General features: G+C 39.1%; 2 protein-coding genes across 8 annotated transcripts in view; one reads left to right on the forward strand and one right to left on the reverse strand.

Moving 5' to 3' along the window:
- Positions 1–1,582, forward strand: part of LOC117391713 (dynamin-1-like protein) — a 41,883-nt gene extending 40,301 nt beyond the window's left edge. For both annotated transcript variants that reach the window (XM_033989608.2, XM_055231758.1), the window contains one exon: positions 1–1,582. This exon is cut by the window's left edge and continues 673 nt beyond it. The gene's annotated coding sequence lies outside the window, so the exon portion shown is untranslated.
- Positions 1,583–25,039: 23,457 nt separating this feature from the next.
- On the reverse strand, positions 25,040–192,203 carry cald1a (caldesmon 1a). Of its 6 annotated transcripts, XR_008649218.1 has the most exons (17): positions 120,365–120,481; positions 117,485–117,570; positions 86,634–86,774; positions 83,642–84,008; positions 81,462–81,494; positions 81,172–81,375; positions 71,547–71,665; positions 69,863–70,127; positions 61,261–61,398; positions 51,232–51,275; positions 50,264–50,339; positions 48,818–48,952; positions 45,191–45,286; positions 40,244–40,309; positions 36,280–36,317; positions 33,048–33,084; positions 27,062–27,080 (listed from the first exon to the last, which is right to left on the reverse strand). XR_008649218.1 is itself a non-coding variant. In XM_055231762.1 (16 exons), exons 2-16 carry the CDS (start codon positions 117,559–117,561, stop codon positions 27,067–27,069), a joined length of 1,812 nt encoding a protein of 603 aa, XP_055087737.1. In that variant the 5' UTR covers positions 117,562–117,570; positions 192,119–192,197; the 3' UTR covers positions 25,046–27,066. The 6 variants fall into 6 exon arrangements, 5 of the variants coding, with proteins under 5 accessions (XP_055087740.1, XP_055087737.1, XP_055087736.1 ...); XM_055231762.1 differs by lacking the exons at positions 36,280–36,317; positions 120,365–120,481 and adding an exon at positions 192,119–192,197 and having other exon boundaries at positions 25,046–27,080; XM_055231761.1 differs by lacking the exon at positions 36,280–36,317 and having other exon boundaries at positions 25,046–27,080.
- Between the last annotated feature and the right edge of the window lie 96,155 nt (positions 192,204–288,358).

Here is a 288,358-nt window from a genome sequence, read left to right on the forward strand (position 1 = left end):
TACTGTACACATTAAGATAGTGAAAAAGAAAACAACTTTGCATTAGTTTAGAATTCAGACTATGAAAAGTCTATATCCATGGGTTTCAGAGTGATAGAAAAGTACTCAAAATGGAGCCTATAAACAGGAAGCCAAAACTCATGAATAAAGTCATTGAAACTTCACTTCACTAAATCCACTACTTAATCTATTCAGGGGTTGCTGGTACAGTTCAGCCCAATACTTTGGGTTATAGTTGGGGTATACCCTGGATTGAGGCCAGCTAGTTGTTGAAATATATAGATACATATTAAGATGGTTAAACAGAAAGCAATTTAGCATTAGTTTACAATCAGATTATGAAAAGTCTTTATCCATGGGCTTCACAGTGATGGAAAAACATAGTATTCTTTGTTTTTAATAGTGAAAAGTACTCAAAATTCACACTTCCAAAACTTTTTGGGTAGTATTCACAACTTCACTCTTCCTAAACTTTTTCCTAAACATCAATGGGCTTTCCCCTATATTGTGGCCAGCTAGTTGTCAAAATTCATAAATACTGAGATACTAAAAAAAAACTTTTTAGTTTACAATTATAAAGTCTGGAAAGTTACAAACTTACAAAGTTTACAATTTAGATTATGGAAAGTCTATAAATGGGTTTCAGATTGATACAGCAAATAATAATTCAAAACAGAATATTCTTTTGAATGGTACTCAAGTGTTCAAATTGGCACCTATAAACAGGAAGCCAAGTCCCATGAATAAAGTGGCAAAAGAGGCAATGGACAGATTTTTACACAGGTTCCCAACCTTTGAAATTATTTTTCAGTTTGAAAGTATTTGCAGGGATTGTTTATAATGTTTTCAATGCATTTGTAGCTTATGTGACACTTTTTTGCAGCTCTGGAGAAAGAATGGGGAGCAATTCAGTTTCATCTTGAATGTCAACAGCCATAGGAAAAAAGAGTTTAACTAGGTTATTTTACTTTATTAATATTTTTGAAATAATTAAGAAAACTAGCATCATTTTTTATTTGAAAAAAAAATGTCTTTGAAGTTGAAGCTATTGTAGTGTAAACAATATTCCTTGGAGATCATATAAATAATACATGAAGTTAAAGGTGCACTTTGTACTTTGTTGTAGAAGGTCCACGGCCTGCTTGTCCCCATGGAGATGTTATTGTTTTGCCTAGAATGGCTTATTTTTCTTTTCAGGCAAAGTAATAGCATCTCCAGGGAAACAGTGGACCACCCACCAGAAAAAGTTACAGAATACACCGTTTACTGACACTCTTCTCTTGACTATTTTCACTATCTTAAATAATACTATTTCTCTCAGCCATTTTCTCCAGAGTTGTATTAAGTTGCATTGACTGTAATGATGTAAAGAAGCCCACTGGCCCTTACACTGTGTTGCCATGTGAACTTTTATTTATTCTTTTTGTTAAATGTGATTGTGTGAATATCGTCACCACTGCTGCCTGTCTGTGCAGTGGCTCATTTAATTATGTTGTTTACATATCACGGTCTTGAAACGTAATTTCTAGTGCACTGTTACCATTGAGAATAAATAAAGGTATTTTACTGCCATGTGACTGTATCATAGTTGTTATTTTGGCATAAGACTGCAACTTGCCTGGTGAGATAAACCAATATTAATAGCCGTGTTTGCAATTATTTTTCATTGGTTACATTTTAATTAATATAGCAGCAACTGCTTATGTTTTGACACGTAATTTAAAATTGCTGCTAATTTTATTTCATGCTAGACTTGCCCTGGCCCTGTCTTAATACTGTATCTCAATGTATTAGAGACTTAAACATTTCCTGCGTTTGATTTTGTTTATAATTATAAATGGTATAACACAGATATAAAAGGTCAAACACATTATATCATTAGGAAGATAAAGTACGTACAGTTTTGGGTTAATAAAATGTCATATCAGGAATTAAAATCACTTTGGCAAATTGATTCTATTTCTATAATCTATCATTTAACTCTTTCACTGGCAAAGATCAGTTGATTTTAGAAGGCAAAAACTTCCATCCTCAGCAGGAACAACGCTCCATCTCCCTAACTGTCCAACTATAAAATACTTGTATAATTAGATGCAAACAGTATACAGCAGTCTTATTTTGACAGTTCAATAGCTGCTTATACACAGTGATAGGAATAATACTTTGAAAATATATTTGGTAAAATTTGAATTTGGGTATTCGGTATTCTGTAACATTCCGTTATATGGGCCAATCAGTACTGCATTCTGTATACTTTAAATACTTTTACATTCAATTTAAATGAAACAGACATGACATCATATTAATATATAACAGTTTTATTTTGTTGCACTGTTGTTGCTTGTTTTGCATGAATTTATTAATTTTTTACTTGGAGACAAAAAAATAAAAATAAATCACACATGCACTCACAACAAGAGCTGTGTTTTCTTTTTTTCTAAATAATACTCTGCAGTTCAATGCCAAAGTTCCATGTTGTAGTACCGTCATGTATTCCTTTTAATTTAGGAAAGTAACTGTATTCCGAATACCACCAAATGAAAATGAAATACCAGAATACTAGTGCGCAAAATTAGTATTCAGAAGTATTCAGTTACTGTACTTCCCAACACGGCTTATACAATATATCTGTGACATTTTGCACATATGGAAAAAACATCATGCTTTTGTATGAATGTAAGTATATTCTGCAGATTTGAGGTGCAAACTCCATCCATCCATTTTCTTCCGCTTATCCGGGGCCGGGTCACGGGGGCAGCAGTCTAAGCAGGGACTCCCAGACTTCCCTCACCCCGGACACGTCCTCCAGCTCCTCCGGTGGGACCCCAAGGCGTTCCCAGGCCAGCCGAGAGACATAGTCCCTCCAGCGTGTCCTGGGTCTTCCCCGGGGCCTCCTCCCACCCTGCGGACGAAACCCATTTCAGCCACTTGTATCCACGACCTTGTCCTTTCGGTCATTACCCAGAGCTCATGACCATAGGTGAGGGTAGGAACATAGATTGACCGGTAAATCGAGAGCTTTGCCTTTGGGCTCAGCTCCTTCTTCACCACAACGGACCGATACAGCGACCGCATCACTGCAGACGCTGCACCGATCTGCCTGTCAATCTCACGCTCCATCCTTCCCTCACTCGTGAACAAGACCCCGAGATACTTGAACTCCTCCACTTGAGGCAGAGACTCACCACCCACCCGGAAAGGGCAAACCACCTTTTTCCGGTCGAGAACCATGGCCTCGGATTTGGAGGAGCTGATTCTCATCCCAGCCACTTCACACTCGGCTGCAAACCGCCCCAGTGCCTTCTGCAGGTCCCCCTCCGGCCCCTGGCTGCGCCTCGAAATTCTGTCCATAAATATAATGAACAGAACCGGTGACAAAGGGCAGCCCTGGCGGAGTCCAACATGCACCGGGAACAGGTCTGACTTACTGCCGGCAATGCGAACACCGCTCCTGCTCTGGTCATACAGGGACCGGACAGCCCTTAACAAAGAGCCCCAGACCCCATACTCCCGGAGCACCTCCCAAAGGACACAACAAAATCACAACAACAGTTGTCTCAAAGGGCATTCATGTTTTGGTTGATGGGGGAAACTGGAGTACCCGGAGGAAACCCATCCAGACATAGGGAGAAACATGCAAAGCTCCACACAGAAAGGCCTGGGCGACCCGGGGATCGAACCAAACCTCCTTGCTGTGAGGCATGAGTGTTGCCACTCAGCCACTGTGGTGCCTTCACACAAAAACAAACAGGAAAATCAAACTTTTCACTTTTCTATGACTGGGCAACAGTGGCCCAGTGGTTGGAGCGTCTCAAATCGAAAGGTTGGCAGTACAGTTTGAACATGTGCTGTGGTCGTGTCCTAGGGCAAGACACATTTATATGCACGCTGTTACTTAAATACTCCATGCTCCTGCCTCTCATCAAGGAGGGGTGTGGGTACAACAGCAATCTCTCTGCCTCTCTCATCTCTCTGTGCATTGACCTTTTCCAAGTCTCCAACGCTACAGCTGAATTATTTAATTATATCTCAATTATTTCTGACTTTGAAATTCATCCAGCCAACCAGCCAACCTTATCCAGGGCCGGATCGCAGGGGCAAGAATCTAAGTTAACAATCTAAGACTCCCAGACTTCCATCACCCCAGTCACTTTCTCCAGTTCCTCTCAAGGGACCCCAAGGTGTTTCCAGGCCAGCTGAGAGACATAGTCCCTCCCTGGGGTCTCCCAGGGGGACTTGCCCGGAACACCTCCCTAGGGAGGTCGTCCAGGAGGCATCCTGACCAGATGCCTGCGCCACCTCAGCTGGCTCCTCTCGAAATGGAGGAGCACTGGCTCTACTCCAAGCACCTCCCATGTGACTGCGATTCAAATTTTCAAACAATTTCACAGTGCACACTTTCGCATGTTTGGAAGCATTAACATTAAAATGCTAAACTAATACAAGAATTACATGCATTTCAGTATATGTTTGTAGAGGTCTAAACTATAGGGTTAGTGTTTTCTTTTTATATAATAAGAGTTTACATGTTCAATCACAACTATTGTAAACTCAAATGTATGTATTTGTTGCATTTGACATTGCAACCCATTTTGATTGAACATACATCTATTATTCCCATGATTGCCTTAAGAAAACACTCGCTTGTAATGCAAAACATGTTCTGCAATGCAATTCAGTTCATATTTCAGTATTTTTGTAAATTCTTTTGGACATGTTTTACACACTTATGAGCTTTAAGCCATGTTATAATGCTGTTACGCCTGGAGTTGTGCTTTGTTTAATTTACATTGTAACTAATTTTTAGTCTAGTCCAGACAAGGGCAAACTACGGCCCGCTAAACATGAACAAATTTTATTAAAATAGGTAAGGGTAAACCTTGTTCAAAGTTTTTCTGCTGAATATATATTTTTTCTGATATATATATATATATATATATATATATATATATATATATATATATATATATATATATATACATATATATATATATATATATATTTATTTATTTATATATATATATATATATATTATTTATATATATATATATATATATATATATATATATATATATATATATATATATATATATATATATATATATATATATATATATATATATATATATATATACGTATATCCTGACCCGCACCCTCTGTCAAATTTTAGAACCCATTGTGGCCCGTATGTTCAAGTTAACAGCTGACTTTTACCTTTTATTCAGAAGAGATTGGCAATTTCAGGGCTGAAATTATACAAATGATACTAGTGAAGGTATAGAGTTTAAAAATACAGTGGATCGCTTCCTGTATTTCCACATGACATGACAGGTCAAGTTTTTTTTGTTTGAGAGAAGAACACAGCTGAAATACGCAGAGTTTGTGTGTTATGCATGTATGAATAAAATAAAACACAACTCCAGGTATGTTTGTGATGAGAAAACATTATAACATAGATCAGAAAACAGTGTAATTTGGGCTCTTTAAACTGTGAACTTTAAACAGAATCCCATTATTAAAATATAAATCGCAAATCTAATCGCCAATGCTTGTCAGAGAAATTATAACTACATATTTTTCTCAAACTGTTCATCCCTCTCCTCCTACACAAAACACATCTGTTTTTAGGGCTGGACGAGGGCAAACACTAAAGAAAATCTGGCCATTGGGAAAAACTCAGCAGATGGTAAATAGCAGTAATGGTGATTGTGTCCTATTCAAAGTGACACTTACCTTGATCCACTGCAGGGCCAGGCTCAAAAGTAAAATGTGTGCGATAAAATTAAGCATCTGGCAACACAAAGAAGTCCTGATTGGAGTCTTTGGTGCCATACATTGACAATATGTATCCAGAACACCCCTGTAAATTCTGTTTGCTGTATATAGTCTCATTTCAATAGCACACAATTGTCTTCAAGTGTTTTGCCAAGTTGTTAAAGGCACATTATGTAACTTTTCTTGTGGAGGGTCTGTCACACTACCTGGAATGGCCCACAATATGGCATTAAACTTATCTATATTGCATTTATACACTCACCTAAAGGATTATTAGGAACACCTGTTTAATTTCTCCTTAATGCAATTATCTAATCAACCAATCACATGGCAGTTGCTTCAATGCATTTAGGGGTTGTGATCCTGGTCAAGACAATCTCCTGAACTCCAAACTGAATGTCAGAATGGGAAAGAAAGGTGATTTAAGCAATATGGTTGTTGGTGCCAGACGGGCCGGTCTGAGTATTTCACAATCTGCTCAGTTACTGGGATTTTCACACACAACCATTTCTAGGGTTTACAAAGAATGGTGTGAAAAGGGAAAAACATCCAGTATGAGGCAGTCCTGTGGGCGAAAATGCCTTGTTGATGCTAGAGGTCAGAGGAGAATGGGTCAAGTGATTCAAGCTGATAGAAAAGCAACGTTGACTGAAATAACCACTCGTTACAACCGAGGAATGCAGCAAAGCATTTGTGAAGCCACAACACGCACAACCTTGAGGCGGATGGGCTACAACAGCAGAAGACCCCACCGGGTACCACTCTCCACTACAAATAGGAAAAAGAGGCTACAATTTGCACGAGCTCAACAAAATTTGACAGTTGAAGACTGGAAAAATGTTGCCTGGTCTGATGAGTCTCGATTTCTGTTGAGACATTCAAATGGTAGCGTCAGAATTTGGCCTAAACAGAATGAGAACATGGATCCATCATGCCTTGTTACCACTGTGCAGGCTGCTGCTGGTGGTGTAATGGTGTGGGGAATGTTTTCTTGGCACACTTTAGGTCCCTTAGTGCCAATTGGGCATCGTTTAAATGCCACGGGCTACCTGAACATTGTTTCTGACCATGTCCATCCCTTCATGACCACCATGTACCCATCCTCTGATGGCTACTTCCAGCAGGATAATGCACCATGTCATAAAGCTCGAATCATTTCAAATTGGTTTCTTGAACATGACAATGAGTTCACTGTACTACAATGGTCCCCACAGTCACAAGATCTCAACCCGATAGAGCATCTTTGATAAAACAAAGGTTATGTTTTTTACCAGGAAGAAAGTGGATCAGTATACTGTCAAGCTGTATGGAGTAGATTTGGAGAGAGTAACAGAGTTTAAATATTTGGGTATGTGGTTTGAAAGTAGGTTAACATGGGGATTGCATATTACTAAAACAGTGGAAAAATGTGGTGTGGTGGAACGGGAGCTTCGTGCCCTGGACGTGCATCCCACAAATCTCCATCAACTGCAAGATGCTATCCTATCAATATGGGCCAACATTTCTAAAGAATGCTTTCAGCACCTTGTTGAATCAATACCACGTAGAATTAAGGCAGTTCTGAAGGCGAAAGGGGGTCAAACACTGTATTAGTATGGTGTTCCTAATAATCCTTCAGGTGAGTGTATAATAATATTAATGTTTTTATTGCCAAATACAGTGGCTTGCAAAGGTATTCATCCCCCTGGAATTTTTTCACATATTGTCACGTCACAACCACAAATTTAAATACATTTTCTTAGTATTTTATGTGAGCAACACAAAATGGCAAACAAGTGTGAAGTGGAAGGAAATATTTTACAAGATTTTCAATTTTTTTTTTAAATAGAAGTGCAGCGTACAAACATATTCAGCCCCCTTTTTCTTGACTGCAACCAATTGCTTTTAGAAGTTGCCTGATGATTTTGGAAAGATTGAATGTTGACCTAGTGCAGTGCTTCTCAATTATTTTCTATCATGCCCCCCCTATAAAGAAGAAAAAATCATGCCCCCCCCCCAAAAAAAAAAAAAAAAAAAATTCAATTCAATTAAATAAATGAAATGATATAATGAAATTGAATTAAATATCAAATAAAAAATAAAATTAAATAAACATCAAATGACTAAATTAAAATTAAATAAATATCAAATTAAAACAAGTAATTTAGCAATTTGGTACACCACCTTATATGATGCTCGGTGCTTGCTGCTTTAAGTGACATTTACAAAGCGGGATGATTGTTGGCAATATTTGGCACGTTTACGCTGAAAAAACTCCAGCGTCTTATCAGCGTGACTGAGGTGTAATGAGGTGGTGCCTTAACTTATTTGGCTTCATACTGTCCACTGCCAACATTTTCAGACACAGCAGACACCGGTCTGTCCTCGTGTCCCACCGGAGTCACGGTGAAGCCAAGCGCTAAATACTCTTCATCAGACTTCCTCGTCTTATTTTTCGGGTGACTTTACCTCGTCTATATCCGCCTTTCTTTTCATCCCTGTTAAAATGTTTTCCATAGTGTCTCTTTAGCAAAAGTGTTTCTTGTTCACTGCCCTGTGTCACGATCTGTTCGCTCTCTCCTGTTCTTAGCTGTGCGCGCGCTGCGTGCGCGCTGCGTACAGCGCGTACAGTACTACAGTGTCATACGCGCCCCCCACGGCATCTCACCGCGCCCCCCCAGGGGGGCGCGCCCCACTATTTGAGAACCACTGACCTAGTGACTAAAAAGAGTCCACCTGTGTGTAATCTTGTCTCAGTATAAATGCAGCTGTGCTGTGAAGGCCACAGAAGTTTGTTAAGAGAGTGTTGGGGAGCAAACCACAAAATGAAGTCAAAGGAGCACACCAAACACATTAGAGAAAAAGTTGTGGTGAAGTTTAAAGCGGGGCTTGGATCTAAAAAGATTTCCCAAGTGTTGAACATCTCAAGGAGCACTGTTCAATCCATCATCCGGAAATGGAAAGAGTATGGCACAACTGCAAACCTACCCAGACATGGCTGTCCATCAAAACTTACAGAACGAATAAGAGCACGATGAGAGCACTCATCAGAGATGCAGCCAGGAGGCTCATGGTGACTCTGGAAGAGCTGCAGAGATCCACAGCTCAGGTGGGGGAATCTGTTCACACAGTCGTGCACTTTATGGAAAAGTGGCAAGAAGAAAGCCATTGTTTTTAGTGTTTTTTTTTGTTTTTTTTTTAAGTTTATTTATTTAATGTAAAACATGCATACATAGTGACCATATACAATAGTGACAAGTGGTGATAAGACATACCAAGATGTAACAAGACATAACATGATTTGTGAACATAAGAACTATTTACAATTGTATGTGACAAGTCTGTGTTAGTGCTAGTATTAGTCATTTGTAAGTGAGAAAGTAAGGAATAGACAGTATAGATGGGAAGAAAGAAAGGAAGAAAAAAAAATAGTAGTAATAATATTAAAAGTAAAGTTGTTAAGCTCATCTGTTGCCCAATCCTGACGAGGCAGCTCGCTGAGCAGGTGCACCATCTGCCCCTTCGGAGCAACCCTCTGACTTGGTCAGGAGCGGGTCTGCTCTCTGGTGGAGGATGTATTTCAAATCTGGAGAAAGCCATTGTTGAAAACCATCCATAAGAAGTCTCGTTTACAGTTCACTAGAAGTCATCTGGAGGACACGGCAAACGTGGCAGAAGCTGCTCTGGTCTGATGAGACCAAAATCAAACTTTTTGTCAAAAAGCAATATGCTACGTGTGGAGGAAAACTAACACTGCACATCACTCTGAACACACCATCCCCACAGTCCAACATAGTGGTGGCAGCATCATGCTGTGGAGGTGCTTTTCTTCAGCTGGAAAAGTGAAGCTGGTCAGAGTTTATGGGAATATGGATGGAGCTAAATACAGGGCAATTTTGGAAGAAAACCTGTTGGAGTCTGCAAAAAACTTGAGACTGAGGCGGATTTTCACCTTCCAGCAGGACAACGATCCTAAACATAAAGCCAAAGCGACAATGGAATGGTTTAAAGCAAAACATATTCATGTTAGAATGACCCAGTCAAAATCTGGACCTAAATCCAATTGAGAATCTGTGGCAAGATCTGAAAACTGCAGTTCACAAACAGTCTCCATCAAATCTGACAGAGCTTGAACTGTTTTGCCAGTAAGAATGGGCAAAGATTTCACTCAGTGTGCAAAGCTGGTGGAGACATACCCCAAAAGACTTGCAGCTGTAACTGCAGCAAAAGTATAGACTTAGTGGGGCTGAATACTTTTGCACACTGCACTTTTCAGTTTTTTGTAGTTTTTTTTAATCTGGAAATTATGTATAATTTTCTTTCTACTTCAAGATTTCACTCAGTGTGCAAAGCTGGTGGAGACATACCCCAAAAGACTTGCAGCTGTAACTGCAGCAAAAGTATTGACTTAGTGGGGCTGAATACTTTTGCACACTGCACTTTTCAGTTTTTTGTTGTTTTTTTTTATCTGGAAATTATGTATAATTTTCTTTCTACTTCACACTTATCTGTGTTACTTATTCACATAAAATGCAAATTTAAAAAAATATTTAAATTTGTCATTGTGACTTGACAAAATTTGAAAAAGTTCCAGGGGGATAAATACTAAGCCACTGTATGTACAAAATAGGGTTTATGCCATACTGTGTCTGAAAAACCAGAGAAATTTCAGACAGTATAAAATTCCAGGCTATTTCAAACTTACAAATTCATTAAGACAGAAACTGGTTCACCCAAAGGACAAAACTCCAAGCCATAAACAAAGCAATATGGTCTATTCCGTTCAGTGTAGTGAAGAGTGCAGTGAGTGTTCCAAACTAAACAGCCACTCCATAAGAGAATGTACCAACACCGTCGCAAGAGCTCCTCTGGACCCCAGTCCACCGTACAACTTCATCTCAAAGTCACTAACCACTCCTTGGAAGATAGTGAGGTACAGAACCTATCCAGACAGAAGAAATGGTTTGAGAAGGGAGTTAAAGAAGCAATTTTTGTTAGGAAAGACAAACCTTCCTTGAACAGGAATGGGGGCCTGAGACATCATCTTTCCTCCATCTATAACTCCATCCTCAGACTCAAAACAAACAAAGGAAACAAATAGGCTAGGATGCCAATAGTTGTGGAAGCACCCATTAAGAGCTGAATGATTAAGCTAAGTAGGTCTCAGGCACAGTGCACACTTAGTGTAGCTCAATAGACTTAGCCTACATACAGAAACTGTAAATCAGGGGTCACCAACTCTGTGCCCGCGGGCGCCATGTCGCCCCCAAGCCCCACATGAGTCGCCCGCAGACCGGTTCTAAAAATAGCACAACTCACTAATGAGCTGCATCTAAAATTTAATTTTATTCTGTTGCTTTTTTTTTTTTTTTTTTTTTTATCACCCTTGCGTTTATATAGATTTTAAAATGACAATATCTTAAACATATGTTCATTATACGTGAAGTTTAGATAAGTTAAGGTGAACTTTGACCTACTCACTTCAAAGGTCAGTATTGTGCGCGTGACAAAACCAGTGCTCCACTCGCGAGCGCTGTGAGGATGCGCTGAATGCAGTTTCTTACTCCAAAACATGGTAGAAAATAAAGAGATCACTTTCACAACGATTTAAGACTGTAAAAGAAACCTGCGCGTATCTCATCTGCGGAGCGACTGTGGTGACGGCAAAGCGGTACGATGTGGAGGGACACTTCACTACGTCTCACAAAGCTCCACACTAACTACCCACGGGGACGCGCACTCCCCACGGGGACGCACACTATGGGCAGAACAAGCCCAGAGCTAAACGCAGCTTTGAGTAAACAACAGGCTTTTTTCACGACACCGTTGAAAAAGTCACACAACGCAACCGAGATTTATTTAAAAATATGTAAGCTTATTTTTCTTTAACATTACATAATTGATAACTTTATGAAACATGGTGCAATGTATATTATTTATGTTTTGTTAAAAAGGTTTGTCAATGGATATTGAAAATGGGACACTTTTCCTATGAGATGTAGTGATGTAAGTGTCATCTGGAAATTTAACAATTACTAAGATTAGTAAAGTTAAAGTGCTGAATACTGATATCTGTTTCCCTCCTTGCTCATTGTTGATAATTATTTTCAGAAATCGTTAATGTGATCAGTGTCTTACAACATGATCAGTGTGTTCACATAGATGATTATCATATATCATTATTAATAATGTATAACTAAAGGCAAACTGAGAAAATGTGTTATTTCAGAAGAGCGTCTCAAACTGGTAGCCCTTCGTATGACTCAGTGCCCATAAAGTAGCTCTCAGGTTAAAAGGTTGGTGACCCCTGCTGTAAACAATAGTTGTTTACACCAGCAATCTGACCAGAACTGAAGAAGTGGTTTGTATGAGCAGGGAAATGTCTTCACTCTTACAACTTTTTGTCCGGTTGACAGATTTAACTTTTAGCTTTTACACTATTAGGATTTCAAAATCTGTACAAAATAGTTTTTCTTTTTGTTCTTTAAGTACATTTTTAAACAGGTACTTTATTACTTTTACTTAAGTAGATTTTTTCATATAATACTTTCACTTTAACTTGAGTATTTTTTGCTCCGGTATCTGTACTGTTACTTAAGTAACAAAAGAGTAGAGAGTACTTCTTCCAATAATTATATATATATATATATATATATATATATATATATATATATATATATATATATATATATATATATATATATATATATATATAATATTATGATAATAATATCATATTTGGACGTTCATCTGAAAACCCAACTAGAATTGAGGCTTGTAAGATTTGCAAATATGGATGACAATGTTCTGAGATTGGGATAAAAATGAGAGAGCAGATTTGTAGGAATCTGAATGGAGGACAAGGACATAAACAGAGGATGTCTGTTATGGCCTCTTTCTTGGTTTAATAATGTGGAGATGCAGCAGAGATGTGAATACTGTCATATCCTACTTTTATTATCAGGGCAATTGTGGCCTTAAGGAAATGTCCAACGATATGTTTTCCAATTTTACAACAATATCTGTATGCCAATATTACTGGACTGGAACATAATAAATAAGAATGTGTTATATAACTCAAAATAACAGGCTCAAATTGATCTGATACTTCTTATATTAAAATAAATGGCTTTAGTGCTATGCTACGTTAATTTTTCTGTTGGAGATTATGGCCCACGTTTGTCTCCATGGAGATGTTATTGCTTTTCTTAGAATGTTCCACAACAGGTATTGACATTAAACTTGTCTTTTCTATCTCCATGGTTAACAGGTTGTCACAAGTTACAAGATCAGAGGGGAGGAGTCCAAGCTCACAGAATGCATGATTTTTAAAGTATTTTGGAGCCATAACACTATACAAAGGTGTCTCCTTCCATCATTTCTGGGTTCAACGGAATTCCAGCCTTAATCACTATAATGGCATTTTGAAGGAAAAGCTGTTTTAAACCCCTCAAAAATGATGAGGTTTGGTAAATGGTTGCATTTTTATATAGTGCTTTTCTGTCATTGTTGAGGACACAGTGACAGTATTCATTGGGTGGACCTGAAATCACACTGTCTGGATCTGCTTGTTCTACCAATTATGTTTATGTTGAGAGTGGGATTTCAACTGCCAACTTTCAGATCAGTGGACAAGCACTCTACCAAGTGAGTTACTGTGACCCAAAGCTGTCTCCCCTCCATCAGTTCTGGGTTCAATGGAATTCCAGCCTCATTCACTATAATGGCATTTTGGCAGATTACTGAAAAAGTTTAAACCGCACAAAGCGATAGGGGTACTCTGGTTTACATCTAATAAAAATAATAATGCATTGGATTCATTTACTGTCTTTCAAGATATGCAAGTGTTAGAGTGAATTATTCATTCACTGTATACTTACTGGTGGTAAGCTCCCAAGCCACAGTTGCCCTGGGGAAGATTAAGAGAAGTGAGACTGACAATCTGCCCCATCAACCCTCCAATTACAACCAACAATCAACACATACTACGCAAAGCGGGTGAGGTGTCTTGCCTAAGGACACAACAATAGTAATTGGCCCATGAGCAATCAATCCTCTGACCTTGTCCCAAAAATTTTCACTCCTACAACTTTTTTTATCCAGTTGACAGATTTTAATTTTTGTCTTCACCTCCACTTCTCTGGGCCTACATACTGTCCAAATTAATTTCTGACCCTGCATTGGGTAAAAGGAGGTTATCTTGTGATCCTCAGGGCATGCAAAAATGTGGATAACTGTATCTTGAAATTATTTTAATAGCAAACCATAAAACATTACCTAATACATATATATATATATATATATATATATATATATATATATATATATATATATATATATATATATATATATAGGTAGGGATCGCTCTCAATGGCAAGAACAAGACCCAGGCAATAAACAGCTATGCCCTGCCAGTAATCAGATACCCAGCAGGAATCATAAGCTGGCCAAAGGAGGAGATACGGACCACGAATGTTAAGACTCAAAAGCTCCTGACCGTGCATGGGGGGTTCCATCCCAAATTCAGCACCATTAGACTGTATGCAAGGTGTAAGGAAGGAGGCCGAGGACTAGTGAATGTGAAAGCCACAGTGCAAGATGAAACATCCAAGATCCATAAGTACATCAAGAACAAGGCCCCAACAGATGATGTGCTCAGCGAACGTCTCAGACAGTGGAGCGCAGAGGAAGAGGTGCTGGAGGAACCATCATGGAAGGACAAGCCCCTGGCTTGAGAGAGCTGGTCTGAAGGACAGCACAGAGGCACTCATCCTGGTTGCACAGGAGCAGGTCTTGAGCACCAGAGCGATAGATGCCCAGATCTACCACACCAAACGAGACCCAAGGTGTAGACTGTGCAAAGAGGTCCCTGAGACAATCCAGCACATAACTGCTGGCAGGGAAAGCATACATGGCGCAGCATAACCAAGTGGTGGGCATAGTGTACAGAAATATCTGTGCAGAGTACAGACTGGAAACCCCAAGATCAAGGTGGGAAACACCTCCAAAGGTCGTGGAGAATGATCGAGTCAAGATCCTATGGGACTTCCAGATACAAACTGACAGAATGGTGATGGCAAACCAACTGGACATTGTGGTGGTGGATAAACAACAGAGCAAAGCTGTTGTGGTGGACATCACAGTACCAAGTGATGGGAACATCAGGAAAAAGGAACATGAGAAACTAGAGAAATACCAGGGGCTCAAAGAAAAGCTGGAAAAGGCCTGGAAGGTGAAGGCATCAGTGGTGCCGGTGGTCTTCGGAGCAATAGGTCAGACCTGTTCCCGGTGCATGTTGGACTCCGCCAGGGCTGCCCTTTGTCACTGGTTCTGTTCATTATTTTTATGGACAGAAGTTCTAGGCGCAGCCAGGGGCCAGAGGGGGTCTGGTTCGGGAACCACAGGATTTCATCTCTGCTGTTTGTGGATGATGTTGTCCTGATGTCTTCATCGAGCCAGGACCTGCAGCAGGTACTGGGGCGGTTTGCAGCCGAGTGTGAAGTGGCTGGGATGAGAATCAGCTCCTCTAAATCTGAGGCCATGGTTCCCGACCGGAAAAAGGTGGTTTGCCCTCTCCGGGTGGGTGGTGAGTCTCTGCCCCAAGTGGAGGAGTTCAAGTATCTCGGGGTCCTGTTCACGAGTGAGGGAAGGATGGAGCGTGAGATTGACAGGCGGATCGGTGCAGCGTCTGCAGTGATGCGGTCGCTGTATCGGTCCGTTGTGGTGAAGAAGGAGCTGAGCTGGAAGGCGAAGCTCTCGATTTACCGGTCAATCTACGTTCCTACCCTCACCTATGGTCATGAGCTCTGGGTAATGACCGAAAGGACAAGATCGTGGATATAAGCGGCCGAAATGGGTTTCCTCTGCAGAGTGGCTGGGCGCACCCTTAGGGATAGGGTGAGGAGCTCAGTCACACGGGAGGAGCTCGGAGTAGAGCCGCTGCTCCTACACGTTGAGAGGAGCCAGCTGAGGTGGCTCGGGCATCTGCTCAGGATGCCTCCTGGACGCCTCCCTAGGGAGATGTTCTGGGCATGTCCCATCGGGAGGAGGCCCCGGGGAAGACCCAGGACACACTGGAGGGACTATGTCTCTCGGCTGGCCTGGGAACGCCTTGGGATCCCACCGGAGGAGCTGGAGGACGTGTCTGGGGTGAGGGAAGTTTGGGAGTCCCTGCTTAGACTGCTGCCCCACGACCCGGCTCCAGATAAGTGGAACACTCAACTAATCTCACCATCGTACTCACTATTCTTGTAGTGAGTGATCAGGTCACTACAAGATTAGCTCACTCATGATGCTATCATCTCCTAAACTGGTATCAATAAAATTAAATGTTATCAATAGGGTGGCCAAAACATCCAAGCGCACACCACAGTCTTACGTCATTAGATAACACCAGGATATTAAAAAAAAGAAAGAAATCAGTATCACCCAGAAGCGGCAAGGGGAGATGGAGAGGGGAGGAGAAGAAAGAGGGGCAAAAGTAGAACAGAGAGGGAGAGAGAGAAAGAGAAAGAGAGAAGTGACAAACAACTAACTACTAACAACTAACCTAATTTAATTTTGACCCGGTGACCCGAGCCTAAACGACACCAGCACGTGCTTGAACCTCAGTTACATAAAACATTGTACATACATCTTTATCCATTTTCCCTTATATACTCGCGTGCACAATTGGGTGAACTAAAAACTAAATTTAGTGTCACCCAGCAGCCCTGAGCCTAAACAGCTGCAAACACGCATTTCCATATATACTCGCGTGTACTGTTATCTCAACTAGAAAACTAAATTTGATTGTTACCCAGCAGACCTGGGCCTAAATAGCTGCAAACATGTGTTTCCTTATAGTCGTGTGCACTGTTATCTTGACTACTCCACTTGATTGTTTTCACTTATTATTCTTTAAAAAATACTACTTGCATAACCCCAATACAGCTGTATTTCCCCAATTTAGCAATTTAGATGAATTTTAGGTAATTCCCAAACACTCCCCCCAACTAATTTACAGAGCAATAAAAAATGCTACAGATTCTGCGGACAATGCCAAATATTTAATGTAGTTTATTCTGCATACATCAGCTCACCTTTAACAGTAGCCCGGTGGTCTGGAGTGGGATATATTCAGGAAATGACCCAAAAGACAAAGCTCTGATAGTGTATTGATATTGATAGTAATGATATTTATTACAAACAGACTATAAGCCCATTCCAGACAAAAGGTCCGGGTAGTCTCTGAGCCAATGTGACAAAGTCCCCAAGCAGAAGACTGCTCTGGTATTTATACCAACCTATATGGTGTCTCTTTCGTCACCTCTTCTATGTCCCAAGACTTAACAGTTTCCAGATGTTCTGCACATAGCATCTCAAGGATACACACATGAGTCGGTGAACTCATGACCTTTATACATTGAAAACTCAAAGGGACTAGCAGGAGATTGAGGGTCTCCTGGAGCAGGCCAGACACCTCATAGCCTTTAGCAACAAATTTTGCTTTGTATTTGTTAGATCCATCTGTGTCCATTTTCAAAGCATAGACCCATCTCCCTCCTAAAACCTGGTGGTTTTCCTCCAGTGATAACATCTCCTCATCCATGGCATTTTTCCACAGAACTGACTTGGATGATGTTGCTGCTTCCTCATACATTTCTGGAATATCACAAATAGCTCAATAACAAAAATCAACACATGTTTGTAACTTGTCCATTGAATCGTCCTCTGTCTCAAAATCTTGCAGGTATGCTGATTTCTGTTTAACTCTGGGTGGATTTCTTCTGATCCCTATTGCAGCATTTGTCTCTAGCTGCTCAGCATTTTCATGTTCACCTAAATCCTCAGAACTCCTTTCAGGTTGAGTTATGTCCTCATCTTTCTGGTCTATGTTATAGATTACATTGTCTTACATTGAACGTAGGATATTAGAAACAATGTCATATTCTACATTCGACTCTACAGTTTGAGTCTCTTTTTCTGTTTTTGGCTGTAAATTTCACCAACCTGTGCTTCTGGACCGTGTTCACTTCAGGGTAAAATATTAGATAGGCTGAACTATTTGTATCGTAGCCTATAAAAATGCCCTGCTTCCACTTCGGATCTAGCTTGCCCTTCTCTTGCTTGTAGCTGAAACAAAGCCAACCATACATTGTGAGCACCATTGGGAGAGGAGAGAGCGAGCGTAACAGATATCACATTTTGTCTACAAAATAAATGCCTCTTTTACAGAGGGAGTAAGAGCTCTACTTTTATCAACAATACTTAACAGTATGGTATGCTTTTATTTGGACACAACAATACATTGACCTTAAAAAACAGGGTGGTGCCAGGTTATAGCAAAAATACAAATTTCCACTTGTAGTCCCTGGACAGGCTGATGTTAAGTAAAAGTGACAGTTTGGTGTAGGTGGATGAGGATGAACGTATATACAAAATACATACCGGAGATGCAACCCCAAAATAAAGAAATTTACTAACTCAAAAGGCAACCAAACCACGTGCTGCAGTATCTTCTGCTTACTACTGTTACTTCCATTCAGTAAAGTTCTGTTCAAAGCATGTGGACTGGCTGCAACTCCAAGTGTCCACTAGATGACACCACAAACAAGCGAAACCTAATCAAATTAAAGACAGGTGAATTATACATTTTCAACATTTTAAATGACCTTTTAGGCATAACAGAACAATAACCCTATGCTTGGAGATAGGTAATAATGATTTTAAGGTAAGTTTATTTGTAAAACACAATTCATACACAAGTAATTCGAAGTGCTTTACAGAAATTAGACAACTGAGAAAGATCCAATGAATTATTGTGCAAGTATAACCAGCACATCAGTATAAAATGTCCTTTTTAAAATATCCTCATCCACTACACATTTAAAATTTATGAAAAAATAAAAATTAAATATAAAACATATTGTACTGTTCAGGGGTGACACCTTTTGTTTTTCTTGTATCTTAGTAAAAGCCAAAATGAAATCTGTCAACCATACAAAATGTCGCACAACTTTTTGTCCATTTGACAGATTTAACTTTGGCTTATACTACGGATCAGACCTGGACGACTGAGGGATTACACAGACATCTTCTCAAGTTCTTATAACTATTTATGTGTTGTTATTAATGTAACTGCTTTTGTATGTGACACTTGGTTGCTATGCCAAAAAGTTGATGTGAAGGTTCTGTTTTGTTACTGGTCTATTTTGGAAACCGGCTCTAGTGAGTTGAGACTGCTGTTGTTTTGTTCTTGTTTTGGCGTGGGTTACGGCCTACAGTAGCCCTTGTCTTCAGAAAATAAACAACCAGAAGAACTTTGGTATGTTTTCTTACATCAAAACACTATAATACAAACCACAAACGAAAACCTACCTAAAGCACTGCATACAGAAAAAAGTATTTTGAAGCTATTAAATGAGTGAAATCATCTCATTGCTTTGAAAGGAGAGGTCACACAACAGTCTCTGGAGATGGAGTGGTGTCAATGTAAAAGTGTGAAACAAAAACAAAACAAATGCTACTTTAATATTATATACAGACAGGGCAACCTTTGTCTCTTTGTTCTTGTTTTGTCTTCATGAGCGACTGAGCCGAACATGGATTAGTGGATCAATGGACACAGCTGGTGGAGTCATGAGGAACACTTACGACAATGTTTTGTGGCATTTGATAACATCTGAAACAAGGCAATGTCTTGGGGTCACTGTCTATTTGAGGATCTAACTTTTTGTACCTTTACTCGTAGTTAAAAGTTTATGTTGTTGGCCTTTGAGAGTATAGACTATTAAGATGTTATAATGTTGTTACCTCATCAAAAACAGACCTGGATTTGTGTTTGTTTCATCCACACATGTTTGAGTAACACTTTATTATTAGTCTGCCTGCATCTCCAAATGTCTGTTCCACCTTGTGATAACATTAAGCGGTATTTTTCAAGTTAACAACTACCATTTTATCTTTTGTTCACTAGAGATAGGCAGTTCCAGAGCTGAAATCATCCAAATGATTCTAGTGAAGGTGTATGGGGTTTAAAAACACATTGGAGCACTTCCTGCATAACCACATGACATCACAAGGTGGAACATAGTGTTTTATGTAGTAGTGTTGGTGTGTTAAACATGTATGAATGAAACAAAACACATCTCCAGGTATGTATGATGAGGAAATAGATCAGAAAACAGCATAATGCAGGCCATTTAAACTCTATACTGTAAAACTGGACACTATATGAAGGTTGCTATTAAACTAAACTACTTTTAGTTGTTACAATGTGCTGTAGACACTATTTTCCATAATTAACTCAAACAAGCCACTATACACATTCAGAAAATAGACCTGTATGCATAAAATTATGTCAGCTTTTGCAAAACAACAAAGATACATATTGTTATTTATGCCGTATTTGTCAGAGAATTCCAAAACAAATCAAATCATGAAAACCCCATTTGTGACGGCTCCCTACCATTGTTTTGTGTGTAAAAGGGATCTTACATTCTGCAAACGTTATGTACGAGTCGAAGGATGACTGTTGACAAATGAAGAGTTACATTCAAGCGCAGCACGCTCTCAGCTCGGTGGCTTTTATCACTGCGGCAACACGTCGTCACGGGAACACAAATAAGATGAAAACACACCTTCCCCTCTCCCACCAGAGCAGAGACATAATCAGGTCAAAGATAGCTACGGAGCAAATGGCATTTGCTTTCCAAAATCTCAATGTTTATGTCAAGGGAATATTTGGAATTTGTGGTGTTGAAAATACATACAACAGACATAATGGGCTTCTGTCTGCAATATAAAAAAAATTGCAAAAACTTTCAATATTCATCTAAAACAACTGAATAAAAGAAACAAGTCTGCTGACTTCCGCATTACAAAACTGCAGTGCCCAATGGAAGCTGACGTTGCCATCACAACATAGAGCCTTGAAGTTGTTGGCCCCTTCTATGGATGGCTGCAAATCACACTAGCGAGTAGCTTTTTCATTTGTACTAAAATGACTATGTGATGCTGCCGAATTGTACGCAAATCATCAATTAAGTGAATAAAATCATAGAACAAAGTAAGTACAGAGCAGAGGGCATATGCTGGTGGCGGTAAAACTGGAGGTTGACCAGCAATATGATCTCTTGGAAATAAGTAATTAAAGATTACTCAAACTTGCACAAATCACTCCAAGTACTTTGGGTGAGTAAATGTTGAGGGAAAACAAGTATACCATGGTTAAAAGCTCTGAAAATTTTGCATAAGGGGTCTGCTTTAAAGATGCATTATGTAACATTTTCTGGCAAAAGGTCTGCCACCTGCTTATATCTATGGAGAAGTAATTGCTTAGCTCAGGTTATTGTTAAACCTTTCTATCTCCATGGAGACAAGCACCTAAAGCCAAAATCCGAAGTAAGCAAGCCAACTACTTTTTATGAGTATACAGTGATTTTTAACATGTCGTTGCTTATAAAACCAATTTTGTTTAGATATATATGGACATTTGACAGTATGTAGGTCTATATATTCTCTCAGTGTGAGAGAAGCATTAGATAGATAGATAGATACTTTATTAATCCCCAGCCAGGGAAATTCACCATTAGGGCCTTGGATAATGGTGAAACTCTCTATAGCAGGGGTCACCAACCTTTTTTAACTTGAGAGCTACTTTATGGGCACTAAGTCATACGAAGGCCTACCAGTTTGAGACGCTCTTCTGAAATAACACATTTTCTCAGTTTGCGTTTAGTTATACATTATTAATAATGATAAATGATAATCATCTATGTGAACACATTGATCATGTTGCAAGACACTGATCACATTAATGATTTCTCAAAATAATTATCAACAATGAGCAAGGAGGAAAACAGATATCAGTATTCAGCACTTTAACTTTACTAATCTTAGTAATTGTTAAATTTCCAGATGACACTTATATCACTACATCTCATAGGAAAAGTGTCCCATTTTCACTATCCATTGACAAACCTTTTTAACAAAACATAAATAATATACATTGCACCATGTTTCATAATGTTATCAATTATGTAATATTAAAGAAAAATAAGCTTACATATTTTTAAATAAATCTCGGTTGTGACCTTTTCACCGGTGTCGTGAAAAAAGCCTGTTGTTTACCGAAAGCTGCGTTTAGCTCTGGGCTTGTTCTGCCCATAGTGTGCGTCCCCGTGGGGAGTGCGCGTGGGTAGTTAGTGTGGAGTTTTGTGAGACATAGTGAAGTGTCCCTCCACATTGTACCGCTTTGCCGTCACCACAGTCGCTCCGCAGATGAGATACGCGCAGGTTTCTTTTACAGTCTTAAATCGTTCTGAAAGTGATCACTTTATTTTCTACCATGTTTTGGTGTAAGAAACTGCATTCAGCGCATCCTCACAGCGCTCGTGAGCGGAGCACTGGTTTTGTCACGCGCACAATTCTGACCTTTGAAGTGAGTAGGTCAAAGTTCACCTTAACTTATCTAAACTTAACGTATAATGAACATATGTTTAAGATATTGTCATTTTAAAATCTATATAAACGCAAGGGTGATAAAAAAAAAAAAAATAGCAACAGAATAAAATTTAATTTTAGATGCAGCTCATTAGTGAGTTGTGCTATTTTTAGAACTGGTCTGCGGGCGACTCATGTGGGGCTTGGGGGCGACATGGCGCCCGCGGGCACAGGGTTGGTGACCCCTGGGTTAAACATACCACTTTAAAACTCACAGCCATCCTCAGTCAGTGGCATCAGTTTGGCCATGACGCATACGGAGTGGAAAACCTTTATAGTTTTGCTATTAGAAGCTAAAAGTTACAGAATCGGTCCAACACCACAAGGCTGCAGTTTAAATTGATCTCCATGTTCCCTGTAAGCCTGTTTTACGACGTGTTTATTTGATCTCCGCTCACACTCTGGGAAGAGGTGCTAATCTTTTCTCTACTGCCTCCTTGCATGACTGAAGCCACTACGTCTCACAAAACTACACACTAACTACCCACGGGGACGCACACTATGGGCAGAACAAGCCCAGAGCTAAACGCAGCTTTGGGTAAACAACAGGCTTTTTTCACGACACCGGTGAAGAAGTCACACATCGCAACCGAGATTTATTTAAAAATATGTACGCTTATTTTTCTTTAATATTACATAATTGATAACGTTATGAAACATGGTGCAATATATATTATTTATGTTTTGTTAAAAAGGTTTGTCAATGGATAGTGAAAATGGGACACTATTCCTATGAGATGTAGTGATATAAGTGTCATCTGGAAATTTAACAATTACTAAGATTAGTAAAGTTAAAGTGCTGAATACTGATATCTGTTTCCCTCCTTGCTCATTGTTGATAATTATTTTGAGAAATCATTAATGTGATCAGTGTCTTGCAACATGATCAGTGTGTTCACATAGATGATTATCATTTATCATTATTAATAATGTATAACTAAAGGCAAACTGAGAAAATGTGTTATTTCAGAAGAGCGTCTCAAACTGGTAGCCCTTCGTATGACTCAGTGCCCATAAAGTAGCTCTCAGGTTAAAAAAGGTTGGTGACCCCTGGTTTAACCCCATAACCTTAAGGTTATGGGGTTTGAATCCGCTACATCCTGCATTGCATCCTGCTGTCTTGCCTTTGCTTTGTTGTTCCTTCTTGTCGTAATGTGAAACTGAACTTTAAAATGTAAATCTTGTAACTGAATGGCAGGAAAGTAATTGTAACCTTTGAACATAAAGAACCAAACAGCTGTAACGCTCACTGTACTCTTCACTACACTGAATGGCATAAAGTGAAGAGTGTAGTGAGCATTACATTGGAGAAACTAAGCAGCCACTTCATAAGAGGATGTACCAACACCAGCGTGAAAGTCCGCCATACATCTCCATCTCAAAGCCACTAACCACTCCTTTGAAGATAGTGAGGTTCAGATTTTAGTTATAGAAAAGAAATGGTTTGAGGGGGGAGTTAAAAAAGCTACTTTTGTTAGGGAAGACAATCCTTCCTTAAACAGGAACGGGGGCCTGGGACATCATCCATCCCCCAACTCCATCCTCAGACCCAGACCAAGAGAACAATTGCTGGATCGTTAAAGGCTGAATAGTTTTAGCTGAAAATGGACACAATAGTTATTTACAGTTTCAGTGTGGTTAGCCCCTCCCTTCATATAGATATAAGGCAGTGTCCACCAGTTATTTGACCAGAACTGAAGAAGCGGCTTGGATGAGCAGCAAAATGTCTTAATGCCTACAACAAGTTGTCTAGTTGACAGATTTAAAAATTTTTGTCTTTTGCTATGGATCAGACCTGGACGACTGAGGGATTACACAGACATCCTCATCAATAACTACTCCCACATCACACTGGTTACCCACAGAGTCCCTCAAATCCCGGTGCTCGGCTCTCTTCCTCTACATGCTTTCCCTTGGTCACCTCATCCGCCAACATGGACTCAAACTTCACTGCTATGCCAATGACACTCAACTTTATCTCTCCACCAGAGCCATCACCTTTGACACCACCTGGACCACCTACCACCAACCCCTTTTCTTCCTCACACTCAACCGCAACAAATCTGAAATCACTATCCCAAATCCCTAATCTCTCCTCCCCTCCACACAGAATTTCACTCTCACCATAGATGGCCATGTCATCATGTCATCCTTCAGTTCAGATCAGAAACCTCGTATTTATCTTAGACCCCACCTCCAATACATTGCCTCCGCTCCTCCCTCTTTCCCTCTGCTGCTGAAACTCTTACCAACATTTTCATCACCTCCAGAATCAACTATTGCAATAGCCTTCTCTACGAATTTTCCTCCACTGACCTTCAAAAATTTCAATATGTTCAGAACTCTGCTGCCCACCTCTTCACACACAAGAAATCTACTGACTCCCCATCCAACCCCATCAATTTCAAGATCCTTCTGATCACCTACAAAACCCTCCATAACCAGGCCCCTCCATACCTCACTGACCTGCTCCAGCCTCATCGCCTCGCTCGCCGGCTCCAATCAGCTGCCTTAAATCTCATCACTCCCACAGTCAACTCAAAGCACTGGACCTTGAGGGATGAGCCATCGGTGTCCCAACCCCAAGACTCTCCCCCTTCACATTAGAAACTTATATTAGACTTAGACTAAACACCTTCAAAAACAGCTCAAAACTCACCTTCTCCCCATTGCCTATAACCCACACAAATCATTGCTTCCTCACTATCTATATATGTATGTATGTATATAAATACATTTTCGGCAGATGAAAGTTGTACACATTCTTTAATAATTATGTAATAATGACATAAGGCAGGACTGTGGATTAGCTCAATGCCTTCCTTTATTGCTATTGGTGAGTCAATGGTACAATGTCTCAGATCATCCAGTTGACTGCCCATTGTGAGACACTGGGAGTGGTTACAGAGATAGAGAGTGAGAGTTGCATAGGCTTAGCTGTCTGTGTCTGGTTAATCATACACATAAAGGGGAAAAAAAAAAGAACAAAAGGCATTATGAAACTTTGGTAATAAACAACAAAGCCTCATTAAATTAACTATAAATGGTTTGGTCCTGCCCTCTGCTCTTTTCAGGAGCCAATGGAATGTGATTGTCAAACTTCAGCAATAAATTTAATGCCTGGCAAATTATTCACAGATTAACAAAAACAAAATGTGCCGTTCAAAACATAAAATTGGAATGCTGTGGAAGTGAAATACAAATATCAAAAACACATATTTGAATGCTGAGCTGTCATAAGTGTTAATATTGCAATTACAAGGCCAATGAAACATATTGGTGAACATCCTCATGTGGTAATACGTTCATGATTTACTGTTCATGTAAGCACCTTGAATTGACTGAGAATATGAGGATAGAAGCAAGAGGAATGTTAGAGACTGACCATATCCACACCGGAGTATTGAAAAGTGGAGTGTCAAACTTTTCTGGTCATCTGCTTGCCTCTGCGAGGATGTAATGCATTTGCCTGGAATGTTCCACAGTATGGTATTAAAAGCCTGCATTTATTTAATTAGAGGTGTTTCTATTGCTATTTCTCCACCCATCTAACCTATAACTTGGCCAGCTGGCACCTACTTGTCTCGAAAGAGATAGTTTAAGGCCATACTTTGGACTCATAGACATAGACATCGTAATTCTCCATGGATACAAGCACTTTCAAGGCAATCTTATAACATTATTTAAAATACATTTGAACATGTATATTGTTTATTTAAGCTGCTACTTTTAGCGTGAGGATGGTAAAGGGTGCTTTCCCCTGCAAAGATCATGTTGACGGAAATAATGCAACTAAAATTACTGAAAAAGAAAGAAAATAAGAGATTAAATTATGGCAAAAACATACATTGGCATAGCCAATGTGTTTTTAGACTTTTCATGCAACCTGCAGATTTAATTCAATTCAATTCAATTCATTTATTCTTGTAATGCCCAAAATCACAACAACAGTTGTCTCGAAGGGCGTTCATGTTTTGGTTGATGGGGGAAACCGGAGTACCCGGAGGAAACCCATCCAGACACGGGGAGAAACATGAAAAACAGTAAAGGTGCTGTATACTGGTTTCAAATTGGAATGTCTGAAGATCTTAATGATCTTCTTTGAATGAAGTGATCAAACAAGTAAAAAAGCTACAAAAATGCTTGTAATAGAAAAGACACTCAATAAAAACATAAATAAAATGTTATCAAAGATAATAAAGTCATATTGGCCTTTTGCTCGTCATAGCTCCAAACCCAAAAGAACTGCCTTTTGGTCAATGGTTTCTGAATATAAAAAGCAAATACTTTTGAGTACAAAGTTGTTATAAGGATACATTTTATAAAACATCACATGTGCTAACATATATTACTGAGACCATGACTGTAATACAAAAAGTGAATTCAGCTAATCTCTAGAAGTGCTTACATTTCTAACCTGAACTGGTGAACACTGAATAAAAAGCAATGTGTGAAGCTTCTGCTTAAATATAAATAAATCAGAGATGGAACTTGTCTCAGAGGGAAGAGCTCTCATTTCTTCATAAAGACGTTAAAGCCTTTAATGCACTAGTCTGTCATTGTGGACTATGACTATATTTTTTGCTCCTAGCAGGATTTCGCTTTACAAAAGTCCAAATTTCACAGCATTCATTTCTTTTTCTTTTAAAAAACATGAATCATGGTGCAAAGGCACATGTGGTGGCAGCTGCTTGGACAGCGCTCGGACAGGCTCTCCTCTGTCCCTCTGATTCTGGGACATCCCACTTTGGGATGGGGGTCAACATTTGGTCTGGAGACAAAGGAAGATGCTTGGATTGTTGTGGTCCCCAGGAACTCTTTAAGAGATTAGTGTCCCATTCCTGCACAGAGAGAAGCTGATGTCATAAAACACATCATAATGAACACATGTTTGCACTTGTCACATAATTTGCCAAAACCTGCACAAGAACTTTGTTCTTTAATAAAAACAGCAATATCTGATTTACAACAGTTTGTAATAATAGGATGTTGAAATACAGACTGGCCCTGATCCCTCCTTGGTGTATTGCAAAATTGCTGAAGATGTCTGAAACCTTTTATCCATAGAGATGTTGTTTTGCCTGGAATGCCCCACAGTATGCCATAAAACAACAAACCAAGTATTGTGACAATGAAAAATGCAAATCACAAGTAAATTGAAGAAAGAAGAGTGTATGCCAAAGTGTGGAACAATCCAGGCAAAGAAAAAAACATTTTCATGAGACAAGCAGGTGACGAACACGCCACTAGGAAACTTGTATAGTAAAGATGCAAAATTATACATCTGTAGCTTACAAATACACACATTTTATTTCTTAGTATTTTGAGTATTTTTGTAACAATTTTGTTCCAGATTTTAGGCCATTCCTGCAGGAGTTGTTTTCCAGACTATACGTTGCTCCGGAGTATAAATTGCACTAGCAAAAAAATGCATAATAATGAAAGAAAAAAACAAACAAACATATAGTCGCACTGAACTATAAGTTACATTGTTTGGGGAAATTTATTTTTACAAAATCCGAGTATTTTATCTTTAAAGTCAAGTTATAATAATATCAATAAAATAGAATAGAATAACAGGTTGAATAGCAGTCCAACATGCTAATGCTTATATTTATTCAGCTACATGAAGCATCGACAACAAAGTGAATAAGTGTCTTGTATGTTAACGTAAGATATTAACAGTTAATGATATAACTACGCTAATGTAACACATTTATATTTATTCAGCTACATGAAGCATAGACAGTGAACTGAACACGTGTCTGTCTGTTATGTTAACGTAAGATATTAACAGATAATCAGATAATTAAAGCATAAAACAACAAGCTCACAAGTTTACTCTCAATCTCACTCCAAATCACTAAATCCATTGACTTCTTCATCCTCGGTGTTGCTTCTGAAAAACTTCGCCAGCTCCAGAGTTTCTGCGTAGCTGTCATCCTGGTACACATGTCTAGAGTGCCCTCGCATGGTTGTCAGTGTGACAATAACAAAGATGTGAAATGATATATTTTAATAATTTCACATATCAGTTGCATCTAAGTATAAGTCGCACTCCAAGCCACACTATAGAAAAAGTGCGATTTATAGTTCAGAAAATATGGTAACCGTTTATTATTATTCTGTCTACATCTCCAAAGCTCAAAATGCTCTGTTCCACCTTGTGGAAGCTGTAGTTTAAGTTAACCGCTACCTTTTACCTTTAGTTCAGTAGAGATTGGCAATTTCAGGGTTAAAATCATCCAAATGATTCTAATGAAGGTGTGTGGAGTTTAAAATATATTGGAGCACTTCCTGTATTACCACATGACATAACATTGTAGAACAGAGTCTTTTCTATTTGAGAGAAGAACTCAACCTAAATATGCAGTTTGTGTTTTAAACATATGTGAATGAAACAAAACACAACTCCAGGTATGTTTGTGATGAAGAAACAACTTTGTAACATAGATCAAAAAATAGCCTAATATGGTCCCTTTAATGTTGAAAATCACACTCTAGTTCCTAACCAAAGAGGTTTTTTATCATCATGGTATCAGAATCAGTATTGAGTGTCAAGTCTATTTCTTAGCATTGAAATTAGAGTTTGAAATTTTAGTACTGTGACCACACTATTTCTGCTGCAGCTTCAAATTTGTTCCCAAATTTGAGCCCATTTCTGCAGCTACCAGAAACCCAAAGCTTTGCCATAATGTGAGTCACACCCCGATGTCGTACTAATCTACAACAACACACCAGCCATTACTGTGACAAAGCAGTCTGGCTGTTGGACGGCCCCAGACACCGTGACTGACAGCCGGCTGGCCATGTGCACATAAATGGAAAAGCTCTAATATTTCAGAGCTCTTTAAAAGGCTGTGCAGTGGGTTTATTGGGACCAAATTGGTATGGACAGGCTGATGTATATGATGCAGACATATGCGGTACTCTTCAAGGCTCACTTCACCCATATTCATGCTCCATTGGGACCCAAGGAGGAGGTGGCAGCACTCAAACCTCATTTAAAAATATGAAGTAGGCTTTGAAGTGCCTCCTGGAGAGAGAAGCACCAGATGATAAACAGTAAGACTAAACTGATTAGAGTGGTTGTTCTTGAGAGAATTTAAAACAAGTCCTTCAAAGTAGATTTGGCATTAGATAAGCTTCTCTTCTTCCCTATTAAAGCAGTTTGAGAATACTTAACCAAAACTAGGGCAAGGTACTCACAAAATGTATCACAAAGGGTATGAAGTTAAGTAGTACTGACCCCAGATGATGATAAACAGAAAGACTACCCTGAGTCGAGTGGTTGTGCTTGAGGGAATTTAAAACAAGTTCTTGCTATTTGGCCTTCTCTACTTCTCTCTATAAGCAAACAGAGAATACTTAACCAAATACCAAAAACTAATACCACTAGGGGTACAAAGTTACAAGTACAGCTGATCCCAACATAATTTTTATATTGAAAACTATACTGAAGTAATATTTTTATTTCTGAAAACACATTTTAATTTATGACTGAACTCTTCATCACTCTTTTGTTATAATAATGAATACTGGTAAAGGTACAGTAAAAAGTATCGTTCAAGTGCTAGTATAAAAAAAACAAACAGGCAATGTCCAAAGAAGTCATGGAACGTATTGAAGTAAAAGTAGTACAGTACTGTCCTTAAGTATATATTTTAGGTTTCTGTACTTTACTTGAATGTAATTAGGTAAAAGTAAAACGTATCCACTTGAGAGCAGTACTTTCTACTCAATTACGTTTTTTAACAGGAGGGTTCTATTTTTAACATTGTCACAATTTGAGCAAACAAAAATATACACAGAAAAACAACTAGGAAAAAAGAACTGATCTATTCAGTTGTTTCTATGGAGCAGAATTCGGAGCTGTGTAACTTGTGTGTCACGTCCACTACCTGTATGAAGATGTTATTGCTTGTCTAAATAATCCAAAGAATGTCATTACACTTTTCTTTCTCCATGGAGCCAACAGGTGAACCCATCACACTTATTTGTTGGTCAGGTCTGTGGGGACTTTTATGCAAAACAATACTGGATTACTCAAACATGCATGAATCAAAATACATAATATCCTTTACTAATGTTATCTTAAAATCTCAAACTATTTCTTCCATTATTGCTGCTTAGATATTATTAATTGTAGTTTCTAATGAGGAGCTGGGCATATGGTCCCAATACTTTTTTTTATTGCTCATTGTTTCCATTTTTTACCTTCACTAATTAACAGCTCTCCTCTACGGCTGAGAAAACCCTAGTCTGGTTCAGCATCCAATTAGACCACAAGTAACTGCCTAGAGTTCTACTGCCAGCCTATGAACTCCAAAGTGCCCCCCAGGCTCTAAAATATCTCACTATAAAACTAAGAAGTAAATAGAAAGGCACAGTGAAAAGTCAAAAGGATTATTAACACTAGGGAAGTCGTTTCTTGGAAATATTGTGTTATAAAGGGGAAGTTATGCTAGCAAGTTTTGTTATGTTATTCCTCCCTATCTCATTCTTAGTAGTGTGAAGGGTCTTGCCTAGGGACCCACACTGGCTGCTGGCAATTGCTCATTGCGCCCTAGGGGAGGAATTCAAAGCTGGGTCCCCCTTGTGAAAGTGAGATGACTTACCAAGCTAACCAGTCCTCAAAGTTAGCAGAAAACTGATACTGGAGTTAATATGACTGAATATGAGATTCAGGACCATGCCTCAACCTCTTTCTGCTCCTCTTGGCGAATCACAGCACACCTCAACCACACCTCTAATAACCCAGAAGCTCTGTTTATACAAGCCTATGCCGGCAACACTGTCTGTCTCTACTCTCTTGAACCCTCCGTCCCACTTCGTGTCTCTCTCTCATCTTTCAGCCGAAAGCCTCACCATCTATGGAGAGGGGGGGTGGGGAGTCTCTACCCAGCCTCCACAACTATTCATATCATCAATAAATATCTTTAATGTATACCATTATTGACGTGTGGTCCTTCAATAGACTACTCATGCAGGTAGGGCCACATTGCATTATGTCTGTGCTAGTGTGTTAGTCATCATTGCTGTCTATTTTAACTTGGATACCTCAAACTAACAATTTTGGATGTTCTGTGTGCATCCAGATTACTGCTAAATTCAAGATTTTATTTATAACTTTAATTTTTCTTTTATAATTACATTTTTATCATGTGCCAAGGATAAAGAAAGGCCAGTGAATTAACAATTCTTTAGTTTTGGTTAAAGGTGTACTTGTAACTTTTCACCTACTGGCCTCTGTGAATGTGTTATTGCATGAAATGCTCCACAGTATAGCATCAAACTTACTTAATCAAAATTTGTACTGTGCACATGCCTGCCTCTCAACAGATCTGGCCTGTACCTTGATGATGTCGCCTGTCTGTCTCCATGTATCTCCCCAAAATGAGTAGGTGGCAAATCCACAACCAGAAAAATTACATAATGCACCTTTAAAGGGCCCATATTACTTTATTTTCTGATCTATGTTATAATGTTGTTTCATCATCAAACATGCCCAGAGTTGTATTTTGTTTAATTCACACATGCACAGATCCTGCAGATTTAGGCCAAGTTCTTCTCTTAAAACAGAAGACACTCTTTGTGATGTCATGTGATAATACAGGAAGTGTTGCGCTGTGTTTTTAATTTCTATACAATTTCACTAGAATAATATGGATAATTTCAGCCCTGGAATTGCTAATCTCTACTGAACAAAAGTTAAAAGATAACTGTTATCTTGAAAACTACTGCTTCATGAGATCAAAAGGTAGAACAGAGCATTTTGTGCTTTGGAGATGTATATATATATATATATATATATATATATATATATATATATATATATATATATATATATATATATATATATATATATATATATATATATATATATATAAAGGGTTACTCAAACATGTGTGAATAAAACAAAACACAACAGGTATGTTTTTGATGAGGTAACAGATAACATGCTTTAAAGCTCACAAGGGTAATGTGTAATGTATATGTAGCGACCATAAGTCTGTGTCACTTCGAGAGGAGTCCAGGTCCAGTACCTCGATCTGACGCGCTGTTATTTGGAAAAACTGAATGACTCAGGAAGTGTGTTTTATGGTGTTTTAATCAGCTGGTTCCACAGTATCTAAGCAGGTTACACATACAAAGATGGTAAGTTGTAGGCCTACAGAAAACTGGTATGGTAACAAGAATAAAATAAAGCGGTCAATGAAAAATACGGCTACCCGGTGTCTCCCCTCTCCACCTGTCAGACAGCAGGAAACCCGGTGCCTTTGTACCTCCCAGTACGTCACCCTTGCCCACGTGAACCCCGCCCCTTACGCATTGCCATGGCAACTACCACATCATATGGCTCCTACAGTATAATATAGGACCTTTAACATAAGTGTTTTTGGCTGGTTAATACATTATTACAATCCCATTAATCACAATTATAGGGCCAATGAAGAGATATATTGTATATTCAGTTGGGCAAAAAATAATTTGTAAATTTTTAAGCTATAACCAAACACAGGCATTAACCTCTCCCCTACAATTTCTCTTGCGATTAATCTGTGCCAAATATGTGAGAATCTACTTCAAAACTTCTTTATATAATATGCTGTGAAGTCCAGTAGAGGGAAAACCTGCCCATAGCTGTCTCTAGCGCAAATGCATAAAAATGACAGAACAAGACCAGCCAACTGCCCTAAATCTTGTTGACAAATTGCATTATGCTCTGCCCGTGCACCAGATGTCTCTGCAGCGCAGGACTGAATATACAGGTCCAATCTGATGAAGTTTGAGCTGCACTGACTTACCGTTGGCGACTGACTTGCTCTCCCCTCTGCCCGCCTCCTACAAGAGCACAACCAACATCAAAACATTAATAAGCTTTAACAAAAAGTAACACTGGGTTGGAATAATTGGCTTTATAAGTGGTCACAGAGGTGGGAGATAATGCAAATTTGATAATATTGCGATTGTTATTTCTGAGATGTACAAAACGAGCTAAATAGCTAATATTCAATTGTAGGGCTAATATTCAATTGTAGGGCTTAAAAATTGCCCAAATTACACAAAATTGCCTCTTATGAGCTTTAAGCCATGTTATAATGTTGTTACGTCCTCAAAAACAGACCTGGAGTTGTGTTTAGTTTCATTCACACATGTTTGAGTATTCCTGGTTCATTAGTATGTCTACATCTCCAAAGCTCTAAATGCTCTGTGTCACCTTGCAATGTCATGAAGTGGTAGTTTTCAAGGTAACGGCTACCTTTTACATTAAAAAAAAAAAAATATATATATATTTTAGAGATTGCAAATTCCAGGACTGAAATTCTCCAAATGATTTTAGTGACGGTGTATGGAGTTTAAAAACACAGCGGAGCACTTCTTGTATTACCACATGACAAGGAACAGAGTGTTTTCAGTGTGAGAGAAGATCTCAGCCTAAATATGCAGGGCTTGTGTGTTAAACAATGAAACAAAACACAATTCCAGGTTTGTTTGTGATGAGGAAAAATTATAACATAGATCAGGAAATATGGGTCAGAGTAATATGTCTCCTTCATAATGTTATTACCAAAAGCCCAAGTGTTTATCTTTATCTTTACTAATCCAAAAATGAACTGTGTGATTGCCTACTCTAGTAGTACTATAACATGACTTAATACATAATAAATACCAAAACATGGAACAACACTTAAAAAATGCACAAAAAAAGATACATGCAAGTCAATGTGTTTGAAAAGGAGAAGGAAGAAGTTAAACATTAAGATCCATTAACTCTTCTAAATTATTTTATAACTCCAAGTACTTACAGTAGTTTAACTCTAGCTGTAAGTAGTGTGTTCCTGTCATGTTTTGTGCAGTGCTGTTTGGAGCTGTGAGATAATAAGGTGATAATAATGTGATAATGGTTTAAACATTCAAACTAAAGTGGGACAGAGCAACCTGATTATTAGTCCTGCTTATAAACACACTGCTGTTCTTTCATTACACCTGTTTAAAAAGAACATTAAAACTCCAATAGTGAAGCGCTAAACAAAGCCAGTGACAGGCAAAAGCAGACATCTGCAACAAGCGTTTTCAGGCTCTAGTTCGACATTTTGTATTTTCAGAAACAAAACAGACTTAATTTGCGAAAATGTCTGTCTTTGTTGTGAAAAATAGCCAAAGGTTATTTCTATTCTACACAAGTAATTTTAGTCCAAGTAAAGTTAATAGAGCAAGAAGGTGTTTTTGATATGCTCAGTCAGTGGTCATGTTTTTCAATTCATTCTATCACTTGCACTTGTTTGTTTTGCAAATTGACTCTTCAAATACTGTGGGAAAATTTAAGTTACAGATATACCAAGTAACTTTCCTGGTGGAGAATCTACATGGAGCTGTTATTACTTTGCTTGTAATGTTCCACAGAATGACATTAAACTTATCTATATTCACAAAGACGTGCAGATAATGCCACCCAAGCCAAGTAACAAGTCTATGGAGAGGCAACACTTCTCACATTAAAAGTGTTTGTCTTTCAATGTATTTTTGAGCAATGTACCGATAATTCAATAAAATAGATGGTAAATGGTCACATTTTTATATAGCGCTGTTGACACTATGCATCAAGGAACCACTCACTCGCAGACACTGGAGGTGAGGTGGGTTAAGTGTCTTGCCTAAAGACACACCAGCAGGAATTGCACCGCCAACCTGTGGGTCAGTGGATTGGGTCAGTGGATTTGACCGCTCTACCAGTGATGTTTATGTTGAGAGTAGGATTTGAATGGCCAACCTTTGGATCAATGGACAAACACTCTGAGCTAGGAGCCAGGATTAACAGCACTGTCATGTATTCACAATCACATATTGTTGTGTATTTTGCAAGACTAAATTATTTATATTCAACTTGGCGCTATTATAAAAACAGTAGTCATTCTTTCGGTTAACTTCATTCACTTGCCCAAAATGAACAAATAAAATTAAATGAAGTCTATAGCAGCTACAAAAACCCTCAGATAATTCTAGTTTTGCAGATATTGAGCTTTAAGTTGGTGTGGATAAAATGTGTATATATTTTGTGTCCAATTAAAGCAGCTCTGGCAACAAAGCAAGCCAAAACACAAACATGGCAACCGAGCAAGGACAAAGCAATCACTACCCAGAATAACTTTACAAAATGAATCGCCTTTGCCCTATAAGTGGTGGGTGCTTTTATGTAAAGAGTAGTGCTGAATGATCTCGGAAAATATAAAAGGTAGGTTGTTACTTCAATCCCTTTTAATTTGAATATTTTGTTTATTATATATCCTATGTGTTTAATATAAGTTAGCATTAGCTTTGGGACACTGTGAGCTAGCAAGCATGCTGTTGTGTACAGAGCCTATTAAAGGGTTAGGGCAGGGGTGCCTAAACTTTTTCCAGGGCTATATCTTGAAAAATATGCGACACAGAGGGCCAGTGGTCAATACAGTGGATAACTGAGATGGGACCATTTAACATATTTTTGACTTCATACTTTAAATAAGACTTGAAATACAAACATTTGGTCTGTTTGACAATGCAACGTGATGTTATTTAGGTTATATTGGTAGGATTACTCAAATTTGCCATAAAAAGTACTGATTATGATCAATTGGGCCATTTCACGTGAAGGTTTGAGGGCAAATAAAAATTGGTCTGAGGGTCCTTGGGTCGTAGTTTGGACACCCCTGGGTTAGGGTATCATTCTTAATTTTTAACTTTTAACTACTAACTTAAATATTTGTTCAGTATGAATTAAGTATATGTATAGTATTTTCCTGCTTTATGAAACCTAATTAAAGGGTAGTTATTTTAAAATGTTAGTCAATTTAATTTTTATTTGATAATGTATCTTATATAAGAAAGATGACAAAACCAACCAACCATGGTTACATTCCGTTGTTCATTTTTAAGATGGTTTTGACTGTGTTAACCTAAAAATGTTCAAGAACTTCAATAGAAACTACACAATTTTCCCAGGTAGCAAAAGTATAAGGCCAGAGCACATTCAGCCTTGAAGCAACACAGCATTTTTACCTCTCTCTTCCAGATCTGATGTCTACTAGCTACAAGTTCTTTAAAAGACAAACACAGAAAAGATACAGAATGTTATTCTGTCTGCGGCTCTTTTAACATTTAATAGAAAGCAGATGGAAAGTGGTGTGAGAACACAAATACAGGGTCCAATACCACAAACCATTTAGAAGCATTAGCTGGACTCAGACCAATGTATGGAGAACTACTTTCATTTTCCCTCGAAGAAAGAATTACACTTAAACTAGTATATATAGAGTAGTGGAAGAAGTATTGAAAGTAGCAGTAATGTGGTAGTAGTAGTAGGAGTAGTAGTGGTAAAGGATATATAATGCTACCACTTCTAAAGCCTACACAGTAGCAAACAGTAGCATTTTATATCTCAGTGGGACTTTCCAGGTTAATACTGCTGCTACTACTACTGCTACTACTAGAAACATGTACATAGTGTCCCGGAAATCTCTACTACTACAATTACTACACCTACTACTACGACTAATACTAATAATACTACTTTTACTACTAATAATAACGCTACTACTACTACTACTACTACTACTACTACTACTACTACTACTACTACTACTACTACTACTACTACTTCAACCCCAAGTCCAAGGAAGTTGGGACGCTGTGTAAAACTTTAAAAAAAAAATACAGAATACAAATCCTTTAATCTATATTGAACTGAATAAACTACAAAGACATGATATTTAATGTTCAAACTGATAAACTTTATTGTTATTATGCAAATATTCATTCATTTTAATTTGATGTCTGCAACACATTCCAATAAAGCTGGGACAGGGGCATGTTTACCACTGTGTTACATCACCTTTCCTTTTAACAACAATCAAGCGTTTGGGAACTGAGGACAGTAATTGTTGAAGCTTTGCAGGAGGAATCCTTTCCCATTCTTGCTGTATTTTGCACTTCATAATACTCCACACATTTTCAATGGGAGACAGGTCTGGACTGCAGGCAGGCCAGTCTAGTACCCGCACTCTTTTACTACGAAACCACACGTGCAGAATGTGGCCTGGCATTGTCTTGCTGAAACAAGCAGGAATGTCCTTGAAAAAGACATTGCTTGGATGTCAGCATATGCTGTTCCAAAACCTGTATGTACATTTCACCATTAATGGTGCCTTCACAGATGTGCAAGTTCCCCATACCATGGGCACTAACACACCCCCAGACCATCACAGATGCTGACTTGAGAACTTTGTGCTGACAACAATCCAGATGGTCCTTTTCCTCTTTGGCCCACAGGACATGACATCCATGATTTCCAAAAACAATTTGAAATGTGGACTCGTCAAACCACAGCACACTCTCCCACTTTGCATCAGTCCATCTCAGGTGAGCTTGGGGTCAGAAATGCCGGCAGCTTTTCTGGGTGTTGTTGATATATGGCATGGTACAGTTTTAACTTGCACTTGGAGATGTAGTTATGAACTGTGTTGACTGACAATGGTTTCCTGAAGTGTTCCTGAGCCCATGTGGTAATATTCTTTACACATTCATGTGTGTTTTTAATACAGTACTGCCTGAGGGATCGAAGGTCATGGGCGTTCAATGTTGGTTTTCGGCCTTGCCGCTTATGTGCAGAGATTTCTTCAGATTCTCTGAATCTTTTGATGATATTATGGACCGTAGATGATGAAGTCCCTAAATTCCTTGTAACTATACATTGAGAAAAACGTTGTTCTCAGACTGTTGAACTTTTTGCTCATGCAGTTGTTCACAAAGTGGTGAACCTCGCCTCACCCTTGCTTGTGAATGACTTTTATACCCAATCATGACACTTACCTGTTTCCAATTAACCTGATCACCTGTGGAATGTTCCAAACAGGTGTATTTTAAGCATTCCTCAACTTTCCCATTCTATCGTTGCCCTTGTCCCAGCTTTATTGGAACGTGTTGCAGATAGAATATTTGCATAAAAAGAATAAAGTTTATCAGTTTGAACAAAATATCATGTCTTTGCAGTTTATTTGGTTCAATATAGGTTGAAAAGGATTCACAAATCATTGTATTCTGTTTTTTTTATACATTTTACACAGCATCCCAACTTCATTGGAATTAGGGTTGTACTACTACTACTACGACTAATGCTACTACTAGTACTAATGGTACTACTACTAGTACCTACACACATGGACAAAATTGTTGGTACCCATCAGTTAATAAAAGAAAAACTCACAATGGTCATAGAAATAACTTGAATCTGACAAAAGTAATATTAAATAAAAAATTCTATGAAATTTAACCAATGTCAAACATTGCTTTTCAACCATGCTTCAACAAAATTATAAAAAAATAAATAAACTCATGAAACAGGCCTTGGCAAAAATGATGGTACCCTTAACTTAATATTTTGTTGCACAACCTTTTGAGGCAATCACTGCAATCAAACGATTCCTGTAAGTGTCATTGAGACTTCTGCTCCTCTCAGCAGGTTTTTTTGGCTCACTCCTCATGAGCAAACTGCTCCAGTTGTCTCAGGTTTGAAGGTGCCTTTTCCAGATGACATGTTTCAGCTCCTTCCAAAGATGCTCAATAGGATTTACGTCAGGGCTCACTGAAGGCCACTTTAGAATAGTCCAATGTTTTCCTCTGAGCCATTCTTGGATGTTCTTTATGCTTCATTATTCTGCCTGTGAACATAGAGCTGATGTGCCTTGGCAAAAAGTTCCATTTTTGTCTCATCTGTCCATAGGACATTCTCCCAGAAGCTTTGTGGCTTGTCAATATGTAGTTTGGCAAATTCCAATCTGGCTTTTTTATAATTTACTTTCAACAATGGTGCCCTTCTTGGTCAAGTCCACTTGGCTCAAGCAACGACAGATGGTGCAATCTGACAATGATGTTCCTTGAGCTTGAAGTTCAGCTTTAATCTCTTTAGAAGTTTTTCTGGGCTCTTTTGTTACCATTCGTAATATCTGTCTCTTTTATTTGTCATCAACAATCCTCCTGCGGCCACGACCAGGGAGGTTGACTACAGTCCCATGGATCTTAAATTTCTGAATAATATGTGCAACTGTAGTCACAGGAACATCAAGCTGCTTGGAGCTGGTCTTATAGCCTTTACCTTTAACATGCTTGTCTGTAATTTTCTTTCTAATCTCCTGAGACAACTCTTTCCTTTGCTTCGTCTGGTCCATGTTGAGTGTGGTACACACCATGTTACTAAAAGCACAACGATGACCTGTAGCCCTATATATAGGCCCACTGACTGATCACAAGATTGTAGACACCTGTGATGCTAATTAGTGGACACGCCTTGGATTAACCCTTTGGTTATTATTTTCAGTCTTTTCTAGGGGTACCATCATTTTTGTCCAGGCCTGTCTCATGAGTTTATTTGTTAAGTAATTCTGTTGAAGCCTGGTTAAAAAGCAATGTCTGACTTTCATTGGTTAAATTTCATAGAATTTGTATTTCTTATTATTTTTGTCAGATTCAAGTTATTTTTGTGACCATTGTGAGTTTTTCTGTCATTAACCCACGGGTACCAACAATTTTGTCCTCATGTGTATTCATGCTACCACTTCTACTACAACAACTGCTACTACAAGGTGTTGCTTCTGGTATTACTGTAATTGCAACTACTACTACTATTACTACTAATGCTACTACTACTACTACTACTACTACTACTACTACTACTACTACTACTACTGCTACTACTACTACTACTACTACTACTATCTATTCATGGTACTACTACTACTACAATAGCTGCTACTAGAAGCTGTTGCTTCTGATGTTACTGTAATTGCAACGGCTACTACTATTACACCCACTACAAATTATTCATAACATGTATAGTCCCTTACAACTGCTGCTAGTTCTAAGTAGGTCCACTACTTTACAGTTACCAAAACTTTACCTTGCCTATCTATATGGGTCATTTGAGCAAAGGTTTGTTTTTATTCTCTACTTGTAAATAATAATACTGTACCTTGGCTGGAGAAGCTTTGTTTTCCCATAGACTCCTCTTATTGGTGACGTCAACTGGCTTCAGGTCCTGTTGGAATACGGCACAAATAAATTACCATGTTCCCAGTGTGTATAATTTGCTTATTTGAAAATGTATCATTATTGTAACATTGTAGATTCTGGGAAGGACAATGGCAGAGGTAGACAAAATGGCTGTAAGCAAAGAGTACCTTCAAGTGGAAAATAGTACACTCTATAAGCTCTGTTGCCAGGTAATGTATTTTCAGTGAAATTTAGGGACTTCATAATATTGTTATAATGAAAATAGACAATATTTCTGGCATATGATTTCTCCTATTTAAGGTCATGGAGAAAATGAAATAACCTATAGTTTGTGCAATGGATCTGCACAATATTGAATTTTAAAGGTCCTGGCTTCCGGTCACCAGAGATGGTCACGTGAAAATTCCGCAGTGACAAATTTATTCAAAACATCCCCTAAGCCAACTTAAAAAGCATGTTTTGTTGCACTAGTAATGTTTTAAAAGGGGAACAAAATGACATCCAAGAAAGGTCCAAGGAGGACTGCTCCAAGAAAAACACTGACAAAGAAGATGCTAACTCTGTTAGCCAAGATGAGGGCAGCGGTGAGGCTGGTGGCAAGGATAAACTGTCATTAATCCTGAAGGAAATTATAGATATACGAGGGGAGAATAAAAAACAATTTAGCCAACTTAAAGAAAGATATTGCACAGACAAATGAGAGATTGGAACAAAGGTTCGTAACTACTGATGATCGTGTGCAGGGGGCGGAGAACATCATCACCGAGTTAGTGAAGCAACAAGTGCAGCTTCAGTTAAAAGCATCTGACTTAGAGGGGCGCTCCCACAGGAAGAACATAAGAATTTGCGGTGTCCTGGAGGGAGCTGAGGTGTCTACAGCTGTATCAGTTATCCTATTTGTGGAGCAGTTACTGCATGAAAACCTGGATCTCCCAACCACTAAAGATTTGCTAATTGAGAGAGCGCACCGCGGCCATCAAAGGACAGCCAGCCCAGATCTATACCAATCCTATTCCAAAGTTATCGAACCAAAGACTACATGCTCAGAGCTGCCTGGCAAAAGAAAGGCCTCACATGGAAGGGAAGCAAAATCAACCTGGATCACGATTATGCGCCAGATGTGTTGGCAAGAAGAAAGGAATATAAATAGATAAGGAGGATCCTTAAAGCAAGCAGCATATGATTCCAAACACTGTATCCAGCTCGACTTAAAGTCTTCCTAAAGGACGAGACAAAGATATATGATTCAGTAGAGGAGGCTGCGTCAGATCCGGCAGATAGAGGTTTACCGGTAACGAGGCTGGAGCTCCCGGTTTTCTTTCTGGTGAAGCTACAGCGGTACACTTGGATGCCAGCGCCGGGATGACCCAAACAGGGATTTAAGGAAAAGCTACAGGTGTTTAGGCGGGAGGTAACTGAGAGCACTAGCAACTGATACACCTAAAATGGACAGGTACGGAGTGGATATATGTTGAGAAGAATTTAAGGACTTGGATGCAGGACGTGAACTAACTAATGTCATGGACAATAGTGAAATGATTGTTTTACAGGGCCCTCAATGCCAAACTGGCCAAAGAGGATTTCCCTCGGAGACAAGGTCCAATAGGGTCTGGACCTCTTCTTTTGAAGTGGGTATGAATGTTCTCAGTTTAACCGTTTTAACTATTTCAGTGTTTAGTTGTAGTTTTTTTTTTGTTCATGTTTGTTGTTACGTTAAAAGGGGTAGCTACACAATGGTCTTGATTGGAATTAAGTATTTTATTCCGCTAAGGAAATATGCATAGTGCTGTATTGAAATGCATTTCTATTAACGTGAATTAAATCCAATTAAGCAAACAAAAATTATTTCTAAACTAAAGAAAAGGCTTAAAAATAGCTTTTCTCCAGGAAACACATATGTCTGGGCTCATCATATAAACAGGCTCATAAAAGAGGAGTTGCCACATTAATATCGAGTGGGCTGACATATGAACATGGGTCCGAGACTATAGATGAGTGAGACCAATTCATTAAGATTACTGGTAGATTAGAGGGCATTGATGTAACCTTGATAAATGTGTACGCTCCACCAGGGAGTGATTGGCTCTTCTATAAAAGCATCTTTGAGTTGATGGCCATGTCCCATGGACTGGTGATTTGTGGTGACGATTTTAATACCAGGCTAGACCCAAATCTGGACTCATCAAGAAGTAGCACTCAGAGCAACCCACTAACCAAAAAAGTTAGATCCTCGATGGGGAATTAGGTGTTATAGATGTATGGAAAGATATGCACCCAACAACCAGGGATTATACACATTTTTCTAGCCCACACTCAGTATACTCGAGGATTAATGAGTACTTTGTTTTTAGCTCTGATAGACTTAAGATAAAGGATGCTCAAATATCAACGATGGATTTATCAGATCATAGCCCAATAGTCCTGTCGGTAGATTTTTAAAAAAGATACAAAGAGAACCTTGTGGAAATTCATATAAATTCCATGTGCAGTTGAGGTCTGAAATAAAGATGGTACAAAAACACATAGATGAGATTTATAATCTAGAAGTGCAAACAAAGCTGACATTTTTAAAACAGAAACACTATGAGGTTGTAGCAAGATCAGCAAAAATCCTGGATTATAAATTATGAAAACAACAAAGGGAAAATACAATATATAAAATAAAAAAAATCCTACTACTGGTCAGGTTGTAGACTTAAGGGAGAAAATTAAAGAATGTTTTGGGAAATTCTATCATCAGTTATATGCCCAACCACCAGCAGTTAATGAGTATATCAATAGGTTTTTGAATGGCCTTGAGCTGGTTAAAATTTGAGACTCACAAAATGAGATGTTAGTAAAGCCGATCACAATTAAATAAGTAAACTTTGTCATAAAAAAGTTAAAATCTGGTAAATCCGTAGGCTCTGACGGGTACACAGGGGAGTGGTATAAATGCCTGAAAGCGAGTCTGGCACCACTGTTGTTGCAAACATTTAACTGGGTGTTACAAACGGGTGAAATACCTCCCTCCTAGAGTGAAGTCATTATTTCACTGATCCCGAAAGAAAATAAAGACAAACAAGAATGTGGAAACTATAGACCCATAAGTATCCTCAATGTAGACTATAAATTATTTACTTCCATATTGTTGATTAGAAAAATTCTGCTAGAGATAATTAATCTAGATCAGACAGAATTTATACATCAAAGACAAACATTGGACAATATCAGGAGGTCACATATTATAGAAGATGTAACAGGGCAAAACACTGAAGCATTAATAGTGGGGCTAGATGCAGAAACGTTTTCAAGTTAACAGCTACCTTTTACCTTTAGTTCAGTAGATATTGGCAATTCCAGGGCTGAAATTATCCGAATGATTCTAGTGAAGGTGTATGAAGTTTAAAAACACAGTGGAGCACTTTCTGTATTACCACATGACATCACAAGGTGGAACAGAGTGTTTTCAGTTTCAGAAAAGAACTGAGCCTAAATATGCAGTGTTTGTGCACTAAACATCTGTGAATGAAACAAAACAGGTATGTTTTTGATGATCAAACGACATTATAACATAGATAACAATTATAGATTACACTGCCCGGCAAGCTTTTACATAAACATTTGGCTGGATTAATTAACGTAGGAGTGCATGAGGCATGATGAATTGGCACACATCCAAGCTCATAAGTATGGGAGAAGCATAAAACACAAATTATGATAAAAAAAAAAAAAAATGCTTAAGTGACATTTTCTACCAAACATATGCCAAATCTGCAATCACGGCCCAATGCTGCATGAGGATGTTATGACAACAGCAGTGGTTAATGTTAACCAATATAAAAGCCTTGAACTACACGGTAAAGAGGACACTAGATGGAACCAGACAAATAACGTCACACAAACATGCAGGAAATGAAGAATAATACACTTTTTTACTTCCTCATTGTAGCTATTTACAAAATGGGTTATTTAAAACATTGCGATAATCATTAGAATATTTGGTATCATTAGTCAAGTCTGTGGAAATGTCTTTATATGGAATATACTTGGGACATGAATTAATGGCTACATAGCTTGTACTTAACATGGCATTTATGCCATAAGATAAGACTACTTTGTACATGTTTTTTAATTATTATTATTATTATTATTATTATTATTATTATTATTATTATTTATTTATTTATTTTTTTAGGAAAATTAAGAAGAAATAGGCCTATACAAACAAAAGGGAGTATTTTTTGCAGCAGTATTTTTTTTTAACCTAACAACATATATATGAAAGGAATTGTCCTAGAGCAATTTAAATAAATCATTATATAATCTAAAAGGTATTTGGGGTAATAAAGTAGGTGGTAGTAGTAAAAAGTAATGGTAGTAAAAAGTAATGGTAGTAAAAGAGAATGTTAACTGCAGTAGAAGTAATAGTTGAAGTAAGACCAGTATGTGCCATCAATTAATCCATCAGAAAGGTTAAGTGTAGGGAAGGTAAAAATAACAGATATAATTTTATACCATTGTTTGAAAGATTACACACTACAGTCATTTTATAAATGTTTTATTATTCTTTGGTTTCAGTCCTTAAAATGTTATATGCAATGTTATATGTTTTAAGGACCTTTTCCTATTCAAAAGATTGTTTAAAGATTGCTTAAATTGTCAATTACTCTTATTAAACAACGGTCCTAATTTTTCCTCATTCTGAAACCGATAGATATATATACTTACTATTCTAATTTTGCATAACTACACAACTACATCTACAAAACTGGCCATTGTGAGTACATTTGTGGGCAGATAACTGATTTAAATAATTCATCAGATTTCGAGTGATAACATTTTGAAATAGCTTAACTATTAGCTGAGTATAGATGGTTGAGTATTCCAGTATATCTGTGTGTACGTTCCTGTACTAGCAGCTTACCATAGGTCTTCCTCCCGCCGTTTTGCCACTCTCCGGGGTTTTATTCAGCCAGTCGTTGATGCGGCCCGCCACGCCTGTCTTCATCACAGCTGCTTCCTGTTTGGATAAGGTCAGAGGTCAGCTTAACCTTGTCGTCACTGGCAAATGGGTCAGGTAGGAAGTGCCAGAGAATCTGGCTCTTTCCTCCGTCAGCGTGTTTATGTGTGGAACAAATGGGACATACTGTGCTGTACAATATCCACAGAGCATATGGATATAGGGATATAGGCTATCAAGTAAGTGGTTTGAAGTGTCTTCCCCCAAATCAGTGATGTGCGGTGAGGCTTGTGAGGCTCTGATGTCATCACAATCAGATTTGCAAACATGTAAACCAGGTGTCAGCAAGTAAATTTGGCCCTGGGCCAAGTTCTCTCATAGTAAGTGACTTGGGACCAGAATAAAAAAGAATTTCAAAATAAAAGTTCCAAAGTCCTTATGAAATAGCTCTAATACTATGAAAAAAAACCCCCACATGAACACAGCCAGCCTTTTCGTCTGTACCACTCTGTTTGAAAAGAGCGAGTCTTTCGTCACGTATTCTAGAGCAAACCCTTTAGCTCTGGCGTTGGTCTTCCTTTAATTATAACCTCCTGCTCCTGAAAGTCTAGTTTAGAAAATAGCTTGAGCTTTAATATGTAATCTTCCTTGTTTTAAAAAGTAGGACCAGACAAGAAGAAAAAAGTGAACTGCTAAACTTAACCTGCTAACTCTAAACTGTAGCTTGGTGTCACTATTCTGCTGCCTCAGGAGTTGCTAGAATCCCTGGGCTCACGAGTGCCCCCTACCATGAGGCCAGGTGACTTTCCACAGCCGCTTAAAGCAGTAGCTGTCACTGCTGAGCACAGCACAGTCAGTCCATGGTGCCTCTCTACACGTCTCTTCTCAGTATTTGAAAGGTAAAAGTAAAAATTCAGTGATTTTTAATAAAAAATAAAATAAAATTGCAAAGTTAAATAGAAAATAACTTTATAGAACAAATCACTGGATAAAAATAACCATTTAATTTATTTTTTCTCCCCTGATTGTACGTCACTGCCCGAATATACAATCTAATTTCAAAATGTAAGCCAGTAATAACATAAATAGGCTTGTCACAATAACAAATTTTGAAGCAAGATCATAGATCGTATAAAGAAGTGGACTAAGGGAGTGTGACGTCACCCATAGCGTTCAGCTCCAGTCAAATGAAGCTCAAGGAGGCGAGCAGTTATGGGGGCAAATTTGGAGCCCAGTTCCATATTTGGAATTCCAACCGCAACTATCATAGCAACCAAAGAGCCAATTCGGAGCATGCCCCTTACCGCTCGCAACTCTGGTATAGCAGGTAGCTTGCAACACAATCAATCAAACCTCAATCAAACACTAGCAGGAGCAACCTTATGGAAAGAAGATGCCTGATTTGTCTGTTATTAATGTTCATATTTTGACATATGGACAAAATAGCGAAATAAAAATACCAGGATCATGTAGCGTGGGTTAATATGAACATATTAAGACCAAAATGTCAAGCCTAATAGCAACAGTTACGTAGAGAGGAGTGACAGTTTTTCAGTAGAAAGTGAATTTGAGCCAAAGTCGATGGAGCCGTAAGCTCACTTCCCGTTTGGAATGCGGTGGTTAGCAGGTTAGCTATGCCCATCTATATATAAAGTCTATGAGCAAGATATATTGCTACAGAAGAATATTGCGATAAAAGATAATATTGAAACTACTTTATACCACTGATACAATTAAAATAAAGCAGGATAATCCCAGTAAACCAGTTTTAAATAGACAAGGTCATTAAAAGCCCAAAGCTGCAATAAATAGCAGAATGAACTAATGCTTAGACACAGAAGTTATTTATTGAACCCTCTACAGCTCAAAACTTATTGTATTACAACAAAAATAACAACAAATTTACAACTTTTGCAAAGAAAATATAGATATGATAAACACTGAGCCCAAAAATGTATTGTTTCAGCTTTCATATATTGAACGATAAGTCGATATAGTAATTATAGTGACCTAAATATAGGTACAGTGAATTTACCCCATATGCTCTCTGTGTAATACAAAGGCCAGGAGGCTTGCATTCCTTAAAGTGCAATGAATTATGATGATGAGGTATCACTGAGCAAAGTAGGCATAATTGTCTACTGGCAAAATGTCTAGTGAATCTTGAAAACTTATGTTAATTAGAACATTAAAACGCATAAAAGACTAGCTAAGGTACACACAGCATTAATTTATGGTGGAATAAAGTTTAGCCCCACTGCCTCACAGCAAGAAAGGCTTAGATATAGGCTGTGTAAGGTTTTACTGTTTGGGGTTTCCCAAACTTTTCAGTCCAGGATCCCCAAATTAACCATCTAACTGACCTGGGTCCCCCATTACAAAATAAAATGTATACAAGTAATCATTTCAGTTTATAAGAGCTGAAAATAATAATTGAAAAATTGAAATAAATAATTTTCAACCATCAACCAACATTCCAGATATTAAGTATTAAGTAAGTCCAGATCAAGTAAATAACAGGACTATTCCAAGTCTGACCTAGGGCTAAACCAGGTCTAAAAGTGGACTACACCATATCCACTATAATCAAGATTTAGTTGGGTTTAGTGCATTTTTTAGCAAAAACCCATTTCCCCATTCCATTGTGCTCTATGTGTGGTCAGACATTTAAATATCATTACATCAGAATTACTCAAAACACATATAAAATCTTATAATTCTAACTGTTTAACCTATTCTAGATAAGCCAGTCAATCTTTATAACCCTAATATAAACTTAATCAGTAGTTTACCCATAGGCGGAGTTTGATGTTTGGGTTGGGAGAGGCAAACTTTGCTTATAGATTGTATATAATTGTGCCAGTTACAAATCCGCATGCATTTGTATGCCAGAGCAAGGTTAATGGACTGATTAGAATGGACATTTGTGGATTTTCATGGTTTCCTGGTTTTCATAGTGAGGCGGTGCTCCGAGAGCAGAATGGGTGCTTTATGAAAAACACGAAGAATTTCAGGAGTAGCAGGTGAACAGGAAAAAGCAGGTAAAGTATGCGTTAACCCGTAAACACATGTAGTAGTGAAAATATCAGCCTTCATATCACCATAACTGAGCAGAAGAGGAAACACCACATCCTTGCCACATAAAATATGAACAAACTTCAAACTAAGCCAAAAGTATGCTTGAAGAGTGTAAGCTTGCAGCTTAGCTCCACACAAGTTCATAAATGCATAAGGATCTTGCCCCCTGCTATGTAGAAAGAGGTGCCAAACTGCGCCGCATGCGAGGTACATGATGTCTGCACTACTCTCTGTACACAGCCTAATGACTCTCATGTTGTGTTTGAATCACTGGAGACCTAAAAAAAACAAAACACTTTTGTGCAGCTTATAGAAGGATGGTATCTCTCATTATGACTCTAAATAGTTTATGCATAAAACAGTTTGGACACTAATATTCAGATAAAAAGATCAATGGGTATTCTTCCTGTGCTACACAAATCCTCAGCTTTTTGTACAATGTAGCTGCACACTAAGTCACCATGGGAGGCAGTGCTACCCCAGCCTCCCTTTAAACTCTGCCAATGAGTTTACCTTGAAAGTGCTGCCCCCTCCAGGAGAGCTGAACACATTGCCCTTTTCCCACATGCTCTTGATATTCTTGATGTCGGTGACAAGAGGCAGGTCCACAGCTCCGGAGCGAGGAGACCGAGACTCCTTGTTCTCTCTCTGCACATAAAATCACACTTTAAATTAGTTAAAACAAATATTGTAGCTCTGATCAAAGCTAGCATGTTTTTAGCTCTACAAGTTGTGAAGTATTCTCATAGACTGCCAACTAATAACAGTGGGAGATGCAAAGTTTCTTTGATATGTCAAAGTGCACTGACAAATATTGTGTTAATATTCTGCTTTGACTAGTAACATTCAAATAGTTTTAAGAAACAATTAGCATCTGAACAGCACAGCATAATAAGTAATTAACTGGGGCAGCAATGGCTCAGTGGTTATGCATACTGCCGATGTGTCCATGAGCAAGGCATTTCATTCACCTTATTATGGTGTGAGCGTGAATTAAGCCTGGCACAATAACATATTTTGAAGTTTTGATATATTGCTGCAAATATGTAAGCAAATATAGACGAAAAACGATAATTTGCAACTAATTATTGACACTAACACTAAATCATAAAAAATTAAACATTTTTAATGTACAATATTGTAAAAAACCATACGCTGTAATAAATAAATAGCAGAAAGAAACGTAAAATGTTGTTCCAACTTTCATATATAGAACGGTAAATTGATATAGTTGTTATTGTCCTAGGCCTAGTCTGAATGATCGCTTCCTTCAACAATGCAATGCAAAGGGTTTTTCAGTTTCCAAAACCTAGAAACTAGATACCTGGCAATTTCAGGATGATATCTCTGTATTTTTTTTACAGACTGATATTAGCCTGGTCCCCACACCCTTCTCTCAAGCCCAGCCAAACGTGATAGTGCATCTGTTTTTGTTGTTTTTTTCGTTTTTTTTCCAGTGGCTGAATGAATGAATGAGTATATGATTTACAAATAAAATCACTTGAGATTAACAAAGTTTAGTGGCTCGGTCATTGATTCTGCAGAAATATGTGATGTTTTTCAGTCCCTGTGATATTTTTTCTAATCCACCTGTTAATCATGCCCATTTGAAAACGGGGAGACACCCCAGCAACCAGACTCACATCTTTATGAAGCATTGAAGACACATGCATTCTGGATGAAATTAAATTTAAATATTTATGAACTGAAGTGAACAATGGCACATGCTTCAAAATAAAAAAAATCAAAAGCAACATACAGGGTAGAGGTTAGGATTTGATCTAAACACGGGTATAAATGATATGATGATGTTTATAAGACCTCCAAGTATAAAGTTATGTACATTTTGTTGTTCTTTATACAGTTCATTCACTTTTTCTGTGTGATGCTTGAACCTCATTCTAGATATTTACAAGCATATTTTAACACATTTATGCAGCCCACAGCATGCGCTCTGACCTGAGCAGCAGAGGTGTACTGCTCCAGCCTGTTGTCTATCTTTGACACCACTGGAGAGTGAGACGTCTTCACTGCACTGTGAAACAGAGGGACAGAAATTAGGCAATTAGATAAGAACAAACAAACCAAACATTTAAAGATCTTTACAAGATATTACACAAAACTGACTCTTGTGAGCTTTAAGTCATGTTATAATGTGGTTGCCTCATCAAAAACATACCTGGAGTTGAGTTTTGTTTCATTCACACATTTTTGAGTTATCCTGGTTTATTAGTCTGTGATGAAACAGTAGTTTTCAAGTTAAACACAGTGGAGCACTTCCTGTATTACCACATGACATCACAAGGTGGAACAGAGTGTTTACTTCAGAGAAGAACCTAAATATGCAGGATTTGTGTGTTAAACATGTGTGAATGAAACAAAACACAATTCCAGGTATGTATTCAGAAACGTCAAAACTATATATACGATAATGTGCAGTATTTGTGATAGATGAGGGTGAAACTATACTGTCTTGACTCTCTAGGGGAAATTATCTCCTCAGCAATTAAGCAATTGACCTATTGTTCAAGGAGCAGTAGACACCCAGGGAACCATCTCCGGATCTTGGTCAATGGTCAATGATCATATTTTTATAAGGCGCTTTTCCACCTTCAAGGCACTCAAAGCACCACATCAATAAATCACTCAACCCACTTTGAATATGAGTGTGCCCAGTTACACATTAACAGCATTCATCTGTGCGAACAAAAATCGCACTGCCAACCTGTGGGTCAGTAGATCTAAGCGGTCAACCAATGGTGTTTATGTCGAGAGTGGGATTCAAACTGCCAACCTTCAGATCAATGAACAAACACCCTGCCTTAGCTAGAGGATTTTGCCTATTGTGCACGTTTTAGGTTGCCAGTTTGCATTCAGGTATCTTATAGCAGGATTATAGGTTCAGCAGTGGATACGTTTCTATTTACCTTTTCTGTGCAGACTTGTTGAGGAACTCTGCCCTCTCTCCAATCTGTGGACAGAGGATTGATAAATATTACAGTGCAGCTCCACACATACATCCCCATAGTACATCAATGTAGCACAGGCAGACTCCTCCACAGCACTCACACAGATGGCCACCCAGCCACCCTGCTAACGTCTCTGCTTTATTGTTTGTGACTCTACAACTAAATCTGTTTCTGACTAAGGTTAATTTTACACAAATGTGTGATCATCAGGCGATAATAACAAACTACAAACTATCCTGCCACTAATAACCATACTGCACAAGCCTGGTTTTCAATGAGCGGTGTCTAATGGAGTCTTAGGTTACTAGACTTGGGGTAATTAACTGTTCAAAGGAGACGCATATACAAACAGAACAGGGGTAAGGAAGAAAGGTTTATTTTATAACCGTTTAAGCATTCATTTCAAAGTAAGGTGTCATATATTTTTATTCAGCAATTACTAATTTATTTTAGTTCTGTTGGGTTTATTTGTAGCAATATTAAAATTTGTTTTGGAGCAATTAACAGGTTTGTCATTAAAACAAACAGACAAGCTTTCACATAGTTCAAACATTAATAAAAAAAAAAAGAAAGGTGTAAAGACTAAAGCAAAGAAAGGTTTATTTTTTATAACCGTTTAAGCATTTATTTCAAAATAAGACTCAGCAGTAATTAACTTGTATTAGTTCAGCTGTGTTTAAATGGTAAATGGTCACATTTTTATATAGCGCTTTTCCAGCTTCAAGGCACTTAAAGGACTTTACATCATTCATACACCAGTGTACACATACTCTGGGGGTGAAAGGGGGTTCAGTGTCTTGCCCAAGGACACAACAGCAGTATTCACCTGTGGGAGCTGGAAGCGCACCACCAACTTGTGGGTCAGTGGATTTGACTGCTCTGTACTTGTATTGATATGTACTGTCATGTATCTCTTTGACCTAATTCCGAAATCCTTATGTGTATATGTAATGTTATCTATCTCTTTGACCTAATTTTTGTGATACTATCTGTTGTTACGCACGGGCATATCTCTTGTTTGTTAGCGTACAAGATGATGTATCCAGCAGCCTGAAGTCACTTGGACTAGATTAAAACTGGTACGATTATTTTGATGGTATAAATACACTGTGTGTATGGTCATTTGAAGGCTGAGTGCGAGACGACACTATTAACGACAACAGCCCTTTGACAATTGTGCTTAATTTATTTTTATTTATCTTTATTTATTCAGGGAGAGCTCAATGAGAGCACTCAAACTCTCCTTTTCATGGGCACTCTGTTCAAATACAGAAAGAAATACAAACAAAAAAGCAAATAAGTACATAAGTCCATTTAAAACATTTAAAACAGGTACAGGTGTGAGTATAAAAATTAGTACCCAGATTATTAAATTGCATATGTGGCACCAAAGTACAAAATTTTGCTTGTTCTTAAAATGTTCAATGTTTTGGTGCAAACAAGCATGCACATACTGGGTTGCAGAATTGCACAATAACTAAGATGCATTTTAGAATCTAATCAGCATTAAGGAAAACTTCATTTCAATATAAAGAGCCAATTTTTCCTATTGATTACACTGTATTTTCATAACAAATATTTAAAAAGCTAAGTAATAAATGTTGAATCTGATCAATTCTATTAGAGACTCAAGAACCTGCTATATTCCAACAGAAATATTCATTTTATCTTTAAAGGGCCCATATTATGCTATTTTCTGATTTATGTTATAAAGTTGTTTCCTCATCAAAACTTACCTGGAGCTATGTTTTGTTTCATTCACACGTTTAACACACAAACACTCTGTGCCACCTTATGATGTCATGTGGTAATATAAGAAGTGCTCCATTGTTTTTAAACTGCATAAATCATCACTAATTTCGATAATTTCATCCCTGGAATTTTTTCATTCTCTATTGAACTTAAGAAAAAAGGTAGCCGTTAACTTTGTGACACCAAAGGGTGGAACAGAGCATTTGAGCTTTGGAGATGTAAACAGACTAATAATAAACAAAAATGCTGACAAGAGTCCCTTCTGTATTGAATATTACTGGCCCTATAGAATGTTGCAATGTCATCTGAAACTGAAACTTAATTGTCCAAATCACGTACTTTTTTTATTTTTCAACTTTTTGGCTCTCTCTGTCCTGCATGGTCCTACACTATGCTTTTCAGAACCTATTTCTACCTCTCCACTGTGGGAATCTCAAAGGAACTCGTTTATGAAATATATCAGAACAGGCTGACAACACAGGCCTATAAATCTGAAATAAAAAGTTAAAAAGTCAAAAGAAGAAAGTGCCGTGAAAATATCCCCTCCCTCTGGCTGTAAAACTGGACCCTGCAGTGTGCTACAGAATGTGGGAGTTCCCAAAATATTCAGACCGGAAATTCCCCATTCCCAAACACGTTTTAAAGCTGTAGCCACCCAAACACAGTTACACTAATCCTGTTAACACCAAATGTTTTCCTGTCCTTCCCATCTGCCCCTCTGTCCCCTCTCTGTAAAACATAGGACTGTTGCCATAGTGATTAAGAATTTAAAACGAAACATCATATCTTTTCCTCAAAATGTTGCTTATAAAAGGAAGCTGAAAGCCATAAATAAACCATGCATTTATGTAGAGGGTTACGCTGTTTGGTGATGATAACATGTGAGCTAACTTCAGGGACTCTGTGTTCTGCTAAAAAGAAGATTACCAACGTTAAATATCAAGATTTTTGTATTTTTATTTTTTATTTTTGAGGAAAACATAGTCAAAAAAAAACTAGAAGATTACCAACGTTAAATATCAAGATTTTTGTATTTTTATTTTTTTTTTGTTGAGGAAAACATAGTCCCCTCCCCGAACCGCCACCTTAACGTGGTGGAGGGGTTTGAGCACCCGAATGATCCTGGGAGCTATGTTGTCGGGGGCTTCATGCCCCTGGTAGGTCACCCATGGCAAACAGGTCCTGGGAGACGGGTCTGACTAAGAGCGGTTCAGAAGCCCATCATGAATAGAGTAACAACGAGGCCAGTTACGTCGCCCGGACTGGCGTTACCGGGGCCCCACCCTGGAGCCAGGCCTGGGGTGGGTGCTCGGCAGCGAGCGCCTGGTGGCCGGGCCTTTCCCCACGGGGCCCGGTCGGGCCCAGCCCGAAGAAACGACGTGGGGCCGTCCTCCCGTGGACCCACCACCTGCGGGAGGAGCCATGAGGGGCGGGTGCGGAGAGATCCGGGCAGCAGTCGAAGGCGGGGACCTCGACGACCGGATCTCCGGACATGGAGACTAGCTCTGGGGACATGGAATGTCACCTCGCTGGGGGGGAAGGAGCCTGAGCTTGTGCGGGAGGTTGAGCGTTACCGGCTAGATATAGTCGGCCTCGCCTCCACGCACAGCTTGGGCTCTGGAACCCAACTTCTTGAGAGGGGTTGGACTCTCCATTTCTCTGGCGTTGCCCGCGGGGAGTGGCGGCGAGCTGGTGTGGGCTTGCTCATTGCCCCACAGCTCAGCCGCTGCGTGTTGGGGTTCACTCCGGTGAACGAGAGGGTCGCGTCCCTGCGCCTTCGGGTCGGGGGACAGGTCTCTCACTGTTGTGTCGGCCTACGGGCCAAACAGCAGTGCAGAGTACCCGGCTTCTTGGAGTCCCTGGGAGGGGTACTAGACAGTGCACCAACCGGGGACTCCGTTGTTCTCCTGGGGGACTTCAACGCCCATGTGGGTAATGACAGTGACACTTGGAGGGGCGTGATTGGGAGGAACGGCCTCCCCGATCTGAACCCGAGCGGTGTTTTGTTATTGGACTTCTGTGCTAGTCACAGCTTGTCCATAACAAACACCATGTTCGAGCACAAGGGTGTCCATCGGTGCACCAGGACACTCTAGGTCGGAGGTCGATGATCGACTTTGTTGTCGTGTCATCTGACCTCCGACCGCGTGTCTTGGACACTTGGGTGAAGAGAGGGGCTGAGCTGTCAACTGATCACCACCTGGTGGTGAGTTGGATCCGCTGGCGGAGGAGGAAGCCGGACAGACCTGGCAGGCCCAAGCGCATTGTGAGGGTCTGCTGGGAACGTCTGGCGGAGCCCTCTGTCAGGGGGGTCTTCAACTCCCACCTCCGGGAGAGCTTCTCCCTGATCCCGGGGGAGGTTGGAGACATGGACTCCGAGTGGGCCATGTTCTCCACCTCTATTGTCGATGCGGCTGCTCGTAGCTGTGGTCGTAAGGTCTGTGGTGCTTGTCGCGGCGGCAATCCCCGAACCCGGTGGTGGACACCGGAAGTAAGGGATGCCGTCAAGCTGAAGAAGGAGTCCTATCGAGCCTTGTTGGCTCGTGGGACTCCTGAGGCAGCTGATGAGTACCGGCGGGCCAAGCGTGCCGCGGCTCGGGCAGTCACAGAGGCAAAAACTCGGGGTTGGGAGGAGTTCGGGGAGGCCATGGAGGAGGACTATCGGACGGCCTCAAAGAGATTCTGGCAAACCGTCCGACGCCTCAGGAGGGGGAAGCAGTGCTTCACCAACACTGTTTACAGTGCGGGTGGAGAGCTGCTGACTTCGACTGGGGATGTTGTCGGGCGGTGGAAGGAATACTTTGAGGATCTCCTCAATCCCACTGTCACGTCTTCCGAGGAGGAAGCAGAAACTGGGGACCCAGAGGCGGACTCGTCCATCACCCTGGCTGAAGTCACTGAGGTGGTTGGCAAGCTCCTCGGTGGCAAGGCTCCGGGGGTGGACGAGATCCGTCCTGAGTACCTCAAGTCTCTGGATGTTGTGGGACTGTCTTGGCTGACACGTCTCTGCAACATCGCGTGGCGGTCGGGGACAGTACCTGTGGAATGGCAGACCGGGGTGGTGGTCCCTCTGTATAAGAAGGGGGACCGGAGGGTGTGTTCCAATTACAGGGGAATCACACTCCTCAGCCTTCCCGGTAAGGTCTATTCCAGGGTACTGGAGAGGAGAATCCGACCGATAGTCGAACCTCGGATTCAGGAGGAGCAGTGTGGTTTTCGTCCTGGTCGTGGAACACTGGACCAGCTCTATACTCTCCATCGGGTCCTCGAGGGCTCATGGGAGTTTGCCCAACCAGTCCACATGTGTTTTGTGGATCTGGAGAAGGCATTCGACCGTGTCCCTCGTGGTGTCCTTTGGGGGGTGCTCTGGGAGTATGGGGTCCGGGGCTCTTTGCTAAGGGCTGTCCGGTCCCTGTATGACCGGAGCAGGAGCTGTGTTCGCATTGCCGGCAGTAAGTCAGACCTGTTCCCGGTGCATGTTGGACTCCGCCAGGGCTGCCCTTTGTCACCGGTTCTGTTCATTATATTTATGGACAGAATTTCTAGGCGCAGCCAGGGGCCGGAGGGGGCCTGGTTTGGGAACCACAGGATTTCATCTCTGCTGTTTGCAGATGATGTTGTCCTGATGGCTTCTTCGAGCCAGGACCTGCAGCAGGCACTGGGGCGGTTTGCAGCCGAGTGTGAAGCGGCTGGGATGAGAATCAGCTCCTCCAAATCCGAGGCCATGGTTCTCGACCGGAAAAAGGTGGTTTGCTCTCTCCGGGTGGGTGGTGAGTCTCTGCCCCAAGTGGAGGAGTTCAAGTATCTCGGGGTCTTGTTCACGAGTGAGGGAAGGATGGAGCGGGAGATTGACAGGCGGATCGGTGCAGCGTCTGCAGTGATGTGGTCGCTGTATCGGTCCGTTGTGGTAAAGAAGGAGCTGAGCCGGAAGGCGAAGCTCTCGATTTACCGGTCAATCTACGTTCCTACCCTCACCTATGGTCATGAGCTTTGGGTAATGACCGAAAGGACAAGATCGCGGATACAAGCGGCTGAAATGGGCTTCCTCCGCAGAGTGGCCGGGCGCACCCTTAGGGATAGGGTGAGGAGCTCGGTCACACGGGAGGAGCTCGGAGTAGAGCCGCTGCTCCTACACGTTGAGAGGAACCAGCTGAGGTGGCTCGGGCATCTGCTCAGGATGCCTCCTGGACGCCTCCCTAGGGAGGTGTTCTGGGCATGTCCCACCGGGAGGAGGCCCCGGGGAAGACCCAGGACACGCTGGAGGGACTATGTCTCTCGGCTGGCCTGGGAACGCCTTGGGGTCCCACCGGAGGAGCTGGAGGACGTGTCCGGGGTGAGGGAAGTCTGGGAGTCCCTGCTTAGACTGCTGCCCCCGCGACCCGGCCCCGGATAAGCGGAAGAAAATGGATGGATGGATGGAAAACATAGTAGGAATGGGATGTACATTTGAAAAAGCCTATACAGTAACACTAATGCACAGTGTGCATTGTTTGAAACAGGCCATGAATTTGGGAATTGTGTAAATAGAACACCCTTCAAGAAATTGTTCATTTCTATTTTGGCTGAAAAAGACGTATTATACCTTTGCATGCCATTTGTAGAAATGATAAATGTTAGGGATGCACTGGGATGCATTCATCAATGAAAGTAATTAGAACAGCTTTGTAAAAAGTTTAATATTATGAGATGTTTAGGGTGAACATTGGCTAGTAAATCATCAATTTATAGATGAAAATGGGATATTGGTGGAAAAAAATATCTTGGAGCCGATATCCAATCCACCAAAATTTCCGATATTGGCGCCAATCTCCGATACCAGTATCATATAGGTGTATCCCTAATAATTGTTTTCAATTTTGTTTATGCAATATGCAAAAATTGCAACATTGATCTAAAATGACTTAATGGTAGTAGATTTTACTTTTGTTTTGTTTTATTTAATGGCTAGTTATTGGTTTGGCTTAACTGCATATGGCTCCAGGCTTGGGTTCAGCATATGACAATGAAAATATACACTGCAGCTTAATGACCCTATATTACGCAAAGTTGACTCTTGTATGTTTTAAACCATGTTATAATGTTGTTACCTCCTCAAAAACATACCAGTATTTTTTTTGTTGTCACAAATGTTTGAGTAACCTTATCTATATCTCCAAAGCTCAAAATGCTCTGTTCCACCTTGTGATGTCACGAAGCGGTAGTTCACAGCTTTACCTTTAGTTCAGCACAGACGGGAAATTCCATGGCTGAAATTATCCAAATGATTCTAGTATGGAGTTGAAAAACACAGTGGATCACTTCGTGTATTACCAGATAACATCACAAGATGGGGTATTGTCTGTTTGAGAGAAGAACTCAGCCTAAATATGCAGGGTTTGTGTGTTAAACATGTGTGAATGAAAGAAAAAACAATTCCAGGTCTGTTTCTGATGAGGAAACAACATTATAATATAGATTAAAAAAAACTGTATAATGGGGACTTTAATTCTTGAAGTCAAAGATATTTTATATTAAAGATACATATTAAGAAAAAACAGGTGTTGTTTTTGTTTGGCAGATTTTTAATTAGATATAACAAAACAGCACAGCATTAAACTTATCATGTGACCTAATGTTTTGTTACAATGCTGCACAATTAATCGCTTGCATGAGTTGACATTTGTTTACTACATAAATTAGTAAAACTTTAAGTAGGACATCTCAGTTATGTTTAGTTGAGTACTATACAAAAGGAAATGTGGAAACACAGCAGGTTAAAACACAGGCATAATCTACACCAGTGGTTCTCAAATAGTGGGGCGCGCCCCCCTGGGGGCGTCTGAAAATGTTGGCAGCGGACAGTATGAAGCCAAATAAGTTAAGACCCCACCTCATTACACCTCAGTCACGCTGATAAGATGCTGGAGTTTTTTCAGCGTAAACGTGCCAAAATTTTTTCTTCTTTATAGGGGGGGCATGATAGAAAATAATTGAGAAGCACTGATCTACACGCACACGCGCACACATATACGTACAGTAAACATGATGACAAAGTACAGCTGTATCCATGAATGCATGATGGGAAAATTCAAAACAATAATATTTACTTAAGTCATCACAGACAAATAGTATGAGAGACTTCACACTCCATGAGTCCAGGCCATAGCAAGCTGATGCTAACTGTGGATAATGACATTTTCTCTACTGACTTTAAATTCCCTTTAGTTTTTAGTGAGTGGGAGACTCTGGCACTTGGACCGGGTAATCATGATTTCCAATTCTATTCTGTTTTGTCCTGTAAAAACAATTTCAGTAATTTCCTGAATATAAACAAGTTAGAGTTTGAATTTATTTGAATTTAACACAAATCCTTCAAAATCCTGAACTGTATATATATATATATGATTAGAAATGACTGAATTTCAATCTTGATCACAATCTTCATTCACATTTGATTTGAGTTGGGTCCTATTTTAGACAAAATTGACTCTTGTGAGCTTTAAGGCAAGTTATAATGGTGTTGCCTCATAAAAAAACAAACAAAAACAAACAAAAAAAAAACACACCTGGAATTGTGTTGTGTTTCATTCAGATATGTTTGAGTGACTCTTTATTATTAGTCTGTCTACATCTCCAAAAAACTCAAATTGCTCAGTTTCACCTTGTGATGTCATGAAGCAGTAGTTTTCAAGTTAACAGAAAATAGAGTAATATGGGCCCTTTAAAGACGATGCATTATATTTGTTAACACCCAAGAGTTGATTTTGCAGTTAATATTGCAAAACAGCTTCATAAAAATTCAATCCCTGTGATTTTCTGTGAACTGTTGAGTTCATTATCACCTGCTCTTTAACCCTTTGTCCCACTGAATATCAGAATATTTTGAGTTTATTAAGCACAGGGTCATGGATTATTAGACTGATGCAGACTAAAACATTTTGAGCACTTGAAAGTCATACAATAAACAGGATTATTCAAACACAAATTGATAACTCAAAAAGACACCTTTGACTAAGATAATAATAATGAGGGAAAACCATTATAATGTGGCTAATATTTCATTAAAAATATTTGCATAATGAGTCTACTTTGTTCCCTTTGCTCCCCTGAAAATAGCAGATGGGAAAGTGACACATTTAGACATATGAAGAAGATGATTGTTAACAAGTGGTTATCCGTTCAATTATGGCATTTCTGTGTTATGGGCTACCATGGTAACCCCTGTTGCAAATACGTCCTGCTGAAGGCGAGATGTAAAATGAGGGCACTGAGGTCAGCTAGCAAGCAATCTATAAAAATATCTTAAATGTGAATGTGATGTTTTGGCCTGGCATACTTTGGAAAATTGCAAGTTTCTTAAGGCGGATTCAATCTGAGTTTTTTTTAAGCTGTTTGAAGTAATAATTTGGAATATTGATGAGTTCTAGCTTCCTTTGATATTCGAGGATTTTTGTCAATTCAAAAGATACAAGATTATTCTTAATTGCTAAGGCAATCATGCAAGATTTAGTATCACTCTAAAACCCATGGATATTAAAATTGAATCTCTAATGAAAAACATAAATGGATTGTACCAGTTATTCAGTTGTACAGTATGAAATACAGTAAATAGGGAAAACCAGCACAATCTGAAAATAAAATCATAATAGAACTATATCGAACATCATGGGCAGGTGCGATTAACAGAATTTCAATAGAGATCCAGATTCAGTCATTTCTAATTAACTGTAATATCCTGCAATGTTGTTACCTCATCAAAAATAGCCAGAGCTGTGTTTTGTTCCACTCACACAAGTTTGAGTAATCCTTTATTATTAGTCTGTCTATATCAAAATGCTCTGTTCCACCTTGTGATGTCATTAAGAGGCAGTAGGTAACAGCTACCTTTTACCTTTTGCTTTGTAGAGATTGGTAAATCCAGAGCTGATATGATCAAAATGATTCTAGTGAAGGTATGCTGTTTAAAAACACAATGGAGCACTTCCTGTATTACTATATGACATCACAAGGTGGAACAGTGTTTTCCATTTGAGAAAAGAACTCAGCCTAAATATGCACGGTTTGTGAGTTAAACAGGTGTGAATGGGGACTTTTCAATGGCGAGGTCAACAGCCGATCCTCTGTCAGTAAAAGTGTGTGGTTTAGAACAAAGTTCAAGCTTTGGAAGAAGAATTTAGACTATTTTGAGGTTAAGATTTTTATCATCTCCCAACTCTAGAAACACTGTGGTCTGTATGTTAACATCTTAGCACTGACCTTGAGAGAGGATCCTCGAGGACTCACACACTTGAATGGTTTCTCCTCTCCGTCCACAATGTCGTCCACTTTGTGTCTTTTCTCTGCTGCCTCCGCTCTTCGCTTCTCTATCTCCTCCTTCATCCTCCTCTTTTCCTCCTAAAAATAAAAGGTATGATACCTTACACTTAAAAAACTATACACTATAATAATAATAATAATAAAACTTAAGTATACAATTTAGATATCTGAACTTAAGTAGGTTTTAAAGTGGATGCTTTTTACTTTTACTTAACCACATTTAAGAGCAGGTTTCTGTACTTTCTACTTTACTTAATTCTTTACTAGAGTGAAAAGTAAAAGTATATTTTATTACTGTTATTACTTTATTGTTTGAGACCTAATGAAATGGGGTTTATTTTTAACTCATTTGTAGTTTGCGCAAACAAAAATATACAAATAAAAACTGCTAGAAAAAAACAACACAAATTTGATCAAAATCACAACATTTGAAGCCTTATTAGATCTCAAAATGTGTGTGAAATACTTTTACTTTTTACTCTTTAAGTAAATGTTTAAACTGGTACTTTAATACTTTTACTTAAGTAGACTTGAGTATTTTTGCCCTGGTAAGTAAAAAAACGAACATGTTTCAAACTGATAGCTCTAAATTGAGGATTTTTTTTTTTATTCTCTCACCTTAAGAACATCAAATATTTATTGTTCAAGGCCTTCCAGTAACTTGCTGCAAACAAGTCTTCCTTAAAATTCAAATGTATATGTTTTGTACAAATCTATCAAAATCAGAAGTCAAAATGGTGGCTTATTGTTGACGTATCTTTTCTATTCCTGGAGTTTCTGATTCTGCTGAACCAACATATACTCCCAGCAGGTGTCCTTTCCTGTGCATATCCTTCTATTGAATGGGACTTAACCTGTTGCTCCTGGAAAAAGGATGTGTGCCTAAAACAGCAACTGCAGAAATACCTCTAGATTAAGAGACTGGGGGAGGTTAGTGGCTAAATGGTAGGAAAATAAGCAAACGTCAAGGTAACAAAATAAATGGCCTATGGATAACAACTAGGGTGAATGATATTTTGTCTACAGGATGAAAAAAAAAATATTTTGAAGAAATGTCAAATTTAGAGATCTGCTATGTAACTTTTCTGGTGTAAGGTCCGCCGCCTGCTTGTCTCCATGGAGATATTATGGCTTTGTCTGTAACAATTCCACAATATGACAATAAAATCCATCTCCATGGAAACAAGCAGGAGACACCACCAGGTCAAATGACACCACCAGGTCAAATGACAGGTCATCAGTGGTGAAACGTAACAAAGTAAAAGTAGTAAAGTACTGTACTTGAGTAAATATTTAGGTATCGGTACTTCAGTAAAAGAGACCTACTGAAAAGGCTGAGGGTCATACTGGAGGATCTCAAAATCTGTGCAAAATACTTTTACTTTTTACTCTTAAAATATTAAACTTCTGTATAATATATGTATAAGTGTATAAAGTGATGTTTCCGCATTTCCATCCATCCATCCATTTTCTTCCACTTATCCGGAGCCGGGTCGCGGGGGCAGCAGTCTAAGCAGGGACTCCCAAACTTCCCACACCCCAGACACGTCCTCCAGCTCCCAAGGCGTTCCCAGGCCAGCCGAGAGACATAGTCCCTCCAGCGTGTCCTGGGTCTTCCCCTGGGCCTCCTCCCGGTGGGACATGCCCAGAACACCTCCCTAGGGAGGCGTCCAGGAGGCATCCTGAGCAGATGCCCGAGCCACATCAGCTGGCTCCTCTCAACATGTAGGAGCAGCGGCTCTACTCCGAGCTCCTCCCGTGTGACTGAGCTCCTCACCCTATCTCTAAGGGTGCGCCCAGCCACTCTGCGGAGGAAACCCATTTCGGCCACTTGCATCCGCGATCTTGTCCTTTCGGTCATTACCCAGAGCTCATGACCATAGGTGAGGGTAGGAACGTAGAGTTACCGGTAAATCGAGAGCTTCGCCTTCCGGCTCAGCTCCTTCTTCACTACAGCTGACCGATACAGTGACTGCATCACTGCAGACGCTGCACCGATCCGCCTGTCAATCTCACGCTCCATCCTTCCCTCACTCGTGAACAAGACCCCGAGATACTTGAACTCCTCCACTTGGGGCAGAGACTCACCACCCACCCGGAGAGGGCAAACCACCTTTTTCCGGTAGAGAACCATGGCCTTGGATTTGGAGGAGCTGATTCTCATCCCAGCCACTTCACACTCGGCTGCAAACCACCCCAGTGCCTGTTGCAGGTCCTGGCTCGATGAAGCCATCAGGACAACATCATCCGCAAACAGCAGAGATGAGATCCTGTGGTTCCCGAACCAGACCCCCTCCAGCCTCTGGCTGCGCCTAGAAATTCTGTCCATAAATATAATGAACAGAACCGGTGACAAAGGGCAGCCCTGGCGGAGCCCAACATGCACCGGGAATAGGTCTGACTTAATGCCGGCAATGCGAACACAGCTCCTGCTCCAGTCATACAGGGACCGGACAGCCCTTAGCAAAGGGCCCCGACCCCATACTCCTGAAGCACCCCCAAAGGACACCATGAGGGACACGGTCGAATGCCTTTTCCAAATCCACAAAACACATTTGGACTGGTTGGGCATACTCCCATGAACCCTCGAGGACCCGATGGAGAGTATAAAGCTGGTCCAGTGTTCCACGACCAGGACGAAAACCACACTGCTCCTCCTGAAGCCAGTTCCTGCTGAGGAACTGGCTCCTGTCTTCACGGACATTTTTAACACCTCCCTGGAGTCATGTCACGTCCCAGCCTGCTTCAAGCTGTCCACCATTGTCCCCGTCCCCAAGAAGCCCAGGATCACTGGACTTAATGACTACAGACCTGTGGCACTGACGTCTGTAGTCATGAAGCCATTTGAGTGCCTGGTCCTGCACCACCTCAAGTCCCTCACCTCCCCCCTCCTGGACCCTCTGCAGTTTGCCTACAGAGCCAATTGGTCTGTGGACGACACCATTAACCTGACCCTTCACTTCATCCTCCAGCATCTGGACTCCCCGGGAACCTACGCCAGGATCCTGTTTGTGGACTTCAGGTCTGCATTCAACACCATCCTCCCTGCTCTGCTCCAGGACAAGCTCGCTCAGTTCAACGTGCCTGAATCCACCTGCAGGTGGATCACTGACTTCCTAACGGACAGGAGACAGCGCGTGCGGCTGGGGAAGAATGTCTCGGACACTCGGACTACCAGCACAGGATCCCCACAGGGCTGTGTACTTTCTCCCCTGCTCTTCTCCCTGTACACCAACTGCTGCACCTCCAGCCACGACTCCGTCAAACTGGTTGAGTTTGCGGATGACACCACCCCCATCGGACTCATCTCGGACGGCGATGAGTCTGCCTACAGGAGGGAGGTGGACCGGCTGGTGTCCTGGTGCAGCAGCAACAACCTGGAGCTCAACGCCCAGAAGACAGTGGAGATGATTGTGGACTTCAGGAAAGTCACAACCCCCCCGCCTCCCCTCACCCTGACGGACTCCCCCATCACCACTGTGGACTCTTTCCGCTTCCTGGGCACCTGCATCACCCAGGATCTCAAGTGGGAGCCGGCCATCAGCTTCCTCATCAAGAAAGCCCAGCACAGGATGTTCCACCTGCGGCAGCTGAGGAAACTCAAGCTGCCAGTCCAGATGATGGTGCAGTTTTACACTTCCATCATTGAGTCCATCCTCACCTCCTCCATCACTGTGTGGTTCGCTGGGGCCACTGCCAGGGACAGACAGAGACTGCAGCGCATTGTGCGCTCTGCTGAGAAGGTGATTGGCTGCAGCCTTCCATCTATACAGGACCTGTACGTCTCCAGGACTCGGGGGCGAGCAGGCCGTATAGCAGCTGACACTTCTCACCCTGGACATGGACTATTTGAGCCACTTCCCTCTGGCAGGAGGCTACGGTCCATTGGGACCAGAACCTCTCGCCATAAGAACAGTTTCTTCCCCTCTGCTGTTTGTCTCATGAACACTTGATAATATCTGCACTAAACTGGACACTTTATAATACCGGTCACTTTAATAAGCCACTTTGCACTGTTGTTCTGATGCTGCTGTTGTATATATTTTCTCCCTTTAAGTATTTCATTTGATTTTTTAAGCATATCTTTTTAACTTTGTGCATGCCCTTATTTGTATTTGTATTTATTCAGTGTGTTTATGTTGCACTTTTTCACCGAGGCAAGTTCCTAGTTTGTGAACTGTGTTCACAGACTATGGCAATAAAAGTCTTTTGACCCTCTGACCCCCTGAATCCGAGGTTCGACTATCGATCGGATTCTCCTCTCCAGTACCCTGGAGTAGACCTTACCTGAGGAAGGCTGAGGAGTGTGATTCCCCTGTAATTGGAACACACCCTCCGGCCCCCTTCTTATACAGAGGGACCACCACCCCGGTCTGCCATTCCAGTGGTACTGTCCCCGACCGCCACACGATGTTGCAAAGAAGTGTCAGCCAAGACAGTCCCACACCATCCAGAGACTTGAGGTACTCGGGACGGATCTTGTCCACCCCCGGAACCTTGCCACCGAGGAGCTTGCTAACCACTTCAGTGACTTCAGCCAGGGTGATGGACGAGTCCGCCTCCGGGTCCCCAGTCTCTGCTTCCTCCTTGGAAGACATGACGGGGGGATTGAGAAGATCCTCAAAGCATTCCTTCCACCACCCGACAACATCCCCAGTCGAGGTCAGCAGCTCTCCACCTGCACTGTAAACAGTGTTGGTGACGCACTGCTTTCCCCTCCTGAGGCGTCTGACGGTTTGCCAGAATTTCTTTGAGGCTGTCCTATAGTCCTCCTCCATGGCCTCCCCGAACTCCTCCCAACCCCGAGTTTTTGCCTCTGCAACCACATGAGCCGTGGCACGCTTGGCCCGCCTGTACTCATCGGCTGCCTCAGGAGACCCATGAGCAAACAAGGCTCGATAGGACTCCTTCTTCAGCTTGACGGCATCCACCACCGGGTTTCGGGGATTGCCGCCACGACAAGCACCACAGACCTTACGACCACAGCTACAAGCGGCCGCATCAACAATAGAGGTGGAGAACATGGCCCACTCGCATTCCATGTCTCCAACCTCCCCCGGGATCAGGGAGAAGTTCTCCCGGAGGTGTGAGTTGAAGACCCCTCTGACAGAAGGCTCTGCCAGGCGTTCCCAACAGACCCTTACAATACACTTGGGTCTGCCAGGTCTGTCCGGCTTCCTCCTCTGCCAGCGGATCCAACTCACCACCAGGTGGTGATCGGTTGACAGCTCAGCCCCTTTCTTCACCCGAGTGTCCAAGACAAGTGGTCAGAGATCAGATGACACGACAACAAAGTCGATCATCGACCTCTGACCTAGAGTGTCCTGGTGCCACGTGCACCAATGGACACCCTTGTGCTCGAACATGGTGTTCGTTATGGACAAACTGTGGCTAGCACAGAAGTCCAATAACAAAACACCACTCGGGTTCAGATCAGGGAGGCCGTTCTTCCCAATCACGCCCCTCCAGGTGTCACTGTCGTTACCCAAATGGGCGTTGAAGTCCCCCAGGAGAACAACGGAGTCCCCAGTCGGTGCACGGTCTAGTACCCCTCCCAGGGACTCCAAGAAGGCCGGGTACTCTGCACTGCTGTTTGGCCCGTAGGCCGACACAACAGTGAGAGACTTGTCCCCGACCTGAAGGTGCAGGGACGCGACCCTCTCGTTCACCGGAGTGAACCCCAACACGAAGCGGCTGAGCAGTGGGGCAATGAGCAAGCCCACACCAGCTCGCTGCCTCTCCCCGCGGGCAACGCCAGAGAAATGGAGAGTCCAGCCCCTCTCAAGAAGTTGGGTTCCAGAGCCCAAACTGTGCGTGGAGGCGAGGCCGACTATATCTAGTCGGTAACGCTCAACCTCCCGCACAAGCTCCAGCTCCTCCCCCCCCCAGCGAGGTGACATTCCATGTCCCCAGAGCCAGTCTCCATGTCCAGAGATCTTCATGCACCGGCCCCTTACAGATCCTCTTGCGGGTGGTGGGTCCACATGAGGACGACCCCACGTCACTCCTTCATTTCTTTGTCGTCAATTTTACATTTAAACTCACCATTAATGATTTGGTTCAAATGCACTTTTAAAAACAGATTCAATAGCTTTTGATCCAGAAGATACACTGTCATTATAACCTTCAATACTATACCTCATATTATCATTTTAAAAATAAACTAGCAACACAGGAGACTCCAGTGAAGTGTGAAATCAGCCTGCACACACAGCAGATACTATGTGCCACTTTCTAATTGATTTACTCACTTTATTCAATGAACCAGGTCAAAAACAAATCCAATTACTCCAGGCAAATTCTGACTCACAAAGACTTCTGCCTTAGGGAAAAACGCCACTTTCGAGAACTCTGGAGGAGCATTTTTTGTACTCTGAGTGTTTAAAGCATTAGTGGTATATTGAGATAGGCCTGATACTTGGCAGAGTATCAGTCCTTGTCTTCCTTAATTAGGAGCACTGTATCTCTGGGCCATCTTTTAATTACAAACCCAAACTGCTCATTAACCTCACACAAGACAAAAAGAATAAGGGGGACAAGGGAACAGAGAAAGACGGACTGCCACAAACTCCAAACACATGAGGTCAAGGCAGGAGAAGAGAAAAGGGCTAGAATGCATTTTGTAACTTTTGTAATCTAATTGGTAGGTAAGACGCAAAGTAGTTGGGTCATTTGTGAATTAATATACTACTGCTAATTTTGTATAAAGCCTTTTTCTTTACATTTTTCACAAGAAACTGGTGTGACAATAATTGGATCATGTATTAGAATATATAACACAAGACCAATATGTTTTGTTATATCTGTTCAAATATTTCACTGATGTAGTTCTAAACATTGTTCAGTTAGTAGTTTGCTGTAATAAGAAGACATTTTGTAATGAGCAGTGAAACGTCTTCACTCCTATAACGATTTATCCAGTTTACAAATTTAAATTTCATCTTTTGCTATGGATCAGACCTGGACAACTGATGGATTACACAGACACGTTTTGTAAGGCATGTGCAAACTTGTTACACCTTGTAGCTGCTCTAACAATAAAATCATGATGTTTGAAGGTTTTCTGACTTTGGGTTTTCTGGGACAAATATTTTACAGTGGTGGGCCGTCAGGGCCAGCAAGGCCTTCTCTGCTGGCCTAAACATGCTCAGAAAAGTGAATTTATATTATTTTATTTTATTTCCATAAATATGTAAACAAAAGTATTCTCTATTCTCTGTTCTCTTTATGTCATATTACATCCACTTTGCTGAGTGGCTTCCAATGTTGTTTATTGTGGTAGAGTTTTTATCCAATTATATTTCAGCTACCCTCGGGCCTTCAGAGTAAACAGAGCAGGCCCCGTCCACTGTAAGTGGACACAGACACAGTCAGTTTCAATAGCCAATCAGATCTCGATTCTGCATTTCAGGGTTAGCTAGAAGGTCTTACGCAAACGGGACATGTATGTGTCCTGTGATTGGATACGCATACGAATACGCACTGGTACAGCGTGAAAGGCGGCGGTTTGCAAAATGTCAAACTAAACACGGAGATCCAACAGCTATTGCTGTATTTTTAACCCATAATGGCCCGGAGGAGGGGAAGAGATTGATCTGGTTGCAGATATAATTTCCACGCCATTTTCAAGATGGGCCTTTCACAAAAAGCTGGATATTGTGCTGTTGTTGGACGACTGGGCAGTTACAAGCTACTGTGCGTTTAAAAACGTTTGGAGACACTCGAGTAGACCTACAGCTCAGCAGTACACAGGGAGACACAGCTCCATGATGAAAAAGTGACTTTATAATATTAATAATAACATGACGCATTGAAGTTCCCTAATTTAAAACTGCACTAAAGTTCGTTCAATCTCAGCTGTGCCACATTTTCAGTTATTTGCTGTTGCAAATGATCTGTTTACTTTATTTTCAAAGAATGGTTTGTTTTGTTATTGTCTGGTTGGTGTCTTATATGAAATGGCAACATTGAGCAGTTTATTGGACAGACTTGTTTAAGCTCACATAGCATAATTTTGGTGGCGTTCTGTTGTGGGTGGGACATCACTGAAGGCCCAAGGGTGAAATGCATGGCCCACCACTGATATTTTAGCATTCTGGTGTAAGGAAACATGCTACTGTAGGCCTTAACCCACACCAAAACAAGAGCAAAACAACAGCAGTCTCAACTCACTAGAGCCAAACAAACCAGTAACTGACAAACAGAACTTTCACATGAACTTGCAGAGCAGCCAAGTGTCACATACAAAAGCAGTTACATAAACAACAACACATGAACAGTTAAGAGAACAGCAAAACTGGTGTGAACTAAACACAAAATTGCATGATTCATTATATCTACATTGAACAGGGTGCCCATGAAAAAGAGAATCTGGGTGCTCTCATTGGCCTCTCCCTGTATAAATAAAGATAAATAATATAAAAAGAATACCTCTCAACAGTAACTATAGGAAACACTAAGGTTAAGGTGTCCAAAAGTGTAAATAATGTATACGTCTCCCTTTAGTTCCCCAGTTGTGTAGATGTCTGTGTTATGCTCGTACCTCCTCTCTGGCTTTGCGCTGCTCCTCCTCTTGTTTCCTCTGCCTCTCCTCTTCCTCCAGCACCTTCCTCCTTTCCTCCCTCCTCTTCTTCAGCTCCTCCAGCTCGGACTCTGCCTCCTGCTGTTTCTGCTTCATACGTTCAAACTCATCGCTCTCTGCTTCATTGCGTCGTCTCTTCAGTTCCTCCAGTTTACGCTCCGCCTCCAAGCGAGCAGCATCCTCCTCCTCCTCCACCCCCACCTCAGGGGAGCGGACACTGCCACGGCTGGGGCAGACGAAAAAAAAATGGGTCAGAAATCACAGCGCTTAGAGAGAGGAGCTTTATATACAGGTAAGCAGGTGAAATGTGAGAATGAATGAATATTTAAAGGCACAGTTCAAGAGATCAATGTGTCGTGTGCAAACAAATACACAACTGTCTAGAGAGTAACCATTTGTCATAGTAAAAATGGTCAATGGTCATTTTTACTATTTACTCTGGTATTTTTATATAGCGTTTTTCCATCTTCTATGCACTCAAAGCTCTTTACATCAAGAACCTATTCGCCTTTTCACCCACACATTCATACACCAGTGTATGCAGACACTGTGGACGAGTGATTCTTGCCCAAGGATACAACAACAGTATTTATTTGTGGTAGGTGGAATCGGACTGCCAACCTGTGGGTCAGTGGATCTAACTGCTCAACCCAGGATGTTTATGTTCAGAGCAGGATTCAAACCACCAACCTTTGGATCAGTGAACAAACACCAACTGAGCTACTGTCTTCCAACCAAAGAAAGACTTGCCCTGTACATTGATTTACTAACTAATTTTTTGGATCTCTTGCAGCTGCTCCTACAACAACTGACGCTACTACTTCAAGTAAGTTCTGTTGCTGCTATTGGTACAAATACCTAGATACTAATCAATATTAAAAACAGTGAAAACAGTGACTTGAGCTGGTTTGGTATTGACAAAATGCATAAAATTAATAAATAATGTCCTTTCCTTAAATGTCTGCGTTGCTGTGGAAAACTTACAATTCTAGGTCAAAAGTGATCCATTTGCAAAGCCCGGTGAGTTTTGAAATACAAAAAAGGTTTATTCTTTATTACAGCAGATACAGACAGGACAGGGCCCAGGCCTGCCTTGGCCACAGACCAGTAGCCTTTTGGCATCCCAAGTCTCTGCTACTCCGTTTCCAGTCCCCCTACTCTGTTCCTCGAGCATCTGCATCTTAAAAGCAAAAGCTACTGTCCCCTTAGTCTAATTAACATTCAGATATGACAGTTATTACTAATATATCAACAGTAGCTCAGTTGTTAGAGTGCTCCTCTTCTCTGAATATTAGTGGTTCAAATCCCGCTCTGGACACACACAAAAACACATCATTGGCAGAGTGCTCAGATCCAATGATTCACAGATTGACAGTGGGACTCCACTTGCCAGTTTCTGTGTACACTGGTGTATGAGTGTGTATACTATCTTCTTGGAGACACCTGGATGGTAATCTCTCCACCAAAAAAGTTACATAGTGCACCTTTAATACTGACAATTTCATTTTTTTTTTTCTTAAAATATACATCCAGCATTTCAGTAGTGAATTTTATGTAACAGGTGTGCAGATGTTGCTGACTTGACTTTTGAGGTAAACAGACTTAAAGATTCATGATGACAGGTGATCCTCCTTCTGAGCTCTACCTCAGGGTCTGCTCAGGTTTCCAGTGCTGTTTGGGGGGAGTGTCTTCTCCATGGAACCCTCCATTTGGCCTCTGCTCCTCCTCTTCTTCTTCCTCTCTCTCTTCTCCTCTCTCATTCACCTGCAGAGCAAACACAAGGCCATCAACAGGGAGATGGTGAGAGAGGGGGTAGGGCTTGAATAAGTGGTGTAGTGTGAAAGATGAAGGGCACAGCAAAAACACATGGCAAAGCATAACAGAGTGTCCACTCATCAATCTCACTTTTGTTCACTTGCCTCCTTAACTCTCTCAACTCGCTAATAAAACACTACGTATTAATAGGTTAGGCTTTCTATTGTATACCATTTGTACCATTGTGGTATCAAGGTTTTTCCATAGTATCAAAATTGGGTTTGACATTTTAGTATTTTGACACTATAGGGGAGAGAAAAAGGTTATATCCAGGTTGTGTCCATGCATTGCACTGTGTTTGGACACATGCAGACCTATATTTAAACGAGAGCTGTTTGTGCCATTTGTTTATGCAAGGCGCATTCATGATACCTGAGCACATGGTCTCTTGATAAATCTGTGTATTTATTGGCTTATTGACACTGGCATTTAAAGCCAAAGAACCAAAAGTTGGCATCGAACAAACAATGTTTTTTCGGTACCAGTACTTATTGAATCTTTTTAGTATTTAGTACTTGGAGTTTTGGTGCCCAACCCTCTGTGAGACTGACAGCTGAGAAATTGAAGCATTGAGGAGACAAGTGAAGAAAGTTGAAACACACCCGATATTTTCCTACATATAAGCTCCATCGATTAGTCTAAACATCGTATCAACATTTAATGAACTAGACAATTTGTTCTGGCTTACACAGTCAAAAGAAAAGCCGGGTATTTTTCTGCTCCCGGTTCGTCTCTGCCTTGGGTTTTGCCCCAAGACTAAGTTGCAAGTATCACGAGACTTCGTACACGTACCGCGAGATTTGGTGCACACTGTCTCTTTAAAGATGGCGCTGCGACGCGGCTCGCGAGTTTTTTTGACTCGGCTGCGCCAAAACACCGGGAAGACTTCGGGGGGAGAGCTTGTTAACAACCTCTGCAGTAGGACAGAGAAGGGCCCTTAACTGTTTAAGTTTGCACTGCAATTTTGGCGGTTTGGCATAATCCAGTTTGTGACTGGGTCGGGATGGCGTCCCAAGTGGACGATGACAGTGTCAGGGACTTTGACGACTTTATACAGTCAGGTAGAGCAGGAGGACTGGGGAGGGGAAAGGCTGGGAATAGGAGCAGCCAGAGTAGCAAACGGAGAATGTCTTTGGAAGAGGTGAGTCCAGATGAAGGGGGATCTGGGGGTCGGAAAAGAGCAGTGAGAGAGCAACATAATCCTAAAGGTCATTATTAAGTTTAAAAAAGAAGGAGATTGGAAAAGTCGGAGTTCTTGCATTGTCTAGGGATATAAAAAAGAAGCTTGGGGATGTGGTATTGGCAAAGGTTTTGCGAGATAGCAGTCTGTTGATTGTGTGTAAGTCAGAGGAGCAGAAAAACACTGCAATGCAGGTCGGAAGTATCGGGAAAATAGTAGTGAGTGAGACAAAAACAGTCTGGGTGAAGGGGTGAGTTCTATTAAAAGACTGACGAGACGGAGTGATGGTCAAAGAGTTCAGAGCTTGTCAGTACTTCTGAAATTTCGTGATGTGGTGCTTCCTGAAAGAGTGAAAGTGGGTTGTTTGAGTTTCCCGGTTAGAGAGTTTGTCCCGCCTCCGCTCCGGTGCTACAAGTGCCAACTGTATGGGCATATAGCTGCGTGTAGGTGTAGGTGTGTAGAGGGAAGCAGAGGTGCTCAAAGTGTGGAGGGGAACACAGGATTGAGGAGTGCAGCGAGAATGCCCAAGTTAAGTGTTGCAACTGTGGGGGGCAGCACACTGCAACGTTTGGTGGGTGTGAGGTCAGGAAGAAGGCAGTGGAGGTGGAAAGGGTCAAACAGGCAGAAAATATCACTTATGTGGAAGCTGTAAAAAAGGTCCAAGTGCAGAGACGAAGTGGAGGAGCGGCTGCTGCTCCATGCAGAGGAGAAATAAGTCCAGGCCTGGTTATGGATGACTTGTTAGTATTTTTAGCTTATGTGATTAATTGCTCTGAACAAGCCAAGCATAGGGCAGATAAAATCAAGATTGAGGTAAAGGGGACAGAGAAGTATTTGGGTGTAAAAGGAGTGATGTGGGAGCAAGTGTACAAGAGGTTGGAGAAGGACAGAAAGTGGGAGGAGCAGGTGAGACCTGATTGTACTTCAGTGGAATGCTAGAAGCATTATAGCAAATGGACAGGAATTTAAGGGGTATGTGCAATATAGTAAGGTGAAGCCCGATATAATTTGTGTACAAGAGACATGGCTTAAGCCTACATTGGATTTTAGTATTACAGGATATGAATGTGTTCGAAGGGATAGGCAAGGAAAGGTCCTGGAGTGTATTGTGATAGAGGTTTGGGATAAAGAAGGTAAGGTTAATATAGTAAATTTTTATAATCCATGTAAGCGGGTATCAATGGAGGGGCTAGAAGAATTTACAGTTTATCTTGAGGGTAAGGCTATATGTTGTGGTGATTTGAACTCGCACAGTACATTGTGGAGTGGGCATAATGATGAGAATGGGTTAGTGGTGGAAGACTAACCCATTCAATCACTGTTCCCAAAATTACATTGAGTATAAGAGGAGAATGGCAGTTGCCAGGAAAGTGGTTAAGGGAGCAAAGAAAACATACTGGAGAGGGTATTGTGACAAATTAGGTAGGCAAACATCTATAAGCCAAGTATGGGGTACGATTAAAAGAATGTCTGGTAATGATAAAAAAATTAGTTATCCTGTGATGAAGAATGAGGAGCGAGTAATTTTAGATAATAAAAGTAAAGCGGAGCTGTTGGCAAAACATTTTGTGAAGATTCACAGTAATGAAAATCTGAGTATAGATGAAAGGAGAGCAAGGAGAAAGACAATGGGGAAAAATATTGATAGGTTAGAAGATGTGAGTGAGTATGAAAGTGTGATAAATGTGGAGTTCACTATGACAGAGTTAAATCCTGCTTTAAGTAAGTGTGGAAAGACATCACCTGGAAAAGCTGAAATCTCTTACTGTATGCTGAAGAACCTTTGTACAAAAAGCAAGTCCAAGCTCTTAGTGTTGTACAATAGAGTGTGGGGGGAGAGTAGTTTACCTGAGCAGTGGAAGGAGGCTGTAGTAGTTCCCATTTGCAAACCAGGAAAAGATCCCAGCCTAGCAGAAAGCTACAGACCTATAGCCCTGACTTCTCATTTGGGGAAATTGATGGAGAAAATGGTTAACGAGAGATTATGCTACTTTCTGGAAAAAAAATTATCTACATAAAAACCATCAATATGGTTTTAGAAAAGGCAGGAGCACAATAGATCCGGCAGTTATTTTAGAGCATGAAGTTAGGAGAGCCCAAGCAAATAAAGAGGGTGTTGTCTCAGTTTTCTTTGACGTGGAAAAGACGTATGATATGATGTGGAGGGAGGGTTTAATCATACGGGTCCATCAGATGGGAATACGAGGTAAGATGTTGAAGTGGGTTCGAAACTTTTTAACAGGTAGAAATATTTTAGTGCGGGTGGGAAAAGATTTTAGTTCTAAATATGAAGTGGATAATGGTACTCCACAAGGAAGTATTGTAAGTCCAGTGTTGTTCTCTGTAATGATTAATGACATATTTTGTAATGTAGAAGGTTCAGTGGGGGTGTCCCTCTATGCAGATGACGGAGTGATGTGGAAGAGAGGTAGAAATATTGACTTCATTGTGAGAAAGTTGCAGCAAGCTATACAGAAAGTAGAAGCATGGACTGTAAAGTGGGGCTTTAGATTTTCTGTAAATAAAACAAAGGTTATGTTTTTTACCAGGAAGAAAGTGGATCAGTATACTGTCAAGCTGTATGGAGTAGATTTGGAGAGAGTAACAGAGTTTAAATATTTGGGTATGTGGTTTGAAAGTAGGTTAACATTGGGATTGCATATTACTAAAACAGTGGAAAAATGTAAAAAGGTAATTAACATTATGAGATGCTTGAGAGGACAGGAGTGGGGAGCCAGCCGGGCATGTTTAAAGACAATATACACAGCTATGATCAGGTCGATGGTGGATTACGGGTGTATTTTGTATAATTCTGCTTCAAAGAGTAGTCTTAAAAAACTAGAAATAATTCAGAATCAGTTGTTAAGAATTTGTTGTGGGGCGATAAGGACAACTCCGATAGATGTACTACAGGTGGAAATGGGGGAAATGCCATTGAGCTGTAGAAGGGACCAAATGGTTCTGGTTTATTGGACTAGTCTGCAAGGACATAGTAAAAGTCATCCAGGGCTGAGCGTGTTAAAACCATGTCAGGAAAAAGAAAAGGCAAACTTGGGTGGGTGGGTGGCAGAGGGTATGGCGCAAGGGGCAGGAATACCCCATTTGGAATTAAGTCCTACAGTCCCGATTGCTGGGGTGGCTCCGTGGTTGCTTAAGGAACCTGTGGTAGATTTAGGACTCCTGGGGAGGAAGTGTAGTAGTGCGGGAGTTGATGAGTATATCTGTGAAAAGTACTCTGAACATTTAATAATGTATACTGATGCTTCAAGGCTAGCGAATGGGAAGGTGGGTATATCATATGTTATTCCAGATATAGATGTTGCAGTTAAAAAGAAGACAAGTGACAATGTGGCTATTTATACAGGAGAGTTGCTGGCAATACTCTTGGCATTGAGTTGAGTGGAGGAGAATGGGCCAAAGCAGAATGTGATCGCTTCAGACTCAAGCAGTGCAGTGACAAGTGGTAAAACATTCAAGTCAGAGACGAGATAAGACATAATTTGGGAAGTAGGGCAAATACTGGAAAGAATAAACAGACAAAAGAAATATGTAATTTTCATGTGGGTTCCAGCACATATAGGGGTGGAAGGGAATGACCTGGCGGATAAGTGGGCTTTTGCCCACTTATCCGCCAGCTGTAAAGGAGGAGGTAGATTTCCCAGTAAAATATAGTAAATCAGAAATTAAGACAATTATTAAAGATAGGGTAAGAAAACAATGGCAGAGTAAATGGGATTCATGCCGTAAGGGCCGGTTTTATTACAATCTGCAGGGAAGAGTCGGGGGTAAAACAGCGGAATGGGGGTGCAAGAACCGGGAGGAGGAGGATGTGTTGGCAAGATTGAGGCAGGGTCACACAAGACTAAATAGCACACTTAAAATTATAGTAAAGCATGAAACGGGGGAGTGTGATTATTGTAGCTGTCAGGAGACTGTTGAACATGTAATCATATATTGTCCAAAGTATCAGTTGCAACGTAGAATTTTAAAAGATAGACTTCATCAGAATAGTATTCGTTGCGAATTAAAAGACATTTTGCAAGTATTTAAACAAGACTGTGTACTCAAAGCAGTAACAAAGTATCTTATTGCCACCAAACTGATAAAGAGGGTATAGAAAGACTATTGGGGTCATCCCGGCCCACACTCCATACCGGATGGTGGCGGGAATGCACCATTTTCAGTTGCGTGCCAACCGCAATAAAACACTACTAGAAGAAGAAGGCTCGCGAGTTTTGTGGGTCTCTGGAGTGGTTGAGCTGCTGCAGGTAGGCATTTAGCCCTTTAAAACTCACTGATCTCGGCTTAAAACTATCTCTAAGTAACTGTTATGCTGCCAGCCTTTCCAGATGCCTCTTGCTGCGTGACGGTGCGCTGTGAGTGACTGTATTAAGTGGAATTGGTGAGTGCTGACTTGTTATTGGTTGTTTGGAGCTACCATGCTAATGCTAGCACTCCTTTGTATTAAGATACGGACCTGTCAGCTGGTGCTGGTGCTAGCTGCACTTGGTCTTTGAAGATTAAGGCAATCATTTCTTAAAATGCTATATTTATTCTGTACTCTTTTGAAATGCATTAATATATTTATTGCACAGAATTATTGACATTTTCTACATAATGTTACTGCACTGAAACTATTGAGTGATGTTTACTATTTAAAGCTTAATGCACTTTGAATTATTGTGCTAATGATATGACCTTTATACAAAGAGTACGCTGTGATGAAACAAATATTATACATGTACATGGATTGAACATGGATTGAATTATGATCATTATGATCATTATGACTTATGATCATTATGACGAGTTATTGTGACAAATTGTACTATACTGTCAGTTACTTTTTTAACTTAGCTGTGATACATGGTTATATGGTATTACTTATTGCTAGTCCTGTTTTATACAGGCCAGGTTCCAGAACTGGATGGCGAGCTAGAAGGCCTCGAGCCTGGACAAATATTGAGTGCGCCCGTCTGCCAGTGCGGTGGGAAGCGCTGCAGCCATTCCCCACACACCAACAACCTCTGCTGGTGATAGGTTTTTTGGACTTTGCAAGTATTGCACAACCCAACTGGTTCACCGATCCTCAAAATCTGAACTCTTTTTGCGCCTATGTGGATTTATGGACCCTTTTTGTGCTTACGTGGATTATGAACTCTTTTTATGAACAATGTTGAAAAAAATCTCATCTTGCACACTCAACCTAAGTAACTCCTTAAATGCATTGGATCCATTTTTGTTCTACATCACACACACGCCTTGTAAATTATTGTATATAATGTCTGTTTGTCTATGGCACGTTTGTAAATAACACCACAACTGAGCTCAACTCCAATATTTGAGTCTGGTCTTCATTGAGCACCCCATTTCCCCCCGAGCTGACCTATATCTTCTGATGCTAGCCTATTTTATTGTACTATTATTATCATTGGTAGTTATTATATGATTATCATATTGCAGCATTATACATGCTACACATAACTTGACCCTCAAGAGATAAGTAAGCAGAATGAAATATGTAACTCAAATATGGTCACTCCTTGATTTGACGGAAATAGCTGAAATCATCTTTGATATTACTCAGCAACTGTATGCAGACAGATATTGCGGCACAAATTCTCGTGAGATTAAACTAACGTAAGATTAATATGTTCCATATTCCATATGTGGAATTATGGCCGCGAGTATGATAGCGACCTAGACCCAGTCCGGATTGAGACTGTTGAAAGTAACACCCCTTCCTGCCCGCACCACTGATTTAGCAGAGAGTAGAGACACTTAGCAACACTGTGAATCAAGCTATTGCTAGTAGGAGTGACCTTGGGCAGAAGGTGCCTGATTTGTCTGTTAGCTGTGTTCATTTTTATAATATATATAAATATAAATATCTATACACACACACAATCTATGGTTAGAATTGATGTGACATTGTCAGGTAAAAACTCCCTGGTTCCTGGTCAAGCAGCAGTGGTTCGTATGGTAGGAGGGATTGAAGCTTTGACAGATTTGGGATAAAAGCTCTTGAGAAATGCTACAACAACTGCATAAATATTAAATAAAATAAATAACAAATCTGAACTGTGCAATTGTTCTATTATAAATTATTAAATTATTATAATCCTGCCTCGCCTCATCTTGTCAAGCCAATCTTGTGAGAACTGTCCAAAATTAGCTAAGCCTCAAACAGTGTTAGCTTATGTGTTAATTGGTTTAATTGATTTTGTTGCATCATCACATGTCGGGGCTGGATTCATAACAGTCTATTCTGCAGAAAAAAGAAACTAATAGTAAGATAAGTAGGTGCTTTAATATGACAAATGTAAGCATCTTTCTACTTGTAAGGATGTTTTTATCTTTCACACTCGCTGCCAACAAGCATTACGCATATGGTTAAGGCTCCTAAAGGAATGTATAAACTAAGGAGCTAACAAAAGAAGACACCTGCTTGGTTTGAGGAAGACAAAGCACTCATATGCAAACAGTTATCTGAGCTAAAGGAGGGCTAGTTTTTATTTTAGCAGCACAGGAGTGAGAGTGGATACACAGTCACACACCATTATAAATGCATTAAACCTTTAATGAAGGGGCTTGCACAGACACAACTCAAAATGTGATAATGTTCTATGTAAATAAAAGCTTTGGATCGATAACAGCTTGGGTCAGCCATTTTTGCGTCCTTATTAAGTTGGCACTGTGTACATTTTTACATTTGGTATTTTAAAACGTAATCTAACTAAATCCACTAGGTGCACACGTTAGGGACAATAGAATCAAATTACACAATTACTAAAATCACTATAAAATATCCTGTCTTGTTATGGGGGAATGTGTTTTTTGTATTAGTTTAGTGCTGCATATGTATGTCCTATCTGAAAACATTTAAAGGTCCTATATTACACAAAATGGATTCCTACTATCCTTGTGTTGTCATACAGTGGTAGTTTTCAGTTTAATAGCGACCTTTAACCTTTTGTTCAACAGAAATAGGAAATTCCAGGGCTGAAATGATCAAAATAATTCTAGTGAAGGTGTATATAGTTTAAGAACACAGTGGAGCACTTTCTATATTTCCAAATGACATCATAAGGTGGAACATAGTGTTGTTTTTTTTTTGTTTGAGAGAAAAACTCAGTCTAAATATGCAGCATTTGTGTTAAACATGATTGAATGAAATAAAGCAACTTTAAAACAGATCTGAAAATACCACAATATAAATACTAAATTACGCAAAGGACATTTACAATTTAAAACAACAGTACATCCTTATATACTGAGTGGCGTGTCATGCTCTTTGTTCAGGTGAAAACATGCACAAGTCAGTGACCATCCAGTGAAAGAAATGCAGACACCATATCTCTCCAAACACCATTTTCTAGTCTTTTTACCTTCAGTCTCACTTAGTCCAAAGGGCACAGCACACTGTGACAAACTGCAGTAGGGTAATTTCAGCATCTGGTTTTGCTTTAGTTTATACATTTGTAACTTAGATACTTTTCTCATATAACTAACTACCCTACTTTAACTACCCTAACTTTAACTACTACTGTTACTGCTACTACTACTACTACTACTACTACTACTACTAGTACTACTACTACTACTACTGCTGCTGCAACTACTGCCACCAATACTGCTACTGCTACTACTACTACTACTACAACTGCTATTGCTACTAACACTACTACAACAACAACAACAAGAACAACAACAACAACAACAACAACAACAACAACAACTACTACTACTACTACTACTACTACTTAAATTGTACAGGGACAATAAAGTGTGCTTTAACCTTAACCACTACTACTACCACCACTACAACCACTACTACTAAAACTACACAGGGACAATAACGTGTACTTTTACATTAACCATACTACTACTGCTGCTGTTGCTAATACTACTACTACTACTACTACTACTACTACTACTACTACTACTACTACTATTACTACTACTACTACTACTACTATTACTACTACTACTACTACTACTATTACTACTACTACTACTACTACTACTACTACTACTACTACTACTACCACTACCACCACTTGTCAACCACAAATGATCAATACGACTGCTACAACCAGAACTCCAATAGCAACACGTTATTCTCCAACCAAATCCCTATAATTTGTTTTTATTCCTTCCTTATAACTTAAAGACATAAAATATCACTCAAATTGCTTTCCACCTCTGCTGAATTTACCCAGCATGCTCAGCAGTGCATCACTCTGCTCTGACGGCCTTACCCCCTGTAGGATACCTCATTATCCTCAGAGCGTAGTTTGTCTGTGGTCTCCTGGTCCTCTGCAGTGCCATTCCTCACAACCATTTTGTCTGATTGGTTATCTACACACATTGCCAGCGCCTCTTGGGCCACACCAGTCTCGGATAGTTTAGAGCGCTTTGATATGACCTGATCTGAACTCTCACTCACTCTCCAATCTGATGCTTCCTCTTTTAGCTCCTATGAGAGAGCATGAGCACAGCTTTGAAACACATATCATGGCAGGGCTCCATCAAAGCCAATAAATCAATGTGATAGTACAGTACCTCGTCAGGAGTTTTAGGTTCTTCAGCAGAGTCCTACGGAAAAACATTGACCGTAATATTTACATAAAGTACATGTTTGTCAAATTTTATGAAGGAAAATATGTAAGAAGAAGTTTGAAGTAAAGGGCCCATATTACACTGTTTTCTGATCTATGTTATAATTTTGTTTCCTCATCAAAAAACATACCTAGAGTTGTGTTTTGATTCATTCACACAAGTAACACACAACTAAATGTTTAGGCCAAGTTCTTCTCTTAAACAAAAATCACGTTCTTCTACCTTGTGATGTCATATGGTAATACAAGAAGTGTTCCACTGTGTATTTGAACTCCTTACACCTTCACTAGAATTATTTGGATGATTTCAGCCCCGGAATTGCCCATCTCTACTGCACTAAATGTAAAAAGTAGCTGTAACTTGAAAACTACTGTTTCATGACATCACAAGGTGGAACATTTTGAGCTTTAGAGATGTAGACAGATTAACAATAAAAGGTTTTTCAGACATGTGTGAATGAAACAAAACACAAATTCAGGTATGTTTTTGAGTAGGTAACAACATTATAACATGACTAAAAGGTCATATGAGTCAATTGTGCAAAATATAGGATCTTAAATATTCAACCATTACGAAAATGTGCAAGGACAGAATTACTCCCATAGCTGAAGCAATGAATCAGGCGGCTTATGTGCGACCTGAGCACCGTGCGGCAGCTGTCTGTTTGCTCCTGATCAATAAGAAAGTGGCGGAGTGATGTGACCAGGATCATCTAAGTATTTTATGATTAATAGTTTTGTTTAATACCATTTCATGTTTAGTTTGCCACTTTTGGTTTGGCTTTTATTTAAAAATTAAAAAAAAGTTGTATAAATATTGTTATTATGAACAGTCTGAGCACTGGTTAAGGAATTTTTCTATTTGTAACGATGTTTTTATCTTTCATACTCACTGCAAACAAGCATTACGCATATGGTTTAGGCTCCTAAAGGAATGTATAAACTAAGGAGCTAATAAAAGAAGACAGCTGCTTGGTTTGAGGAAGACAAAGCACTCATATGCAAACAGTTATCTGAGCTAAAGGAGGGCTAGTTTTTATTTTAGCAGCACAGGAGCGAGAGTGGATACACGGTCACACACTCAAAGACCATTATAAATGCATTAAGGGTCACGTTCTAAAAATAATCCGCAATAAGCGAAATCCGTGAAGTAGTCAGCTTTATTTTTTACAATTATTATATGTTTTAAGGCTGTTAAAACCCCTCACCACACCCTTTATACACTTTTCTCACACAGGCACTAACATTTTCTCACATTTCTCTCTTGTTAAATTAATTAATAGTAACTCACGTGTATTTCACAGTTTATGTAAATTTGGCAAGCTGAACACATTCTGTACTGTACAGGAGACATGGCACAAAGGAGATTGATTGACATTGGTCTACAGTCCCTTAGACTGTAGACCAAAAGCATGCAAAATTGCATGAAAAAAATCTGCGAAACAGCGAGGCTGTGAAAGGAACCGCGATATAGCGAGGCACATTATATTTTACAATATTTAAGGTGTATGATGTAATGTTTTGTGATGCAGGGTCCGCCTCCAATTTTCTTGATAGATAGATTTGCTTATTGTGCCTGGAGTGTTCCACAGTATGGCATTAAACCTATTACAGGTGTTTCATATTGCTCAAAATACCTTTGAAAAAACTAATCTTACTGTGAGTAGATTTCCAGATTAAACCTTTAACTTCACCTGGTGGCTGCTTGACATTATGAAGGCATATTTGATGCCATATTGTGGAACATTCCATACAGACAAACAGGTAGCACACCCTGCAACAGAAAAGCTCCTACACCATAGCTTACTACACCATTAAAATAGTCTATGTCTGTGACCAATATTATATGGTACATTACTATTTTCCTTATGCTTTAAATGAATTATTTAGATTTACCCTCATAGCTGGGAGGATTTTGGCGTGCAGTGGGTAAAATACACTATTTTCTCCTTATCTTGCCAACACGATGTGATGAATATTTAAAAGGCCACCAACTCCACAATATTTAAATTTGAAGTGATGCAAGATTTTAAATCTAATTTGTGAACCAAATAACCAGAAAATATATATTTTTGGTTTTAGCTGAATACAAAATAGCGTAGTCAAAAACAGAAAGTGTCTAACCTGTTCTCGTAGATAGGAACTTTGTGGTTTCTCCTCTCTTTCTTCTTCTTGTGGTTCATTGGGCACAGCCTCTTCCTCTCTTCTGTAGGATTTGCTCTCCTCTTCCTCACTTTCTCTATAACGCCCCCTACGCCACAATGAAGGCCTCTCCTCTTCCCCATTGTTTGTCTTCTCCATGCTGGTAGTAGTGGTAGTAATAGTATCGCTGGTGTCCGAGCCCTCCAGTTTCTGCCTCTCCATGGCTTCCTTCATACGCCTCAGCCTTCTCTCCTCTCGTTTGGCCATGCGCTCCATCAGGGCCTGGTCTTCCTCCTCTCCTCCTCCACCTCCTCCCAAAGAGCTGGTCAAAGACACGGACTCTGTCACACTGCAAACACAAAACAACCACTGTGTCAGAACGAGGACACACTGGAGCACATTGATATGTAATATATAGCATTAGATGTAATTAGCTTTTGGACAGTATATCGTAAAGGGTGTGTTCACATTTGTGTGTTAGGTTGCTATGCTTTTTACATTGACTTACATTCATTTTGTGGAGACTGATTCTAAACTTAAGAACAATTACTAACTACTTGTCTAACTTTAGCCTAAATGAGTCCATATCTTAACTTAAAACCATGTTGTAGATCAAATATTGAAGGAATCACACAAATGTTTGGACACACCATCTCATTCAGTGTTTTTTTCTTTATTTTTAAAAACTTTCTACATTTGATACATTTTCTACATTTGAAGACATTAAATATATTAACCAAAATATATGGAATTATGTAGCAAAGAAAACATTAAATATATTAACCAAAATATATGGAATTATGTAGCAAAGAAAAGCTGAAAATACTTTATATTCAATTATCAGTAGCCACCTTTTGCTTTGTCAAAACATATTTAGTTGTTATTTACCCTTCGCTACATAATTCCATATATCTTGCTTCATATATTTGATGTCTTCTGTATGTATATAAAATGCATAAAGTAGTAAAATAAAGAAAAAAAAAAAAAAGCATTGAATGAGTGAGTGTGTCCAAACTTTTGACTGGTAATGAATATCATGGGGACCACACTATGCACAATTGGGACTAAACTGGGCTACAACTAGGACCAAACCAGATTGAATGCACTTTGTAAATAGTACTGATCCATCCATCTGCATTTTACATTTGGAGATACATATAGTTGAAATAATCCAATTTATAAAGTCTTGCTGGACACATGATTGCACTCCACCCATTTTATGTTTGTCTGTCCAAATACAGTTATTGGCACCTTAATATGTGTTCAGTTAACGTCCACAGAGACCAGATTTACAGCTGTCCAATGATTATTACACATGCCATATTACAACAAGATTATAAAGTGTAACCAAAGCCCAGACAATCCCAACAACATAACAAGTGATTGCATATGTCTGCAACCAGGGGTGTAGCACCAAATTCTGGGCTCTAGATAAAAAAAAAAGCAAAAAAAAACTTGGGGGGCCCACACTACATATGTAATATGACTTTATTCTGCTGTGGGCGACATTTTGGGGACTTTTGGCCATAGGTTTTGTTTGTTAATCACCACAGCAGCGGTCATAATTTTGTATCACTCTGTAACTAAAAGTAAAACAGATGATTTACAACCCATCCCCAACCCATGACTCCACATCTTCTGACCTCACTATCCGTTTAACGTTTTCCTTGTGTTTAGACAAAGCACAAAGGCCATACGCTGCGTCCCGTCTCAGTGCTGCTCCTCACACTGTGTCTGTTGTGTGGAGTCTGAGGGCTCCTTGTGAGGAAATACCCATGACCACAGACCACAGATTTGCAGATACATGTCCAAGTACAGCACTCCCTCCACTGCAGCTCAGCCAATGCATCTGCACAGAGCTCACTATCAATGCTATGGCTTTATTAGGAATGACATCAGGCTAACAGCACTGTACTAGGACAAATGCATTACTGGGGTTAGCTATATTTGCAAACAAATGGTCTCTAATGTGTCTAATGTATAATGTTTAACAGAAAAACATTTTAAATCATTGGCAACCACACTGTTACGGGGTGACAATGGCTCAGTGGTTACAGCACTCATCCAAGGAAGATGCCATCTTGCTCAGACCAAGTTCTGTCTTTCTATCAGGACACTTTATTCACCTTGCCTAGTAATGTGGTGTGTGTGAGTGCTTGGTGGTGGTCAGAGGGCCTTCAGTCTGTCCCAGGACAACTGTGGCTACAATAGTAGCTAACCACTATTGAGTGTGGAATGACTATAGTATAGAGCTTTGAGAGGCTTCATCAGGCTTTCCAGTGCATTACACGTGTAAGGCATTATTATTATTATTATTATTATTATTATTATTATTATTATTATTATTATTATTATTATTATTATTATTATTATTATTATTATTATTAATAATAATAATAATAGTAGTAGTAGTACTAAAATCAAGAATAGGACCAAGTTTATTATTTCTACAATAGCAAAAACTGTATGACATAAAAGTATAATGATATCAACTCGAGATAAACTGATATATCAGTTGGCCAATATATTGAGCCGATATTTGCACTTTTTCGTGTATCGGCTATTGGCCACAAATTTCCAGGACAGACTGATATTTTGTTTTGGCAGACCTGCTGCCTAAAGAATGCACACAAAGGTTTATTTTAACACTTGTGCAAAAATATACCAGCATAAAACCTGACTAGCTCTCTTATGGGTTTGTGGTAAAAAAAAAAAAAAAAAGGCCTGTGGGTGAGTTTATTAATTTTTATTACATAATTTGGATAAACTAATCGGCCCCACTTATCAGCACAAAAATATCGGCAGAGCTTATCAGCCGTAGGTTACTTTGGAGCACAGGAAATCAAGATGAAAGTAATGAATATCTGTGTGCCAATTAGATATTTGAAGAAAGTCTAAATGAAATGTACTGCAGTTTTGTCAGAATTCATTTAAGGCTGATCCCTGTATCTCCCATGAATAGTGTGAGTGTCACCTGTGATTGTTGGTCAGGATTGAGGTCTCAGGCTGACTGCTGCTGTTCTCCTCATTCTCCCTGTTCTTCATTCTCTCCTGACGGGCACGACGCCTTCTCTCCCGAGCAGCTTCCTCTTCATCATCCTCAGTGCGGGCCAACCTGAACACACCAAGCAAAACCAAACTCAGTAAATGGGTTTCTAATAGAGCCTTCAGGATTACCATATTTTCTGGACTATATGTCGCTCCGGAGTAGTCGCACCCATGAAAAAATGCGTAATAATGAAGAAAAAAACATATATAAGTAAAAATGGACTAAAAGTCGCATTTTTCGGGAAATTTATTTTACAGAATCCAAGACCAAGAGCGGACATTTTATCTTCAAAGGAAAGTTATAATAGTAACGATAAAATAGACAACAACAAGCTGAATAACAGTACAGCATGTTAACATACCACATGGACAATGAGAAATTAACAGAGATGCTAAGCTAACGTAACATATGTTGGCTTGTCCACAAACACGAGAGACATGCAAGTTCTTTTCACTGGTGTTTACTGTGGTCTTACTTCTTCATCACAGTTCACACAGTAGAACTAGCAAACACATAAAATACACTGCCTGGCCAAAAATAAGTTGCCAACTGGATTTAACTAAGCAAATATGTTGGGGTTGCTGCAGTTGGTCAGGTCTAGGTTCAGCAACAGTCTGTGCTCAAAGAATGAGGTCAGCTGACACCTGAATATACTGAATGACCAGGTTATTCCATCAATAGATTTTTTCTTCCCTGATGGCACGGGCATATTCCAAGATGACAATGCCAGGATTCATTGAGCTCAAATTCTGAAAATGTGCTTCAGGGAGCATGAGACATAATTTTCACACATGGATTGTCCACCACAGAGTTCAGACCTTAACCCCATTGAGAATCTTTGGGATGTGCTGGAGAAGGTTTTGTGCAGCGGTCAGACTCTACCATCATCAATACAAGATCTTGGTGAAAAATTTATGCAACACTGGATGGAAATAAATCTTGTGACATTGCAGAAGCAAAATCGAAACAATGCCACAGCAAGTGAGTACCATAATCAAAGCTAAAGGCATTCCAACAAAATATAATAGGGGATGTGACCTTTTTTTTTTGGTCAGGTAGTGTATAACATAAGCTGTAGCTCATATTACATATACACACAAAATTGCATTTGAATGCATGGAAAATATACATACCACTTTGGCCTGCTAGTAAACAAACCAGTGAACCGCAAACTTTATATTTTGCTTTTCAATTGTTTCTTAAATAGTGCTCTGTCGGGTAAGACTTAGCATTTGTGTAAAAGGCTGAAACGGAAAACAGGAAGTAGTTTTTGTGACCTTAAACTAGACTTATGATAAACTCAACATTTACAATATTGTTCCAAATGAAAAAAAATTATCACCTTTATTGTCTTATAAATGAAGGGAAAATTAAAAATGAAATGTATAAAAGAAAAGAAGTACATTTTCTTACAGGTATTACAAACCCAACATCACCATCTAGTGGTCAAACAAGTGAACTGTAACATGTATAATCAACTGTTAGGTAAGACATATGTAAACACGTACATGAAGCATAGACAGCGAACTGAATACGGGTCTGGTATGCTAATGTAAGTTATTAGCAGTTAATCAGATAACTAAAGCATAAAAACAAGCTAACAAGTTTACTCTCGATCTCACTCCAAATCAACAAATCCATTGATTTCTTCAACCTGGGTGTCCGTTCTGAACAACTCCGCCTGCTCTGGATAAAGCATCGCTCCGGAAGTAGATGGCCGCCATACCGGTACACAAGCCTAGAGTGCCCTCACACAGTTGTCAGTGTGACAATAAGAAAGATGTGAAATTATATATTTTAATAATTTCAAATATAAGTCACATCTGAGTTTACGTCGCACCCCCGGCCAAACTATGAAAACAAGTGACTTATAGTCCAGAAAATATGGTAATATGTTTAGAAAAGTTGCACAAACAGCCTGGTACTGATTTTAACATTCAACCTCATTCACTTTAATGAGACAGACAGTAAAATAAAGACATTCACTTTGACATTTGTAGACCATAAAAGCGCATGGTTATTTAAAGTTTCTATGTTCAAATTTATGAGTAATAGACATAAAGATCTCACAGCTAGTTTCATTATCTAAAGGTAACTTTAAAATAACACAGGCAGGTCTATATGGGAGTTGGTAACTGAACACCTCTATCAATTGTCATATTTATAGAGCAACACTCAAAGTGAAATAATGCAATATCTTACAGGTAACATAATACAAAGGAGAGTAAAAAGAGCAAAATTAATAACTGGGTTTCACACCAGAGGAACACCAGCGGCAGAGTGCAGAGGTCACTGGAACAGGGCACAATGATTTTAATTAGTTTCTTTGTTTTGCAGGACCTGAACCACACCACACTTACAGTCAGTGTATACCCAGAGAAAGCATCAATGGCTTAGCTTCCTATTTTGTCTATATGAAGAGGTCCTTGGGCAATCATGTTTCCACCTGTAAGCCAGAAATGTATCACCACCAAGCACAGAGTGAATTTATTAATATATTAAACCAATCATCGATACGTATGAACTCAGAAGCAGCTGATTTATTTACCTGTAAAAATACAAAAAGTACCTTTATAAAGTCATAATACTGTTTTTTTTGGGCCAATCTCCCACTTCTAATCCAAGCACTTAAAGATACACTTAAATACATTCTGAAGTATAAAAACAAGTACCCAGCAGAAAATAAATAAACAGGTGGAAACTGTTTGAGCTCTCATTTGTCCTCTGCTCCCCATTTGTCTTACAGCCCTTTTACCTCCTCAGCCACAAACTTTTACGGGAACTATTCTTCACATTGGACCATAACGGTCTCATAATCTCAACCAAGAGGATTTCTCCAGACTTTTTCTCCTCTCTTCCTATCAAGCTGACCTGTCATCTGTGCAACCACCAATACGTCTTATCAAAGGTAAGTACACCAATAGTCTAGGGACACAAAACTGCACTCCTCGGGTTTATAGACTGTACTGAGCCCTGGCTAAATAGAAACTGCTCTGAAGTGGTTGTATATGACTACATAATAAGTTTACATTACTTAAATCTTTTTAGTGGCCTGCCATTTCCTTTTTATGCGATTTACCCGAAAACATCTGAATCTGGTTTAAGATGTTAAGATGTTACAATGGACAATTCAGGCAGTATTTAAATCTGTGTTTTAGCAAGGTTTTGTATAAAGCAAAAATGTAATATAATTATAAAACAGACTGGCTGTGTCTTGCTTTGAAAGGATAATAAGAAATAAACAAATTACATCCTAAATGGTTTATAGTTACACAATCTATTTGGTCCAAAACAAAGATCATATTTGACAGTTATAATTTTGAAAAACACTATAACAAGGTAATGCAAGTATTGCATAAGAAGCTCAGATCAAATGAATATACCAGATTATTTGAATAAAAATCTAATCTGATCTTCTAATGTGATTTTTATCTTGTCAGACTGTGGCTATATTTAAAGTTGTCAATTTTTTATGAAGCACTTTTCCACCTTCAAGGCACTCACAGTGCTTCACATCAAGTATCATTCACCCATTCACACACACATTCATACACCAGGGAAGGTTGGTTAAGTGTCTGGACAAAACAACAGTATTTGTGGGAGATGGTCAGTGGATCTGCTCAATAGAAGGCGAGTCATACTATGGGTGGCATAGGTGGGTTTAAGGGGCTAAGTCCCTTGAGATGCAGTTTTATTTCGGGTCCATCAATGTCAAGAAAAATGTATGTTATGTTTTATACAACAAGATTATAACAACAAAGCTGTGTTAAAATCTTACTTCAAAGGTATCTAAGCAAAATAAAAGATTCACTATGTAACTTTTCTGATCATCTCCAAAATGATATTATTTTGTCTGTAATGTTTTAGAATATAGGATTTGACAGGTGTATTTATTGAAAAAAAAAAAAAAAAAAAAAAAACCCAAACAAACAAAAAAACCTTATAAAACATTATTTTTAATATGAGTGTGCTTACCCCTCCACAGATTTGACCTATAACTACATCTATACATGTAATGGGACAATAGCTCAGTTGGTAGTGTTTTACCTCTGATTCACAAGTCGACAGTTCAAATCTCACTCTTGACATCATTGGTTGAGCGTGAATCCTATTGTTGTTTTCTTGGGTGAGACACTTAACCCACTAGCCCCTAGTGTCTGTGTACACAGGTGTATGAATGTGTGTGTGAATAGGTGAGAGGTTCCTTCATGTGCTTTGAAAGTGGAAAAGTGGTATATTTATCATGCCCATTAACCATAATCCCACACTGTGGAACATGCCAGGCAAAGCGTTAACTAAGTACATGGAAACAAGCCGATGGAAACTTACACAGTGCATGCAGTAAGAGAAATATTTTTTTCTTGCTTCTAATCATGCCAGATTAATTTCAGGCTTGACAAAACGCAGCTCAAAATCTTGGCAGTTCACCAAGCACCACTTATATAAGTCTCTCACAGTAGAGCATTCTGGATGAAGAGAGACCCAAGAAGGAAGGTGATATTTTCAAAGCTGTGTGACCAGTACTTTTCTGTCTATATGTTACACTGTGGGAATATCTCCTCATTTATAATCCGAAAAATACTATAACATATGTAGTCAACAATGCACCAGAACATAAAGTCATGTAAGGTCATGTTTTTGAGTGCACGCTGTGTTCCAGTCCAGATGACGTGAGCAGGGCTAGTCCACTGCAGTTATCTCACTTAAGTCATGCAAAACCTTATGGATGTATTTAATAATTGCAGTGGCTTCACTACAGGGTGCGGTTGAGTGGACTCATCAAAACACCATTGTTTCAACAAGACCACTCAATAAATTTAATTGTAGCCAATGAGTCCTGGCTTTTTAAATCTGGAAAATCTCCAACTGTAGTTTTGACAAATCCAGGAAAACAGCAACACAATTAAAGCAACACAATCTGCATGTAGCTGGCTCATAAGACACAGATTTTGGGTAGTGTGATATAAATTATATCAAATAAATAAAATAAAGAGAAAATGCCACGTTTTACTTACTCAAAGGTGTAGTAAGTAACTTGTTTGATCGGAGTTTTGCCACCAGCTTGTCCACATGTAGACATTGTCAGCATGGCCAGCAAGATTCCACCGTATGGTACTAGTTAGGCAGGATATCTTGGTGTTTTAATGTTCTTTCTTTTTTGTTGACTTTTTTATACGAAGCTCTTGTAAATGGTCACATTTTGATATAGCGGTTTTCCACCTTCAATTTATTCAAAGCACACTTTACATCAAGGAACCACTGACCCATTCACACACATTCATATAGCAGTGTGCACAGCCACTGGGGGAGAGATGGGTTAAGTGTCTCGCTCAAGAACACAACGGCAGCAGTCATCTATGGAATGAATCACACCACCAACCTATGGGTCAGTGGACAAACAATGAGCTACTGTCACTGTCAGCTGAAGTTGTTTTTAAATATGCTATATACATAAAATTGAACTGAACAACAACAACAACCTCAAACTTTATTTATAAAGCGCTTTTCATACAAAAAATGTAACACAAAGTGCTTTACAGTGCATTAAAAACAGTCCTACCCACCAAACCCACCCAACCACCCCACAGCCAAACAAACCAACCCCAACACATCAATAAACATAACCAGACAACCCCCCGCCCCAACGCACACTCCCACCCACCACCCCAACACATGTAAAAATACCTTTGGTTTCATTAAAATATGTTTAAGTGCAATAGGCTGGATAAAGATGAACCAGATGAGAGAGCACCACCAAAGGAACCATCTGCACCAGGAGCAGGGTCACCCACAGCCACAGGACACCAGCCCAGGGCCCAGAGAAGAGATGAGGTCAAGACCAAACCTCTAAGGCCCACGAGCCAGGGCCCAGCAGCCACAGCCAACCACAGCTCCCGGTGCAGAGGGCTCCTCGGAGGAAACACTGGCAAATCTAAAATTATTAAAAGTAATAAAATAATTCAAAGCTAAACAAGTAAATAAAACATAAGTAAAACATGGATATCAACATAAACACACTAGCCAGCCTAAATAAGCCTAAATAAATAGAGAAGTAAACTAAAGTGATGAATACTAATCAAAAGCTATGCTAAAAAGATGGGTCTTGAGCCTGCTTTTAAAAACCTGAATGTTCTCTGCGGCCCTGAGGTCCTCCGGCAGACTGTTCCATAGACGGGGGCCATAAAACTGGAAAGAGACCTCTCCCAGAGTGTGTGTCCTGACTTTGGGGATGACTAGGAGCCTGTTGCCGGAGGAGCGCAGGGGCCGCGAGGGTTCATGGCATTATATCTTATCCAGCTTCCATCGATTCTAATACAGGTGTTTTTACTGATCAACAAATACCTTGAGAACCATGTATTTTACTATGAGCAAGCTTGTCTTTCCATTTTCATAGATCCAAACTTGGCCTTCTGGTGTTACCTGCTTGTCACCATGGAAGTTTAATGCCACACTTGGGGTATAATCCAGGCAAAGCAGTTTTCTATCCATGGAAAAAGCATGGACACTCCATCTTAAAAGTCAGAAAGTGCACCTTTATGATTATTTTAATAACTAGTCAGTTGTTTTTTTTGTTTTTGTTTGTTTTTGTTTGTTTTTTTTACAATATTTTTAGTCAACAATGTTATTATTATTTCTAATACAGTGAGACTTCTAAAGTTCAACAGATCAACCCTACAAAGGTTAAAATATGAATATCTGAAATTGTTGTTCTTTGTTCTTGTTCTTTTTGACATTTTAATTTTAAGTGAGGGTATTTTGCTAAACCAACTTTTTTGAGATTTATGCCATGTTATAACATTTCCTCATCAAAAACCTGATGAAAAGTGGTTTTCAGAATCACTGCATGTTTGAGTGATCATGTTGTCTCTCTACAGGCCCTATTCAACCCCTCCTTAGAGTTGGGTATATGAGACCACATAACCAGGAAGTTCTAATTAAACTTTTTAATATGTTGTTTTCTGTAAATATTGCATTTTCAAACCAACAAAATGTAAGACAGTGATCGAAATATGCGTTAACAACTAATACATGGGATATTAGTTGTTAAAATTGTAATACCCCCTCTTTAAAGCAAACCTAGTCTACAAAATCAACTTTTCAGAGCTTTTTACCAATGTTATAGTAGGTTCTCCTTCTTATTTAACCTCTCAGAGTTGTTTTTGGAGTGATTCATGCATGTTTGAGGACTCTTTAATCGCTTATTTTTAAGACACCATCGTGCTGACCAATAACGGTTTCCACCATATACACCCACTGTTCTGTACTTATTTTGTTCTTCAATTTTAATTTGATAATATGCATAGGATTCGGCAGCATCGCATAGTCATTTTGGTATAAAAAAACAAATAAATAAAAATCAGTTACTCCCTAGTGTGCTCTACAGCTATCCATAGGAGGTGTCGATTCTTTGTTGTGGTGATGTTTATGCCGACGTTAGGCACAGCTGTTTTTTAACACAAGCCAGCAGAGTTGTTTCTTTTATATGAATATTGTGATTTAAAATGTGCAAATCATAAGATAATGATCATGTGATCATGTGTCATAGAGTACAACTTTATAGCAAACACAAGCATAATAGGTTCTGGTTATTAATGGAACGGGGTTTGTTATAGAAAAGGTCTTTCCATATGTGTTTTAGAATTTAGTCCATATGATTATCAAAATACGATTAGTCAATTCAACGTTGCATCCCTGTAGCTCACTGCAGCTCCTTGTGCATTGTTAGCAGCACCTGACATCCCCACACTCCTATGTATGTCTGATGTGCCCCGCGCCGCCTGACTTTTGACCTCACATGCCGGCCCCTGAAAACCAGCACTCTGGCTTTGAGGTCCTCCAGCTGAGCGTGCCGCAGCATGCTAATGACAATGTGTGGTGAAGCGCTGGGGTTTATGGGAGATTTTACAGCTAGTGAACAACAGTTTTCCTCTCGGTTTCCTCCTCGTACCCCCTCCTCCTCCTTTTTCTGTGTTGCATCAGAAAAAATATTGTCTAAGATGAATTTGTAAACACCCTGGGAGACCTGTGTGAGTGACAGCAGTGACGTCAATGCAGGATCTGTGCATGTGATGATGGGAGGGAGAGGAGGAATATGTTTTGTTCTGTTTTTACATAAAAAAGTTAATTTCTCATACTGCAACACAAATGAACAAAGTCAGTGAAAAGGATGTCACGGACAGCACTTTGCTCAATTGACTGCAGGGTTTATAGCATTTGAATACATTTTAGTTTACATTTGATAGAAATTAACAATGTTTTTCTTTCACGTTGAATCCGTTGTTAATGAAACCTTTAATCTTAGCGGCTTACAATTGTTGGATATCATTTTGAGACACAGAATTTTCATATTTTGTCAGTGATAGAAGAAGTACTCAGTTGTATTACTTACATAAAAGTAAAAGTATCACATGAAAAAATCTATTTAAGTAAAGGTATTAAAACTTCTTAGCTGTTTTTATCTATATACTTTTGTTTGCTCAAATTATGAAGTTGATAAAATCTTCAGCCTTTTCAGCAGGTCTCAAACTATCATAAAAAATACTTTTATTTTTCTGCCCAGTTAAAAAATGTAGTGGGCTAGAAAGTACAGACACCTGCTCTCAAATGTAGTGAAGTAAAAGTATCCACTTAAGTATACATTTTCAGTATCTGTAATTTACTCAAGTACAGTACTTTACTAATTTTGCTTTGTTATGTTCCACCACTGTATTTTGTCTCTAGAAATGAAATAAAGATGCACCATGTAACTTTTCTGGTGGAGAGCACATGTCTTGCTTGTCTCCATAGATATCTTAATGCTAAGCCTGGAATGTTACACAGTGTGGCATTACATTTAAATATCTTTACTAACAGGTATTTTTATTGCTCAAAAAGACAGGGTGGTGAGCAGGGTCACCTCTTCACAGAGCCGACCTTTCACAACCATGTGGCGTTGCCTTTTAGTCTCCATGAAGACATGTTTAATGTTACACTGTGGAATATTATAGACACAGCTTTAACATCTCCATGGAGACAAGCGTGTAGCTAGAAAATGTATATAGTGCATCTCAACAAATAAAGCAAATGACTAAGAAACAGATTTTGGACTGTTTGGACAAAGAACAACATTTTGGCCGTTAATTCTACTCGAGGTGAGAGTCCGGTTGCACGGTTCATTTTTGTTTGAGAAATTTTAAGAAAGGATTAACTATTGCATTTCTTTAGAGAGTTTTCCTGTATTTAAGTTTTAAATTCAGATAATGACTATAGTCTTCTTCACTCTCAAAGCACAGAGTAACAAGCACAGAGTACATTAACCCATGTTTAAAATGCCAGTGATGTTTTGTTTCTAAGAGACAGAAAAAAATATTAGTATCAAAAACAGCCTTCCTAAAATTCCCATAGGAGTGCTCCGTCCCAGATACATCAGCAAATGTCATGAGAAAGAGAGAGCGACAACAGCTAAAAATGGAACAAAAGAGTCCTTGACGGCTACAGTCTCAGGGTTAAAGATGTCTCAGTAGGAGAGCAGAGCGAACTCCAAAAAGCTGAATTAGCATCCCTGTCAATCATTGCTGAGAATATTAACTGTTATTTTAGCTTTGAGAGTTTTTGTGTACACTTCAGAAAATTAGACATGACTTAAATATGGGCCTACACTGTCCCATGCAGTAATATTGTGTATGTAACATTGTGTGTATGTGTATGTATATATATTTATATATCATAATTTGCACATTTTAAATCACTGACTTCCACATTAGAAAACTGTGCTGCAAATGTCATCACAAGAAAAAGCCATGTATCTGTTGGTACCAAAATGATACACGCAGGATTCAGCGGTGTCGCGTAGTTATCAATTAAGAAAATAAAAGTAAAAAGTAGTGGCCGTGCACCTCTGGCATTGAAAATGGGGGTTGATCAACAAATTGCCATCTTAAAAAGAAGCAATTAAGCCCTACATTTACCCCATTGCACAATTAATACAATACCTAAGTGGTGGTCTGTGCTCTCATTGTGAATTTTCATATATTAATTTCAAACTATTTCAAACTCAGTGGCAGTAGCAACTTCAATCTCAGGGTTAAATATTCCTCAGCAGGAGAGCAGAACAAACTCCTGAAAGCTGAATTAGCCTTGCTGTCAATCACAGGCTAACAGTGCTGCATACACAACCGCTAGTTTAATGTCGAAATTTCCTTGTCTAGGCCCCCCAGTTTATCAGTATAGTGATGCGAGTGGAGGGAGGGGACAGAGGATGTAGAAAAGAAAATGACATGGCATGTAATAGGAAAGAAAAAAAACAATAATCTGCACTGTACTGCATCTGATCAAATTCAGTTTCCTATTCAGAGTACTGTTTAGACATGGTTATAAACGTCAGGTATGTGTGTCTGTTAGAATGTAGTACTGTGTAAAGCTGTATGCCAGGATCCTGGGTGGCCCTGAGCTGCTCCTAATAAAAGCATGTTGAATGACAGCTAATATAGAGCCACACAGTTTATACACAGAGATGTTGTAAAAACTTAATGACTTTTGCATCTGGAGGCTTCTATACAGTTGTGGAAGAGGTACTCTTCCATGTTCAACAGAAACAATATTGGAAATTGCAGTTACTTAAATAGCTAACGTATAACTGAATTAAAAGTGTACAGTACTTCAGGCAAATCCTGAAAAACTACAGTAAAATGGGAATGGTGTTGTACTCATAACTGCTACTCAGCAACTACTACTACAACATTACCATACAATTCAATATTATTCATACAGTACATTTAAAGTACAACTTAAGCTGCCTCACACAAAAGTCAACAAAAACAGATAAACAGAAAAAAATATTTTCCATCTTCAAGGCACAAAAAAGTGTTTTATATCAAGGAACCACCCATTCATGGAAGCAAAGTGGGTTGAGTGTCTTGCCCAAGGACACAGCAATTGCATTAATGTGTGGGAGCTGGAATCACACTGCCAACCTGTGGGTCACTGGATCTGACTGCTCAACCTATGATGTTTATGTCGAGAGCAAGACTTGAACCGCCAACCTTTGGATTAGTGAACAAACACTCTACCAAGTGAGTTACTTGCACAAACGTCTCTGATTATCAAAGGATATCTCTCAGCGTTATACAGCTACACAATATGTAGCACTTACGAAAGAGCTTAACAGTAACTGCCCACCATGCTGTTCTGGAAGTAGATTCGTTTTTCCCATAGACCTTCCAAAAATAATTCATATTAAAAGTTTGAAAGCTTGCAGTGGGCTAATCAGCTATGTGTTTCAACGATCTATATTTATTTTATTTCAGATCTGTTTATGACACTTTTGGTCAATGAATGGTAAATGGTCATATTTTTATATAGCGCTTTTCCACTTCAAGGCTCTCAAAGCACTTTACATCAAGGAACTACTCACTCATTCACACACACATTCATATAACAGTGTACACAGACAATGGGGGCAAGTGTCTTGCTCAAGGACACAATGACAGCATTAATCTGTGGGAGCTGGAATTGCATCGCCAATCTGTGGGTCAGTGGATCTGACCACTCAGACAATGATGTTTACGTCGAAAGCGGGATTTGAACTACCAACCTTCAAACCAGTAAACCAAAACTCTACCAACTCAGCTGATGCCCACGTTTCACCAAATTTTAAGTTGTATGTGTGTTTTGGACTAAAAACAACCGTGTTATGGACATTAGTTACCACACAGCTGGTTGGCCATCATGCCGTTAACCTTTTACAGTATTATTTGAATTTTTTGAAGTCTCTGGAACCACAGATGGCTTTGAAGTGGGAAAGACGGTTCCATTATGAGCTCCATTATGACATGAACCTACAGAGACCAGCGAACAATTACTTGAATTCAAATCTATCAATTGTACAACAGATCTAATAAGTCTGCATCTGCAAGAATGTACCACAACAATACTGCAGAAACCAATATTATACAATTTTTAAGTGTGTAGTTATTTTCCGTAACTATGCTCATAATAAAGCAGCCATTTTATAATCATGATAAGTTTAGATTATCATGAGTGTTTTGTACAGCACAGTATCTATCGAATGAATGCCTGTGATACACAAAGCACTGCAATCACTGAGGGAGAAAAAAGTCCAAATATTTTCTTTACATCCAAATATCTCAGAAATGTCAGAGAAAACTATTTGGCAAAATCCCATGAGAACAGACTTCTTCACCCTGCTCGAGACGGCTGCGGGACAGAGGGGTGGAGGGTTAGAAGGAGAGGAGGAGAGGCTCAAACACTGACCCATTCCCACGCTGCTCTCCTTGGACATGTACTACCACACTGGCCTCCTCCCTGATCCCTCCCTGTAGCATTAGCGTTAGCTGAGACAGATCAGAGATAGTGTCCAAAAGAGATGGTTCATTTGTGACGGCTAAAGGGCTGAACAGTTTAAGGAAAAAATATGTAAATGTGATTTTTCTGACAAGCATTGCAATTCATATTTTAATAGCAAGATTCTGATCAGAGTGTCTGTCTGGTAAGTCTGGGAGTCCCTGCTTAGACTGCTGCCCCCCCGACCCGGCCCCGGAAGTGGAAGAAAATGGATGGATGGATGGATGGATGGATGATCAGAGTGCATAATTTAAGCACATCCTGAAGCATGATCATGAAGAGAAAACTGAAATATGAAGTACTAAGCTATTACAACAACATACGCATTTCAGAATATGTTTGTAGAAGTCTAAACTGGGGTGACAGTAACTCAGTTGCTAGAGTGTTTGTCCACTTAAAATTTAGGTGCACGATTATTGTGACCAAAATAATCACGATTAACAATATTTTGACGATAATTATTAAACCGAGGCAGTATAATGTCCTCATACCAGGACCTTGTAGAGAAAAAAAAAATGTATTATGGCATAGACAACTCAAAATTTGTTGTCTACATATGTGGACGCCAGGTCCTAGGAGGTTATAGGTATTCAGATTAATTCACGATTGTCATAAAACCATGTACCAGCGGTACATCTTTTTTTTTTCATAAAAGTGGAATGTTTTAATGACACCCAAAGACAGTTTAGGACAAGATGAAACAAAAGCTGAAAAAAATAAAATAAAATGCAGCAATAAAGCGATGCAGTTATTTGAAGTTTATGGATGTTGGTTATGGTTCAAATATAGTTGGATCGTTCATTGGAGTAAATGAAAATAATTACTCCTTGTGTCTGCTATAAGAATACAAGGTTGAGATGGTGAGAGACAAGGAAAAAGTTAAAAAAATGGCACCATGGCAGAAAAAGTAAAAATAATTCTCATGGAGGAGTATTTGGACAGGATGTAGCTAATGAGGAGAACGAGTGAAAAAGGATTTGAATACAGACAGGAGAACCCCAATAATGTACAAAATAAGGATGACCAACCAATATCTGCTTGCACTTGAACTACCTGCACTACCACTGTCCATAAGGATTGAGAGCTTGTATTTTTGGAAACTATGCATAAAGCTAGAAAATCAGTCTATTTTAAGTTGATTCTGACATATTTCTGGCTCTCCAAATTGACTGGGAAAATTCGACATGCAGGCACACTCTTCAGAGGGAAAAAGTTAAAAAAAAGCAGTAGACATTTCTCCATAATTGGTTCAATGTCAGCGAACATGTGTAGCCTGATGAAGAAGTCTATGCAGCAGCAGTCTATGAGGTCTGACAAAGGTGGAGGAAGAAGCCATCACATCTATACTCAAGAAATTAAATGTTTTAAAATATGACCACATTTGAGAGCACCTTTTTTTTTGCTCTTTATTACTACAGAGGCACTGATATGATTCTGGTATCAGAAATCAGTGCCGATATTTAAAATTTTGAAAAAAATTTATCTTCCAAGATATCAGTTCAGTCGATATTAGAGTTTGGTCTATAAATTTGTGTGATAAGCCAATTAACTGGACAATGTTGGCTCAGAATGTTTCATAATGTTAAAATTGTATCTTAACTACTTGATGATGATAAATAACAGTTACAAAACACATTTGGATATTTTTGTCTGATGACATTTGTGTTCAGAGGAAATAAGTAACATTTTCAGTCTCTGCCCTAGTATCGGTTGATATCTGACATCGGCAGATACTTAAAGCCAAAGTATCAACGTTGGTATTGGAACAATATGCAATTATTCCCCTTGTAGATCAATTAAGTCTGTCAAAGTCTAAATCTTGCAAGACTATTACTTATCGGGTTTTAACATCATCAATGTAAAAGTCACTTACAAAGTACCATGCACTGCAACTGGAACAAATGTAACTTTACTGCAGAATCACACTAGTGTTAAGTTCAAAATAATACAATCAAGCTAAGCTCAAACTAACTGAATAAAAGTGAAAATACATGAGTAATATCTGGCAATCGTTACTTTGTCCTTTAATAGGACACACTCTGAACCAGCTCATTACAAAGGAGTAAATATTTCAGTTGTCAGTGTGGTAAATGTTGCTCTGTCTGATCATTACCATGTTTTCGTTGACCTGTTTGTTATTCCCAAACCAGCAGGTTTGCTGGTCCTGCAGTTGTTTGAAGGAAACACATAAATGATAACACATGTGCACTGTTTATGGAAATTACACACGTGGACAAAATTGTTGGTACCCATCGGTTAAAGAAAGAAAAACTCACAATGGTCACAAATAACTTGAATCTGACAAAAATAATAATAAATAAAAATTCTATGAAATTTAACCAATGAAAGTCAGACATTGCTTTTCAACCATGCTTCAACATTATTTGAAAAACACATTTCTCTCTAGAATCCCTTGATAGTCTTGAGATTTTATTGTACCTGCACAGATTCAAGACACTTTGACACTTTGTTGCATCTGGCACAGGGCCAGATGCAACAAAGCAGCCTCAGAACATAACAGAGCCTCCTCCATGTTTCACAGTAGGGACAATGTTCTTTTCTTGATATGCTTCATTTTTCTGTCTATGAACATAGAGCTGACGTGCCTTGTCCATAGGACATTCTCCCAGAAGCTTTGTGGCTTGTCAACATGTAGTTTGGTAAATTCCAATCTGGCTTTTTTATGATTCGTTTTCAACAATGGTGTCCTCCTTGGTCGTCTCCCATTAAGTCCACTTGGCTCAAACAATGATGGATGGTGCGATCTGACACTGATGTTCCTTGAGCTTGAAGTTCATCTTTAATCTCTTTAGAACAGAGGTTCTTAACCTGGGTTTGATCGAACCCTAGGGGTTCGGTGAGTCAGTCTCAGGGGTTCGGCGCAGGTCAAGACACGCACCCGACTCATATGATTAGCGGACTGCGAGCGTCTTCAGACGTTGGCCCAATTCAACAAATGCACCCTTTGATGTGCTGTGAAAATGACATGAGAGTGGCACTTGCCAAGGTGAAGCCATGCGTTTCTGACCTGGTCTCTCAAACGCAAAAGTCACACTGATTTGCAGTAAATATTCATTAGCGCAGGGGTCGGCAACTCGCGGCTCCGGAGCTGCATACGGCTCTTTCATCCTTATACTGCGGCTCTGGCTAGGGAAAATTAATTTCAAGTATTTAATTGAAGTGTATTTTATTTGTGTTAGTTCTTTTTTATTGTAGTTTAAATTTGAAGATTATTGTGATCTTGAAATATTAAAATACAATATTTTTCGTTGATCAAAATAAGCGTCACACTTGCGGAACAATGTTAAAAACAAACACCGCTCACGCCTCACAGACACAGGCACAGCTCAGAGTCCTGCGTAAAGACACAGCCCTGATTTTTAGACACAGGGGTCAGGAGCAGGAGGATGTAACTGTCGCCCGTCCCTCCTGACGCGCAAATAAGCTTGTCCGTAGATGTATAATGAAAATCTTGAGAGGAAATCGCCACATAAATCTATTTGATGTAGTGACAAGTATATTATATCTGTGATAGATCTGCTCTTGTCCTCCGCATATGACGTTTCGCGTATAACACATCAGACATGTCGCTCAAAAGTAGAGCCACAAGCGAGTGAAAATGAGCCAAAACAAAAGTCTTTGGAGAGCTTTTTAACAAAGGAGAAAAGGCTAACTGAGGAGCCAGAAGAGGAGCCTACGACCTCCAAGAAAAAGGAAGCTAAATTTAACAGACAACACCAGGAGTCCTACATAAAATATGGGTTTGTCGCTACAGGTGTCTCTTGCGTGCAGAGTCCGCTCTGTGTAATATGTGGGAAAAGCAAATGAGGCAATGAAACCTTCAAAACTGCTTTGGCACATGGAGACTAAGCACCTGGGATTAAAAGATAAGCCTTTAGAGTTTTTTTGAAAGAAACTGTGGAGCAGACTAGACATAATCACACTGCGGGTGTCATTGTCTCTCATCACTGCTCGATGAGACCACCTCATCCCAAAGACACAAGTGCAGGGCTCCCTCTGATGCAGCAGTTTGGTGAGTTGTATTTTTTATGCACTTAACTTATTTTTGCCATATTTATCTGCCACGTGTCGAAGGCTTATACGTGAAAATAAAACTACATTATTCTGTTACATTATTATTATAATTATATACAATGTTATCTTCATTTTAGATGTGAAAAAGTATTTGTGGCTCCCAGTGTTTTATTTTCTATGCAAAGTGGGTCCAAATGGTTCTTTGCGAGTTAAAGGTTGCCAACCCTGTAGGGTGATGGAAATTAGGTGAAGGGTACTGTTAAAATGTTAAAAATAATAAATAGCACAAATACAATAATTCATTATTGAAATACATAAGGTTAAATTTTTTTAGAATTTCAGTGTTCAGTATTAAAAAAGGTCATGTCTTTGTAAAAAGGTATGTATGTATGTAATTTGTTGTGAGTTCATGCATTGTATTGGTTTTATTCTTTGAACAAAGTGATGTTAATGCACAATTCATTTTGTGCACCAGTAAAACATACATATGTCTTGAATTTGAAAAAAAATATATATATATATATTTTTTTTTTTTTTTTTTCAATAATCAAGGGTTCGGTGAATGTGCATATGAAACCGGTGGGGTTCAGTACCTCCAACAAGGTTAAGAACCACTGCTTTAGAAGTTTTTCTGGGCTCTTTTGTTACCATTCGTATTATCCATCTCTTTGATTTGTCATCAATTTTCCTCCTGCAGCTACATCCACGGAGGTTGGCTACAGTCCCATGGATCTTAAATTTCTGAATAATATGTGCAACTGTAGTCATAGGAACATCAAGCTGCTTGGGGATGGTCTTATAGCCTTTACCTTTAACATGCTTGTCTATAATTTATAGACAAGCCTTGTGTCTTGTCACTGCCCGGGTTGATGTACACATATCAATGATGCTTCTGCCCGCTTTCCTTTTCTTGGTGTGTTTTGGTGTCTCCTGCCTCTGCCAGCACTAAGACAAGAGTTTCTCTAAATGCCTTTTGTTTCATAGGGATTTTACCCTTTGCTCCAGAGTGTCCTTTATAGAGAATGAAGGCATTGAAGGCACATCTTTCATAATCCAACGTCCTGTGTCATCCTTCACTCCACTGTCTCCTGTCCATGGACGGTGTGCATGGTGGAGCAGATAAACACATCACGGGTATCTCTCCACTGGACAAAGAGTAGGGGGCCCTCCCGAATCCACCTTATACAGTCACGGGGAGCTCTGGAGTCTGGCATATTTTGTGTTGTCTTGGGGTATCCTTGTCTGTTTGTTCTGATGGTGCCAGAGGTGGACACATTTTTACGAAATAGAATGGGGCTAGTATAAAAATTATCCACACAAAGCTTATAGCCTGTGCCCAGTAAGGAAGAGTTCAAAAGGTTCATAACTGAGACATAGCTCAAACCCTTCTTGCTAGGCTGCAAGCTTTTGAACTCATAAACAAAGAATCCCATGTGTAGCCTGATTGTGAGTCCACTAGAACAAACAACTAGAAGCCCCATCGTATAGGTTTGTTTTTCAAGTATTGTTTGAAGATCACTCTTGCCTTTAAAGCAACCATCCTCTCGTTAATAAAAATATGCTGGCCAGGATGGTAATTTTTGCAGTATGCATCTCTTATCTCCATGTACAGTGGCTTGATCTTCCCCAAACTGTCAAACTCTTCGGTGCCTCTTTTTCCTTCATTTTCTGCATCATCTTCTGGACTGCTTAAGTGAAGTGCATGGATAATAGAGAGGAATTTCTTTCCAATCATAACTGACTTAGGGAATGGAAGGATGTACAACTTTCCTCTTTTCCAATAATCAGTAAGTGAAGGTACTTTTGTGAGTCCCATGTAGATAACAAGTGACAAAAAAGAGAAAATGTCTTCAAGTGTAATGTCCGTCCACGTTGTGTATGTTGATTGGCCATGCTTGTGTTTCTTGCTTGTGTAAATAACACAGTATCAGTAAAAAACAGCTGGAACAGTTCCAAACAAGTGTAGTCTGCTGTGCTTACAACTTGGGGTCCGGGAGTACATGTTGGACAAAAGGTGAGGGGGGTAGGTGTGACATTGGCGGCTTCGATGTCATTCCAACTTCCCTCTGAAGGTGAAGACTGTCTCGCACCACGGCCCCTTCCTCTGCCTCAGCCACTGCCCCTGCCCCATCCCTTGCCTCTTTTTGTTGTTGTTGAATCTTTGAGGAGGAAGGCCCTGGCTCAGGCTCAGCTACAGGCATTGAAGTCATTCTAAAATAAAAACAACAAAAACATATTGTAATACTATAGATTATTTACGAACAGTAAATGCTACTGTACAGATCTACTGTACTACTTCTGGTGCATATAACATTCAACCACTACTTACACTTGCCTCCCTCCCCCACAAGTTGGAAACATTCACACCTTGCAACTAACACACATTCCAACATTGTATACAACTAATGTGCCTCGTACAATCATAAATTCACTCACAATACATTGCAGTTCCTTACAAAATAAAGTCACTTACTCAGGGATAGCCAGTTCCACATGGCCAAAATGTCAGTGTCTGGTTCCCAGTTAGGGTCCCAGTCGTTTTGCCTGTAAAATATATAAGTGTTTATTTGCCATTATTTTTGCCTTGTTCTGTTGTTTATCTATCACCAGATAAAAACAATTTTTTTTATCTGTATACTGGTTTTACTCTGGGCCTATACACCTGCAGCTACAGTAATCAGACACTGTGTCATTACCCACAGTAAAGAGACAAATAACTTGAAGTCTAATCCAAAAACCTAACCAAAAGTGCGCATCCCCAGTGCACACGGTGTAAATGAATGATAATATTTATGAACCTTATATTTTACCTACAAATATGTTTATAGAAGAATAAAACCACACTTACCAATCAAGAACAGCATCCATTCCATCCAAAAACATTTCCTCTGCCACCGAGTCCACCGCATACTCCTAGTCCGAGGCGTCACTGTCACGTCTAGTACAGATTTTGACTGCTTCCAAGGCTGAAAATCTCCTCTTTTCTGTCCGTTTCACCATAATTATCACACAAAAACAGTAAACAACACACAATGATGCAAGATTTACACATGGGGTGGAGCTACCTGTGTACAAGCATGCCAAACTATATATTGCCTTGTTCAGCTGCTCATTGGCTGTTAGTGTAAAGCATCACTAATGCGTAATGTGTTGTAATTGGTTGATACTACCATGGTTGGAGCGAGTGTAAACATTCTGTGATCTATGGCTTCAGTGATCCGCAAAACCAACATTGATTGTCAAATTAGGTGTCAATCAGAAAATAACATTTGGGTTTATCATTGTGCAGCACAGTTATCGCTGAACTATATTCTGCCAGATATCAATAATAAACAGAGTCTGATCTGTAACTCTCCACAGGAACGTGTCAGAGCGCGCCTCACCCATGCACACGGATGAGAAGCTGATGTGTGCACATCTTATATTTTTACCTACAATAATGCAGATATAACTGCAGAATAAAACACCTTTCAAAAATGGACAAATGAAGTGTAATTCATACAGCTAAACACAAATGTGCCAGAGCGCATGGTTTGAATGCGCACTATGTGCACAGAAGCAAGGCTGACAATTACACACAATATATTTTACCTACAATTATGTCAATAGCAGGATAAACCACACTTACTGATTGAGAACAGCATCCAATCCATCAAAAAATAAGATCCTCTACCCTTAAGTAGGGATGGGACGATATTAAATTTTAGACTCATGATTATTGTGGCCAAAATAATCACGATTAAAGATATTATCACGATAATTATTAACCTGTTAACGTTCCGACGGCCCAGGCCTACTTTACAACTTTACAGCAATGTACATATACTTCTGCGTCACCCACACAAACAATGTACACATCAAATGAAAGCTGCCGCGCTTGTCTTTCTGGATATGCAAACCATTTTCACCTGCAATTACCACAACGCTGACAGGAAAGACATTTTTACAGAAAAGTCACAAAGTGTGAATTTGGACTTCACTTACCATTGAGCGCTCTGGTTCTGTCAAACATCAACATATTCACACAAAGTTGGTCTCATTTGTTCTGTACATGTCCAGAGAATATAATCCAATCAAGAAATTATGTCCACAAAATAAGATCCTCCATGTCCAATCTGCTGCAGGAAAGTACTCCAAATATGATATCTGCTTCTTTGGATTTCTTTTGTCAATTTCAGGCATAATGAACTTCTGACAGCGTCAACTTTGTTCAGTGTTAAACACACATGTTAGCTTGTGATTGACACCAGTGTTGGCCAGTAAGGTGGGGGTTGTGGGTTACTGGAGCTGCAGACAGTGAATCAGTGCTACAGATGACTGAAAGATTACGCCCCACTCTTCCCCTTGTAGAATCAACCACTTACATCACACACATTTAGTGACGCTTTCCCCTTACAGCCAATGAGCAGCGGCACATGATGTATGACAGGCCATGGTTTTCCGTAAACAGACGTACCCGGAAGAAAATGTGTACTCCTCAATGCCATGTTGTCGAAATGGACCAGTCCTTGTTGTGCTGGAAGTGACGCAAGTGCCCGTCGACGAACACTTAGAACGATGCAATTGAGGCACTATAAGGTAAATGGCCGAAGCCGAGTGGATGCAGAAATCTGTGCATAATGGTGAAGCACTATTGTTTTGCATTTTAAACATAACGAAACGGACAAAACAAAGGGAGTACGTGATCGAGGACACTGTCAATGTTTGTACAAGTTATACTAGAGGCATCTCTGAACCCGAGTGGTTCGTGGCAAAGAGTGAAGATCCCGCAGTGGACTCAAGAGTAAAGGACCTTATTTTTTGATGGATCGGTTGCTGTTCTCGATCGGTAAGCGTGGTTTATTCTGCTATTGACTTAATTGTAGGTAAAATATACTGTGTATAATTGTTAGCATTGCTTAGTGCACATTCGTACCATGCGCTCTGGCACATTTGTATTCAGCTGTATGAATTAGACTTAATCTGTCTATTGTTTAAAAGGTATTGTTTTATTCTGCAGTTTGCATTACTGTAGGTAAAAATATAAGATGTGCACACATTAGCATCTCATCTGTGTACACGGGTGAGGCGCGCTCTGGCACGTTCCTGTGGAGAGTTATGGATCAGACTTTGTTTATTGTTGATATCTGCCAGAATATAGTTCAGACAGAGATAAGCACAGAAGCTACAAGTGTCATTGCTATTACAGAGTGGGCATACACCAGAACTAACATCTAAACGTATTGGAACTGGAAACATGAGGCAGTGTCATGCCGTAAAGGCGATTATAATCGTGCGCGATGATCACGTTTATTAAAAAATGCCACGAACGATTAATTGCGGACTTTTTTTTATCGCGATTAACGATATTATCGTATATCGTCTCATCCCTACTCTTAAGTCCACCATGAGATTTTCACTCGGTTTCACGAACCGCTCCGGTTCAGAGATGCTTCTAGTATAACTTGTACAAACATCCACAGTGTCCTCAGTCGCATACTTCCTTTGTTTTGTCCGTTTCGTCACGGTTAGAATGCAAAACAACAGCGTGTAAATTTACACACCCACGCACTCCTCTGCTCATGCATGCATCAAACTCCGTCATTTTACAGAAAACCATGGCATGTCATACATCGCCAAGGGGATCTGTAAGGGGAAAACGTACTAAACGTGTGTAATTTAACTGTTTGATTCTACAAGGGGGAGAGTGGGGCGCACTCTTTCAGTCATCTGTTGCACACATTCACTGTCCGAGGCTCCAGTAACCCACAACCCCGACCTTATTGGCCAACATTGGTGTCAATCACAAGCTAACAAGTTTGTTTCGCACTAAGGAACAAAGTTGGCGCTGTCAGAAGTTTATTATGCTTGAAATCGACAAAAGAAATGCAAAAAAGTGACGGAGCATATTTCACTTTCCCACAGCAGATTGGACATGGGGGATCTAACTTCTTTTGTGGACATAATTTCTTCACTGGATTATATTCTCTGGACCTGTACGGAACGAATGAGACCAACTTTCTGGGAATATGATGATGTTTGACAGAACCAGAGCCCTCAAAGGTAAGTGAAGTCCAAATCTATATTTTTGACTTCTCTGTAAAAACGGCTTTCCTGTCAGCACTTTGGTGATTGCAGGATTGTTTGTGTGGGTGACACAGAAATATATGTACATTGCTGTAAGGTCGTAAAGTAAAGGCGACGGCCCGGAACGTTAAGTGGTTAAGGATAACAAACTCAATGTTCTGAAGTGACCATCACAAAGTCCTGATCTAAATCCTATTGAAAATTTATGGGCAGACCTGAAAAGACATGGGCAAGCAAGGTAGCCTACAAACTTGGCTCAGTAACACCAGTTCTATTAGGAGGAATGGGCCAAAGTTCCTGCCAACTATTGTGAGAAGCTTGTGGAAGAATATCCAAAACATTTGGCCTAAGTCATACAGTTTAACGGCAGTGGTACTAAATACTAATGAAATGTATGTAAACTTCTGATTTTGAGGAAAGTAATGAAAATTTGTCTAAGGAAGGCCTACACTTTATGCATGTAACTATGGAGAAACAATAGAAGAGCTGTGGACTGAGAAGTGAGGCTTGTCAAACATTCATCACCAGATACACGGCCAAAAGCAGCAGACATAAAGAAACTTATTCAAGCTATCCTAGCTAGCTTTTTACCATGTTAAAACATTGCACAAATCAAAGGTATACTGTCAAAGCCAGACTTGGAAAGACTTATCTATGTATTTGTCTCCAGTAGGTTAGACTATTGTAACGGCCTGCTCACTGGCCTCTACAAATAAGCCTTAAGACAGCTGCAGTACATACAGAACGCTGCTGTATGGGTCCTGACTAGAACCAGGAAGTACGAGCACCGTCCCGTACTCAGGTCTTTGCACTGGCTTCCTTCCAAATAATTGACTTTTAAATGTCTCTCCATGGCCTAGCACCAAAGTATATCTCTGACATGTTAGTGCCATATGAACCATCTCACACTCTAAGGACTTCAGGGACCAGCCTCCTGCTGGTGCCCAGTGTCAGGACTAAACATGAGGAATCAGCATTTCAGTTTTATGCAGCTAAAATCTGGAACAGTCTTCCTGAAGATGTGAGACAGGCCTCTAATTTGACAAAGTTTCCAGGCTCAAAACAGTTCCATTTAGTTATGCATATGACTGAAAGGTTTTTATTCGGCACTCTTCTGTTTTAAAGGTAATTTTATGATGATTATTTGTGATTATTTATGTTTTGATTTGTGTGATTTTAATACTGTAAAGCACTTTGAATGACTTTGTGTACAAATTGTGCTATACAAATAAACTTGTCTTGCCTTGCCTATTCAGATTCCTGATATTTTGAGGAATTCTGGCCAAGAGATATCATAATAATAATAATAATAATAATAATAATAATAATAATAATAATAATAATAATAATAATAATAATATTTTGTAATGAATTGGTAATTGCTAAGGCAACAGTGCTAGAGTTTCATCACAGAAAACCCATGATTAACATGCTTACTGAACCTTACTGAACTGGACTGTGGAATGTAGACTACAGTGAGTCAGACTACAGGAATTTATATACGTTATGTTTCCAGGTCTGGCCAAAGGTGGGTAGAGTAGCCAAAAATCTTACCCAAGGGAACAGTTATTTCAAATAATATTAATGATAGGGAACTTGCACTACTGTACCAAGGTCCACTCCTTGTAATCTCACCTACGTCACCAGAGGTACAATACTCCCTACAATGAAAGAATTTCCAGACTTGAATTGACAATACGACCACAACTGGGCAGTGTTCATATCTATTAAGAAAAATTAGGTCACTAGAAAAATTAAAATAAATGTATGCTACCTTTTCAATTTGAATATTTGACGTAAAATTAACATATATTAGATTTAAAAAAAAATCTAAATTACTTGCTTTGGATTAACCTACAATAACTAATAGAGCTGTAGTCTTTTAGTCGATTAATGGGTTGATGGTGTCTTTGTCGACCAAAAACTCGATTAGTTCAATTATTTTATTTTGATTTTAAGGATTTATGAGGGCCAACAGCAGCAAGAGCAAGGTATGTAATAAGTTGGTTGAAAATTTTGACATTAATCATGCATTTAATAGGCCTTTCTTCAGATAAATATAGTTTCAGTACTTCTGTTTTTTGTATGAACTCCTGTGCAGTTGTAATCTTGTGAGTATAGTTTTGGTCACATATATGGTTAGATTATAGAGCTACTAAAAGGGCCCATATTATGCTGTTTTCTGATCTATGTTTTAATGTTGTTTTCTCATCACAAATATACCTGGAGTTGTGTTTTGTTTCATTCACACATGTGTAACATGCAAATCCTGCATATTTAGACTTGAGATTTCTTCTCTCAGACATAAAACACTATTCTTTTTTGTTTGTTTGTTGTTTTTAAAATTGATACACCTTCACTAGAATCATTTGGATGATTTCAGCCCTTGAATTGCCAATCGCTACTGAACAAAAGATAAAAGGTAGCTCTAACTGACATTACAAGGTGGAACAGAGCATTTTGAGCTTTGAAGATGTAGACAGACTAATATTTAATCAGTCACTTAAACATGTGTGAGTTAAACAAACCCAACTTGATGTATATTTTTGATGAGGTAACAACATTCTAACATGGCTTAAAGCTCACAAGAGCCAATTTTGTGTAATATAAGACCTTTAACAGTTTTGCAATGCCCTTTTTAATGCCTTTTTAGTTAACTGATCAGCAGGACATGTTTTTAGTTGCCCAAGAATTTCTTAGATCAACTCCAGCCCTAACAGTTAAACGGAAAAAAGGTGACACAATATATTATAAAATCAGCATTTAATTTCATAGTGGAGCATGAACCTTACAGCTGTGCCATGATAGCACTCTCCACAGCGTGTTTAATACGTAGCTCAGAGCGCGTGCCTCCCTCCAGGTGCCCGTCTGGGCACTCTTATCTGGCCTGTGTGACTTTGAATATATAACACTGTATATAACCAGAAGAGCTCCCACACCAATTCAGACATGTATGTAAGAGTCAGTCCATGAGCCCAAGCTGTAAACACTTCTAATGTGCAGGAATTTGGCTTTGTGACAGGCCTTTTTACATAGCACCATGCTCCAGCCCTCTGCTTCTGCTCTCACTGCACTCTCTGTATCTCCTAAAACAGATTTTTACACTCTTCTCTAGGGATGCACCAATACCAGGTGTCAGTATTCATACTGGTCAATGTGCTGCCAATAGCAAGAGTTGATACCACTATAACTGTGCAGGGTCTTAACTTGGCGCTCAATGACCAGTGAGCTATGAGCAGAGAAGAGGTGGTCATTAAGAGTGAGCATTAACTGTTGTGCATTAAGTTCAGCTTGAATCATATGTGACTGTCACATGAACTATGAACATATTTAAGACTCTTAAAGGTTTTTATATTTTACAGAAGATATCAGCATAGTGCTTGTGTTTACATGGTAACATGCTAAAGTGGCTAATGAGGCCAGGTGGTGTTGGTGTTCTTTGCTTGTGCATGTTTTTGTAATTGACAAATTTAGTGGGTAGAGCAGGTTCACAGCTTTTAAAAAAGGTATGGACCATATTGGTTAAAGTGTAGCGGTAAGTAAGAAAACACTCACTGCTATGTTAAAAGTGGCGCACAGAGCGTAGTTTGTGTAAATGAAGTCGTAAATCTTAAAGCTATTTCTCTAAATTATATTGGAATCATTCCTCACTACAGTGATTTTGGTGGAAATTTAAAACAGCCCCTCAAATAAGTATTCCAGTGAAGAAGTAGGCTATAGTCAATATCCTATGAAATTAGATTATTATTAGATTTACCACTGTAATAGAACTATAATAGAACCTAAACATATCAAATATAGTAAATGAAAGTACATTTTTATTTTTGTGCGTAGTAATACAAATATTTTAATTTGCATTGAACTCTGCCTCTCAGCAGCAGAACATCCACCCCAGCCTGCTGCATTTCCTCCTCTTTAGTGTTTTCAAATACAAGTAGATCATTTAAACATTGCTGAAACTCCCAGAGAGAACAACAATTCAAGTTGCTCATAGCCTGAAGCAACTTGAATTGTATCTTTTACATTTGGGGTCATTACAGTTTGTCTGTCAAGCTTCCATTATGGGCATCTCCATGTACAGTCATTACCATATACATTTAACAGCAGGAGACAAAGAACCTTAATGTAAGAAAAGGGGATTATGTTTCGAGTTTGCAATGTAACAAATGGAATGGAATACACTTTGTAAATGATACTGTTGTGTTTTTTTGTGTCTATTCTTAAATGTTTTTGAGATGGGATAAGTGTTAGCCGCCGCAAGCAATTTAGCATCACAAAATGTACCAATTGCTTTTAAGAGAGTTATTGTGAATGTAGATGATGGCCTGCCAGTAACTGTTGAAATCATTTCACTTTACACAATTTGTGAAGTGTTCTTTCATGCTCTTTTGAATGCACTCAAAAGGCAAAATCAATATATATTTATAAATAAAATAAAATACTACCATTCTGAACTATTGAACAAGTGTCCTCAAACCAGTATGAAATGAGTAGCCTGAAATATTCTGTTCTCTCAAACATAAAACACTCTTCTAAGCCTTGTGTTGTCATGTGTGTTTTTTTTAAGTCCATACACCTTCACATAATCATTTGGATGATGTCAGACCTAGAATTGTCAACCTTTACTGAACAAAAGATAAAAGGTGGCTGTTAACTAAAATTATCATTTCATCTACCTTGAGCAACAACATGGAAGAACTGAAAGCGTTTAGGCAATCTGTCAGTCTGTGGTGTTGTAGTGTTGCAGTGGTGGAAAGTAATGGAGTAAAAGTAGTAGTAGTAGTAGTAGTAGTAGAAGTACTTTACTTAGTATATATTTGAGGTATCTGTACTTACATTTTTAAGTAGCTACTTCTTTTACTTACTTTTACTTCACTACATTTGAAAGCAGTATCTTTACTTTCTACTTCACTTGTTTCAAACCTGCTGAAAAGGCTCGGTTTATTTTTAACACTTTCATAATTTGAGAAAAAAAAAATAGACAAAGAAAAACAGCTACAAAAAAGCTATCAATTCAGTGTTTTTTGTTGAGCAAAATTCAGCACAAATCTTTAACAAATTCACTACATTTGAAGCTTCATTAGATCTCAAAATCTGCAGAAAATACTTTTACTTTCTATTCTTTACATTTTTAAACAAATACTTTAATACTTTTAGTTAAGTAGATTTTTTTCATGTGACGCTTTTCTTTTTACTTGAGTATTTTCTGCTCCGGTATCTGTGCTTTTACAAAAGAAACAAAATTGACGATTAATTTAATGAGATTATACAGGATTTCTTAGAACCATAGCAGAAGGAGAGTGTATGAAGTGAGTGTTTAATCTCCCTTATGTACAACCTCAGTTCCAATAAAGTTGGGATGCTGTGTAAAACAAAAAAGAAAAATACAGAATACAATGATTTGCAAACCCTTTTCAACCTATATTGAACTAAATAAACTGCAAAGACATGACATTTAAAGCTTAAAGTAATAAACTATATTGCTTTTATGCAAATATTCACTAGGCAAGGCCAAAAACTAGCAATGAATGCCCATGACCTTCGATTCCTCAGGCGGTACTGTATTAAAAACACACATGAATGTGTAAAGGATATTACCACATGGGCTCAGGAACACTTCAGGAAACCATTGTCAACCATACACAGTTCATCACTGCATCTCCAAGTGTAAGTTAAAACTGTACCAGGCAAAGCAAAAGACATATACAGTATCAGTATATATACAGTAGCCCGAGCTCACCTGAGATGGACTGACACAAAGTGGAAACGTGTGCTGTGGTCTGACGAGTGCACATTTCAAATTGTTTTTGGAAATCATGGACAACTTGTCTTGCAAGCCAAAGAGGAAAAGGACCATCCAGATTGTTATCAGTCCAAAGTTCAAAAGCAGCATCTGTGATGGTCTGGGGATGTGTTAGTGCCCATGGTATGAGTAACTTGGACATCTGTGAAGGCACCATTAATGCTGAAAGGTACATACAGGTTTTGGAGCAGCATATACTGACATCCAAGCTTATTTCAGCAAGACAATGCCAGGCCACATTCTGCGCGTGTTACAACAGTGTGGTTTCATAGTAAAAGAGTGCGGGTACTAGACTGGCCTGCCTGCACTCCAGACCTGTCTCCCATTGAAAATGTGTGACGCATTATGAAGCACAAAATACAACAACGGAGACACTGGACTGCTGAGCAACTGAAGTTGTACATTCAGCAAGAATGGGAAAGGATTCCTCCTGCAAAGCTTCAACAATTAGTGTCTTCAGTTCCCAAACACTTGATTGTTGTTAAAAGGAAAGGTGATGTAACACAGTGGTAAACATGCCCCTGTCCCAGCTTTATTGGAATGTGTTACAGACATCAAATTAAAATGAGTGAATATTTGCATAAAACAATAAAGTTTATCAGTTTGAATGTTAAATATTATGTCTTTATAGTTTTTTCAGTTTAATATAGGTTGAAAAAGATTTGCAAATCATTGTATTCTGTATTTTTTTGTTTTTGTTTTACACAGCGCCCAACTTCATTGGAATTGGGGTTATAAATCAAGACAGTGTTTACTGGTACTTCTTTGTATGCACCGTTGTTACTATGTGTTGTAAGTGCAATGTTGGTCAGAATATATGACAACTGAATACCAGCTGAGAGCTTGCGACGTGTCTTGTTCAGGCGATATGTGTTAGGTAGCCATTATTTATCTCCCAAGTAATTACAGAACAGCTTTATATAAATAAAAGTTCAAACATTATGAGACTTTCTGGGCCCACTATGACCAGTCAATAGTCTTATCACATACATTTATATGTCCTAACAGGACATCGGCTGAACTGATATTTGGAAGCAGATATCTGATCCAGTAAATGTTTAAGTATCTCCACTGCAGTATTGGCTCAGTGCATCCCTAATAGAAACAAGATATCCTACTGTTTTAATAGCTTTAACCTGTCAGTGTTAAGTGATATCTTGATATATTATTTGTTAAGACTTGAGCGAGGCTCTGTGCCTTCACTGACACTTGTATGAAATTCAGATTTAAAATTCTTCAGCACAGATGCTAATAATAAATGTCAGCTTTCTCCAATCTCCATGGTGTTACCTTGAGCGACAACCTTGTACATCGGAGCGGAGGATGCCCTGCACGTATTTGATATGCCATAAAAATTACTTATCATGAAGATATATCTCTGTATTCAGCAGTGGTCAATCCAGTGTAGGCTTGTTTGGTCAGCCCTGAATGGAGAATTGGTTCTAATGAAATGCTTAGAATATGTCCACTGACCTTGGTATATATCTCCATTATTCAGGTTTGGCCCTTCTTTAATTGGAAGGGCAAGAGATTTTTGTAAAGAGGGCAGATAAAATGTTGACATGCAATGTATCAAGTCCTTGCTGTATTGAAAAAACAAAAAACAAAAAAAACTTCTACTGTTTTTTATTACAGCACTTGGCGTGTTAGCACTCAGTCATTTTGATGAAGTGAACTTTAGTTTAATCAATTTCTTCCACTGAATCAAAGCAGGCTGTGCAAGAGGGAGGGAGTGAAAGAGAGAGAGACAGGGAGAGAGATAGAGAGGGAGAGAGAAAGAGGGACAGTGAGGGAGGAAGAGAGAGAGGCAAAGAGAAAAAGGGAGAGAAAAAGGAAGAGAGAGAGAGAGCTGGAGAAAGATAGAGGGTAGAGGAAAAGAGAAAGGGATAAAGACAGGGAGAGATAGTGACTGAGAAAGGGGTAGGGAAGGGAAAAGGCTGAGGAAGAGAGACAGGAAAACCACCAGAGAGACAGAGAAAAACAGGGAAACAGAGAAAAAGAGAGAGAGAAACAAACAGGCAGAAAAAGAGGGAGGAAGGGAGAGAGAGAGACAGGGTAGGAGAGTGAAAGTGAGGAAGAAAGAGAGAAAAGGGGGAAAGTCACTAAGTGAGAGACTGTAGGAAAAAGAGAGAGGGAGAGGCATAGGAGGAGGAGAAAGGAGTATTTGATTGAGTCTTCCCACTTAAAGGTCATCACATGGCTTATCAGATTTCTTATCAAACTATTTCTCCCACTCTCCGCTGGGCCGGGGAAGCCAATATTTGCTGAGTGATGTTTTAAAAGACCAAGAGAGGAGGGTCCATCCATGCCATTAACACACTTCCAGTGCTGGCTTCAACATCAATGCACTCCCTGACAAATGGGGCCTTATTACACCCTTTAATTGAAAGCACGGTCGCCCCCTCTGTCGGCATGCGGTATCTGCTAACGAGAAGTACAAAGGCAGACTACTGCTTGGAGTTTTGTAATGGGAATTAGCTTCTTAAAAGTACTAATTGGTTGAACGGAGAGACAGTAATTCGGATCGTACCGTTCAGCCTCCAGACGCATCTCCTCTCGCTTCTGCCTCCGGAGCTCACGGCGCCGCTCAAAGTCCATTTCCTCCATGGCTCTTCCCTGTGGGGCAGAGCAGCAGCACAATGTAAACACAGTTGTACTAAGGAAGAATGTTACAAAACTGTGCTGTGGGAACATGGCACTGGAAGAATGCATGCATGCAATGCATGCTGGGTGTGTTTAAAGGTCCTATATGACGCAAAATTGAGGTTTTAGCCATGTTAGAATGTTGTTACCTCATCACAAACATACCTGGAGTTGTGTTTTGTTTCACTCACACATGTCCTTTATTATTAGTTTATGTATATCTCCAAAGCTCAAAATGTTCTGTTCTACCTTGTGATGTCATGAAGTAGTTTTGAAGTTAACAGGTACCTTTTACTTTTTTCCACTAGAAACTGGAAATTTCAGGGCTGAAATTATGCAAATGATTCTAGTGAAGATGAAAAACCCAGCGTACTACCACATGGCAGTGTTTTCTGTGTTTTCTGTTTGACAGGAGAACTCAGCCTAAATGTGCAGGGTTTGTGTGTTAAACATGTGTGAATGTAACAAAACACAACTCCAGTTATGTTTTTGATGCGGAAATAACATTATAACATAGATCAAAAAATTGTGTAATATAGGCCTTTAAAAGACTTAAAAAATGTTAACATTAAAGAGGAGCTGTATGTTATTTCTTTCCATGTAATATTCAGTAGTATGGTAATAAGATTATCAATCTCCATGGAGAGAAGAAGAATACAAAAATTTGTATATAATATAACAAAAAAAAAAAAACAAAACAACTGAGGACCATTCAAGGCACACAAATAAGGTCCCCATGGTGGCAAACCCCCAAACAGAAATAATAATAATAATAATAATAATAATAATAATAATAATAATAATAATAATAATAATAATAATAATAATAATAATAATAAATACATTTTTTGTCTAAGATATTGGGATGATAATTAATGCAATTCAGCTGAGTTACAGTTTTTTTCATTTTGTGTTCTTCATACCAAACAATTCTTGTATTTTGCCTGCTCCCTAATTTGACAGTGATTGGCACATGGCCTGGCACTGATTTGATTGATGTGATGTGATTTGGATACCCTAACTGTTGCAACTGTGTGTTACTGTGACAGGAGTGGGCATAGTGCGATAAATTTCTGAAGTCAATATAGATGAAAACAATAATACTGAAACCAAAACATAAAGCAGAAATATCCTACAAAGTATTCAAATTAGTTTGGATATATATAATGAGTCATAGAAGTTCATAATGCAACCTTCTACAGCTCAAATCTCAGTGCAGAACAGGAAAAAATAACCAAAATGTTGTTACTAGTAGGAAAATACATGTATTTTGTTTAATTTTGTGCAATGTAACTATCTTTTCATGCAATTGCAATGCAAAAAAGGTAAATTCATGTTATTTTATTGTTTATCATGAAGCCACAGTGCATTTAAATCCAAAAAGTGACAAGCTTTGCAAGTTCATTGCCCAGACTTGTTCCTGTCGCGTTCGCCATTTTGGCGACAGCGTGTTCTTAACAAGAACCAATTAAGATCCGCAAATGACAATTTTCTTTATTTTCACACTATCTAGCAATGTATTTTGTGCACTTACGCATATTTTATGTTGTTTGATAGGCTTTTAAAGTATGGTTTGAAGGAATCCAACTAAATAAGAACTTTGAGAACCACATGTGTGTAACAAGATGGCGAGCCGCCCACGGACCTTCTGAACTGTGCATGCACCAGGAGCCATTACCTCATCTTCACCTATGTTTTTGGTCTGTCAAAACTAGCACAGATAACTTGAAAAAAAGAGAAAAAAACACGATTATGAAATGTTTATGTGCAGTTCCTCATGCACCATCATTTTGCATTCTAGTACATTTACAACTACTTTGAACCCCACATTTCAGCACAGGCTTACTAAGGATCAATTCTCACTAAATGAAGCAAACCAAACAACATGGTACAACACAAAAAATAGTGAAGGACATTGCGAGACAGGGGAGGAGGAGAGCTAACTTCTGTTGTTAATCCAATCAGATGAGAAGAGATAAACCAAAACCCAAATCCAGACATAGCATTTGTTCTAAGAACACGGACCACCCAGGTCCTGGAAGGTAACGCTTCAATTATACATGAAAACAATGTTCTTGGTTGACTAAAGACTAAAGACTAATGATCGATTAGTCGACTAGGGGGTCTTGGTTAAAGCTCTCAAAACTATTACGTATCTCTAGGTATCTGACCCAAACTGCACTCACAAGACTACACCTGTAGGGGGAGTTCATGCAAAAACAGCTATTTATGCAGAAAAAAATACTAGGAAACAATTTAAAGACAAAACATGCACTAAATCTGATAAACTGCTCTCTTAAAGGTTTGTGGTTAAAAAAAAAAAAAAAAAGGATGTGGGTCATGTTTGTAGTAAATCAAAATTACATAATATGAGGAAAATTATAAAAATCGGCCCTATATATCTGTCCAAAAATATTGGCAAAGCTTATCAGCCGTCGGTTGTTCTGGATTCTAAACAATCGGTATTGGCATAAGCCGTGAAAAAACATGTTTCGGCCAATCTCTACTTTTTACATAAAATACCAAAAAATACCAAGTCTTCAGTTATTCTTTTTCTTCTTTCTGTGGTTTTCCCTTAAAATTCTTATAATCTAAATAAAATGATTGCTTGACTAATACAAGTTTTGGTCAACTAAAACTACACCAACCAATTAATCGACCAAATGACAAGCAGATCTAATGCAGTGACAACTAAACAATATTGTACAGTATAGACATATAGAGCTATACAAATGCATGAATACTGCGTCATAATATAGTACAGTACCTTATGTCAGCCTTGAAACTTCACAGCATGCCACTTTCAAACAAAGACTTGTCCATGAAAATTCAATAGAGTAGTACAACTTTCCCACAGTCCTCTCTGGTCTACAGGCAAAATACGGTCTCCTTTCCTCTGAGTTATGGCCCCTCCCACATCCCATAGACTCTTCCTCCTTAACCCCTCAACAGCCCCTTCCCTCCCTGTCCTCTTCCTCCTCTCCATATCAGGACAGCAAACTTTTCCTGTCTTGTTTACCAAACTTAGACATAAAGAGACATTTTGTACTCAACTTCTTCCTTTGTTTTAAGGCATTCAGAAATATCAGCAGTCTTCTGGGACCACACTGGAATCATTTGTAGTAATGGGGATAAATGGATTTTCCTGCCTTATTGCTACATTATTATCAAATAATAAAAAAATACTGTTTCTTGGTAATTTGGAATTTCCTACAGATTTAGGATAAATTATATTAATGTAATTAGCATAATTACAATTAGTTACCATGGTACTGGGCTGTTGGAAGGTATCTGTACCTGTATCTTTTATGGGCCAGTGGTGGAAGGTACAAATAGTACCGTACTTTTTACTTTTACTTCACTACATTTGAGAGCAGGTGTCTATACTCCGCTACATTTTCAATTGGACTGAAAAATAAAAAAGTTTTGAGGGGTTATTTTGACCATGTTCATGGTAACATTGTGACTAAAATTTTCAAGTTAAAATTTCAGGTTTAAGCAAACAAAAACAAATACACAAACTTCATATGAAAAATTAAGACATTGATTTGCATTGCAGCTGTTGATATGTAACATTTTGAATGAATATAACTACATTTAACACTTTAACAAATTAACCCTACTTGTGTGAAATACCTTTGCTTTTTTTTCTCTTATAATTTTTAAACAGGTACTTAAATACTTTCACGTAAATAGATTTTTTTCAGGTGATACTTTTTCAGTACAGATACAGAGGTAAAAAGTTACAAAGGACACAAAATTTTGTCCTTCATCCACAACTGATGCCTGTGGGGTCAGTGTGATTCTGTTAAAACCATTTGTCACCATATTTATCATATTTATGATTGTCACTTGCAGTCAACTTTTTAACAGCCATCAGAGAAGCCAGACAATGGCACCGTTGCCTGGTAACTGTTCATAAAACGTAGAAATAGTGGAGAACAGGTTCTTGTGTTCATTCATAATCATCACTACAACAACTGGAACAGACTCTTTACCCTCAGCTCACACTACAATCAAAATTTCACCTACAGCTGTTTGTTATTTTATCCTTTTTGGCTGTGCATGTAAGGTATCTAGAGATAGGCCCATATTTGCACTTTTTTAGCTTATCGGCTTAAATTTTCAGCAGAAGCCAATATTTAATTTTGGGTGTTCTGCTGCATGAAGAATATACATAGAGCTTTATTTGAACCCTTTAGTGCTGAAACATGACTACACACCTCTCCTATAGATCTGTGGTAAAGGCAGTTTTTGAGTGTTTGTTTTTTTTTTTCAATTCAAATGACATAATTTGGGGAAATGTATCAAAATCATATCTACATATCAGCCCATAAATATCAGCAGATCTTATTGGCCATCAGTTTGTCTGGATTCTAATCAACTAATGGCATTGGCCATGAAAAACCTCAAATCAGACAATCTCTCCTTGTATCCTCATGTGTTTTGATCCTGACACCCCGATTGATCTTTTGTAGTCCTCTGTGTGGTGGAAGTGTGTGGTGTTCCCGTCCTTCTTATAAATATGAAACAAGCACAGAATATGTACAGAAACATTGACCTAATCAGCCAGAACCACACACTTTGACAAAACTTGTGGATCTGACGAGTGGATCTGGAGCCGTATCCTGTTTCTTGAACAATAAGCTGATATAGTATTTATCCTGACAGGCCTACTCCAGACTTGTTGTAACATGAAAACTAACAAACCTTTAGAGAAGAATTTACACAGATAAAGTCATGCCTATAATATGAATAAAAGTGAACAGTGCAGGGTAACTTTTTCAACAATTTATCAGTATTGTAAACGTCCCCAGTTTCCCACTGTGCTTGTTTATTAACCCTCAGAGACATAAAAAATACCACAATTGTTTCCTTTTTCTGTTTAGACCTACGCTTTGTGTCATTTACAAAGCAGGAGGCAGTGTTTGGCACCGGCATATCGGTCTATTCAAACTGTAATTAAGACTAAATGAGAGCAATAAGTACAGGAGACAAGGTGTTGGATAACAGTAATGCAGAGGGAGGCAGAATAAAACAAAGGCACAAAAAAAGTGACGTTTTGTAGTTAATGTGACTTAATTTTGATTTATGAAGCAGATAACGAGAGATTTTAATGGGTAATTGTTTGGAGAAGAGATTAAGCCAAAAAATTTGACAAATTGCTCCCCAAGTATACAGGTGTTTGTCAACTGTAGTAATATGAGTTCAATAGTAAATGAAGATAAATATTACAGTGAATTAGTGCTTTATTCTTGAGGTATTTTGGTCATAATAAAAAATGTAAAGCCTCATATTCAAAACTAACCAATGAAAAGATTGTTGTGAAAAGCCAAAACAATAATTAAGCCAGAGGATGTGACAAATGTGATATGTTTGATAAAGGGTTGTCAAAATTATTGCAAATCTGATACCAATTGATACTAAAACTAGTATCAAAACTAGATACTCATTTGAGCAGATACAGATACGAAAAAAGTCACATTCCATACGAAAGAAATTAACCTTTCCTGAATAGCTTTAGCATGATCTTGAGCTGTAGAACTAGTATACACCCATAGACCACTATGGAACTTACCTGGACGACTGAGGGATTGCATAGGTCTAAGGCCATGGGGTAATATAGAAGAATGTACTACCATTTAATGTTGAAAATGTAATTCTATTGTCTAAATAAAGAGTGCATGGTATCAGAATCTGTTCTGAGTCTATTTAGGCCTGAGCCTTGAAATTTTAGTATCGTGACAACACTAGTTTGGTATAACATTATGGATGGGCTAATGTTGATATTGGTGACATTGGAGGACATCTTAAAGTTACATGCTTGTCATAAAAAGTACAACAAATTATATTATATCCAAGAAAATATATGTCATTATAATAAGAAGATGTGCATTTTTCAATTTAATTACAACTTTACTTCAGTTTATGCGAAGAAAAAATAAAAAATAAAAAAGACCAAAATAGCAAGAGCCAAAATCATACCTGACCATCCCTATTAGACATGCCATACTTTCAACAGGAACAAATGTCTTGAAAATTTGACAATACAGGCATATGAGAGGAAACGTGTAGCTTCCAGAGAAGGTCTTCTTTAGGGCGTGTGTGTAGGACGTAAAGGACCACCCACACAGAGCAGAGAGGAAGAGACAGAGAAGACACAGCATTCCTCAGGCTACAGCAATCTGGACTTAACTCTTCTGAAACGTTTGGAGAATTTCAGATTGGCTTCTTTAACCTATGTACTAATTTGTAACATAAAACGGCCTTCTGTATTGTGCAAAACTGGAAAATGAGTTGGGCTATTAATTCATATTTAGGACAGGTACAATAGCTGAAATATATATTGTGATACAAAATAGAAAATGTGCAATAACAACAATAGGTTCTGTACACAGTAGTATACTAGCTAGCGCACTGTGTCTCAAAGCTAAGAGTCATTTTTCTTTAAACATTTATTAATTTTAGTGCAACTCTGCAAAAGCGTCATAAAGATAAAAGTTAACAGGAAGTAGTGACGGTAACAGTGAGGTAACCAGTGTGCACAGAGCCTATTCATTATATATCTGACATTGGACAATATACTTGTTATACATATCAATGATTTAGTGGCCTAAATCATTGTTATGTATTTAGTTATAAGGCCTAAGTCTATTTAGTTATAAGGCCTAGTTATAGTACAACCACTCCTCAAATCTTTGTCTAAGTGAATCATAATATATCTTAACTATACCTACTAAATGTCATGCTACCCCTCCAAAAAGACAGATTTGACATAACCCAGGCCTCAGTACAGCATTATTTCCCTGTGCCTGTCAGCTGCAGCCATCTACAACTTCGAGTGGCCATAATGACACTTTAACCAGTCAAATCACTACCTGTGGAGACATACAGAGCTTGGCACTGAGGTTGCGTCTTAATGCCAGCCTCTTTAAAAGCCCTGAGTAGGTATTATCTTGATGGGCGAAAGGATTACCCCACCCTCTGCTTTGACCTCACACAAACTACTAAAGCTAAAACTATAAAAACACAACCTCCTTATCGGCCTGTGGAGATGTATATAAGAATATATCAAACTTTACAGGGCCATATTACAAAGAGTATTTACATTTGAATGATTACAAGTACGATTCTGCCCGACCAGACACAGTTGCTTGTTTTCATGTTACTGATAATGTTTAGCCTTATAGCATGGTATTAAACATGCTTATCATCCATTTCTTCAAGTAGTGGATGGTCGCCTCTCCACAGATGTGACCTGGTGGAATCCCTTGCTTGTCTTCATGGGTACGTTTAATGCCATATTGTGCCATTCTTGACAAAGCAATTGTAAGTGGTGAATGGACACATTTTTATACAGCACTTTTCCATTTTCAACGCATTCAAAGTGCTTAACATCAAGGGACCACTCTCCCATTCACACACACAGCCATACACCAGTGGGACAGTGGGAGGAAGGTGGTTTAAGTGTCATGCCCAAGGACACAATGACAGTATTCATCTGTGGGAGCTGGAATCGCACTGCCAAACTGTGGGTCGGTGGATCTGACCTTTCTACCAATAATGTTTACGTCGAGAGCAGGAGTCAAACTGCAAACCTTCGTATAAGTGGATCTGGACTCTACCAACAGAGCAGAGAGACAAGCGGGTGGCTGACCCTCCACCAGCGTCTGAGCTTAAAAAGACAGAACATACAGTTCAATCAATTAAACTTTAGCTATATTGCGCTTTTAAGAAAAATGATATGTTGTCATTGCTCTATTTTCAGGGGGGAAATGCTTGGGCTATTTTAGGCTTGAGTCAAATTCTCCACATTCTAGCTGTGAAATTGGTGAGAAAACTTCAAATCTGAGCTCCGGATGGTTACTGTAACACTCTCCGCTGCTGTCCTTCCTGAACCCTTTATATAAACACATTCATCTTCACATTATGGTTATAGAGCTATGCTAGGAATGCTGCTATAGAACCCAAGATCTTAGACTTGAAAGTGCCTCAAAATAACTCACAGACCAGTTGAAAGCAGCTCTTTTGGCCCTCACAATGGATTCAGTAAGAGTCAAGGTTTAACAGTAGTTGGTAGGGTTGCATGATTAATTGCAATCGGTATCACAATTTGAATGAATGCAAGTAAGCAAAAACTAAAGGTTTTGTCTTATTCTGCATGAAAACTGCTATGCCTGTAATTTATATATGTACCAACATGTTATGAAATGTGATTGTTGCATTCTTTTTTCAGGTCATTTTCATTCTTTTTGTCAATTATTTTAGATGTGTTTAAAGGTATGCTAGGTATGCTAACTTTTTTGGAGGAGTCATCATCTGATTGTTTCCATGGAGATGTTCTTGCTTAACCTGGAATTATCAACTATATGGTATTTAACTTGTCCATGTCCATGGAGACAAGCAGATAATGCCACCAGGCATAGTTACTGGTCAGATTTGTGCAATATAATGCTGGATAATGCCATACTGAGGAATATTCTATGCAAACCAATATCATCTTCCTGAGACAAGCAGGTTGTGTACAATTCTTCACAGTGCACATTTAAAATGTGCACTTTCAAATCAAAACATAAATCACAAATCTAAATCAAAAGAGATATTTTTTATCCAGGCCAGGATATGGATATATATATATATATATATATATATATATATATATATATATATATATATATATATATATATATATATATATATATATATATATATATATATATATATATATTACATTAGAGATTTGGCTTGTAACATGTAGCAAAGCATGAATATGCACGGCTCATTGTACAAATTGTTTTCCAAGCGCATTCATTAAATGTATAATTAATTTAATAAATTTCAGTTAAATAAACACAGCAGAAAAACTTTGAACGAGGTTTACCCTTATCTATTTTAATATAATTTGGTCACTTTGGCTGGCCGGAATAAGCCCAAAGGTCCGAGTGTGGCCCCCGGACCATAGTTTGCTCATGTCTGCACTAAAACAATGGTGACTTGTTAAAGGCAGTGCTTACAGGCTGACACTGTTCTGTATTTACTGTAGGCTTGGAGCTCATGTGCACACAGGGCCAACAAACATGCCAAAATCAATAACTATCAATCATGTTTGGTATTTCTCTAAGTATGGGTGTATGAAGAGTGCATACTATATATCAAATGTAAGTGGTCCATTTATATGACTCAAGTGTTTTGGCATTTTAACCAGTAATACAATGTGGAAATTAATATAAGGCTGACCACAGACAGATTCTCAACCTATGGTATGTGGGGTATCTGGTCTGGTATTTGGTGGTCTGCAGGGCCCTTTACAGTTTTGGCCAAGTATTTGTTTTATTTACAGACAAATCTATGTCTTTTTTGGAATACCTTATCTATGGCTTAGTCTCATTTGTTTAGTATGAATGTGATGTATGGTGCAGATTAGGAGCCTAGCTGCCATTTGTCTGCCCCAGGGCAGCTATGGCTACAATAGTAGCTTACCACCACCAAGTTTGGAGCGAATGAAATAAGTAATATGAAATAGTGCTTTGGATGCCTTAAAATCCACAATATATATCCATATAATATCATCATTTTAGACCCAGTTTAATCCTAATATAGGCGTGAAATAGTCCAGGTTTAGATCTGCCTATACTGGGAAAGCCAAATAGTAACGTGGTAGAATAACTTCTTCAGAAGACCTCGATTAACAATCGGCTGCTGCTCCATCCACTCATTCACACACCTTTGTCTTTACATTGTCTAAGCCACAAAATATCCCAAAAATTTGATAAATCAAAATTGAATATATTTAAACCACTGTGATATGTGAGTTCTTATCCTGTGTTATTAACTTTAAAGTTGTTCATCGATAGAGCTGCCACAAAGACAAAGGATCTGGAGTGCATTAAAAGGAGTATAGGTGATTGATGTCAAACGTCCCCGTGCTTACACACTTCTGTACGTGTTTTGGACTCATTTAAGGACTTTGGATCCTCTTTCAAATGCATCCAAAGTGCTGAGGGAACTGTTGCTTCATCTGTAATGAGAATGAATGATTCTCCAGGGTTTAAAATGAGCAGATGTCAAGTTTGTGCTGCAGCTTTTGTTTACTTTTTTGTCAGGCTAATCAGTGGGAATGGGAACACATCTTGATTAGTCTTTTCGGATTATCCATCCATCCATCCATCCATTTTCTTCCGCTTATCCGGGGCCGGGTCGCGGGGGCAGCAGTCTAAGCAGGGACTCCCAGACTTCCCTCACCCCGGACACGTCCTCCAGCTCCTCCGGTGGGACCCCAAGGCGTTCCCAGGCCAGCCGAGAGACATAGTCCCTCCAGCGTGTCCTGGGTCTTCCCCGGGGCCTCCTCCCTAGGGAGGCGTCCAGGAGGCATCCTGAGCAGATGCCCGAGCCACCTCAGCTGGTTCCTCTCAACGTGTAGGAGCAGCGGCTCTACTCCGAGCTCCTCCCGTGTGACCGAGCTCCTCACCCTATCCCTAAGGGTGCGCCCGGCCACTCTGCGGAGGAAACCCATTTCAGCCGCTTGTATCCGCGATCTTGTCCTTTCGGTCATTACCCAAAGCTCATGACCATAGGTGAGGGTAGGAACGTAGATTGACCGGTAAATCCTTCTTTACCACAACGGACCGATACAGCGACCGCATCACTGCAGACGCTGCACCGATCCGCCTGTCAATCTCCCGCTCCATCCTTCCCTCACTCGTGAACAAGACCCCGAGATACTTGAACTCCTCCACTTGGGGCAGAGACTCACCACCCACCCGGAGAGAGCAAACCACCTTTTTCCGGTCGAGAACCATGGCCTCGGATTTGGAGGAGCTGATTCTCATCCCAGCCGCTTCACACTCGGCTGCAAACCGCCCCAGTGCCTGCTGCAGGTCCTGGCTCGAAGAAGCCATCAGGACAACATCATCTGCAAACAGCAGAGATGAAATCCTGTGGTTCCCAAACCAGGCCCCCTCCGGCCCCTGGCTGCGCCTAGAAATTCTGTCCATAAATATAATGAACAGAACCGGTGACAAAGGGCAGCCCTGGCGGAGTCCAACATGCACCGGGAACAGGTCTGACTTACTGCCGGCAATGCGAACACAGCTCCTGCTCCGGTCATACAGGGACCGGACAGCCCTTAGCAAAGAGCCCCGGACCCCATACTCCCAGAGCACCCCCCAAAGGACACCACGAGGGACACGGTCGAATGCCTTCTCCAGATCCACAAAACACATGTGGACTGGTTGGGCAAACTCCCATGAGACCTCGAGGACCCGATGAAGAGTATAGAGCTGGTCCAGTGTTCCACGACCAGGACGAAAACCACACTGCTCCTCCTGAATCCGAGGTTCGACTATCGGTCGGATTCTCCTCTCCAGTACCCTGGAACAGACCTTACCGGGAAGGCTGAGGAGTGTGATTCCCCTGTAATTGGAACACACCCTCCGGTCCCCCTTCTTATACAGAGGGACCACCGGGGTGGTGGTCCCTCTGTATAAGAAGGGGGACCGGAGGGTGTGTTCCAATTACAGGGGAATCAGGTCTGCCATTCCACAGGTACTGTCCCCGACCGCCACGCGATGTTGCAGAGACGTGTCAGCCAAGACAGCCCCACAACATCCAGAGACTTGAGGTACTCAGGACGGATCTCGTCCACCCCCGGAGCCTTGCCACCGAGGAGCTTGCCAACCACCTCAGTGACTTCAGCCAGGGTGATGGACGAGTCCGCCTCTGGGTCCCCAGTTTCTGCTTCCTCCTCGGAAGACGTGACAGTGGGATTGAGGAGATCCTCAAAGTATTCCTTCCACCGCCCGACAACATCCCCAGTCGAGGTCAGCAGCTCTCCACCCGCACTGTAAACAATGTTGGTGAAGCACTGCTTACCCCTCCTGAGGCGTCGGACGTTTTGCCAGAATCTCTTTGAGGCCGTCCGATAGTCCTTCTCCATGGCCTCCCCGAACTCCTCCCAACCCCGAGTTTTTGCCTCTGTGACCGCCCGAGCCGCGGCACGCTTGGCCCGCCGGTACTCATCAGCTGCCTCAGGAGTCCCACGAGCCAACATGGCTCGATAGGACTCCTTCTTCAGCTTGACGGCATCCCTTACTTCCGGTGTCCACCACCGGGTTCGGGGATTGCCGCCACGACAAGCACCACAGACCTTACGACCACAGCTACGAGCAGCCGCATCGCCAATAGAGGTGGAGAACATGGCCCACTCGGAGTCCATGTCTCCAACTTCCCCCGGGATCAGGGAGAAGCTCTCCCGGAGGTGGGAGTTGAAGACCCCTCTGACAGAGGGCTCCGCCAGACGTTCCCAGCAGACCCTCACAATGCGCTTGGGCCTGCCAGGTCTGTCCGGCTTCCTCCTCCGCCAGCGGATCCAACTCACCACCAGGTGGTGATCAGTTGACAGCTCCGCCCCTCTCTTCACCCGAGTGTCCAAGACACGCGGTCGGAGGTCAGATGACACGACAACAAAGTCGATCATCGACCTCCGACCTAGAGTGTCCTGGTGCCACGTGCACCGATGGACACCCTTGTGCTCGAACATGGTGTTTGTTATGGACAAGCTGTGACTAGCACAGAAGTCCAATAACAAAACACCGCTCGGGTTCAGATCGGGGAGGCCGTTCCTCCCAATCACGCCCCTCCAAGTGTCACTGTCGTTACCCACATGGGCGTTGAAGTCCCCCCAGGAGAACAACGGAGTCCCCGGTTGGTGCACTGTCTAGTACCCCTCCCAGGGACTCCTCTTTTCGGATTAAAAACACAATAATTTTTTATTCAGAGTAGGGAATAATAAGGTTGGCCTTTGCAGAGGCAGTAAGTTTTTAAGCAAAATCTTCCATTCAAATCATCTTCATTTTAAATAATGGTTGTTTCCAATTTATGAAGACCAAACTAATTATATACACCGCCTGGCCAAAAAAAAAAAAAAAAAAAAGTCACCACCAAAAAAAAAGGTCACATACTCTAATATTTCGTTGGACCACCTTTAGCTTTGATTTCAGCACGCATTCACTGTCGAATTGTTCCGATTTTGCTTCTGCAATGTCACAAGATTTATTTAAATCCAGAGTTGTATAAATTTTTCACTAAGATCTTGCATTGATGATGGTAAAGTCTGACCGCTGCACAAAGCCTTCTCCAGCACATCTCAAAGAATCTCAATGGGGTTAAGTTCTGGATGCTGTGGTGGCCAATCCATGTGTGAAAATGATGTCTCATGCTCCTGAACCACTCTTTCAGAATTTGAGCCCAATGAATCCTGGAAAATCCATTGATGGAATAACCTGGTCATTCAGTATATTCAGGTGCCAGCTGACCTTATTCTTGCAGCACATACTGTTACTGAACCTAGACCTGACCAACTGCAGCAACCCCAACCTATTTGCTTAGTTAAATCCAGGTGGTGGCTTTTTGTTTTGGCCGGCAGTGTATTTAAAGGTACAGTATGTAACTGTATGTAACTGTCACATGATGTTTCCATGGCAATAGAGATTTAAAACCATACAATGAAACATTCTCTATAGGGAAAGATGAGAACAACAATTAGTTAACAATTAGTTAGTCAATTAATTATTGTGGAGATGGAAGCATAGGAGGCAACACTATCTCAGTTGGTAGAGTGTTTGTTCACTGATGTTCGATTCACACTTTTGACAAATACATCATTGTTAGAGCAGTCAGATAAACGTTGTGTCCTTAGGCTACACACTTAACCCATCTCGCTCCCAGTGTCTGCGTACACTGCTGTATGAATGTGTGTATGGATGAGTGAGTGGTTCCTTGATGTAAAGTGCTTTGAGTGCGCTATGTAAAAATGTGACCATTACTAATTACATGTTTTACAGTGCAATAAAAAAAAATGAATGAATTTTAAAAAAAAGCTTTTATTGGCTAAAAAATTACACACTGTGGCTTTAAGTTAAAAAAATGGTGTCAGATAATGCCATTACATTGACCTCGGATCCATACAGGAGGAAAGTGGGGAAAGTTGTCTGTGCTTGGGTTAATAACATTAAACAGATTGAAATCACTGTACACAAGGATTACCATAAAATATACATTATAAATATATCTGTATGGAAAAAATATATATGTTTTGTAGTTTATCTACGTCTGCAAGTGTATCCACTGAACCTGGAAATGGAAAAAAAGCAAACTTGTGAATCGAGAGCTGAAATCTCCTATTAATCCTCTGTAGCCCCACACTCTCACATAACTCTCAGGTAAGCACGTGTTTGGCAGCAGATGTCTCAGAGCCTTGAGCTGCTATGCTGTGTGGCTGCAGATAAAAGACAGAGAGAAGGAAGAGCGGAGAAGAGGTGAAAGAGAGGAGCAGCTGTGCAGGTGATCAGGTGAACTCTGCTGCTTCAGTCAGCTCCAGTCTGAGGAAAACTCAAACCTCAAATATGAGCTTTTTTCAGTCCACTTTTAAAGCAAGTTGATTCAGTAGTCACTGTAGTGTAAATCAACTACTTTGTACATCATAAAGGCGCTGTATACCTTATTTTAGTGCTAGCGTTATAAAAATGTGAAAAACAGAACGGCAGTGGTCAAAACTTATTCCTCACTTTTCCTACGCATTACTACATTACTACTTGTCTTTCTTCAGGGAGATGTTGCACAGTATGGTATTAAACCTATGTGTCTCTGTGGGGACAAGTAGGTGACACTGACACCACCAGACAAAGTTACCATTAGCAGTTTAATCAAGGTACATTTTTTTTTTTTTTTTACAGTGTTACATATTACAATGTTTGTAATTTAATAAATACAATACAGATAAGTTTAATGCCATACTGTGGAAGAAAGTGATACAGGTGGTGAAAAGTTCCATAGTGCCCCTTTAAGCAACCTTAGGAATATAGTCAATTATATAGTTGCAAATTTAGTCTTTTATATTCTGGAAAAAAACCAAACCAAAACAAAAAAAACAAAACAACCTGACAGTAGTACAATTGTTTAAAACTTCTGAACTGTCATGACAACAAATTTTGAAGTTCGATATATTGCTAAGTAAATATAATATATAATATAATATTTATAAGTAAATATAGATGATACATGATAATATTGAACCTAAATTCTTCCACGGACAGAATAACCCAAGAGCAGATTTAAACCACAAAAACTATTCTAAATCTACAATACTGTTGAAACGTTCATGAGCTGCAATAAATAAACAGCAGAATGAAACACTTTAGCATTTAGTTTGCATCTGTAAACTAAGTGCTAGAAGTTATTTATTCAATCTGTTGCTACTTAAATTTTTATCATAGAAAAAAAGAAATGTACACACGATACATATAATATAATGTTCAAAAACTATTGTTCAGTTTAATCTCTCCAGTCCAAATATTTACTAAAATATTACTGGTAAATGTTATATTACTATGTTATTTCCTTTCTAGTAACAAAATCAAATGAAAAGTTCTTTTTAAAAACATGTATAGACATATCCCAGTGTGGCAAACTATAACGCACATAATCCATCTAGCCAAGCAAGAAATAGCCTCAATGTAACCTAAAAGTACTCCTGTTAAAATGAATGTATTGAACAACTCATCTCAATTCAATCTTATGCTATGGTTTTATCTACTTTTCAAAGTTTTCTCAGTAAACTCTATAAAAGCTAAAAAAAATAAATAAAAATAAATATTGTTCCAACTTTCATATGTTGAATGATAAGTTGATATAGTCATTATCATAACAAGCCTAAATATATAACAAAAATAACAAACAAAAAGGAAAGTTGCATTCATCTAGAATCCACAGTTGGGAGATATTTTGACATCAACTGTCTTCACCAATCAATACTCAGTCAGTCAGAATCAAAACATTCAATGCGTCTAGCCCAGTGTAGCATGAACATTTGGGTACGCCGACAAATGCAGCCTTGTATTTTGACAGCACAATTGTCTCTGTTCTTTTCCTGTCAGGAGTCTGGACTGGTTTCGCCCACAATCAATTCTCAAACAGCTATTCTCCAACTGCCAGATAATACAGCTTTTCATTTACATTTTTGTAGCATTTGCATTACAATGGAACCAGTGCAGCCTCCAAAGTTTGTATCTAGATTTGCCAATGCAATTACAGCTTCTGGGGTACATTTACTGTCAGTCACATAATAATAATTTAAGTCAACGTGAAGAACTGCAGGATGATTATCTCTCATATATAATGGTATACAAACAGATGGTATCCAATATAGCACCGGGGGTTATTACAGCATCATTTTATCACCAAAGCAATGAAGTCATTAAGTTAAAATATCTGAGAGAGAGCTAATACGTAATGGCTAGGATTAGGCTTGTCACCATAACATATTTTAAAGTTTGATATATTGCTGAAGAAAATATAGATGGTAAACGATAATACTGAAATTAATTTACGCTACTGACACACTAAAGCAGAGTTATCCCCACAAAACTATTCAAAATGTATGGTTAAAAAGTAGTCAGTTTGTATCGAGAATAAGTCATAGAAGTTATTCATTGAACCTTCTTCTGCTCAAATCTTATAGAACTGGCAAAATAACAAAAGGTTTCTCACTGGTACAAAGAAAAAGTGCCACAGTAAAATAAAAATAATTGTTTCATCTCACATATATTGAATAATAAGTCGATATAGAAATTATCATGACAGGCCTGGACGATAACAGAAAGTACTACCATTTAATGTTGAAAATGTCAATCTATTGCCTAAAGAAAAACTGTTTTTTATCATCATTGTGGTATCGGTATTGAGTATCGAATCTATTCCTTAGTATTGAAATAGAGTATCGTGACAACAATGCAAACTACTACTACCACCAGGGAAGACCCTAGCCTTCAAGGGGCCCTAAAATGAAAATCAATTGTTCATGATATAAAATGCAGAATTGGATAGAGTAGATGTATTTAAAGAAAGGTACACTTACTTCAGAATCATAATACTCCAGAAGTACAAAGTAGGGATCCAAGAGTCACATAAGAGAAACAATCTGGACATAACATCAGATTTGTAATCATCAGATCATTTGGACTGAATTTATATAATGCACAAAATCTGGTCACTTCAGAGAACAGACACAAAAAGAGGATTTTTAGGATCATTCTGATTATTATTCTGATATTTATTGTCAGGCTTTGGATGCAGAGTTGACTTACAAGACATACATTTTCATAAAAAATTACACATAAATGTGCACATTAATGAGCATTTAGAACGCATTCAGGAGTCGTTCACAGGCAGTTCTTTTATTCAGCAGAGAGGTTTCAATGTTGTTAATCTGACAAGAGGGGCAGTGACCTGCTTTAGCCTATACTCACATCATCTCACAGTTTAAATCACAAAGGATCAACCAAACACAGCCAATGTAATAAATGGACTCGCATGCTCTCAGAGAACATGTCACATGTATGTCACATGTATGTTCTGTCTGCATAATTATACACTTCCAGCTTCACTGTTTTTTCTGCAGGTCCAGTGGTGTAAAGTGGTGACATATTTCAAGTCCTCTTTGAAAAGTCCCCAAATTTATCTTCCTCTGGGGATTAACTTCACTAGCTAACGTCTTTTAGGTCTCACCTCGAGGGAAGGGGACCAGCTCTAACTACTAGAGTTAGCATTGCAATACACACATGTATTCACATGTGTTCTGACACTATAGTTTGTTAGATGTATCCACCATTAGTGGTCTAGTAGGTGAAGCAACGAAAGCAACAGAGATGGTGGATTTATGACATTTGAACCAAATCTCTATGGAAAGTTTGTGGTGGGATTGAAATGTTATGACGAACTTCTGCAACAATGTGGGGTACAAATTGTGTAGGAAATTCGCAAACTGCCATACAGTTCTCAGTGTGAATTCAAACACATACAGTACAGTGTATGTTCTTGGTTAGGCAGTCAAAAGGTTTTATATTATGCAAAATTGACTCTTAGAGTATCAGAAAATGGCATAATATGGGCCCTTTAAACTTATGACCTGTATCTCTAGAAGTTGATACTGATTAGGGCTGCAACGATTAGACAGAATTATGACTAGTTGACAAGCAAACTTTTTCAGTTCCAATACCGATATCAGTACTTTGACTTTAAGTATCTGCCTATTAACGGATACTAGTGTAGAGGCAGAAAATAGCACTTATTCCCTTAAAACACAATTCATTTATTACACAAGAGACACAAATGTGTTATGCAACTGTTATTTAACCTTCACATAACTTCTAAACAGCTTTGTATAAATACAAACATTATAAGATGTTTTAGACCAACTTCAGCCTGTAAATAGATCCAATCAAAGGCTCAGCCAAAAACTACTTCAGATTGTTATTAATAATAAACTATTAAAAATATGTTATATTCAGAAGCCATCAGTTCAGTCAAGATATCCATCCATTTTCCTCCACAGGCAGCAGTTCAAGCAGGGAGACAGACTTCCCTCTCCACACACACTTCCTCCAGCTCAGTGGTTCTTAACCTGGGTTCGATCGAACCCTAGGGGTTCGGTGAGTCAGTCTCAGGGGTTCGGCGGAGGTCAAGACACGCACCCGACTCATATGAATAGCGGACTGCGAGCGTCTCCAGATGTTGGCCCAATTCAACAAATGCACCCTTTGATGTGTCTATCGAAGTACCTGCCCAACTTAAATGAGCCGTTTGAACACTGCTTACGCCTCACAGACCCAGCTCACAGTCCTGCGTAAAGACACAGCCCTGATTTTCAGATGCTGTGGGCAGGAGCAGGAGGATCAGGAGTACGTAACTTTCACCCGTCCCTCATGACACGCTAAAAAGCTTGTCCGTAGATGTATAATGAAAATCCTGATAGGAAATCACCACAGTAATGTATTTGATGTAGTAACAAGTTTATTATATCTGTGATAGATCTGCTTTTGTCTCCGCAATGACGTATCACATATAACACATCAGACATGTCGCCCAAAAGTAGAGCCACAAGCGAGTGAAAATTAGCCAAAACAAAAGTCTGTGGAGAGCTTTTTAACATAGGAGAAAAGGCCAACTGAGGAGCCAGAAGAGGAGACTATGACCTCCAAGAAAAAGGAAGATAAATTTAACAGACAACACCAGGAGTCCTACTGAAATATGGGTTTGTCACCACAGGTGACTCTCACGCGCAGTCTGCTCTGCGTAATATGCGGAAAAAGCAAATGAGGCAATGAAACCTTCAAAACTGCTTTGGCACATGGAAACTAAGTACCTGGGATTAAAAGATAAGCCTTTAGAGTTTTTTGAAAGAAACTGTGGAGCAGACTAGACATAATCACACTGCACTGCTACACATTGTCTCTCATCACTCCTCGATGAGACCACCTCATCCCAAAGACACAAGTGCAGGGCTCCCTCTGATGCAGCGGTTTGGTGAGTTGTATTTTTTATGCACTTAACTTATTTTTGCCATATTTATCTGCCACGTGTAGAAGGCTTGTCCGTGAAAATAAAACCTACATTATTCCGTTGCATTATTATTATAATTATATACTATGTTATCTTCATTTTAGATGTCAAAAAGTATTTGCGGCTCCCAGTGTTTTATTTTCCGTGGAAACTGGGTCCAAATGGCTCTTTGCGTGTTAAAGGTTGCCGACCCTGTAGCGTGATGGAAATTAGGTGATGGGTGTGTGTTAAAATGTAAAAAAAATTATAAATAGCATAAATACAATAAGTTCATTATTGAAAAACATAAGGTTCAAAATTTAAATAATTTCAGTGTGGTAGAATTAAAAAAGGTCATGTCTTTGTAAAAAGGTATATATGTAATTTGTTGTGAGTTCATGCATTTTATTGGTTTTATTCTTTGAACACAGTGATGTTAATGCACGGTTCATTTTGTGCACCAGTAAAACATCCATATGTTAAAAAAAAAAAAAAAAAAAAAAAAAAAAAAAAAAAAATATATATATATATATATATATATATATATATATATATATATATATATATATATATATAATATATATATATATATATATATATATATATATATATATATTTCAATAAACAAGGGTTCAGTGAATGCACATGAAACCGGTGGGGTTCAGTACCTCCAACAAGGTTAAGAACCACTGCTCCAGCTTTTCCAGGAGGATCCCAAGGCATTCCCAGACCAGCCAAGAGACATAGTCAACATATTTCAGTCTTTATTTGGTTAAAAATGTATGTAAAAAAAATCACATTGTACAATATAAATAACCATTGGACTACTCGAAAGGCCTGTCACAATAATGACTATATCGACTTATCATTCAATACATGACAGATGGAACAATAATTTTTGGGAGTCAACATCTATCATGAGTACTTTTTCTTTTCTACATCAGAATTAGTTATAATTATATAATACATATTGTAAACTCATTGTAATATAACAGTGTGACACTTGTTCGGTACAGGTTGATTTAGCAGCAGTGGCAGCAGATGTCTGTAGGTGGCACAGACAAACAGCTGACTGTGGCTCTGGGGACACTTTGGGTAAACTTGACATGCTCTGCAGGGTAAGGACTCTCCTGAGGATCATCTGACAGAACAGTTCCAATGAGCTCAATCTGCTTTAGGTGTCATGTTTTACGGTAGCAATTTTGACCCATCAGTTAAGCTAGCACATGTTATTTTAATTGTAAACAAGAAATCCTTTTTGCCATTCAAAATAACACATACTCAGCATGAGATCATTTTAGTTTGTTGGTTTCATTTTGTTTTCACATAATGTATTACCATGCTGTTAAGTAATGTACATGTGAGTGTTACAATAAGAGTGAAAGGATGGATCTGTTACTGATTGTGTTTAAATGCCTGAACTCTATTGGTCCTTTATTTGAGGGAGTTACTGCGGTCCTATACTCCACCCAGAGCTCTGAGGTCAGCTGACCAGCTCCTGCTGGCTGTTCCCAAACCCAGGCTCAAGACCAGAGGTGACACAGCCTTTTCTGTGGCAGCATCCAGACTATGGAACAGCCTCCCTCTAGATGTTTTAAAGGTCTTTGTCTATGTATGTCTATGTCTATACACCCCCCCCCCCCCCCCCCCACACACACACACACATACACATATTACTGACCAAAAGGTAAAAGGTAGCTATTAACTTGAAAACTAGCGATTTATGACATCACAAGGTGCAACAGAGCATTTTGAGTTTTAAAGATGTAGACAGACTAATTATAAAGCATTACTCAAACATGTATGAATGAAACAAAACACCACCACTACATTATAACATGACTTTTGTGTAATATAGCACCTTTAACATACCGCTAAAAATATTTGGATTTGAAGTTGGTCATTATAGTGGCAGGCTTAGGTTTTTCATTTTAAAGAGAACTCTATGTCCTGGAAGAGTTGTAGAAAATGGGGCTGAATAGCAATCGCCACAAAATAAAATAATTGCTTCACGAAATATTCACTCTGTACTCTTCTTATTTCTGTGTTTATTTCCATGTGCACATTTTTAAATGTATTACAGTGCAATCCAATCCTCCAGACCACATGTGAGTGTTTACACTACAGTGAAAGTGTGTACATATATGTTATCCATCATCACCTCTGGCCCTCTGTTTGGAGAGCTATGGTTCTCTGTGCTATCCCTCCACTTTCTCACATCCAGCATTAACACGTTTACAATCCCATGATGCACTGCGCCCACCATGGCACAGGATGGCGTTCATAAATTCACTGGATATTTTTTGGCATCATCGGACACACATTTTCCTCTTCTTTCCCTCTGCCAGCTGCATCTGTCATCTGTAGCTTTCTGCACTTGTTTTAGAGCCAGACAGATCTATCAACACAGTCATCCGCAAGATATCGGAGAGATTTTTTAGCATTGATTGGAAACTCTACAAGAGGAAATTAGAGAAACAGAATGAGCACACACTGAGTACACATAATTCTACTAATAGATCAGTATAATGTAACTTGTCATTGATATGTTACACAGTGTATGCAATTATGAGTCACCCATTCATCATACTGCTAAAAGAATATTCAAATAGCCCTTAAAAGGTCAACTGTGTAACTTTTCTTGTGGAAGGTTCGCCAACTGCTTGTCTCCATGGAGCTGTTATCACTTTGCCTGGAATGGTCGACAGTAAAGCAATAAACTCATCTATCTCTATGAAGATAGCAGAAGCAGAACTAAGCCAAGATACAGGTCAGATCTATGAAGAGGCATCTCTGCAAATATATTAAGAATGCCTGTTTTTCATGGTATTTTTAAGCAACTGTGGAACATTACATGCAGAACAATCTCTATGGAGACAAAGCAGGTGGTGGGCAACTTTAAAATAATCATGTGCAAATAATAAACTTGGTTATGGATACGCAATTGGCCACCCGTTTTATGTATACTTTTTTTTTTTTTTTTTTACTTTTTTATTTAAAAAAATTACATCATAATAAACATCACTGGGACTTTATCTTTCTCTCCTCTCATGCTTGGTATCATTATAATCTAAGTTACAGAAAGTAAACAACAATTTTCTCAAAGTCTATGAGTGAAACTTGGGATCTAATTTAGCTTAAAGACATACAGAAGTACTTAAAGGTCCTATATTACGCAAAATTGACTGTGAGCTGTAGGTCACGTTATAATGCTATAACCTCCTCAAAAACATACCTGCAGTTGTGTTTTGTTTCATTTACACATGTTTGAGTGATCCTTTATTAGTTGTCTGTCTACATCTCCAAGGCTCAAAATGCTCTGTTCCACCTTGTGATGTCATGAAAGTTAACTTTTACCTTTTATCCAGTAGAGAATGGCAATTCCAGGGCTGAAATCATCTAAATGATTGTAGGGAAGGTGTATGGAGTATACCATAGAAATCACCAGATGACATCACAAGGTGGAACAGAGTGTTTGAGAGTGTGTGAATGTAATATAACTTTAATATATTGTTAATTGCAATTCAATTTCAATTCAGTTTAAATTTATTTATACAGCACATTTTACCACTTCAGGCGACCAAAGTGTTTCACATAAAAGTCAACAAAAACAAACATACAGCACAAGTCTACTTTAAATAGGAATCCTGCAATAATAGGTTACTTAGAATCACCAAGGATAGTCGGGCATCAACATTATAGCATTAAACACGCGACAGAATACACAGATGGAGATAGACCATTAGCTGTGGCAGAAACCATGTTAAAAGCATCAGTATTTTCTCACACTTCCCTCACAGCTGTCTTGTTTGGTTTTAGCCATAAACCAGGATTAGTTTTAGCTTTAAATTTTATGGGAGTTACAACTATGTCCAAACATCCATCTTTTCTTCAAGTGTTTACATCTGTTTCCACATCACAGTTTATCTTTCAAACTTCAATGTGGCTCTGAATCAAATCAACAAGAAGGGTGCATTTATGGCTGAAAGAGATTTAAATTAGCTGTAATTATTTGTTTGGTCCTGGTTTCAGCCAAGTTTATTCTTGAATTAGACTTGCTTTGTCCTATAGTCCTGGTTTAGTCCTGGTTTAGTTCTGGTCTAGTCCTCTTCTAGTTCCAGCTTTAGTGGCAGGACAAATTTTAGTGATGTGTGGGCATGTATTCAATGCACCTTAACATGAATGCGAAAGTTAAAGGATACAACTGACTTTTTTGAGCTTTTAACCATAACAACAACCAGGCCTGTCACAATAATGACTATATCGAGTAGTTATTCAATTTTTGGAACAGCATATTTTGGGACTATATAGTTATCGTGTGTATATTTTCTTTGCTATAATGGGGAAATTTTTCCCATTTTTATGTAATAAAAGATTTGAGCTGTTTAGCTGTAGAAAGTTGAATAAATAACTTCTATTGTTAAAGCTTCAGCACATCCAGAATTGTGCTGCCAGGATCCTGACGAGGAGGCGCAAATATGACCACATAACCCCTGTTCTCCACTCACTTCATTGGCTGCCTATCCAGTCTAGGATACACTACAAAATCTGTCTCCTCACCTACCAGTGCATCCATGGAACTGCCCCTGCCTATCTCACAGAGCTCCTCACCCCACATACGACCTCACGCAATCTCCGCTCATCCACCACTCACTGCCTCCACCAGCCTAGGACCAGACTCTCCACTATGGGAGACAGGGCCTTTCAGGCTGCTGCCCCTCGATTGTGGAATGCCCTCCCAGAGTCTCTGAGGGCACCACAAAGTGTCGAGGCTTTTAAAAAAGGCCTTAAGACATTCTTTTTTTAAAAGTCTTATTAAGTTTTATGACTTTCAACTGTTATTACTATTGCTATTAATTATTTAATGTTTGCAAATGTCAATTGTAATGTATTTTTATATGCTTATTACCTTTTCTGATTTATAAAGTTTTTATATGTTTCTTCTGTGTCTGTAGCACTCTGAGATTTCTTTGAAATGTAAAGTGCAATACAAATAAAATGTATTATTATTATTATTATTATTATTATTATTATTATTATTATTAAATATTGGTTCATTCTGCTATTTATTTGTTGCACCCCAGGCCTTTTAATGATACCATATAATTAAAAACAGGTTAATTGGAATTACCTTGCTTTGTGCTAGAGGTACTTTTTAATTAATGATTATTGCAGTATAGCAATATATCGTGCTTCAGAATGTGTTACCGTGAAAGCCCTAACAACAGCAACCACATTATTGTCCCCAACAGTTGAAAAGAATTGGTACTGGCTCAATTCACTTTTTTTTTTTTTTTTTTTTTTTTTTCATTAACTCATTAATCCAAAATCGTCCTCCGTGTGCACTCAAAAATTCAAAGTTTGCATTTTGCAAACTATGAAATTATGGTACTTCAAAAATTACAACCTTTGCAATTTGCTTATTGCTTCCATTCAAATTTCGATTTCAATTTGATTCTGATTCTTGCAGCTCTATTAGAAAATGTAAAATACTAATCTCAAGATTAGGTCTATCACAATAACAGGTTTTGAAGTATGATATATTGCTGAAGAAAATATAAGTAGATACTGAAACTAATTTACGACATGGACACAACGACCCTAAAGTAGAATTATCTCCAAAAAATATATTCTAAATTTATAATATGGTTTAAAAAACAAACAGCAATAAATAAACAGTAGAATGAAACAGTTAAGGAGATGTTTTGTGTCTATGAGTCATTAAACTACGACAAGTACAAAGAAAAAGTCCCCATGATAAATACTGACCCCCAAAAATGATTGTTCCATCTGACATATATATATAATGTAATATTTATCATGACAGGGATACCCCAGATGACCAAAAGCATGTTTAAAAGAGAAATGAAGTCCCAAGAATGCATAATGATACCATATATATAATACATGACGTGAATTCTCATCCAGCAATCAAACCATGGCTCCTCCTTTGTGCCCTGTTCACATTGGTCTAAAGAGGAGATGTGAAGTTTCCATTGGGTTTACAAAAGGGAGACTCCTGCATTCCCAGACAATGGTTCACATTCCACACACCTCTCCATTGTTGAATCACACACAGACAGACCCATTCAAGGCCTATAGGAAAAACAGATCATTCTCACATGCAGTTACAGATGTCATGAAATCAAACATTAGTGTTAGGATTACTGTGAGACGAAACGTCATTATTTAAAATTATTGGTACCATGACCAAACAACAGTAAACTGCTTAAATCATGTTTCTTCCGGTTGTCTAATAGATCAACATTCTTCTAATATGAACAATGAAGTAAACGAGTTAATGTGACGAGTTTATGCGATAAATTACCAGATCAACAAGAATTCAATGTTAAAGTGATCTATTTGCTTCTAGAATTTCCACAACTATTATTTTTTAGTATTTACAATGGCTTGAAAAATCTGTTGTCCATGAGCAGCTTTGGGAAGAATACTTTGGTAAATGGTATATGGTCACATTTTTTATATAGCACTTTTCCATCATCAATGCACTCAAAGCGTTTTACATCAAGGAAACACACACACATTCATACACCAGTAGACAGAGACAAACTGTGAGTCATGCATTAATGTTTATTTTAACATATTCCAAAACAGTCCAATCAGACTACTGCAATCTGAATTCTAACATTACACACTGTTGCAATATTATTCCATTTATGTTATGTTAGTATGTTACTGGTACTTTTTTAAATGAGTTTGGGAATCTGGGAATCATTTGGGCAACAGCTCACTTGGTAGAACTGTCTGTCCACTGATCCGAAGGTTGGCAGTTCCAATCCCTCTCTTGACATAAACATCATAGGTCAGATCCACTGATCCACTAACCCATCTTGCCGTTAGTTTCTGTGTACACCGGTGTATGAATATGTGTGTGAGTGGTTCCTTGATGTAAAGCGCTTTGAGTGGCTTGAAGGTGGAAAAATCTCTATATAACCATATGACCAGTTACCGTGCATTAGGATGTTATTTCTTTATACGTATTCTGAAATTGTCTTGTACTGGTACTGTAATCTGAATACTAAGACTACACATTGAGTGATTTTTATTCATTACTGATATTTCAAATTGAGAGTGGGAATCATTTGTTGACAACCATTGAAGCCAGCAACTCAACCCATTCTATTCTAATAAAATTAATAATTAGGCTGTATGTGTGCATGTGCAGCAGTTGGTCAGTGAGCTGTCAGTTAAGTTTGCGCATTGTGTCTGTGTTTAGTCTACGCTAGCATGCAGCAATTAAACCACCTGAATCCCATATAAAAGAGGCTCATAAAGACAGAGAATGAGCGTACAAAACATCAAACCTGAACTCTAGTAAAAAAAAAAACAGCCATTATGACATTGACTGTGTATTGTAATTTAATAAATAAATAAAAAAATAAAAAATAAAAACGTTATAAAGACGTTATAAAGACATGTCAATAATAATGAGCCATATATTCTCTGACATGTTTTTTAACATCAAACAAATAATAGATAGATTCAATACTACACCTGCACAAGACTGATATCACATGGCACATAACTACTTATTAATTAGGCCTTGGAGTTTTAAAGCTAATTTAAAGATACCGAAAGAGCATCACAATGTATTATTCATTCACAATTATAGCCACAGCTGCCCTGGGGTAGACTGATGGAAGTGAGGCTGCTAATCTGCACCATGATCTGATCAGAAACAATCACACAATAATAAATAGTAATAAATATGTTCTTAATTAGTAACTAAGGCTTCTCATCTGATGCCACAGCTGCTTTGATCTGACCGTATCTTACTTCTGAAAATGAGTGATGATTATCCGAGTATTGATTTTTGACAACCAAGTTTAAAGCATATATTATTACATACAATTATTAATTAACTTCCAATTCATAAATAATATCTATTTATGTTAGAAAAATGAAAACAACAAACAAAACAAACAGTAGATACTTTTAACTTTTATTTCACTACATTTGAGAGCGGGTATCTGTACCTTCTACTCTACTACATTTTTGAACTGGACTGAAAAGTCAGAAGTACTTTTCATATTATTTTCTACCATGGTCATGGTAACATCCTGAGTAGTTTTCGAGTTGAAGCTTCAGCTTTGAGGAAACAATAACAAATACACAAACTTCATAAGAAAAATTAAGAAACACATTCATATTGTTACTATTGACCAAAATATGTATCTTTTTTTAATCAATATCACTTTTAATCACTATATTTAACATTTGTGTGAAATACTTTTACTTTTTACTCTTAAAGTACATTTTTAACACTTTCATGTGATATTTTACTCAAGTAACTTTTTATCTCTGCATCTATACTTTTACTTAAGTATCAAAATTGTGTACCTCATCCACCACTGTCTAGTTACTATCATACATTTGAACTCTGACCCAGTAGTTCTCCCATGTTTCTTGCTGCTGTATGTTCCACACAGTGTACCTCCATGTTTTCCAGTCTCAATTATGTTCCTCCTGCGTTTGACCCCAGTCAAGTTTGACCTTTCCTGGGCCCCCGTCTGTGCAGCCTCAGCCACCTGCTCTGCACCAGCCCCCCTCCCTTATAGGCTTCCCTACGTGTCTATGTAAGTCTATAGTCTTCACTCAAACTACAGGAAAAACATTACCCCAACACAACCAATCTATCACCACACTCTGACAGGGGCTTGACAGGCAGATTTTTTACAGACAGGTGTTTAAAGTAGTCGCCTAAAACACTTTCACCTGGCTAAATATTACAGCTGCTGTTCCCAGATGTGAAATTCCTGGTTGTCAGCTGCGTCAAAGTAGTCCTCCAGGCGTAGTGGTTTGATTCAGTTGATAGTCAATTCAGTTCAATGGTAAAAGGTATAAATGGTCACACATTTATATATAGCTCTTCCATCTTGAAGGTACTCAAAGCACTTTACATCGAGGAACTACTCACCCATTCACACCCACATTCACTAGGTGTGAGGTGGGTTAAGTGTCTTGCCCAAGGATACTGTAACAACATTAATCTGTGGGAGCTGGAATCACAACCTTTAAGTCAGTGAATCCGACTCCTTTACCAATGATGCTTATGTTAAGAGTGGAATTCAAACCGCCAACCTTTGTATCAGTGGACGAACACCCGCCCTCCCCAGGAGGTCTAGTGCGGGTGCATTGTGTGAAAAATCATACTCACAATAGTTTGAATTGAAATATGAATTTATAAATTATAAAAAAAGTTAACCTATACAGGAAATACAGTGGTAAGATGTATTATTTATAATGTGTTGTGATTAATTTTTTAAAAGCTCCCCACGGTCAGAACAGAAATGTAATCTAAACTTAAATTTCTGTCAGTTAAAATTAAAACTAATCTAAAATTCAACTTGTGTGATATTTATGGTTTACAGTTTAAGTAAAACACTTTGTGTCTGCAGGTAAGTCCTGTCTAAGACCCTGGCAGAAGATCTGGATAGAGGGTCACTGCACTGTGGTCACAAACAATTTCAAACAACTCACTGCTGGAAGTGAAATAAATTTTCCACAAGGATTTTTTTATACTTTCACATTGCAAAAATACAGGATGTGGTTGGTGAAGCAACAACTGCTAAAATAAAAAGGGATTAATAGGCTACTTGACTCAATGCCATGGATTCACTTCATGCATAAATATGCTTTTAAAATGTATCAGTGGAGGGTCATAATTTATTAAGATTGTAAACCTACACCAAAGAGTGCTAAAATATCACTGTATTCTCTTGTTTGAAAGATTACAACATTAACATTTTTCACATCTTCCTAACACTACTCACAATATTATCTCTAATTTGATATTTTGCCCAAATATAATAAAAAAGGCTTATTGCTTCTTTCAATTAAATTATAAATATTACACTTTTTGCAAATATAAAGATCAGATGCTAGGTCCACTGTGAGCTGTCTGTGTTAAAAGTGCACATTCAGATCTTGCACTAATAAAACTGCAGCTAAAGTAGAAGACATTCCACAGAGCCCAGATCCCACACAAACTTGAGATGTTTTCTGCTGCATCACAACGCTGCTGCTGCCTGGCTCGGCTCCACATGACCAAATATGGAAGGAAAAATACTGCCTTTCCCGTAACCAAACAGGGAAAAGAAAATGGGGAAAAAAGTGCTGGGTTTTCGGCTTTGCACGCTGTGTCAGATAGAGCTCTCACACTCACTACACTACAGGGTTACACCGCTGGCACAAAGTCAAATCGTCATGAGTGATACATGAGGAGGAGGATGGGGGGTGGGGGGCTGTGACATCGTACAAACACACACCTGCAACGAGAGGGGGGTAGCGAGAGAGAGAGAGCAAGAGAGCAGGATTAATCGCAACTAAAGAAAAATCACAATTTGAATATACCATAGTACCATGTAACTTCCAACCCAAATAGAATATCCGGTCTTATTCTGCTTAACCTGCTAAACCTGTACCCAGTTTAAAATAATAATAATAATGCATCAGACATGTGAACTTTGAACAGAATTCTATTGTTAAAACATAAATCACAAAAATAATCACAATACTAATCCGAAAAATCACAGTTAGATATTTTTAATACATTATTCAGGCTCTCAGTATGCTTCATTCCAAACACGCAGAAAGCTGTCCTAACTCAAACGAACATGCGCTCAGCCTGTGGTCAGAGTGAAGCCCCCTCAAAGACAACATTCCTCTCAAAAAAAAAAAAAGAAGTCCATTATGAATACTGCAAACTTATGTATGACGAATGGGGCAGGAGTAACTACAGTTGTTGACATGCAGATTTTTGTTCTTATATGTGTTCAAGAGCCTTATCACTAATACAAAAACACAGATATAGAACAGTTAGAGACTGCGAATCATTCTTGTCATTTGTTCCCTGTTGATTTTTTCCATCACAAAAACAAAGCAATATTATCTTTTAATGCTGTCTGAACAATCACATAATTCTGCACATGTAATGGTAATTGTAAAACTAAATGGTTACATTTTTACATAGCGATTTTCCATCTTCAAGGCACTCAAAGAGCACTCATTCATACACCGGTGTACGTAGACACTGGGGGCGACGTGGGTTAAGTGTTTTGCCCAAGAACAGCGCTATTAATCTATGGGAGCTGAAATCGCACCATCAACATGTAGGTCAGTGGATCTGATAAATTTGTCCTAATAAAAAACAAACAAATAAACTAAAATATATGTGCACTATGAAATCTAGGACACAGTTATGTAATTCAGTTGGATGTTGTTAAACCTTAAGCATGTTATAGCTCCCTCTATAGACAACAAAAACCATGGCACATTTATAGGCTGCGCTCACATTTACACCACAGTCACATTCCTGTCTCCAGAAGCATTTATTTACTTCTCCAAGCTGCCTTTCATGCATTGCTGCCCCGTAATGCACAGTGCAGATCAAAGTGATAAACAAACCATCGTCGCTCGGCTCTATACCTTCTCTGTTAGTTCAAGATTCAAGCTGTTTTCCTTTTCACCCCCGAACCTCTGCTCTCTGTGTAAGCACATAAAAACAAAAAAACAAAAAACATGTCCAATAAACTAAAGAAATGAAAAGTCAAACATCGTGAATAAACATGTGGCATCAATGTGTGATAATGTGTAAAGGTCCACTCTGTAATTTTTCTGGAGGAAGGTCAACTGTTTGTATTACTAACAAAATAATAACATCTCCATAGCAGTTTGCCTAGAATTCCCCACAGTATGTCATTAAAGCAGACCTATTACACAAAAGTGACTTTTTAGATCTTTTATCCATGTTACAGTTGTTTACCCTTCTCATTTACCCCCTTAAAGTTGTTTTTGGAGTGATTTGCACATCTTACTCACTCTGACTCAATCTTTACTCACTTATTTTCAAGACGCCATATTGCTGGTCAAGCCCCGTTTTCACCATCACCGGCATGCGCCCACTGTGACATACTTAATTCTTCAAATTTTGTTTTCAGTATCAATCATACTCGTAGGATTCGGCAGCGTAGTCATTTTGGTACAAATGGAAATAAATCTTGCTAGTGGTATCTGCAGCAATCCGTAGGAGGGGCCGACAGCTACATGGCTCTTTGTTGTGATGACGTTTACAGCAGCGTTAGATCCAGGCAAAACATTAACATCTGTGGAGTCAAACAGGTAGTGGACCCTATACCCAAAAAGTCACATAGTGAACTTTTAAGGACATTACACAGTGGAGCTAATTTATGAGGCAAATGCAAGGTTAGCAATAACATCTAGGTATGGGATATAGCAGCAATAGAAAATGTAACTGAACTCTGAACTTATGTAACAAGATACTATGGCATTTTATACCTGATAAACATGGAGATAAATAAGTAATGATGTACAGACAGCTGCTAAATGACGCTAAAGAAAATGATATCAACCCCAATCAACTTAAAAGGGCAACAGTGCTAACTAATGTGTGGTAAAATGTACTTACACAACACAAGGGCTGCACAGTTTCAATATAATGAAACAGATCTTATTTGTATAGCACAATTCATACACAAAGTAATTCAAATGCTTTACAGAATAAGAAGGACATTAAAATCACACAAATCAAAACATAAATAATCAGAAATAATCATCATAAAATTAATATTAAAACAGAAGAGTGCAGAATAAAAACCTTTCAGTCATATGCACAGCTAAACAGAACTGTTTTGAGCCTGAATTTAAACATTGTCAAAGTAGAGGCTGTGTCACATCTTCAGGGAAATTGTTCTAGGTTTTAGCTGCACAAAACTGAAACGCGGATTCCCCATGTTTAGTTCTGACTCTGGGCACCAGCAGGAGGCCTGTCCCTGAAGTCCTCAAAGTGCGAGATGGTTCATACGGTACTAACATGTCGGAGATGTACTTTGGTGCTAGGCCATGGAGAGACTTGTTCACAAGCAGAGCTGCTTTATTACTAGCTCTATTCTTTGAACTACAGGAAGCCGGTGCAGAGATGTGAGCAAAGGACTTATGTGCTCGTACTTCCTGGTTCTAGTCAAGACCCGAGCAGCAGTGTTCTGGATGTACTGCAGCTGCCTTAAGGCTTGTTTGGAGAGGCCAGTGAGCAGGCCATTACAGTAGTCTAACCTACTGGAGACAAATACATGGATATGTCTCTCTAAGTCTGGCTTTGACAGCAAACCTTTGCTTTTTGCAATGTTTTTAGGTGGTAAAAAGCTGCAGGTGTTATTGATTTGATGTGGCTGTTAAAGTTCAAGTCTGAGTCCATTATTACCCCTAGATTTCTAGCCTGATTTGAAGGTTTTAGAGAGAGAGACTGGAGGAGACTGCTTTCTGCGGGCCAAAGATGATGACTTCAGCCTCGTCTGAGTTTAGCTGGAGAAAGCTGTTTTGCATCCACACACTGATTTGTTGGATGCAGTGGCAGAGTGAATCCATTGGTCCATATTCACCTGCTTCCAGTGAGACATAGATCTGAGTGTCATCTGCAGAGTTGTGGTAGGACACATTATTGCTGCGTATTAACTGGCCGGCATGTAGAGACGGCAGCATGTAGAGATTGAACAACAGGGGTCCTGAGATTGACTCCTGGGGTACCCCACAGGTCAGGGACATTTTATCTGAGACACATTTTCCAATTTCAACAAAGTACTCCCTGTTTTCTAGATAGGACTTGAACCAATTTAGTGCCGTACCAGAGATATCCACCCAGTCCTCTAGTCTCTCTAAGAAGATCCCATGATCCACTGTGTAAAAGGCAGCACTCTTGATGGTGCGTTCACACCAGGGCATCAGGGGCGTCGAGCTGCACAAATCTGTCGTTGATGCAGCACGTCTTGAGCGTTCAGGCATCAGACATGATGACATTTGAAATATTTAGTCTTTTTGTGATGAGCAGGTTCAGAGTGTGCCCTCTGTTGTGGGTGGGCTCTCTGACATGCTGAGTCAGACTAAAGGTTTCAAGGACTGAACTGAGCTCTTTAGCATTTCTGTCAAACACATGATCCACGTGGACATTAAAATCACCTGTAATGACTAAACCATCAAAGTCTGTGCATACGACTGAAAGCATCTCAGTAAAATCATCAATAAAACTTAAAACAGTACTGGGGAGGCTTTTATATGACTAAGTAGAGTATGGTGGGGGATTGTTTTAGCTCAGTTTTAGAGGAAACAGATAAAAACACCCCAAATGACAACCTGTGAGTGGCAAAATTATCTCTAAAAAAACCGCACATACTTCCACCCTTTTTGTTTACTCGTGGAAATTGGGTGGAGCTGATTCTACTAGAATTGCATTACCTGTGTTTTTGTAAAGCCATGTTTCAGTTAAAAACATAAAGTCAAGATTAAAAACAGAAATAAAATCATTTATTAAAAATTGCTTGCTACATAAAGATCTGAAAATGAGCACAGCAAGTTTCAGATTAGTTTCAGTAGTGCAGGATGTTATCTTCTGAACTAAATGTCTCTGATTGGACAGTCTATCTGTCCTTCTGTTAATCAGTCTACGTGGTGTAACTGTAGATATAGCTTCATCACAGGGCCTCAGCCTGATATTATCTTTATCATGACTGTGTGTCCTGAGACAGCAGAGGCCCTGTGTGTCCTAGCTCTTGGTGATAACAGCTCTGGGGGAGGGCATGGAAGAGTAAGCAGGGGAGAGTTTGGGTGAGGGACCAGGTGAGGGTCAAGGAGGTGGAGCAGGGGGGAGTTTGGGTGAAAGACGAAGGGGGATAGATGTGTATGGGGAAGAGTTCAGCATAGTTGATGCCAGAACTCTTGATCACACAATATTAGGTGTGAGGGGAGCCATCTTAATTCCTGATCTGATGAGGCTTTCTAGATGGTTGGGAAGGGCCATAGGTGAAGGTGGGGAGGAAAAGGAGAGTGAAGAGTCCATAGAGGGAGTAAATGTAGCAAAGCGGACCCAGGGCTGGTCTGTGGGCAGGGGAGGTGATGTAGGTGCTGCTGAAGCTGAAGCAGCCGGGTAAATTTGTTCATCTTCCTTCTGTCTATGCTTGGAAGAGGTCCATTGATGAATGTCTTCACCTCCACTTTATCAAGCTCCTTGAATAATTTAATGAAATCACTTTTTAAGATTTCTGTCTGTTCGATTCTTGGGTCAACTGCACCCATGTGCACAATCAGCTGCTTAACTCCTTGGTGTGTTGACAAAACCTTTGGAAGGAGTTTTGTAATCTCAGAAACAGTGTGACTGGGATAAGAGCAAGTTTGGATTCCTCTGTGGCTCACATCTCTGATGGCACCGTCTCCAAACAGCAGTGTATCTCTGACCTTGATGTTTCGCACAGATTGCATGTCTGCCGCCGCTCTTTTGCCAACTTCATTGCTCTTGTTTTGTGACAAAAATCCATTGTCTTTTTGGTTGTTAACATCAACATCAGTCTGTGACAGTGGTAAAAATCTGTTTGTAAGCTGTATTTTGGGTGATGTAACTATATTAGCATCGTCTTTTATCACTTTCATCACCGTATCACTCAGGTTTAAGTTGAAAGTAGCAGTTTCTTCACCCTCTTCTTTGAAAGTAACAGTAGGCTGCTTACCACTGGAAGTCACAGGGAGCGTCTAGTGAAGTCCTTTTTTAGGTTCTAAAACAAATATCTGTGCTTGTAGCTCATTAATTTGTTGTTGATAGTTCCAACAGTGTTTGCAGAAACAATTCCTTTGGTTTCTTTCCCCGGACATGTTGCTGGCTCGTCGTTTTTTGAAAATACTAGATTTTGTGCATTATTATAATCCTTTAGATTACATTAACTTTAAATTATAAATCAGATATTCTGAGAGTTACACTTTAAGTTACTTTAACTTGAGTAGAAATTTTCCCAAATACTTTTTCTACTACTGTGTAATTTGTTGGACCACTGCTTTGTACTTCAAATATAATATTATTTTGAAGTAGCCTTACTCTTACTTGAATAAAATTTTTGGTTTGTAATTTAACTTACACATCTGTTGTTGAATATTTGGCTCTTGCCTCTGCCTGCTCCTCTCTCTCTCCCTGTCATTTTGAGAACAGACTGAAGAGCGTGACCTGTCAGGAGTCCATCCCTCATGTGTCTCTGGTGTCCGTTTGCGTGTGATGCGTGGTAGTCTCAGACTCCTGGAGGACGGCAATCTTGACACCTGCCTTCTGTCAATGTAAATGAGGTCTGGGTCACTGTCTGCATCCCCTCAACAGGACATTAATCTGCTGCTAGTGAGGGACCAGGGGAGACTGGTCCAAACCAGACAAGAAATATGGACAAGTGTGAACTATAAAAATGGCTACTGCTGTAGGCTGGGACGATGGACATCGTCCCGCCTCTTGTATATAGTCTGGATATATTTTATATGTACTATAATGTACAAGGTAATGACATGTATTACATGATTTATGAACATACTCAAATAAAATTCAAATTCAAACTATATTTGTTTATTCTACTTGTACATATACATATCTGTGGGACTGTGCCTTCTTGCTACTTTTGCTACTTATTTGAAATTTTATTACCATTTCTATGTTTTGCACTTTGTAATAATATTGTACAGTTTGAGCTATGGGTTCCAGGTAATTTCCCTTGTGGAACAATACAGTTTGTCTAAGTCCAAGTTTGAGAATAACAATGATGAAAATATTGAGAATAAATAATCAAATAAAAAAACTATAAACAATAATCAAATCATAAAGGCTGCACTTCTTTAAATTGCGTTTGCAAAAAATAAGCTAGCCTTTTATGTTTAAAACCAGCTAACCTTTTTGTTTAGACTTCTACAAACATGTGCAAGATTCTTGTATTATTTTATCAGCTCATATATCAGTCGCTCAAATTGTTAATTCTTCTGGGTGTGTCTGTGTAATCCCACAATCATCCAGGTATGATCCATAGCAAAAGAAAAATGTAATTGTCAACTGAACAAGAGTTAGAGTGAAGACGTTTTGACGCTTGTCCAATAGGACAAAAAAGGATCTTCTGGGTGTGTTTGAAAAGTGCACTGTAAGCTGTAAATGCATTTTAAAACATCAGTTGTAAATCTTTTCCCCAAAATCTTGCAGCCCAAGCTAACATGTGATGAGCGCACATTCTAACACCCGGGAGCACTGACATTTGAGAGGAGACTGAAATATGAACTGCTAAACTAATATCTAAAATATCTAGGATTAGAATCTTTTGTAAATGGTAAATGGTCACATTTTTAAACAGCATGCCACTTTTCCACCTTCAAGGCAAGTGCTTTACATCAAGGAACCCCTCACCCATTCACATACACACTCAACACCAGTGTATGCAGACACTGGGGGCAAGTGGGTTAAGTGTCTTGCCCAAGGATACCATGAAAGTATTCATTTGTGGGAGCTGGAACCTGTGGGTCAGTGGATCTGACTGCTACCAATAATGTTTATGTCGAGAGCGAGATTCAAACCGCCAACCTCCGGATTAGTAGACAAACACTACCAACTGAGCTACTGTTGCCCCCATAGATGTCTATGTCTATGTCTGAAGGGTTAGTTTTATATAATACCCATTGGAGAAGGGATATTTCTCTGTATTGCATTACCAAAAAAATAATAATATCTGTAATTTCATTACTGTGTAAACATGTTTGCATTCAATCTAATATTATACTAATATTGTATTCATGCTACAATTATATCCATAAAGTAAAAGCAATACATTCATGTTGACAAAGTGGCTCACACAGGAATACATAATAAACTTTAAAGTGAATACAAGTACATGTAACTATATTCAACTGCTATTGGTAGTAGGACTGTCATGATAATTACTATTCAATACATGACACTTGGAACAATCATTTTCGGGGGTCAAGATTTATCGTGGCACTTTTTTTTGACTAATTGGTGATATTTTCAACTATGATTAACTAAAGGCCTGTCACAATAATTACTATATTGATTTATCAATCTATATATGAAAGCTATATATTTGGGGCTCAATATTTATTGTGTGTACAATTTCTTTGTAATAGTGGGGAGAATTCTGTTGTTTTTTGTAATACGGTTGAGCTGTGGAGGTTTGAATAAATAACTTCTATGGCTAATTATTGGTTCCTTCTGCTGTTCATTTGTTGCAGCTCATACCTTTTAATGATACATTATATTTAAAAACGGGTTTACTGCGATTATTTTGCTTTGCCTCAGTGGCATAAAGTAATTTAAATATTATCATCTATTGTTTATCGCGGTATTTCTCTGCAGCAATATATCGGGCTTCAAAATGTGTTATCGTGACAGGTCTAGCTAACTAAAGCTGTTAGGTATGAATAAACAAATACTAATACTAGAAAAAACATTGCCTCCAAAAAAGAATCCAATGATGTAGAGTATGTCCAGCCCTACAGCTGCTTTGCGTCCAATATGGTTAACAGGATACACACAATGACAATATACGCTACAACATGATACCCTGATCCACTGCAGACAACATGTTGGACACATTAAGCGGAACATAAAAATCTATTCCTTATAAAGCTTTTGAGAGGTTCCTGACTCTCTGGACCAAAGAGTGAAGATATAATGGATGTGTTGACCATTTTTGACATGCTTCCTATAAAAGCCCTGTTTTAGTGCAAATGGAAGTGTGGCCGAAGAGCAATGAGTCTCCAGTGGGAACCGAGAAAGAACGAAAGAAAAAAAACATTATAAACTCAAAAGGTGATTTATGGACTGACTCAAAACCAATAGAAAATGTCTTTCCTTCATACCTTACATGGACCTGGCTACAAAGAATGATGCAATGCCCCCACAAACTGACTGAATAGCTCTGCACGAAACATGAAAGTCAATCGCAACAATTTTTTCAGCTAACATCAAGCTAGCACCATAGAAATCAGTCGCACATTGGACATATTGGTATAAATCCCTCTGCAACGTCATAAATCTTGATTTTTCTTGCCTTGTTTTAACACACAAGTCAGTAAATCACCAGAACCCAATGCCAATTTTTTAGAAGTGTGCGCTGGAGCTTTTCAAGGGTATTGCATGACAAGGTATTTTTCAAAATAAGGGCTGCATTCCTGGAGAAAGATAGAGGGAGATTAAGGAAAGGGAGGGTGAAGTGGCAGAAATGGTTTGTCTGTCTGAACTTTTGCAGAATAATTCAAATTTACACCACCATTTCTACTAGAGACCAGGCTGTCTGGAGAATTGACCTATACCAGTGTTTCTGTGGTAACTGTGGCACAAGTTGGTTTTGGCTTTATCTGTTGTCAAGGTCTTCAGCAATTCTAGTATGTGTATTCATGCAGCCCTGTATTTATATTTGCATTCCTAAAGCTAGGCCTGTCATGATAAGACATTCTAAAGTGATTCTGAAAAAATTACAATAAACGATAATGAAATGAATCCATACCACTTTCACTATGAGTTTACAACAGGATAATCACAGTAAAACATGATTTTATCATTTTAAACATAATGTGGCCAGCAATAAATAAATAGTACAATTAAATACTTACCTAGCCAGTTCTAGTATCTATAATGTGTTATTTAAGTTAATTATTGGACCACCTACAACTCAAATGTCATTACATAGGCCTAATACTATGTAAAATTAAGAAATATTTACCCACTAGTCCAAAGAAAAGGTACACGCAATAAATATGGAGTCTAAAAAAATATTGTTGGTCTAGCATATATTGAATGATAAGTAATGTGACAGTCCTACCTAAAGCCTTATTCTCATGCTGTTCTTTAACTGTGTGTAGTAACACTGGAATTTCTTCATTGTGAGACAAATTATCTTTTTTTTATTTTTTTTACTTTACACATATTTAACACCTGGATTAGTCATAGTTGAAACCTAGTATTTCCTGGTTTTAGACCTGATTTATCCTAAGACACAAAAAGCCAAACATAAAAGCTTTTGCACTGTATTCAAAACGTGTTGTCCCGATAGAAAAATGTCAAACTCGACTTTGCTACTCAATACTTCAAACCAATTTTGACGCCACAATATCAACACAAATAATATGACTAGTCATATTACTAGTTCTAACTGTAAACGTCAAGACCATTCTAAAACAATTAAATAATATCCTTGTTTTTTCAATATCAAGAGTATTTTCAGTACTAGCTTTTGTATTGATTAGAATTAGGGATGCACTCATATGATACTGGTATTGGATATCGGCACCAGTATTGAACATTGTTGTGGATCAGGTATCGACTTCCAAGATATCGCTTCAGCTGATATCCCATTTTGGTCTATAATAATTAGTGTAATAAGATGTTGTTCTGTAGCAACTTTAAATGCTAAATAACAGTTAAAAACACTTTTGGATCATTGTTAACCATATGCCGTTTGTGTTTAAAGGATCTAAATTATATTTTCAGTCTCTGCCTTAGTATTGGTAATATTAAAGTCAAAGTATTGACTCCGAATAGAAAAAGCTGGATCGGTGCATCCCTAATCTGGGTATATATTTTTATTTTTATTGCGACTTAAATACACCTACATACAGTAGTTTCCCATTATAAATTACCAAAATATACAATGTAACTTATATACTGAGTTGAAGTTACCCTGAAGTTACTCACAGCTATCATTCCCAACATCCCTCCTACTTTGTCTTACCCTCTCCCCCATCCCCCCTTTCCACACATACTGACATGCCCGAGTGAAGCGATGCGGGACCGAGCCATTTAATGTTGGACGATCTGGACCTCTTCAGCCAGGTGTGGAGTCTAAAAACCATACTCTGCAGACACATGACAAATGACTTTGGTCTCCATGACAACAACCAAACAGAGGTAATTGGGATTTTAAAAGGTAAGGGACATGCACATAAGTTCAGCTGCACTTTCTGTCCGCTGTCACCTCAAGACGCCTTTCAAATGCGAAACGATCTGGTGTTGTTTTAGTCTATGTGAGAAAGCTTCAAACTTCAAGCTGTTAATTAACATTTTTGGGACTTTCTACAACATTTTCTAAGTCTATTTATCTCTTGTCAATATCGTTGCTCAAAACATAAACCTTATAAATGCAAGTTGTCATATTCTAGCTCGTAACTGTTGTTCATTTATATTCAAGTATGCATTGGGTTTGGGGATGTACTTCTGAAGATAATCTCAGATCTCAAACTACTTTCAAAACACAAATTCTTTACTTTTGATGTCTTGTCAGGACAGAGAGATGGGTAGATGTACATGTCTGTAGTATTCTTGGGTTTCTGCTTCCTTTTATATGTGGCATTTTTAGGACTTTTCACAATTCAAAAGATGTAATATTTAGTTTTAAATGTTTAAATGCTGTGGCAACAGTCCTAATTTTTCCATCCATCCATCCATTTTCTTCCGCTTATCCAGAGCCGGGTCGCGGGGGCAGCAGTCTAAGCAGGGACTCCCAAACTTCCCTCACCCCAGACACGTCCTCCAGCTCCTCCGGTGGGATCCCAAGGCCTTCCCAGGCGAGCCGAGAGACATAGTCCCTCCAGCGTGTCCTGGGTCTTCCCTGGGGCCTCCTCCCTAGGGAGGCGTCCAGGAGGCATCCTGAGCAGATGCCCGAGCCACCTCAGCTGGCTCCTCTCAACGTGTAGGAGCAGCGGCTCTACTCCGAACTCCTCCTGTGTGACTGAACTCCTCACCCTATCCCTAAGGGTGCGCCCAGCCACTCTGCAGAGGAAACCCATTTCGGCCGCTTGTATCCGCGATCTTGTCCTTTCGGTCATTACCCAGAGCTCATGACCATAGGTGAGGGTAGGAACGTAGATTGACCGGTAAATCGAGAGCTTCGCCTTCCGGCTCAGCTCCTTCTTCACCACAACGGACCGATACAGCGACCGCATCACTGCAGACGCTGCACCGATCCGCCTGTCAATCTCACGCTCCATCCTTCCCTCACTCATGAACAAGACCCCGAGATACTTGAACTCCTCCACTTGGGGCAGAGACTCACCACTCACCCGGAGAGGGCAAACCACCTTTTTTCCGGTCGAGAACCATGGCCTCGGATTTGGAGGAGCTGATTCTCATCCCAGCCACTTCACACTCGGCTGCAAACCGCCCCAGTGTCTGCTGCAGGTCCTGGCTCGATGAAGTCATCAGGACAACATCATCCACAAACAGCAGAGATGAAATCCTGTGATTCCCAAACCAGACCCCCTCCGGCCCCTGGCTGCACCTAGAAATTCTGTCCATAAATATAATGAATAGAACCGGTGACAAAGGGCAGCCCTGGCGGAGTCCAACATGCACCGGGAACAGGTCTGACTTACTGCCGGCAATGCGAATGCAGCTCCTGCTCCGGTCATACGGGGACCGGACAGCCCTTAGCACAGGGCCCCGGACCCCATACTCCCGGAGCACCCCCCAAAGGACACCACGAGGGACACGGTCAAATGCCTTCTCCAAATCCACAAAACACATGTGGGCATACTCCCATGAACCCCCGAGGACCCGATGGAGAGTATAAAGCTGGTCCAGTGTTCCACGACCGGGACGAAAACCACACTGCTCCTCCTGAATCCGAGGTTTGACTATCGGTCGGATCCTAATTTTTCATCATTCTGAAACCCATGGACCCATTGACAGGGTGCAAGTTCACTAAGGAAAAAGGCCAATCAAAACTTTAATGTGATGAAGGCAACAGTAACCTTTCTAATTTTTCTAGTGTTAAATATAAAGACATCTTCATTCTTTGATTCAGTGGTGCTCGTCCAACAACTTCAAGGTTTATGGTTCAAATCCCGGGGAGACCTGTGCAAACTGTTGTTGCGTCCGTGTCATTGTCAATGTATGCTGGTAAGGGAATGAAAGTGTTTCATACCCCCTCCACATGGCCCCTCACCTCACCTGGCCTCTGTTCAGCTTTAAGGGACACAACAAAGTAGGTAAGTTTCATTTTGAGGAGCTTACTATGGAAACTCAATCATTTTCATTTATTGAATGTTGTTTAATCCACTTATCTATTTTTGACCAATGGCTATTTCACTGTTTGATTTCATAACTTTCTGTTGGTTGAATCAACATTTTTTCAGGCCTGAGAGGTGACTACTTGTTGTGATTTTGGGATCCATAAAAAACAAATTGAACTGAAATTGAAACTATGAGCAAATCATAGTTTTGTATCCAACATATTGGTCCTTGGAGGAGACATAGTTTAAGGTATAGTTAAAGAGGGGGACTTTTACTTCTATATAGCATTAACATGTTACCTTTTATTGTTTTGAAAATGCTGTATATGCCCAAAACAATGTATTAACAAGTTTTATGAGTTTCACTTTAGTTGCTTCTCTGAGTACTCCCTCCCTTTGCTCTCCATGCTAAGTCACTAACCCCTCAGAGCACTTTTCTGAGTCTATCAACACAATCATGTGCATCTTGCTAATGAAACTACTGCACATCGCATCAGGTTTCTCAAGTTGCTGTGTAGTTTTGTACCATGCTTTTGTACATTTATGGAGAATTGCCATGTGGGTGCAGTTTGTGGGCTGAGCATTGCACATAATCTTATTACTGTTTTGAATAGAGCCCAGCAGAGATTGCTAGATTATTGAAACATGCAGGGATGACATCTAAATCCTCTTCAGGCATGTTTTTGATGAGGGAGCGTTATAATAATAGAAAGCAAAAAAACGATAGTCAAGAGTTTTATTTTAGTCCATTAAATCCACTCTAAATGTGTTTGGTAATTATGAAAACAAGCATGTTCTCCTTATATGTCTTCATAGTTCATTGTCCAGTATTCTCGGTCACCGCTAAACGCTAAATGCTAACCCGCGTCCATACATCCGCATTGTATTGTCGGCCCAGAACATCTTGAACTCATGTAGTTTTTGCCCTCTGTCTGTTTCTCTGAGCTTATGCGACTGTGGGTTCTTCAGCCAAAAATTCCAGGAAACCCAAGAGCTTCACGAGACATAACAAAGTCCTTTCTCTCTCACTCCCTCTTTCTCTTCACCCTGTTTTCTTCCTCTGTCACTCTCTACACTACTTCCCTTCTCTTTCCCTCTTTTTCTCTCCCTCTTTCTGTTACTCTTTCTCCCCCCTTTTCTCTCTCTCTCTTTCACAGTAGATTACACCACATTCCCACGTTGTCTTTCCCCTTTTCTCTCCTTCTCTCAATCTTTTTTTACCATGGTTTCTCTCTTTATCTCCCCTTCTCTCTGCTCTTCTCCTCATTTTCTTTCTCTTACCCTCATCCTTTTATCTTTCCTTCCCTCTCTTCTTCACTGCATGATGTATATTACACATTGCATTCAGCCCTCTACTCTCTCTCTCTCTCCTTTCCCTACCTTCTCTTACTCTCACCATTTACTCCTCTCCCGTACTCTCCTTGAATTTGGATTGCATTTGATTCATAGTCGCTCGCCTCAACTATTAAGGCAAGCTCTTTTTCCCCTTATTCTGTCTCTTTCTCTCCCCCCTTTGTCTCTCTGTCCTTCACTGTAAATTACACTATATTCCCAGACCTTTTATTCCACCATTATAACACACTCTCTCATTGTCTCCCTTCTGCTGTCTGTTCTCCTCTTTTATCTATCTATCTATCTATCTATCTATCTATCTATCTATCTATCTATCTATCTATCTATCTATCTATCTATCTATCTATCTATCTATCTATCTATCTATCTATCTATCTATCTATCTATCTATCTATCTCTTTACCCCATCCCTCTTTATCTCTCTCCATCACTGTAGATTCCATCATATTCCCAGCTCTTCTATCCCACCATTATAACTACCTGACTTTCCTTCTTTCTCTGCCTCCCACTCTCTCTCTCCTTTCCTTCTTCCCCACTTCTCTCCCTCCTTTTCTTTTTTCTTTCTCCCCTCCCCTTCTTTTTCTCCTCCTTTTATTTCTTCTCCCCTTCTTTTCTAATTTTTTTCTCCCCCCTCCCTTTTCTCCTTTTCTTTCTCTCTCCCTCTTTCTTTTCCTCACTTTCTTTCTCTCTCCCTCCTTTCCCCCTATTCTTTCTCTCCCCTTTCCCTCTCCCTCCTTTTTCTTTCTCCTTCCCTCTTTCACCATAGATTACGCCACATTCCACTCGCAGACTCATATTTAATTTCATTTGGTGCTCGATCGACTCAAATCACACAGTGGCTTTTTAGCCAATTGTAACCATTGAGACCAGGCAATCACTGCTGGACAGTATTAGTCCGAATTGAGGATAAACTTCAGCTCTTGAGTTCCAAATATATGAGGTTTTTAAGGCCTCTAATTCCCAAAATTATTAGAATAACACATAACTCACAAACATGACATTGTAAATAATTGGCTGCTTCTCTAAGGTGGTAGTGAGCTCTATTTGAAGCTATTGGCAAACTGTTAATGAGATTTAGTTAAAAAAGTAATAGGATACTTTTAAATTACACGATAACATAGAAAAGTCACTATCTGAAGCAACAGTGGTAGCAGAGGTATTAGAGGTATTAGTAGTTGAGAGTTTATGAGTGTGCTATTTTAGTTAGCTGCCATTACTTCTCACAACAAGAATATTCCAGTAGAGGGGGTAGTGTATTTACCATAGACTAGTGTAAAGAAGTGGTTTAAGGGAGCGTGACGTCACCCAGAATTCACCTTCAGACAAATTAAGCTTATCGAGGCTAGCAGTTACTGGGGTGAATTTGGAGCCAAGTTCCATATTTGAAATTCCGACCACGAGTATCATAGAGCCAATCTGGAGTGAGGCTGTTGAAGGTAGCGCTCTTTCCCGCCTGCACCACTGGTTTAGCAGAGGGCCGGCACTTAACAACACTGTCAGTCGAACTTGTTGCTAATGCTAGCAGGGGAAATTGTGAAATAAAAATACCAGGATCATGTAGAGCAGGTTAATTTGAACATTTTAAGACCAAAATGATGAGGCAGCAGTTACGGCAAGAGGAGCGACAGAAAGAAAGTGAATTGGACCCAGAGTTTATGGAGCCGGAAGTGCACCCATGCTGACTTTCTATTTGGAACATGGTCTAGCTATGTCCATTTATATATACAGTCACTGGCATTTATATGAATATCTTGAAAGATGGTTGGTTGAAAGGCAAAAGGAAGTAGGCTGACTGGCTGACATGACAGAAGGAACAAGGAAATATAATGATCAAATGTAATATTCTTTAATTAGCTATAATTTTTGTTAATGCTTATTTTAATACTAGCTAGACAGGAAATCTTGGTGTTTTATTGTACTTTTCCTATGTATCATATCATCTGTATATTTGTTAGACCTGAGCTCCTGCAGGGCAGTACCCCCGTTGCCCCCTGCCCTGACTCCAGTATCCTAGCAACCCATAACCCATGCCGTAGGCTAGCATGTCAGCGTCAACATTAAGTCAATGGGCAAAGTGCATTAAGGAGTGCCGGGTCGGTTGATTGTTGAGCACGGCCCGTGAGGGCCGTTCGATGCCACTTGCAGCTTTAATTTTTTTGTTCTTTTTAAATGTGCTATATTTTTTGTTCTTTTTAAATGTGCAATATGAATAAAATATTTTGTTTAACATAGGACCTTTAAAAGCTGCACCCTCCCTTTGCCGCTAATACCTCCTGTGGGGTGCACCAATCTCTTGTATCTAAAACCATGTATTCTCAAACATGTCTGGAGCCCACATGTGCCAGTCTTAAAACATACCTCTATTCTCCCACCCAGCTTGTGTTTATGTTCGGGTCGTGACTGACTGGTATTTCATTTGGCCCTATTCTGAATGGTTTGCTTTGGCCCGGGTTCCATTACTGCTCATTAAGTCTAACCTGAGCTAATATAGGTCCATTTTGTGAGGCAGTCTCCAAGGTGGCTGTCAAAGGGGTGACCGCACGACTTAAAGGGTTAAACTGAGAACACAAGAAACTCACAAAGTACTAAAAAATGCACTATAGGTTATTGTTTTACCTGGAATGTTCTATCTGTCTCCATGGAGACAAGGAAGTAATGCCAGCAGTCCGAGTTACAGGTCAAATCTGTGGAGAGGTGACCCGCTCACAGTAAGAATACATGCTTTTAAGCAACATAGACAAAAGATGGATACGTTTAATGCAATACTCTGCAGGATTCCAGGCAAGACAGTAAGGTTTCCATGGAGACAAGCAGGTAGCGGAGTCCCCTCCAGAAAAGTTACATAGTGCACTTGTAAAGGCTAAACTTAAGACTACAAGAAACGTGAAGGTGCACTACTTTCCAGATGGAAATTTCATTGCTTTCTCTTGAATGTTCCAAAGTATGGCATTAAAGTACTAGTAGTATTAGTAGTAGTAATCTCCATGCAGGTAGCCATTTGAAAGCTCAGCCTGTGAGAGGCGAGCCAGCTCACTTTAATAAGAATGGATGTTTTTTGAGGGTTTTTTAGCAATAAAAACACCATGATTAAACAAATCCCATATAGATTAATGTCATATTGAGGAACATTCAAATATCATCTCCATGGAGACAAGCAGGAGGTAAACTTGAAAACTACCACTACATGATATCACAAGATGGAGCAGAGAATTTTGAGCTTTGGAGATGTAGACAGAGTACTAAGAATTATTTGAACATGGGTGAATGAAACAAAACACAACTCCAGGTATGTTTTTGAGGAGCTAACATTGTAACATAAGTTACTCACAAGAGTAACTTTTGCGTAATATGGGTCCTTTAACCCCTTAGAATTTCGAGTCATTTTGGTGAAATTGCCTTTGTTCTGACGTCTCCAAATTAAAATGATCACCATTATAGAACCCTCAGTAGTAAATACACAAGTTTGAGGTCTTTGTAAAGGTAACACCCTATAGTTTTACCCACAGGTGAATCGCTGTAAGTTTGTCTGCTGAGCATTTATACACTTTGGAACACACATGAAAAATGATATTTCTCATCCACGCCTAAACTTATTTGTTAAAATGAAGGTGTAGAAAGCTGCAGTTAGGTAGCTGGGGACAAAAATACATTATATCTCAACTGAAAATATTGTTGACCACTTACATTTCAAATTTGAGGACAATATATATTTTTACACTCATTTTAGCATTAGTAAATCCAGACGTTTTATGGAGGGACTTTCGATGTATCTAAATTTATCCAAACCTCTCTAAACGTTCTCCAAATGAAGACATTTGGAGAACGTTTGGAAAAAATGCAATAACTTTTGAATGCTTCAACCCACAGACATCAATGAGGGCTCTACTGAAAGCTCACACTTAGAGGAATCTTTATCTGCACCTAGTTGCTCTATTACTGATGTAAATGTATATAGCATATCAAAACACAATATAAAATGTATATTTGTATATAAAATATATACAAAACAAGTGGTATGGGTCAAAATAAATACATATTTCCAAGCCACACACTGCAAACAGTAAACACACACACACTTCAAAATGTAAACAAACACACACTGCAAACTGAAAACACACTGTACATGATTATGGCTTTTCTTCAGTGTGCCATAATGTGTCATTATAGCAGTCTCTTTGTTGCTGAAAGCACAGGGGCATATTGCAAGTTAAACATTTCACTAGAGTTTTGGCATGTCACTTCTTGCACTTCAACCTGCCTTGTGTCTCGTCACTGCTCAGGCTGATGACACAAGACGATGATACTTCTCCCTGCTTCCTTCTTCCTGCTGTGTTCTGATGGCTCCTGCCTCTACCAGCTCCAAGACAAGAGTTTCTTTTGGTGCATATAGGGTCTTTGCCCCTTGATCTACAGTGTCCTTTATAGAGAATGAAGATATTCACAATGGCAATGTCCACAAAATGGTAGAAAATGTCTTATACCATTTGTTTGTTGTGTAAAACAGCGTAAAAGCCGATAAGCACATCTGATAGGTCAATGTCTCCCATGTGCCTAAGGAAAAACACAAATGTGTACAGAAGCCATGCTAACGATTACACACAATATATTTAACCTACAATTAAGTCAACAGCAGAATAAACCACACTTAACGATCAGGAACAGCATCCAATCCATCAAAACATAAGTTTCCCTACTCCTGAGTCCACCATGAGATCTTCACTCGGTTCCACGAACCGCTCTGGGTCAGAGATGCTTCTAGTATAACTTGTACAAACATCCACAGCGGGCTTGATCACGTACTTCCTTTGTTTTGTCCGTTTTGTCATGTTTAGAACGCAAAACTGCTGCAAAATTACGCACCCATCATGCACGGATTTCTGCATCCACTTGGCTTAGTTTACGCACAAGTCAAGCTCCACCTGTTTACGGGAAACCATAGCATGTCATACATCGTTGCGTTCCGCTGCTCATTGGCTGTAAGGGGAAAACATCACTGAATGTGTATAATGTAACAGGTTGATTCTACAAGGGGGAGAGTGGGGGAAAGTCATCTGAAGCACTGATTCATTGTCTGGGGCTCCAGTAACCCACAACCCCCACCTTATTGGCCAACATTGGTGTCAGTCACAAACTAACACGTTTTTTTAACACTAAGAAACAAAGTTGGCGCTACCAGAAGTTTATTAAGCTTGAAACTGACAAAAGAAATGCAAAAAAGTGACGGAGCAGATTTCACATTTAGAATACTTTCCTGCAGCAGATTGGACATGGAGGATCTAATTTATTTTGTGGACATAATTTCTTCACTGGATTATATTCTCTCAATCTGTACGGAACGAATGAGACCAACTTTGTGGGAATCTGTTGATGTTTGACAGAACCAGAGCCCTCAAAGGTAAGTGAAGTCCAAATCCACATTTTTGACTTTTCTGTAAAAACGGCTTTCCTGTCAGCACTGTGATCATTGCAGGTGGTTTGCATATTCAGAAAGATGAGTGCCGTAGCTTTCATTTGATGTGTAGATTGTTTGTGTGAGTGACACAGAAATATATGTAAATTTGTAAAGTAAAGGTTAAATAATCTACTATTATTTTGAGTTTAAAAATTACATTCAATTCTAGTATGTTTTAGGTTTTTTGCTTTTTAAGTACATTATTGTGTTTTATTGACTATATGAAAACAAGATTCATCAGATCAAGATCAGTTAATTTCACCACACTGTACACAGACCTTATTATGGCACCTAAAATTCAATGAATAATCTAAATTGTCACTACACATTTATGCTGACTTGACCAAAACATGTCAAGCGATTATGATTCTCATGGTGTAAAACCAGTTTTAGTCTGGTGTGAGAATGTTGGGTCATGGTGTCCACATAAACAAGGCTTTGTGAGACTTTGATTTGAAATTACTCCTCCTCCTGTAATCTTCTGTGATATGATAAACATCAACCAGGCCAGTGACAACAAACAAGGCTAATGCTGGTGTCGACAATGTGTTTTTCCCACACTTTGGAAGAGATTGGGTAAAGATGGAGACTCATGGATGTGTTTAGGCAACAGAGTAAAAGACAAAATGGTGTAAACTGATCATTGACCAGTGTTGGGAGTAACGGTGTTAAACTATAACAGTGTTACTAACTGCGTTACTTTTTCAGTAACGGAGTAATCTAACTAATTACTTTTCCCAGCGTCGTAACGCCGTTACCGTTACTGACAATAAAATGTGGCACGTTACTTTTAATTGATTTCACTCTGCTCTTCATCAGAGTCTCAGAGATAAAAGGTTTGTTTGAGATGAGGCGAGTGCAGATACGACGCCGTCGATCGGTGCGCGGTGCATGCCAGTTAGTTTTGTGTCCAAGATGCCACCGACTTGCTCTGACGTAACTTGTGCGCCGGTAACGGGAAGTTTTTGAGCGCAGCAGCTCTCCACCGACTGCGGCCGCCTGCATGGACTACAAACGCGTAATGCATGATGGGAAATGATGTCCTATCCACACGTGCATTCACAGCGGATTGGGTCCAAGTTGTGTTTTGATCAGAAACGTGACGGTGTTCTCTCCAAAGAGGAACAGGCTCAGATCAGAGGTGATTAATATTTGAATACTGGGCAGAGAATTACAGTGCGTGGCCAGAGAAGGTTAAAGGTTTTGTATTATTTTACATGGTTTACATTTGAATGCCTTAGTTTTGCAAAACATGGTAATGAATCTTTTCAGTATTATACTGAAAGCATTTTATTGTTACTGTTTATTTTAATGAAGAAAATACTTGAAGTTGAAATTGTGTGACATGTTGATTTATTTGCACTTCAAATGAAATGTTTTATATATTTTTTTAATTTTTGATAAATTCTATAATTTACTTGGAAACAAATGCAAAATAATTGCAATCTGTTAAAGTAAAATCAATGTTAAAGGTTCACATCTGTTGTGTTTTTATTGTTTTAACATAATAAATAACGTGGAGTAAAGTAACGCGGAGTAGTTACTTTGCCCAGTAACTAGTTACTTCTCCCAAAAAGTAACTGAGTTAGTAACTTGTAACTATAACTAATTACATTTTTGAAGTAAGATGCCCAACACTGGTTGTCACAATACTAAAATTTAAAACTTCATTTCCATATTAACGAATTGACTCGATACCAAGACTCTTCTTTTTTTTTTTTTTTTCTTCTAATTTTCAACAGAAACTAATAATTACCATGTGGTCTTATACTAGTTTTGATAATGCTAGACTAAAACTATGACTGCTGTCCTGTTTAAGTCATATTTTTTTGTATCGATACTTGTCCAAATGTCTATGTAGTAGAGATGCACCAATCCAGGTTTTTCAGTTCCGATACCAATTACAATACTGTAGTTAAGTATCTGCAGATATTCTTTAAACAAATATAAAATAAGACTGATCCAAATGTGTTATGTAGCTGTTATTTATCTCTGAAGTAACAACTTTGTATAAATAAAAAATCTAAGATTATGAGCCTTTCTGGGCTAATTATGACCAATAAATAGTCTTATTGCATCAATTTATATGCCCAACCAGGATATAAAGTGAACCGATATTTGGATATTTGGAACCCAATATCTGATCCAAACAAATTTTTCAGTATCAACGCCTATATCCGATACCAGAATCGTATCAGTGCATCCATAGTATCTAGTTTTGATACTAGTTTTGCTATCGATTAGTATCCTTTTGATTACCCTAACAAGCATGTAACATACAACTGAAAAATAAGGCAAATAAGGCAGTAAAACTCCACAGATTTTACCAACATTAAAACTAATTATAATTACTTACAAATATTCTCAAATTTAGTTTTAATTATACATGTCAATACTTGCTGTTGTGCCTGCATGTGTGTTATCATGTTTAAATAACCTTAAAATATATGCACAAACTAATGAAAAGGTGATTTAGTATTGTGATCATGTTAGAATTTGGCTTATTTATTGAATAGAGATCGAATAATACACATTTTATCATGGCTTATTGTTCCATCCCTATTAAAATAGTTTGGAAAAAAGAAAAAAAAAATGCAAAAAAGCTGCTCAAACAAGAAATATCTCTGCACTTTTGTGGTCAATTAGATGCCATTTGTGCAACACATGAACCTCCACAAAGACATCGACTGGTATTTTTTACCAGATTCCTAACAAACAAATTATGGCAAATTATTATCCAACTATCCTGTAGCGGGAATCCAAAAGATACTGAGATATTCCAAATGACCAATAATGCCCAGTCCTCACGGTGCAACACGGCCGAACTAATTCATAAAACTGAAACGATAAAATTGTTTTGTAAATCCACGGTGTAGTTACTTTATGGTTGCATGTATCTTTATCGCCCTCATTTATCAGAGCTGAAAAGACACAGGGGGCAGATATATCCACGAGTTAATGTGAACGTGGCACTAAAAGCTCACTAGAGAACTTCAAGTTAGCATAAGCAGCACATCAATCAGGAGAGAGCCAGCATTTCAGAGTAAACCTGCTCATACGTTAGCACTGTTCACTCCTCTATGTGATCTGTGTCATCGTTAATCAGGCGAAAAAGTCGATTATTCTAAACACATGACTAATTAATGATCATCCGCTCTTAAATAGATTTATGACAAAACTGGACAGGGTAAGCAATACAAGGATGAAGACAACCAAAGCCATAATCTGCGATGGTAAATGGTCACACTTTTACATCGAGCTTTTCCACCTTCAAGGTGCTCAAAGCACTTCATATCAAGGAACCACTAACCCATTCTTGTGGTTAAGAATCTCTCACAGCGACAGCATTCAATTGTGGGAGATCTGACCACTCAACTAATGATGTTTACGGTTGCCCAATATATGAGATACAAAAATGTTTTGGATAATCATTGTGTGTTTTCCAAATAAAGAACAATTTTATTGTTTTGTCCCTATAGCCTGTCCAATCTAGTTTAACTCAAATACTAAATAAGATATCCAAAAATCCCCTGTCCAAAAAATGGTGTATTTTGACCATTTTTACCATAGACGAGAACGAGAGACACTTTTGCTAAAGACACACTATGGAAAACATTTTAACAGGGATGAAAAGAAAGGCGGAGATAGACGGAGGTAATGAGACGTACGAAACTCACCCAAAAAATAAGACGAGGAAGTCTGATGAGTATTTAACACTTGGCTTCACCGTGACTCTGGTGGGACACGAGGACAGACCGGTGTCTGCTGTGGCAGCGGACAGTATGAAGCCAAATAAGTTAACGCGCCACCTCATTACACCTCAGTCACGCTGATAGGACGCAGGAGTTTTTTCAGCGTAAACGTGCCAAATATTGCCAACAATCATCCCGCTTTGTGAATGTCACTTCAGTAAACCAACAAGCACTGTCAGCATCATATAAGGTGGCATACCAAATTGCTAAATTGCTTGTTTTAATTGGATATTTATTTAATTTTAATGTATTATTTTGATATTTATTTTTTTAATTTAAAGTTATTCATTTGATGTTTATTATTTTTTTTTTTTAATTTGATATGTAATTAAATTTCATGATATTTGATTTTATTTTTTGAGTATCAAATGGTTCTCGCTTTAAGCACAGCTTTTGAGAGCTTCTCTTGCCTCAGACACAAAACATAGATTTACAGATGAGGTGAACTGAATTAGTCTCATATTAAGTAATTGTCTTCATGTGGTTTTCTAAGTGGAGAGTCTGTGATTTGATCAAAGGATAATCAGACACATATGTATCTTGAAACTCAAACCAGGACATTCTTACCGTTAACTGTAAACCTCTGACATTGTTAGAAGTATGAATCAGTGTAATAGGACTATTTAGCTGTCACCTCTATCAAATAAAAACCCTTGCAATACAAAGATAAAGTTATTTAATAAAAACCTGGCTAAATGTTTGGTCTAATCAGTACTGGCAGATTTCTGATGAGGTTAAGTGTGTTCCTCTGCCAGCCTTAGTCCCACCAGACCCCTGCCTGATTAAAATGGTTTTCTGCGCCCATATTTTTTTTTGTTCTTTTTGTCCCTTTGCCAAAGTGGAGCATCAGAATCGTGAACAGAAATTGACAAATTATCTAATACACGCTGAAATGAACCCACAAAAATAGAACTAATCTCTAAGGGTCCCTGATAGGTAGATAGATGATGGCATTAACTTAGGCCGTGTTTAGTGTTTGAGAAATTGTGGCATCAGTTTCTCAGCAAAACAAAGGAGGATTGTGAAAGTGGGTTTTATTTCATTCTTCAACTAAAACACACGCAATTGGTTTTCGATCTTCTTAATGATATGGGCTAAACACTGACCCATCTCGCAATGTAGGGCTGCAGGGTTATTCACAAACAAATTCAAATTGCAAGTTATCATAGATTACGTAGATTACAGAGATTACTCTACAAACAACCAAGTATCTGGTCTAGTTCTGTGTATTAATATACTGTAATCAGATCAAAATAGTAGTTTGGATTGTCAGAATATGGAAATCAGAGAATGCAACTAACAAACTTTTCTCTGCAAACAACAACTCCAATACTTTTATATATAAAACAAATGGGATTCTTGTAGACACTGACATGCAATAAGGCTAAAGAAGTTTGTAACAAATGTGTATATTTCAGTAAGTGTGTTTAGTTGCATAATACAAAATACAACATACACACCACCTAAAAAAACAAAACAGTGAAACTGATTCAATGTATATTTATGTAGCACTAACATTCAAACAGCTTAAACTGACAAGTGAGAAGTCGACATGTGTTTTAAACGCCTTCCTCTCCAACCTGTAGAGGCTTGTGTGTAAATGGCAGTGTGTGCTACAAACATTGCACAAATCAATCATCATATGCTGTCTAAACCTGACTTAAAGAGATTTATCCATGCATTTGTCTCCAGTAGGTTAGACTGCTGCAACGATATTCTCACTGGCCTCCCCAAACGAGTGTTAAGACAGCTGCAGTACATCCAGAACGCTGCTGCTCGGGTCCTGACTAGAACCAGGAAGTACAAGCCCCTAAATCCTGTGCTCAGGTCTCTGCACTGGCTTCCTCTGGTTCAGACCTTGTGAACAAGTCTCTCCATGGCCTAGCACAAAAGTACATCTCCGACATGTTAGTGCCATATGAACCATCTTGTGCTCTGGGCACCAACAAGAGGCCTGTCCATGAGGTCCTCAAAGTCAGGGCTAAACATGGGGATCAGCGTTTCAGTTTTATGCAGCTGAAACCTGGAATAGTCTTCTTAGTTTGACAATGGTTAAATCTTGGCTTAGAATGGTTCTGTTTAGCCGTGGATATGAGTAAAATATTTTTATTCTGCACTCTTCTCTTTTAATGTTAATTTTATGAAGATTATTTATGTTTTGTTCTTTGTTCTTTCTTATTCTGCTTACATTTAAATTACTTTGTGTACAAATTATGCTATACAAATAAACTTGTCTATAAATCTATAAATGTCTCTTATCATTCAACATATGAGAGATGGAAACATTTTTAGGGGTTGATATTTAACAGGTGCACTATTGTTTGTACTAGTAGTAAATGTTTTCTTGTTTGTTTTTTGGTAATATGATAAGATTATGGCTAAATAGAGATAAAAAACGAATTAGCAAAGCATTGCATTCTTTTGTCGTTATCGTTCTATATATAAAAGCTGGAACAATATTTATTTAGGGTGTTATATTTATTGTGTGTAAATATTTATCATGTGTAAATTCTCAAAAAGTTTTGGTTATTTTTGGCTGCATGATAGGATTTAAGCCACAATTAATAAATCCTTACAGATGCAAACTAAGTACTTTAACAATATTGCAAATTTAGAATTTTTTTTTTTGGTTTAAATCTGCTCTTTGGTTATTGTGCCAGTGGCATAAGTTTGTTTCAGTATTATCATTTATCATCTATACTTACTTCAGCAATATATCGCAACTTCAAAATTTGTTATCATGACAGGCCTAATCCTTTCTTAAAGTTGCAATATATAGCCTCCTGCTCATCTCCACTGTGATGTCCCAGTATGGCATTAAAGTAGAGTAGATGTGAGAATGTATGTTTGCAAGTTAAAGGCAAAAATGCAAGATAAATAAATGTAATGCAATACTGTGGAACATTCATAATAAAATAATATATATATATATAAGATGGTTGACCCTGCATCAAAAAGTTACGCACTGCACTGTCAGTTTCTATTACTACATATGGTCTGGTGTAGTGCTTATTGTTCTAGACCTGCATACGTTTTGTACTTGTTATTTTCATCTTTCAGCTTAAAGTTGTTCACATTAAGGCTTCTGTTAACAGATCAGTAGATTACAATAAGAAAAAGCCATTGTAATGACAGACATACACCAAATCTATAGCCAAGTTTGAAAACTTTGCCCAAACAATCCTTAAAAGTAAATGTTCGTCTTTATTTAACAGTATTGTCCAACTTTGAAGGTTTTCCAAACTGAATTCTACAATAGTGAGTCATGTGCATGGCCATTTAAGGGCACAGTATTGTTTTATGTGTATGAGGTAAGGCTCTCTATCATTACCACATACAAGGCCGAGAGGCTGACAGGCTCTGCGGTTCTCACTCCCGTCGGTGGCACTGGTCCAACGCACCGTAACCATAAAACACAGCAGAAACACCTCCATGAAATAGCTCTATTTCACAATGGGAAAGACATGCAGTGCTAAAGCAGTCAGACCTGGAATCAGGGCTGGACCATATGGAAAAAAAACATAATCAGGGTTTCCCCCCCCCCCCCCCCCCCATATTGATCAATGTTGATTTTTCATTTAATCTTCTTCCATCATTTTGAAAATATAGACATGTGGACTTCAGGTACAGAGAGTACGGTGTCAGGATCACTACAGTTTACAGTAATAGGACCAATAATTCCAGAGAAATCCATATTTAAAGTTCGTAATGAGTTTGTACAATATATTAAGCCTGAAATATTAAGCACTACTGCTATCGACAGAACCACATGGAATGTCCATGCACTAAATTAGGCTGATGACACGTGCAGAAACATAAAGAGACTGTGGCCCTGACGCAGAGCTTTAAACAACAGAGCGGTGACTCCTCTTCAGCACAACATGCTCTTACTGACACAGGATTGACTCTAGACCTATCCATTAAAATGCACTTGCCTTATCATTGAGATCAAACAAAATTTTGATTATGGTTTATTGTAACTCTTAATGTGATAAAGTGATAATGTACAGCATTTGATTTTACTTTCTCTTCTCTAACATAACAATGATCTAGTGTATCATAGATCATAGGTTAAGGTCCCTGTTAGATATGTGTTGGTACCATTTGACCAACTTGAGGATTAATCTATTGTTCGTGTTCAATTCAATTCATTTTATTTTTGTAACGCGCAAAATCACAACAACAGTTGTCTCGAAGGGCGTTCATGTTTTGGTTGATGGGGGAAACCGGAGTACCCGGAGGAAACCCATCCAGACAGGGGGAAAAACATGCAAAACTCCACACAGAAAGGCCTGGGTGACCCGGGGATCGAACCAAACCCTCTTGCTGTGAGGCATGAGTGTTGCCACTCAGCCACCATGCTGCCTACACACAAAAACAAACAGGAAAATCAAGTGTTGTAGGGGTAGAGGGATATAGGGATTGGAATATATATAACAAGATTACTACTACTACTACTACTACTAAACAATTGAAAGTAGATACTCATATGACATCACATTATTGTTGTTAGTGTTTTTTTTAACCATGCAGCATACATTAGTTTCAGTATTATCATTTACCATCTATATTTTCTTCAGCAATATATTGTACTTCAAAATTTGTTATCGTGACAGGCCTAACTGTGAGCTGAGCAAAAACAATGAAATTACATAAACCTAAAAATCTGCCCTGAAGTAATTTTGTTTCGATTAATGGGCTGAAGGTTAATTGATGCCAATTTTTGTTAGTTGCCTAATTAGTTTTGGGAGATTTTTAAGTTTTTCTATCCACAATTGCAGAAAAGAGAAGGGATGCTCTAAATTATCTTGAGATTTGGGAGTGTATTATGAATTTAATTTGGTAAAAAATGTAAATAAATACAGTTTTCGAGTTGCCTGGGATCCAGAAAACACACATTATGAAGATAAGAGTCTGGTCACTGGTGAATCTGCACGTTCAGGTGGGTGCGGTTGACAAATGGATTAGCCAATCAGAAACACACATGGTCCATTCATATCAAAACAAATGGTTTTTATGTGGAAAAAAGAAGCTATATCAAAAGGATTTATGCAAATTCAACGGGGAAAGCACTAAACTCTGCTAATCTGAGCTTGATCATTTCACATGTGTTGCTGAAAAAAAACAAAACAGATTGCATGACCATGTTTGGTTCTGGCTCGACACGCAACTAAAAGTATGGGGACTTTAGATGACTACAGCTTCTACCCAAAGACCCAAACCCAGTGTCTAAAGTTTAGGGGTAAGTGCTCTCCACTCTTAAACTCCAGGCATATCTGTAGCAGTCCAAAGCAAGACGTGTCTAATTCACCTTGTGATCCATAGAGTGGTTAACCTCACTAAATGTGCAAACAGATGACTTCAGCCTCATGTGTCCACACTGAGCTATTTTACATGAACCACTGAGATTTGAATCCCTGCACTACCTCCATGTTCACTCCCTAAATCCCCATTAGCAAAAATATGAACCGTTTACAAGTGAAATTGACAGGCTCCTGATTAACACTGTTTATTTTTATACAGCTCTGGGACAAAGGGCAGAAGTGAGGGGGTAAGGACAGAACGACTACACAAATCAAAACAAGTAGAAATGGACCAGGGAATTATAGTATTTATGAAGAAAAGTACTGTTATTTAAGTTTTACTCACTCGCTAAGTTTGACAGCTATATCAACAGGAAACATACACTATACTGCAACACTGAAAAGGGCTGGGCACTATGTGATTTTTTCAACAATAGTACTTTAACGATACCTGCTTTTCAAGACTGCTTCCTGAACTGTTCTTCTTTTGATGTCTGTATTTTTAAAGAGTAAATTAATGGTCAATATTGTTAAGAAAATACTCAGCTCTTCTGTTTTACTGGTAAGATGACACACTGTGCTCTGTTTGGACACATGTAGGTCTGTGTTAAAACGTGAGTGCTGTTTGTGCCATTAGTTTGCACCTGCACTACTGTTAAATAAACCAGTGCAGTGTATCTATTGGCTCATTGACATGGGCACTGAAAGCCCAAGAAACCGAAAGTTGGCAACAAACAAATGTTTTTTGATGCCAGTACTTACTGAACTTTTTTGGCCGGTGCCTACTTGGAAATGAGTTTTGGTGCCCAATCCTAGCAGTGACTATCACAGTTTTCACATAAAGAACAAAAAGCATATGGCCTTTAATCACAAAGCTTATGGAACCTATCCTAACTTAAACATCACTTAAGTTTAATGTTAGTTGAGCCTGGTTTAGTCCTGATTGAGATCTAGTTTAGTCCTGATTCATTCATCGTTCTACCTCTACTCTACTCATCGTTAAGTTCGCTGATGACACCACAGTGCTCGGCCTCATATCCAACAATGGTGAGGTTAACTACAGGAGGGAGGTGCAACACCTAGAGTCACGGTGCCACCACAATAACCTGCTTTTAAACACTAAAAAGACCAAGGAGATTGTTGTGGATTTCCGCAGGAGAAGTCACAACAACCACCTACCTCTCCTCATTGGCTCCGAAGCGGTGGAGAGGGTGAGCAGTTTTAAATTCCTGGGGGTAACCGTGACTGAGGACCTGTCCTGGGGTGATCACATCACCTCAGCTGTACGGAAGGCCCAACAGCGCCTCTACTACCTGAGGAAACTGAGGAGTGCCCACATTCCCAGACCTCTGATGTTGAACTTTTATAACTGTGCCATCAGTAGTGTTCTGACATATGGATTTTTTAGTGTGGTTCTCCAGCTGCACTAAGGCTGACCAGCAGGCACTCCAGCAGGTGGTGAAAGCAGCCGGCAGAATCATCGGAACCACTCTTCCAGAAATCAGCACCATCTACTCCACTTGCTGTCTGAGAAGAGTGCACAACATCCTGCGGGATCAACATCACCCTGCGCACCATCTTTTTCACCTGCTGCCCCTCAGGGAGAAGGTACAGGTCCATACGGGCCAGAACATCCAGACCGGCCAACAGTCTGTATCCACAGGCTGTGAGGCTCCTGAACTCTGCCCCTCTCCCCTCTCGGCCCCTCTCTGCCCCCCTCTCATGGACAAAAACCACATCCAACTCTCAATAACACTGAACTGGTTGCATTGTTGCATTTTGTCATTATTCTCAAGTCCCTGTCTGTATGTCCCTGTTTTTGTGCACCTTACTGACACCATCATGCTGCTACAAGACTGTCTCATGTTGTACTGAAGCCACACTGGGTCAATGTTTACACTGGGGTTTAAGGGTATTTATTATTTATGGATTGCACTTTATGGGATGCTCCAAACACAATTTCGTTGTTCTTTTGTGACAATGACTACAAATAAACTGAACTGAACTAAACCTAGATTGGATGTTCAGTTAGCTAAGAGTAGATATACAGTATGAGTTAAAGGAAATATTTAGTACTATAACAACTAGTGTTTTGTTAAAGTAATGTGCAGTACTGGTGATGTGGTGGTTTGCGGCATAGCACATAGGTGATTATTACTACTGCATAAACTAAACTAAAAAGTTAGAAGGTTTTAAGAACAGATTAGCAGTTTTTTGAGAGAAAATTATGTAACGTAACCCTTACAATACAATCGTGTGGTGTATATTTTCACAGATACAGAAAACAGCTCCATAAAGACTTAACTCTGCTATATTTGAACAGAGGACAGACATCGTAATTGATTTGAAGGTTATGTTTTATGTGATGGTTATGCTTATGGCCGTAAAAATAACACAGGAAGCAATGTTCAAAGGCCTAAACTGTATCAGAATCTCAATATTGTGGCCCATGTATTGAGTAGGGCTGTAATCCTTTAGTCGTTTAGTCAATTGATCAGTTGATGGATTGACGACAGCAGAAAGGGGAAGTTGGTGTGTAAGTGAGCTAGTTTCTGTCTTTATATAAATACATGTTTCCTAGTACTTTTCTACATAGCTGAACTACTTGACCACGAACTCCAGTACAGTCTTATGAGCGCAGTTTTGGCCACACATATAGAAATGTATAATAGAGATTTCTTATCCTATCTATCTTATCCTATATCATGGCAACCAAAGAGCCAATCCGGAGCAAGGCTGTCGCCCCTACTAACCTGAGCCATTGATTTAGCAGGGAGCGGGCACCTAGCAACACTGTCAATCAAACCTGTAGCTAATGCTAGCGGGAGCAACTTCAGGATCAAAGGGCCTGATTTGTCCATTATTAATGTTCATATCTTGATTTTTGGACACAATAGTGAAATAAAAATACCAGAATCATGTAGTACGGGTCAATGAGAACATTTGAAGACCAAAATGACAAGCCTGACAGGCGCAGTTATGGAGAGAGGGGTGACGTTTTGTAATGTAAAGTGTAATTCCTATGTGGAAAGTGGCAGCTAGCAGGTTAGCTACTATGTCCATTTATGTATACAGTCTATGGTTGTATCCCTAAACTGTAGTGATTGTATTTTGCCAATTAAGATCATTCAAATTGTCATTTTGAGTTCATTGTGATTTCTGTGGCATATTTCTCTTGCAGCCATGTATATCGTTTCAAATCACAAGGGGCCCTGTGATTTTGAGCACGTTGAAGGCCCCACCGGGAGAAGGCCAGAGGAACACACAAGGCCAATCAGGCAGCAGAGACATTTCCTGTGCTTGTTTTATCAGATGAAGAGAAGCCCACAGGCTAAACGTCCCACTCCGTTCTTCTGCACCTCTGTGCTCCATGGCTTTTGGGAAACAGAAGTACATGCATCTTTAGGAGATGACATCAGGAGCAGAACCGAGGAGCACTGACCTCACTGTTAACGCAATCAATCATTTACAAAAAACCCAAAGAAACCATTAGGCCAGCAGAGAAGACATTTTACCTTTTGAGACAGGAACAAAACCATATATAGTATTCACACTGTGTTTTGGATCATTCCTGTTTACATGTGTCACTTTGTACAATTTTGAAAAGATATTGTTTCTTTTGAATTGTTAATCGCTATGGCAACTGTGCTAGTCCTATATATAATGTTTGCAAAAAAAAAAAAAAGTATATAAAAGTATATATATTTTTATCATACATATTCGCAGGTCACAGCTCCCTGTTTATAGGCGCCATTTTGTGCACTTTTAACCACTGAAAAAATATTAGTTTCTTTTGAATTATTAATTACTATGGCAACTGTGCAAATTCTTCTGTATATAATTTTTCAATATATTTAGAATCTATACTTACAGTTGAAACCAGAAGTTTACATACAAAATATAAAAAGACACATGCTTTTTAAAAAATCAGTCTAGACTTTTCCTATTTTAGGTCAGTTGGGATTACCAAAATTATTTCTATTTGCTAAATGCCAGAATAATGAGAGAAGGAGTTTTTAAACAATTTTTCAATACTTTCTTTAAAGTCAGATGTTTACATGCATTTCATTAGTATTTGGTGCCATTGTCTTTAAACTGTATGACTTGGGTAAAACATGTTCGATATTTTTCCACAAACTTCTCACAATAGTTGGCATTAATTCTGGCTCATTCCTCCGCTCAGAACTGGTGTAAATGAGCCAAGTTTGTAGGCTGCCTTCCCTGCCCATGCCTTTTCAGGTCTACCCATAAATTTTCAATAAGATTGAGATTAAGGCTTTGTGATGGCCCCTTTGTAACCAGTTTGGCAGTATGCTTCGGGTCAATGACCCATTTACACCCAAGCTTTAACTTCCTAGCTGATATCTTGAGATGTTGCTTTAATATTTCCACATAATGCAAGATGCAGCAGTCCCTCCTGCAGCAAAACAACCCCAAAACATGATGCTGCCACCCCTGTATTTCCCAGTTGGTATGGTGTTCTTAGGCTTGCAAGCTTCCCCCTTTTTCCTCCAAACATAATGATGCTCATTATGGACAAGCAGACCACAGGACCTGTCTCCAAAAATTAAGGTCCCTGTGTGCATTTGCAAACTGTAATCTGGCTTTTTTATGTTTCTTTTGGAGTAATGGCTTCTTCCTGGCAGAGTGGCCTTACAGCCCATGTCGGTACAATACTTGTTTTACTGTGGATAATAACACACTCCTACCAGCTTCAGCCAGTATCTTCACAAAGTGTTTTGCTTTTGTTCTCGTGCTGATATGCACAATTCTGACGAAAGCATATTCATCTCTGAAACACAGAACACGTCTTCTTCCTGAAAGGTATGATGGCGGGACATTCCCATGGTGTTTATACTTGCATATCACTGTCTGAGCAGATAAATGTGGCACCTTCAGGCATCTGGAAATTGCCCCTAGGGATGAACCAGACATGTACAATTTTCTTGCTGATATCTTGGCTGATTTCTTTTAACTGTCCCATGATGGTACACAAAGAAGCAGTGTGTTTCAAATACATCCGAAGGTGTGTCTCTAATTAACTTAAATGTTGTCAATAAACAGAAGCTTCCAAAGACATGACATCATCATCTGGATTTTCTCAAATTGTTTAAAGTCATCGTAATCTTACAGTATTTAAACTTCTGACTTTGAAGAAAGTCAGAAAATAAAAATTGTCAAAAAAAAATCCTTCTCTCATTATTATGCCATTTAGCAAATAGAAATCATTTTGGTAATCCTAATTGACCTAAAACAGGAAAAGTTTAGTCTGATTTCATGTCAGACAATGAGAAAAAAAGCCTATGTGTCTTTTTATATACCGTATTTTCCGGACTATAAATTGCAATTTTTTTCGTAGTTTGGCCAGTGTGCGACGTATACTCAGATGTGACTTATATGTGAAATTATTAAAATATATAATTTCACATCTTCATTACTGTCACACTGACAACTGCGCAAGGGCACACTAGGCTTGTGTATCAGTATGACAGCAACGCGTAGGCAGCCCTTCGTCTACTTCCGGAGCAGGCGGAGTTGTTCAGAAGCGACACTGAGGATGAAGTATTCAATGGATTTAGTGATTCAAAGTGAGATTGAAAGTAATCTTGTTAGCTTGTTTTTTACGCTTTAGTTGTCTGATTAACTGTTAATATCTTATGTTAACATACCATACAATTATTGTTGTCTATCTTTCATGTAGTTGAATAACTATAAATGTGTTTCGTTATCATGTTGTACTGCCATTCAGCCTGTTCTTCTCTATTTTATTGTTATTATTATAACTTGCCTTGAAAAATGTCTGTTCTTGGTCTCAGATTTTGAAAATAAATTTCCCACAAAAATGTGACTTATAGCCCAGTGCGACTTACATGTTTTTTTTCACATTATTATGCATTTTTCACTGGTGCGGCTTATAGTCCTAAGCGACGTGGTCTGGAAAATACGGTAGTGTATGTAAACTTCTGCTTTCAACTGTATACATAATATATATAAAGTCCACTTTGCAACTTTTCTGGTGGAGGGCCTGCCACCTGCTTGTCTCCAAGATGTTATTGCTTCGCCTGGAATATTCTACAGTATGGCATTAAAATTATTTGCAGTGCAGGTATGCAGACTAAAACTTCAGATGACACTTCAAGATTTGGCTATGGTCTAGTCTGGTTTAGATTTTAGATTTGATTTTGTACAGAGCTGTATGTTTAAAAAGTAATCCCATGAACAAATAAATGACAACAAATATTCACTATCTTATGTTTATTTATTTGTAAATTTTGCATAATAGCTTATGAGTGACCCCGTAAATGTTGTCTATTCAAATCAGACTTCATTAAAATGTGAAAAAGTGTTTAACGGGTCACAATGTGAACTAGCATAAAAATAGTCAGTGTTCCTCAGCACTAGAGACACACGGCCCAAACACAACTGAGAATACAGAGGACAACTGGCAGGTTTTAACATAACTGGAGAATTTCTACTTTGCATGTGTCCAAAACAGCTGCAGTGGTTTGGTAAATATTTTTTTTTAGAAAACCCACTTTCAAAAGTGGAAATAAAAGAAAATATTTGGCTTTCAAATTAGTACGTAAGATTAAAATAAAATGAGCCAGAACCAGAGCAAAAGCATAAAGGGCTATAAAACCAATTCACGTGTTTCAGGTAAATGATTCCTCCTGATTTGAAGGATTTTGTGAGGACCTTTCCCATTCAGAAGATATAATATTTTGATTTCAGTTGTATTATTGGTATAACGATAGAGGACCATTACCCTGCCAAATACTTCAAATCAGAATGAATCCTTATGTCTGAAACCCATGAACAGAAGACTGGTCAAAGATCTGACTGAATGAGATGACCTTTGTGTAATTACTGAATAAAGTTTTTTTTTAACAGCTGTAGGTTCATTGTATGGGTTCATTCTTTCACATACATTCCTACAGACCACTGCAGCAGCACTTGTTGGTGGAGTAAAAAAAAGTTTCTGCAGCTCTTGAGGTTTTCCTGGTTCTAGACTATTATAAACTGTACAGTGTGGTTCTGGACATGGTGCATTTAAATTACAGGTTATCAGATTCAAACGGGAGGCTGGAGGAGGCATGTCTGTGTAAGGCTGAAGTCCGGCTTTCACTGTTCAAATGAGACATGGGGTATTAATGGTGGAACTGCATTATTGTGATGTATTGACTTTTGATACAATAACTTTAACATTTAAAGGTACACTGTGTAAGTTTTCTGATGGAGAGTCCACCATCATCGTCTTTTATTGTTTTGCCTGGAATGTCTGTGTAATCCCACAGTCGTCCAGGTATGATCCAAAGCAAAGGGGAATGTAAATTCTGTTAACTGGACAGAGTTTTAGAGTGAAGACGTTTCATTGCTCATCCAAGCCATTTCTTCACTTCTGGTGAGATTGCTGCTGAACAGTGCTTTACATCTATCTGAAGGGAGGCACTAACTACACTGAAACCTTCCCACCTATTTGTATATACAAGCAGCAAAACATCTTCACTCTAACACTTTTGTCAAGTTGACAGAAATGAATTTTTGCTTTTGCCTGGAATATTTCTCAGTATCTCCGTGCAGACAAACAGGTGACACTGCCAGGTCACAGATCAGATCTATGGAGAGGTGTGGCCGTTAACAGTGACAATGCATGTCTTCCGAGAAAATAAAAATCTTACCTGCAAATGAATAAATTGCATGATAAATTTAATGTTATGCTTGGGAACTTTGCAGGCAAAGCAATAACATCACCATGGAAACAGGTGGCGCACCCGACACCATTTCACATAAAGCAAGTGTTAGATTAAGATTGAAAACATACAAATTTAATGAGCTCTCCCCAAATTTTGTAGACTTAAAACAATGACAGCATTGATTGAACAGAGAGTTGATTCTATTTGTGGTTTGGGAAAAGACATATTAAGTCAAACAAATCTGCGCCACATTGGGCAAGCAAAACACTTGGATACAGCAAACGTGGCCGACAGGAGTCCTCTGGTCTGTTCTGAGTCTGGCTTGGGCACCTGCAGTGTGGACCGCAGTGCCAGCCTACAACCAAAGCACATTTGGAAATAGTCATGCCCAACAACAATAAGTAAACATCCATTTAAAGGGATGGTTAAGCTCCATTTGAATAAAACAGTACAATATGTTTCACTTTGCTGGGTTACACAACACTCTCTGTGGTACCAGGAACACAGGGGTCCAGCCCAATTATGGAGAGGGGAAAGCTTTAATGCAGATCCTATGGTGTTCAAACTAAAATAAGGCGACTCAAAACACAAAATATGCCAAAAAATAATAATGTAATTGTTTTTTAAAAATCAGATCACAATTTCCATGTATTACGATTCATGTACACGTATTATATTTATAGTGCCTGTCAAAGCTCAAGTCATCATGAGCATTCCTGTTTATAGTGCTCAAGTTACCTCCTGTTCTTGAGAGTTCACTCTTCACTGATTGGTTAATTCTACATGTCACTCACTCAGAGAGTTGACAGAGGCTCACCAATAGGAGAAGTGGGTTTCCTTTTGAGCCTAGAGCTGTATATGGTCAAAAGGATGAAATCACGATTCAATTTTTATTGCCATATCGCCCAGCCCCACAAACAGGAGTATGATTTTGCCCATAACTCGAGATGCATATTCCAAATCAAAATCAACAACCAACATTGATCAATGCAATGAATACAATTGTGATACTTGATGGTCATATTGCCCAGCCCTACTTTAAACCTATGCATTAACCCCATTTAATCTGTCAATGAATACATGCCAAGCGGCAGATGATGAGCCTAAAGAGGAAAGAAAAAGGAGGAAAAAAGTAAGTAAAAAATGTAGTTATTATTTAGTGTTTATCTATCTGCAGTTGTTTACAGTCTGCAGCATCCATAATGACTGTCATCATGGTAAGATGTGCTACCTACTTTGAGAAATACATACTGCAAAGAAGCAAACAGACAGTGCTGGTGAAAAGCTTTAGAAATATGCATAAGCCAGTTTTCCACTCGGTTTGCCACTCTGATGACTTCCTGGCTCTGCGGTGGTAAGAAACTATTGCTTCCCTGGAAAGACTGCATTCTTGTTCCGAAACCTGATGCTATGGAGGATCATCAATATGAAGTTGTAGAAAGTGTTCAGTCTAATACTGTGTACGTAAGCACACCTGTACTCATTTGTAGATTTTTTAAACGATAGGCCAGTCACGATAATTACTATATCGATTTTTGGTTCTATATATGAAAGCTGGAACAATATATTTGGGCCTCAATATTTATTGTGAGTAAATCAAGCTTTTTGGACCTTAGTTTAGCATCAGAGTTGTAGGGGGAAAAAATATCATTAGATTTGTGATTTCTGTTTTAATAATAGATTCTGTTCACAGAAGAACAGACAAAAAGACTGAAATATGAACTGATAAACTAATACAAGAATTATTTTAGAGTGTGTTTGTGCAGGTTTAGTTAAACTACAGGGTTAGCAGTTTTTATGCAGAATAAGGCAGAAATCTGTGTTGTTTGTGGAAGAAATTATAGTACTTAAAAAAGTTCAGGGTTTGCAATTGGATCGATTCAAATTGTGATTTTTATTTGAAAGCGATTCATCTTCTAGGTCTGTCATGATAATTATTATATTGACTCATAAAATAGACAAAACAATACTTTTTCAAGCTAAATAAATATCACATTTTTCTTTCTTTTTTTCAATTTGCACTTGCGGGAATTTTTCTTTTTTGTAATATTAAGTCTATGATAACATTTGAGCTGCAGCTGGCCAAATTATTAATATCTGTCACCAGTGGTGGAATGTGACAAATTAAAAGTAGTAAATAAAGTATGCGGATACTTTTAAATTTTACTTCACTACATTTGAGAGCAGGTATCTGTGCTTTCTACTTCACTACTTTTTTGAACAGGACTGAAAGTAAAAGTATTTTTTGTTACTATTTGAGACTTGCTTCATGCTTTATTATGGCTATCAAAAGTGTTATTGTAGTTTTAATATAATTTATTATTTTTCTGCAATATCTCATACTTGAACATTTGTTCTTGTGACAGCTCTACTTGCAGCCCCAGTATGGACTAAAGTTTGGAGGAGAACTGGGTTGAGAGTACAGTATAAGTACAAGTCTCCACCACACAGCGCAGTTTAGAGGCAGACTCCGGAAATACATGGCACTGCTCCCTACATCCTGCCTGGCCCTGGTGCCTGCTGCAGTCTGCCAAGCCCCTCTTATCACTGTGTGCAATTACCTCCAGATTCAACCCCAGCCACAGCGTCACCGCGCCAACTATACAATCCTCTAAGAACACTACAAAGAAATAAATGCATCTCACTGGAGGAGCCTGTACTTTACTCGGTGGCTTTTTTCAAATGGGTCTAGAGAATGTGCGGGATCATAAGAAGTTGCGCATAAATCCTGGCAACAGAGAAGGAGAGAGAAAACTTGTACTGTAACTTATGCAGAGGTGAGAAGGACGAACAAAAAGTTATAGTAGTCATTTCAAATTAGGGTTTAGGAGTTTACCAAATAATGCACAATGAAAAATACCGCTGAAAATGACAGTGAGTTGGAGTTGATGTAATTAGGCCTATCATGATAAATACTATATCAACTTATCCTTCAACACATGACAGACGGAGCGATACTTTTTCGGGTCAATATTTATCATGGTACTTTTTCTTTGTACTACTAGGAAAATGTTGGTTACTACAATGGGATATGAGCTGTAGAAGGTTGAATTATGAACTTGACTCATGACTCATTATAGGCACAAGTGTTTCTGTTATTTATTTATTTATGTACAATACCTTTTTGTAGATAATTCTGCTTTATAGTTTGGTTTCAATATTATCGTTTATCGTCTATATTTATGTCAGCAATGCATCACACTTCAGAACACTTCTTGTGACAGGCCTAGATGTAATCAGACAAAACATTAGATATTAGTTTTCAATTTTTATTAGAGATAGAGCGACATATTCGGCAGATATTTGTCCTTTTCAGTATTTAGAGTTTAGTGTCTGCTATCGGCCTTAAATCCTCAGGCCGATATTTTGGTTGATTCGACCTGCTACCTAAAGAATACACGTTACTACACTGCTCTCATATAACTTTATGGTAAAAAGAGCTGTGGGCGAGTTTGTAGTAGATTTAAATTACAGAATTGGAAAGTACAATATTATAGATATCTGTAAAAGGTCTAGAGTTTAGTTGAAACAGGACTGGAGTTATACAATGATAAAATAGGCAGGTCTTGGTCAGTTGTCCTTATTTAGCCTAGTTTTAGTTTTGGTTTAGTTTCTGATAAGTTTTTGTTTGACTAATAAAATAAGGCAATTGCATTTTTGCTTCAATTAACAGTGATTAAAATACCACAATAACTGTTATCTCCACATTATTTAAAGTTGCATTTCTCTCTCTCTTACCGTTCAGCCTTCCTTGAAATCATTTATAAAAGTGCTACTCTGGTGGAAGGTAACAAAGTAAAAGTAGTAAAGTACTGTACTTAAGTATAATTTTTAGGTATCTGTACACTTTTTACTTTTACGTTTTACTACAATTGAGAGCAGATATCTGTACTTTCTACTCCACTGCATTTTTTAACTGGTCTGAAAAGTTAAAAAGTACTTTTCATATGAGTTGAAGGGTTATTTTTTTATCATGTTTGTGGTAACATCCTGACTTAGGTTTTGGAGTTCAAGCTTCGGTTTTGAGGAAACAAAAAGAAATTGATTTCGTATATCGTTACTGTTGGCCTAAATATGTATCACTTTTTAATCAATATCACTACATTTAACACTTTAACAAATGATGATTCAAGAGAACTGTTCTGTTTATTGTAATACTTTAAAGCTCTTAGAAAATTCCACAACACACTTTCCACTTTACTTATACTTGAATAACTTTTTACCTCTGCATCTGTACTTTTACTTAATCAACAAAATTGAGTACTTCATCCACCACTGGAGCTACTACATAAGTAAATGAAATTAATATTTGTGCCCATACAAATTACACAGAAATGCCCTTAAAGAGCTAGCAATGCTTGCCCTGCTCCGTGGTGCATTCTTGATCTTATTCCAGTGGTCTGTCATCAGGTCAGATCTGTGCCTTATAAGGAGAGCAGGGCATTCTCCACATGTTTCCAAACGCTGCAAGTCTTATATCAGGTTCAGTTTCAGGGACAATTACAGGTTCTGTCTGCAGCCTGAGAGCAAGAGAATAGAGAAAAGAGGAGATAGATTTACCCAGTGCAGCCCCCACCAACTTCCACCACCCTTGCCTCAAACTCATCCATTTTCCATGCTTCCATTTCACAGATACTACTATGTAATAAAGCCCAGATCAAAAGAATGGAAGTGTGGGGCAAATACAATGCGGAAAGTGGTTGGCCTAAGGGAAAGGTTTGACATCTGTGGATACCTCGAAACCATGAGAGGAGCATTCATCACTAGGGCTGGAGTCCAAGCCTGTCACAATAACAAATTCTGAATAGTGATATATTGCTTTAGTAAATACAGATGATAAACAATAATATTGAAACTAAAACATAATACAAAATTTTCCCTAAGATACAATTCTAAATGCAATAAATAGATAAGCAACACTTAAGTAGTTAGTTTGGATCTATAATTGAGTTTATAATCAACCTTCTACAGCTCAAATATCACAGTAATACACAAAAATAACAAAATATTTCCCACTACTACAAAGATAAATATTGACCCCCGAAAATGTATTGAACAATGACTCGATATAGTATTTATCATGACAGACTTAATGTAGTTGTCTAAGAAAAATTCTTGGTCAACTAAAAGCATTCTGTCAATTGATTAGTCAACAAAAATGGGTGTGGCAAAAGCTTTCAAAACTGTTACGTGTCTCTATCTGACCCAAACTGCACTCAAAAGACTACACCTGCAGAGGAGTTCATGCCAAAACAACTATTTATGCAGATGCAATGTATCTATATAGGCCTGTCACAAATTGACTTATTGTTCTATATTTATGAAAGCTGGCGTGATGCATTTTGGGGCTCAATATTTGTACAATTTCTTAGTAAAAGTGGGGAGATTTTGGTTATTTTGTTGTAATACAATAAGATTTGAGCTGTAGATGGTTGAAAAAGTAACCTCTGTGGCTAATTATTAGTTCATTCTGCAATTTATTTGTTGCAGCTCAGGGATTTTAATGAGACTGTCTATTTAAAAAATAGGTTATGAGAATTATCTTGCATTATTGTTATTGTATCAGTGGCAAATCAGTGGTTTCAACATTATCGTTTATCGCTGTATATCTCTAACAATTTATCGTGCTTCAAAATTTGTTACTGTGTCAGGCCTATATTTACACGAAAACAGATTAAACTTGTGAATCATGAGTTTAACCTGTCATTTTGTCATTTAACTGCTGTCTCATATAAATCCTTTTTATTTATCTCTATTTTTAAAGGGAGAGCCCAAAGAGAGCACAAAACAGGAACGGGTGTGATTAAATGTTTATCGCCAGATTATTAAAGTGCATAAGATGCATCAGTGTATCCAGTTTTGCATGACTTTGAAATGTATTCCATTTTTGGAGAGCAAAATGACCAAGAGCCTTTTTACCCCCCATTTCTAGTGACAATCATAAGATCTTGTATTAAAACTTCCCATATCAAAGTCCAACAAGCAAGTGAGATACTCAGACAGCCAAGTAGTCTCTTATAAATACAGTGTTGTTCTCTTCTAACAAGCTATGGCCAGCCTACTTTTCCATACAGTGTACAGTGATGGGTTTTAAATTCATCACCTGTTATGAAATGAAGGGCTGAGTGAAAGAGTGTATATAAAGGTTTAAAGGTAGAGCCTGAAGTCTGCATGTATATTAAATCTCCATAATATGGTATTTATAATTTAACTGAAATATTTAGCTGAACAATACAAAATTTTGTATTAACCAGCTAAGACACAATCAACCAAATACTCAACTAAATGACAAAAGGCCTACAGCCATAAAGAGGAGATGGATTAACCCAGAGTAGCCCACACCAACCTCCACTACTTTCCTAGTCTCAAACTTATCCATTTTCTACACTACTATGTAATAAAGACCAGATCAAAAGATTGGGAGTGTGGGGTGAGAACAATGAGGAAAGTGACTGGCCTAAGGGAGAGGTTTGGCGTTTGCAGAGACCTTGAAACCATGGCCGGAGCATTCATCAGTGTAGCTTTCACAAAAGCTGCTGTATCTTATCATGATTTGATATTGGAAGGCCTTACTGTACTCTCTGGTAGTCATATGGGACCAATTATTGCACATGGACAACTATACACTACCCACACATATAAGGGTTGTGGCTGCAGTGCGATATTGGTCTCCTTCAGTCATATATTACACAAAACTGACTCTTGTGAGCTTTAAGCCAATTTATAATGTTGCATACATACCTTGAGATGTGTTTAGTTGAATTCACACACAGTTGAGTAACCCTGCATTATTAGTCTGTCCACATCTAAAAAGTCAAAATGTCCACCTTGTGACATCATGAAGTGGTAGTTTTCAAAATCATCATAGTTTTCACTAAAATCACCCAAATGATTCTAGTGAAGATGTATGGAATTAAACACAGTGAAGCAAATCCTGTACCGCCACATGACATCACAAGGTGAAACATGTTTTTTTGGGGGGGGGGTTCTGTTTGAGAAAAGAACTCAGCTTAAGGTTTACTTAAGCTAAGTTGTTCCTATTGTGTCTGTAGGGAAATTTGCATTTGACCTGTCCTGCAGTGTCCCTGGGGCAACTACATTGCAGCGTCCAACCACAAACCCATCCCCAAATTGTGAGCTATAGGTTTGGTCAGGACTATTTTAGCTTGTACAGTTTGTCACAGAAACCAACAAGCACAGAGAAAACCTACCCAGACATGGCAAGAACATGAAAATTCTACACAGATAGGCCAAATCCATCTTGTGAATTGAACCCAGGACCGTATGGCTGTGAGGCCTCATACTAGTGCATGCCTTAGTTTTGTAATAAAATGTCTCCATATTTCTTGAGTTGCTGTGTGTCAATCACTCACACACATTTTTATGCCAGGTGCCCTTCCCGCTTATCAGCCACACATTCATGAATGTCTTGACTAATGGCACAGCAACAGACTTCCTGGGTAAGTGTGACCGGTGGACTTCTGCGTTGTGTTGTAAGGTGCTAAGGAGCCACAAGACACCGCGGGAACTTTTGGAGTCACTTTTAATCTGTTCCACAAAAGTACAAAACTTTATGAATATGTGCCGCTACACGTCGGTCCAGTCCACACTGTACGGGAGAAGACAATGGACAAAGTCAACATTCCCTGCACTTGCCCACATGAACAAACCAAAACAACAAAACAACACAAGAGCTCAACTTAAATACAAATAAAATATAACCACAGATGTAAACAAAAGTAAAGATAATTAAAAGAGGACACTTTAACATTGGGATCACAATAGATGACTGACCTCTTCCCAATACTGACTCGCAAAGGGAAGAGTCAGGAGTCAAACCCCAAATTTATACCAGGAACAAAGGCGAAATACACACTAAGAAGAAAGTAAAACACAAAAGAAGCGGCTGGAGGACCAAGGCTGCACATAAAATTAAACACCAGGTATGACCAAAACTGTGATAAAACAAAAGCAACATATTGTGTAATTATACATTAATTATACATATATATGAACTGGTTACATAAGGGTTGACCAGGATATTTCCTACAACTTAAAAGAAACTTCAGCAAATGCATAGGATTCATTGAATTACAAAAGACCACTTCAAAACACCAGAGTACCCATACCTAAATAAGCCTATATTATTTTTTTTTAAAAAGAAAAAGAAAAAACATATCAAGTCAAGTGATTCACTAAAAGACAAAATAATATGTGTGCATTACGTTTTATAAACCAGCAGAACATGAAACCGCTTTATGGAGAAATACAAGTCTCCCATGTCCACTTAAACTGTCTGCTTACTACATAAGCAGCTAAAGTTAATCTGCACGACAAATTTACGCATTTCAACAACATCTGTGTATATCAGACAGCAGGAAGAGAGATTAAACAGCAGATTGAACGTGTGCGGATAGAGAACACCCTTCACTTTTTACGATAAGAATCTTCACTGCAGTAGCGCACTTTCCTTTGTTAATAGCTACTCACATGACAGTTTAAAACATCGCGCAACGGGCAAGATTTGAAGCGAGTTTGCGTTTTCTGTCAACTTTTGGCACAACAGTGGGAGCGGCTCATAGCGAACAGCGCAATCCTAAAGTTTAGCAGCTACATCACATTCATTTTCATACTCAAAATCTATGAAGCATCGCGGTTTCAACCATTGCAACACAGCGAAAACGTGTTTACAACCGCATTACGCACGGTTTGATGGCGCAACGACGCACAGTAAAGTTTGGCTCTTACCTGTTGATCTTTACACGGGACAAAGTTGAGTAGAGTCGAGTCAGCAGAGACAGGAGAGGCAGTCGGTCGGTGAGCTCAGTGCTCAGAGAGATAAAAACTAAAGTAGAGAGCCATGCAAGCCCCTCCCTTCAGACATACTGGTAGACCACGTCCAGGCAGGCGGACTCCAGGCGCAGCGGTCTACACAAGCAAGAAAGTACTCATGTCGCACAAAAGTACATTGTAGTCTAAATAAGTGCTGGACAGTTGAAAATTGAGATTAAAGAGATGCTGTTGTTATTAAGTGAAAATGCAGCTTGATTTGAAGGTGTTAAAAAGGTTTGCAGTAAATAATCAGTGGTGGATGAAGTACTCGATTTTGTTACTTAAGTAAACGTACAGATACCAGCGCAAAGAAATACTCAGGTTAAAGTATTGCATGAAAAAATCCACTTAAGTAAAAGTATTAAAGTACCGTTTAAAAATATAGTTAGAGTGTTTTTTATTTATTTATTTATTTTTAATCTAATAAAGCTGCAAATTAATTGATTTTGATAAATATTTGTGCTGAATTTTTTCAACAGAAACAAAGGACTTCATTGTTTTTGTTTCTTACTGTTTTTATTTGTATATTTTTGTTTGTTCATATTCCTCAGCCTTTTCAGCAGGTCTTAGAAATTATTTAAAAAATACTTTCACTTTAAATCCCATTCAAAAATGTGGTGGAGTAGATACAAATAACTTCTCTTAAATGAGGTAAAGTAAAAGTAAAAAGTATCAGTTTTAAAATCTACTTAAGTAAAGTACAGATACTTAAAATTTATACTTAAGTACAGTACTTTACAACATTTACTTCGCTACATTCCACCACTGCAATTAACATAGTTTCATACTATGTGATATGTGTTATATTGTTTCATATGAACTGTATGAAACAAAATTGACACAAATAAAATAATAGTTACAGTTACTTGCTATGTTCAGTGTGGTTTAGAGGCCTATATGTGACCTAAGCATTGTGACAGGTCCACTACCTGCTTGTTTCCAAGGAGATGCTGTTGCTAAATGGAATGTTCCACAGTATGGTGAGATTCTTGATGCCACCAAGTAAAGTTACAGGTCAGATGTGTGGAGAGGCAAACACGGTTTTCAAAGTTGCAGTTATTTATTTATTTTTATTTTTTTGTTCCATGAATTGAATAAAGGCAAAATAGCTAAGTTAAATGCCATATTGTGGAACACTCTAGACAAAGCAGTGTTATTTCCATGGATACAAGCAGGAGGTTGAACAGAAGTTATATCATAGTGCATCTTAAAAAAATGCTGAACTGAACTTGAATGGTTTAGGTGCAAAAAGACAAAAGAAGTATGTCAGTCTATGAAAGATGTAAATTGATTTAAGCTAGAGTAACTCATGATTTTACCTTGAGCTATGAATACCTTTTGTGTGGATGATACTACAAGTAACACACAATGGCTGCCCTGTTCTAGTTTTCAGTATTCCAGCATGCGGACGCTGTCCCACTTTGTTTAAGCCTTAAAACAATGATGCCAAGAACAAAGACCAAACTGAAAAGATCAGGTCACTAGAGCAGAATGAGCTCCATATGCTCCACTGCTCCTCCTCTGGTGTTGTTTTAAGGTAAACTTCAAATAAACTCAGTGCAGTGGATAGTAATAGATTTGTATGTGTCAGTATGTAACTCTGTGCAGTCCTGTATATAATGAAAGAAAATGCATATGAGAAGTTCATGTGTCAGTATATAGAAGTGGTAGAACCAGTAGTGGAAGGTAATGAAGTAAAAGTAGTAAATTACTGTGTTTAAGTATACATTTTAGGTATCTGTACCTAAAGCACCTTAAGCAGATTTTAAAGTGGATACATTTTACTTTTACTGCACTACATTTCAGCGCAGGTATTTTTACTTTCTACTCCACTACATTACATGCTCTACATGCATCCGCTAAGGTAGAGCACTCCGGGATCAGATATTCCTTTTTGTATCCAGCTACTATCAAGATATTTAACCCCGATGGCTCCAGACTCTTTCTTAGGTCCAAAAAGGAGGTGAAAGACTACGTGATGAAGCTGCGGGCAGCCACATAAACTGAGGTGCAACGACTCATACTTGTAACGTAACGCTGGTTGATTACTGAGGTTTACTACGGTAGCATTAGTTGATTATTAGCAAGCCATTATGTGTATGTTTGACTTTATCCAGTGCGGGGGTGTTTTACAATTCCTCTCATTGCTTTACTTTGGTGTAGGGTTCACCTAGATCATTGCTTTTGATTTTTGTTTTATTCATGTTTGTATTTTTTTCTTTTTCTTTTTTTAATCTCAATTGTTATGAGAGAGTTGTTTGGTTCAGGCCTTGTGTTTAGTTTTTTTTCCTGGAACTAGTTCTTTGGAGTTTATGTTTGAGGTTACAGACTGGTCTATTGTATATTTGGAAAGTAAAAAAAAAAAAAAAATCAACATCTACATAAATTATATTTAATATGTCATTAAAGATAAGCAAAGATGGGATGTAAAGGGGGCCAATAATGTAGTTAAGAAAATGTCCATTCTGAATTCCTTGGAAAAAGATTCAGTCCAAATTGCTTTCCTACAAGAAACTCATCTTACTGATGACGAGCATAGGAAATACTGTATGGGTGGGTCTTACTCTACAAATAAAAGAGGAATTTTAACTCTAATACATAAAAATCTGCCTTTTACTGCTATAGACACCCATAAGGGCAAAGAAGGAAGGTATATTTTTGTCAAAGGTGTATTACAAGACGAAAATGTTCTTGTAATGTTTATGCCCCAGACGTACAGGATGAGTTGTTTAATACAGTTTTACCTGGTCAATTAGTGGACATGGAGTGTGATAATGTAATATTGGCAGGTGACTTTAACTGTGTATTGTGTCCAGAGTTGGACAGGCTTTGGATAGGCCTCCACAGTCTACTCTAACTAGGAATTCTAAAGCACTCTTGCAAATTCTTAATGAGCCTGATCTTGTTGATATTTGGTGACACACACACACACACACACACACACACACACACACACACATATATATATATATATATATATATATATATATATATATATATATATATATATATATATATATATATATATATATATATATATATATATATATATATATATATATGTGTGTGTGTATATATATATATATATATATATATATATATATATATATATATATATTTATCAAAACGTATCTGCCAGCTTGCTGAACATGTAACTGTATGTCCTGTAGGTCTCTTTGACCATGCTCTGGTATTTCTTAGTATAAAGCCCCTGCGGGCTATTGAGTGATCTGTGTATTGGAGAATGAGTACACTACTTTTTTTAGATGATAAATTTGTGAAATTTATAACAGAGCAAACAACAGTGTTTTTTAGAGAGTAGAAATATTGAAGGGATTGATCCAAGAACCCTGTGGGATTGCTATAAGGCTTAAATGAGAGGTATGATCTCATTTTTACAGCTAATAAGAAAAAAAAGAAAGATTAGTAAGACAATTAGAGTTGGAAAACAACATAAAAAACTTGAGAAACACTATTATGAAACACAGTCATCTGAAACACTGATTGAGCTCAAAGTGACTAGAACAGCCTGGAATAACTTAATAACACGCAAATCTGAAAAAGATACTCAATTTGCCAAACAAAGGCTTTTCAAATCAGCTAATAAACCCAACGATGGTCTAGCTCATATTGTAGTATTGTAAGAAATACTTCTTCAGATATGTTTATAACAGCAATTATGGACTCTAAACAAGTGAGGCACGTAGGGAACAGAGAAATTAACACAAGATTTAAGGATTTCTACACACAGAAGCTCTGTACAGCTCTGAGATTGACACTTTAAGGCTTAATACAGTTTTTTTTCTGGATAACCTGGGATTTTCTAAGATATCTGATAGTCAAGTTAATCTGTTGAAATCACCTCTAACTTAGCTAGAGGTGGACAAAGCAATATCTACACTTCAGTCTGGAAAATGTCCAGTAGAATTTTTTTTAAGACCATGAATAGGAAAATAGGCAGCTTATTGCTTAGAGCAGGTGTCACCAACCTTTCTTAACCTGAGAGCTACTTTATGGGCACTGAGTCATACGAAGGGCTACCAGTTTGAGACGCTCTTCTGAAATAACAAATTTTCTCAGTTTGCCTTTAGTTATACATTATTAATAATGATAAATGATAATCATCTATGTGAACACACTGATCATGCTGCAAGACACTGATCACATTAATGATTTCTCAAAATAATTATCAACAATGAGCAAGGAGGGGAACAGACAGTTTTCAGCACTTTAACTTTACTAGTAATTGTTAAATTTCCAGATGACACTTACATCACTACATCTCATAGGAAAGGTGTCCCATTTTCACTATCCATTGACAAACCTTTTTAACAAAACATAAATAATATACATTGCACCATGTTTCATAACGTTATCAATTATGTAATGTTAAAGAAAAATAAGCTTACATATTTTTAAACAAATCTCGGTTGCATTGTGTGACTTTTTCACCGGTGTCGTGAAAAAAGCCTGTTGTTTACTCAAAGCTGCGTTTAGCTCTGGGCTTGTTCTGCCCATAGTGTGCGTCCTCGTGGGGAGTGCGCGTCCCCGTGGGTAGTTAGTGTGGAGCTTTGTGAGACGTAGTGAAGTGTCCCTCCACATTGTACCGCTTTGCCGTCACCACAGTCGCTCCGCAGATGAGATACGCGCAGGTTTCTTTTACAGTTTTAAATCGTTGTGAAAGTGATCTCTTTATTTTCTACCATGTTTTGGAGAAAGAAACTGCATTCAGCGCATCCTCACAGCGCTCGCGAGCGGAGCACTGGTTTTGTCACGCGCACAATACTGACCTTTGAAGTGAGTAGGTCAAAGTTCACCTTAACTTATCTAAACTTCACGTATAATGAACATATGTTTAAGATATTGCCATTTTTAAATCTATATAAACGCAAGGGTGATTAAAAAAAAAAATAGAAACAGAATAAAATTAAATTTTAGATGCAGCTCATTAGTGAGTTGTGCTATTTTTAGAACCGGTCTGCGGGCGACTCATGTGGGGCTTGGGAGCGACATGGCACCCGCGGGCACAGGGTTGGTGACCCCTGGCTTAGAGTTTATAATAGACCTTTTGAATAAGTCAGGCTCCCTAAATCTGTGTATCAGGATAATATTACACTTATAGCTAAAAAAAAGTAAAAATGTAGAATTATGCTCATCATATAGACCTATCAGCCTTCTTGGCATTGATAATAAAATACTCTCAAAATCCTTCCTCTCAGGTTGGAGAAAGTGATGTACTCAATACTGGAAGCAGACCAAACAGGTTTCATTAAGGGCTGAAATTCTTGCTATAACACCAGGTGTCTGTTCAATATTATTCCTTTTTCTCAATTTTAATAAAATGCTGGGAGTGGTAGTTTCTATGGATGCTGAAAAGACGTTTGATAGAATTGAATGGAACTATATCTTTGAAATAATGGGAAGATTTGGCTTTGAACCAAATTTTGTGAGGTAGATCAAATTAGCGTACAAAGCACCAATGGCTTCTGTCTTAACTAATGGTTTGCTGTCTCCTCCATTTGAACTGGGCAGAGGTACAGCTCGGGGCAGCCCCTTGTCACCATTATTGTTCACTTTGGCCACTGAATCACTGGCTATGGCCATTAGACAAAATCCAAACTGTCACAATTGGGGATAAAGGACATAAGATACTGCTGTATGCAGATGACATCCTTCTGACATTGACCAATCCTTCTAAATCTCTACCAAGACTGATTAGATGTATTGGTTTGATCTTATATCAGGATACAAAGTGAATTTTGACAGATCTGTTATTATGATTTTAGCTGACTCAGGAAGTGTTGAGCCTGTGTATGTTAAGCCCTTTCGCTGGGAGCCATTGGCTTTTACATATTTAGGAGTTAAGGTTACTCCAACATTGAGTTTGTTATACAAGGAAAACATTCATGGAATGATTGTGAGTCTTCGTGAGATGCTGACAAGGTGGAGGGTTCTTCCAATTTCATTTCTGGGAAAAATATTATCCTACCCAAAATATTATACCCTACTTGTGATTTTAAAATCTGAAGATATAAAAGTAATTAACAAAGCCATGGTAGACTTCATCTAGGCAGAAAGGAAACCAAAACTCAAATTAGGACACTCCAATTACCCAAAGAACAGGGAGGATTGGGCCTCCCTAACATAATAATGGCTTACACTTGTAATGTGCTTTATAGGCTTGTCAAAGCCTCTCAAAGCACTACACTATAGTCATTATTCATTCATTTCCACACTTGGTGATGGTAAGCTACTACTGTAGCCACAGCTGCCCTGGGGCAGACTGACAGAAGCGAGGCTGCCAATCTCCAGCCCCTCATTCACGCACACACCACGTTCATACTAGGCAATGTGGGTGAAGTACACAACTACAGAACTTAGTCCGAGCGGGACTCAATCCTCTGACCTTCAGGTTGGGGGACCAACGCTCTAACCACTGAGCCACTGTCGCCCCTAGAATATTATGTCCTTTCAACTCAAGCTAGGATTCTTTCTGCCTGGATACATGAAAATTGATGATTTACCTTGGTTAAATATCAAGGCTGTTTTGTGCAAACCATCATCACCTGTCAGCCTGTTAGGGAGCAAATTGGCCAGTTTAACAGATATATAAGGTCCTATGGGCTTTGGGAAGACTAAGAAAACTGCTTAAAAGTAACCAACCATTTCATATATTATTAACTTTAATAAATAATCCAGATCTATTTCCACAAACTATAAGAAGAAGTTTTACAGGATGGCACACTGCTGGGATTCATAGTTTGTTTGTTTGAAGGCGAAGCTCTCGATTTACCGGTCAATCTACGTTCCTACCCTCACCTATGGTCATGAGCTTTGGGTAATGACCGAAAGGACAAGATCGCGGATACAAACGGCCGAAATGGGTTTCCTCTGCAGGGTGGCTGGGCGCACCCTTAGACATAGGGTGAGGAGCTCAGTCACACGGGAGGAGCTCGGAGTAGAGCCGCTGCTCCTACACGTCGAGAGGAGCCAGTTGAGGTGGCTCGGGCATCTGCTCAGGATGCCCACTGGATGCCTCCCTAGGGAGGTGTTCTGGGCATGTCCCACCAGGAGGAGGCCCCGGGGAAGACCTAGGACACGCTGGAGGGACTATGTCTCTCGGCTGGCCTGGGAATGCCTTGGGGTCCCACTGGAGGAGCTGGAGGACGTGTCCGGAGTGAGGGAAGTCTGGGAGTCCCTGCTTAGACTGCTGCCCCCGTGACCCGGCCCCGGATAAGCGGAAGAAAATGGATGGATGGATGTTTCATTCAATCATTATTAAAATCACTACATTTTCAGCCTTATAAAACCTCAAAATCTGCATGAAACATTTTTACTCTTTACTCTTTTCAAACGGGTATTTTAATACTATTACTTTTTTCATATGATACTTTTACATTTACTTGAGTTTTTTTTTTTTTTTGCTCTGATATCTGTACAAAATTGAGTACACCACTAGTAGAACTGATTTTCTACAGACTTATTCTTGCTCATCCAACAGCTTTTCACTGTCTTAAAAAGCATTATGAACTACTAAGACATTTTTAATATTTTAGTTGAAAAATATTTGTTAACTGTATATTATTATTTCAATTGTATTGTTTTGGAAAAAATAAAAAATAATAAAAAATAAGATTAGAGATGACTTTGGTGCATGGAAATAAGCAAGGCCATGGACAGGTCCAAAGCTAGCTTCTAAAATGAACTCTAATGTTAATGTACAAAGAAGAGGTTGACATGTTGACAGAATTCAATATTAAAACATTTAAAGATCTATGCTCCTCATACATACACTACCAGTAAAAACTTTGGACACACCATCTCATTTAATGCTTTTTTACTACCTGCTACATTTTAGATATATACAGAAGACATCAAATATATGAAGTAAGATGTATGGAATTACGTAGCAAAGAAAAAAAGTTCCATCTATCAATTTTCTTCTGCTCCCCAGGGAGGAGTCCAGCAGGCATCTGGAACAGATGCCTGAGCTACCTCAGCTGGCTCCTCTTCACTTGGAGGAGCAGCAGCTCTACTCTGAGTCCCTCCCTGTGGCTGAGCTTGTCATCCTATCTCTAAGAGAGTGCCTTGCCACCCTGCAGAGGAAACTAATTTCGACCACTTGTATCTTGTCCTTTCGGTCGTTACCCAAAGTTCATGATCATAAAAAGTTAAATATTCGCATTTGGGAGTAATTAGTCTAGTAATTGTAATTAGCCTACAGCCGTATTTTTAAGCAGAGTACATGTTTTAATTGCAGAGGTCCTTCATTAATATGATGGTGTTCATTTTCCTTGAGTTATTTCATTATCCTAAACCTGGTATCATTTTGGAATTTCTGTAACGCTTTCTGTAAGTTTTTACTTCCTGTCCTATTGATTGCTTGCCCTGCCCAATGTGTAAGGGAGTGTGATGTCACCCATAGCATTCAGCTTCAGACAAATGCTTATTGACAAGAATTTGTAGCCAAGTTGCGAATTCCGACCACGAGTATCATAGCAACCAAAGAGCTCATCCAGAGTGAGACTGTTGAAGGTAAAGCCCCTTCCTTAGCGGGGAGCGGGTGCTTAGCAATGCTCTCAATCAAACCTGTTGTTAATGCTAGCAGGAGTGACATCAGGGAAAAAAGGTGCCTGATTTTTCTGTTATGAATGTTAATATCTTGATTTATGGACACAATAGCGAAATAAAAATACCAGGATCATGTAGAGTGGGTCAATACAAACATTTTAGGAACAAAATGACGAGGCTGACTGCAGGAGTTCCGGAGAGAGGGTGATAGTTTTCGAATGTAAAATGAGTTGGATCCAGAGTCGATGGAACTGGAAGCCCATGCTCACTTCCTATTTAGAACGCGGCGGCTAGCAGGTTAGCTATGTCCATTTATATGTACAGTCTATGGCAGGGGTCACCAACATGGTGCCCGCGGTCACCAAGTCACCCCCAAGCCCTACATGAGTCACCTACAGGCCGGCTCTAAAAATAGCACAACTCATTAATGACGTGCATCTAAAATTTAATTTTATTCTGTTGCTATTTTTTTAATCACTCTTGCATTTATATAGATTCAAAAATTATCTTAAAAATATGTTCATTATACTTGAAGTTTAGATAAGTTAAGGTGAACTCGGACTTACTCAGTTCAAAGGTCAGTAATGTGCACGTGACAAAACCAGTGCTAAGCACGCGAGCGCAGTGAAGATGCGAATGCAATTTACCGCAAAAACATGGCAGAAAAAAAAATCACTTTAACAATGGATTTTATGACTGTAAAAGAAACCTGTGTGTGTTTCATCTGCAGAGTGACTGTGGCGACGGCAAAGCGGCACAATGTGGAGACACTTCATTATGTGTCACAAAAGCTCCACGCTAACTCCCCACTGGGACACGGACTATGGGCAGAAAAAGCCCTGAAGTAAAGGCAGCTTTGGGTGACACTGTTTTTGAGACTGTCAAAAAAGTCACAAAAAGCAACTGAGATTTATTTAAAAATATGTAAATTTTTCTTTAACATTACATAATTGATAACTTTTTGAAACATGGTGCAACATAGTTTATGTTTTGTGAAAAAGGTTCATCAGTGGCTGGTGAAAATGTCACACTTTTCTTAGGAGTTGTAGTGATGTAAGTGATCATCTGAAAATTTAACAATTACTAAGATTAATAAAGTTAATGTGCTGAATATTGATATCTGTTCCCCACCTTGCTGTCATTGTTGATAATTATTGTGAGAAACCATTAACGTGATCAGTGTCGTCACATAGATGATTATCATTAATCATTATTAATAATGTATAACTAAAGGCAAACTGAGCAAATATATTATTTCAGAAGAGCGTATCAGACTGGTAGCCCTTCGTATGTCTCAGTGCCCATGAAGTAGCTCTCAGTTACACAAAGGTTAGTGACCCCTGGTCTATGGTTTCACCTGTGTCTTGTTCCCCTGTGTGTGCAGAGGTACCCTGTGTTCTCCTCTGCCCTTTGTTGGTCCATAGTCAGGGTCATGTCCTGTAAGTTTCCATGTTGGATTTTTGTGTTTATTTTTACAATTACAATTAAGTGCCTATAACAGTCGCTTTTTTGTCATTTTGGAGTCAGTAAAGTTTTCTGTTTTCACCACAATAGAACACAAATGGACATGCTAAATAATATGATAAAATAACATTCTACACAGTTCGCCTGATCATTTCACAGTTTAATCTTGTGAAAAATGTGATAAGTAACACATGTCTTCCATTGCTCTAGTACATGTTCTGGACCCATCCCACTCCCAAAGGCTTGTACACTCACTGAATTATGTGAGTGAAGCAGCTTTGAAACAATCCCTTATTCTTTACGAGTTAAACGATATCTCATTCTATAGCAAAGTTATTGCTACTTCTACAACAATGCTTATATACTTTAAAGATGTACTGTGTAACTTTCTGGCGGTCCCCATGGAGATGTTTTTGCTTTGGTTGAAATGTTCCACTGTATTAAACATATCTATCTTGGAAAAAACAAACAAAAAAACAAAGCAAAACAAAACAAAAAACAAACACACATTCTTACTATGGGTGTACTTGCCTCTCCACAGATTTGACTTGGCCCGGTGGACTTGGTCTTGTGGACTTGGCCTGTAGAGCATGAAGCGTTGTTTCCTTTGTGAGAAATGCTTTTAACAGAGTGACAATCTCATGCTCTATCCATCCCTCACTCATGAACAAGACCCCGAGGTACTTGAACTCCTCCAATTGAGGCAGACACTTCCCACCACTCCCCCTCCTGAGGTGTCAGACAGTTTGCCAGAATTTTTTTGAGGCCATCCGGTAGTCCTCCTCCATGGCTTCCCTGAACTCCTCCCAACCCTGAGTTTTTGCCACTGGGACAGCACAAGCTGTGGCATGCTTGGCTCGCCGGTACTCGTCATCTGCCTCAGGAGTCCCACAAGCCAGCAAGGCTCGATAGGACTCCTTCTTCAGCGTGATGGCATCCCTTACTTCCGGTGTCCACCACCACAACCACAGCTACGAGCGGCTGCGCCGGCAATATAGGCATGGCCCACTCGGAATCCATGATCCCAGCCTCTTCCGGGATCTGGGAGAAGCTCTCCCGGAGGTGCGATTTGAAGACCCTCCTGAGAGAGGGCTTTGCCAGACATTCCCAGCAGACCTTCACCATATGCTTGGGCCTGCCAGGTCTGCTTCCTCCTCTGCCAGCAGATCCAACACACCATCAGGTGGTGATCAATTGACAGCTCTGCCCCTCTCTTCACCCTAGTGTCTGTGACACGCGGCCAGAGGTTAGATGACACAACAACAAAGTTGATCATCGACCTCCGACCTAGGGTGTCCTGGTGTCACGTGCACAGACGGACATTTCTTGTGCTTGAACATGGTGTTCATTATGGACAAACTGTGGCTAGCACAGAAATCCAATAACAGAACACCACTCGGGTTCATATCAGGGAGGCGGTTCTTCCCGATCACGCCCCTCCAAGAGTCACTGTCATTACCCACATGGGCATTGAAGTTCCCCCAGGAGAACAATGGAGTCTCCAGTCGGTGCACTGTCTAGTATATTGTTGTTTAAAATTACAATTCTAGATGAAAAGTAATACATTTGCAAAGCTCGGTGAGTTCTGAAATACAGAAAAAAGGTTTATTGTTTGTTACAACAGATACAGACAGGACACAGACTGGCAGCCTTTTAGCGTCTCACCCAGTCTCTCTTTTCGAACATCTGAGGTCTGACTATTTATGCCAGAATGACAATGCTACATACATTTCAAAGCAGAGTGACTTTTGTTTCTCACCCATAAGATAATGAACTTTTAGACTTAGACAGGTAGAGCAACAATGAGTTTCCTGTGGGATGGAGACAGAGCCTTCACACATGTTAATGTCTGGTCTGGGTCTGACAGACTGATGTGATCTCACTCCTGTGATCAAATGCATTTAAAGACACAACATGAATATACTTAAATTTCCATCACAAACCCTTCCCAGGGACTACAAGAAGGACGGGTACTCTGCACTGCTATTTGATGCGGCCCTCTCGTTCACCAGGGTGAACTCCAACACGAGGTGGTTGAGCTGTGGGGCAATGAGGAAGACCACACCAGCTCCCTCTCCACACGGGGAACGCCAGGGAAATAGAGAGGCTGTCATGGCTCCTCACACAGGTGGTGGGTCCATGGGACAATGGCCCCACGTCCCTCCTTCGGGCTTAGCCCGGCCGGGCCCTGTGGGAAAGCCTGGCACCCACCCCGGTCCTGGCTCCAGAGTGAGGCCCCGGTAACGCCAATCCTGGCAATGTAACTGGCCTTGATCGTGTGCTCATCATGGAAGGCTTCTGAACCGCTCTTAGTCTGACCCGTCCCCCTGGACCTGTTTGCCATGAGTGACCCTACCAGGGGCATGAAGCCCCAAACAACATAGCTCCCAGGATCATTCAGGTTCTCAAACCCCTCCACCACGTTTAGGTGGCGGTTCAGGTTGCTGTATCGGACCGTTGTGGTAAAGAAGGAGCTGAGTCAAAAGGCGAAGCTCTCTCTTTACCAGTCAATCTACGTTCCTACCCTCACCTATGGTCATGAGCTCTGGTTAATGATCGAAAGGACAAGATCGCAGATACGAGCGGCTGAAATGGGCTTCCACTGCAGGGTAGCTGGGTGCTCCCTTAGAGATAGAGTGAGGAGCTCAGTCACATGGGAGGAGCTCGGAGTGGAGCCGCTGCTCCTCTACGTCGAGAGGAGCCAGCTGAGGTGGCTCGGGTATCTGCTCAGGATGCCTCCTGGACACCTCCCTCCCACTGGAACAGCTGGAGGATGTGTCTGGGATGAGGGACGTCTGGTAGGCCCTGCTTACACTGCTGCCTCCGCAAGCCGGTTTCGGATAAGTGGAAGAAAATGGATGAATGGATAGCATTCAACACCTTATCTGTAACAGCAGGTAAAAGTGTGCTTATTTGTTTGGCTGTATGTTGTTTTTAGAATAGTATTTGAACAATGTGACCCTGGGTATTATCTGTTTCATTTATTTGTGGTCAAACTATCTATATACATTGAATATGTAGTTTCAGTATTTCTACCAACCTGCTCAGGGACTACGGGTGTAGATGAGCATTCATGCTATAATCCGGCACCAGCATTTTTCCTATGACTTTTGTCTAATGTATTGCTGTCCACTGCCCCTGTACAAATAAAAAGCACACCATACTATTAAAGGGATAACATCTCCATAGAGACAAGCAGATTGCCCTCTAGACTCTCTCTAAACATTACACTATGTACCTTTAGCTATTTAGCTTTTATGTAAAGCCTCTAAAGTGTTGTATACTTGATTTAGATGTTACTTATTTGTTTTGCTATGTACTTATTTTGTTATTTGTTTGTATTTTTCTGTATTTGAATACATGGAAAGGAGAGTTCGAGCGCTCTCATTGGGCTTTCCCTGTATAAATAAAGATAAATAATAAAAATAAATGTTAGCAAAAATACACGGCCACATTACATTGCCACACACACACACACACACCCACACACACCCCCCACACACCCCCCACACACACCCCCACACACACACACCCACCCCCACACACGCACACACACACACACACAAAACTAAGCACATATGTTCCATCCATGATGACATACGAGGGCACTCACTTTTCATGTTCTTTGGTTACATTGTGATTGGTATAATTATTTGACCTCTACTATATGTCCTCTATATATTACTCCAATATCGCTTTACAGTGAAGATAAAACCCCATTACAGTACCACGAGTCATGTATCATTTTAATAAATTTTAGATCAGACAGGGATACAGGGCCATCGTATATATTACATATGACATTTGAGACCAATCTTAGACATGCTCCAAACCAGTCCAGAAGCAATACTCATTAGCTGAGGAAGATTTATACTGATCAATTCTACATACTGTTGCTCCCATGCTTTGGTGGTATGGCACGGACAAAAAGACATAGTACGGACTACGTGTTCAGGCTTCAGTAAGATCTAGTCCAGTGAGGTTCATCTGACCTTCTGTTTATTTATTTTAATAAATAATTTTTTCAGACCAAGATTGAGTTTGTTTTCATACCTGACAGTTTGGACTGCTCACTAGCGGTCACATGATGTTGCTGTGACGTGTCTGGTCAGCTCTCCTACTGGGACAATAAGCCAGGACGAGGGGGCCTTTTTACTCTCACATACCTGAGATACTGTCCTGAAGAAGTCGGACTGCAGATGGCAACGTTGTACTGCTACACCGGTAGGAAGGCAGGATCAAAACATATTTAAATCAGCTGATCAGATACGTCACAGCAACATCACATGACCACTCTGAGGAAGACCACTAGTGAGCAGGTGAAACTGTCAGGTATGAAAACAAACTAAACACTGGTCTGAAAAAATAATCCATTAAAGGTATTACACAAAATTCACTCATCAAAAACATACCCGGAGTTGTGTTTAGTTTCATTAACACATCTCTGACCCTAGTTTTCAAGTTAACAGTTACATTTTGCCTTTAGTTCGGTAGAAATGAGCAATTCTAGGGCTGAAATCATCCAAATGATTCTAGGGATGATGTATGGAATTTAAAAACACACATATTACCATATGACATTACAAGGTGGAGCAGAGTCTTTTCTGTGTGAGAGAAATTTACTCCTGTTGATGAGGTGGAGATTACCTCAGTCATCATGTCGTCAAAACCATCAACCTGTTTGCTCGACCCTATTCCAATCAGACTCCTCAAAGAAGCCCTCCCCCTAATAATAGATTCCATCCATAACATAATAAATATGTCGTTAGAAAATGGCTACGTTCCTCAGTCCTTTAAGTATGCTGTGATTAAACCCCTTTTGAAAAAACCTAACCTAAATCCTGATGAATTAGTCAACTATAGACCTATCTCTAATCTTCCCTTCCTCTCAAAAATTCTAGAACGAGTTGTGGTGAAACAGCTCTGCCGCCACCTGCAGGACAATAATATATTTGAAAAATTTCAATCTGGATTCAGAGCTCACCACAGCACAGAGACTGCACTGCTTAAAGTAACAAATGATTTACTACTAGCTGCTGATAACGGGCTGGCTTCAGTCCTGGTCCTACTGGACCTCAGTGCGGCGTTTGACACCATTGATCACAACATTCTACTGCAGAGGTTAGAATGTGACATTGGAATCAGAGGGACCGCCCTCAAATGGTTTAAATCCTATCTATCAGATAGGTACCAGTTTGTTAGTATAAACCAGAGCACCTCTCCCTGTTCTAAAGTAGCCTGTGGTGTTCCACAAGGATCTGTGCTTGGTCCAATCCTATTTACTCTGTATATGTTGCCATTGGGTAACATTATCAGAAAACATGGCATTCATTTTCACTGCTACGCTGATGACACTCAGCTGTACTTATCAATGAAACCAAATCAGACTGATCAAATAGATAAACTCAGTGCCTGTGTGAAGGACATCAAAACCTGGATGACCTTGAATTACCTGCTCTTAAATCCTGAAAAAACAGAGGTCATTGTCGTTGGTCCCAAAGGTCAAAGAGATTCTCTGTCAGACCAGATAATCTCACTCGACAATGTGAGTATAGCTTCTAGCCCTACTGTAAAAAATCTTGGAGTCCTATTTGATCAAAATCTCTCATTCACAGCCCATGTAAACCTAGCTTGTAAAACCGCATACTTTCACCTGCGAAATATAACTAAAATTAGAAATATTTTACCTAAAAACGATGCTGAAAAACTCATCCATGCATTTGTTACTTCCAGACTTGATTACTGTAATTCCCTGCTTGCCGCCTGCCCCAAAAGTACTATAAGGAGCCTCCAGTTGGTCCAAAATGCAGCGGCCAGAGTCCTAACAGGAACTAAAAGAAGAGACCACATCAGTCCTGTACTAAAATATCTGCACTGGCTTCCTGTCGAGCTTAGAATCAAATTCAAAGTCCTCCTCCTGACATACAAAGCCCTAAACGGTATGGCCCCATCCTATCTGCAAGATGCTATTGTCCCGTACCAGCCAAACAGAGCACTCCGCTCTCAGAATGCAGGACTATTAGTGGTTCCTAGAGTGTCCAAAAGTACAGTGGGAGGGAGAGCATTCAGTTACCAAGCTCCTGTGCTATGGAATCAACTCCCTGCTGATGTTAAACAGGCCCCCACAGTCTCTGTATTTAAGACCAGGCTTAAAACCTTCCTCTTCGGTATAGCGTATGACCAGGTTACTTAGTGAGGGAGTTAGGGTTATTAAAACCCGGGATAAGATAAGCTGCAGTAGGAGTAACTAGCTGGGGGAAGTATGGCAACCTGAGCACTATCCTCTACTTTGCCCTATTTTCTCATCAGCAATGCTATTCACATGTTGTCCCCTGTCCCACTCCCCCTGTGGAGTGTATCTCTTTCAGATGCCCTGATGACAGCTGGACCTCCTCCTTGCCTGGCTCTCCTCCTCCTCGCCCGGCTCTCCTCCTCCTCGTCTGGTCTTCCTCCACCTCGCCTGGCCGATTTCTTATGTTGTCTGATTTTTCCTGTTGTGTCTGATTTTTCCTGTTGTGTCTGATTTTTCCTGTTGTGTCTGATTTTTCCTGTTGTGTCTGATTTTCCTGTTGTGTCTGATTTTCCTGTTGTGTCTGATTCTTCCTGTTGTTTTGTTTTTTGTGTCTTGGCGGCACGGTGACTGAGTGCCATCACTCATGTCTCACAGCAAGAAGGTTGGTTCGATCCCCGGGTCACCAGGCCTTTCTGTGTGGAGTTTTTCATGTTTCTCCCCGTGTCTGGATGGGTTTCCTCCGGGTACTCCGGTTTCCCCCATCAACCAAAACATGAATGCCCTTCGGACAACTGTTGTTGTGATTTTGGGCGTTACAAAAATAAATGAATTGAATTGAATTGAATTGAATTGAGAAGACCTCAGCCTAAATATTCAGGGTTTGTGTGTTAAACATGTTTGAATGACACAAAACACAACTTCAGGTATGTTTGGGATGAAGAAACAACATTATAACAAAGATCAGAAAAAAATTATTTTAAAATAAATTCAGTGAGATCTGTAAGGACCTCAGTCATACCAGTACATATCCCCGGTCTTCATGGTTTGTTTATTAGTTTGATGGGATAGTGCATGTGGTAAATATTTTTCATAGTTTTACATCAGTTACATGGCAATTTGCAAAGATTTTGTTTAAAAAGATTTAAAAGTTAGAAAGTAGAGCTGAGTTTTGAAAAGTAATCCCTCTGTGTGTCATCAATACAAAAATGGCCTTTCAAAATGCAGGGGCAGATTACGCAAAAGGAACATGCTATTCTTTATCCTTGAGGTGGGACTTGGACAGCTCTTCAGTTTATGGGTTTGCCTAATTTAGAGTTCATTTTATCCATTTTCTGTCCTCCTTTGTATCACTTGATGTTTAGAACTACAGTGGAAATAATACAGTCCACTTTTAGACCTGGTTTAGTCCTAGATTAACCCTGGAATAGTCCCCTTACATACTTGATTTAGATCTGATAGTACTTGGGAAACCAAATCTTTTCTTTGGTGGTGGAGCCAGTCTAGTTGTCAGATAATTACCGCTTTTGGCTCTTGTTTGCAGCTTCTATGGTTGCTAGGTAACAGCTGTATAATTACCTCTACACATGTCATATTTGCTTCAAGTAAAACTATAAACTTTATAAACAAATATGTCAAACTGGAGAATACACAGACCACATTTTTTTTTTAATCTTAATAATAATATGTTTGAGAAATGGTGAGTCTAATCTGTTATTTGCAATTTAAAGGTCCTATATTACACAAAATTGACTCTTGTGAGTTTCAAGTCATGTTATAATATTGTTACCTCCTGAAAAACATACCTGGAGTTGTGTTTTTTTTTTCATTCACACATGTTTGAGTAACTCTTTATTATTAGTTTGTCTACATCTCATGAAACTGTAGTTTTCAAGTTAACAGCTTCCTTTTACCTTTTGTTCAGCAGACACAGCAAATTCCGGGGCAAAAAGATTCTGGTGAAGGTGTATGGAGTTTAAAAACACAGTGGATCACTTTCTGTGTTGCCCCAAGACATCACAAGGTGCAGAGACTAAATATGCAGAGGTTGTGTGCTAAACATGTTTGAATGAAACAAAACACACTCCAGAGATATGAATCCAAGTGAATCCATTTTCTTTCACAGCATATTTCAGGATATCAAAGAATTTCTGAAGCATATAGAGCTGCATGCTTTACACATTATAAAGGAAAATGCTTCACATTCTTCTGTCATTCTGCAGATCCTCATTGCTTTTCAAATGGATACAGTCATGGATATTTCCACAGGGAGGCAGCAGGCGTGAAGGTTATGAACGCTGGTATGAGAAGAGATGTTATGCTTTATTTCTGGTATTTAGGGTTAAACTATTAAATACACAGATCAGAGTTTTTTTCCATTTTGTTCATTGTAAACTGCAATAATGATGTAGGGCAGGGCAACTGTGTCTCCAGTAGTAGCTTAACACCATCAATTGTGGAGTGAATGAATAATGCACAAAACTGTGATTTTGAGCGTCTGGAAAAACACTATATAAGACTAAGGCATTATTATTATTATTATTATTGTTAATAGTAATAATAATAATAACATAGAAATAGGTTACTTTCACTTCATGTGCAGAACAGATTTTCAGCTGCTGCCCCAGTGCATGTTGTAGGTCTTGGTTCGATGAAGTCATCAGGACAACATCATCTGGGAACAGCAGACATGAGATCCTTTGGTCTCCAAACCAGACACACTTGGACCCCTGACTGCACCTAGAAATTCTGTCCATAAAAACAATGAACAGAACCGGTAACAAAGGGCAGCCCTGGTGGAGTCCAACATGCACTGGGAACAGGCCTGACTTTTTATGACTTTTTTCCTTATTTTTTATTTATGGTATGTTTAATTTTGAAAAGGGGCTTTTTGAACATTTGTGTATGACCTGAAATTTTCCCAAAAATTGTGAATTTGTATAATATGTCTCCTTTGTGAAGGACAAAACTGAAATTAGGGCGACAAGACTTTGGAGAAAAAAAAGTGAATTGCTATTTTACTGATACGCATTTTATTGTGTTATGTTTAACACAGGATTCCATTCAGAGTGCACATTGTAAACAACTCCAAGGGCATTAACATTTGAGACAAGACTGAAATATGAATTGAAACTGAAGAATCCCATACATTCCAGGGCATGTTTGTAGAGGTCTAAACTACAAGATTTCTTTCTATAAAAAGACAGGATATTTTACTCTTTACCAATGACCTTCTTTTTACCTAAAAAATTGCTGCCATTTGATAATGACACACACTCAAATTGCAATTTCTATTTGATTGTAAATGGTAATATCTTTATTTACATCAAGGAACCACTCACCAATTCTCACACACATTCATATGCCAGTCTATGCAGACACTGGAGGTGAGGTGGGTTAAGTGTCTTGCACAAGGATACAACAACAACAAAAACAACAACGGTATTCATCTGTGGGAGCTGGAATCACACATTGTCTGGGAACAGCAGAGATGAGATCCTTTGGTCTCCAAACCAGACCCACTCTCGGCCCTGACTGCATCTAGAAATTCTGTCCATAAAAACAATGAACAGAACCGGTAACAAAGGGCAGCCCTGGTGGAGTCCAACATGCACCAGGAGCTCCTATTCTGGTCTTGCAGGCACCAAACAGCCCCGAACCCGGAACTCCATATTCCTGGAGCACCTACCACAGGATACCACAAGGGACAGTTGAATGCCCTCTCCAATTCCACAAAGCACATGTATGACTGGTTGGGCAAACTCCCACTAACCCTTGAGCACCCAATGGACGTATAGAGCCGGTCAAGTTTTCCGTGACTGGGAAGTAAACCACACTGCTCCTCCTGAATCCGAGGTTCGACTATCGATTGGATTCTCCTCTCAGGTACCCTGGAATAGACCTTAACAGGGGGGCTGAGGAGAGTGAGTCCCCTTTATTTGGAACACACGCTCTGGTCCCCTTTCTTGAACAGAGAGACCACCCACCCCAGTCTGCCAGTCGAGAAGTGCTGTTCCTGACCTCCATGTGATGTTGCAGAGATGTGTCAAGCAAAAGACAGACCAACAACATCCATAGACTTAAGATACTTAGCACAGATCTCACCCACCACCAGAGCCTTGCTACTGAGGAGCTTGCCAGCGACCTCAGTGATTTCAGCCAAGGTGATAAACGAGTCTGATTCCAAGTCCTCAGTCTTTGCTTCCTCCTCAGAAGACGTGACGCTGGGATTGAAGAGATCCTCAAAGTATTCCTTCCACTGTCTTAACAACATCCAGTTGAGGTCAGCAGCTCTCCACCCACAGTATAAACAGTGTTGGTGAAGCACTGCTTCTCCCTCCTGAGGCATCGGACAGTTTGCCAGAATTTCTTTGAGACAAAACACTAGTCCTCCTCCATGGTCTCCGCAAACTCCTCCCAACCCCCAGTTTTTGCCTCTACGACTGCGGCACGCTTGGCCCGTGGGTACCTGTCCGCTACCTCAGGAGTCCAACAAGCCAACAGTGCTTGATAGGACTCCTTCTTCAGCCTGATGGCATCCCTTACTTCCGGTGTCCACCACCAGCTTTGGGGATTGCTGCCACGACAGGCACCAGAGACCTTGTGACCACAGCTATGAGCAGCCACATTGATAATGGAGGTGGAGAACACTGTCCACTAGGACTTAATGTCTCTGACCTTCCCTGGGATCTGGGGAGATCTCTCTCGGAGGTGTGAGTTGAAGGCCTCCCAGTCAGACACACTTGGGTCTGCCAGGTCTGTCCGGCTTCCTCCTCTGCCAGTGGATCCAACTCACAACCAGCCCCTCTCTTCACCCAAGTGTCCAAGACACGCAGCCAGAGGTCAGATGACCTATGACCTAGTGTGTCCTGGTGCCATGTGCACTGATGGGCAACCGTGTTTTTTGTTATGGACAAACTGTGACGAGCACAGACGTTCAATAACAGAACACCGCTCAGAAGGCCGTTCTTCCCTAACACCCCTCTGCAGGTGTCACTGTCATTGCCCACGTGCGTGTTGAAGTACCCCAGTAGAACAACAGAGCTCCCAGTTGGTGCACTGTCCAGTACCCCTCCCAGGGAGAAGTAGGCCGGGTAGTCTGCACTGCTGTTTGGCCCGTAGGCTGACACAACAATGAGACACCTCTCCCTGACCCCAACTCACAGGGTTGCGACCCTCTTGTTTGTGTTCTCCAGCACATAGCAGCTGAGCTGTGGAGCTATTACCGCCTCTCTGCTGTGAGCTCTAATTGAAATATTCAAATTTAAATAAGCTAATATCTGGTGTAAAAGCGAAAAAACATGCCAAATAGACATGCAAATCATGAGGAGGCTAACAATTAATGTGACTAAAAACAACACACTTTTGCAGGCGTTGTTTTTAAGGTATTAGCAGTGAATAACATTAGTATTCAAAAGTGTCTCTAAATTGTTACTTCCAAATGTGGTGAAGAGCAATTCCCAAGCTGTTTTTGACTCAAGCTTTCACATAACATCCTCTAATGACCACACAGATGTAAGTGATTGGTTGTTTTGGTAAATAGTCGTTAGTTTTCCTCCAACCCAGGCGCAAGCCATAGCCATCTCATTTGGAGCATTCAAGGACGGCAGCACAGAATAGGAAAAAAGAGGATGAGTCAGATGTTATAGAGGGGTGTTTGAGTGCCACTCCCCTCACAGATGTGGAATATGTCCCATGATACCGCCTCCCAGCACCGACATCAACAAACAGAACATGTATAAAAGTCTGTATTAACCTCCTACAGACACGCAGCTATAAACGTATTTTTATTATCAGCTGACATAACAGTGGCTGTCAGATTTGCTCATTTCTGTAAGTATTACATCACATTTACTCCAGTACATTTATCATTGGAGTTTTGAAATACACTCACTGTGTCTCAAAAGGTAACAGTCACTTTTATTAAAATAGGTTGTTTATTTTATGTTTTCCTATTAGAATTCAAATGAATTAAAAATGAAGACTACCCAATTGTTTTTAAATGTAGAATATATACTAATACTTCAGTTTGTGGTGTAATATTTATTATTCCTCAAAATTAGTGTTAGCATTGAGACACAAACACCTCTCTTTCTTTCTAAAATTAATACCGGAGGACACAAAGAAGTGTCCTCCAGTATTAATTTTATTTGCGTAGTTTTTAGCATGCTGTTAGTGACATCCACCCGCAGCTCCCTGTCCACTGCCTGATCTTTAAGTATTTATTCACTTTAGTGTGACTTCTATTTTTTCAATGGCAAAAAGTCTAATACATACATGAAGTAGCAAAAGTTGAAAGGTACACTATCCACCTCTGAAGCATCTGTTATCTGCTTGTTTCCATGGGTATATTAAAGCTTGGCCTGGAATCTTCCGCAGTATGGCATTTAACTTATCTCTCTTTTTTCTTTTCATTTACATGTTTTTATCTCAAGAAATAGGGTACGTGGCACTGTGGCATCTCCTGCTTGTTCCCATGGACATAGATATGTTCTGTGGAGCTTTTCAGGCAAAAAAAAAAAAAAAAAGACTACAGTAGTTATAGTGTTGGTAGGTAATATTTTGTTTATTTATTTAAGATTTACTTACCATAGAGTCTATTGAGAGAGAATCTCTTTTGTGAAGTGCACAGGTTATGAAAACAAACTAAACCTTGGTCTGAAAAAAAAACCCCAAAAAAACATTAAAATAAATTATCGGTAGACCGGATGAACCACATTGGATTTAATAACTTTAATATTGTTATAACATTTTGATGTTCACTCCCTGACAGCATAGGGGAAAGATGGAGTCTGGCCCTCAGTCATTTTACACAGTTATACAGTTTACATGCACACCAAAAATCTCATCATTTTCTGATCTCTGGAATAATGAGAATATGGAAATGTCATTTAAACAAATTTTATATGAGTAATCTAATTTTGTTTTGATTGTTCAGTTTTGCAGTTTTTGACAAGAGTTAATTTATTGTATTGTCATCCAAATAGCAGTTACCATTCATTACAGTGTGTAACTTTCTGTGTGGAAGGCAAGTAGCCCAAAGAGTAGATGTAAATCGCTCAGAGTAAGGACGCATGTTTTCAGTGCAATATACACAACCAAAATGAAAAAAAAAGGGGTATTTTAAAAGTGACATACCCTGGATTTAACCAACACATGTCACCAGGTGTTTCTGATGATGAGATTACTTTGGTGCATATGATCAATCTATCTGTCACATTCACTACCAGTCAAAAGTTTGGACACACCCTCTCATTCAGTGTTTTTTTTTTTTTAATTAATTATTATTATTATTATTATTATTATTATTATTATTATTATTATTATTATTATTATTATTATTATTATTATTATTATTATTATTATTTACTGCTTTCTACATTTTATATACATACAGAAGACATCAAATATATGTAGTAAGATGGACCCAGGTAGCAGAAGGTAAAAGGTAGGTAAATAACTTTCTATTTTATATTCAAATCTCTTTTTCCTTTACTATATAATTCCATTTATCTTACTTCATGTATAAAAAATAAATAACCCTACTAAATATTTTTTAACCAAGCAAAGGGTGGTTACTTTGAGGATTTGAATATAAAATAAATTATGTAATTGAGTTATTTACCATTTTTCTTTACTATATAATTCCATATACCTTGCTTCATATATTTGGCATTTTCTGTATCTTTATAAAATGTAGCAAGTTGTAAAAATAAAGTTTAAAAAACATTAAATGAGAGGATGTGTCCAAACTTTTGACTGGTAGCGTGTATAGTCTCATCTGTCTATATCAATCCTCTTTATCTTTCTTTATCTTCATCTGCTTTACTGTCCATGTAAATGTAGTAACTAGTATTTTTTGGCCATTGTATTTCATTACAGTGTGCCTGTTTTGTTTTTGTTTTTTACCTTATGCGCTTTAAAGTAGAGGCCCTCCTCTCCCTCTTTCTTAAGCTCTAGTTAACATTGAGAGTCTAAAAAGTCAGTGAGGCTTGGACAGCCCCTAGTGGATGGATTTTAAGGGAAAACAGCAGTAGTTAGAGTCTGTATTTGACCTGTGCTGCCCCCAACAGTTCACTATGTAAAGTAGATAAAGCACGCACCATGTGCCCTCTCATATTCACCATTTCATACTAAGCTGAAGAAAAAGAACTCCAAAAAGCAACAAGATAAGATATAAAAAAGTGAAGTAAAAGAGTGAGTTTTGTTAAATATGCTGTTATGTAATAGTGGATAGAATTTTTTATGCTAAACTATGTAACTTTGCAGGTGGAGAGTCAGCCACCTGCTTGTTTCCATATATGTTATTACTTTGTCTGAAATGTTCTACAGTATGGCATTTAACTTAACAATTTTTTTTTTTAATTTTTAATTTTTTTCAATTACATGTGTTTATTTCAAGAAATACTTACTACTACTTTGGTGTGCATTTGCTTGTCTCCATGGAGATAGATACACTTAATGCTGTGCAAAGTTCCAGGGAAAGAAACAGTATCTCCATGTAAAAAAAGCAAATAGCGAATCCTCCACCAGAAATGTTACATTTACGCAAAATGGCTACTTAACCAATCAGTCCACATTACAATCCTATACCATGTTTATTTTGTATTCATTAATGAAACTGATTTGAACGTGTGACAGTACACAGAGTTTGTGTATTAGAGCTACAATTGATGATTATTTTAGTAGTCTACTAGTAAATGGTCACATTTTTATATAGCTCTTTTCTACCTTTCCATCGCTTTACGCCAGATTCACACACACATTCATACACTAGTGTACACAGACACTGGGGGGTTAAGTGTCTTGCCCAAGGACATCACGGCAGCATTCACCTATCAGAACTGGAATCACACCACCAACCTGTGGGTCAGTGGATCCAACTGCTCAACCACTGATGTTTATGTCAAGAGTGGGATTCAAACCGCAAACCTTTGGATCAATGGACACTACCAACTGAGATACTGTCTCTCCCCTACAACAACTCAGCGATTCATTTCTTGATTAGTCAGCTAGTTACTTTTATTGTAAATTTAGATTTACATTTAGATTTACATTTTTAACCAAATAAGGTGATTGAAGCCTTCTGTACAGAGAACATACTAATGAATTAAATGCACGTATTGTTGATAAAAATCATGCATTTTTCACAGTTTTTTCACATTTTTATTTGATAATGCTGCTGTTATTGTTATAAAAAAGATGTTTTGGTATGTGTTTTAGAGTTTGTATAATCCAGATTACGACTAGCTCAGTTGGTAAATTGAACATCATTGGTTGAGCAGTCAGATCCAATGGCTCACAGATTGGCACCGAGATTCCAGCTCCTGCAAATTAATACTGGCATTGTGTGCTTGGACAAGACACTTAACCCACCTCGTGGTTCCTTAATGTAAAGTGCTTTTGAGAGCCTTGAAGGTGGAAAAGCACTATTTAAAAATGTGACCATTTGCGATTAACAAAATATGAATACGATAATTTTTTATAATTGCCTAGTCACAATTGGTCAGTTAATCGTTGCAGCCCTTTTGTGTATGATAATAATCAAAGACCTTACAGTGCAAATTTAAATCCTCCACTTGTGCTGTGAACAGTAAATGGATCTGAATCTGAGAGGAGAGAAATAGGAGATAACTTCAGTATCAGAACTTCAGAGGCCCTGGGTACGTCCAGGTGAAGAACAAATGATTTTTAGCTTTTAAACAATTTCCAAAGTTAAACTCTCATTCATTTCCATCACAAAGGCATGCAGCTCTTTGACGGTCTGTGCACCTTCACCACAATATCATTCATAATGTGCTCTGCTAATTTCAGAATCAGAATCAGAATCAGAATCAGAAGACTTTTATTGCCATAGTCTGTGAACACAGTTCACAAACTAGGAACTTGCTTCGGTGAAAAAGTGCAACATAAACACACTGAATAAATACAAATACAAATAAGGGCATGCACAAAGTTAAAAAGATATGCTTAAAAAATCTAATGAAATACTTAAAGGGAGAAAATATATACAACAGCAGCATCAGAACAACAGTGCAAAGTGGCTTATTAAAGTGACCGGTATTATAAAGTGTCCAGTTTAGTGCAGATATTATAAAGTGTTCATGAGACAAACAGCAGAGGGGAAGAAACTGTTCTTATGGCGAGAGGTTCTGGTCCCAATGGACCGTAGCCTCCTGCCAGAGGGAAGTGGCTCAAATAGTCCATGTCCAGGGTGAGAACTGTCAGCTGCTATACGGCCTGCTTGCCCCCGAGTCCTGGAGACGTACAGGTCCTGTATAGATGGAAGACTGCAGCCAATCACCTTCTCAGCAGAGCGCACAATGCGCTGCAGTCTCTGTCTGTCCCTGGCAGTGGCCCCAGCGAACCACAAAGTGATGGAGGAGGTGAGGATGGACTCAATGATGGAAGTGTAAAACTGCACCATCATCTGGACTGGCAGCTTGAGTTTCCTCAGCTGCCGCATGTGGAACATCCTGTGCTGGGCTTTCTTGATGAGGGAGCTGATGGTCGGCTCCCACTTGAGATCCTGGGTGATGCAGGTGCCCAGGAAGCGGAAAGAGACCACAGTGGTGATGGGGGAGTCCGTCAGGGTGAGGGGAGACAGGGGGGCTGTGACTTTCCTGAAGTCCACAATCATCTCCACTGTTTTCTGGGCGTTGAGCTCCAGGTTGTTGCTGCTGCACCAGGACACCAGCCGGTCCACCTCCCTCCTGTATTCACGCTGTGAATCCTTATATAGACCCAAGCAGAGAAAAACATATCTGATTTATTTTAAAACTGCTCCAAAATCCAAAAGGGAAGACAAAATAATACAAAAGTGTAAGGAGTAATCATTAAATGGCATCTGTACGTTCTGCATTTTGACTGACCAAAAATGGTGATATAGGGTGAAAAACACATAAATAAAAAAAACAAAAAAAACAAAACAAAAAACAACACAAAGTACTATAGAAGTCTTATCAAGATATAGATACAAGATATTTCATCAATTGCCTTTGTAATTTTTTTTTAATTATTATTATAAAGAGACTTTATGGACATACATTTTTCACTCACTCCTCACATCAATGATGCATAGTGGGAGGACTGTTGCCGTAGTGATTAACTATTTAATACTAGCTGGACACGATATCTTATGATACCTATGCATTGTATTGTATCTGTATATTTGTTTGTTTTTTGTTTGTTTTTTGAGGGCTTTTATGTGAAGCACTTTGGGTAGATGGGGTTGTTTTTAAATATGCTGTATAAATAAAACTGAACTGAATTTAAAACTAAATGTATCTTTTGAAGGATCAACCGTCCTAAAAATGGCACCACATAACGGGAAGCTGATACGCATGAGTAGTAGATTTTGTATCAGTGTAATGTGATTAGTGGTGGTCCAGGTTGCAGGCTGGCAGGCAGCCCTGGGGCAGTTGTGGTTACAGAAGTATCCGGGTATTTGAAAGTAATGAAATTGATTGAATTGGCAGAGTTGCCATAGCAATTAACAATTAAAAACAAAATAATATATCTTTGCAGTGGTTGAAAGTCCTCAAAATGGCACCTATAGACAGGAAGCTGAAATCATAGTTAAATGACATGAATACAAAAGATGAGTGAGTGAAAAATGTAATATACGGGGTGTCCGTAAAGTCTCTTTATAATAAAAAAAAATATATTACAAAGACAATTGATGAAATATCTTGTATCTATATCTTGATAACACTTCTATTGTACTTAGTGTGTGTTTTTTTTTAAACCTCATTTAATGGGCACCATTAGTTGCACGAAGCACATCAAGACAGTACTCGATTTCTTGCCATATTCACTGTAGCCTAACCTCATCAGTGGTTGCAGTCGCGTCTCTTATCTTTTGCTCTAGTTCAGTAATGTCCCGTATCTTTGTTCAATACATGATATGTTTAACATAGCCCCATAGGAAGAAATCCAGAACTGGTGAATGTGGTGGGCATGGAACTGGTCCAATCCAACGGTCTAGAAATGTTTGATTGAGGACTCACGGACATGCAGACGCCAATGTGGCTAATTAAAAACAACCTTTGGGACCACTGAGTACAACAGAACAAATCTAATTAATATTTCTTATCACTTGCTTTTAAAATTTAATTTAAAACTGTAAAGAGACTTTATGGACACCCAGTACAACATTTTATTTAAGTTGCATTACTGACTTTTGTTTGTGTTTTTTATGACACACAACAAAAAACACATACTGACAACAATGAATACCAAAACTCCAGTCTGTTCAGGTTGACTTAGACCCAACCTAAAAGATGCACAAGCTGAATTGCTAAAGATCTGGAATTGGGTCAACGGACACACCTTACAGTTTAAAGCCAGAGACAATGAAAGATTCAATGCAGGACTTTTATGTGAAGCACTTTAGTCAGCTGAAGTTGTTTTAAATGTGCTATATAATGGTGTATCCTGTTAACAGTCTGCCTTGGTAATTAAGCACATCTTAAATTTATGATTAGTCGTGGAAGCAGTTCTTTGTGAAGTTTAGCACCAACATTTCCTCACAACATGATGTTCTGAGCTTGTGACTTATATTGTGTAGTGAAAGCCTGGAGAGACATGAATTAGTTAAGATATTTTACTGTCTCACAATATTCTATAATGGTAAATAGTCACATTTTAATATAGCGCTTTTCCACCTTCAAGGCACTCAAAGTTCTTTACATTAAGAAACCACTCACCCATTCACACACATATTTATACACCAGTGTATGCAGACACTGGGTGCGAGGGGGGGTTATGTGTCTTGCCCAAGGATACCACAACAGTATTCATCTGTGAGACCTGGAATCGCACCGCCAACCTGTGGGTCACTGGATCTGACCACTCTGCCAATGATGTTTATGTCAAAAGCAGGATTTGAAATGTCAACCTTCAGTGGACACGCTCTATCAACTGAGCTTCTGTCGCCCTAATAATAGCAACAAAGGTTCAACTGCTCAGAACAAATTGGCCAGGACACAATTATTTGTACACAGCAGCAGCATTCTTTTTGTCATACATTGAGTATTAAAGGGCCCAAACTGATTAATACCATGAAAAAAAGCCATTCTTACTCTAAGAGGGCTCACCTTCCCACAGATCTGACATGTAATGTGGCCTGGTGGTATCATCTGCTTGTCTCCGTGGATATAAATAACTATAAATCTATACTGTGGAATGTTCCAAGCTAAGCAAGAAGAAAATTACCTAGTGCATCTTTTTGAAGAGTACTGCAAAAAGTGAGTAGTATCTCCTGTGTGAAACCTATAAAGTACAGGTTTGTCAAATCTAACCTTACTGTGGCTATTTATTTTCCCAAATTCCCCAAGATACATGTGCTGACGCAGAGGGCACTTTTTCATAATGTGTACCTAACCTTATTGCAACCATTAATTTACACAACTTTCGAAACCATTGCTCTGTACAACTTTCACTTCATTACCAACTTCTATGACCATTTGAGTTGGTTTAAGAAAAACCATCAGCAGCTCGCAAGTGACAAAATATTCATATTCAAATCATTATAACCCAATAAAGGAAGCCATTAATAAAGGGCCCACTGTTTTTTGATTTATGTCATAATGCTGTGTTTTGTTTCCTTCACACATGTTTAACAAACAGACCCTGCATATTTAGGCTGAGTTCTTCTCATATTTCAAAAAACACTCTGTTCCACCTTGTGATGTCATGTGGTAATACAGGAAGTGGTTCACTGGATTTTTAAACTCCATACACCATTACTACAATCATTTGGATAATTTCAGCTCTGGAATTGGAAATCTCTACTGAACTAAAGGTGAAAGGTAGCAGTTAACTTAAAAACTATCACTACATGACATCACAAAGTGGAACAGAGCATTTTGAGTTTTGGAGATGTAGACTGACTGATAATAAAGCGTTAGTCAAACGTATGAATGAAACAAGACACAACTCTGGATATGTTTTTGATGAGGTAACAGTATTATAATATGGCTTAATGCTCACAAGAGTCAATTTTGCTCAACATAGGACCTTTAAACAAATGAATGATTGAAATGCATAGCGGGTATGACAGGTTATCTTTCCATACTAATTCACAATTATCTCTAATATATGAAGACCCACTGCTGCAGAACAAAACCAATAGCTGACCTACATTCACAGCTGTGTCAAGTTGCAACATGACACCATATGGTGTATAGTATAAGATCATGGCATTCATAATTATCTGGGGCAATTAGGTAATATGGACATATTGGTGTTTTCATAATGTGCTTAATAGGAGGCATGGGAAGTTTAATGTTAGCATAATAGTAACATGTGCACCAATGACCTTTCCCATTACAGCCTTTGTAAGGAGCATTGATTCTGTCACATGCTCTGAGCACAGCCACAGTCAATAGGCCCATAAATGGTTACATGCTGCTCCAATTCAGCATACATCAGATTGAGTGAAGGAGATATTGGCCACGGTGGCTCTGGTTATCAGCTGGTAATTGTGTTAAAGTTGTATTGGGCGTCACTCAAGGCCCTCCAACCACAATTGACCTACTGCTAATGTGTTCTCAAGGATTCAAAATGTTTTATAGGTATCCTTAGCATGACCTTGGTTAAACAGATATGATGGACAGATTTTACCCGTTTAAAGAATTACTATGGCACTTCTTTGGTGGGGGTCAGTCACCTGAGTGTGACATCGCCCATAAAGTTTGGCTCCAGCCAAATGGAGCTCATCACGGCTAGCAATTATAGTGGCAAATTTGTAGCCAATGTCCATATTTGGAATTGTGACTGTGAGTATCATAAAAACCAAAGAGCCAATCCAGAGCAAGGCTTTTGAAGGTAATCCTCCTTCCCACCCACACCACTGGTCTATATTAATGTTCATATCTTGATTTACAGACAAAATAGCCAAATAAAAACACCAGAATCATGCAAAGCTGGTTAATATCAACATTTTAAGACCAAAATGACAAGCCTGACAGCTGTAGTTACGGAGAAAGAGAAAACAGTTTTTCAATAGAAAGTGAATTGGAGTCAGAGGAAATGGAGCCGGTAGCTCACTTCCTATTTGGAATGTGGCAGCTAGCAGGTTAGCTATGTCTAGTGATGGGTAGATGAGGCCTCGTAAAGCGTTTTGGCACATTCCCCAAACTGTACTGACAGTGTGCTGGTACAGTGTTGCTGTGTTGCTCTATACTGACACCTGTTGGATCTTAAGGTCATAGCATCATAGCAAGGATCATAGCAGGCAACTTAGTTGAGACTTGCAAGATTCAATGACCTAGTTGTACTTGTATACAGAATATTATTTAAGTTATTGCATTTCCTATAGTATTATTTTATATCTTATGTGAAAATTTAAGTGAAAGTATTGTGAATGTAATTTACCAATTTAAATGTCATTGACTCAGGGAGTTTTTTTTAATTAAAAAATGTTTCAAAAAAAAAAAAAAAAAAAAAAAGCGAATGTTTTGGCATTCAGTCGATTGCATTTTTTTAATGCTATTTCCCCAGCTTTTGAAAATACAGGCTCACAGGGCACAGATGAAGCTGGGGTACGTACGGCACATTGTTGTTGTTTTGCCCGCGGGTATTAAAGCCCGACCCAGCCCGAGCCCGACCAATTAACTTGATTTGCAGGCCCGAGCCCGAAGCAAACCCGAAATTTCATATTTTATTTGTGAGGATAAATAAAAAAAAAAAAAGAACCAAACAAAGTTAAACGTGCGTAAAAATAAGCCTACTAATAAAAAACCTTCGCCACTAACTACTGAAAATGGTCTAAGGTCCTGACAGCAAAAGTCCACGCACTTGTCTGTGATGGCCTGCTTAGCGCGAAGAGGTGCAGTCTTTGGGACAAATGATAATATAGATGTTTGACGATCATCACTTTTGCCAGTACAGCTGTTTAAATGCCCGCTTAGCATCGAGGTGCCAGTCTTTTTGCTCTCGTATGAAAGCAAAGTGCCACATTCACTACATTCAGCGAAGCCAACGCAAGTTTCTGTAGCATTTTCAACAATCAATTTGAAGCATTTTCACACCTCACTCTTGCCGGTGCGTGTTTGCCTTTTCAGTTCCCCTGTCTTTAGTTTATCCTTTACTTCTTGCTGCTCCATATCAGGGATACCAGGTCAAAATAGATGCGGACTTGTGGAGGGGAAGATTATTAAGAGGGGGCGTTCACGTGCGCAGAGTACGCTCTGGCTCTGCGGCTCCTGTTTAGTAGTTAAATAACAATTACCTTACAGCGCCTTCTCTGTTTTATCCAAATTATTTTTTTTTTATAACAAGTATTCCTAAGTTTAGTATCCACACATTGTTTTAGTATACATTTTTATAAACATATATTTATTTTAAAAAAGTCAGCTAGAGAGAAGCCCGGCCCGACCCGACCCGAACGTAATGATTGACATTTTAGGCCCGACCCGGCCCGAAATTCGGGTCGGGTCGGGCTCGGGCTCGGGCTTGGGCTTAAGATCTTACCTCTAATCACTAGCTATGTCCATTTATATACACAGTATATGGGATGGCATTAAACTTGTCTATCTTACCTTTATTAAATTATGTGTGATTTTATTGCTCAAAAACATGCATTCTTATGATATGTATGGTCGTCTCTCCATAGAGTCGACCTTGTGCCATCACTTTCTGGTCTCCAGTGACAAATAGAGTTGTAGCCATACAGTGGAACTACCAGGCCAAACAATAATGTCTTTATAGACAAAAGCATGTGGCGGAATTTTTGCAAGAGAAGTTACAAAGTACTCCTTCAAGTTAACTCTGGTTTTAGAATTTTTTTCTTTCATACACTTGAATGTAAAATAAACACATAACAAACATAAATACATAAACTTCCATTATTAGTTGAAAGTGCAGCTAAGTACAAGTAGTAGTGAAATAATTAATAAATCAATCAATATTGTTGACATTTCTTTGAGGATAGCTGTGACGTTATCAGAACATATAATACTTCCTACAATAGAAGCATGGCCAGAGTTGAGTTATCATAAATTGTAGATGTTCTTGTCTCTGTGTCCCACAATATTTCCATATCAAAACTGGATTTAGAGTAATGAATATAAAAGCAGTATAATACTCTTAGGCATTTTGTCATGTTATTACTTTTATAACACATTGCTTAAGAATAAGATGGGTAAATGCTCTTGGAGCAAACTATAGATTTTATTTTAAAAACATTTAGTCATAGCTTTTTTCTGACTTTAACCAATCCCTGATTTTTAAGGACTGCCTGAATATAAAATTTAAACTGAGTAGGGGTGCAAAAATCATCCCAGTAGTGGCGTGAACAGTAGTACTCAAATGGGTATTTTTAGCATTAAGATTATTGTTCTTATAGGGCTAGGGTTAGAATATCTAGTGTAATGTTAACGGTATATTGTTCATTATGCTGTTTAAGTTTTAGCATGTCAAGATGTCCACAATACCTTTACCTTACCTTTACCCCACAATACCTTTTTGAAGGGGCTTTGCCCTTTGCCTGCGCCACCATCACCCCAGTCCCAGCTTATCTCCTCTGATCTGTTACAGAAAGTGCTATTACTTCCCCTCTCCTGGGACCACTCTGACTAGGTTCTTGCCGTCTCAGCTTGGGATAAAAACGGCTAACCCTCCATCACTCCCAGAAATGAGGATGTCTGAAATGGGGACCAAAGTTCCTCCCTTGGGTTAATAGGGTCCTTGGATGAAATCATGTGTGCAATCGGAGCAGAGACAAAGGAAAGTGGAGGTGAGGACTTTTAACAGAAAGATCCCGTAGATTCCCTTGCGCTGTTGGCTGACTCACCTACTTGTGCGCCTGATTGCCCTTCAGATGTTTTTGAAGGAGGACATTAACTTGTAGGAGATAAGATTCCATGGTGTAATTGAGGCTTAGGGAGCAGAATGAAGTTTCGGTTTGTAATAGAGAAGGGAGGAGAGATAGTTGAATGAAGAGGCCGAACTACAATGACATTAGAGGGATTTAGTTACTCCATTTCTAGCTTTGTGCGAACAAGGTCCAAGATTTTTAGGGGAGCTTTTTGCCACACAAAATTCTATATTAGATCATGTCCTCATCACAATCAATTTTTTAAGCTATACTCAGTGTCCAAGGATACAACAAAAAATATTATTACATTTAAATTTCAGTTCAATGCTCAGGAAACAGATACTGGACTACAGTAATTAAAAACACTCCCCTTTTATATGTTTTAGTGTAACTTTCAATGCAAAATAACTAAAATTATAATATTTTGTCATTATTATTATTATTATTATTATTATTATTATCATCATCATCATTTTTATTATTATTTGATTAGTAGATGTTGTAGAACAGTCACATTACGTTAGTTTATTGCAAATATATATAATCTTTTAGTAGTAGTAGGCCAGGAAATGGTAGTGGAATTACTGACCTTTGCAGAGACACATGGTGGTGCCAGCTCTCATGGCCTTATTAGCGATAGCAGCTAAAACACCTTACCTAATCCACGTACACACATACGCTCACATTTGGGGATCAGGATGAGGCCATCTCATTAGAAAGGTTGCAATGCACATGGGAAGGCCCAGTCATGCGCTGTGCAATTCTGCTGGAGATTTATGAGCACAGCAACAGCTTAGATACACAAAAACCTTGGAGAATTTCCTCAAAAAGCTTACTTGAGCAGTTTGTGGCATATCTGATCAATGTTTGTTCTTCTTTCTGCATTTGCCCAATAGTAAAGGTTTTGAATTGACGGGATTGGGTATAGCATTAAACATATCTATCTCTATGGAAACAAGCAGGTTATGACACTAGGCTATGTTACAGGTCATATCTGTTGTTAGGCGATACTGCTGACAGTTAAAAAAAAACCCAAAACAAAACAAGGTTGAGCAATTAAAACATGTGAAATTGATGTCTGTGTAATCCCTCAGTTGTCCAGGTATTGTAAAAGAAACATTTATTCTCTCAAATGGACAAGAGTGAAGCTGTTTTTCTGCTCATCTTCAGTTCAGTTCACACTGCTGGTTGACACTGCCTTATATCTATCTAAATCGAGGAGCTAATTACACTGAAACTAACACACCTATTTGTTTACAGTTTCTGTTGGCTAGGTCTATAGGTGAACTGTGCCTGACTCATATTCTGCATAATTGTTCAGGCCCCTAATGGGCGCTCTCACAATTACACTGCCTGGCTAAAAAAAAAAAAATCACAAACAAACAAAAAAAAAAACAGAAAACAAAATATCACACATATTTCGTTGGACCACTTTTAGCTTTGATTACGGCACGCATTCACTGTGGCATTGTTTTGTTAAGCTTCTGCAATGTCACAAGATTTATTTCCATCTAGTGTTGCATTAATTTTTCACCAAGATCCTGCATTGATGATGGTCTGACCGCTGCACAAAGCCTTCTCCAGCACATCCATAAGATTCTCAATGAGGTTAAGGTCTGGACTCTGTGGTGGACAATCCATGTGTGAAAATGATGTCTCATGCTCCCTGAACCACTCTTTCACAAATTGAGCCCAATGAATCCTGGCATTGTAATCTTCTTCTCTGATGCCCGTGCCATCAGGGAAGAAAAAATCTATTGATGGAAGAACCTGCTCATTCAGTATATTCAGGTGTCAGCTGACTTAATTCTTTGAGCACAGACTGTTGCTGAACCAAGACCTGACCAACTGCAGCAATCCCAAACTATTTGCTTAGTTAAATCCAGGTAGCGAGTTTTTTTTGGCCAGGCAGTGTATTAGCATACTGACAAGTAGTTTTCCTTGTCCTTATTTTTTATTCGCCTTGTGAAACTGAATAAATATGATTGAAATATGATTAATGCCATACTCTGAAACATTCACTGACAAGGGCGTGTTTTCAGATGATTCTTCTGTAGTTTTCATAGTATTGGACATTATAAGACAGATGATTTACTATGGTGCCAGAACTGCTAAAAGGGATATATTCCAATCCACACATCCCCGTAGCTGATACGCTGAGAAGGAAAGGGCAATAGAATATAAAGCCAATGCCCCATTTTACAGGCAAAAAGATGTGACACCAATAAAATGAAACTTTAGTGCAAGATTTTCCGGCTTAAAATGAGCACGGATGTGAGCTTTGACCCCCAGAGAGTCCAGGGCCATGAGTACACACAGTCACACAGAGAGATACAGTACAATGCAATCAGACTGCTGCAGCGCCATGACCTACTTCATATTCACCAGTATCATAAAAGTACTTTCTGAATACAATTAACTCAGAACAATGTCACACAAATTATGATGGCTTTGATTACAGAGAAGAGTGGATAAACAGCACCTGGGACCCTTATGGAAGTCTTGGTCAGGAGTATCTATGTACCTAGTTCGGGGAAAAAAGATTACCGGTAATCTTTTATGAGGTTTAGGTTAAAGGTTCTATATTACATGAAATTGATTTTTGTGAGCTTGAAGCCATGTTATGATGTGTTGACTTCTCAAAGATATACTTGGAGTTGTGTTTTGTTTCATTCACACATGTTTGAAGAATCCAGCATTATTGGTCTGTCTTTAAAGATCAAAATGCTCTGTTCCACCTTGTGATGTCATGTAGTGGGAGTTTTCAAGTTAACAGCTCCTTTTACCTTCAGTTCAGTAGAGATTGGCAGTTCCAGGGCTGAAATTATCTGAATGATTCTAGTGAAGGTGTATGGAATTTAAAAACAGAATGGAGCACTTCCTGTATTACCACATGACATACTAGAAGAGCCTGAATAACATATATGAAAGAAACAAAACACAACTCCAGGTATGTCTTAGATCAGAAACATAGATCAGAAAATAACATTGTATAGGGCCTTTTAATGGAGGAGACCAGAGTGCCCACCATATTTAAAGGTACAATGTGTAACTTTCTGGATGTGCACATTACATGATGATTCCATGGAAATAGTAGGTTAAAACCATACTTTGGAACATGATCCATGGAGACAGATATGTTTTATGCCATGTGGAGGGTTATGGCCAAAAGAATGACATTTCCATGAACAAAAGCAGGCGCCCACTCACAGTAAGGACACATTTTTATCAGGTTTTTCAGTAAACGCAAACAAAATCAAAGTATTTTAGTCTGTTTTACATACTAAGTACATACAAATTACATACTGTACTATTTAGATTTCTGGCCATGCAAAAGCTGAGATAAATTTACATGATAATTGTTAGAGTCAAATTAATATTTTGTCTGAAAAATTTGACTTCATATGTAAGATAAGATAAGATAAGATATGCCTTTATTAGTCCCACAGTGGGGAAATTCCACTGTTGCACCGCACAGTTCAAGAACAGCAGGAAAATAACATGCAATAAAACAAGATAATAGATAAAATAACATGCAATAAAACAAGATAATAGATAAAATAACATGCAATAAAACAAGATAATAGATAAATAGCTTAAAATAATTTAAAAATAAACTTAAAAAATAAACTAAAAATAGACTCTAATGTAACACACTGTTTCTTAATATGTACAATAAGAGTAACAGTGCATGTTACTGCATGTTGGTACAGCCATGCTTATGAAACAGCTTACTGAGGCTATATAAGATCTTTTTGTAAAAATATTGAACAACATGATATTTTAGAAGAGAAATATTATGTTGTTTTGTTAATAGAAGAAGTGTTACGTGGCAACCTCCAGGCTTTAATGTTGTTGTTTTGTTTTTGTGTGTAGGCAGCACGGTGGCTGAGTGGCAACACTCATGCCTCACAGCAAGAGGGTTTGGTTCGATCCCCGGGTCGCCCAGGCCTTTCTGTGTGGAGTTTTGCATGTTTCTCCCCGTGTCTGGATGGGTTTCCTCCGGATACTCCGGTTTCCCCCATCAACCAAAGCATGAATGCCCTTCGAGACAACTGTTGTTGTGATTTTGGGTGTTACACAAATAAATGAATTGAATTGAAAAATTGAATTTAATAAACACATAATGGACGTCAGAACAAGTCCGTCTGACCTTACGTTCTTCATTACTGCTAAGTAAGTAAGTTTTACACTCAACTTTCTTTCACTAAACATCATTATATAGACTGTCTACTGCTCCAGTCCTGGCCACAGTTCACTCACTCAGCCAAAACTGCAGGTCAAAGAACCAAAGGTCAAAGTTCAAGCATCTGAACTGCTGCACTGAGGTTTGGGCTCATTATTTTGTTCTTGGTGTAAAATCGTTTGGTACTGTGTCTGTAAATGTGTCTTTTACAGTGTTCTATCGCTTTAAATGCTGTTTTTGCCAGGATCTAAACTTTAAAAAGTGAAACATCCTGCCTTTGGACACGACAACAGCTTGTTAGCATACATCCATGGAACACTATGGAACCTATGTGTGCAACAGAAGGATTACACAGATATAAGACCATATGGCAAAATAAAGGAAATTATTATGATTTAACGAAGACACATTGTGCTGGTGTCTGCTCTATAGTTATGACATAATGATCCATGGGTGTCATAGACTATAATTTACATATTTTAAATCATAATATTCATCTAAAATGACAACTCAGCTGACTGCGCAACACTGATGAATCCTATGTGTGTAAATTAAACTTAAGAATGAAGTAAGTACAGAATGCCACTGGCGGGAAAAATGGGGAATAACCAGCAATATGGCATCTTGAAAATGATTAAAGATTGCTCAAATATGCACAAATCACTCCAAAAACAACTTTGAAGGGGTAAATGAGAAGAGAGAACAACTACAACAGAGTTAAGAGTTCTGAAAAATCCATTTTGCAGAATAGGTCTGCTTTAATGTTCAAAATCACATTCTATATTCTAAATAGAGTGTTTTTATTAGCATTATGGTATTGGAATCGGTATCGAATCAATTCCTTACCTTATACAAATAGCCCTGTGAAGCAGTGTTAAATTAATTCCTAACCACATCCCCTGCCAAACCAGCCTCTAAAGACAACACTAGCTGTCTATGCACTCGAATAGGTCCATAATCGTTTAATGGTGCATTTGATCAGGCCATAACGCTCAGATTGTCCTAAAGGCGCTGGATTTGAGGCTGTAACACACTGTACTGGGGAATACAGGTATATATGCACAGAGCAGGAGACAGAGGAGGAACAGGAAATAATTTTCATATTATCATTACTAAACAGGCCTGGGTGCACATCAAACTGACTGAAGGTGCATTCGAGTTTCAAAGGGGTGCAAACATAGGTGAGTTCTTCTCTCAAACTGAAAACACTCTGTTCAACCTTTTGATGTCATGTGATAATACAGGAAGTGCTTCACTGTATTTTTAAACTCCACCTTCACTAAAATCGTTTGGATCATTTCAGTTTTGTCCTGGATTTACAAAACTCTACTAAACAGTTATTGGTAGCTGTTAACTTGAACATTACCACTTCATGACATTATAAGGTGGAACAGAGCATTTTGAACTTTGGAAGTGTAGACAGACTAAAAATAAAGGGTTAGTCAAACATGAATGAAATAAAACAACTCCAGGTATAGTTATGAGGAGGCATTGTTTTAGGCACCTGAAATGAGAGTGCAAACATTTTTAACTGAGGTTGCAATGCACCCTTTTGCTCCCCTGTAGACCCAGACCTGTTACTAAAATATGCTGATTAATCTGACATTTTGTGTTTAGGCGGGGCACAGCAGTGATTAATCGTTTTGATCCAACCATAGCAATCAGGTATGGATGCAAAACTTATGAATCACATTTGCATAGGGTTTATATTTATCAAATGTCCTGTTGGAGACAAATATATCTTACTTTTTCTGTGACCATTTTTGCATAACATTCTTGATTGTTGGGTAGCCAATTTTAATCCGAAACTGGGGATAAACTCTAAATCTTCTGAAATTAAAACTTTCAAAACCATCTTGGATTTACTGCAAAGTTCTATCTGATTTGCTCAATCAGAATTTGCCAACTCATCTACTATTTTTAATGCTGACACTGATGTTTTAAGATGTGGTATTAAACATTCAGGATTATATACTTTTCAATACCATGGCCTTGGTGATTTAAAATGTAAGCATAAAATACCACCTCGTGCTGACAGAAGAGAAACAATACTAAAAACCTGCTGCTAGCATTCTAGTTGGATAGTAGTTGAATAACAAAGCTATTTGAATGTTGAAATGATCAGACCAAGCTAGTCAGGTAATTTGTATGAGCTTTATAAACACAGGAACTGTCCTGGCCACAAGTATTTTGCTCTAAAGTTGGAGAAGGGAAAGTATCGTTGGAAATGGGAAGTATCACACACAGACACACACACGCACACACACGCGTACACGTACACATAGTCAGCTTTACACAATAACATTTAAGATTTCCAGTGATTCGAGTGCTCTGGTGAGGTACCAAACATAACACTTGTTGGAGCACCAAAGTCCTTGCATCACATACTCTGTCACACACTGTTATTGCACATGGAGAGGGACACAGAACACACAGAGTAAATGTGCTGAGGCAGTGATAAAAAATAACTGCTCTAGTGCTGTCTACAGAGAGGAGGGCATCTGATACAGTTCAACGCAATGGGACGCTCTCCATGGTTCTAAATAATACTCCCCATAGCCTATCACACACCAGAGACACAGGGACTTATACAAGCTTGATGCGCAACTTATCATTCCATTAAAGGTGCACTATGTAACTTTTTTCTAATTATTTAAAGAAGACCTGTTGTTCTTGTGCCTGCTCTATAGCTATAAATTTGCACATTTTAAATAGCAATATTCATCTAAAACCACTTAATAAAAAAAAAACAAGTCTAGATGGCTGCAGGTGGATGGATAACTGCAGATCAAACTAGCAAGTAGTGGATTTTTTTTCATTTATACCAAAATGACAATGTGATGTTGCCAAATCCTATGTGCATCATTGATTAAGAAGATAAAATTGAAGAACAAAGTAAGTACACAGCAGTGGGATCGATTGACAATATGGTGTCTTGAAAATAAACGATTAAAGACCGCTCAAACATGCACGAATCACTCCAAATACAACTTTGCGAAGATAAATGAGAAAAGGAAACAACTATAACAGAAAAGCTCAGAAAAATCAATTTTGCATAATAAGTCTGCTTTGCATAATAACTCTGCCCGTACCTGATTTTTAACCATAAGCGAGGAACGTGTTTGAGTGTTAACTGTAGCCCCGCCCACTTAGCCCTTTCTAACACTTTGATATTAAACCATACCAGCAATCTCTACACTCTTAGTGTTGCACCATGACACACAATCAACTGTCTGGCATAGTGTTGGTTGTTGTTTTCCATGGTTTTTAGCAAAATTGTTTGCACGAAAACTAGTGACCCTTTCTATAGCATCTCTATTACTTTTTCAGGCAGTATAATACACTTCATAATATAAAATACATTTTACCAGAAAAAAAATAAAATCAGCCTCTTAAAAAGACTTCTCACTTGGCCTGGTGTTGCCACTGCTGGTCTGCATGGAGTTAGATAAGTTTAATGTCATATTGTGGAACATTTTTGACATAACAATAACAGCTCCGTACTTAATGGGCACAAGCAGGTGGTGGACGCTTCTCCAGAAAAGTTACACCGCGCACCTTTAAGACATGAACAAGCAAACAGTGAAGTACATGCAGTTGTGTGGTTATGGTTATGTAGATTTTTCTATAAATAAAACATATGATTATAACAAATTAAAGTATATTTCTCAAGTCAAAATATTCAATTTGCAATTCATTTAAATGTTTCTATTAAACTTTGCAGCACATAATGAAGTTTGTCTATTATAAAGCAAAATGCATGCTCAAGATCACGCATATTTAATGAGTTTAACAAGTAGGTTATAACAGAGACATTTATCAAGTAAATGATAGCAACCAGAAAACTAGACAATTTTCTTCTTAAAAAAACAAACAAAGAAATAAGCAAAAAAAAAAAAAACTTCTATCACTGCTTGGTAATCGCAGTATAACAGCAGCAGACAACAACACCCCACTTTGCCTCGCCCTTAACCCCACCCGTGCCCCGTGTACAGTGGTGTATGAATGTGTGGGTGAATGGGTGAGTGGTTCCTTGATGTGCTCTGAGTGCCTTGAATGTGGAAAAGTGCTATATAAAAATGAGACAATTTACCGTTCCATTGATAACTATGCCACATATCTCCACACATGTAAATTGTCTGGTCACATGCATGGGAGTGAAGGGCTAAGTACAGCAATAACACTACAGGCCTGCAGCACATCCGACTATCATTCTAAGCAGCTATTAGGCTAATCCCGTCCTCCAGTCCAAATGGAGATTACAGCAGGAATGGAGGGGATCCATATCTCTACTCTGGACTGAAATACTTGCTAATGCTTTTCTCCAGATTAGTTAATAGTTGAAATAGGTAAGAATACAAAACAAGAATTCATAGTTTCTTATAATTCAGGTTGAAATTGTTGTTAAATACATTTTGTCTATACAATACTTATTTTAATATTGTGATGAGCTGAGAAGCAGGAGAATAGATTTATTGAAATGCTGCTTCATCTTTATTAAATGCAATGCTGAGGAGGAATTAGATTTTGTGGTAACAGTGATTTTGATATTGACTGTTCAGAAAAGGAGCAAAGGATCATGGCTATGTAGTACTCTCTAAGTACAAATTTTAGGTATCTGCACTTTACTTCAGTACATTTTAAAGTGGATACTTTTTACTTTTCTTTCACTGCATTTGAATGCAGGTACCTGTACTTTAAACTCCACTACATTTTGAATAAGATTGAAGTAAAAATATTTTTCATTTTTGTCTGAGGCCTGCTGAAAAGGCTGATGGTTTATTTTTAAAATGCTCATAATTTTAGCAAACAAAAATATATAAATCAAAACAGCTAGGGGGAAAAAAAAAAAATCTATTCAATTGTTTCAGCACAAATCTTTATCAAAAACACTACATTTGAAGCTTTATAAGATCTCAAAACCTGCGTGAAATACTACTTTTTACTTTTCATGTACAATTTTAAACAGGTGCTTTACTTTTACTTAAATAGATTTTTTCATGTGAGTATTTTTATTTTTTTTTTTGCTCTGGTATAACAAAATTGAGCTGCTGAATTTGATAATAACTACACTAATCATTAAGAATGATTCAAGTTTAGTAACTACATAATTCCATAATCCTAACTCATAATCCTAACCCCTTAATTAAGTACTGACTAAGCAATCCCACCCCCCCTCTCTCTCTCTCATATATATATATATATATATATATATATATATATATATATATATATATATATATATATATATATATATATATATATATACACACATATGTGACGAACCGAAGATTCATTTATTCATAATGGCGCCCTACAGCCACGTAACTTCTACCTTCCCTCAGCGTGTCCAGCAGTCCGACTTTTTCTGCGATGGTTAGCATCTTCCTTGGTCACACTGCTAGCATCGAACATTTATGTAAATTTGGCAAGCTGAACTGTATTCTGTACTGTACAGAAGACACAGCTATTTATTTAGTGTTTTTTCTTTGCTAAATAATTCCATATATCTTACATCATATAGTTGATGTCTTCTGTATGTATCTAAAATGAAGAGAGTAGTAAAAATAAAGACATAAAAAACACTGTATGAGAATATGTGTCCAAACTTTTGACTGGTAGTGTATAGCCCAGATGGTGTCTCTCCTTCCACCCTTAGACACTGTGCTGAGGAACTGGCTCCTGTCTTCACGGACATTTTTAACACCTCCCTGGACTCATGTCACGTCCCAGCCTGCTTCAAGCAGTCCACCATCGTGCCCGTCCACCAAGAAGCCCAGGATCACTGGACTTAATGACTACAGACCTGTGGCGCTGACGTCCGTAGTCATGAAGTCATTTGAGCGCCTGGTCCTGCACCACCTCAAGTCCTTCACCTCCCCGCCCTTGGACCCTCTGCAGTTTGCCTATAGAGCCCATCGTTCTGTAGACGACGCCATTCACTTCATCCTCCAGCATCTGGACTCCCCAGGAACCTACGCCAGGATCCTGTTTGTGGACTTCAGCTCTGCGTTCAACACTGTCCTTCCCACAGGATGTTCCACCTGCGGCAGCTGAGGAAACGCAAGCTGCCGGTCCAGATGATGGTGCAGTTTTACACGGCCATCATTGAGTCCATCCTCACCTCCTCCATCACTGTGTGGTTCGCTGGGGCCACTGCCAGGGACAGACAGAGACTGCAGCGCATTGTGCGCACTGTTGAGAAGGTGATTGGCTGCAGCCTTCCATCTATACAGGACCTGTACGTCTCCAGGACTCGGGGGCGAGCAGGCCGTATAGCAGCTGACACCTCTCACCCTGGATATGGACTATTTTAGCCACTTCCCTCGGGCAGGAGGCTACGGTCCATTGGGACCAGAACCTCTCGCCATAAGAACAGTTTCTTCCCCTCTGCAGTTTGTCTCATGAACACTTTATAATATTTGCACAAACTGGACACTTATAATACCGGTCACTTTAATAAGTCATCTTTGCACTGTTGTTCTGATGCTGCTGTTGTATATATTTTCTACCTTTAAGTATTTTATTTGATTTTTAAGCATATCTTTTTTCTTTTTTTTTTACTTCGTGCATGTCCTTATTTGTACTTGTATTTATTCAGTGTGTTTTATGTTTTATGTTGCACTTTATCATCAAAATAAGTTCCTAGTTTGTGAACTGTGTTCACAAACGATGGCAATAAAAGGATTCTGATTCTGATTCTGATAGATTATGATTCTAACATACTCACATGGTATACAATTATGGCATTTGCTAGACTGAAAACAAAGTAAAGTAGTAAGCTGACAAGGGCAAAGCAGGAAGTAGATCTTGAAGACGGCTCCAGCTATAATAATGCTAACACACTGTGCATGAGTCCCAGTGGTATTTATTTGGATTTATGCACAGATGAAACCCAATATGAGTGAGAGCAGAAGCGGTCCATGACGGTGAATTAGGTTATGCAAATGAAGCACAGTATTAATACGATTCTACATCCCTGCTCTCCTCCCATCCCTCGGACCGCTCCCATTTTAATTTTATGGGATTTACATAAGCAGGATCTATCAGCTTGTTCCCTCTTGACTCCGATGACGATGGCATTGGCACGACAGGTTCACATTCTCGGGGTGTGGGTACGGAGGCTACTTAGCTGCTACCTAGCAGCAGATGGTATCAAAGTATGAAAATATCATCCAGAAGTGTTGAGTCATCAAGAGGAGTCAATTGTCAACAGCACTCCAACTTTGAATGTATTTATAATGTCACTGTACAAGAAAAACATAATATGCACAGGGCTAGGAATAGTTCAAATTTGAATTGAATTTGGATTTTTACTTGACAGGTCTAAAGTCAGTGGCAGTAAGATTTTAGGGCATAGTATGGAGATTTTGTTTGGTAAATATTTATTGGGTAGAAAGCATTGTTGCCTTATCAGTTATGTTTATAAGGTGAATAGCAAAAGAAATAAAACACAGTTCTGTCAGTTAGAAAAAACCTGACAGACAATCCAACAATCCAAGAACATTTAGTGCTCACACAAGCAAGAAGCACAAAAACTCAAAGGATATAAAAAACTGTTTTAGAGGACTATCTCATGATGGTAATCCTAAAAGTCCCTTCTCCTTTGAGCACCCACTAAATACGCCTGAGGAGGCAGAGACTTTACAAAGTGGTTCAGGTCTACTTTCAAATGAGAGAGAGGACAGTGACTGTGTAAATTATCTCTGCTACACTAAGTGGCTCACCTTTTTTTGTGTATGAAACAGTGTTGCATGTTTCAAAAAGTGCATTGCAAAAGATTATTGAACATATTAATGCCATTTTAAACTTCTCTCAATTTCAGTTGCTTGCTCAGCTGAATATTGAGGTGGATGATAGTGGAGTTAAGAATATCATGCATTATAAGTTATGTTTATAAAGTGAATAGCAAAAGAAAAGATAAATTAAATTCTGTCAACTGGAAAAGAGTTTTAAAGTTAAGATGCTTCGCTGCCCATCCAAGCGGCTTCTTCAGTTCTGATCAGATTGCTGGTGGACACTGCCTTACATCTATCTGAAGGGAGGAGCTGACTCTACTGAAAGCAAATAAGTGTGTTACCTATTTGCTATGGATCATGCCTGGACAACTAAAGGATTACAGGGACCTCTTTATGAAGTGAAGACAGCTAAATAAGACTAGTAGTAGTGAAAAAGAAAGAAGAGTTCCCTGATAAGAACTACTGTCTCCCAAAATACTCTTCAAGATTACCTTCATTGCACTATGGACATTCAGTGACAGGAGAGCAATTCGTAATAACCAAAAGCAAAATAAATAGTGATATAATTAGTAAGTAAGTGCAGATATATTAATTAAGTAATATATCATATATGAACTATCCAATAAGGTGAGTAGTCAGATTGGTCAACCCTCCCCTGTTGTATTCTCACATACCACCACTAGATGCTATCTTCGTAACAGCTGTCTCATAGTGTGCCAACTTTGTCCTGACAGAAGAAGACCAGAGAGCACAGGTGACCCTGAACAAAGGTCAAGAGAGGGGAAGGGTAGGTAGGGCAGGTTTCATATCTTCACATCTATTGGTAGTTTTAAAGACTTAAGTTGAATTCATAATAGGAATTCTGTGGTGATATTAGAAAGCCGTGTGAGGTAAAACAACACAAAAAATAGTGTTGGATTCGGCCTGTTTACCCCAGAACACAAATGCCTGTTTTATCTCAGCAGAAGGAGGGTCCTGATCGCCCCAGCATGCGAGGGTCTCCTCTGGTTTAAATGCATGCCATCACCTACATGCCAACAAAAACACACATCAACAGGCACACACCAACACACACATGCACAACACGCCAACAACACACACACACACACAAGCTAACGTGCTAAGGCCTCGTGTGTTTCTCTGAACTGGGGCAAGTTTCAAACCCATCTCCTCCTCTTGGCCTATCACATCGTCTCCTGAGCAGTTTGGAATGAGAGCGAGAGATGACCTACAAACAAATCCACATGGAAGAAAACACTAAGGAATCAAATATTTACAACAAGGAGCAGTGCATTTGCAAGAGTCTACACTGCCACGGTGAGATACAGGGACAAGAACTGTTTCCAGGACTGATTTAGTAATTAATCAAACCAATCAACTTATAAAACAAAATGATAATGTTAAGCTGTGTGGTGCATAGACTAGATCAAAATAAACTGGCAACTCACAGCTCAATACTGGGATAGTAATGTTGTGACTGACATCTACTGTACATCCTAAATACATTGAACAACACAATACAAAAATACTGTTAACTTTGTAGAACCATATTATTATGTTGACCTCAATGAATTTGTGCATAATCAAATAAATATAAAATGAAAAATCTGTCATAAACTATGTGCAGTTTATGACAGATGTGTGTGTAAAACTGACTTTAGGGGCAACAGTAGCTCAGTTGGAGTGTTTGTCCACTGATCCAAAGGTTGGCAGTTCAAATCCTGATCTCGCCTTTAGTTGGTGATTCCAGCCTCACAGATGAATACTGTCATTGTGTCCTTGGGCAAGACACTTAACCCACCTCAACCCCAGTGTCTGGGTACACTATTGTATGAATGTGTGTGTGGCTGCGTGAGTGCTTCCTTGATGTAAAGCGCTTTGAGCTATTTAAAAACATGACCATTTACCAACTTTCTTTCTATCCATAGGTTTCTGAGTGGTGAAAAATTACACCACATAGCATAATAATAAAAAAAAAAATTAAAAATCTTTTGAAAGATGAAAGGTGCTCAAAATGGCGTCTATAAACAGGAAGCTGAATCCACGAACAGAGCCTTATACTGTGACTGATGCAGGCTGTAATTCCCTCAATGTTCCGGGATGGTGAGAGCACATTTGCATATGTATGATCGTCCCGCACAATAACTAATCTTGACAACACACATGGTTTCATACACTCCAGTGGCTTAAACCCTCCAACCCCGATCCCACATCCTCCTCACAATTAAGGTGCTTTTTTGGATTACCATTACTCAGCAGGAGCCCGATAACAGCTGCAGCCTAGGAACCAGGAATAGCAACTCTCATTGTGCGGAGCGACCAGTGGTGCACATCCTAAGCCCCTTTTTCCTGTTGGTGGTGAGGTAATCATGGTGCAGAGAGGGGTGTAGTTTCGGTGCTGGCCACTAGGGGGTAGAGGTCTGCTGCTGTGCTAGAAGGTGTTGGAAAGAGATGAGGGAAAGGCTTTGATTTGAAATGCCTTGTAAACACGTCAAAGGGGTTGTTAAAGGAGATCATAAAGGAACAGTGAAGCCACAGTGCAAGTGTCAATGAGTCAATGTTTCAATAAGTACACTGTAAAACATAATAGAGCGTTTTACAAAAAGCAAGTTCATTATTCATAGCAAGTGATTTTGAGCTGTGTATTTTGACCCAAGGCTGTTTTATCTATAGATTTCTCTGAAGCATAAATCAATGCTGTGGTGTGGCTAAGTGGTTAGGACTGTAGCGCATATGCAGATAGACAGGTTGTCATTTGTTTCAGTTATGTTTTGAAATTACCCTCCAAGATCTGGCCTTTTAAATAAGCAACAAAACAAAAATGTACTTAAAGGTAGGATATGTAATTTTTGTGGGAGAGCGTCCAGCATCCACTTGGACATCATCCATGGAGATGTTATTTCTTGGGCTTAAAGCAGACCTATTATGCAAAATTGACTTTTCAGAGCTTTTCACCACCTCCCAAAGTTGTGTTTGGAGTGATCTGTGTGTATTTGAGCAATCTTTAATTGTTTATTTTCAGGGCGCTCGCATACTGTGATGTACTTACTTCATTCTTCAATTTTATTTTCTTAAATAGTGATAGGATTTGGCATTGTCACGTAGTTATTTTGGTACAAATGCAAAAAAAAAAAAAAAAAGAAAAAATTCCCCTACTCGGTAGCGTAACCTGCAGCTATCAATAGGAGGTGTGATGATGTTTACAGAGACGCCAGCTCCCATTGAACGCCACAGTTTTCTAATGTCCTAACTTATTCCTTTTATTAAGTTGTTTTAGATTAATATTGAGATTTAAAATTGTAACATAATGATCCATGGGTGTTGTAGATTATACATATACAGCAGGCTTAAGCACAATTTGTGTTCTTTAAAGGTAGGATATGTACGAGGGTTTTTCAATAAATAAGGTAAATTTTTCAGTATAAGGACTTTTAATACACATAGAAGCTTACTTTTTTATTTATTTATTTTTTTTTTGTTTTACTTGTTTTTCACATGGATTTAATTTCTTTTGATTATTTAAAAAAAAAAAAACTTTGAGAGTTTTGGCGATTAACAAAGATGGCCTAGAAGCATGCTCAAGGATTGAACAGCAGTCAGTTATCAAGTTTTTGGTTGCTGAAGGGTGCAAACCCGTTGAAATTCATAGGAGAATGTCGACTGTGTATGGTTCGATCACCTCAGGAGACTTCACTTCTGTAGGCCTCCCAGGCCTGCCTTCATCCTCAACACTGCTCCGTCCTTCTTTAAACAATTTAGCCCACTTGTAGACATTTTCTTTTCTGAAACATGTGGCACCATACACAGTTGACATTCTCCTATGAATATGGGTGAATATGAATATGCTTCAGCAACCAAAAACTTGATAACTGACCGCTGTTCAGTTCTGGAGCATGCTTCTTGGTCGGCCATCTTTGTTAATCGCCAAAACTCTCAAAGTTTGTTTTTTTTTAATCTGCAAAAGAAATTAAATCCATGTGAAAAAAAATTAAAAAAAAAAAAAAAAAAAAAAAAAAAAAGTAAGCTTCTATGTGTATTAAAAGTCCTTATACCGAAAAATTTACCTTATTTATTGAATTACCTTATTTATTGAATGACCCTAACTTTTGTAGAAGAGAGTCTGGCATCCACTCGTTTCCATGGAAATACTATTGCTTGGCCTTTAGTGTTCCACAATATGGTAATAATAATACATTTTAATAATACATTTTATTTATAATGCACTCTTCATTAAACAAAATCCCAGAGTGCTAAAGGTATTAAACTTACCTATTTGCTTGGAGACAGTTGACGCCACCTGGCCAAGTTGCAGGTCTTGGAGAGGTGACCAGACTCATGAAAAAACGAAATTCCAGGCAAAGCAGCAACATCCCCATAAAGAAAAGTAGGTGCTTTTCACAACTTTCAGAGGCTAAAGCAGAGTTTTGCCCTCACGATAATACTAACAACAACTAGCATGCTAACAGTCTAGCAGGCTTACTTCCTGGTTTGTGGACAATAAAAATGCTTTGTAATTAGATACAGGCAGTGCAAAGCAGTCTCATTTACTTTTACAATATATCTATACTAAAAAAAAAAAAAAAAACATGAATGGTAAATGGTATTTTTTTTTTTTTTTCAAGGCACTTTACATCAAGGAACCACTTATTCATACACACACACATTTATACACCAGTGTACACAGAAACTGGAGGCGAGGCGTGTTAAGTGTTTAGCTCAAGGATACATAGACAGCATCCGTCTGTGTGAGCTGGAATCACACCGTCAACCTGTGGGTCAGGGGGCAAACAATCTACCAACTGAGCCACTGTCACCTCAAAGAAAAATATCTGGCACTGCCCCTTTAAGTAGTGGTGTTTTACAGTGTAGCAGAGGAGGAACATTGGATTTTACATTGTGGAATCCAGCTTCCGTAAATCCTCCACCCCCTGACAGCATAATAGCCTGGGTCTTTCTTGCAGGCAGTAATTGTGTCTTTTAATTGCGTTGTTGTGAGCGGTGACACCTCGTCAGTCAGGGCTCCTCCGTGTTCCTCCGTGCGGGCTGCTGTCAGTCACAGTGTCAGGTGTGGAGGGGCTGTACGGACTCCCGGTGGAGCCTGTGTCTTTAACCCTGTGTATGTCACTCCTGAGAGAGACTGAGGAGTGAGAGGTTTAATCAGCAAGAGTGCACGAGTGGGAAAGGAGATGAGAGAAAGAGTGACAAAGCGAAAGAGAGAGAGAGAGAGAGAGAGAATGAGAGGGAGCACATTGACAGGTAACAAGAAGTGAGATGTTTGATCAGCAAGAGTGTGAAAGTAGGTGAGAGAAAGAGAGAGCGACAGGGAGTGAGTGAGTGAGAGAGAGAAAAAACAAAGAGAGAAAGAAAGAGAGAGACATAGAGAGGGAGTGAGAGAGTAAGAGCGAGCACATTGGCATAAGTAGTAAAGAGCACTATAGCACAGATTGATTGAAAATGAATTCTCTCGGTATGCAGGATGCTAATTACTGCCAATGCAGTTCTACACAGCCACCACTGATTGAGTCCAGCCTCACCTCCTCCATCATAGTGTGGTACATCACTTTTTTAAATGATGATGATGATTATTATTATTACTATCCCTAGTTTTATGCTGCACTAAGTTCCCTAAGTTCTTAACATTTTTTTTAAGACAATAGTAAGAAATGTATTTATGTTGTTGACACGTTATGGACGCTAACCAGTGGTGGAAGAAGTACTAAGCTACAGGAGACAAGTACAGGAGCGAAAAAATACTCAAGTAAAAGTATCACATGAAAAAAACGACTTAAGTAATGTAATGTAAAAATGTACTCAAAAAAATACGAATAAAGCTAGGAAAAAAAATACGAAATAGTTTCTACTGAGCAAAATTCTGCACAAATTAAGCTGTCAAGCTTTTTGTTTGCTAAAAGTACAAATGTGTTACAAAATAAACCCGGGCTCAGCATTTTCAGCAGGTCTGATACAATCATACTTACTTTTTAGTCCAAAAATGTAGTGGAGTAGAAAGTACAGATACCTGCTCTCTAATGTAGTGAAGAAAAACTCAAAAGTAGAAGTAAAGAATTGCTACCAACATTTTTTACAGTTACAGTTACTTTTACTTTGTTACGTTCCACCACGGCTGCTAGCTATTGCATTGTCTCAAAAAAGAAGCTGTTAATGTAAAAATGACCAAATTAATGTTACTGTTTTGGCTTATATAAAAACTCCAGCCCAATGCTTGGATGTGACAGTCGATAAAATCTGATTTTCTTTTCCACAGGTGTCAGTGATGTAGCCCTCTGCGCATATCATCAGTGAAGGACACATCCCAAACGCCTCTGCTCCCAGCTCCCTCCAGCTCTGGCTGCACTACGATACCATCACTTTGTTGATATGAAACGTGGACATTATAGGCCAAGGGTCTGCTGCGGCTGCCTTCCAGCACCCATGGGTGACTGTCTGCGTCGACCCGAGTGTCCATCACAGAGATGACCTCTAGAAAACCCCTTCTTTTGTACACACTGATACATTAAGCACATTCAGACTGGCCCCAGGCGAGTGAGGTGAAGGGAGGGAGGAGAGGAAAGGAGGCAGATGGATAAGAGGAGATGGAGGAGGAGGAGTCTAGTTCAGAATGTATGCACTAGAGGTCTGGGAATACAAGATGATATTGCTGAAGAAACGTGAGATGATCGATAGATTTAGATCACATAAACAGGAAGTTTACCACACAGTCTAATGCTATGGGTGACCTCATACTTCTTTATACTGTCTAAGCAATACTTACAAAACAGTAATACAAGGATGTGTGGGTCTGGAAACATATACTTCTCGACATCAGATGGTGATTGGCAGGTGGATTAACCAATCGGAGAAAATCATGGTCTGGTTAAGGCAAACATGGTGGCTTACAAGTAAAAGAAATGGAAATAACACAGAGTACTTAGAAACAGTGCTTTGCAGAAATGTGCACAAAATCTATCAGAGGTAAAAAAAAAAAAAAAGTGATATTGTTTGTTCTGAATGATACAAGTACATTCGAGAGGAAATTCTTCTATATTTAAGAGACAAATTTGTCTGTGATGATTATGTTCCAGGTATGGTTGGTTGAGGCATTTGGTCTGGTTCTAGGCCCACTTTCATTCCAATAAAAAGTAGGTGGGATTAACTCGCCAGGCAAACAGGAAGTAAGGGCCAAGACAGGTCATTTTTAGTGGTGGAAGAAATACTCAGTTTTACTACTTAAGTAAAAGTACAGATACCGGAGCAAAAAAACCCCCAAAAAACCCAAAAAACAAAAAAAACAACAACAAACAAACAAAACAGAAAACTAAAAAAAAACAAAACAAAAACAAAATCAGTAAAAGTATCACATGAAAAAATCTATTTATGTAAAGTAAGTACTCATTTAAAATGTACTTAAAGAAAAGTACTTCGCATAAGGCTTCAAATGTATTTATTTTGATATTTGTATATTTTTCTTTGCTCAAACTACGTGTTAAAAAATAAATAACTAAATAAATAAACTTATTCCTTTCAGCAGGTCCCAAACATCAATAAAAAATACTTTTCAGGCCAGTTAAAAAATGTAATGGAGTAGAAAGTACAGATTACCTGCTTTCAGATTTAGTGAAGTAAAAGTAAAAAGTATCCACTTTAAAATGTACTCAAGATAAGTACAGATGCTTAAAATTTGTACGCAACTACATTGATACTTTTACTTTGTTAAATTCCACCACAGGTCATTTCATCAAAACGTTACCAAAGCTTGCTGTCATCTAAGGTTATTCTGAATGCGCTTTGTAAATACATTCAACATTGCGATGACATTTTAAAATGGCAAAACGTATAAATATTAAAATTCAGTTACAAGGCAAGTTTTCCTCCAGATATCAACAATGCATTTCACTACACATAAAATAGCACATTGAAAACTGCTGAGTAAGACCCAGAACTATGAAAATGTGAACGCTGGTATGTCCAATACGAACAACAGTTTGCAAGAATTTGTCAAATACAGAAGGAAAAAAAAAGATAAATGCATGTGTGTATGTCAGTGGTAACAGCTCATAATCTCTTCTGAATGGAAAACGAAGTGCATTCAAAATTAACAAAAGCTTTCATTTGGGAACAAGGCATGAGGTGCAAGCTAATTAACTTCTAACCCTGAACAAATTGCTTTCTGTCTTTGGCACAGATCCTGCAGATTAAAGACAGAAACACAACTTTTGTTCAAAATAATGGACATGGAGGTATAAGTGCGTTTACAGTATAGAGCTTATCGCTGCAGCACACATCGTCTATTAGCAGTGGGAATACTTTGAGCTGATTAATTGATTTTTAATTGGCTGAGGCGACGTGAGGCCACCCGCTCACTATGATGGCTTTATGTAGAAAGAAAATTTGCTGGACAAACAGTGGATTCTTATACTGTATTTTCCGCACTATAAGGACCTAAAAGCCTTTAATTTTCTCAAAAAACCACAGTGCGCCTTATAATCCAATGCGCCTTATATATGGATCAATATTGGTTAATTATGACTACCTGTGGTCCGAACTTTCACGAAGGCAGGAATTGTCACTGAACTGCCAGACAACAGCACGGATAATGGTGATTTTGACGAGACGAAATCGGGCACTTTGAATGCCGAGCTTGCCCAACTGTTCAACTCAGACACTGAAGAGGAAGAATTTGACGGATTCTTGAATGAGGAATGAACTGAAAAAGTGAGCTTTACGTGTTTCTTTCACGTGTTTACAACTGAACAAGGCTGGGAGATATTGTGAATATGGACATTAACGTTTGAACAACGTTGAGTTATTGTTATTGCTTTGCACTATTTCGAGAGTTACTATATTGTGAATGCATTAACTTGTTTTGTGAGTAAACAAAGTTTTATATTCTATTAATAAAGTTTGACTGACTGACTTATCTGACTGTTTTGTTGACATTCCTTTTAGCACAGCTCCATCTCGTGGATGCATAACACAACCCCAGCTACTACTGTAGTTTCTATTCTATGCGCCTTATAATGCGATGCACTCTATATATGAAAACAGTTTTAAAATAGGCCATTCATTGAAGGTGCGCCTTATATTCCGATGTGACTTATAGTGCGGAAAATACAGTACTGTAAAACTGTTCATTATGTGAAGTATACTGGAAAAAACAATGTGGAAAATGTTGCAGTCCATTCACTTTTGTTTAACTCCAAATATAAATCAATGGATAAACTGGATCCAAGATACTATAGAGCAAATAAATGGTGCGCTCTACCAATGATGTTTATATTATGAGTGGGGTTCGAACCATACCACTTCAGATCAGTGGATGAACACTCTACCAGCTGAGGCACTAAACAAACATATGAACTACCCTCGTCAAGTAAAACTCAACTGAACCAGACTCATAACGCATCAACGTTGTGACTAAAGTGGGACTAAATATGCCACCAAATTTGTTTAATCCAATACGTCAGCTAAATGAGGCCACCCGCTCACCATGATGCTTTAAGTATGAAAAAAATCTGCTGGACAAACAAAGAACTCATATAGTGTAAAACTGTTCATTATTTGATGTAAATTGGAAAAGTCTATGTGGAAATGGAATATTTCATGCTCATGAGGCTGTATGACGTGCAGTCAATTCACTTTTGTTTCTCAGCATTTTATTCCAAATACAGTATAAATCAATGAATAAACTGAAGATACCAAAGAGCAAATAAATGGTAAACGGTCACATTTTTATATAGCGTCTTACATCATAGACACTGGGGGCGAGGTGGGTTAAGTGTCTTGCCCAAGGACACAACAACAGCATTATTCTGTGGGAGCTGGAATCACACTGCCAACCTGTGGGTCAGTGGATCTGACCCCTCTACCAATGGTGTTTATGTTGAGCCTGGGATTAACTCTCCTCCGAAGCACCTGTCGCCCAGTCAGGTGTGCAGAGTCTACACAGAGAAGAGAGTGGGTTTAACCCAATACTGCAGCTGACTCACATAATCAAGTTAACAAACTAATTCTTCAGTACTGGACATTGTTGCACATTTATTTTGTTTTATTTGTCAGAAGAGCAAACAATTGAATTTAACCAACAATATCATTTGGCTCCCTGGTCACAACATTCATCCACCAACCCAACTGATTCCACTTGAGTCAGTGCATACATAGTGTTGTTGTGTCCCAAGACAAGGCACGTCACCCACCTTGCCTTGGCAGACCTTGATGATATTCATTTATATACATTTTGGTCACAATCACACATCACACCCGAAATGATTGTTTTGAAGTAAATGCAATCTGTTACCTTGTGTGTGAGTGACTGGTGGTGGCTGGAGGGCACTGATTGGCAGTCTCTGTCAGTCTACCCTAGGGCAGCTGCAGTTACAATAGTAGTTACCACAACTGTTAAGGAAATAAGTGTTGTCCTAAAGAGTCTTGGAGTTGTGAAGAGGCAGGAGACTTTGAGGCAGGAGAGGTTTATTTATCATCATACTAGAATACTCAACAGCCATTCAAGTCTCACTATGCTTTCACACAAAATGGTTTAAATAGGAGCTAAGAAGGACATAAATGAGAAGTGCATATCATGTGGCTTCTGTTAGACGAGTTGACCAAGGAAAATGATAACAGTTGGATGATGCCATACCACCGAGTATAGAGTGAATGAAATATGACTGGCTATCAAAGGCCTTAAAGATACACCTTGATAGATAGATTTAAAAAAATAACTTCACTTTAGTTGAATCTAGCATTTCACAGTGCAGTTTGGTCCCTCTTCCACATACACATATACTCCTGCCTCTGAGTGCAGCTCTGATGATGCTAATTGAGAGGTACAAACCATGGGCTCCTTTACCATGCAGCGCACCGGGAACCCACCATCACTGGGACTGCGTATGCTTTCCCACAATGCTTTGCTCCCCCACTCACTCTCTCTCTAGGGTTTAGCTGGTGTCAGGAACCCTTTTCATCCCTCAGCTCAGCTCTGACAGAACAGCCTATTAAACCCAGCTTTATTATACAAGCTCCTGAGGCTCTTAAAATAAAGTCAAGAACAAATGTAGTTAATTTTATCTCCACATTTATTCTAGCATTGTTTCTTACGCTGTTATGCAAACGCCATACTTTTCTAAACGTAGATGTATACAGCAGTAGCACAGCGCAGTCATTTCACCAAACTTCGAGTGAATATTTAAAGCCTGAGTTTTTTTCTTTTTTTTTATTCTAAATCCAATCTTCCATCTTTTGTCAGGACACATATTGAAAAGTTTGCTATCTGATATTTTAAGGGTTTTCCATTTCCCAAAGACGCATATGAATAAATTTGGATATTATAAAACCAGGAGTTTAACTTAAATTCAGGAAAGTTAATATTCACTTCAGAATGGCAGAATAAAGGTAGCTTATTTAAACCTTAGATAATGATCAAAGCTTTAAGCGTGTTTGACTCTCACAGGTGAAGTGAAAAACATGTTTATTTGATGTAAGCTGTCAGGGGGATATATTTAGCAGTGGATGAACAATAAGGTCCCACATATGAGTTAATTTCTTTGTGAAATTTGCACAGCCTTCTTGAGTTTATTGTATTTTATTTTATTTTTTCCTGCATCAAGGGAAATGTAACTGGGCATCCATCTTCTGATTTTGAACCTGGATCTTGGTGAAGAATATGGTATTTAATAATAAGAATACTACTACTACTGCTAATACTACTACTGCTACTACTACTGATTAATACATTCTAAATAATAAACCAAAAAAAATCATTGGATTTATATTACGCCTTTCAAAACACCCAAAGCGCTTTACATTGCATTATTCATTCATTCCATACTTGGTGGTGGTAAACTGCTACTGACTGACGGAGGCTGCCAATCTGCAGAATAACTATCCAAAATACTAAATCAATATCCTACCAGTCAAAAGTTTGCAGATACCTCTCATTCAATGTTTCTTTTCTTTATTTTTACAACTTTCTACATTTTATATTCATGCAGAAGACATCAAATATATGAAGCAAGATATATGGCATTATGTAGTAAAGACTTCATAAACAAAAAAAACAACAACAACAAAAACAAACAAACAAACAAACAAAAAAAAAAACAGGACAAAGCAAAGGGGGGCTACTTTGAGGATTTGAATATAAAATATATAACACATAACATATTTAGTCTTGGTTACGTAATTCCATATAGCATTTTACTTCATATATTTGATGTTTTCTGTATGTATATAAAATGTAGTAAATATAAAATAAAAACAAAACACACACACACACACCCCTACACACACACTGATACACACACGCACTGATACACAGACACTGATCCACACACACAAATCCTAACACACACTGATCCACACATGCACTGATCCACACACACAGAGCCACACAATGATGCAGACGCATTGATACACATGCACTGATACACAGACACTGATCCACTAACACACACAAATCCAAACACAAACTGATCCACACACGCACTGATACACACACACACAGATACACACAATGATGCAGACGCACTGATCCACACACGCACTGATCCACACACGCACTGATCCACACACACACTGATACACACACACTGATCCACACACGCACTGATACACACACGCACCGATACACACACGCACCGATACACACATGCACTGATACACACACACGGATACACACACAATGATACACACGCACTGATCCACACACGCACTGATACACACACACTGATACACATGCACTGATCCACACACGCACTGATACCCACACGCACCGATACACACATGCACTGACACACACACACGGATATACACACAATGATACACACGCACTGATCCACATACAATGATACACACGCACGGATCCACACACGCACTGATACACACACACGGATACACACACAATGATACACACGCACTGATACACACATGCACTGATCCACACACACGCACTGATCCACACACACACTGATCCACACACACACTCATCCACACACGCACACCCCCACACACGCACTGATACACACACACACACTGATACACACGCACTGGTACAGACACGCACTGATACAGACACGCACTGATACATACGCATTGATCCACACACGTACTGATACACACATGCACTGATACACACACGCACCGATCCACACATGCACTGATAAAAACACACTGATACACACACGCACAGATACACACTCACTGATACACACACACTGATACACACATACACTGCTCCACACACACACTGATCCACAAACACTGATCCACACACACACTGATCCAACTACACTGATCCACACACACACACACACACCCCGATCCACACAGGCACAGATACACACACACAGTGATCCATACGCCAATGATCCACACACACACTGATTCACACACGCACTGATACACACACACACACACCGATACACACACGCAATGATACACACACTGATACACACACAATGATACACACGCACTGATACGTGCACTGATCCACACACGCACTGATCCAAACACGCAATGATACACACACTGATCCACACGCACACACTGATTCACACACACTGATCCACACACACTGATCCACACACACTGATCCACACACGCACTGATAACCAAAAAGCTGTTATATTTATAATAATTTATCGACCTCCTGGTCCATATGCCGACTTCCTGACAGAGTTTTCTGATTTCATTTCAAGTTTAGTCTTGAATTGGGAAAGGATTGTTATAGTTGGAGATTTCAACATACATGTAGATAACGGCAGTGATTGCCTCAGTAATGCTTTTGGTGCGCTCCTGGATGGGATCGGTTTCACCCAGAGTGTGAATAAGCCGACTCACTGTCACAATCACACTCTAGATCTCGTTCTAACCTACGGTATTGAGATTAATGATCTAATTGTCCTTCCTCAAAACCCTATACTCTCTGACCAATTCTTAATTACCTTTCAATTTATACTAAAAGACTATCCAGCCCCACAGAAAAAAACTATAATGAAAAGAACATTATCAGATAAATCGGTTAATCGGTTTAAAGAAATGATTGAGCCATTACTAAAAGATATGTCATGTGTTTTAATCTAATTGTCACTGATCAATTGGTTGACAGAACAATGCTCACCTTAAAATCTGCTCTCGATGTTGTAGCTCCGCTAAAACAGAAAAGCATTAAACCAAGACCTCCGGCTCCATGGTATATGTTACAGCTTAGGACACTCAAACAACATGTAAGACGCTTAGAGAAGCTTTGGCGCCGCTCGCGCTCTGAGCAGTCTCTGAAGGCATGGAAGCTCTGCCTGCTCACTTATAAGGCCGCTCTGCGGAAAGTCCGAACTAGATACTATTCAAATCTAATAGAAGTATAGTATATGACTCTTCACTATACAGGTGGAGGGGTCTCAGTGCAGTCCCATACTCCACTAAACAGGTGGAGGAGTCTCAGTGTAGACCCACTCTTCACTAACAGGTGGAGGAGTCTCAGTGCAGTCCCACTCTTCACTAACAGGTGGAGGAGTCTCAGTGCAGTCCCATACTCCGCTTCGTTTACCTTCGCTTCTCTACTGTTGTAAACATGGGCACTTTGCGCACACTCACCGTTCAAAGATGTGCTCCTTGTAGATAACTTCAGCCCCCCCGGGCCTGTGGAGCCGTGCGCACTGGGCAGCCCCGGCTTTACGCACCGAAGTAGCCTAATCTCTATGTCCACTGTGCTGTCCTGTTTCTGTGTGCAGATGGTCACAGTTTAGTGCAGTCCTTCTCAAATACAGTAAATACAAATATAAATCACGTTTATAAGCCGCTTGATTTTTTTCAGCAAAAACGTGCCAACAATAATCCCGCTTTGTGAATGTTACTTCAGTAAACCGGCGAGCACTGTTAGATGTGACTTTAGTTACCCTACATGCAGTGCTTGGAATAAACGGAATAGACAACATTAGCCTAAAGTTTGTAGCCACACTGATTTTAATGTGAAGACATAACATGCTTGCGCTATTGAATCTACATACATATTATTGCATCAGCTGTTGAATAAGAGGCGGATTGTCCAAAAATAAAAACATGGCTAATAGCTTGTGTAGAACATCTTTATGGACTCTAAACTGTTCCTTCTGTGTTTGATTTGGCGCCATATGCTGTTAAGGCAGGGGTCACCAAACTTTTTTAACCTGAGAGCTACTATATGGGCACCGAGTCATACGCAGGGCGACCAGTTTGAGACGCTCTTCTGAAATAACACATTTTCTCAGTTTGCCTTTAGTTATACATTATTAATAATGATAAATGATAATCATCTATGTGAACACACTGATCATGTTGCAAGACACTGATCACATTAATGAGTTCTCAAAATAATTATCAACAATGAGCAAGGAGGGAAACAGATATCAGTATTTAGCACTTTAACTTTACTGATCTTAGTAATTGTTAAATTTCCAGATGACACTTACATCACTACATTTCATAGGAAAAGTGTCCCATTTTCACTATCCATTGACAAACCTTTTTAACAAAACATAAATAATATACATTGCACCATGTTTCATAAAGTTATCAATTATGTAATGTTAAAGAAAAATAAGCTTACATATTTTTTAACCCCTTAGCATTCCGGGTGATTTTGGTGAAATTGCCTTTGTTCTGACCTCTCCAAATTAAAATAATCACCATTATTGAACCCTCAGTAGTAACTGCACTAGTTTGGGGTCTTTGTAAAGGTAACACCCTATAGTTTTACCCACAGGAGTCAGAATCACTGTAAGTTTGTCTGCTGAGCATTTATACACTTTGGAACACACATAAAAAAATTTTTTTCTCATCCTCGCCAAAAAAAAATTGTGAAAATGAAGGTGTAGAAAGCTGCAGTAGGTAGCTGGGGACAAAAATACACCATACGTCAACTGACAAGATTGTTGACCACTTACATTTCAAATTTGAGGTCAATACCTATAAAAATGAGAGTTTTACAATCATTTTATCATGAGTAAGTCCAGGCCTCTCCAAACCTATCCGAATGAAGACATTTGGAGAACGTTTGGAAAAAGTGCAATAACTTTTGAATGTTTCAACACACAGACATCAGTGAGGGCTCTACTGAAAACTCACACTGAGAGGAATCTGTATCTGCACACCCAGCTGCTCTATTACTGTACATTTATATATCATATCAAAACACAATATAAAATGTATATTTGTATATAAAATACAGTCAAAACTATGGGTCAAAATAAATATATATTTATAAACCACACACTGCAAACAATCAACAAATACACACACACTTCAAAATGTAATCAGACACACACTGGAAACTAAGAACACACTGTACATGATCGTACAGTGAGACAGTTCTGCAACAGTGGCTCAGTGGTTAGAGCTTTGGTCCCGCAACCTGAAGGTTGGAGGATCGAGTCCCACTCGGACCAATTTCTGTCATTGTGTCCTTACTTCTGTCATTGTGTCCTTAGGCAAGACACTTCACCCAAGTGGTGTGTGCGTGATGATTGGTGGTGGTTGTGACCCACAATTAAGTGAATAGCAGAATAAACCACGCTTACCGATCAGGAACAGCATCCAGTCCATCAAAACATAAGGTCCCTCTACTCCTGAGTCCACCATGAGATCTTCACTCGGTTCCACGAACCGCTCCGGGTCCGAGATGCCTCTAGTTTAACTTGTACAAACATCCACAGTGTCCTCGGTCGCGCACTTCCTTTGTTTTGTCCGTTTCGTCATGTTTAAAACGCAAAACTGCTGCGTAAAATTACGCAACTCGCGCGCATAATTTTACGCGCGGATCTTTATATCCAGCCTCGGCTTGTTACGCACGCAGCAAACTCCGTCTGTTTGCAGTAAACCACTGCATGTCACGCATCAGCGTGTTCCGCAGTTCATGGGCTTTAAGAGGAAAACATCACTAAACGTGTGTAATGTAACAGCTCGATTCTACAAGGGGGAGAGTGGGGCGTACTCTTCCAGTCATCTGTAGCTCTCATTCACTGTCCGCGGCTCCAGTAACCCACAGCCCCCACCTTATTGGCCAACTTTGGTGTCAATCACAAGCTAACAAGTTTGTTTTGCACTGAGGAATAAAGTTGGCGCTTTCAGAAGTTTATTATGCCTGAAACTGACAAAAGAAATGCAGAGAAGCGACGGAACAGATTTCACTTTCCTGCAGCAGATTGGACATGGAGGCTCTACCTTCCTTTGTGGACATAATTTCTTGACTGGATTATATTCTCTGGACCTTTACGGAACGAATGAGACCAACTTTGTGTGAATATGTTGATGTTTGACAGAACCAGAGCGCTCAATGGTAAGTGAAGTCCAAATCCACATTACTGACTTCTCTGTAAAAACGGCTTTCCTGTCAGCACTGTGGTGATTAGAGGTGTAAATGGTTTACATATTCAGAAAGATGAATGTCGTAGCTTTCATTTGTTGTGTAGAATGTTTGTGTGGGTGACGCAGAAATACACGTACATTGCTGTAAAGTTGTAACGTAAAGGCGGCCCGCGGGCGGGCCGTCGGAACGCTAAGTGGTTACGTTTACACATCTGCTGTCTGCTGTGGCACATATAAAAATTCCAAAAAATGTGTTGACGGCTTAAGTCAAAGGGGCAGGTGCTTGTGCACACCTGCGTTCTGTCTGTGCACGTCCCTGTTGCCTGGATTGGGACTAGAAGCGACGCGGACTACGGTGCAGTCAGATCACGTGGGGGGAGGCGGGGTATAGGACGTCACATCCGTTACGTGTTTCCTGCCTACGTGTTTCCTGCCTACGTGTTTCCTGCCTGCGATTTGGCGGGAAGCTCCTCTTCAGGGAGCTGCCAGCGTGGCTGCAACAAACAATTGTATTAGTGATACGAATTCTGCTGCTATGAGTAAACACGGACACTGCCCCAATCTACGGAGACACTTAAGGTTAAACCCGCCAACCTTTCCCGTTGTTTAGTCTGTTCTGTTTGTTTTGTAACATGGTTGTGGAAAGTTGTTGTGGATCTATGGTGACGTCAGTCAGGAGTTGTTTTTGGCTTGTTTGGTGCTCTCAGCAGTTTTGTTGTGTCTGTGTTGTTGGTGGAGTGGTGGCTGTTGCATGTTGATTTGTTGTTGATTTTGTCAGTGAATTGTTGTGGTTTTTGGTGTATTGGTTTGGTGTTTGTGGTGCAACATTGGATTGGTTGATTTGGAATTCTGATCTGGCACAATGACTTATACTTTTTCAGTGAGACAACCCTGCCAACCATCTGTTCCTGTTTGAGGTAAAATTCAACTTGTATAATGATTAACCATGTTTCAATGTTTACAAGTTGTGATTTGTTTTTGTCTGATAGCTGTCTAAACATGTTGTACACGGACACTGCCCCAATCTACGGAGACACTTAAGGTTAAACCCGCCAACCTTTCCAGTTGTTCTGTTTGTTGTGTAACATGGTTGTGGTGTTGTGGATCTATTTTGAAGTCAGTCAGGAGTTGTTTTTGGCTTGTTTGGTGCTCTCAGCAGTTTTGGTGTGTCTGTGTTGTTGGTGGATTGGTAACTACTTAAGTTTGTGGAGTGGTGGCTGTTGCATGTTGATTTGTTGTTGATTTTGTCAGTGAATTGTTGTGGTTTTTGGTGTATTGGTTTGGTGTTTGTGGTGCAACATTGGATTGGTTGTTTTGGAATTTTGCTCTGGTAGGCTTATGGTTGTTATGGTCTGACATGGTAGAATGGATCGGTTGGCTGGGTACTAGGTGAACTAACAAAATAGACAATGGCCTTGAAGATGCCTTCACCTGACCTTCGCTTCGTGTTTGAGGAAAAATGCAGCCCTTACAATGACTTATACGTTTTCAGTGAGACAACCCTGCCAACCATCTGTTCCTGTCTGAGGTAAAATTCAACTCGTATAATGATTAACCATGTTTCAATGTTTACAATGTGTGATTTGTTGTTTTTTTGTCTGCTAGCTGTCTAAACATGTACATGCACAATCACGACTCACTTGTATAGTAGGGTTAAAGATGGGGAGAGAGAGGTTCAATTGTCAGGTTAAAGGGAGGCCTTCAAGATGTATTAGGGTTATATGGAAGGAGTAGGAATAATAGTACCAATGGCAGTAGCATTTGTAGTGGTAGTGGTAGTAATAGGAGAAGAACTAGTAGTATCAGTCAGTAACATTAGTAGTGCAATAGGGTCAGGCAGGTTCTCACTCAGGTCAGGTGAAGGGGGGGCTTCAAGATGGACCAGGGTTTTCAAGATAGATTAGGGTTGTTTGGTAGGAGTAGTAGTAGCAGCCATGGGATTAGGAGTAGTATTTTCTTAGGGTGTGACATAGGGTCAGAGAGGCTTACAGATCAACTATCAAGATGGACAAGGGTCTAAGATGGACGACAGCCAAGAACATGGAGGAGACAGCCCTGCCTACCTTCTGTTCCTGTTTGAAGTAAAATTCAACTCGTATAATGATTAACCATGTTTCAATGTTTACAGTGTGTGATTTGTTGTTGTTTTTTTGTCTGCTAGCTGTCTAATCATGTACACGCACAATCATGACTCACTGGTAAAGTAGGGTTAAAGATAGGGAGAGAGAGGTTCAATTGTCAGGTTAAAGAGAGGCCTTCAAGATGTATTAGGGTTATATAGAAGGAGTAGGAATAATAGTACCTATAGCAGTAGCATTACTAGCATTACTACAAGGGTCTAAGATGGACGACAGCCAAGAACATGGAGGAGACAGCCCTGCTTACCTTCTGTTTGAGGTAAAATTTAACTCGTATAATGATTAACCATGTTTCAATGTTTACAGTGTGTGATTTGTTTTTGTTTTTGTCTGCTAGCTGTCTAAACATGTACATGCACAATCACAACTCACTTTTATAGTAGGGTTAAAGGTGGGGAGAGAGAGGTTCAATTGTCAGGTTAAAGGAAAGGACTAGGAATAATAGTACCAGTAGCATTTGTAATGGTAGTGGTAGTAATAGGAGAAGAACTAGTAGTATCAGTCAGTAACAGTGCAACAGGGTCAGGCAAGTTCTCACTCAGGTCAGGTGAAGGGGGGGCTTCAAGATGGACCGGGGTCTTCAAGATGGAATAGGGCTTTATAGTAGGAGCACCCACACAAGTCACTTGAATCGTAGGGTCAGAAGTAGGTCAAAACAGTTTCACAGCTCAGGTCAAGGGGGGGCTTCAAGATGGACCGGGGTCTTCAAGATGGAATAGGGCTTTACAGTAGGAGCACCCACACAAGTCACTTGAATCGTAGGGTCAGAAGTAGGTCAAAACAGTTTCACAATTCAGGTGAAGGGGGGGCTACAAGATGGACTGGGGTCTTCAAGATGGATTAGGGTTGTTTGGTAGGAGTAGTAGTAGCAGCCATGGCATTAGGAGTAGTATTTTCTTAGGGTATGATGTAGGGTCAGAGAGGCTTACAGATCAACTATCAAGATGGAGAAGGGTCTAAGATGGACGACAGTCAAGAACATGGAGGAGACAGCCCTGCCTACCTTCTGTTTGAGGTAAAATTCAACTCGTATAATGATTAACCATGTTTCAATGTTTACAGTGTGTGATTTGTTTTTGTTTTTGTCTGCTAGCTGTCTAAACATGTACATGCACAATCACAACTCACTTTTATAGTAGGGTTAAAGGTGGGGAGAGAGAGGTTCAATTGTCAGGTTAAAGGGAAGGACTAGGAATAATAGTACCAGTAGCATTTGTAATGGTAGTGGTAGTAATAGGAGAAGAACTAGTAGTATCAGTCAGTAACATTAGTGCAACAGGGTCAGGCAGGTTCTCACTCAGATCAGGAGTAGGGGGGGGCTTCAAGATGGACCGGGGTCTTCAAGATGGAATAGGGCTTTATAGTAGGAGCACCCACACAAGTCACTTGAATCGTAGGGTCAGAAGTAGGTCAAAACAATTTCACAGCTCAGGTCAAGGGGGGGCTTCAAGATGGACCGGGGTCTTCAAGATGGAATAGGACTTTATAGTAGGAGCACCCACACAAGTCACTTGAATCGTAGGGTCAGAAGTAGGTCAAAACAGTTTCACAGCTCAGGTCAAGGGGGGGCTTCAAGATGGACCGGGGTCTTCAAGATGGAATAGGGCTTTATAGTAGGAGCACCCACACAAGTCACTTGAATCGTAGGGTCAGAAGTAGGTCAAAACAGTTTCACAGCTCAGGTCAAGGGGGGGGCTACAAGATGGACCGGGGTCTTCAAGATGGATTAGGGTTGTTTGGTAGGAGTAGTATTTTCTTAGGGTATGACGTAGGGTCAGAGAGGCTTACAGATCAACTATCAAGATGGAGAAGGGTCTAAGATGGACGACAGTCAAGAACATGGAGGAGACAGCCCTGCCTACCTTCTATTTGAGGTAAAATTCAACTCGTATAATGATTAACCATGTTTCAATGTTTACAGTGTGTGATTTGTTTTTGTTTTTGTCTGCTAGCTGTCTAAACATGTACATGCACAATCACAACTCACTTTTATAGTAGGGTTAAAGGTGGGGAGAGAGAGGTTCAATTGTCAGGTTAAAGGAAGGACTAGGAATAATAGTACCAGTAGCATTTGTAATGGTAGTGGTAGTAATAGGAGAAGAACTAGTAGTATCAGTCAGTAACATTAGTGCAACAGGGTCAGGCAGGTTCTCACTCAGATCAGGTGAAGGGGGGGGGGCTACAAGATGGACCGGGGTCTTCAAGATGGAATAGGGCTTTATAGTAGGAGCACCCACACAAGTCACTTGAATCGTAGGGTCAGAAGTAGGTTAAAACAGTTTCACAGCTCAGGTGAAGGGGGGGCTTCAAGATGGACCGGGGTCTTCAAGATGGAATAGGGCTTTATAGTAGGAGCACCCACACAAGTCACTTGAATCGTAGGGTCAGAATTAGGTCAAAACAGTTTCACAGCTCAGGGCATAGGGGGGGCTTCAAGATGGACCGGGGTCTTCAAGATGGAATAGGGCTTTATAGTAGGAGCACCCACACAAGTCACTTGAATCGTAGGGTCAGAAGTAGGTCAAAACAGTTTCACAGTTCAGGTGAAGGGGGGGGCTACAAGATGGACCGGGGTCTTCAAGATGGATTAGGGTTGTTTGGTAGGAGTAGTAGTAGCAGCCATGGCATTAGGAGTAGTATTTTCTTAGGGTATGACGTAGGGGCAGAGAGGCTTACAGATCAACTATCAAGATGGACGACAGTCAAGAACATGGAGGAGACAGCCCTGCCTACCTTCTGTTCTGTTGAGGTAAAATTCAAACTCGTATAATGATTAACCATGTTTCAATGTTTACAGTGTGTGATTTGTTTTGTTTTGTCTGCTAGCTGTCTAAACATGTACATGCACAATCACAACTCACTTTTATAGTAGGGTTAAAGGTGGGGAGAGAGAGGTTCAATTGTCAGGTTAAAGGAAAGGACTAGGAAAAGTAGTACCAGTAGCATTTGTAATGATAGTGGTAGTAATAGGAGAAGAACTAGTAGTATCAGTCAGTAACATTAGTGCAACAGGGTCAGGCAGGTTCTCACTCAGATCAGGTGAAGGGGGGGCTTCAAGATGGACCGGGGTCTTCAAGATGGAATAGGGCTTTATAGTAGGAGCACCCTACACAAGTCACTTGTAATCGTAGGGTCAGAAGTAGGTCAAAACAGTTTCACAGCTCAGGTCAAGGGGGGGCTTACAAGATAGGACCGGGGTCTTCAAGATGGATTAAGGTTGTTTGGTAGGAGTAGTAGTAGCAGCCATGGCATTAGGACTAGTATTTTCTTAGGGTATGACGTAGGGTCAGAGAGGCTTACAGATCAACTATCAAGATGGACGACAGCCAAGAACATGGAGGAGACAGCCCTGCCTACCTTCTGTTTCTGTTTGAGGTAAAATTCAACTCGTATAATGATTAACCATGTTTCAATGTTTACAGTGTGTGATTTGTTTTTGTTTTTGTCTGCTAGCTGTCTAAACATGGACTTGCACAATCACAACTCACTTTTATAGTAGGGTTAAAGGTGGGGAGAGAGAGGTTCAATTGTCAGGTTAAAGGGAAGGACTAGGAATAATAGTACCAGTAGCATTTGTAATGGTAGTGGTAGTAATAGGAGAAGAACTAGTAGTATCAGTCAGTAACATTAGTGCAACAGGGTCAGGCAGGTTCTCACTCAGGTCAGGTGAAGGGGGGGCTTCAAGATGGACCGGGGTCTTCAAGATGGAATAGGGCTTTATAGTAGGAGCACCTACACAAGTCACTTGAATCGTAGGGTCAGAAGTAGGTCAAAACAGTTTCACAGTTCAGGTCAAGGGGGGGCTACAAGATGGACCGGGGTCTTCAAGATGGATTAGGGTTGTTTGGTAGGAGTAGTATTTTCTTAGGGTATGACGTAGGGTCAGAGAGGCTTACAGATCAACTATCAAGATGGAGAAGGGTCTAAGATGGACGACAGTCAAGAACATGGAGGAGACAGCCCTGCCTACCTTCTGTTTGAGGTAAAATTCAACTCGTATAATGATTAACCATGTTTCAATGTTTACAGTGTGTGATTTGTTTTTGTTTTTGTCTGCTAGCTGTCTAAACATGTACATGCACAATCACAACTCACTTTTATAGTAGGGTTAAAGGTGGGGAGAGAGAGGTTTAATTGTCAGGTTAAAGGAAAGGACTAGGAAAAATAGTACCAGTAGCATTTGTAATGGTAGTGGTAGTAATAGGAGAAGAACTAGTAGTATCAGTCAGTAACATTAGTGCAACAGGGTCAGGCAGGTTTCACTCAGATCAGGTGAAGGGGGGGGGCTTCAAGATGGACCGGGGGTCTTCAAGATGGAATAGGGCTTTATAGTAGGAGCACCCACACAAGTCACTTGAATCGTAGGGTCAGAAGTAGGTCAAAACAGTTTCACAGCTCAGGTCAAGGGGGGGCTTCAAGATGGACCGGGGTCTTCAAGATGGAATAGGGCTTTATAGTAGGAGCACCCACACAAGTCACTTGAATCGTAGGGTCAGAAGTAGGTCAAAACAGTTTCACAGTTCAGGTCAAGGGGGGGGCTACAAGATGGACCGGGGTCTTCAAGATGGATTAGGGTTGTTTGGTAGGAGTAGTAGTAGCAGCCATGGCATTAGGAGTAGTATTTTCTTAGGGTATGACGTAGGGTCAGAGAGGCTTACAGATCAACTATCAAGATGGACGACAGCCAAGAACATGGAGGAGACAGCCCTGCCTACCTTCTGTTTGAGGTAAATTCAACTCGTATAATGATTAACCATGTTTCAATGTTTACAGTGTGTGATGTTTTTGTTTTTTGTCTGCTAGCTGTCTAAACATGTACATGCACAATCACCACTCACTTTTATAGTAGGGTTAAAGGTGGGGAGAGAGAGGTTCAATTGTCAGGTTAAATGGAAGGACTAGGAATAATAGTACCAGTAGCATTTGTAATGGTAGTGGTAGTAATAGGAGAAGAACTAGTAGTATCAGTCAATAACATTAGTGCAACAGGGTCAGGCAGGTTCTCACTCAGATCAGGTGAAGGGGGGGCTTCAAGATGGACCGGGGTCTTCAAGATGGAATAGGGCTTTATAGTAGGAGCACCCTACACAAGTCACTTGTAATCGTAGGGTCAGAAGTAGGTCAAAACAGTATCACAGTTCAGGTCGAAGGGGGGGCTTCAAGATGGACCGGGGTCTTCAAGATGGAATAGGGCTTTATAGTAGGAGCACCCACACAAGTCACTTGAATCGTAGGGTCAGAAGTAGGTCAAAACAGTTTCACAGTTCAGGTCAAGGGGGGGCTACAAGATTAACCGGGGTCTTCAAGATGGATTAGGGCTGTTTGGTAGGAGTAGTAGTAGCAGCCATGGCATTAGGAGTAGTATTTTCTTAGGGTAATACGTAGGGTCAGAGAGGCTTACAGATCAACTATCAAGATGGACAAGGGTCTAAGATGGACGACAGCCAAAAACATGGAGGAGACAGCCCTGGCTACCTTCTGTTTGAGGTAAAATTCAACTCGTATAATGATTAACCATGTTTCAATGTGTACATTGTGTGATTTATTTTTGTTTTTGTCTGCTAGCTGTCTAAACATGTTGTACACGCACAATCACGACTCACTTGTATGGTAGGGTAAAAGGTGGGGAGAGAGTCTTTAAGATTGACAAGGGTTGAGTGTCACTATTGAGAGCCATAGGATTACTATGAGTAGTAGCATTGGTGATACTAGTCATAGTACTATAGGGCAAAGGTAGCTTTTTTTTTAAGGGTACAACTTAGTTGAGGCAGTCTGACCCTATCAAGATGGACAAGAGCCATGGACACAGAGACAGCCCTGCTCACCTTCAGTCCCTGTTTGAGGTAAAAATCCAGCTTTTATTAATAATGACTAATCCTGTTTCAGTTTTTACAGTGTGTGCTTTGTTTATTTTTATTTTCTTCCTAACTGCTGGCACACAAAAATAAACACAACTCATTTACATGACCGGGTAAGGTCAGTTAAAGGGGTTTCTTGAAGACAGACGAGGGTTGACGTAACCTCATTGTTCTGGGTATGAGGATGGAGTGAGACATGGGGGAGAGAACAATAGCAGGCTCATTAAGAGCTGAATAGGGTAGTTCCAGCTGAAACTGGAGACAATAGATGTTTACAGTTTCATTGTAGTTAGCCCCTCCCTTCAGATAGATGTAAGGCAGTGGCCACCAGCAATCTGACCAGAACTGAAGAATGAGCAGTGAAACGTCTTCACTCTTAGCAAAAGATGTTAAAATATGTCAACTGGACAAATCGTTGTAAGGATCAGACCTGGATCACTGAGGGTTTACACAGGTAGCCTGAAATATTATGGCTGTTGCTGCTACTACTGCTAGTACTACTAAGATGTAGAGGTCAGACAGGCTCATAGTTCGATTATCAAGATGGTCAACTATCTAGATGGACAAGGTTCTGCTAACTGTTGCACCACTGTTGTTACACACGTGACAAAGAAGACTGTAGCTGATGTGTAACAGTGTGACTTTATTTCTGTGAACACAACAAAACAGTTTTTGTTGAGTAATGGCTTCTTAGTGTTGCTATACACAGCTTATGACTGAACTGAGCTTCTTCTGCGTAATTACCATGCAGACTAATATTTTAGTAATTACAGTTAATTACGATCACTTGTGTTACATGACTTTTACAAAAGAAAAACAGGTTTCATGGACATAACCTTGAACCTGTAATAAATGCACATTCTTGCTTCTTAAACTTGTATTTTTACCAATTGTACCAGTATGTAATACAACCGGTAGTTACACAATTATGAAAAGAAAACCTGCCTAAGAACCTTTACACGACGCTGTTAGCGCGGGAGAAGCTAGAAGTTGTTAGCATCAAAGCCAGCGCAGCTAGCATCCACTTTTACTTACACAGAACAATTTCAAAACACCTTCTAGTTGAACAAAGTAACATCTTAAATCTGTACATGTGTATTAACTTATGATCTATCAAATGCTTGTGCACTCAACTCACCTGTGAACACAACAAAACACAGTTTTTGTTGAGTAATGGCTTCTTAGTGTTGCTTTACACAGCTTATGACTGAACTGAGCTTCTTCTGCGTAAGGCCAAGAAGTCAGTCTGCTTACTCTGCGCCATTACTGACATCTACTGTCGTAATATGGTATTACAAATACAAGCAATTTCACAGGTAAAAAATTAGTAAAATGCAACTTCAAAAATAAAAGAAAAAAAATATAGAAATTATTATAAAATGAAAAATTATCAGGGTGTCTCTTTTTATACTAGATATATCCAGGGTGCCACACTGTACTGCCTAAAATGTCTTTTGTCCCAATGTTTGAGTTTCTACAGCTTGACTAACCTTTTGATTTTGCAGGTTGCTTGTCTGTGTAATTAATTTCAGCTTAACAGGGAAAGGGTAAATTGTTTATTAAACCAAATTTAAGATCAGCTGTATGGTATTTAACAACTTTCATATGTGAGCTACTTTTTGATTTCACAGGTTTTGCAGCTTTTAATTTGTATGTGAGAGTACAGCTGATCTTATCGAAACTCGTGTATGAACGTTCTTTGCAGATTTTGTGTACTATATTTTGACTAACAGCCCCTCTTTCATTGCATTTTCTCTGCATGTTCTGACTAACTACTAACACTACTAATATCACTCACTAACCTTGCACAAGCACTGGGAGGTGGGTTTAATCCAGCCACAAAGGGGCGCTGTGTGTCCCCTTTGTGCCAGTCCCCAGCGTGGACAAATGGAGAGGGTTGCTTCAGTGTAAAATCTACCTCTTCTCTGTGCAAGATTCAGGTGACCAAGTAGGTAGGTCACTGTGTCTGCTTTTGACTTTGCCAACCTAACCCTTCCACAGGTGCCAGTTTGTGCTTGACTCCCAGGTCACCAGGCCTTTTTGTGTGAGTTTGCATGTTTCTCCATTAACTTAAAGCAAGCACAATAGGTCAAATCCTCAAGCTAGAAAGAAAAGAAGCCTATGCTCTGTCAATGTACATGTATTTTTTTTTTCAATTTTGAATCCAAATTCAAGAAAGCAAAAAAAAAAAAAAAAAGCGGACTCGCAGCAGAGTCTCTTAGAGCAGTCTCGCTCAGTCTGGACACTGTTTTAAGAGCAATGCTGGATTGAGAGTCATAAATTGTCTGTAGCCTATATAGTTTTTCTGTATTTTTTCTTTAAGCAGAAAACCCGAAAAATGTGTGAAGACAAGGAAAAACCAAAGAATTAACCTATAGCCGTATTACATACATAATGTGTACTGTCTTTTGTAGGGTCAGAGCAGACCATGGAGTGGAGAATGCTCATTTGATGTTTTCTGTCCAAGGAACAGGGAGAAGTAGCTACACTGCAGGCAAGTGTTCACAACCAAAGGTAAAACACGCAGATGGTCTTCTTCCATCTGGACAATTTCATTTCATTGTCCAGATGGAAGGAGTGAATGATATGATACCTCACTTCTTGAGATTTGATCAGTCACCTGCCTCTCCCTCCACACAGCTGCATGTCCTCTCTTCTACCCTTGCAGAGGCTCATTAGTGTTTTCACACCTCTGCCCCAGCCCATCAGATGTAGATGGGTTTGTGCACACTTTTCTGATTGTTGATCTTTATTTGCGACAGGGCTGTAGTACACCTTCATGAAGTCAAGAAGTTTATTCTAGTTGTATTTGTGGGGAACTGATAAGTCAAAATCTCAGGCTTTGAGCGGAGTTAGGAGCAATGGAATATGCTACTTGTTGCTTTTTGTTACAGGATTGAAAGATTGTGGCGAGATGTGTTCACAGCAATTACAAGCCGCTTCTATGATGTCCTGCACCAGCTTGAAGAGGAAGGGAATCTTGATATATCCAACAGTCTACACCTGTTTTGCTGCCATTATGCCCTTGTCCCACTCATTCAAGCTCATCTGGATGTATTCAGGGATGGGTGGGATTGCCATTCCCTTTCTACAGGGGGAAATTGCTCACCAAATCAGCTGTTGCATCTAGGACAATACTACCAGTTTGAGGTTTGGCTGGCTATCTTCATTCAGACATAATTTTTTTTTTTTTTTTTTTTTAATTAATTCATTACAATTTGGTGTGGTTGTGTATTCTAGGTTCTACAAATCCAACACATATTGGGATAGTAACGGCCTTTCAAGACAGGCATACAAGTACCTCATGTTGAAAATCCAGTTGAACCACATGAGTTTGAAGGACTGAGATCTGCAGTGGACCCGCTGCAATCTGAATGTCTTGGTGCGAACGTCTATTTAGTTGAGTTGTGATGTGTTCCTATTTGATGACAAAAATGTGCCATAGTAGTTTTTTTTTTTTTCCCCCAGTCACTAACAAATATATTTCATAAAGTAAAATCTACTCCTCAGATCTGTAATGCTGTATTATGTATATCAGCTGGTTGCAGGGCAATTCAGTTGATACAGAGCAAAATAAATCATAAGTTAGTTCTTTATGTTAACTACAAATTCTCTATAAATAGTGAAACATTTTAACATGTTTCGAAAAGAATATGAACAGTATATATTGTATTAGTTTCACAATTTCTATTTCAGTTTTCTCTAAAATGCTAACTTTGAATTGAAATGTACTTTGAATAGCTTAATCTTTGTTTACAACTTTTCAAACAAATATTTTTGTTGTTTTAAAGTGACTATTCCTCACAATAACTAATTCCTAATAGGCCCTGTAACAATCTCCCTGCCCCATAAGGACATGCTGAGGATCTCCTCAAGACGTGTTCAAACACTGTTTGATTGCCTGTTCAAGGTGCTACTAATTCATTAGAAAATCAATTCACAAATGAATTTGTTTTAAATTCACATGTTGATGAATGTACTATTAAAATAAAAGCAGTGTGGCACTAAATGGTACAAGAATGAATTTACTGCTGTGCAAAACACAATAAAGCACCAAAATGAATGTTGTAAATAAATAATGATTGACAAATTATTAGCATTGACATAAATCATTTGCATATAAATTATTGATATTGATACCAGCTCTATACTCTCCATCGAGTCCTCGAGGGCTCATGGGAGTATGCCCAACCAGTCCACATGTGTTTTGTGGATCTGGAGAAGGCATTCGACCGTGTCCCTCGTGGTGTCCTTTGGGGGGGTGCTCTGGGAGTATGGGGTCCGGGGCTCTTTGCTAAGGGCTGTCCGGTCCCTGTATGACCGGAGCAGGAGCTGTGTTCGCATTGCCGGCAGTAAGTCAGACCTGTTCCCGGTGCATGTTGGACTCCGCCAGGGCTGCCCTTTGTCACCGGTTCTGTTCATTATATTTATGGACAGAATTTCTAGGCGCAGCCAGGGGCCGGAGGGGGTCTGGTTTGGGAACCACAGGATTTCATCTCTGCTGTTTGCAGTTGATGTTGTCCTGATGGCTGCAAACCGCCCCAGTGCCTGTTGCAGGTCCTGGCTCGAAGAAGCCTAGTGTGAAGTGGCTGGGATGAGAATCAGCTCCTCCAAATCCGAGGCCATGGTTCTCGACCGGAAAAAGGTGGTTTGCTCTCTCCGGGTGGGTGGTGAGTCTCTGCCCCAAGTGGAGGAGTTCAAGTATCTCGGGGTCTTGTTCACGAGTGAGGGAAGGATGGAGCGGGAGATTGACAGGCGGATCGGTTTAGCGTCTGCAGTGATGCGGTCGCTGTATCGGTCCGTTGTGGTGAAGGAGGAGCTGAGCCCAAAGGCAAAGCTCTCGATTTACCGGTCAATCTACGTTCCTACCCTCACCTATGGTCATGAGCTCTGGGTAATGACCGAAAGGACAAGGTCACGGATACAAGCGGCTGAAATGGGCTTCCTCCGCAGAGTGGCCGGGTGCACCCTTAGGGATAGGGTGAGGAGCTCGGTCACACGGGAGGAGCTCGGAGTAGAGCCGCTGCTCCTACACGTTGAGCGGAACCAGTTGAGGTGGCTCGGGCATCTGCTCAGGATGCCTCCTAGACGCCTCCCTAGGGAGGTGTTTTGGGCATGTCCCACCGGGAGGAGGCCCCGGGGAAGTCCCAGGACACGCTGGAGGGACTATGTCTCTCAGCTGGCCTGGGAACGCCGTGGGGTCCCACCGGAGGAGCTGGAGGACGTGTCCGGGGTGAGGGAAGTCTGGGAGTCCCTGCTTAGACTGCTGCCCCCGCGACCCGGCCCCGGATAAGCGGAAGAAAATGGATGGATGGATTATTGATATTGACAACTGCTGTATTATTATTTTTTTTAATATAAAAATAAAATACCAAAAGGCTTTATAAACATTTCAATGTGAAATTATCAATGCAGAACTGAGTGCATTACTCTAAAACTGACAATGTAGTCCTGAAAATAAGAGGAAAGATTGAAAGTGTAGTTGTACGACTGTCTTCCTACCTGAGGCTTTTCGAAGAAGCTGTCTTCCAGACAGTTCTCTTAATCTTGGGTATGCTTCCTCAAGCACTCCGGTGATTTAAAATAAAACATTCTGGTGTTGTTGCATAGTTTGAGCAACAGAGAGGGCTTAAGGGACATATCATTAACATAATTATTTAAAAAAAATAAACGTTCAGCATAGGTATTTCAATAAAATACTGTTAATTCGGTGTGAAATTTCAATAATATGTTTTACAAAATGTTAACAGTTTTCCCCAGTTGCTATGGCACATTTTTCTGATTAAAACAGAAATTGTTAGTCATTGTTTAACCTGCAAACAATCCACTTACTGCAAATGATTAAGTCAATTTCCTGTTTGTCTGCTTACACTTGATTTTGTCAGACTGGACCTGTCATCATTTGCTTTGGCATATTTACTGAAACTTTTCCTAAATCTGGTAAATATTTTGTACAGATCAGATTCACAAACTTATCTAACCATCATAACACTGGCCGGAGGTCTGAGAATGACACATTTCAGATACCAACTGCTAAAAAGCACAGATTTGAAGTTTTTTGTTCCCTGAATGGTTTTGTCACATTTGACACATATTTACAGCATTTACATCAGTCTCAAACCATGATACTGGTCCTACTGGTCTGTGACTCCCTCACACTACACGTTTAAAAGTGTGGGAGTATTCTGGATGATGATCACAGTTTATAAAATTTAGTCATCAAATTAAAGTTTATAAATCTGATGACTGAACCTCAAAATTCACTGATCATATACATTTATAAATTGCAGTTGTGTTCTGAAAAGAGCCTGAAAACTAAACTGATGAGAACTGCTCCAAATGATTTGACCTGTGCCCCTGTTTAGATACAAACTGTAAGGTGATTTGCCATGCCGTATGCAAAGCGCTGCGCTATAAAAGTACATACCTCTAGGTGGTCTGCACTCTCTTGAAGTTGAATGACTCTTCTCCCTAACCCCACCTGGAGTAGAGCGGCTTCATCACTTGATGTTCTTGGGGAATTCTCACTTTCCAGGCAAAAAAAGAAAATCCAGAACACCAGCTGGTTTGCAAAGTGGAGCTGGTGCCTTTTGTTTCCTCTGGTTCCCAGCAAATATAGCTGGGAATGATCCTGAAAGAATGACAACATTTTTGAAAATGGAGACTAATGTTACCACAAATGCATTAGTAACCACGGAATATAACTGAGTGTGATTTTGCAAGCACATAAAGTTGACAATATTCCCTTACATCTACATCTCCTGGTTCAGGGTCACTGGCCCAGGCTGTGGATTTCTGGAGAGCCTGGACTATGGATACACAAGTGGTCTGTATGTCCCTGGAAGCTGTATGCATGTAGATATAAGAAGGCATGGACATATAAACATGGAAATTATTACTTCCCAAAAATAAAACTGACTTACTATGAGGTCCTATGACAATATGAATAATACATGTATTATTATTATTATTATTATTATTATTATTATTATTATTATTATTATTATTATTATTATTATTATTATTATTATTATTATTATTATTATTATTATTAATAATAATAATTTAAAAAGCCAATCGCATTCTACTGAACATGCATGTAAAAACTGCTTTGAACGTTTAAACATGGAGGCTGTAGATAGATATTCTTTCTTAAATCACTGCAGCTACAGAATTGCTATTGATCATGTCTACTGGGCAAAACAGTCCAAGAGGCAGTGTGTAAGAGGCAGGTCCATATTATGTTTACAAGCAATAGCATATCTGTGTAATCCCTTAGTCGTCCAAGTAGTGTCAATATAAAAAGAAGTCTTACTAGAGCCTAGTCATGAACTGAAAAAAAAAAAACACAGAAAAAGCCACTTGGATCAGTGACCAAATGTATTCAGTTTTGTGCAGTTGACAGATTTCAATCTTGTAATTTTAATTAATTATTAATAAAAAAAATTTGGTACGTACTTATTTATATAAATATATATAATTTTATCACCTTGTCATTTCCTGAATGGCAGTAGATGTGGTAGGTTGTGGGGACCTAGATCAACAAAATAGACTGAATTTATTAATTACTTCAATATGTCAAAAAAGCAATGTGTTGTCATCTATTGGTTCATATATTCTTACTCTGTTGATGAGTTGTATGTCTGTAGACAAGTGATCAGATTCCTGACAGTCCTCTCCAGATCAGTATTCTGCTCCTAGGAAAAATAAAGAATGAAATCCCATAGAATACAATAGCAACAATCGCATTTTGTCCTTCAATTTTATGCCTCGTTCAGACTGGGGCATCAAAAACGCTTTGGACGCCTCGAAATAAATACTACTTGATGGCAGCGAGAAACTTTAGGCTAATGTAGTCTATTCTGTTAGTTCCAAGCACTGCATGTAGGATAAATAAAGTCACATCCTTCCTGTTTCACCCTACAACTTTTATATAATTACTATATTGATCGTCAGTACTGATTTGTCACCTGATCTTGACAAACGCCAGAGTCAGAAGTGGGACAAGCTTGAGAGAACACCGGCATGAGGTAAATGTACCTTCATACTCAGCACCCAGCCTGTTCATTTTTGATCCACCAGTCATTCTGCCACTTCAGTGTGCTGATGATGACGGGACTAGGCAATGTAGGTTTTCCATGAAACAAATGACAAAAAAAATCAACCAGTGAAAGTAGGTCTTTTGAAATGGAAGCATAAAATGATATTTGAAAGTGTAGAAAATACATTTGTAAAATATTTTTTAATCACAAATTAGCTCTGGCTCCACTCAGGAGATGGCTGTTCAATTGCCATGGTAATTGCCATGGTAAAAGAATGCATACCGTGTTCCTTTGGCATTCCATTATGAAGGTTCATTTGTTCCAAAAAGTTTCAATGCAGAAATGTTGATTTGTACACTGGCAAATAATTATTTTTTATTAATTTTTTTTAAAATACTCACAAATTTTGTTTTAGGCTTACAAATATCGTTTTTGCGCTTGCAAATTTCATTTTACCATTGCAAATATACATACATACAAATCTGAAAATTATGCTCTCATGAGTTTTGAGACATTCGTTTGCGCCTGAGTTTTTTCTCAAAAAGGTTTGTGAGCGCAGCGGACCTGAAGACAGCAGTGGGCGGGGCTAGAGGGGATCAGGGTTCCTGTGGCAACGGCTGGACCAATCAGGTCTCTTTTTCTACTGGAAAAAGAGACAATGTCACAAAACGGGGTAAGTTTCTACCAAAATCTTCACTGTTTATTGTGTCATAAAAGTACTCTCTTTACTGAAACTGTTCGTTCCATTGGAGACCCTATTTTGCGCTCAGTATTTATAAAAGATATCACATCGCGTAGGCTACATTCGCCTCATACCAGTGTTCTCTCAAGCTCATCCCACTTCTGACTCTGGCCGTGTTCCAATATCATTTTTACATTCATAGTCTATAAACCAGAGAACACTGATTAGTTGTACATAAAGTGGAATATTGGAGTTTAACGATTTGTTATTTCATGTATGGCTAAACCACTTTAATACCAGTAGCGGGCGCTGTTTACCTTCTATGCCATGCCAGTTCATTTCATTTTATTATTGTAAGTTATTTTCTAGCAGTGCAGCGCTACATCAAACTGGTAGTTTCTCATTGGTCAAAATTCTCTCACCTCAAAGTTTAGTGTGTTGCTCATTGAAACCCACCGAACCAAACTCCACACAAAACAGCTCTATGTGCAGTGTACAGAAATGCTACTATTGTGACCTCTTAATCAGGAAAACCAGGTACTGGAAGTTAATGTATTATTAGTTTGTAACTGTTCTATATATTTCACAAGAACTATTCCACTGAACAAAGTGCATTGAACACAAAGGACAAAAACTGTAAACTGTATTTTAAGTAACTTTATTTTATTTATTTACTCAATTGGCATTTGGCAAGAATCACAAAACAACATGTAGGTTTCAAGAATTTTATTTGAAAGATGTTTTTGTTTGTTTCATTGTTTTTGAAAATTAAAAAACAAACTGGTTCAAGGAGCGTATCACACACATGGGATAAGGCACTTAACAGCGGAGTAGGGTACCCACCCTGTGGGGGAGAAAATGTGTCATATTAAGTTATTGATGCAGCAAAAACAATTAATTCAAAATCTCAGATTTTTCCACAATGCATAATTTGTATATGTATATATGTGCCACGTGTGGTAACTCCACATCAGAAAATAAATCACAATTTTGAGTCCAATGCTATGCATAGATTTTTCATGGAATGTGTAAAGTTTGTTTCACAAATGTTGGTGAAGAATGCACAAATTAGGTGATCCACAAATTCAGATCACAAACATAAAATATGTTTTTTTACACATATATAGATTTTATATACATATATCCATAAATGCAAGTCAGGCACTGCAAAGAAAGTCTGAAGCGTACACCATCTAGTGCCTGGCGTTTTATCTCGTGTGTGATAAGAAGTAGGCTCCCTCGTCACAATTTATGCTCCTTGGACCTGCTCATTCTTGTATTTCTTGTATTTTGTGTTTTCAAAATCCTTCAAATCGGGAAGTAATTGTTTGTCTGGCCTATAGAATGTTGTGATGTCTCCTGAAACCCAGCATTAACCCTGGATGACTCTGAGCTGTAGATGTGAAAGCAGTCACCTCTGCACTTCATATTTGGCCCGTTTCAGTTTCAGCTGCAGACGCTGGTTTCTGCAGATTCAACCATTTTGATCCAAAGAGTAAAAGTGCAGAGGACAGAACATATTTGTGAACACACATGATGAGGTGTGAGCTCCGGTGACACGCTCCTCTCAGTCTGTTCACCTACTGTCACAGATACTGATCGATACTAAAACTAGTATTGAAAGTAGATATTCTATTGTCTAAATAAAAACTGGAATCGGAATTGGTATTGGTATAAAATTTTAGTGTCGTGACAACACTTCTATTAATAAGTAATAAGGAAGGTTAGGTAAGAGATCCCAGAACAGAGGAGGGTAGTACTCCGTTATATTTACTTGAGTGTTTAGACTTGTTTGTGACATACAGCCTTAGTGCACAGTTAGGATGGGCCACAGCTCGCTCAGCAGGAGGTAGTCCTTGAGGGCGAGGGGTAAGTCCAGTGTCCAGACCTTAGGCTCCAGAGGAGAGGGTCTCAGTGCTCTGCGGATCACCCCCGACAGAGGCTCTGCAATGGGGCCGCACTTAGCTCCTGGGCCCTGGAGCTGCTGTGGAAGTCTCGGAGAGCAGAGACATGACGCCCGCTATAGTCCAGAGGAGGAGAGGGGCCAGTCCCTGAGGATGTCCAGATTATTAAATTAATTCAAAAACCAGATCAGAAATCGATACTAAAAAGTCACATTCACAGGACAGAAATAACCTTTCCTGAATAGCTTTTTTTTCTTGAGCTGTATCAGAACAAGTATAAGACACACAGACTAGTATTCGCCCATGGACCACTATGGTACCTACCTGGACCGCTGAGGGATTACACAGATATAAGGCCACATGGGAATAGAAAAGAAAACACTACCATTTAATCAGGAAAATTACATTCTATTGTCTTTACTTTACTTCACTCATACAGTTTTATTTCATAAACCAGGTCACATACTGTAACATTTCTGGCAACACAAAAGAACATTAAGGATTTAATTTTTCATTAAAGGCCCTATATAAAAAAAAGACTCTTCTGATCTTTAAGCCATGTCATAATGCTGTTACCTCCTCAAAAACATACCCATCTTTTGTTTCATTCCCACGTTTGAATAACCTTGCATTATTAGTCTGTCTACATTTCCAAAGCTCAAAATGCTCTGTTTGAGAAAAGAACTCTAAATATGAAAAAGAAGTCTAAATATGCAGGGTTTGTGTGTTAAACATGTGTGAATGAAACAAAGCACAACTCCAGGTCTGTTTGTGATCAGGAAACAACATTAGAACATAGATCAGAAAGCAGCCTGATATGAATCCTTTAAATCGTGGTGATTTTTCACAGTATTAGTAACACTAAAGTTTGATATGATATGTATCTGTACCAGTCACACGCATCAGCGGCTTGTCTGCTTTAGCCAGCTCCAGCAGTGCTCGGGCCTGCTCCAAACAAGAACCATAAGGTTCCCAACGCCTCTCCACGTACGACCCCACCGCCTTGAACAGCATGTCGTACCTACAGGGGGCGACAGTGACACAAAGAAACCTCACATTGTTTTAACCATCTTAAAAATGATATTCAGATAATATTTTATACATTGTCCCAATCCACGGCTGTATCTGCTCCTTGCTAAAGTGACAAACTCACATGGCCTGCTCTGATTGGCCAGACTTCAGAGAATGTGCTGTAAGGTCCTTTTCATGCTGTCGTCTAGTCGGCTAGTTCTGATTCTCTCTAAATTGAGTCCACACTTCCCGCTAAAATAAATCATTATTTAAATCCCAGAACGCAGACAACAAGTTACAGATGGATGATCACAGACAGCGTAGAGCCTTACAACAATGTAAATACTTCACCACAGGAAATGTATAACTTATAAAAGTACATATTTGTGGAAGGTAACAAAGTAGTAAAGTACTAGTAATTTTTAGGCATCTGTACTGTACGTAAGTACATTTTAGCAAGTGCCTGTGTAATCCTCTCAGTCGTCCAGGTCTGATCATAGCAAAAGTTTAAATGAGCAGCGAAACATCTTCACTCCTGTTGACAGATTTAAACTTTGTCTTTTACTACATTTTACAGTGGATACTTTCTACTCCACTACATTTTTGAACTGGACTGAAAAATAAAAAGTACTTTTCATATGATTTGAGGGGTTATTTTTACTATGTTTGTGGTAACATCCTGACTTTGTTAATCAGTATCACTACATTTAACACTTTAACACATTTTTAAACAGGTACTTAAATACTTTTACTTAAGTAGATTGTTTTACTTTTACTTGAGTAACTTTTTACCTCTTTATTTAAGTAACAAAATTGAGTACTTCATCCACCACTGAAGCTAAACTAATCTAAATCGGACAATAGAACATATAAAACAAATATAATCACAAGATAATTCAGATATTAACACTATTTTAACATCAGTAATTCATTTTAATTTCATCTAACAAAGTTAGTTACAATGGAGATATGATCTATTTTTGGCTATCTCTTCCTCTCCTCCTCATACCGGGACCAGCAGTCGTGGTCCTGGGGGCAGAAGGGGGCGCCACTGTCCAGGAGCAGAACACTCAGAGGCAGCAGAGAGGGGAAATGTTCCAGGGAGAGCTTTAACAGAGAGCCTGAAACAGTGTTTTCCACACAGCAGCACAGAACCAGGCCCGAGCGCAGTAACAGAGACACCATCTCCACAAACGCTACAAGGTCAAAACGCCGCTGCTTATCCCAGAAGAAACCAGCGTCCTCCTCTTCCTCCTCTTCCTCCTCTGTTAGCACAAACCTGAGACAAAAAACAAATAAGGATCCCACTGGGGCTGCAACTAACCATTATTTTAGTAGTCAACTACTCAAGCGATTATTGCTATTGTAGTGTTGTCATGATATTAAAATTTCAATACTAAGGAATAGACTTGATATTCAATACTGATTCGGCTACCACAATTATAATAAAAACACACTTTCTTCTGCCAACAGAATGTGATTTTCAACATTCAGTGGTCCAGGTAGGTTCCATAGTGGTCCATGGGTGTATACTACTCTATGTGTCTTATACTTGTTCTGATGCAGCTCAAGATATTCAGGAAAGGATTATTTCTGTCCTGTGAATGGGACTTTTTTAGTGTTGATACCTGCAAAAATGAAATGGAACTACTAGCGAGTGGCAGAAGTTTTTTTTTTGCATTTGTACGAAAATAACTATGTGATGCTGCTGTATCCTACGTGTATCACAGATTAAGAAAATAAAATTGGAGAATGAAGAATATACAGAGCAGTGGGCATGTACCGGTGTCAGTGACGGGGGTTGATCGGCAAAATGGCGTCTTGAAAATAAGCGAACAAAGATTAAGAGTAAAGAGTAAATGGTGAGGAGAAGGTAGGTCTGCTTTTGTATTTTAATTTATTTGTTTTAAAGCCTTTTCATATGTGTTTTAGAGTCTGTATAGTCTACATAATTATTACAATGATAAAATACGACTAAGATACTTTTTATAGTCAACTAGTCACAATTAGCCCTAGATTTCACACTGGCTTTGTTCACATGCACAGAAAAATCTGATCAATATCTGATTTCTGAAGATTTTTCAGATGTCATGTAAACAGTCTGGTCTGATGTGAGTAATCTGATCTCTTTCAGACTGTTCCCATCTATGCAGGTTTTGACAAAGAAATTATGCAAAAAGGTCAAAGTCATGCGGCTAAGACATGTTAAATTAATTGTACTTGGTCTTTCAAATAAAACAGGTATTCTAAAAATCCACTGATTCACTGACACGTGTCACCAGGTGTTTTTGATGATCTGATTTCTCTTGTGCTGAAAACACACACCACAAATCAGATCTCATTACTGGGTTATCAGAGCGCTCTAGGTATGGTCACATTTTTATATAGTGTTTTTTCACCTTCAAGGCACTCAAACTGTTTTACATCAAAGGAACCACTCACCCCATCATGAGGAAAGAACATTATGTGGAAATACTGAAGTAACCAAGACATCAACCAGGAAGTTAAAGCTTGGGCACAAATGAGTCTTCCAAATGGAAAATGACCTGAAGCATACTGCTAAAACTGGTTACAAAGTGGCTAAAGAACGCTGCTGCTCAGGTCCTGACTAGAACCAGGAAGTACGAGCACATAAGTATGAGCACTGTAGCTCAAAGAATACTTTAAAGCAGCTCTGCTTGTGTATAAGTCTCTCCATGGCCTAGCACCAAAGTACATCTCTGAAATGTTAGTGCCATATGAACCATCTCGCAATTTGAAGACTTCGGGGACAGTCAGGACTAAACATGGGGAATCGGCATCTCAGTTTTATGCAGCTAAAACTTGGAACAGTCTTCCTGAAGATGTGAGACAGGCCTCTACTTTGACAATGTTTAAATCCAGGCTCAAAACGGTTCTGTTCAGCTGTGCACTGAAAGGTTTTTATTATGCACTCTTCTGTTTTAATGTTAATTTTATGATGATTGTGATTATTTATGTTTTGATTTGTGTGATTTTAATGTCCTTCTTATTCTGTAAAGCATTTTGAATTACTTTGTGTATGAATTGTGCTATACAAATAAACTTGCCTTGCCTGCCTAAAGGATAACAAAGTCAATATTTTGGAGTGGCCATCACAAAGCCCTGATCTTAATCCTATTGAAAATGTATGGTCAGACCTGAAAAGGCATGTGCGAGCAAGGCGGCCAACAGACTTATGCAGTGACACCAGTTCTGTCAGGAGGAATAGGCCAAAATTTCTGCAAACTATTGTGAGAAACTTGTGGAAGGATATCCAAAACATTTGACCCAAGTCAGATTTAAAGGCAATGGTACCAAATCCTTCTCTCATTATTTTTGGAATATAGCAAATAAAAATTATTTCGGTCATCCTAAATGACCTAAAACAGGAAAAGTTTAGTCTGATTTCATCTCAGTGAGAAAAAAAACATGTATCTTTTCAAATAGTGTATGTAAACTTCTGGTTTCAACTGTACATGCCCAATCATGTATCGACTGAACTAATATTTGGAATCTAGCAAATTTTTCAGTATCAGTGCCAATATTCGATAACCAGTATCAGATCGTTGCATCCCTACACACTATACTCATTTATAATCATGTAATATTGTACAATGGGCCTCACCTGTTTCTGATATTGTCACATAAACAGTCTTCCACTGGCTCCTCATGCATCGACCTGGCGTTTGGGTCTGACCCTGAAACACACATGTACAGGTGAAACGTGCACACACGTACAGGTGAAACACACACACACGCACAGGTGAAACGTACACACACATACGTGCAGGTAAAACGTACACACATGTACAGGTGAAATGTACACACACACATACAAGTGAAACACACACACGAACAGGTGAGACATACACATGTACAGGTGAAACGTACACACACACGTACTGGTGAAAAAAGAAACATACACACACAGAGAAATGTGCACAGGTGAAATGTACACACACACACGTACAGGTGAAACATACACACACACATACAGGTGAAACGTACACACACACACATAAACATGTATAGGTGAAACGTACACACACACGTACAAACGCACTGGTACAGACATGCACTGATCCACACACGCACTGATACACACACACACCGATATACACATGCACTGATACACACACAATGATGCAAACGCACTGATACACACACGCACTGATACACACACGCACTGATAAAAAAACACTGATCCACACACGCACAGATACACACTCAATGATACACACACACTGATCCACACATACACTGATCCACACTCACACTGATCCACACACGGACTGATCCACACACGGACTGATCCACACACGGACTGATCCACACAAACACTGATCCACACAAACACTGATCCACACAAACACTGATCCACACACAAACTGATCCACACACAAACTGATCCACACACAAACTGATCCACACACACACTGATACACACATGCAGTGATACACACACACACACTGATACACACACACACTGATACACACACACACTGATACACACACAATGATACAAACGCACTGATACACACACGCACTGATCCACACACAAACTGATCCCCCCCCCCCCACACCCACACACACACACACTGAATGAGAGGGTTTGTCCAAACTTTTGACTGATGTATACAAGTACCGATAGTAACTGTATTCTGGTGCAGTTCCCCTTTGTATGATGGTATTCAGAATGCAGTTACATTATAATCAAAGGAATACAATCATTGAGTAATTTGAACAGAAAACAGGCAAGTGTAAGAATTTGTGCTAATTACACGAGGTCCAAGAAATTACTCTGGATCAAATCGTTGAGCTGCAAAAGAATTCAAAGCAAGAGAAGCAGGTGAGAGGAGAGTCCAACAGTCTCAGAAGAGAAGGAACGCCTGCATGGGTCCAATCCAACACTATTTTTTGGCTCTTTTTTTGGCTCTCTTCCTCTCCTGACCCCTCCTATTATACTGCACTGAGACTTTTGACTGACACACAAAGGCCACTGACAATCATATTGTTTCTGTTGCTAAACTTTAATTTCCTTCAGGATCAATAAAGTATCTCTCTTTCTATCTATGTTATGCTAATTTCCCATAATTGAGCAGCACATATATGTAGAGTTAGTGTATTTTCTATGTATTTATAAACTCATTATATTGCACTCTTAAAAATGACATAAATGACATAAATATTCAAACTTAAAAAACAACAGTAGCTCAGTTGGTTGAGCGGTCAGATCCAGTGACCCACAGGTTATCTCCCACAAATGAATAATGCTGTTGTGTCCTTGAGCAAGAAACTTAACCCACGCCCCCATAGTGTTCAAATATATATGTAGTATCTTGTTTTAGTATTGATTAATATCTGGGTTTTGTTTTTAACAGCCCTGCCATAAAAATCCACATTCTCTACTTGCCCCCTATGGTCTTCTGTGTTAGCCGTCTATAGTGTGGGCGATGTATCCTCAGTGCATTGTGAGGTAATTAGGAACACACTCACACACAGCACTATTTGATGCAGTTGGCGGAGAGTCGACGGTTCATTAGCATTAGTCAGTGCAACCTAAAGCGACAATGCAAACACGGCCGCTCATATACCGCGGAATTGGGCAGTAATTGTGAAATGGCTGTTTGTTACGGAGGCTATTGAGGAGGCAGTTCCTTGCTACAAGCCATTACCGAAGACATTATGTAGCCGGAGTAAACATATCAAATATTAGCCCGACGCCTTTTATTGTTGCTACATTTTCTGCAGTGATAAAGAATAACCTATTTACACAGCTTAAGTAAAGGAGTGCGGAGCAGCGTATCCTCTGGCACCATTATCAGTTCAGCTCGTTTCTGGAATCTGGGAAATTGTGGGTAGAATAATTATAGTTCTGCAGCGGTGAATGACTTGGAGATAACATTATAATATTAGCTAGCTTACTGCATTGGTAAGAAGTTGTGTTTGCTTATACACTTGAATAAGTACGGGGTATTTTTGTTATCATTTTGAAGGATACCAATTTTGCTGTACTATACTATAACTATAATGATGATAAACTGTACCACTTTAACTTAATTAGCCCTAATGAAGCATGAGCAAATACTTCATTAAAGCGGAACTACTGTGCTAACTTTTTTGAGGTTTTAACTATGTTATAGTTGTTTTAATTGCTTATTTTCAAGACTCAGTATTGCCGATCAATCCCCATTTTCACTGCCATCAGCATATATCCAACGCTCTGTACTTACTTCGGTGTCCGATTAACTTTTCTTTATCAATAATATGTGCAGGATTTGGCAGTGTCACGTAGTCATTGTGGTACAAATGAAAAAATATCTGCTGCTTGCAAGCTTGATCCACAGTTATCCATCATATGTGCCGACTCTTTGTTGTGATCACATTTACCCATTGAGTACTGCAGTTTTCTAACATTTAAGTCAGTAAGTAGTTTTAGATGAATATTGCACAATTTAAGCATCGCAGAAAATAAGTACATTGAAGCATTGAATTCTGTTTATAATCCAGACTTAATAATGCCTGGACTCTACCACCTGCACACTCTTATCAGTTTCACCCCTTTTTTTTCTTATTTGACGCCTTTGAAAAGATCTATGGCGGAAATGACTCTGTGCGCTACAATCTTGGCCTCAAACGGGGAGCTTTGATCACATTATAAACCTGAGTAAATCCCAGGAGAGATGGGAAATTAGGACACTTTTTACCTTGCTGCAATTTGAAGCTAAAAGCTGAACTAGCAATTTAGCAAGAGTTTTTGCATGTGGTGTTTTAACCAGAAGATATTACCAACGTTTGAAACCACTTATCAACCAAAGCACCTCCCAATGTGGTAGAACTGATGCAAAGGCATGGGAGCAAGGTTTCTTTGTGCGGAACTTGTGAAACTTCCTTAATGTGGGTTTCTTAAAGTTGTATTATAAACATGTGCAATAGACTTAACTTTATAGGTCGACCAATAAGCTCGCTATATGGCATCTCAATAGTCATGGTATCAAACTGGAAATTAGATCTTAATGCAGAATCCACTTTTTAGAAATTTGAACCATATTATAGTTGTTTCTCCTCAGCATTTAATCACCCGAAGTTGTTGAAGTGATTTGTGCATGTTTGAGCAATCTTTGATCACTTATTTTCAAAACTCCATATTGCCTGTTTTCATCACCACCAGCATACGCCCACTGCTCTGTACTTACTTCGTTATCCAATTTTTATTTTTCTTAATCTGTGATACCGGTGGGATTCGGCAGCACTGCATAGTCATTTTGGTACAAATAAAAAATTTAAAAAAATCTTCTACATCTGTAAATGGGCTGGTCGACCTCGCGACATGGCATTTTCACATAACCCCACTAGATGTTGAAGAAAATCTAATAAACTTACAGATGGTAGCTTTAAAGGTGCACAATGTAACTTTTCTGACGAGGGGTCTGCCTGCTTGTCTCCATAGAAATGCTTTTGTTGCTATTGTTCTTGTTGCCATGGATATATTTAATGTTATACGGTGAAATATTCTACGTGACGCAATAACATTTAATTGGAGACAAGCAGTTTCTCCAAGAGATTGTTTTTAGTCTTAAAACCTACAATTTTGCATGTCAATCTGTTTTACTTTTCTTCCGAGATATGTTTGTTTGCATAAAGCGATTCTTCAATATTCTGTCTTCAAAAAAGCAAAAATGCTAAAAAAAAATCCACTTACAATGTATCATTTGCAAATAAAACACATCCTTAATCTATCTCTTATCAGTCATATTGCATAGACTTGATTCACATTTGTCTATCCTTGTAATAGCTGCAAACAACAAAATAATTTCAACTGATTATTTAAAAAAAATACTAAAACATTTATTTTTCAGTCTGTAATCAGTATCTTTAGAAATATCTTGATTTTAGTCAATTATCCTAAAAATATTCAACATTAATTTTAACCATGTATTGCTAATCACACCTGATGGAAATGTGCAAGTTTAATTTTAGCTCAGCACTCACACAGGTCTTAGGATAAAATATTAAAGCAGTGAATAGTGACGATAGCCCTGAGATTTCAAGTGGACCTAATGGTGTTTTGTCTGAATGTGTGAAGTGCTGGGCCATTTTATTGTGTGCTTAAGAGCAGTAATTAGACAAAGCATTCAGTCCGCAAACACGTGACTCAGCTATTTAGGCCCATTTATCTCTGCACTGTCACAACAAAAGGCCCGAGATACAAAGTGCTACAGGGAATACATGCTTTTGTTTAATCCATCCCTGGGGTATGATGCAAGGGACTCACCCAAAGTTGCTTTCGGTAAAAATTATTCAAGTGTGCAAACTGACTCTTGTGAGCACCTCTTTATTTTTAGTCCTCTCTGGCTGTGTTTCCATTGTAGGGAGTATTATAGCTCTGATGATGTAGGCCAAGATAACAAGATAGTTGACAGTAAGTACAATTTTTCTATCGAGGGCTTCCACCTTCAAATAACAACCCATTATATTTGCAATATACAGAATTATACTGAAAACTCTTACTCAACTTCCCTTTGGCATTTTTTTTTGTAGTAGTACAACCATCTGCCTCTTAATTATTCATATATTCTAATATTCTTGTGGTCAAAACGCAGTGGATTCATTTAAATAACATAGGCATTAATACAATATGCCATTATCAGTTCATAGCATTGGGCATTAGTTAAACTGTCACTGTAGAGATAGATCTATTTAATGCCATAGTGTGGAAAGTTCCAGCTATAACATCTGCATAGAGACAACAGAAAAGTTTTACAGTTTTGCACACATTTAAAAGATAAATAATTCCTTCCTTATACGAGGTGTTGCTTCTGTTATTTGTCTGTATTTGTTTAAAAATATAAATTTAGGACAATCAGTATTTTCTGAGTTTCTTCTAAATCTTAACAATAACATTCCAATGGCATTCTTCTGACCTAATTCTGGTTCAAACCCACCCACAGAGAGAGCTAATTAAGTCTAGAAGTTACCAAGAATTATTTGTGGATTTCTTCCTGTTAAAACCTGCTTTTATGTGGTACAAGTATTTCTACAAAAATAAATAAAAATTGCAAAAATACAAAAAAAAAAACTTACTTTAATTTCAATGTCTGTTCCTACTTCATTATTATGTTCATGCCTGTTTTTCAGTCTCATCTAAAAAGATAAAACACGGTGTACTTTCACATCAAATGGATATCTCTGGCTAATGATTTGGGCATATTGAATAAATCTGGCAGATTTTTGTCATTATGTCAGTTTGGGTGCTCTTCGGAGCTGTGCAGGTCCTGTCTTGGTTCTGCTTGTTCTTTGCTGAATGTGCCAGTGAATGATAATAGAGTCCCATCACTGTAAGAAGATTGTGTCCTGGAATCGCAGAGGCCTTTGGATCATCTCTCACAGATTAAAAGCTTATTCAAATCGTACTCTGTTCCCTGCCATAACCAAAGCAAACGCACATTCCCCAGAGACAGAGCTGGTGAGGAGCTGTGCAAATATTTGGAAGTATAAGAATGCAAGTTGGAGCTTGAATGAGTCTTGTTTGTTTGTTAAAGGTGCACTGCATAATTTTTATTGCTTGTCTCCATGGGGATGTAATTGCTTCACCTGGAATGTTCAACTGTATGGCAGCTAACCATTTATTTCATCCCTGATGTTTTAATTGCTCTGAAATACAGTGAAAAACATGCATTCTTACTGTAAATGGAGTCATCTCTCCACAGATCTGATCTGTAACTTGGCCAGGTGGTGCCATATGCTTGTTTTCATGGAGACATATGAGTTTAATGTCATATTGTGGAACATTCTATTCTTTTTTTTGTGATAACCTGCAAAGCACTTTAGTCAACCATGGTTGTTTTTAAATGTGCTATATAAATAAATGTGATTGATTGATTAGTTTGAGCACAGAGACAAGCAGGTATCATACTTACTACCTACCAGCAAAGTTGCACAATACACCTTTAAATACATTGTAAAAATTTATAAATAAATAAAATCCATTCCAAAAGGCATAATACAAGTGTTGACATTGCTGTGTATTTGATAGTGAGCTAAGTTAGGTCTATTTATCAGAAAAAAAAATCTATTTAGTATTCACTTCAATGAAAAATGGAATGATATCAAAGATAGAAAAACAAAGATTTTGAGACCAAAGCAGAAGTAAAGCAGGTACTGTATACTGAATTTTCGGAACAATTACATACAAAGAATAAGATAATGGTGCGTTCCAGCTGTCCTCGATGGTCGGATTTTCTAGTTCTAGATTTTGTACTTGGAATCTCGAAGGACATTTCAGAGTATGAGTTAGAAGTTAGAGGAGTTGGTGAAAATTTAAAACTCGACAGTTAAAATATTGATCATACTTGTGTTATTTTGCCTTTATTTGTTCCCTTTGGTCCACCCTCTTCTGTGAACCTGCTCCTGCACAGCTGTTGAGCTTCCGCCATGATAAATGTGCTGTTATACTCTATTATAGCTAATGTTACTAACGTATACACAGAGCTAATGTCAACAAATGCCGAAATCCACTCTCAAACGTTGCTTTACTAAATTTTAAGTAACAGTTGTCCGGGTTACTAAATTAACTTAATTGGATCTGTGTTTCGGCTGATATGAGCACTTTCCTAGTATTTCTAACTTTTTTGATTCTTCATTGTAATAGATTGGTCATTGTTTTTCCAATTTAGCAAATAGAATGGGGTTCTGATGTTTAATTTGGAGATTATATCATTTCAAGATCCAAGTTCCGACTTCTGAAAGCAACTGGAATGCAGTGCAAGGCACACTAATGGTTCAGTTCATTAAATGCTTGAGTAACCGTAGCAACATGTTCAATTGAAAAGACAGCAGTGGCATGTTATAATAAAAAAAGAAAACTTTTTAAAAACTTTCCCTCCATTTAAATTTTTTATTTCTTTTTATTTTTAACTATTTTCAGACATTTGCAAAATAGGCTTTTAACTTTACTTATGTTGCCAGTCCTCTATGAGATACATTATGTTAATCTTTACAAAACAATTCAGGGAGTAATTAACCATTTAGCTAAAGCAGTCTCCCACCAGTGCTACGGTATTTTTCAAAGTGGCATTTCCCAGGCACAATCCCCTATAGAAGCGTATACTGTAGGCAGGTGTGAGAGGCTTTAGAAAAGGAAAAGGACACAAAGAAAGCACAATCACAACAGAAATGATTTGTGGATTTGTATGGAATTGTAGATTTGTTTTCATTTTTGTAACCAATTAAATAGTCAAATTAGTGTGTCCAACAAAATAAAGCTCATACATTTTTAGCTCATTTTACTATGCTTTCAAATTTAACTTTCTGTTTACTAATCATGAAAGATAATGTCCAGTTTGTCCACTACCTGCTTTTCTCAATCAAGTTATTGCATTGCCTAGAATATTCTACAGTATAGCATTAAATATTGGCTATGTATTGGTCCGAAATACCTTGAAAAACATACATTGTTTCTGTGAGCGGTTTGTCCACTCCATAGATCCAATCTGTAACTTCACCTAGGTGCCACTTGCTTGTCTCCATGGAGATAGATAAGGGTTATACACTGCCTCACCAAAAAAATAAAAAAAATAAAAGTCGCCACCTGGAAACAATGCCGTAATCAAAGCAAAAGGTGGTCCAACGAAATACTAGAGTGTGTGACCTTTTTTATTGTTGGCGACTTTTTATTTTTGGCCAGGCATTGTACTTTATAAAAATGAAGAACAAAATAAAAATACATAAAAGAACAAATAGTTAATTAACAGTTTATTGATGATTTAGGCAACTTAAAACTAATTAAGGGGTTATCGTGTTAAGTATACACTTCTATTTAATGAAGAATCTTTCATTGTGTTTTTTTTTTAAGATTAATTAGGTGTAAATTTAAAGTGTTGCTGTTTAATGCCATATTGTGGTACATTCCAGGCAAAGTGGTGTAGCATGGAGACAAGTAGGTGACATACCCTCTACAAGAAAAGTTACACAGTGCACCTTTAAATCACTGAACTACTTTTTTATGCAGATTCACAATGCGTGAAACAAAAACACCCTATTTATCTTGCTATGAGCGGAAAACTTTGAACTGCTTTGCAACAGACTGTCTACTACATTTTTCTTATTTTTGCTCTTTTTTTCTATTTTTTTTCTAGGTCTGACAAGTTGGCAGCTTTCCCGACTGGCTGCATATTCACATGACGATGAACTGCACTGCGCTGACACCTGGTTTAGAAGCACCAGTGCTGAGGCGTGTTGGTGCAAAGAAGTGTGTCTATTTATACTGTCAGTTCTTAAGTCTGCAGCAGTCTCATGCACTACTACTCTACATTGGGCTGTTGGGGTTGTCAAAAGTATTGAAAATCAGATATTAATAGAAAACTAGTATTAAAACTAGATACTCATTTAAGCAAGTATCAATACTAAAAAAAAAATCACATTCACAAGATAGAAATGTACGAAGCCCAACTGGTGACCTGGGTGATAAAAAATACTAAATTATTACCTCAAATTGTGATCTCGTTACTACAACATGTAAAGTGTACCCACACTTTAGCTAATTATTTCCCATAAATTAATAATATAATTCTTAAACTTAGAATTACTGAAATCCCGCAATTCAAAGGTATTCAGGATGTCCTTGTATTTTAAGCCTAAATTGAAATAAAACTCAAACTCTGTCTTTGCCCATTTTCACAAGCTGCAGGAAGTACTGCCGGAAGTACCTCCTCATCTTGTAGCAGAACTCCTGTAGCCCCAACCCCTTTAGCTTTGGAGCTATGTCACTGGGTCGACCATAAGAGTCCTAAGTAGATAGGGGAAGGAGCTTCAGCTGCTTTTGGACAATCCAACCATCTTAACTAGCGGTGGGAAAAACAGAGCAGTCACGTGACTCTACAGCTTAATAAAATAAAAACTACAACATGCACAAAACAGACTACAATAAGCAGTGCTCATTCTCCTCTACTGCGCTGATTTAAATGAAACTTTCATCATGGTATTTTACTTAAATGCCCCAGTGTTTGTACATGAGAGACACATACTGTTGAAAAAAAAATGCTCTGCAATAAACCTCACAGACTGTAGATCTGTGACTTTGAAAAGTTTAAAAAGGAGTCAACTCCAACACCTCGATATATGCACCCATACACAGAACAGAATAAATATTCTCTAGATTCACCAATACCTGAACAGCCTCTGCTCTGTCCCAACAAATATTCCATGCATGGGGCTCCATCAGCTGAGTTTATGTAAATAAGCCATATGGCTTTCAGTTTTATTTCTATTAACATAACAATTAACAATACAAATCATGTAGGTATTAAAATATACTATACATGCATTTGTACACATTGGATAAATTGTGGGAACAAACTGGCTAAAGCGTGGGTACAAATTACATGTTGTGGGAATT

The sequence above is a fragment of the Periophthalmus magnuspinnatus genome, chromosome 23 (assembly GCF_009829125.3).
Source record: "Periophthalmus magnuspinnatus isolate fPerMag1 chromosome 23, fPerMag1.2.pri, whole genome shotgun sequence".
In the NCBI taxonomy this organism is placed as follows: Eukaryota; Metazoa; Chordata; class Actinopteri; order Gobiiformes; family Gobiidae; genus Periophthalmus; species Periophthalmus magnuspinnatus.

Excerpts from the sequence above, each read along its gene's own strand:
- cald1a (XM_055231762.1), bottom strand. The coding sequence starts at position 117,561 with ATGGAGGAAATGGACTTTGAGCGGCGCCGTGAGCTCCGGAGGCAGAAG. Across the intron at positions 70,128-71,546 it reads AAACCTGAGCAGACCCTGAG|CCGTGGCAGTGTCCGCTCCC; the intron begins GTAGAGCTCAGA and ends CGTCTGCCCCAG. Across the intron at positions 33,085-40,243 it reads ACAAAGCTTCTCCAGCCAAG|GAGGCGGGCAGAGGGGAGAG; the intron begins GTACAGTATTAT and ends GTGCTCTTGTAG.